This window comes from Pelobates fuscus, chromosome 11 (genome assembly GCF_036172605.1).
Source record: "Pelobates fuscus isolate aPelFus1 chromosome 11, aPelFus1.pri, whole genome shotgun sequence".
In the NCBI taxonomy this organism is placed as follows: Eukaryota; Metazoa; Chordata; class Amphibia; order Anura; family Pelobatidae; genus Pelobates; species Pelobates fuscus.
In genome coordinates this window covers 26318317-26606674 of record NC_086327.1, presented here as the reverse complement: position 1 = coordinate 26606674, position 288358 = coordinate 26318317, and the positions used below count along the sequence as shown (strand labels likewise).

General features: G+C 41.7%; 3 protein-coding genes across 4 annotated transcripts; 2 read left to right on the top strand and 1 right to left on the bottom strand.

Moving 5' to 3' along the window:
* The first annotated feature begins 41662 nt into the window (after positions 1 to 41662).
* LOC134577125 (galactoside alpha-(1,2)-fucosyltransferase 2-like) lies at positions 41663 to 51755 on the top strand. 2 transcript variants are annotated; one of them, XM_063435785.1, is made up of 2 exons: positions 41663 to 41814; positions 50647 to 51755. In XM_063435785.1, the coding sequence occupies exons 1-2, from the start codon at positions 41808 to 41810 to the stop codon at positions 51717 to 51719; spliced, it is 1080 nt and encodes a 359-aa protein (XP_063291855.1). In that variant the 5' UTR covers positions 41663 to 41807; the 3' UTR covers positions 51720 to 51755. The 2 variants fall into 2 exon arrangements, with proteins under 2 accessions (XP_063291855.1, XP_063291854.1); XM_063435784.1 differs by having other exon boundaries at positions 50644 to 51755.
* Positions 51756 to 136669: 84914 nt separating this feature from the next.
* On the bottom strand, positions 136670 to 222802 carry FUZ (fuzzy planar cell polarity protein). The gene is made up of 11 exons (XM_063437016.1): positions 222637 to 222802; positions 207462 to 207583; positions 198426 to 198510; positions 196949 to 197017; positions 196605 to 196709; positions 191166 to 191363; positions 167647 to 167742; positions 166746 to 166852; positions 164272 to 164351; positions 161862 to 161963; positions 136670 to 137782 (listed from the first exon to the last, which is right to left on the bottom strand). The coding sequence occupies exons 1-11, from the start codon at positions 222721 to 222723 to the stop codon at positions 137577 to 137579; spliced, it is 1257 nt and encodes a 418-aa protein (XP_063293086.1). The 5' UTR covers positions 222724 to 222802; the 3' UTR covers positions 136670 to 137576.
* Positions 222803 to 236469: 13667 nt separating this feature from the next.
* On the top strand, positions 236470 to 268934 carry LOC134577830 (cathepsin D-like). Its single transcript, XM_063436726.1, has 9 exons — positions 236470 to 236738; positions 250269 to 250425; positions 251030 to 251153; positions 254969 to 255087; positions 255977 to 256176; positions 257685 to 257807; positions 262530 to 262674; positions 265878 to 265976; positions 267539 to 268934. The coding sequence occupies exons 1-9, from the start codon at positions 236677 to 236679 to the stop codon at positions 267698 to 267700; spliced, it is 1191 nt and encodes a 396-aa protein (XP_063292796.1). The 5' UTR covers positions 236470 to 236676; the 3' UTR covers positions 267701 to 268934.
* The last annotated feature ends 19424 nt before the right edge of the window (positions 268935 to 288358 follow it).

The window sequence follows — 288358 nt, the reverse complement described above, 5'->3', positions numbered from 1 at the left end:
CCTAACATTGACACCTGTCCTCAAAGCCCAGCCCTGATACACACTGACACAGAGCAGAATAGAGACTGTTCCCCCTACATAGGGTCACTTGGCAGATATGGATTGACACCTGTCCTCAAAACCCCTGATACACACTGACACAGAGCAGAATAGGGACTGTTCCCCCTACATAGGGTCACTTGGCAGATATGGATTGACACCTGTCCTCAAAACCCCTGATACACACTGACACAGAGCAGAATAGGGACTGTTCCCCCTACATAGGGTCACTTGGCAGATATGGATTGACACCTATCCTAATGATCCCTGATACACACTGACACAGAGCAGAATAGAGACTGTTCACCGTCCACAGAGACCATGATACACACTGACACAGAGCAGAATAGAGACTGTTCACCGTCCACAGAGACCATGATACACACTGACACAGAGCAGAATAGGGACTGTTCCCCCTACATAGGGTCACTTGGCAGATATGGATTTACACCTGTCCTCAAAACCCCTGATACACAATGACACAGAGCAGAATAGAGACTGTTCACCGTCCACAGAGACCATGATACACACTGACACAGAGCAGAATAGAGACTGTTCCCTGTCCACAGACACCATGATACACACTGACACAGAGCAGAATAGAGACTGTTCACCGTCCACAGAGACCATGATACACACGGACACAGAGCAGAATAGAGACTGTTCCCTGTCCACAGACACCATGATACACACTGACACAGAGTGTCCGCGTGAAATAGGGCCGTGAGTAATGACGTCACGGGTAGCCTGCCCATAGTATCGCATAGGGTGGAAGAGCTGATAGGACATCTGAAACGTATTGGGATGGAGATGCTTAATTGTTCTCCAAAATGCTTGACACCACCCCATAGTGAATCTCTGCAAACTTTAATACCATCAGAGGAGGAAGAATGTGGCAGCCCACTGGGATTATTCAAAAAATTTCAAATTGATGATTTTCCAGACCCTGGGGTTGACATTAGTCCAGATTTACATCTTGTGACCCATGAGGATGTTCCAGGCACTACTTGTGAAATAAAGACAGATAATAAAGTGAATGATCCTTCTCCTTGGGACTTGCACCCTGTCGTTGAAGGTGGAGTAGGCAATGGCAAGAGCATGCTGTGGGTAGTCAGTGCAAACACTCTCTTCCCGGTGAATAATGAGGAGACTAACTATGATGACGTTATTTGCGTTGAAAGTAATGATGCCAGAGATCTTTTGAAACCATATGGAAGGAACGAATTGGTTAAAAGAAAGGCAAGAGACCACCTGCATATAGACAAGAATACGCATAAGAGAAAGAAGAGAACAGGTGAAAAAGAGAAGCTGCAGACTGCCTATCTGCAAATAGTTGAGTTATGTCCTGAAGATGTCCGTGTTACCACAGTGCAGACTCTGTTTGATACACTACTGAGGAGAGTCAGAGAAACCCCAGATCTTCACGTATTGGATGAGTCGGTGCGTGGAGTTGCAGAGAACGTAGAACAAGAAATATTTAAACTTTTCCTGTGTACTGACAGCAGATATACATAGGGTCACTTGGCAGATATGGATTGACACCTGTCCTCAAAACCCCTGATACACACTGACACAGAGCAGAATAGAGACTGTTCCCTGTCCACAGAGACCATGATACACACTGACACAGAGCAGAATAGGGACTGTTACCCCTACATAGGGTCACTTGGCAGATATGGATTGACAAATCCCTGACAAACAGCTACCACATGCAAGGAAGGCAGCAGGGGCGCAAATGACCCACTCCCGACGCGGGAAGGTAGTGACGACAAATAACAATACAGGACTCTTTAGAGGCCCTGTAATTGTAATCAGTCCACTTGAAATCCTTTAACTTTGATCAATTGGAGGGAAGTCTGGTGCAGAGCCACTGACCCATGCGCAGGGCCAGCCTTAGGCCTTTGGGCGCCCTGTGCAAGAAATCTTCACCCTGTCACACCCATGTGCAAGAAATCTTCACCCTGTCACACCCATGTGCAAGAAATCTTCACCCTGTCATAGGGTCACTTGGCAGATATGGATTGACAAATCCCTGACAAACAGCTACCATATGCAAGGAAGGCAGCAGGGGCGCAAATGACCCACTCCCGACGCGGGAAGGTAGTGACGACAAATAACAATACAGGACTCTTTAGAGGCCCTGTAATTGTAATCAGTCCACTTGAAATCCTTTAACTTTGATCAATTGGAGGGAAGTCTGGTGCAGAGCCACTGACCCATGCGCAGGGCCAGCCTTAGGCCTTTGGGCGCCCTGTGCAAGAAATCTTCACCCTGTCACACCCATGTGCAAGAAATCTTCACCCTGTCACACACACACACAGGCAGACAGCCATACACACGCACACACACAACTGCGACTGACTAGGTTTGTCACCTCCTCAAAAGGACGCATGAGCCTACAGGCATTGCGCATGAGCGTCCAGTAACGTGGCAAAAAAATTCCCAGCTCCCCAGAGGCTGTCCTAGCACCCCGGTCATACAAATATTCATTAACAGCTTTTTCTTGTTGGAGCAGGCGGTCGAACATTAGGAGTGTTGAATTCCAATGTGTAGGGCTGTCGCAAATCAAGCGCCTCACTGGCATGTTGTTTCGTCGCTGGATATCGGCAAAGTGAGCCATGGCCGTGTAGGAACGCCTGAAATGGCCACACACCTTCCTGGCCTGCTTCAGGACGTCCTGTAAGCCTGTGTACTTATGCACAAAGCGTTGTACGATCAGATTACACACATGTGCCATGCACGGCACATGTGTCAACTTGCCCAACTTCAATGCCGCTATCAAATTTTTTCCGTTGTCACACACCACTTTGCCGATATCCAGTTGCTGCGGAGTCAGCCACTTTTCCACCTGTGCGTTCAGGGCGGACAGGAGTGCTTGTCCGGTGTGACTCTCTGCTTTCAAGCAAGTCAAACCCAAGACGGCGGGACACTGCCGTATCCGGGATGTGGAATAGTACCTGGGGAGCTGGGGGGGTGCCGTTGATGTGGAGCAAGAAGCAGCGGCACAAGAGGACTCAGCCGAGGAGGTTATGGAAGAGGATGAAGTATGAGGAGTAGAGGAGGTGGCAGCAGGACTGCCTGCAATTCGTGGCGGTGTCACCAACTCCTCTGCAATGCCACGCATTCCTTGCTTGTCAGCCGTCAGCAGGTTTACCCAATGCGCAGTGTAGGTGATATACCTGCCCTGACCATGCTTTGCAGACCAGGTATCAGTGGTCAGATGGACCCTTGCCCCAACACTGTGTGCCAGACATGCCATGACTTCCTTTTGCACAATCGAGTACAAGTTGGGGATTGCCTTTTGTGAAAAGAAATTCCGGCCGGGTACCTTCCACTGCGGTGTCCCAATAGCTACAAATTTTTTGAACGCCTCAGACTCAACCAGATTGTATGGTAAAAGCTGGCGGGCTAATAGTTCGGACAAGCCAGCTGTCAGACGCTGGGCAAGGGGGTGACTTGGTGACATTGGCTTCTTACGCTCAAACATGTCCTTGACAGAAACACATGACTGTGGGCAGATGAGCGTGAACTGCTCAAGGCGGGAGACGGAGTGGCGGATGGTTGAGAGGGGGCAAGAAGGACAGCAGTGGTTGACGTGGCTGAAGATGATGGACCAGGAGGAGGATGGCGGCTTAGAGTAGGCGTGCTGCTTGTACTCATGTGTTGATCCCATAGGCGTTTGTGATGTGAGATCATGTGCCTACGCAAAGCAGTTGTACCTAGGTGGGTGTTGGACCTCCCACGACTCAGTTTCCTTTGGCACAGGTTGCAAATGGCATCGCTGTTGTCAGAGGCAGACACACAAAAAAAAATTCCACACTGCTGAGCTCTGCAATGACGGCATTCTGGTGGTGGACACAGCATGCGTTGATTGGCGTGCTGACGGGCTAACCCCGGGTGCCGATGCATGCTGTCTGACTGTGCCACTAGCTCCTTGCGACGACCTCCCCCTGCTTCCAACTCGTCTCCTCCTCCTCTCTGTCTCCCCATCTGAACTTTCGCCCTGTTCTTCTTCTTGCCGAGCGGGCACCCACGTGACATCCATGGACGCATCGTCATCATCAACCGCTTCACTTGTATCTGACAACTCAGAAATGGAAGCAGCAGCGGGTACAACATCATCATCATCACACCGTACCTCCATGTGTTTAATGCTGCCTGCCTGAGACATATCCCTGTTATCTACATCCTCTGGCAATAATGGTTGCGCATCACTCATTTCTTCAAACGGATGTGTGAATAACTCCTCTGACATACCAAGTAAAGCGGCTGTGGTGCTAGTTTTGGTGGTGGTGGCAGGCGGGTGAGTGGAATCTTGAGAGGTGCCTGAAGCTAAGCTGGAGGAGGATGGTGCGTCAAGGTTCCGAGCAGAGGCTGTAGAAGATTGGGTGTCCTGTGTTAGCCAGTCAACTATGTCCTCAGAACTTTTCAAGTTCAGGGTACGTGGCCTCTGAAAACTGGGCATTATTCTAGGGCAAAAGGGAATCACAGCACCACGACCATGACGGCCCTTGCGGGGTGGCCTGCCTCTGCCTGTCATTTTTTGGGGGATTAGTGGTACTATGCGTGCAAGCTACTGTAAGACCAGATATGAGTGGCAAACTGGCAATGTGCACTGGCACAGGTCTGCAGAGCACAGGCTGTAGGCCTGACACACCCGCTTTGTTATGGGCAAATGCAAATATTACAAGTTTTAGAATGAAATGTTGTATTTCTTAAACTGTGTACGTTGTCTTTAAGAGATATTGCAAATTGACAAGGTGTTAGAAATTGAACGTTTTTCATAGATGTTTCTTAAAGCAATAACCTCAGTGCATAATATGTTTGCGCCATTTTGTCCCAGACAAATTACAATAACAATAATGCATAAACAAGCTTCAAGGCTATTCTATGACTCTTTCAGTACACAATATACTGTGGTAACCCCAAGTTAATGGAACTTCCCCAAATCCGGGAATCTCCCACGACTGTGCACTTACGTCTTAGTATAAACAACAGATAAGCTATTCAGACTTTAAGATGCCATCTTGAACTAAGTCAGGAAAATTTCAATTTCACTTGCTTTTAGTTATGGCCTTGTATCTAAAGAGAGGTCCTAAATTGATTTAAAGTAGACAAGTTACTTTTTCATATTTGAACTATGGTGACCATAAAATGATGACACCTAAGGTATAAATAGGTGTACTTTTAAATGTTAAGAGACACAGGAGAGACTTGGAGACAGACGCTGCTCCATCTTAAAATGACTGAGAGGCTGACATGATGACATGTTCAGAAGGGTATGTTAACCTATTAATGATATTTGCAAGCATTTAATTTCATCTTATAAACTCTGCTATAATGGATTTGATATGTCTATATTTATATTTTTATATAATAAATATCTAAAAGACAAAATCTATTGCTTCCAAGACAATCCTTATTTTATATTGTATTCTCAATTATTTATATATGTAAATAGAGGATCTCTTACTAACTATATAAAATTATGGCTAAGATATCTGTATGGTTAGCCCTACTAAGTTCTATGCTTTAAGACATTATAGTGGTAAATAAGGGAACCGCCAGCGGTTACAGCTTGAAGACAAGTAACTGCTATTCAATCTATAACAGTGAAACAAATTTTTTTGGTTTTAAATGCACGCTATAGAGACACCAGATATGAGTGGCAATGTGCACTGGCACAGTTCTGCAGAGCACACGCTGAAGGAAGGCCTGACAGAGCCGCTTGAAGGACACTGACTGGCTGCTATTAGCTTACACTGGAAACCTTTTTTCTTTGTAAAAGCACGCTACAGAGACACCAGATAACTGGCAATGTGCACTGGAACAGTTCTGCAGAGCACACACTGTAGGCCTGACAGAGCTTTAAGACATTATAGTGGTAAATAAGGGAACCGCCAGCGGTTACTATTGGCGACCACGAAGGGACTTGTACTTGGAAGCTTTAACTATAAAATAACAAATACCTAGGTAACCTCTTATACGTAAGAGAAGACACAATACTATGTCATGGCACAAATCTTGAAATATCAAGAATCTATTGAGCTATTTGTAGCCCAGACTCAGAGAGAGATCTTCATCATGGAGAGAGGATTTTAATGTGAACTTGTACAAGGCACTTTGAGTTCAGGTGCCAGGTACATTGTAATTAGCATACAATGCTGACATTTTGTGGATCTTAATTAATATCATAAGAGAGCAAATATACATATTTGGTAAACTCCCTGATATGCCTAATACACCAGCACAGCATTGCCCATTAGTTCCAGGACAGTGGATTGCAGGCAGAGGGATATGTTCTCTTTGTAGCTGCGTAGTATGCATGCGCAGGAAAAAGATTAATGCAAAATGTTGTCAAAAGAAAATTGATAAGACAGAGCGATTAAATTTGAAGTCTAATTCCTAGGATGCAAAGAAAATTGCATTATGGCTTAATGAAAATATTCATGCCACATAAGCGACAGACAGACAGGATTTTTTAATTATTGCATTACTGCATTCTGGATTCTAATGTCCACTATATATGAAAAGTTTTATAAAACAGCAATAATTTCCATATTGTCAGTTACGCTAGCTGTTCATTAAAAATCAGGAATTATAACAGCATAACTGTTTTTGGAGTCTGGAATTTCCAGCCAAGGTTGCGGAGATAGGAGACATGTAAACATTCCAAGGAATTGAGAAGTCGTTTATATTCCAAATTATGAACAACATTATTACTTACAGCCATAAAGAGAAAGACATGGCTTTTAAATACATTCAGTGCAGTACAATGCAGTACACTGCAGCATATATTTTATATAATATATGATAACTAGCTCATATTTGTTCCTAAACAGAGTTGAAATTATACTACCCTCCTAGAAAAAATGCAACCGGTGGTTATACACCCTTTGCTTCTCTAAATGCTCTGCAAAAATAAATATTTATAAAATGATTACAAATAATATATATGTAAGATAAATCAGGGCAAAATAAAATTATAACTATACAGGATCTCTGATAACTTTTAAACAGAAATTATTAAAGGCTTATTTAAATAAAATGTTAGATACATTTACAGCTTTAAATGTGACCAAAAGATACTAAATGATGTGTTAAGCAGCCAGCCCAATTCACTAGAATAGCATAAGTATTCTACTATTTAAAGTGCACAATTCCTGCACATAATGACTTTGCTTCCTTAGGTACAGTCTTTGGCTATTGCAATGGCAGGATTAAAATCCACCAATTTTAAAAGGGAAAGCTTACTTAAATAAGTGGTACTATCCCACTGTACCTGTATTGCTAGCAGTAAGGAAACTAGAACAATGATATTGTACTACTGACTGTAATCAGATCAGACCCATGTAATCTCAGTGAATTTCATAAACTAGGTTTTCATAAAATAATATAAAATAAGATTGAATATCAATAGTGATGTACCGAACTGTCCGCCGGCGAACAGTTCCCGGCGAAATTAGCGTGTTCGCGTTCGCCGCGGCGGGCTGACACATGCGCAGTTCGATCCGCCCCCTATTCGTCATCATTGGGTAAACTTTGACCCTGTGCCTCTCGGTCAGCAGACACATTCCAGCCAATCAGCAGCACTCCCTCCCTTCCACACCCTCCAACCTCCCTCCCAGCATCCATTTTCGATTCATTCGGAAGATGCATGCTTAGTGAGAGGAGGGAAAGTTTAGCTGCTGCTGATTAGATAGGGAAATTGATAGCTAGGCTAGGGTATTCAGTGTCCACTACAATCCTGAAGGACTCATCTGATCTCTGCTGTAAGGACAGCACCCCAAAAAGCCCTTTTAAGGGCTAGAACATCAGGCTGCTTTTTTTTTTTTTTTTCCTGTGTAATGTAATTGCAGGTGCCTGCCTGCCAGCTTCTGTGTGAGGTTCACATTGGATACTGTGCCTATTTGCCCAGTGCCACCACTCATATCTGTTTTAACAATAGGTTAAGCTTTACATTTAAAATAAATATTTTTTTTTTCACTGTAATAGAAGAGCAGTTGCCTGCCTGCCAGCTTCTGTGTGAGGTTCACATTGGATACTGTGCCCACTAGCCCAGTGCCACCACTCATATCTGTTTTAACAATTGGTTAAGCTTTAGATTTTAAAGAAATCATTTTTTTTCACTGTAATAGAAGAGCAGTTGCCTGCCTGCCAGCTTCTGTGTCAGGTTGGATGCCTTGCCCATTTGCACAGTCAGTGCCACCACTCATATCTGTTTTAATAATTGGTTAAGCTTTAGATTTTAAATAAATATTTTTTTTCACTGTAATAGAAGAGCAGTTGCCTGCCTGCCAGCTTCTGTGTGAGGTTCACATTGGATACTGTGCCCACTAGCCCAGTGCCACCACTCATATCTGTTTTAACAATTGGTTAAGCTTTAGATTTAAAATAAATAATTTTTTTTCAATGTAATAGAAGAGCAGTTGCCTGCCTGCCAGCTTCTGTGTGAGGTTCACATTGGATACTGTGCCCACTAGCCCAGTGCCACCACTCATATCTGTTTTAACAATTGGTTAAGCTTTAGATTTTAAAGAAATCATTTTTTTTCACTGTAATAGAAGATCAGTTAGTTGTCTGCAAGCGTCTGGGTGTCAGGCCTACTTCAGCGTGTGCTCTGCAGACCTGTGCCAGCGTGCTTTGACAGTTTATTTATTTATTTATTTATTATTGCCATTTATATAGCGCCAACAGATTCCGTAGCGCTTTACAATATTATGAGAGGGGGATTTAACTATAAATAGGACAATTACAAATAAACTTACAGGAACAATAGGTTGAAGAGGACCCTGCTCAAACGAGCTTACATTCTATAGGACAGTTGCCAATCATATCTGGTGTCTCTTTAGCGTGCTTTTACAAAGAAAAAAGGTTTCCAGTGTAAGCTAATAGCAGACAGTCAGTGTCCTTCAAGCGGCTCTGTCAGGCCTTCCTTCAGCGTGTGCCCTGCACAACCCTGCCAGCGTGCTTTGACAGTTGCCACTCATATCTTGTGTCCCTATAGCGTGCTTTTACAACCAAAATTTTGTTTCCACTGTAATAGAAGAGCAGTTGCCTGCCTGCCAGCTTCTGTGTGAGGTTCACATTGGATACTGTGCCCACTAGCCCAGTGCCACCACTCATATCTGTTTTAACAATTGGTTAAGCTTTAGATTTAAAATAAATATTTTTTTTTCACTGTAATAGAAGAGCAGTTAGTTGTCTGCAAGCATCTGGGTGTCAGGCCTACTTCAGCGTGTGCTCTGCAGACCTGTGCCAGCGTGCTTTGACAGTTGCCAATCATATCTGGTGTCTCTATAGCGTGCTTTTACAACCAAAATTTTGTTTCCACTGTAATAGAAGAGCAGTTGCCTGCCTGCCAGCTTCTGTGTGAGGTTCACATTGGATACTGTGCCTACTTGCCCAGTGCCACCACTCATATCTGTTTTAACAATTGGTTAAGCTTTACATTTAAAATAAATATTTTTTTTTCACTGTAATAGAAGAGCAGTTAGTTGTCTGCAAGCGTCTGGGTGTCAGGCCTACTTCAGCGTGTGCTCTGCAGACCTGTGCCAGCGTGCTTTGACAGTTGCCAATCATATCTGGTGTCTCTTTAGCGTGCTTTTACAAAGAAAAAAGGTTTCCAGTGTAAGCTAATAGCAGACAGTCAGTGTCCTTCAAGCGGCTCTGTCAGGCCTTCCTTCAGCGTGTGCCCTGCACAACCCTGCCAGCGTGCTTTGACAGTTGCCACTCATATCTTGTGTCTCTATAGCGTGCTTTTACAACCAAAATTTTGTTTCCACTGTAATAGAAGAGCAGTTGCCTGCCTGCCAGCTTCTGTGTGAGGTTCACATTGGATACTGTGCCTACTTGCCCAGTGCCACCACTCATATCTGTTTTAACAATTGGTTAAGCTTTACATTTAAAATAAATAATTTGTTTTCACTGTAATAGAAGAGCAGTTGCCTGCCTGCCAGCTTCTGTGTCAGGTTGGATGCCTTGCCCATTTGCACAGTCAGTGCCACCACTCATATCTGTTTTAACAATAGCTTAAGCTTTAGATTTTAAAGAAATCATTTTTTTTCACTGTAATAGAAGATCAGTTAGTTGTCTGCAAGCGTCTGGGTGTCAGGCCTACTTCAGCGTGTGCTCTGTAGACCTGTTCCAGCGTGCTTTGACAGTTGCCAATCATATTTGGTGTCTCTATAGCGTGCTTTTAAAACCAAAATTTGTTTTTCACTGTTATAGATTGAATAGCAGTTACTTGTCTTCAAGCGGGTGTCTCAGGCCTACAGTGTGTGCTCTGCCGAACTGTTCCAGTGCACATTGCCAATCATATCTGGTGTCTCTATAGCGTGCTTTTAAAACCAAAATGTGTTTTTCACTGTTATAGATTGAATAGCAGTTACTTGTCTTCAAGCGGCTCTGTCAGTCCTTCCTTCAGCGTGTGCTCTGCAGAACTGTTCCAGTGCACATTGCCAATCATATCTGGTCTCACAGTAGCTTGCACGCATAGTACCACTAATCCCCAAAAAAATGACAGGCAGAGGCAGGCCACCCCGCAGGGGCCGTCGTGGTCGTGGTGCTGTGATTCCCTTTTTTTTTTTTAATTCTTTATTTTTTTCGTGCAAGATAATTACAGGCATACGTAAAGTGCCACAACAGCAGAAATAGAGGAGTCAACAGAAGCGTAAATTTGGCACTGATAAACTGCACATTTTTGTTGTTATAGTATAATAGGCTAGACTAGCATGTCTGTATCAACATCGGCTGAGTGGAAATAATTAAGCTAACAAAGCTAGATAGAATCACGTTTGGTATATTAAGTGAAGACATGCTGAAAATAAAGACATAAACAAATACCACCAATGGGCCACTGCTTGGGTTAGACCTTAACGTAATGGGTGGGGGAGAGAACTGTAGAGTAACAGGGAGCCAAGACTGGGCTCAAAGTCCCGTGTTCATCCGATGCCTTTAGCTCGCTGGCAAGGCTGGGGCAGGTGGTCGGTGTCCTTGGGACCATCGCAGGTGGTCCTTGGGACCATCTCCCATTGTCCCAGGCTCTTCTCGCTGCAGTCAGGCTGGGTCCTTGTGGTGCTGGCAGGTACTGGGCTGCTCGAGTGTGTGAGCTTCTTGCAGGCAAGCTAGGTCGCCGAGGTCTCCGTCTGGGAGTTTGTGTCTGTGCTGGAGCTCTGTGGGTACGCTTAATCCCAGGTGCAGGCTGCGAGGGGTACTTGCTCCTCTTGACCCTCGGTCCTCTGACAGCACAGGGAGATGATATCCCGGTTAAGGTCTCCGTGGGCTTAGATGAGGGGAGGGTGGTTTCTTGCTGGCGGGACTCTATCCGGGACCAAAACGCTGCACACAGGGCGTCGAAAGCCGTCTGGAACCGTATCTCCCAGCAGGACATGTGGTCAGTCGGTGCGGCGGCCATTTTGGATTCGCCACGCACCCCTTGTCGGTGAGGTGACTGTTAGCTTTAATGCCTGGCAGGTGTGGTGGTGTTCCCAGGTGGGGACCGGGATATCCCCCGCCGGTCCAGAGGGGGGGGGGGAGGTGTTGAAAGACCAATTCTGCGCGGTCTGTTTAGCCGACCAGATCCCCAGGAGAGCAGCCGTCCCTCCTGCGGCAGGTCTGCCTGTAGGCCGCAAAGTCAGGAGTCGGGCGATCAGGTGAGTAACTTGAAAGTTGGGCACTCGTGGGTTCGCCTGGATGCCCTTGTTCACGTTGGTGATTTTGCAGGATTTGAGCTGTGGATCGTCGGCCTTTTAATGCCTTATTTCAGTTTTCAGAGCAAGAGCTCGCCGGGCATGCGACTGCTCCGCTTGAGTCAGGCCCCGCCCCCCGCTGTGATTCCCTTTTGCCCTAGAATAATGCCCAGTTTTCAGAAGCCACGTACCCTGAACTTGAAAAGTTCTGAGGACTTAGTTGACTGGCTAACACAGGACACCCAATCTTGTACAGCCTCCGCTCGGAACCTTGACGCACCATCCTCCTCCAGCTTAGCTTCAGGCACCTCTCAAGATACCACTCACCGCCTGCCGCCACCACCAAAACTAGCACCACAGCCGCTTTACTTGGTATGTCAGAGGAGTTATTCACACACCCGTTTGAAGAAATGAGTGATGCGCAACCATTATTGCTAGAGGATGTAGATAACAGGGATATGTCTCAGGCAGGCAGCATTAAACACATGGAGGTACGGTGTGATGATGATGATGTTGTACCCGCTGCTGCTTCCTTTTCTGAGTTGTCAGATACAAGCGAAGCGGTTGATGATGACGATGCGTCCATGGATGTCACGTGGGTGCCCGCTCGGCAAGAAGAAGAACAGGGCGAAAGTTCAGATGGGGAGACAGAGAGGAGGAGGAGGAGATGAGTTGGAAGCAGGGGGGGTCGTCGCAAGGAGCTAGTGGCACAGTCAGACAGCATGCATCGGCACCCGGGGTCAGCCCGACAGCACGCCAATCAACGCATGCTGTGTCCACCACCAGAATGCCGTCATTGCAGAGCTCAGCAGTGTGGCATTTTTTTTGTGTGTCTGCCTCTGACAACAGCGATGCCATTTGCAACCTGTGCCAAAGGAAACTGAGTCGTGGGAGGTCCAACACCCACCTAGGTACAACTGCTTTGCGTAGGCACATGATCTCACATCACAAACGCCTATGGGATCAACACATGAGTACAAGCAGCACGCCTACTCTAAGCCGCCATCCTCCTCCTGTTCCAGCATCTTCAGCCACGTCAACCACTGCTGTCCTTCTTGCCCCCTCTCAACCATCCGCCACTCCGTCTCCCGCCTTGAGCAGTTCCCGCTCATCTGCCCACAGTCATGTGTTTCTGTCAAGGACATGTTTGAGCGTAAGAAGCCAATGTCACCAAGTCACCCCCTTGCCCAGCGTCTGACAGCTGGCTTGTCCGAACTATTAGCCCGCCAGCTTTTACCATACAATCTGGTTGAGTCTGAGGCGTTCAAAAAATTTGTAGCTATTGGGACACCGCAGTGGAAGGTACCCGGCCGGAATTTCTTTTCACAAAAGGCAATCCCCAACTTGTACTCGATTGTGCAAAAGGAAGTCATGGCATGTCTGGCACACAGTGTTGGGGCAAGGGTCCATCTGACCACTGATACCTGGTCTGCAAAGCATGGTCAGGGCAGGTATATCACCTACACTGCGCATTGGGTAAACCTGCTGACGGCTGACAAGCAAGGAATGCGTGGCATTGCAGAGGAGTTGGTGACACCGCCACGAATTGCAGGCAGTCCTGCTGCCACCTCCTCTACTCCTCCTACTCCATCCTCTTCCATAACCTCCTCGGCTGAGTCCTCTTGTGCCGCTGCTTCTTGCTCCACATCAACGGCACCCCCCCAGCTCCCCAGGTACTATTCCACATCCCGGATACGGCAGTGTCACGCCGTCTTGGGTTTGACTTGCTTGAAAGCAGAGAGTCACACCGGACAAGCACTCCTGTCCGCCCTGAACGCACAGGTGGAAAAGTGGCTGACTCCGCAGCAACTGGATATCAGCAAAGTGGTGTGTGACAACGGAAAAAATTTGATAGCGGCATTGAAGTTGGGCAAGTTGACACATGTGCCGTGCATGGCACATGTGTGTAATCTGATCGTACAACGCTTTGTGCATAAGTACACAGGCTTACAGGACGTCCTGAAGCAGGCCAGGAAGGTTTGTGGCCATTTCAGGCGTTCCTACACGGCCATGGCTCACTTTGCCGATATCCAGCGACGAAACAACATGCCAGTGAGGCGCTTGATTTGCGACAGCCCTACACGTTGGAATTCAACACTCCTAATGTTCGACCGCCTGCTCCAACAAGAAAAAGCTGTTAATGAATATTTGTATGACCGGGGTGCTAGGACAGCCTCTGGGGAGCTGGGAATTTTTTTGCCACGTTACTGGACGCTCATGCGCAATGCCTGTAGGCTCATGCGTCCTTTTGAGGAGGTGACAAACCTAGTCAGTCGCAGTTGTGTGTGTGCGTGTGTATGGCTGTCTGCCTGTGTGTGTGTGTGTGACAGGGTGAAGATTTCTTGCACATGGGTGTGACAGGGTGAAGATTTCTTGCACAGGGCGCCCAAAGGCCTAAGGCTGGCCCTGCGCATGGGTCAGTGGCTCTGCACCAGACTTCCCTCCAATTGATCAAAGTTAAAGGATTTCAAGTGGACTGATTACAATTACAGGGCCTCTAAAGAGTCCTGTATTGTTATTTGTCGTCACTACCTTCCCGCGTCGGGAGTGGGTCATTTGCGCCCCTGCTGCCTTCCTTGCATGTGGTAGCTGTTTGTCAGGGATTTGTCAATCCATATCTGCCAAGTGACCCTATGTAGGGGTAACAGTCCCTATTCTGCTCTGTGTCAGTGTGTATCATGGTCTCTGTGGACAGGGAACAGTCTCTATTCTGCTCTGTGTCAGTGTGTATCAGGGGTTTTGAGGACAGGTGTCAATCCATATCTGCCAAGTGACCCTATGAAGGGGGAACAGTCTCTATTCTGCTCTGTGTCAGTGTGTATCAGGGATCATTAGGATAGGTGTCAATCCATATCTGCCAAGTGACCCTATGTAGGGGGAACAGTCCCTATTCTGCTCTGTGTCAGTGTGTATCATGGTCTCTGTGGACGGTGAATAGTCTCTATTCTGCTCTGTGTCAGTGTGTATCATGGTCTCTGTGGACAGGGAACAGTCTCTATTTTGCTCTGTGTCAGTGTGTATCAGGGGTTTTGAGGACAGGTGTCAATCCATATCTGCCAAGTGACCCTATATAGGGGTAACAGTCCCTATTCTGCTCTGTGTCAGTGTGTATCATGGTCTCTGTGGACGGTGAACAGTCTCTATTCTGCTCTGTGTCAGTGTGTATCATGGTCTCTGTGGACAGGGAACAGTCTCTATTCTGCTCTGTGTCAGTGTGTATCAGGGGTTTTGAGGACAGGTGTCAATCTATATCTGCCAAGTGACCCTATGTAGAGGGAACAGTCTCTATTCTGCTCTGTGTCAGTGTGTATCATGGTCTCTGTGGACGGTGAACAGTCTCTATTCTGCTCTGTGTCAGTGTGTATCATGGTCTCTGTGGACAGGGAACAGTCTCTATTCTGCTCTGTGTCAGTGTGTATCAGGGGTTTTGAGGACAGGTGTCAATCCATATCTGCCAAGTGACCCTATGTAGAGGGAACAGTCTCTATTCTGCTCTGTGTCAGTGTGTATCATGGTCTCTGTGGACGGTGAACAGTCTCTATTCTGCTCTGTGTCAGTGTGTATCATGGTCTCTGTGGACAGGGAACAGTCTCTATTCTGCTCTGTGTCAGTGTGTATCAGGGGTTTTGAGGACAGGTGTCAATCCATATCTGCCAAGTGACCCTATGTAGGGGGAACAGTCTCTATTCTGCTCTGTGTCAGTGTGTATCAGGGGTTTTGAGGACAGGTGTCAATCCATATCTGCCAAGTGACCCTATGTAGGGGGAACAGTCTCTATTCTGCTCTGTGTCAGTGTGTATCAGGGGTTTTGAGGACAGGTGTCAATCCATATCTGCCAAGTGACCCTATGTAGGGGTAACAGTCCCTATTCTGCTCTGTGTCAGTGTGTATCATGGTCTCTGTGGACAGGGAACAGTCTCTATTCTGCTCTGTGTCAGTGTGTATCAGGGCTGGGCTTTGAGGACAGGTGTCAATGTTAGGTGATTTCTGCCCTTTATGGATTAAAAGCAGACTCTGCATCAACTGTGCAATTTTCCATGGGAGTTTTGCCATGGATCCCCCTCTGGCATGCCACAGTCCAGGTGTTAGTCCCCTTGAAACAACTTTTCCATCACTATTGTGGCCAGAAAGAGTCCCTGTTGTTTTTAAAATTCGCCTGCCCATTGAAGTCAATGGCGGTTTGCGCGGTTCGCCGGTTCGCGAACATTTGCGGAAGTTCGCGTTCGCCGTTCGCGAACCGAAAATTTCGGGTTCGCGACAACACTAAATATCAATGTTGTTTATAAATAAATGTATATAGACCAGGCAATAAGAGCATTCAGCAGCCTGCTCTCTCAGAGCCAGAAACGGATTTATAAATTTATTAAAAAATAAATAGGTTTTAAAAAGTCCACAGTCAACCACACATGATGGGTGAAATAATTGCTTCTTTAAAAGCTATATGCTGCTGCAATTATGTATATAAAAACAGATTAGGGCACAGCGTAGAAATAAAAATACAGTTTCAAATCTCATATATGGGGATTCAGTTCCACCACATATTCTACAAGTCTGAAAGGGGCTAGTGTTAATAATATGTTGTAAGAGCATTGTGAATATATATACTGCAAAATTAATGTGATATTGCAAAGCCTGCAATATTCTAAACAGACATTAACAATTAAGAAAAAAAGAAAAATCATAATGCATAAAAAATAATGCATAAAAATTGCAATGCCAATTAAAGTGATAATACTTTGATATATTAAATCACATTGCATATCACATATCTGCTATATGAAAAGTATAATTAAAGTGACTTTACTGTCCAAAGCCCCCTCACATATATTTTATAGAATCTATACTTTTCTGTGGTCACCTCCAAAGAAGCCTCTGAAACTGGGGTGCTCATCCTAAAAGGAATCAGATTTCACACTTAAAAAAAAAAAAAAAAAAATTATAATAATAGAAGAGGTATTGTGGGAACATCCAGAACATGCATTTTTGTATATAATCTTAATTTGCAGATATTTTATGCCTTAAAGACATAATTAAATATTTAGACATAATTTAATTAAATATGCAGGTATCTTTAAAAATTAAGCAATGTTAAAAAATAAATAAATAAAGTAAATAATAATAATAAATATATATATTTTTGCCACAATATAAACAGCTTTTTTAAACAGATTTAAGTACTTATGTCAAGAAATATACAGAATACGTTTACAACAGGCAGGTTTAGCATAAATGCAAAGTTGTTGGTTTTTTGGGGATTTATTATTGCCCAAGAAATCTCTGAACATATTCAGAACTTTTGAGAGCAGCAAGTAAGACAGCAGATTGCAATGGACACCAATACAATATTGCTTTGCCGATTGAGGTCAGAGCTTTAAAGAATAAATAAATAAATGTCCTACAGCTCGCTAGATCACTGGCTTTTAATGAACAGTTGGCACAACACTTATAAAATAGTTTGTTATACTACACATTATAGCTGTGACAACATGATATACAGGGTATTGCTATTTCACTGTTTAATAGACTTACCCAGTATTTAAGGACGACATGTTTATGCAAAGTCATCGGGACTTTGAGGGAGGTTCTAACTATGTTTAATTAATTAATTAATTAATTAATTAATTAACTAAAGAAAAAAAAAAAGAAAAAAGGTTTTGTATTTTTTTTCCCCCTGCAAGTGAGTTTTCAGCGCAAGGTCATTTTGTGTTCACAGACTATTTGGATTTTATAAAAGCTGGCTGTTCTTTATCACACACTATGAACGGCCTTGTAATTCCTATGCACACTAAAAGCTAGCTTTTAAAATGTTATTGTTTTAACTTTAATATTTCATAGTTAATACAGAGGATAAAGTAATTTAAAGAAAGTATATTGGAAGTATATTGATTGATAGGATTTCATTTATCTATTTTGGTCCACTGTAAACTGATCTCGAGTCTCAGTCTGGTGTTCAGACTGAGTGCTCAGTCTGGTGTTTTTCTTACGATACGTCGTGTGTTTATATCCACAACTGCATTTTGCTTTGTGGTAACTAATTGAAAGCCTGGCATTGTAATACGTGTATGGACATGCTTATAACAAAGCATGGTCCCTCTCCTCATATAGTTGGCCGTTAACAGGCACTTTGATGCAATGTGTCTACCAACACTTTTCTGTGGTCACTGGATTACATCGCATACCCTATCTCTCAGTCATGATGCAGAGTTTATGCTTGCAAGGATATCCAGACCTTATCCACCTGGTATCCACATAAATACTCCTATCGTTTAGAGAGGTTAATTACATAATAACCATTGAAGGTAATATGTTGGTTGTTCTTCCTATAGAAGAAAGATAGACTTGCCCAAAAGCTTTTTCATGGCTAGGACAAGCTCTTATAGAGAGAGGTAATCTACTACTAACTACTGAAAAGGAATATTGGTGGTCCGATATGGGAAATACTGTAATTCATATGTTTAGTAATCATAAGCATTTGCTTATTGCCACATTACTGATGTACTGTTTATTGAAATATTAATATCTAACATACTTTTTGAATTACTATACATTGGAAGTTTGCCAACATCTCATGGTTATTAATATGTTTTTGTATGTGTTGATGCATGTACCAGGTTTACTTGGATATATCCTGTGCGAAGTGCAACCTCTGATGCCACGTTTTCTAGTCTCACTTCCTTAGTATGCATTTGAAAATCCCAGGACCATCCATTTGGATGGTGGTCCTGCAGTTACTGCAAAGGAAACCTAAAACTGGGCAACCACATTTGGGTTACTTTGGGATTTCAGTGCCCCAACCACCCCCAAAGTAGTGGGGTTGTGGTCTGGGAAAATGCTGAGGTTAAATGATTATTAACCAAGTTACTAGTTGCTTGCCCCACACAGTGGTATCTATTTATTCCTATGGTACAGATGAGCATTCACAACATACCTGATGATACAAATGGTGAGACACCATATGAAATGTTACATGTTTTTCACTGACAAACATATTTCTGCACCAGGGACAACCATTGGTTCTATTAAAGAAATGTAGGGAAAAAAAATGTTCCAGCCCACCTCACCATGCACCACCAACTTTTTCTTACTGTTGGCCAGTTTGTCCTGGAGAGGGTGACTCCGAGAACTTTTACTACAGAGAACAATCAGAGCCAACAGAGAACAGTAAGTTTTGATATTTTACTAACAGGACGTTCACAGAACCACTGACTGACACAGTGAATGCTGTTAAAGATGACAAGATAAAACAAACAGAGGACGACAGAAATGCCACCAGAACACAGCCACCAGAATCATAGCCACATAACAGACTGAATCATGATCTGACATCTGAACCTGCAAATGTGAAGGAGAAGGAAGAACAGACAGACGTGATACATTCACAGTTAACATGGAATGAATGAAAAATTAATCATCATCAACATCATTATCAGAAAGAGAAAACAGACTGAACCTGAATTATCTTATACAGTAAGAAAGAAATGCAAAGATGGAAGCAAAAGGATGCTAGAAAATTGGTTATGGTGTCTCCTTCTTACAATCTGCAGCATTATCATAACATCAACCCTAGCTGTTGTTTTAAAACTGCATTGGGATTATGTTAACAAACTGGAAACACCTGAACTGAATTGGACTGCACACTATACAAGTTCTGTGATCGTGAGGACTACCTCCAAGAACTCTCAAAAGGAGAGACACAGCTCACCTACACTGGTATTTCACAAGGAACCTATTGAAGATCATTCCAAAAAACGATCATACATGAGAAAGATGTGATTGGACTATTACAAATCCTAATAATGGACTCAACGATGATGGCAAAGCATGCTGAAATCAGAAAAAGACGGGACAGATGCTTGTGAAAGACTTTGGATGCACCTATGAAGGTGATGCAAGAAAATACTTTGCCATATAGTGTATCATTGAGTGACTAGTGCAAACAGCCTTCTTATGCTGAAAAGACGTGCTATGCTAATTCTGGACATTGCTATTATGTTTCCAGACAGAAGATAACCGGAAAAAGAAATAAAGGCTGATAACTGTCAACACCCAGCTGTTTCTCAAGATGGAACATGGTACTGAGAAAACCTGATTGACTATCAAAGCGCCTCACAGTACAAGACACAGATTGTTGCCTACTACTCAGAAAACGTGGTTAATAGGAAGGAGCAGAAGAAGAGGAATATAGATTTCCTACTGGAGTGAAAAACCATCCTGGAACAATATTCTGCAACAATGAACTTTACAATGACATTTGGTGGCATATGAATTTGATTTCGGCAGAAACATATCAATTAACGAAAGAAACCTCGATGCAATTAATAAATAATAAGACCAGCCTACTAAGAGCAGGTGCCCTGCCAAGAGAATGGAATATAAAAGGCCAGCAAAATCTATCAGAAACCTGACATCATGGGACACTTGTACTAAAGCACGATTTGCAGCTTTTCTTAAGCCTTACATATTATTTACATACTTGCAAAGCAAAGAACTCCTGTATACATAAACACAGAGACATTGATACAACAAGGAATCTGTAATGGTTCTGTTGCAGATGTGATCTACCGATGTACTCCTTGCTCTTTTGATATAACTATACCGATCAAATGTTAAATGGCTCCATAGAATCAAACGACAAAGGATTCTTGCTATATTCTGGACTTCCAGGAATGTGGTGCATGGACAGAAAAATTATAATTACTAAAGCAATCATGCTATTTTTTCCCTATATCAGAAATGTGTCAGTGACCGTGTGTAATATAATACAGATACTATAATTAATGGTATAAAATAAACACACACTGTGTTAATTACAAAGGTGGATAGACTTTGTGAATATCTGAAGCGCAATTGAAGATTATTGCTAAAATGCCATATGCAGCTGTAGTATGGCCTACAAACAAATATATTAGACATACATGTAAGAGTATAACAGCTGATTACCCAGATGAATAATGGAATCATGATAGTTAAAGATCATATGATTACAATAACAACTGCAATAACGTTTAAACTTTAGAAGAAAATGTGAACTGTTCTTAATAAATCAGAAACTACTCGATATTCGTTTAAGTTTGCAGAGTGGTATAATTAATATAAGTGAAGTACTTCAACAGTTAAAATTTAACTGAAAGACAGGCAGAAACTTTACTTCAACTATCATAAAGTTTATTTATTTTTGTAAATCTCTTTTTTATTGAGGCATAAAAGTTTGAGGGTACAGAAAATAAGAATGGAGACAATAAAGTTTCATACATATCGGGTTCAATGCGATGCCATGTATATCATCTCTAAACATTTGCTAGCCTCATTTTATAATTTTTTCATGTTTGTGCGCAAGGTTTAAGCATATAATTTTTGCCATGCCGCAACAGTTACAAACAGTTAATTCGAGAAGCGTGAGAATTGTGGCATATGATGGTGCTGCACATTTTTAAAAATGATAAACCAATAAAGAGGGGTCATATTTTTGTGTTCATTTGTTATGCTAAGAGGATTGATTCACATGCTAGGCTTGTTTTGTGTGAGTCCTGGCAGCTGGTGATTCGTCTATGGGACGTTGGGTGTTCAGAAGGGATGTATCCTTGCTGCTAAGTGCGTGAGTGTACCATACGCTGGGGTTGTGGTCATGGGGCCCTATGGCTGTAATGGTCAGCTTGTGGGCCAGTGTCGACGTGTGGTGCGATTGCATGTTATATATGTCATGTTAGCCCAAAAGCTGGGTATCCCTTTGGGGGTGAGCTAAGGCCTCATTATCGTGAGGTGTCTAGTCACCCGGTGTATTGGGTTTGATTACTCCTTACCTAGGGAGTAGCGGGGGGGGGGAGGTGTGTGGAGAGGTTCAGGGTTCCCTCAGTGACTGTGCGTGGCAGTAGATTAACGCTCTCTATTTATGAGGGAATTCGCCACTGCTGAGACCCCAGCCTTAGCTGGGGGGTTGTCGTTTCTCCAGAGTTGTGTGAATGGGGTACAAAAACGCAAAGGTGAGTTTGGGACGGGGGAAAAGAAGGATAATAATAACATAGAATAAAACATCATCGGTTGAGAGCCGTATATCAAGTCCCAATCAGACAGTCCTATAAGTTGAGGGCCGGCAGGCCATGCAAGCAGGTTACCAGTCTGGCAAGTAGTCCTTCAGGTCGGGTAGTCACTCGAGCTGGTTCCTGGTGCTACAGCTCCCGCAGCTGACGATCTCGGAATGAAGGCTGGTGCGTGTATCGGGTCCCAAATGGAAGTGGGGTGGGGTGCTCTCGCTTGTGTGTTTTCCGGTGAGTGGTTTAGGCCCAGGGCCGTCAGGAACGGAGTTGCGTCCTCTATCGAGGTGAGTGTATGTAGGCTGCCATTCAGGGTTACTGTCAGGGATCCATTCATTCCCCACCTGTAGGCCATGTTGGCTGAGCGGAGAGTGCTGGTCACAGGCGTGAGCGTTTTACGCCATAAGAGAGTTGCCTTTGTGAGGTCCTGATAGAATGTCAGGGATGCCTCTTCGAATCTTAGAGGTGTTTTCCCCTTAATCGCCGTCATTATCAGGATTTTGTCATGGGCTGTGGCACATCGAAGAATGACATCTCTCGTCGCCGAGGTGGATGCTCCCGCAGGACCTGGTATGCGGTAAATTCCTGCAATGTTTAATTTTTTGGCCACCGTCTGGGACAGGATGGAAGTCAGCAATCGTCTGACATAGTGGGGTAGTTCGTCTACCGTAACTGTCATTGGGATGCCTCTTACTTTAATGTTGGTGCGGCGTTGGCGGTCTTCCATGGCCGTGATTTGAGCAGTGATGGCCCTGTGCTGGGACCGGACCTGGTGCACCGTAGTTTGGAGCTCGGTCACCTGTAATTGGAGATCTGCAATATCTCTCTCCGAGGTCTGTACCCGGTCCGTGATGGCTTTCATGTCCGTTTTAATGGGAGCGAGTTCATTCGCCAGTATCTTATGAAAGTCCGTTAATAGGACCTTCAGGTCGTGTCTGGTTGTCGGTGTGCAGTCGGCGGGTTCTGCAGGCGCCATCGGGTGAGTGGCTACCGATCTATCGCCCCCTGTGTGCTCGTCTAGGTGTGTGGAGGCATTAGGCCGCGGGGTAGTGACGGGCCGCTGAGCCTCTGAAGGAGCGGGTTGAGGTGGTGCTGGCCGCTGAAACATAGTCCCAATATCCCTGTTATCCATCGCCGTGTTCTTCTGCGAGCGGCGGCCCATAGCTGGCATGTGGGCCAGGGTGTCGGGCAAGATGTGAGGGTAGTCGTCGCTCACCTGCCGCGTGAGCAGCGTCTCCAGGCCTGAGAGGGATAACGCGGGGTAGGCCCCAGTTCTCCTCTTCCGTCTTGGCTGGGTCTTTTGTTGAAAAAAGGGCATCTATCGCCTCAGGAGTCGATGCTCGTTGTAGCTGGCTACTTTTGAGGTCAGGATGGGCTCCCACTTTCGGGTTATTTGCGTTTTTGGGTGTTTGTGCTGAGGAGCTCACAAGCATGGCGTCCGTGCAGGCTGGTGGTCAAGCTCCGCCCCCATAAAGTTTATTTATAATGATAAACATATTCAGTCTGCCATAGCTAAGGCCAGTCAATGGAAAGTAAAAGAGTATTATGGATTAACCCGTCCAGCTGATATACATGATGATTTTGGAAATTGATCATTTAGGTCACCTATTGCAAACTGGTGAAAAGATGTCAAAGATATAAATTCAACATCCATACCACTCTATGTATATGTATTAAAATACACGTAATCAAATATTTTATCGTTTTTTCAAATACCAAGAAAATGTTATTTGCTTTGTGATGGTTAAAGGTACATAAAGCCACCTATACAAAGGTAGAGTTAAAATATAAATACCTTCAATATTGTATCTAAGTGCTTTCTTAACTCACTTTTAGAAATAATAAAAAATCCAAATCATCTTAAGCTACACCCAACAGCCACTGAAAAATATACTTAAACAATTAAAGTCAGATCAAGGTAAAAAAAAAAAAAAATGTTTTTAGACAATTTGTGGATGTTTCTGGTATTTTAAGCCACTAATAACTGTAGTTATTATATTTACTAATTGTAACTTAGGGCATAAGTTGTCTTCTACCTAACAGGACAAATAAAGATGAATAACGTCATATTTCCAATTAGCAACGATTCTAAATATATTGAGAGATTTTGAAAAAAAGAGTATTTTTAACATTTAAAGAGAATGTAATTTTACATATCATTGTGAACAAAGGTGGCAAATACTGTTTCAAATTATCCTTATGTCTCTAAATCATATACAATGGTTTTATCTCTAAAACAAAACACTAGAAAGATTAACTATGTTACTATTTCAACTATCATTATTATACAAAGTATAACAAATGTAAAGATTTTTCCACAGATTTTACCTGTTAACATTTTTAGCACAACAGCACCTGATGTCATTGAGATGTCTATCACTGAGATGTTACAAAGATTCCAATACAGCAAAAAGAGGCGTTCTTGAGATACCACTTCGATTGCTGTATCAACATAACATTTACTATAATGGGATCCATGTCACTTAAGACAATGTCTTGGAAATGCTGTCAATTAATTTATTCCGTAAAACAATATCGGAGAGTATCCAATCTATACACATCATAAACGGTGTAAAAATATTTCATGAAAAAACAAAACAAAAAAAGCAAAGACAAAGACAAATACCAACACCATCACCACGGTGATAACAGATGATGCTGATTCAATATCTGCAACCAATTCTAGCCAAATATTTGGAAAGCTGGACTCTACAACCTATACTCTACAACAAATACCCGGGTATTCTACAAACATAGAAATGAAAGGATAAGGTCCAAAAAAATGGGCCTTAGATAAATAGGATAAAACACACTAAAAGGTTAACCCCTCAACTGAAAAAAGGACTCCACTAAAAAATCCTTATAAATGCAATGAAAAGAATATATTAGATGAATAATCTAATGTGGTTTCAGGAGTGGTATATACCTTTAAATGTTAAAAATGACATGCAGCAATACTATAATACTATAGTCTGTCTTAAATTGCCAAAATAAATACAATATGTTTGATAACAATGAGTCCAATAGTATAAAAAGTGTCTCTATATGGATACAATTGTATCACTACATCATGGCACCTCCTACAGTTAAATGCAGCAAGCGCCCCCAACTACAACCCTGGCACACTAAGCTGACCCGTTACCTCCAAAAATGTTCCAGAACTGCTGAACGCTGCTGGAGAAAGTCTCACTCTGCATCTGACTTTGTCCACTATAAATTTATGCTGCGCTCCTACAGCATGGCTCTTTCCTCTGCAAAAGTAAACTACTTCAAAACCCTCATAAGCACACTGTCCCATCAACCCAAACACCTGTTTCACACTTTTGATGCTCTTCTTCGCCCTGTGACTACCCCTCCTTCCACCACCTTGTCCGCCACAAACTTTGCATCTCATTTCACTGAGAAGATCTCTACAATCAGGAAAGAGATCTCTAATCTCTCTCCTTCCCCTATCATTATATCACCCAACCCCACTCCCCCTGCCATCCTATGCACACTTGCACCTGCTACAGCACAAGAGGTTTCTGCACTGCTCCTGTCCTCCCGCCCCACCACCTGCTCTCTCGATCCTATTCCCTCGCATCTCATCCGCACTTTGTCTCCCTTTCTTGCTCTTCCTCTCGCTAGCATTTTCAATCTCTCCCTTTCCTCTGGCACATTTCCCTCACCCTTCAAACATGCAACCGTAACCCCGATTCTGAAAAAGCCCAACCTTGATCCCAACTCCCCATCCAACTACCGCCCTATCTCGCTACTCCCATTTGCCTCCAAGATCCTCGAGAGAGTTGTGTACGCCAGATTGACAGACTTTCTCGAATCCAACTCTCTGCTTGACCCCCTTCAGTCTGGATTCTGCGCTGGTCACTCTGTCGAAACTGCTGTGACCAAAGTATCCAACGACTTAATTGCTGCTAAATCTCACGGCCAATACTCTATCCTAATCCTCCTTGATCTTTCTGCCGCATTTGACACTGTTGATCATCAACAGCTTCTTCACATTCTTCGTAACTTTGGTCTACGGGATACTGCTCTCTCCTGGTGCTCCTCCTACCTCTCCCAGCGCTCTTTCAGTGTTTCTTTCTCTGGTTCTGCCTCTTCTCACCAACCCCTCTCTGTCGGCGTCCCCCAAGGATCTGTCCTCGGCCCCCTATTGTTCTCCATCTATACTGCCTCCCTTGGTAAACTCATCAGCTCCTTTGGTTTCCAATATCATTTATATGCAGATGACACGCAAATCTACCTGTCCTCCCCTGATCTCTCTCCGCCCACCTTGACTCGTGTTTCTGACTGCCTCTCTGCTATTTCCAACTGGATGGCTGCTCACTTCCTTAAACTCAACCTGTCCAAAACAGAACTTCTAGTTTTTCCTCCCTCAAGTGCTGCTACTCCTGTTGTCTCCATCCAAGTCAACGGCACTACTATCACCTCTACCTCGCAGGCTCGCTGCCTAGGGGTTCTTTTCGATTCTGACCTCTCTTTTACTCCCCATGTCCAATCGATAGTCAAATCCTGTCGCTTCCAACTCAAGAACATAGCGCACATCCGCCCATATCTAACGCCGGACGCGGCTAAGATATTGGTTCATGCTGTTGTTCTCTCTCGCCTCGACTACTGCAATCCCCTTCTGACCGGTCTTACATGTTCCCAGCTTGCACCGCTGCAATCTGTAATGAACGCGGCTGCGAGGCTTATTTTCCTGTCCGGTCGCACCTCCCACGCCTCCACGCTCTGTCAGTCCCTGCATTGGCTTCCAGTTAGATATAGGGCCCAATTCAAAATTCTGTCACTTGCTTACAAATCCCTACATAATGCTGCTCCAACATATCTATCCTCCCTCATACACAAGTATGTCCCGTCGAGACCCCTGCGCTCATCCCAAGACCTACGCCTATCCTCTGCCCGGATCCCCACCTCTGACGCTCGCCTTCAAGACTTCTCTAGGGCTGCACCTATTCTGTGGAACTCCCTTCCCTCCTCAATCAGACTTTCACCCAGCCTCCACTCCTTCAAAAAATCTTTGAAAACTCACTTCTTCGTTAAAGCGTATCAATTAAACCGTCAGCAGGCTTCTCATCCCCCACCCCATGACTCCTTTCCTGCAACTGTCAAAAATGACCTACCAAGCACTCAATAAACCCTTCTCTAACAAACTATTTAATTCCCCTACTTTAACCCGTTTGTGTCACTATACCCCACTCCCTCTAGCATGTAAGCTCATTGAGCAGGGCCCTCAACCCCCTCTGTTCCTGTACGTCCAGTGGTCTGATCTCAATTATGTGTCTGTTAGTCCACCCATTGTACAGCGCTACGGAATTTGTTGGCGCTATATAAATAATAAAATAATAATAATAATAATAATAATCACTGAAATTAAAAGTTTTACTCAGTCCGTGAATGTTGTAAGCTATAACAGCCTCTACCAGCTATAGATAAAACTGGATAGTATCTAGCTGATGTAGCTAAAAATAATATGGTACAATAATATATAAATCTGCATAAATAGCAGTGATAATTTATATGTGACTCTGTACTGAGAAAGAATAAATAGAAAAAGACTAACAGGTCATAAGTAATGACCTGCAGTTTGATGGGAAAAAGCCCTCTGTTCTTGCCAAGATTAGTGAAGAATTCAATAGTGCTTTCTTGTAAAAAACGAATTTATTATCCACATATTAAAACGGAAAAAGCACTTACAATTGGTAAAGTTCTGAGTGCTGTATGGGAAACGGGAAAGTCCGGTGTTTAGCAGCTGTTAGGAACTTGTCCTGTCGGCAGATGATGCTGAAAGCCGCGTGCGTGTCACCGATCCTCCTGCGTTCCAATTGCAGCCCGGTCGTCTTTACGGTAGTGCCAGAAAGTGCAAAGTAAAAGTCCTTACGCGTTTCGTGAGTCTGCCGCTCACTTCATCAGAGGATGTTGAGCAGGAGAGACCCACGGGTTTATATAGCCAGTGAATGTTTTGGCTCTTATTAACCCTTTCAGGCTAAAATCCATACTTGCTCAAATTAATTAAAAGTGTACAACTATAATTCATATAAGCACTAATATGATTATAATGAGATAAAAAACTTAAATACATTTCATGTTGAAATCTTCAATCACACATATTAATATAATTAGATCCACAGTACATAGAGAACATTTGGGAAATAGTCTTCAGTCACATAAATTATCATTGTTTAAAAGAGAAAGGACCACAATACATAAATACTTCTAAAAGATCTATTAAAATAGAAATGGAGATAAATATAACAGTATATTAGCTGAATAAAATCCTATAAGTACAGAAACTAAACCATATTGCACCAATTAGTCGAAATCTTTGATAAAAACTTTAAAAGATTATTAGTTAATAATAGGACAATCAGTGAGGTAATGCAATAGCTAATTGGATAAGGATATACATGTGATATCTGATACAGAGAATCCTTGGAAAATAGAATATAAAAAATAGAATATAAAAATATAAGAAAGTAGAAAAAAGTTGTTATAAAAATGCTCGTAACTCAAAATCGATGTTAAGTCCCTTAGGTTCTAATGTTTCTAGTTTAAATATCCAGCCTGCTCCTGCTTTATCTAATTCTTTTTCTAAATCACCTCCTCTCCATGGAATGTTAACTTTTTGGATTGCCATAAAATTGAGACCTTCAGGATTTCGTGCATGTTTTATATCAAAATGTTTTGAAAGATTATGGGTATGGAGACCTTTTTTAATGTTTCTTATATGTTCTCCCATTCTTATTTTGAAGGCTCTTTTTGTGCGTCCTACGTATAATTTTTCACATGGACATTTTAGTAGATATATTACACCAATGGAATTGCATGTTAATTGTGATTTGTGTCAGTGACACAAAAACATTCTTTTGTTTGAGGATGAACAAATTGTAAAGTTTTCGTTGACTGGTTAGGGTTATTTTTGCAGGCTTGGCATCTTCCACACTTCCAGAAACCTAAAGTATTTTTTGAGATAATATTACTACCTCCTTTAGTTTTTTCTTGTTTCGTCATTGGAGCTAATAGTAGACTTAGATTTGGGGCTTTAGAATATATCATCCTTGGTTTGTCATCCAATATTGCATCTAATTGAGGATCCCCTTTTAGGATGTTCCAGTTCTTTTGTAGGATTTTTTTGAGAGCATGTGTGTGGTTATTGTATCTGATTATGAAAGCTGGGACTTCTGAGTTAATATTTCCAGACTTTGGCTTAGTTGTTAAAATTTGATCTCTTGTCAGGAGGGAGGTTTTGGATAGAGCTTCATTTAATACTTTTGCTGAGTATCCTTTTGCTTGGAACTGGGATATCATCTTTGTAGTTTGTTCTTCACAGATATCTGGTTCTGAGCAATTTCTCTTGATCCTCCTAAGTTGGCTAAATGGAATGTTATTTAACCAGCTTTTTTTGTGGAAACTGTCATGTGGGATAAAACTGTTACATGCTACCGTTTTCCTGAATGTCTTAGTTTCTAGATTTCTAAGTCTAAAAATTCGAGCTTTTCCATTGACTGATTAAATGTGAATTTCAAATTATAAGGGTTAAAATTTAAATATTCTTTAAAATTTTCAAGCATTAAAATATCTCCTTTCCAAATAAAAATGCAGTCATCTATATAGCGATGCCATGAGACCAGATTTGCGCCATATGGGTTGTTGGACCAGATATGTTCGTCCTCCCATTTTCCCATGAACAAGTTAGCATAGCTAGGCGCAAATCTGGTCCCCATGGCCGTACCTTCGATTTGGAGGTAGTGATGGTTATTACCCCCAAAAAAGTTGTGACCGAGTATAAAAGCTACACATTTGACTATATACTCTATTTGGTCGTTTTGTAATTCCGAATGAGTTGCTAATGCATATTGAATGGCCTCACATCCCTGTAAGTGCTCGATTACTGTGTACAGGGATGTGACGTCTGCTGTGACCAGAATAAAATCTTTATCCCATTGAATATCCGATAAAATATTAATAATATGGGTAGTGTCCCTTAAATGGGATCGCAATTTTGGAACCATTTTTTGAAGAAATTGATCAACGTACTCTGATAGGTTGGAAGTTAGAGAACCAATACCTGAAATAATGGGACGTCCCGGCAGTTTGGTCAAAGTTTTATGAATTTTGGGTACATGATAAAATATTGCCATTCTAGGGAATTTACAATAGAGATAGTCGAATTCCTTTTTGTTTAAAATGCCTCTCTCTTTTCCTTCTTCTAATAACATTAGTAATTATTTTTGAAATTCTTTCGTAGGATTATTTTTAAAAATCTGGTATGTTTGGACATCTTGAAGAAGCCTATCATTTTCTGCTTTATAGTCTATCGTGTTCAGTACTACTAGACCTCCCCCCTTGTCTGCTCCTCTTATTGTGATTTGTTCATCCTCCGTAAGAGTTTTAAGTGCTCTTCTCTCTTGTTTGGTAAGGTTGTCTCTAGTATTTTCTTTTAATTTTAGTGTTCTGAGATCTTTCTCCATATTTCTCTCAAACACTCTAATGTGATCTGTCTTAGTTTGTTCTGGATAGAACGTTGATTGGGGATGTAACAGAGTATGTTGATATTGATTAACATTAGACGGTATTTGACTATTTTTCTCATCAAAAAATTTTTTAATAGTAAGTTTTCTAATAAATTTGTGAAGATCTATAAAGATGTCAAATTGTGAATTTGTAGAGTTAGGGGCAAATTTGAGCCCTATTTGGAGGAGAGAAATGTCATCTTTAGTTAGTACTTTCTGTGATAGATTAAATACATTGATTTGATTCTCTTCTACAAACATAACCTCCAGCAATGTATCTAAGGAATGTAAACTTCTACAGGCCTTTAAAGACTTTGGATTACAAATACAATTACTACTTTTAACTTTGGATTACAATTCGTATCTGGATCCATCCAAGAATATCTTACTCTGGAACTTGGTGTTCTTTTCAATTCTTTCCCAGACAAAAGCTTTGCTCATTTTAATCAATCACCTTTACAGGCAAAGATCACACTATGGATATTTTACTGTTACAACAATGATCAAAGATGCTGGGAGCACAAAAAACCTAAAGACTGTTGGAGAACTTTGGTTCACTAATTTAAGGAAGAAATGCTCTACAATGCCCACAGTTTAATGGAGAGGGTGTTATGGGCAAATGCAAATATTACAAGTTTTAGAATGAAATGTTGTATTTCTTAAACTGTGTACGTTGTCTTTAAGAGATATTGCAAATTGACAAGGTGTTAGAAATGGAACATGTTTTTCATAGATGTTTCTTAAAGCAATAACCTCAGTGCATAATATGTTTGCGCCATTTTGTCCCAGACAAATTACAATAACAATAATGCATAAACAAGCTTCAAGGCTATTCTATGACTCTTTCAGTACACAATATACTGTGGTAACCCTAAGTTAATGGAACTTCCCCAAATCCGGGAATCTCCCACGACTGTGCACTTACGTCTTAGTATAAACAACAGATAAGCTATTCAGACTTTAAGATGCCATCTTGAACTAAGTCAAGAAAATTTCCATGACGTGTGCACTTGCTTTTAGTTATGGCCTTGTATCTAAAGGGAGGTCCTAAATTGATTTAAAGTAGACAAGTTACTTTTTCATATTTGAACTATGGTGACCGTAAAATGACGACACCTAAGGTATAAATAGGTGTACTTTTAAATGTTAAGAGACACAGGAGAGACTTGGAGACAGACGCTGCTCCATCTTAAAATGACTGAGAGGCTGACATGATGACATGTTCAGAAGGGTATGTTAACCTATTAATGATATTTGCAAGCATTTAATTTCATCTTATAAACTCTGCTATAATGGATTTGATATGTCTATATTTATATTTTTATATAATAAATATCTAAAAGACAAAATCTATTGCTTCCAAGACAATCCTTATTTTATATTGTATTCTCAATTATTTATATATGTAAATAGAGGATCTCTTACTAACTATATACAATTATGGCTAAGATATCTGTATGGTTAGCCCTACTAAGTTCTATGCTTTAAGACATTATAGTGGTAAATAAGGGAACCGCCAGCAGTTACAGCTTGAAGACAAGTAACTGCTATTCAATCTATAACAGTGAAACAAATTTTTTGGTTTTAAATGCACGCTATAGAGACACCAGATATGAGTGGCAATGTGCACTGGCACAGTTCTGCAGAGCACACGCTGAAGGAAGGCCTGACAGAGCCGCTTGAAGGACACTGACTGGCTGCTATTAGCTTACACTGGAAACCTTTTTTCTTTGTAATAGCACGCTACAGAGACACCAGATATGAGTGGCAATGTGCACTGGAACAGTTCTGCAGAGCACACACTGTAGGCCTGACAGAGCCGCTTGAAGGACACTGACTGGCTGCTATTAGCTTACACTGGAAACCTTTTTTCTTTGTAAATGCACGCTATAGAGACACCAGATATGAGTGGCAATGTGCAAGGGCACAGTTCTGCAGAGCACACGCTGAAGGAAGGCCTGACAGAGCCGCTTGAAGGACACTGACTGGCTGCTATTAGCTTACACTGGAAACCTTTTTTCTTTGTAAAAGCACGCTACAGAGACACCAGATAACTGGCAATGTGCACTGGAACAGTTCTGCAGAGCACACACTGTAAGCCTGACAGAGCCGCTTGAAGGACACTGACTGGCTGCTATTAGCTTACACTGGAAACCTTTTTTCTTTGTAAAAGCATGCTACAGAGACAACAGATATGAGTGGCAATGTGCACTGGAACAGTTCTGCAGAGCACACACTGTAGGCCTGACAGAGCCGCTTGAAGGACACTGACTGGCTGCTATTAGCTTACACTGGAAACCTTTTTTCTTTGTAAATGCACGCTATAGAGACACCAGATATGAGTGGCAATGTGCAAGGGCACAGTTCTGCAGAGCACACGCTGAAGGAAGGCCTGACAGAGCCGCTTGAAGGACACTGACTGGCTGCTATTAGCTTACACTGGAAACCTTTTTTCTTTGTAAAAGCACGCTACAGAGACACCAGATAACTGGCAATGTGCACTGGAACAGTTCTGCAGAGCACACACTGTAAGCCTGACAGAGCCGCTTGAAGGACACTGACTGGCTGCTATTAGCTTACACTGGAAACCTTTTTTCTTTGTAAAAGCATGCTACAGAGACAACAGATATGAGTGGCAATGTGCACTGGAACAGTTCTGCAGAGCACACACTGTAGGCCTGACACACCCGCTTGAAGACAAGTAACTGCTATTCAATCTATAACAGTGAAAAAAAATTTGGTTTTAAATGCACGCTATAGAGACACCAGATATGAGTGGCAATGTGCACTGGCACCGGTCTGCAGAGCAGATGCTGAAGGAAGGCCTGACACAGCCGCTTGAAGGACACTGACTGGCTGCTATTAGCTTACACTGGAAACCTTTTTTCTTTGTAAATGCACGCTATAGAGACACCAGATATGAGTGGCAATGTGCACTGGCACAGTTCTGCAGAGCACACGCTGAAGGAAGGCCTGACAGAGCCGCTTGAAGGACACTGACTGGCTGCTATTAGCTTACACTGGAAACCTTTTTTCTTTGTAAAAGCACGCTACAGAGACACCAGATATGAGTGGCAATGTGCACTGGAACAGTTCTGCAGAGCACACACTGTAAGCCTGACAGAGCCGCTTGAAGGACACTGACTGGCTGCTATTAGCTTACACTGGAAACCTTTTTTCTTTGTAAATGCACGCTATAGAGACACCAGATATGAGTGGCAATGTGCACTGGTACAGTTCTGCAGAGCACACACTGTAGGCCTGACAGAGCCGCTTGAAGGACACTGACTGGCTGCTATTAGCTTACACTGGAAACCTTTTTTCTTTGTAAAAGCATGCTACAGAGACAACAGATGTGAGTGGCAATGTGCACTGGAACAGTTCTGCAGAGCACACACTGTAGGCCTGACAGAGCCGCTTGAAGGACACTGACTGGCTGCTATTAGCTTACACTGGAAACCTTTTTTCTTTGTAAAAGCATGCTACAGAGACAACAGATATGAGTGGCAATGTGCACTGGCACTGGTCTGCAGAGCACACACTGTAGGCCTGACAGAGCCGCTTGAAGGACACTGACTGGCTGCTATTAGCTTACACTGGAAACCTTTTTTCTTTGTAAAAGCACGCTACAGAGACACCAGATATGAGTGGCAACTGTCAAAGTACGCTGGCACAGGTCTGCAGAGCACACGCTGAAGGAGGCCTGACACCCAGACGCTTGCAGACAACTAACTGCTCTTCTATTACAGTGAAAAATTATTTTTTTTTAAATGTAAAGCTTAAAGCTATTGTGACAACAGATATGAGTGGTGGCACTGACTGTGCAAATGGGCACAGCATCCAGCCTGACACAGAAGATGGCCGGCAGGCAACTGCTCTTCTATTACAGTGAAAAAATATTATTTTTTTTTAAATCAAAAGCTTAAGCTATTGTGACAACAGATATGAGTGGTGGCACTGACTGTGCAAATGGGCACAGCATCCAGCCTGACACAGAAGCTGGCAGGCAGGCAACTGCTCTTCTATTACAGTGAAAAAAAAATTACATGTAAAGCTTAAGCTATTGTAAAAACAGATATGAGTGGTGGCACTGACTGTGCAAATGGGCACAGCATCCAGCCTGACACAGAAGCTGGCAGGCAGGCAACTGCTCTTCTATTACAGTGAAAAAAAAATTAAATGTAAAGCTTAAGCTATTGTAAAAACAGATATGAGTGGTGGCACTGACTGTGCAAATGGGCACAGCATCCAGCCTGACACAGAAGCTGGCAGGCAGGCAACTGCAATTACATTACACAGAAATAATAAAAAAAAAAAAGCAGACTGATTTTCTAGCCCTAAAAAGGGCTTTTTGGGGTGCTGTCCTTACAGCAGAGATCAGATGAGTCCTTCAGGATTGTAGTGGACACTGAATACCCTAGCCTAGCTATCAATTATTCTATCTAATCAGCAGCAGCTACACTTTCCCTCCTCTCACTAAGCATGCAGCTTCAGAATGAATCGAAAATGGATGCTGGGAGGGAGGTGGGAGGGTCTGCTAGGGAGGGTGTGCTGCTGATTGGCTGGAATGTGTCTGCTGACCGAGAGGCACAGGGTCAAAGTTTGCTCAATGATGACGAATAGGGGGCGGATCGAACCGCGCATGTGTCCGCCCGCCGTGGCGAACGCGAACACGCTATGTTCGCCGGGAACTATTCGCCAGCGAACAGTTCGGTACATCACTAATCATAGCACAAAATGTCTGCCGATATAAATACCCTGACATTAGTTACAACAGATTCTGATATATATATTATTATACATTTAAAAAAGTGTTAAAACCACTTATACAAAGGTAGAGTTAAAATATAAATACTTTCAATGTTGTATTTGAGTGCTTTCTTAACTCACTTTTAGAAATAATAAAAATTCTAATCATCTTAAGCTCCACCCAACAGCCGCTGGAAAATACACTTAAACAAATAAAATTCACATTGTTAAGCATCCAATCTCACGAACGTGACTTTCCACAATGGCTGTCAGATCTTGGTAAAAATGTTTTTAAGACAATTTTGGGTGTTTCTGGTAAGTTAAGCCACTAATAACTGTAGTTATTATATTTACTAATTATAACTTAGGGAATAGGTTGTCTTCTCCCTAACAGGACAAAGAAAGATGAATAAGGTCATGTTTCCAATTATCAACTATTCTAAATAGATTGAGAGATTTTGAATAAAAAAGTATTTTTAATATCTAAAGAGAATGTAATTTTACCATTGTGAACAAAGGCAGTAAATACTTTACTGCTTCAAATTATCCTTATATATCTAAATCATAAATATGATAAGAATATTTTTGGTATTCTTTTAACCCCTTAACGCCGTTACGGCGTTCTATGCCGTCGCGGCTTTAAAGGGCTTTAAAGCCGTTGCGGCGGCATAGAACGCCGTAACGGCTGAAGCCCCCAGGAGGTAAGCTATACTTACCTCCGCCGCAATCCTCTTCTGGGGGTCTGCCTGAGAGCCCAGGCAGCCCCCCCTCCGGCAAATGAGGCCCCCGGGGGCCATGTGATCGCTCTCAAAGAGCGATCACATGGCCCCCTATAGCTGGCTATGGATCTGCCAGCAGGGGGACTGTCTAAAATATTAGAGAGTCCCCCTGCTGGTAGGTAGTGTAAAAAAAAATTAAATACACATGTTAAAATAAAATACAAGTATTTATATATATATATTATATGTATATATATTATATATATAATATATATACATATTATATATATGTAACGTCATATGTAATGTATTTTAATATTAATATTAGTATATATATTAGTATTAAAATACACTTAGAATGACGTTACATATATAATATGTATATATATATATATTATATATATAATAGATCTACATATATATATTATATATATATACGTATAATTACAATAATAAATAAATAAAATAATAAAATAAATAAATAAAATATTGAAACAAAATTTTAAATAAATTATATATTCATATGCAATTTCATTCTAACTGTATTTTGTTATTAATATATATATATTGGAAACAGAATACACTTAGAATGACATTCTATATATATCTATCTATATATAAAATACAAATAACCGCAAATATATATAGATAGATAAATACATATAATTACATGAAAGATTACATTAGTATACACGTAGAATTTAAATACCTATAAATGCATATATATTAAAATTCTACGTGTATATTTAAGTAATTTTTTAACATAATTATGTCATTTAATTAATTAAAATTTGATTGACATGCCTGACAACACAGGAAGAAAGTGCAGAGAATTTAATTCGCAAGCACTATATTTGACCCTGTAACTCTCCAAGACACCATAAAACCTGTATATAGGGGGTACTGTTTTACTCGGGAGACTTCGCTGAACTCAAATATTAGTGTTTAAAACTGGGAAATTGTATTACAACGATGATATTTTAAGTAAAAGTGACGTTTTTTGCATTTTTTACAAACAAACGGCACTTTTATGGACTATATTATTGTTGTAATATGTTTTACTGTTTTAAAACACTAATATTTGTGTTTAGTGAAATCTCCCGAGAATAACAGTACCCCCCATGTACAGGTTTTATGGTTTTTTGGAAAGTTAGAGAGTCACATATAAGGCTCGCATTTCATTTTTTTGACATTGAAATTTGCCAGATTAGTTATGTTGCCTTTGAGACCGTATGGTAGCCCAGGAATAAGAATTACCCCCATGATGGCATACCATTTGCAAAAGTAGACAACCCAAGGTATTGCAAATGGGGTATGTCCAGTCATTTTTAGTAGCCACTTAGTCACAAACACTGGCCAAATATTAGTTTTTTGCTTTTTTCACACAAAAACAAATATGAACGCTAACTTTGGCCAGTGTTTGTGACTAAGTGGCTACTAAAAAAACTAAACATACCCCACGTTCAATACCTTGGGTTGTCTACTTTTTCAAATGGTATGCCATTATGGGGGTAATTCTCATTCCTGGGCTACCACACCGTCTCAAAGGTAACATTACTAATCTGGCAAATTTCAATTTGAAAATGGAACGTTCTATATTTGACCCTGTAACTTTCCAAAACAACATAAAACCTGTTAATGGGGGGTACTGTTGTACTCGTGAGACATCGCTGATTACAAATATGTGCATTTTGTTGCAGTAAAACCTAACAGTATTATGACATTTACAGCTAAAATGTGAGGCGGAACTACAAATTAAAAAAAAAAATTCTAATTTCTTACAGTTTTTTTTTATTTTTTTCATAATAAATTGTTTCATATATAAATATTTTATATGAAATGAAAGCCCTGTTTCTCCTGAACAAAATGATATATAATAAGTGTGGGTGCATTTAATATGAAAGAGGTGAATTACGGTTGAACAGACATATAGCGCAAATTCCAGTTTTTGTTTACGTTTTGTTTTGATCAGAACGTGCACTATTGACTCCGTCCTGAAGGGGTTAATATATCTTTTGGAACTTTCATGGGAATGGTTCTCATTATATTTTCAAGTTTAGGTAGTAAATAATGTCTAACCGCATTAGATTTTCCGATCCGTGATAGTATAGATTGTTCCATTTAAGTAACATGTCTTTTATATCTTTGAGTAATGGGTAATAGTTGATTTTAATTATTTGATTCCAGTCAAAACTTATTTTTACTCCCAAATATTTTATAGTCTCACTCGACCAAGTAAATGGGTGTTTTACTTGGTTTGAGGTGGTGTGTGTCTGGGAATTTGCATGTGTGTCAGTGTGTATATCTCTATGTCTGTGTATCTGCATATACGTCAGTGTTTGTATCTGTATGTATGTCAATGTGTGTTTCTGCATGACTGTGTACCTGCATGTGTGTCAGTGTGTGTATCTGTGTGTCTGTGTATCTGCATGCGTGACAGTATTGTATTGGTGTGTCTGTGTATATGCATGTATGATAGTGTTTGTATCTGTGTATCTGTATGTGTGTATCTGTATATCTGTATGTGTGTCAATGCACATCATATCTGTGTGTCTGTTTATCTGCATGTGTGTCAGTGTGTGTATCTGTGTGTCTGTGTATCTACATCTGTGTCAGTGTGTGTGTTTGCGTATCTGCATATGTGTCAATGTGTGTATATATGTGTGAGGCAGTGTATGTGTATATGTGCACACATCACAGCATTCAAACACAACACTACACAAAAATACACCCCTGCATTCAAACATCAACACTACATTAAAACACACCCCTACATTCATCCAAACACACACACACACACAAACTGTATGACATATGGGGATCTACCCTATGGGCACCCTTGCAATAGGGGAGCTGAATAAGTCATGGACAGCAGTTCATTTTGTAAAGGTTGCGTTTTATATAAATCTTAAAATCTGCATTTAATACTAATCTTATTTTTCTGCATCTAATATAACAACATTCCATCTATTTTTCTCAATCAACCCTCTATTCCTTTCCTATTCCTCACTTACTTAATTTTCCTTCCTTCCTTTGCTGTCTTTCCTTTGTCCCTTCCTTCCAGCCTTCATTTATTTCCTTATATTGTATTCTTTATTTCTCATTTTTCCATTTTGTTTCTTTCCGTTTCTCTTCTAACACTAGATCAATAACTAGTGGCATTTGAGGAGTTCCTTCTTGGCATTGTGCCCAGAATTTGCATGCCATGAAAAATTAATTTGTATTCATATATTGCCTGATCAAACAGTTAACATATATATTCAAACACAAAACTGCCACACAATACAAAGCAGTACAAACTGGCACCGGTCTGTGTGAACTCCTTGTCCACAGGTACAGAGAAATATACAAAAAATAAAAATAAAATGAAAAAAAGATGCACTCCAAAGTTACGCAAAAACAGAAATATTAAAAAGAACATTGCAGTCCAGTACGGGAAACAGAAAAAAAACTTTCTGCATTTAAAGGATCACTATAGTGTCAGGAAAACAAACTCATTTTCCTGACACTATAGCATCCTTAGGTTCCCCCCCAACCCCACCTCCCCCCCCCCCCCCCCCGCCCTTAGTGTCCCCCTCCCTTGCTATGTTTACATCTAAAGGGTTAAAACCTGAGGGACCTGACACCCAGACCACTTCATTCAGCTGAAGTGGTCTGGGTGACTATAGTGTCCCTTTAATCACTAAAAAGTATATTGTAGTTAACTGAGAATAAAAAAAAAATCATGAAATGTAGGCTAAAAACAGCCTGATTGTAATCGAAGTCAAGTTGAAGAATCTGGGAAATGGTCTTTGCTAAAATGATCCATTGTGTCCAATCCACTTTTTATAGAAAAAAAAAGTCCTGTTGTTACAAAAGAGAAAACAAGATTTTCAGGTTCCAGGTTAAAATACATTTTATAAAAAAAAAAAAAAAGAGCACAAGAAAAATGTAGTAAACTAAGGTACGAGCAGAGATAAGCCAAAACACTGAAGAGAAATGCTCAATGACCTCTCAATGAGTGTTATTTAATAACATGTGAATTGTAGAGAATTCAAGGTAAATTCAAAGTGAATTTAAAATTTAAGACCAAAGGAGCTGAACTAGAAACAAAGCTATTTTGGAGAATTTTTTACAGTACAGCTATTTTTATCATGAATTGGAAAGTCACTTTGAATTCCAGACAGTTCCCACTTTAGTAAATAAATATCCACGATAAAGTCATGTTAATTTATCTGGTGTTTTGTGTTGTAATCTGCAAAGATAAATCTTCAGGTTCTAGTTATTTCTGATATATGAAACTCTGAAGTTCACACAAACAACAGCCGTCCACCGAATTCACGTTTACTTTGACAATGCAAAACAAAATAACAAAAAAAAAAAAGTATCACAGATCTCCCCACCAATGCTGTGATTGTCTTCACCTTGCAAAAAAAAAAAAAATAATAATAATAAAAATAAAAAATATATATATATATTTTTTTATTTTTATTATTCTGATCAGATAATTGAGAGTTTTTTGTTTTTTTAAAATAGATGTCAATACCAAATAATTAATAAATTGATTTAAATATATATATGTGTGTGTGTGTATTTGCAAAGGTTGAATTTTGTGTCTCCACGTTAGCAATCTTGAAAACAATTATTAAATATTTCCATCTGACGTAATTGTTCAGTTGATCAATAAACATTGCACTACATCAATAAGCATTGAACTCTATTGTGAGTCATCACAGCCTCCGTACTGCAAATAGCACTAATATAGGGATAGGATTTCCTACCTGATGATGTTAATGGGTTACCAACAGAAGTGCTTACACAGTATATCCTCTCTCACACCATTAAATGGACATGTTCATTTTTTAAAATTCTTTATTTAAGATAAGCAAACACGTAGAAATACAGTGTACACATTAGACAGAATAAGCATCAGTCTAAGATTAGACACATAACGTGTTAAATGAACTATATATATATCATACAGATGAGAGCAATTAAATATTATGCTAACAATAAAATATATATGATATGTTCTTCGGTTGAGTTTAGAATACTTTAAATATGAACTGTGTTATTTTTCCTTACTGTGTCTATTATTGAGACAATATGTTCCTGTATCAAGATCTGTGTCCTGCTCTCAAAATTTTGTAATAAACAGAGGTTTGGAGAAAAATAAATAAATAAATAGAGGGTAAAAAAAAAAAGGTATAGAAGACAGAAAAAAGGGGAAGGATGGAAGGAAAGAGAATGGTTCCGCCGCATGCAATTCACCCAGAGAGTTATGTACAGCTATTTAAAAATTATCCGAGGTATATTCTTTCCAGGGATCCCATTCAAATTAACTCGTTTCTTGATACCTTAGACAGGGCTGTCAAACCTGCGGCAAACAAGATGTTGCTGAACTACAACTCCCATGATCCCCTAGCTATCATTGAAAGAACCATGGGAGTTGCAGTTCTGCAACATCTGGGAGTTGCACAGGTTTGACAGGCCTGTCTTAGAACACTTTACGTGTCTTTGAGCTATCATATTGCTTTAGATACAATAGTTCCAACCTAACATCAAGAACGTTCATCAGTTTTCTGCTGTCTGTATTTATCACCCACCAATCCCCCCATTCACCCATCTATTCATGCGCCCATCCATCTATCCATCCATCGCAGCAGTCCAATTGACCTAATTCATAGCTGTGTAGCATTTACATCAAGACAACTAGCACAAACAGTAAGTTCAAATCATTTACTTTTACAAAGATCCAACAGAAATGAATGGAATTCCTTTTATGAATATCTTGTTCGAAGCTGAGAACATTTTATCAAATGTTAGCTCATTTGTACTATTGCTTAATCCTGTAGATTAGCAGGAAGCAGGCAGCTAACCACACCTTAAACTATCCCACTCACTTTACCTGTAACATTTAAAACCTCACCTGTCATTCCTTCCCTCCTTCCCTTGGCTTACACATTCACATGTGTGTAAAAAAGGATCTGATCTACAGGTGCTACGTTTGTTTTACACATTTCATTAAAAAGATAACCTGCTCCGGAGGACCTCGTATTAAAAGAAGACAGACTAACTTAAAGAAGAAAAATGACAGGTTAGTAAACAAACAGAATCGACAGGTCCTTTTCAGAATTCTTTGAATATTGTATCATACCAGATGTAACTTTTATTAAACAAATGGATGAGAATTTGACAGTAAAGAAAGTTTTGTTGGGAACAAGCACTACTACACAAGTGAAAATCTAAAATACACTGCAAATCTATTTTTCTTATGACATTCATTAGAATGTGCAATAACTCATTTATGCGACAGTCTGTGATGTTGGACAATTGTTTTTTTTTATATATATATATATTTATATATATATATATATAAGATTTTCTAGTTTTGTTAGGTCTTCATATCTTGAAATATGCTGATGATGATTTTAAGGTGGATTGATCATTTGCAGCGTACTTTGATTTGCATGAACTGTAATCTAATCTAAACCTAACTCCATAAATAGGAAATCTTTAAATTAGAGATTTTAATATACTTACTTTTATGATCAAACGTAAATTTATAAAGAAAAAAAAGAAAACAAGAAAGGGAAATAGCACTTTAAATGAAAATAAATATATTTTGTAAAATGTAAATGCCTTCTCTTACAGGGTGACTTTGAGATAATGTAGGGGTTAAATGTTTGCACTATGTTTTATGTTATCACTTTATGATTTATGCACTAAACAGAGAACAGTGATGAGTAAACAGACAAATTTCAGTATTCACGTTAAAGGAACAATAAAGTTGTTATGGTGCCTGTAGTGTCCCTTTAGTGTCCCTTTAAAACAGACAAGCTGTGACTATAACCGAGCTGACGATTTATCTTCAAGTCAGCTAATTTTGCAACTTGGTTTCCAGTTCACCACCATTCATTACTAGAAAGCCGAACAACTAAAAGAATTAGATATAGCTAGAATTTCTGGGGAAATTGTGTGAAGTGTTCTTGCCTCCACCAGTAGTCTACAACTGGAGTGGGCGGAGTAACTGTTATTAGTTATTTATATAGCACATTTAACCCCTTAAGACCGCAGGGCTTTCTATGCTGTCCTTATTTTGGTGGCTCTAAACGCCGCAGGGCAGCATAGAACGTCCTGAGATCTTTTGTACTTACCCGGTCGCCGGCGATCCCGCGCCGGCGATCCCGCGCCGGCGATCGTGGTATGGGGGACTTACCTGGGAGCCCAGGGAGTCCCCCTCCATCCCCCTCCTCTTCGGCATAGCCGTCCATGTCAATGCCAGCAGGGGGAGTGCCTGTAATGACCCCGTGGGAGCCCAGGAATGAGATTTACTCCCATGATGGCATACCATTTGCAAAAGTAGACTACCCAAGGTATTGCAAGTGGGGTATGTTTAGTCTTTTGTAGTAGCCACTTAGTCACAAACACTGGCCAAAGTTAGCGTTCATATTTGTTTTTGTGTGAAAAAAGCAAAAAACTAATATTTGGCCAGTGTTTCTAACTAAGTGGCTACTAAAAATGACTGGACATACCCTGTTTGCAATACCTTGGGTTGTCTACTTTTGCAAATGGTATGTCATCATGGGGGTAATTCTTATTCCTGGGCTACCATACGGTCTCAAAAGGCAACATAACCAATCTGGCAAAAATTTAATGTGAAAAAAATGAAATGCAAGCCTTATATTTGACTCTCTAACTTTCCAAAACACCATAAAACCTGTACATGGGGGGTACTCAGGAGACTTTGCTGAACACAAATATTAGTGTTTCAAAATGGTAACTTGTATTACAACAATAATATCGTCAGTAAAAGTGCCGTTCATGTGTGAAAAATGCAAAAAACTTTACTAAAGATATCATTGTTGTAATACAAGTTACCATTTTGAAAGACTAATATTTGTGTTCAGCTAAGTCTCCCGAGTAAAACAGTACCCCCCATGTACAGGTTTTATGGTGTCTTGGAAAGTTACAGGGTTAAATATAGTGCTTGCAATTCAAATTCTCTGCACTTTTTGCCAGGGTTGTCAGGCATGTCAATCAAATTTTAACTAATTAAATCACATCATTATGTTAAAATATTACTCAAATATACACATATCATTTTTATATATATATCTATACATATATATGTATTTAAATTCTACGTGTATACTTATGTAGTTATTTATGTAATTATATATATTTATGTGTATATATATTTGCGGTTATTTGTATTTTATGTATAGATAGATATATATAGAATGTCATTCTAAGTGTATTTTGTTACCAATAAATATATATATTAATAACAAAATACAGTTAGAATGAAATTACATATGTATAAAAAATGTATTTTTTTTAAATTTAAAATATTTTATTTATTTATTTTATTATTTTATTTATTTATTATTGTAATTATACGTGTATATAAATATAGAATATATATGTATTATATATATATATATATCTTATATATATGTAACGTCAGTCTAAGTGTATTTTAATACTAATATATGTTATTATATTAATATTAAAATACATTACGTATGACGTTACATATATATATAAGATGTATATATATTATATATATATAATATATATATACACCGTATATACTCTAGTATAAGCCGACCCGAATATAAGCCGAGGCCCCTAATTTTACCCCAAAAAACTGGGAAAACGTATTGACTCGAGTATAAGACTAGGGTGGGAAATGCAGCAGCTACTGGTAAATTTCTAAATAAAATTAGATCCTAAAAAAATTATACTAATTGAATATTTATTTTCACTGTGAAATAAATGAATGCAGTGTGTGTGTGTATGTGTGTGTGTATGAGTGCAGTGTGTGTGTGTATGAGTGCAGTGTGTGTATGAATGCAGTGTGTGTGTGTGTATGAGTGCAGCGTGTGTATGAGTGCAGCATGTGTATGAGTGCAGCGTGTGTATGAATGCAGTGTGTGTGTATGAGTGCAGCGTGTGCATGAATGCAGTGTGTGTATGAATGCAGTGTGTGTATATGAGTGCAGTGTGTGTGTATATGAGTGCAGTGTGTGTATGAGTGCAGTGTGTGTGTATGAGTGCAGTGTGTGTGTATGAGTGCAGTGTGTGTATGAATGCAGTGTGTGTGTATGAGTGCAGTGTGTGTATGAGTGCTGTGTGTGTATGAATGCAGTGTGTGTATGAGTGCAGTGTGTGTATGAGTGCAGTATGTGTGTATGAGTGCAGTGTTTGTGTATGAGTGCAGTGTAAGTGTGTGTGATGCAGTGTGTGTTTGTGTATGTTGGGCATTTTTATTATTTTTTTTTAATTATTTAAATAAATGTAATATTATTATTATTTTTTTTTTAATATATATAATTTTATTATTATCATTTTATTTTTCGTCCCCCCTCCCTGCTTGATACATGGCAGGGAGGGGGGCTCTCCTTCCCTGGTGGTCCAGTGGCATTGGCAGTTCAGTGGGGGGGAGGGGAGCTGGCAGAGAGCACTTACCTCTCCTGCAGCTCCTGTCAGCTCCCTTCTCCTTCGCGCCGGTCCGTGCAGCTCCTCTGTCAGCTCCCAGTGTAAGTCTCGCGAGAGCTGCACTATGACCCCGCGGCTCTCGCGAGACTTACACTGGGAGCTGACCGAGGTGCTGAACAGACCGGCGAGGAGGAGAAGGGAACTGACAGGAGCTGCAGGAGAGGTAAGCGCTCGCTGCCAGCCCCCAGTCTGTATTATGGCAATGTAAATTGCCATAATACAGACATTAACTCGAGTATAAGCCGAGTTGGGGTTTTTCAGCACAAAAAATGTGCGGAAAAACTCGGCTTATACTCGAAAATATACGGTATATATAATTTATATTTGTATATAAATACATTTAATTTATTTTAAAACAAGGTTTAATAATTTTATTTTAAACTTCCCACCAGCAGGGGGACTGTCTGATATTTCAGACAGTCCCCCTGCTGGCAGATCCACAGCCAGCTATAGGGGGCCATGTGATCGCTCTTTGAAAGCGATCACATGGCCCGCAGGAGCATCATTTGCCGGGGGAGGGCTGCCTGGGCTGTCAGGCAGTTCTCCCGAAGAGGATCGCAGCAGAGGTAAGTACCTCCGAGCTCCTGGGGCTAAAAGCCGTTACGGCGTTCTATGCCGCCGCAACGGCTTTAAATCCCATTTAGTGCGGGACGGCATAGAACACCGTAACGGCGTTAAGGGGTTAAAACATACATTTATAAAAACATTAGCAGGTGTACAAAAGGCCCTGTCTATGACATCACTTGCTGCTCCTGCCTGGCATAGGTCAGAGTATTTTGGCGGTTGCCATTTTCAAACGGTCGTATTTTAGAAACTATAGAACTATAACATCCTACCGCGAAGAGCTTTATATTGTGAGAATCACAAGACCCAGACCGACATTTTGATGCATAGTATGTCTCTGAAATATTAAAAATGAAGGCACAGTCGCAGTTTAGAAATTGCCCTTCAAATTTGAGCTGGCTAGAGTGAAGTTTCAATGAATGTCAATGAACGGCGTGAGTTGCAAACAAATGGTCATATTGTGAAAACTATCAGGACTATGGCTTAGCTGTGGACAGGGCCTGAGCTACCATAAGGCGGCCCAGGCGGCCGCCTTTGGGCGCACCAGCCCTGGGGGCGTAACATCAGGCTGACCGGAAGGAGGGAAGCGCACTGCGCTCTCCTGCAGCCGGTTACTATTTGTAGCGTGGCCGAGCGCATCCCAGAGATTCCCGCCTGCGGAGCCCAGCCTCGGCCCACCCACCTCCTACCCTGGTGTCTGCCGACTGCCGCAGGCTGTGTGGAGGGGATATGAATGACATCATATCCCTGCTCCCTGTGAACCACACACCGCGCCGGGCGCCCAGTAATGGGGCTGGGCTGCAGGACAGGACTCCAAGGAGCCAGAGAGCATGCACCCCAGGGACAAGATTAAACTGATGTAAGTATGAAATTATGTATTTATGTCTGTCTGTATGTCTCTGTATGTCTCTCTACGTATGTATGTCTGTCTCTGTATGTCTATGTATGTATGTATGTATGTCTCTGTATGTATGTATGTATGTATGTCTCTGAATGTCTATGTATGTCTGTCTCTGTATGTATGGATGTCTCTGTATGTCTCTGTATGTATGTATGTCTCTGTATGTATGTATGTATGTATCTGTATGTCTGTCTCTGTATGTCTGTCTCTGTATGTCTATGTATGTATGTATGTATGTATGTATGTTTGTATGGGTCTGTATGCCTGTATGTCTTGTATGTATGTGTCTGTATGCCTGTATGTACATATGTATGTGTATGTATGCCTGTATGTCTTTGTATGTATGTTTCTGTATGCCTGTATGTCTCTGTATGCCTGTATATATGTATGTGTCTGTATGGCGGTATGTCTCTGTATGCATGCATGTCTTTGTATGCCTGTATGTATGTATGCCTGCATGCCTGTATGTTTCTGTATGCCAGTATGTCTCTGTATGTATGTGCCTGTATGTCTTTGTATTTGGCCAGCTCCCACTCTAGTTTTGAACATTTTGCCATTCATTCCTATGGGACCAATTTCCCCACAAGAACGACGATATTCCATGAACCATTTGCGAAACGTTCCACAAAGTAATAGCAATCCGATCGGGAACAATCCGCACGTTTTGGTATATTACTGTCTATGTTGTGTAAAAACAGTGGGAGGAGTTAGGGTGGCAAATTTGGCTATAATAATAATAATAATAATAATAATAATATATATGTGAGATAACATTAAGTGGTCTTGCTATGCTATAAATCTGTCTGCAGTGCAGTCTCCTCATTTAGACAAAATGGCACTCTATACATTGATCAGTGCTTAACATCTAAAATGTTTAAATGATTTTGTAATGTTTGTTCTTATTCATTTCAGCTATTTGAACTAATGTTAGAATTGATAAATACATTTACAAGTTATAGGATTATTGCTTTGTGTTCTCTATTATTGTTTATTGTACCAACACAATGTGGTGTTCATTCTACTATCAGTAAAAAAAAAAAAAAAAAAAAAAAAAGATTAACAGTGTTTGTTTTACTTGGATGGCTGGATAATTAAAACACGTGTAAAACTTAATCTCAAATGTCTGCTTCACACTGTGTGATCACTGCCACATATTTTTAAAGGAACACTCCTGTGCTCCCTTACCTTTAAACAAACAATTTAACTTACCTCTAACCTTTAGCTCTGGTCTGCTCCCCCAGTAGATCACCAACTCTAATGATGTCCCTGCCAATCTGATGCTTATGAAAGAATGCTATGCACAACAACTGCCTTGCTACCCTTCTGTGCTTCTCATAGGGAAGCATTGAATACTCTGTGAGAAGCACGTACATATTTCTGTTTTGTGCTGGTATAAAAAGGAATTAGAAAGATTACTCTACTGGTCTCTTTATGACCAGCACGTTTTGTGCTGCTACAAAGAGAAATCAGAAAAGGCACCCTCCAGGCTGCCTTGACAGCTGGGAGTGTGCAACCATGTCACTTTATTAAAATGCAATTTTCTCTTGAAATCTGCACATTTATAAAGGGATGAGGAGCACTAGAACCACTAGAGCACAAGAGCAAGCTTTAGGGCAAGGTGCCCAAAAGGTAGGACCCCAGATGTTACAGAACTAAATCTCCCACGATGCTTGGTGTGTCTTTAGAATGCATTTATAATGGCAAAGCATCATGGAAGCTGTAGTTTTAAAACATCTGGGCATCTACCCTTTGGACACCCCTGCTTTAGCAAGGGTATAACATGATCCAGTACTGCAATATGATAAGTATTGAAAAACAGCAATCTTGCGTATAGAGAAGCACTGGATGCACACAGTGTCCTATGTAACTACACTGAGCAAAATTATAAACGCAACACTTTTGTTTTTGCCCGCATTTTTCAGGAGCTGAACTCAAAGATCTAAGACTTTTTCTATGTACACAAAAGGCCTATTTCTCTCAAATATTGTTCACAAATCTGTCTAAATCTGTGTTAGTGAGCACTTCTCCTTTGCCGAGATAATCCATCCACCTCACAGGTGTGGCATATCAAGATGCTGATTAGGCAGCATGATTATTGCACAGGTGTGCCTTAGGCTGGCCACAATAAAAGGCCACTCTAAAATGGACAGCAGGGGAGAGGTCAGGGGAGGAGAGATATATCTGCGTGTCATCAGGTGTCGTTAGCCAAGAAAGGCAGTGTAAAGAGAAAATAGAAGGGGACCAAGGACAGAGCCTTGGAGGACTCCAACCGAGGCTGGACGAGGGGAGGAGGTATCATTAGAAAAGGAGACACTGATTGAGCGTTGGGAGAGATAAGAGGAAAACCACGAGAGGGCAGAGTCACAGAGACAGAGTGATTGAAGAGTTTGAAGAAGGAGAGCATGATCAACGGTGTCAAAGGCAGCAGAGAGGTCAAGAAGAATTAGTATGGAGTAGTGGCCTTTGGATTTAGCTGCGATTAGGTCATTAGTAACTTTGATAAGCGCAGTCTCAGTAGAGTGGAGAGGGCGGAAGCCAGATTGAAGGGGGTCAAGGAGAGAGTTGGAATTGAGGAAGTGAGATATACGGGTAAAGACAAGTCTTTCCAGAAGCTTTAAGGAAAAAGGGAGCAGGGATATAGGACGATAGTTAGAGGGGGAGGATGGTCAAGAGATATTTTTTCAGGATAGGTACTACAGTGGCATGTTTAAGGTCAGCAGGGACAACAACAGAAGAGAGAGAGCAGTTGAAGATGTGTGTTAAGGAAGGCACAAGACAGGGGGAGAGAGATCTGATAAGGTGTAATCAGACAGGATCGAGTGGGCAAGTGGTGGGGCGAGAGGAAAGGAGAAGCACAGCCACTTCTTGTTCAGTAGCCGGGGAGAAAGACTGAAGGGTAGGAAAGGCATTATCTACGTGTGGCTGAGAAAGAGGCAAGGTGGGGAGAATTCTTTCCTTAGCTGTTCAATCTTCTTGGTAAAGTAACATGCAAAGCTATCAGCTGTAAGGTTAGTTTGGGGGTGGCCACAGCAGGGCAAAGAAGAAAGTTAAAGGTGTCAAAGAGACGCCTGGGATTGCGGGAGCATGAACTAATGAGAGAGGAAAAGTATGACTGTTTGGCAAGGGCAAGGGTTGCGCTGTATGAACACAATATGAATCAATAATGGAGATAGTCTGCCTGGGTGCAAAACTTCCTCCAGGAGCGTTCAGCACAATGAGAGCATCTTTGCAGGTAGTGTGTTGATTTAGTATGCCATAGTTGGGGGGATGTCCTCCTCAAGGTGCATATTTGGAGCAGCCTTCCAGAGATGATACCTCTGCTTAGGCTTTTCTGCAGTGCTTGGTTGCTTGAGAGTACTGGGTGTTGCTAATCCATTATGGGTTGGGAGACATTGAGATATTGAGGTAATTAGAGATGAAAAACAAGAGGAGATAACATTTGGGATAAAAAGATATAAAGAATCAGATAGGTGAAAGTCATCAACAGTGAACATAAATTTACAATACTATCAGTGAAAGAAGTAACACTAGCAAAACAAACAATTAACAAAAAAGTCATAAAGAATGAACATAAAATAAAAAGGCTATAAATGTACCAAATGTTTTTTAAAAAAATACAGAAAATCAGGATGGGAGATATAATAGTTATCAATTAAGTAGTGAGACTATAGGGAGGGAGGTGGAATAGAACACAATTGTGAATTAAGAACTAAAGGGAAACAATAAGCAGTGCATGTAATTCTTGAATAGATCTTCCAGAGATGATACCTCCGCTGAGGCTTTTCTGTAGTGCTTGGTTGCTTGTGAGTACTGGGTGTTACAAATCAATGCTGTTATTAGGGGCTCAGTCTGAAATATAAGGTCTCTGCTTAGGCTTTTCTGCAATGCTTGGTTGCTAGTGAGTACTGGGTGTGTTTTGTGTAATTGAATTAATTTTTTTTTTTTTTTTTTTTACAGCAGACAACAGCCCTAGAATGAACCATAAGCCTGTATTGATTGGCTTATATATTGTACTCTTTTTCTTCGTTGTCAACATGTCCTATTTTTACCATAGCAGCTCAACAGTTATATCAATGCCAGTTATTAAATCGCTTAGAGATGCGTTAAAAAAACCAGAACCAATACAACTCCAATGGACTACAATAGCCAACACGAAAGCCACTGAGAGGCCTCTCACTGGTATGTGGACAGTAAATGCTATTGGTCGTCTAGGTAATTTAATGGGAGAGTACGCCACACTCTACGCATTGGCAAAACTGAATGGTCATGAAGCTTATATCTTGCCGGAAATGCATGCACAGTTATCCAAAATCTTTAAAATTCGACTGCCAGCAATTCACCCAGATGTTCTAAAATCCATTCCATGGAGAAATTATGGACTTCATGATTGGATGTCTCCAGAATACAATAACATCCAAGGGGAGTACGTTAGATTAACTGGATATCCTTGCTCATTTACCTTCTACCATCACATAAGGGATCAGATTCTCAAGGAGTTTACATTTCATGATTATGTTAAAAAAGAAAGCAATGATTACCTTGCTAACATCATAGGAGATCGGAAAAATGTCACCTTTGTTGGAGTACATGTCCGAAGAGGAGACTATGTGTATGTAATGCCAAACACATGGAAAGGTGTAATCGCTGACAAGGGATACTTGCAGAAAGCAATGGACTATTTCAGAAACAAGTATGAAAATCCCTTGTTTGTGGTGACCAGTAATGGTATGGATTGGTGCAAGGAGAACATTAACAATTCATTAGGGGATGTCCACTTTGCTGGAGATGGCAAGGAAGGTTCTCCTGGACGAGACTTCGCCCTCCTGGCACACTGTAACCACACTATCATGACTATAGGGACATTTGGCATCTGGGTTGGATATCTGGTGGGAGGCGAGACAATTTACCTTTCAAATTATACCTTACCCGATTCTCCTTTTCTCAGACTTTTCAAGTATGAAGCTGCTTTTCTACCTGAATGGATCGGTATTCCAGCAGATCTCTCACCCCTTCTGAAAAAACACAACAAATAATACAATATCACAAAATCTAGCAATTATTTATAAAACTCAGGAACCAGACATATGCAATTAGGAAGAAATCTGATATCTTTTTAGACTCTGGAGAAGAAAAACATTCATACATTTTGGATAACTTACTGAACATACTGCAAAAACTCTGGAATTGCAGAAGTGATATGTCTAATAGGCATATTTTCTAGTCGTTTGACTTTTTTAAACTCAGGATAATAAGGTAAATAGATAAATGTTATTACTATGAAAAAAAAAAAAACATCTCATATCTTACTCAAAGGTATGCCCACGGACATTCCCGCAGACATATCTGAAATGCCATTTCTCGGTGTACTTTTAAATTTCTATGGACTTCAATGAAGCGGTGCTCAACATCTTAATGAATGTAAAGTTAAATGGTTGAGTAGAGTTAATATATAATTGACTTTTAATGCATTATTGTGTCGAACTATCAGGTCACATATATATGTTGTTTATAAGACATCCCTGTTGTGTATTTTATTTGGCAGCTGCCCCCAAAATAGTTAAACTCTTGGGTCTTTGAAACATTGAAAAATATTTATTTCAAATCAAATGTTGTACCAGTTGATGTTTGCTTCACAAAAAGTTCATTTTATCACCATCGTGATACTGAGCATGGGTGTACTTTACACTATAGATAGGTATATGCCTAGGTGTTAGGGTTAAGAGGTAGGGGGTATATGATTAAGGGTCCTGTAGATTGTAACTCCTATCCATTCAACCAAACTTTCCAACTCAGATTACCCCCCAACTCTTTTTAGCTGTGCTTTAATGGAATGTCAACATTCAAAATGTGTCTAACTAATGACAATGTCTTAAATATACACAGCATAATTCATAGGGATAGTATACAGGGAGGTTTTCATTAGCAGTGTGAATTATTGATGACTTGGGGAGGAATGTATTGGTGTTCAAAGACAGAGTATGGTTTTACACTAGGTCCACATTCGTGCTGTCCTTTATTTATGTTTTGTTTGTTTTTTTGCACAAGTATTCTCAAATTACCAGATGCTAAACAAAACAACAATTAATAAATGAAGGGAGGGGGGAGGGGGGGGGAGGAAATCATATTTATGGCTATCATATAAAATTATAGCAAATAATATTTGGGAGTGAAAGCACCTTTTAAACAGGGAAATTGAAAAGGTTTGTTAGAGCAGAACAGTAAAGCAGGGGGACGTGGCCTGTAAATTGTCAAATCCCCCTTAAAACTGGACAGAGCCATGTGTGGGAGTGGGTGAAGCTAAACATCACTTTTACCAAACTTAAAAGAAAGATTTGACCCAAAAGACTAGAAATTGGTTATCAAAAGTCCCTGGGACACAGCATTTCCAAGATATATTTATATGTTTTTGTCATGCCAAAAGCATGAGTTCTTGTTTGATGTGTGTTTATATATGTTAAGAGTTGTTTTTTTGTAAACCTTGGGATGGCATTTATTGTGGTCTTTGATCTTGCACCAGGCCTAGACCATAAAACATCTAGATAGCCATCACCAGAGCTGGACACAAGGAATTTCTTAGAGTGGGCAATAGACTGCCAGACCAACCCCCTCTGATCCCCCCAGGGGTCTGCCCACTGAGAAATAACTAGTTTAGAAATATAATGAGGGTGCTGGACTATCCAGAGTGCAGTATTCATTTTTCTTTTTGTCAGTAACTTCTAGGAGATCAATACCATCTAAGACTCCCACAAGAATTCTATATAGGGTAAATATATGTAAGGAATTTCTTGTGTTTTCTCCTATTTTATTTTATGTACTGTTTTGCAATTTGTTATCTGTATGTCATTTATTTCTGTATTTTGTACTCAGCACTGTGAATCTTTTTTGTCAGATTAAATGTTTACTTAATCAGCTTGTGTCTCTGTTTTCTAAGAGCTTCACCCTCCAAAGAAAATCTCAGATAAACACGTTACCAAAAAGGTTTGATCAGTAAAAGTAGAACTGTGATTCTATAATTCTCCTGTGTGTGGGGTAACCTAAGACGCCCGGGTTTAAAAGTCTTGGTGGTGGCAGTAAAGTGTGTACTAGGGGGTTAGTGTAGAAGGGATTGCAGGGGTTAATTGAGTGGTTGCTGGGACTAGCAAAAGGTAACCAGGGGTCTGGTGTCATTAACCCTGTCACTTCCACACTCTCCCCACTGTCTCGGCTGGGCCTATAGCCCACGCTCGTGACAAACTGGCGGCAGCTGGTGGGATATATTTAGAGATTTTTAGTGCTTGCTAGATTTTACCTGTAAAGGGGGTCTTAGCACTAAAAGAAATTGCATACTTGTTTTTGTGTAATTTCCAAAGACCAAGCTCAGTGCTGATTTTAAATACATACAAAGTGCAAAACAGTTCCCCCCTCCCATCTTTTGTTTTTCTTTCTCTATCCTATTTGTGAATATGGAGGCCTATCGCAAACACTCGAAAGAGGCCTTGGAATTTTTGTGCCAAGAAAAGGATTTACCAACTTTTGGCAAAAATAAGGCACAACTTATTGCTGACCTTGTGGAGGCTGACAGCCATGTTTTCAAGCCAGAGACGGACACTGAAAGGGTTACTGAGCTCCCTACTACTGCAGGAGTGTTGCTTACTGAAATGCCTGGTGGTTGTACCCCTCAAAACATTAAGGACATTTGCTCAACTGATTTATTGCAGCAACTGATGGCTGCAAATCCTCAGGAGGCCCTGCATGTGATGATCCAACAGCAGGCTGCAGAAAGGGAATCTGCAGAGAGGCTAGCCGAAAGGGAGGCGCAACGGCAGGCTGCAGAAAGGGAATCTGCAGAGAGGCTAGCCGAAAGGGAGGCGCAATGGCAGGCTGCAGAAAGGGAATCTGCAGAGAGGCTAGCCGAAAGGGAGGCGCAAAGGAGACATGAGCTGAAACTTGCTAAACTGCAATTTACCCTTCAGTCCTCACTGAACAGCAATGCATCAGAGTCCAGCACACGTAGGCTCCGTAAGGATGATTTTCCTTCCCTCGAAGAAGGGACAGATTTGGATGTATTTTTAAAAAGTTTTGAGAAAGTATGCAGGCAGCATCAACTACCCTCAGACCAGTGGGGCAGATATTTAACTCCACAATTGAAAGGGAAAGCCTTGGATGTGTTTGTGTCCCTTCCCCCAGAGACTGATAATAACTATGAGGCAATCAAATCTGCATTGCAAAAAACTTTTAACCTTACTCCTGAGTCTTACAGGAAAAAGTTTAGGAGTATGCAGCAATGCCCATCATCCAGCTGCATTCTATATGTTGCACAATTAGAAAACACGTTCCGGCAATGGGCAACAGGAGTACAAGCTACTACCTATGAAGCCCTTAATGAGTTAATGGTCCTGGAGCAGTTCTTGCAGACCCGGAGCCCTAACGTACGAGAGTGGATTTTGGAAAGAAAGCCAAAAAATGCTAGGGCTGCTGCAGAACTGGCAGATGACTATGCCGACATCCATGCACCCACATCCAGGCGTGGACTGGTGTCAGCTGCTACTTCGACCTGGAGAGAAGCTACAGTTCAATCACCACCTGTAAGACCTGCAGTGAGAACTTCACCGCCAACTGCCAGCATAGCCGGGGCTATGTCAAGTGAGTCAGATGCCCGCCGTTGTTTTCGATGCAACCAGATTGGTCATCTGAGCAGGACTTGCCCCACTAGGAATATACCCTCACCAGCCCGTGGAGGGGACCATCAGTTTTGCTTGTGGGTGGGTCCGTGGGGAAACGAGACGATAACCTGCAGAGTGTAATTGTGGGTGACCGAGTGACCATGGGACTGAGAGATTCTGGAGCTTCATTCACCCTGGTGCGCCCTGAAGTGGTGAATACGGAGGACATAATCCCTGGACTTTGTCCATCAAAGTAATTGGGGGTGTGCGCCCCGCTGTGCCCCTGGCATGTGTGTACCTTGATTGGGGTGCAGGCAAAGGTTTGCGGGAAGTGGGGATTTCAGAGGATATCCCTGTTAATGTTCTGTTGGGGAATGATTTGGGCAGGATGCTCTGTCACTATGCACCACAGGACACTGTTTGTGAGCCAGAAGGGCTGACTGCTCCACCTAAGGTATTGTGTGAAACTTTGGGAGACCTTGTGAACTGTGATTGCTGGGAGGGAGAGCAGGGTGTGGATAAATATCTACCTGTAGATGAACCAGTGATGTCTACCAAATGTGAGATAGGGGTGAGTAGTGATGTGCCTGTATCAAAATACTGTCAGGCTGGGATGTCAGAGAGTAAGAGGGAGGAGGAAGGTGAGAGCCAGGGATGTGTACCACTAGCCGCAGTGGTAACAAGTCAGCAGTGGGTCAGGGCTGCAGCAGAAGAGTCTGAGGGGCTATGTGAGATTGTGAGAGGATGGCCTGCCTTGGAGAAGAAATTATGTGAGTGTGTGCAAAATTCTGTATCTGATCAAGGGGGGTCAAATGTGTCCTGTGAAAATGTATGGGAAAAGCCTTCCAGCGAAATGAATATATGTGCCAATATGTGCCTGAAGCAGATGTATGTGACGCGCTGGGTGAAAATGTGAAGGGACAGCAAGGCTATGAGGGAGGGCAGAGGGTGTGTGAGCTTTACTCTGCGCCAGGCTTAGCCAGTTTCCAAAGTTCTGTATGTGTGATGACCTGGAGTGAAAGTGAGGGGCACGGACAGACTCAGCCTGTGGGTCCAGGAAGGATGGCTGCAGGGAAACATACTGTTAGAGGAACCAGGAACCTTGTCAGTTTATCACAACTCACGCATACACCTAAGCAACTTTCTGATTGTGAACCAAAGATTCAGAGTCTGATAGTGCAACTAGCCCAGCAGACAGACCCCAAAATTAAAGAGATGAGGGGTGTTGATAGAGCACATCTATCCTGGGAGTGTTCTCTTTCTGCTTTTTGGTGTGCTTACCGGGGAGTGCTGCATAAATCCATTGGTTTCTTCCCCTTACAACTACTACATGAGCGCAGTGGGTGTGGTTTAAGGGATGTTACCAGAGATCGATGGGAAATTTAAACAGGCAAATCAGGCATGTTTGTTGAGGATGTAGCAGTGGTATGGACTGATCACAACCTGCTGCAGGTGTCAGGTAACAATGATAAACTGCTCCTTTGGAGCCTTATCCTCCAACAACATAATTTCACTGTCCAACACAAAAAGGGAAGCTTGCATGGGAATGCAGATGGTCCGTCTCGGCAACTAGAAGGTTAATGGTTGACAGATAAATCAGCCTGTGGCTGAATTTTTCTGTCCACCATCTTAAGGGGGAGGTGTCATGCCAAAAGCATGAGTTCTTGTTTGATATGTGTTTATATATGTTAAGAGTTGTTTTTTTGTAAACCTTGGGATGGCATTTATTGTGGTCTTTGATCTTGCACCAGGCCTAGACCATAAAACATCTAGATAGCCATCACCAGAGCTGGACACAAGGAATTTCTTAGAGTGGGCAATAGACTGCCAGACCAACGCCCTCTGATCCCCCCAGGGGTCTGCCCACTGAGAAATAACTAGTTTAGAAATATAATGAGGGTGCTGGACTATCCAGAGTGCAGTATTCATTTTTCTTTTTGTCAGTAACTTCTAGGAGATCAATACCATCTAAGACTCCCACAAGAATTCTATATAGGGTAAATATATGTAAGGAATTTCTTGTGTTTTCTCCTATTTTATTTTATGTACTGTTTTGCAATTTGTTATCTGTATGTCATTTATTTCTGTATTTTGTACTCAGCACTGCTTCCCGGTGCTTCCCGGGGCAGTGCTGCACAGTGTGACTGACATTTAGTGTCACACCCTCTGCGTGGAGACACTGAACTTTCCTCATAGAGATGCTTTAATGTAAGTTTAGTATTGTAAACACAACATTTTCTGAGAAAAGGTCATTTTTACAATACAGCCTAAGTACACCTCTGGTGACTGTCACTCCAACAGCTACTAGACGGACTTCCTGATCCAGTCCTGCAAAGATTGTAGGACTGGCATTGTGCTCTGTATGGAGACACTGAATGTTGCTAATGCTTTTGACTTGTTGCATCTCTATGAGGAGACAATCAATGGTGCATCCACCACTACTTGCTAGCCTCCCATTGCTTCGCTATGGTGAAGCATTGGATTAGCTAAGATTCTCAAGATTGATAATGTCCACCAAATAGGCAGGGGCTTTCACGAAGAGACTAGCACAAAAGGGTAAGAAAGTTAGGTAAATTGTACCATCCTACTTCATTCTGAAGGGGGTGGGGGCAACACCTAAACAGTGAGTTGGATTTTGAAGCTCTAGAAATACATGATTCAAGAGATTGGAGTGGTGGAGTCTTCCGATTTGAAGGTGCCTCTCCACAACGGGTGTTGAAACTGCACCTGAAAGGAAAATAAATGAATTAAGTAAATAACTCAGCTTGTAAGGAATACATGTTTGAATGTAAATAATATTGGTTGATAAGTTGCCCAAATACCTGTGAAAAGCTCATATTTACAACGGTGGTAAAAGCAAACAGTAAAGGAAGCCTCACTCTACCTGTCAAGAAGATATCAAAGAGGGAGCCATAAATACACGTCTTTTTTGGAATTACTTGAAGACTCAACTCGGTGAGATGGGACATTAAAGAGTCATCACACTAAACAGCCGGTTGTGGGTTATTACCAGCTCATTTGCATAATTTAGGCCATAACAGCCAAGCTGGGAGATATATACAAATCAGCTGGCTTAGCCTAAATAATTGGCTTCCCACAATTGCCTTTTAGTAAGTATGACTTATTTATTTATTTTAATTATTTATTTTTGCGGGTAATCAAGATCAACAGGTTACAGCGTGTGCAATAAAGGTTTCCATCATATATCACAGCGTGAAATAACAATAGCATCACATGCATATTATAGACCCATTTTTGTAATTTTTAGCTTACATTCCTCATAACTGCACTGTCTAGTTGACTAATTATGGCCTGGAGGTTGTTTGTAGGATGCTTATGCAAGGTTTTAAGGGTATAAGCTATGCTTCAAAGGAAGACCGTTTAGGGTGCATAGTGAGTGGTGAAGGTCGTCATAGGTCGTGTGCAGACCTAGTATTTACCTGGTGGTAATCATTGGGTATTTATGCCAGCTAGGTATGCTTATTTATGTGCCACAGAGTGTCAGCTCTCTTGTTAGAGGAAGGAGCACGTTAAAGTAGAGGGGAAAAGGGAGGTGGGGGGGCGGGGGATGAATAACAGGGCCTGGAAACTGACTGTCACCTTACGTAGCCAGTTATTGGTAGCGGTCATACATCAACTGAAACTAAGAGTACATAGAATGGTTGGGAACTTGCAGAAAAATAATACAATAACAATATAAAATTATAAAAACAGTATCAAACATTGTTTGGCAAGGTTATAAGCGGCAGCATGGGCTGCAGTCCATGGTGGCGTCAGGTAGGTGAGTCAGGTGTGCCCGTTCTCGTTCCTCTGGGTACAAATGGGTTGATGTTAGCGACAGTCCAAGAATGGCTCGTGTCCGTTGGGGCCGCCTCTAATGGTAGGCCTAAGGCCTGAAGGAAAGCCGGTGCTTCTGATTTGTGCATCAAGAGGTGTAGTTTGCCTGCTTTCTCTGCCATCAGTCGATTCTGCCCCCATCTATATGTGATGGTGTGCCCACGAAGTTGTTGTGTAATTGGTCTGAGAGACCTTCTCCATGTCAGGGTGTGCCTGGAAATGTCTCTAAATAAAGTTAGGTGAGCCCCTTCAAAGGGAACCGTGGGCGAGCTTCTTGTGGCTCCCATGAGAGCCCCCCCGATCAGAGTCCCGGATAAATTTAATCAGTACATCCCTGGGAGCCCCCTGGGGTGCTTTAGGTGCTTTAGGGAGCCGAAAACAAGAATCCACTCCTATTTTCTTAGCTTTTTTAGGTAGCAGTAATGTGGCTATCAGCCTCCTGCAGTAGTGGGGTAATTCAGAGTCAGTGACTGAGTCAGGCACCCCTCGGATCCTCACATTCCGTGCCTTTGCCTTGTCTTCCAGAGTGGCTAATTGTGCAGTTAGGGTGCTGCATTGCTGTTGTAGTGAACCCAGGGCTGCATCTGTAGCAGCCTGGGCCACCCCAATACTTTTAACGTCTTCTTCCGCCATTTTCACCCTCCCTGTGAGCGTGGAGATTTCCTCCCTAATCAGGGCCATATCAGCATGGAACATTGCTTGTATCTCCCTTACTAAAGCCTTAATATCGGCCTTCGTGGCTGGGGCTGAGTCACCTAGCTCTGTGTGAGTCGCGGGCTTCGCCTGTACCTTAGGTGGAGGTGAGTGGGAGGCCGTCTGGTTCTCGTCGTCCGACGAAGGCGAGGTATAGGCCCCAGCCGGCACCATCTTGCTTGGGTCTAGCCGCATGGTCGGGCGCATAAAAGCTCCGATATCTCGGGAGCCCGAACCGGGATCAGCCTTATATTTTTTCGCCTTCTTGCCCATCTTGTAAGGCACACCGGAGGCGTTTTGCGGCTTGGTAGAGGTGCTGTTTTCGTCGTTATGCAGTGTTTGGACGGAATTCCCGGAGGAGCTGCTGCAGGACGCATCTAGCTCGCTCGGGTGCTGGCTCCGCCCCCCTGACTTATTTATTTTTAAACTTAAAAATCTCTAGGTTATAATATTATGTTTGTTGGTAGGAAATGTATAATTGATTTAACATATAATAATTTATTATATCATTTTATGCCAATACTTTCTGTATGTATGTTATGAAGTTATGTATAGTAGTTGTTGGAGGTGATGCTAACAAAGAGCATGCATTTATTTACATTGACATCTGAATTTTATATAATATACATGTGTGGGTTATATATTCAATAAATAGTTGAGGCCAAAATAGTTACGTTGGAGAAAAATTCCAACATAATTAAGAGGGAAGTTGTTTCATATTCAGGTTTTTTTAGATAAATTTAGCAATTTCGTCAATGCGCTACACCATAATGTGTGAATTTAGACAACATAGCCGAAATTGAGAAATTCTCCAAGTTCCATGTTTTCTGTATTCCAATGTTGACATTAAATGTATTCTTAAATTTAAATTTCACCCCCAAAAATGCACACATTAGTGGAGTGAATAACCCTGTCTCTGGCTATTGAAAATACTCTAGAACTGTGGCTTATTCTGCGGCTCTAAAAGGCGTTGCTTAGAATATCAAATACAGTATAAATATATGTCTACATATACATTTATATATGTCATGAAATACATCGCTGTGTAATATGGCTGGAAAATAAATATTTTTTTTTATAAATATATGTATGGAGTGTATTTCCTAGCCACATATATGTGCGAGAGTTGCAAATAACTGATTTGTGTTATAATTTTCTAATATTAATATGTGTTGTCAATTTATTTAGCATACTGATATCCTGGGGTTCATTGACCTTACAATTTACTAAAGCGAATCAACAGGTGAACTGCAAAATTAAGGTTATAATAGTAGATTTGTAAGAATATTTCAACTTTTTTGGCCCTCAATTCATGATTGCTTATCAATATTCCATTAGTTCCCATTTTCCTTTCTCCAGGGTTTTGTGACATCTTAATATTGTATCTGTATATAAAATCCATCCACATTTGCACGGAATACGATGACCTAGAGTGTCAGCGGCATTCTTCAGATAGAGAGTACTCTCCAAATTAGACAAAATGAATATTGATCATGCAGATTGGAATATTCAGCTTCAATGTTATTAGTAAGAAGTGGCCAGACCACGTGTGCTGGGGCACCTAGAAAAGTTTTAAATTATTTGAATGTGGTTTGACTTTTAACAGTGGCGCTAGAGGGCTCCCAGCACCATAACAACTACAGTGATTAGTTTGTCACTTTAAGTAGCATTATGTTACTGCTAATCTTAATTCCTCCTTACAATGAGCAGAATAGGTTTACAGGAGAACAACGATCTTGTTTTTGCTTAATGCATTAAAGCAGGTGTAGGTCACCTTCGGCACTCCGCTCGTTGTGGACTACATATCTCCTGATGCTTTGACAGCACTATGGCGGTAAGAGCATTATGGCAGATCTAGTTCATAATATCTGGCGTGCTGAAGGTTGCCGACACCTGCATTATAGATAGAAAACAAGGCAAATAAATGAAGTGGTAAATAGAGAGGGGAACACAAACTGTTACATGTTTTTAGTGCTACTGACACAACAAGTGTTTGCAGTTGGTTTTCCAGCTATACATTCGATATTGCTGGTGTCCGTTTTTTTTACCATTTGCCGGGTAAGCAGTTTCATATTCTTCTTAACGTATATTTATAGCAAACCTCTGGATGTCTACACATAGAATCCAGATGAAAGGTTTCTATGCTTAGTGACTAAATTTAGCAAACATACCCGCATGTGTACAAAGTAAACAGCTTTGCAACAATAAAGAAATGTGAGTAATTTTTGCTTGATCTTGTCTTTGGGCCAAACACTTCCTGGAAACGATATGAGTGTCAGGAATAGCTGATGCCCAACAAGCAGAACTTAAGTAGATATAAAGGAAAATCCTAAGACGTATTACCGGGCCTTAAAATGGCCGGATTTAACGTATAAAGGAAAAAAACACAAGACAGGGAAAAGACAAGACGTAGAAATAACGTAAACAATGAACAAGCCACGAGTCAAGGAATTTAGATATCAGAATAGTCAGGAGCCAAGCCAAAGGTCAAGGAATACAGAGATCAGATAGTTAGAAGGGAAGCCAAGGTCAAATACACTAGAATCAATATCAGAAACGTGCTCTCAGATAACCACAATGGAAACCACGACAGGGCACAGAGAAATGGACAAACAAGGTTTAAATAGCCTAAGGTGCTCCCTGATTGGCTGCAGGGAAGCAAGGGATAGTGAACGTGTGTGTGACATCACACACATGTTCAAAATGGTATGGCACTATAAGGGTTAAAAACAAACCCTTAAAACAAAGCTACAGTGGCCGGCGTCTCTAATGGTTACAGACCCGGCCGCGGTGAGAGGGGGAGGAGCCACTACCGGGAGTGAATTACAATGAGCCAGTGGACAAGCTTTGACTCTTCAAAACATTAAAGGGGAAACTATAGGGACAGGGAAAAAAAGTGTCTAACGACTCGGAAGTCCCTCTAGTAGCTGTCTGGTTGACAGCCACCAGAAGTGAAGTTAACCCTGAAAGGTAATTATTGCAGTTTATTGAAAACTGCAATAATTACCTTTGCAGGAGGGACCTGGGACTGTGTGCCCAGACCACTCTAATGAGCTGAAGTGGGCTGGGTGCCTATAATGTCCCTTTAAACATTTCGATGGCCCTGAAGATCATCAGATGGTCCTAATACTGCATGCAACCCACCTAAAGCAAGATATACTATGGAACATCGTACATCAGTATTATAAATAGTGTGAGTAACACCCAAGTATTGCTGGTATCTTCTAATACTGATTGTGATGGAAACAATATGTTGGTGGGACATAGCAATATTTTAAATTAACACCTGTATTATCGCAGAGGTAGAAATTATGACATACCACTAGATAAGTACCAGTTGGGAGGTTTGTTTGTCATGGGATTTGTTTAGAATATGACAAGTTCCTGTTGAAGAAAAATGTCTGTTAAACTGCCACAAAGTATTACAAATTGTCCCTGACACTGACAGGTGGAGTAAGCGTTTGGAAAGATTGATGTATATGAAAATGTCAAGGAAACCAACTGATTTTGTACATGTAGAGAACTCTGCAATTACTCTTTTGTACATGAGGGTATACTCTTTCCAAATAATATTTACTGAATTACTGGAAAGGGTGCAAGACATAAAAAGGTGGAAAAAGTGGGGCAAACAATTTCTCCATCCACAAACAATTGAGCATACAAGGAGACACAAGACATGTCCTGCAATCATGAAATTAAACAAGAAACATGAACTATAATAAGTGCAAGAAAATTCAGCAAATTGCATTGTATATTAAATGAGTAACATCAGCCCAATATCTGAGACCAAAGATGTCTCAAACTTTAAATAAAACATTAAGATATTGGCTCCACGTTTTAAGGTGTACCATGCTCGCTCCACAAAAGATCCAGAATAAGAAAAAAATCCTTGAGTAGAGGAGAAAAAAAATAAATATATAACAAACAAACAAACAAACGAAAATAGACCATAAAGGCGATCAGTAAAAATTCCATCCCTCTAAAAAAATTACAAGGCCTTAACGGTTGGGGGGGGTAAAAGTATACATAAATATGAATATAGTGTGGATCCGGGTATAAAACAAATATGTTATAGTATAGTAAAAATAAAAAAAATACATTCATTATGAACTATTATTTCCTAAAGAAAAACAATAATATTAAGAATGTTTTTTCTTTTTGTTTTTTTAAAGGCAATTAAACTTGTCTCTACATAAAACCTAACAAGATAGTAGCAAACAGAATAATGTATTGCACTGTTTAACCGTGATGTTGCTAAAACCACAAACTTTGATATATTAAAGTTAACATATAAGTTTTGTACTATAAAAATATAAAAGAGAAAGATAAGTAAAACAAAAAAGAAAATATTAAACAACATTACTATGCATAAACCAGTACTCGTATAGGAATCTAATACGCCAATATCCCAGCGCTTAAAAAGAATCACCAGGAAAATACAGCATTGACTCTTGTCATTGTGATAATCAATATAGCAGCTGCAGAACATATTGGGTTATTTTTAAATGTTGTTTTTAGATTTTTCAGTCTTAGAGTCTATAAATGCATGTTAGAAGGCAAGGAAAAGAAAAAACAAAATGTGGTGGTACTGGAAGCAGAAATATCACATAGGGATGCCCTGCTATCATCTAATACCTATAAAAGATCATGTTAGATGTAAAAAACAGATAGATCTGGTATCTGTTTTTTACAGCTACAACACTGGACTAATACGACTACAATCTCTAGTTGAACACTGCAGATCATGTTAGGATATACTATTACACAAATGTGAGAGAACCCTTGTAAACCTGTTTAAACAGACAAGGCTCATCAACTAGCCCTTGCCCTTATTTGTATAGAGGTCTATTACTCACTTTAGTTGGTTTTAACTTTGGGTTTATAATTAGATCTTCTATGTTGTTAAGCCTATTCTCATGAGCAACAGATAAGGATTGTGAAATTGTACTAATCTTGTCAAGTGTTTATAGTTCCACAGACAATTTGTAAGTCAGCCAGAAACATGAATATATAAGAGTAAATATGGAAAAAAAAAATGTTACTGAATCGAGTTGCTAAACTAGCAGTTGCCAAACAGGAGTCCAATATTGGTGAGAAAACTGACAGATGCATTAGATGATTTCTAAATACCTTCTGAATATATTTGGCAAGGAGTGGCTGGGAGCCACTAGATGATTGGAGCACGCCCCAGTGTGCAGCAAATAAGGGACAATTAAAGGTGGGAGTGTTATCTGTTTTTTTTTTTTTTTTTGTTATTATTTGTTTGTTTGTTTGTTTGTTTTTCTTTCTCGAAATGAAAAAACGGTGGGGCAGTGTCACACAATGAATTATTTCACCTGCAAAAACGATAGCATGATTAACCACTTCAAGGAACTTGAAAAAAAAAGGTAGGCGCAAACAATAATAATTGTAACAACTCCTGTAAGGAACTGGCTCAGTAGGTAGTGCCTTTATGGTCTTAAAGGCAGCATCACACCTCTCCTTGCACAAGGATAGAAGTACTCCAAAAATGTTGAAGAAAGAAAAACACACAATAGTATAGATTGTCTAGGGCTTATTCACTTAACAAATATTTGGCTCATCTTTGACAGAGCCTTAAAGTCTTGGCTCTGAGTTTGGAACGCTCAGTGTCACTTTATAGGGTGATACATCCCCTGTAGATGCATATAGAAGCTGTAGGACCAACATGGACACCAGATGAATTCCAATAAAACACACGTATTCAATAAAATAACAAATGGTAAAATAAAAGATTAATATTTACTCAGTCCCAGTTGGTATAGTTCCTTTTAACTTGCCAAACCGCGTTTCGCTTGTATCCAAGTTTCCTCAGTTGGATGTGATTTTTTTTTTTTACAAGTGCTCCACTTCACGTATTATTTAGGTGCGGGGACAGGGTTTTCCCCACACAAGTATTTGGGAGCTGCTTTTTTCACTAATGTTATATATCTATAAGCGCTATATACACACATCTCGTCGTTAAGAGGATTAAAAAAAAAAAAGTTAATCTTGTCTAGCTACTGCCACATTGGCGCACAAACTTTGTATAATCGATGCCCTGCTTCATTAAACCTAATGTGAGACAGGTTGTTACGGTTAGTGCTGTGTCCTATTGCAAACTACTGTCACTTCACATCCTCTTGAATTCACAGTAAAAAGGTGTGTTAGGTTACACCATACACAAGCATTTATATGTGGTAATACATTTCACATACTGATTCCATGAAAAAACTGAGGGAGAGCAGGGATGTTGTTCCCCATTACACCATCAGAAGTTGCACCATGGCCTCTCAGAGCCTGAACACCTCTTCCTTGCCTCCTCCCCCAAAATAGGTAGATGAGGGTCCCCGTTATCTACCTATATACCTTATATTATCAGATTTAGAAATGTCTTTTTCATGCCTTAAAAGGCCAACTTTAAATTAGTCTTGTTGTGTTTATTTATAGTTGTCTGTTTTTGTTTGTTTTTTAATAAATGTGTTTTCTTATTTCAAACTATTCAAACGTGAAAATGAGAGAAAATGCACAAAAAAAGAATAATAAGGGTATAGTCAATAAACAGGGAGTTTTGTTTTTGGTATTTACAGGTTTAAATGATAAATGATTTGCACATTTTGCAAATCAAAGGCTAGATAGAAACCTAGTAAATATATACCCTATATTTGTATATGCTCTTACTTTATAGGAGCATATTTTACTTGGTTTCATAAGGGTGATATAATGCAACGGGTACAAAATCATGCCTGAGACTTTAAAACAATAAAACGGTCTTTAATATGACATTATACAGTGCAAGAAAAACTACTAAAGAGGAACAAAACACAAATGAATGATTAACATAGAAACATTGAATTTGACGGCAGATAAGAACCATTCTGCCCAATTTTCTAAATACTTTCATTAGTCTCTGGCCTTATCTTATAGTTAGGATAGCCTTATGCCTATCCCATGCATGCTTAAACTCATTTACTGTGTTAACTTCTACCACTTCAGCTGGAAGGCTATTCCATGCATCCACTACCCTCTCTGGATATTATTTTTAAACCTTTGCCCCTCTAATTTAAGATGGAGGAAAGTAATATTGAAATGTCTATGTACTAGGAAGAATTGTGGGGTAGTGTTTCTGGACAGAAGATGATGTGCATAGCTCCTTCCACGACACATATAGCACGGGGTACGTGTGGGGTATTACAGAGATCTGAAACTTAGCTTAGCTTTTTCATTCTTCACCAGCAAAGCCTTCATATAATCTTCTTTACACTCAAAACCACAGATATAGATCTAAGTTGCAACTTAATTCTATTGCTTAAGAGCAAGAAAATCAAAGGTTATTTGCAAATTTACATTCTGAAAACTGAAACGGATTTACGGTATATACATTTTTCTGTGTGTCTTTTTTAATCCAGAAAGCACTTCAATTTACTGAAGTGTTTTAGGAGGATTGAAGTCTTACTTTCAATACACATACAGAAATTGTATGTTTATAGAGTGTCCTCCTCTATCTTACTCTATAAAAGTGACAATTTTACGAGACTCCTGCACTTTTCTAAACCTGGTTGCTAATATGTATTGCAGGTGGAGTGTGGCAATTTTGGTCCTTCTCTAGAATGTTAAATTATATATAAATAGTATCTCTGACCGCCTTTGCCAGGGCCAGTGCAAGGATTTCTGCCACCCCCTCATGTCACTCACTCACCAACAGACACATACACTCACTCACTGACAGACACACAGACACTCACTGACCGACACACACACACACACACCACACAGACACTCACTGACATACATACACTCACTCACTGACACACACACACACTCACTAACAGACACACAAACAGGCAGACACTCACTGACAGACACACACACTGACAGTCAAACACTGACAGACACACAGACACTCACTGACCGACACACACACACACACACACACACACACACACAGACACTCACTGACATACATACACTCACTCACTGACACACACACACACACTCACTGACAGACACACAAACAGGCAGACACTCACTGACAGACACACACACTGACAGTCAAACACTCACACACTCAGTGACAGACACACACACACACACAGGCAGACACTTAGTGACACACATACATTCAGTCACTGATAGACAAACACATAGGCAGACACTCACTGACAGACACACACACACACACACACACTCACTGACAGTCAAACACAGTCAAACACTCACTGACACACAGACTTAGACATCCAATCTCCATGGGGTCCAGTGTGGGTCAGCTCCTCACTCCTCCAGTGCGCTGTTTAGTATGCCGGGGCCGGAATGATGTCATATTCCGGCTCTAGCATCCCAGACGGCGTGTGAGAGAGGAGTGGAGAGCTGCAAAAAGAGCCTCCCTTGCTGCCACCTGTCTCTTCTCCTCTGGCATGTACAGGCAGAGCAGGCACCTGCCATTTGGGTAAGCATGTGCCTGCTCTGCCATACTGAAGGACAGTTTCGGGGGCGCCCTGACGTGGCCAAATGTCCACCTCCTTGGCCCCCTGTGACAGGGCTCCTCTCTGCGCCACCATTCTCGGGCACCTGGAGGATTGGCCCGGCCCTGGGGAGGAGGACATGGGGAGCCCACCAGGAAATATCCCTGTGGGTGCCCCCAGCAGACCGGCCCCATTTGCGAATGCCTACTTCGCCTAACGGTTGCGCCGGTCCTGGCCTTCGCTCTAATTGGTTTTACTCATCACACAACTTGATTGATGGCAAAACCATCTTTAATGTGGTTTAAGGCCTCACAAAGGCATAAGGCCTTCTGGCAGTAAAAAAGTCAGAAGAAGTAACCAGTAGAGAGGAAAAAATGAGAAGCAGTAAAATTGAAATCTATATTTTATTGTATTTAAGCATAGTTGTGTTTTTTAAATTTTCCTTCCTTTTTTGCATCTATTGATCACTTTTCATTTAATCTGTGAATAAAATCACCATTTAGTGGCTTATTTATTTATTTATTTTTGATTCCACGGTGGAAAGCCAAATCACAAAGCGCACAAAATCGTTCATTGTTTCAGTTCTTACGTCCATTTGGCACTTCGGAGTTCTGGAACGCGCTGATAGGCCACAATTTAAAGGAATTGCAGTTTGTTTAAAACTAAATTTACAAAGCTGTACTAATTTCTCTCTCTGTTTAGATTTTCTCTTTAGGTCTCTTTGTACGTATGTTTATTTCAGGAACCTATTAACTATATTTGCACAAAACATATTAATGCAAATCCACCCAGAAGGAATGCATTATTGACTGTGGCATCATTCAATTGGTGCTTGAAAGTTCCTTTCGGAGTTGTGTCTAATACAAAAAAGGATAATTGTAGAAAATAATCCAGGCACTCCAAATTGTTCCAAACGATAGGCAATTTTTTTTGGACCCAAGAACCACATAACGTTTCGACCCCTTAGGGCCTTTGTCAAGCTTGTCAAGCTAAGGGGTCGAAACGTTGTGTGGTTCTTGGGTCCAATAAAAATTAGCTATCGTTTGGAACAATTTGGAGTGCCTGGATTATTTTCTACAATTATACTTCATATACGGTCTCTTTGGTACTGGGACTGATCCAGCAGCACCCTGAGATTCCAAAGCGAAGGGTTGAGTGCAGTTCCACCATCTATATATTAATACAAAAAAGTAAACGTGCCAACTCTATTCACACAAATGAACCCTTTCCTGTTTGGCACTGAAGTTACAGTTAAAATACTCAAACTAAATACATGGTGTGGTAAGAGAGTATTTTTAAACTTTTGACAGGTTTTGTACAAACAACGCATGCATTGCTTCGAAAACGTCTCCAAGGGTAATTAATTAAAGTCATAAATCTCTATTAAACATTGTTTGAGCAAACAACTAGGGAACAAAGACGTTATATACATTTTGCTTCACCAGAAACTTAAATAAAGAGAATACATTCAATTTGCATTATTTACGTACGCGACAGCTTGTTAACAAAACATAATTCACTTTTCACATTTTTTATAACAATGTAAAACTTCAATGTTTAAATCAGTGGTTCCCAAACTTTTTAGGTTCAAGGCGCCCTTAATATTTCAATATATTTCCAAGGCGCCCCAAGTCAAAACTATTTTCTAGGTTGTATATATGTACAGCGCAGCAGCATATATTGGGCCCCTGTTTGGCAGAAATGCTTGCCGTTTAAGCACAGATCCAGAACCTTTTATTTTTTTTGAGGGGCACTGTTAGATTATTTAAAGAAACAATCCAGGCACAATAATCACTACAGCACTTTGTAGTGGTTATGGTGCCAGTAGTGCCGTAGTGCCCTCCCAGAGTAAGTAGTCAAACTGTTTAAGAACAGTCAGTTTGACAACTTACCTGGGATCTGCCGAGATAGGGGCTGTAGTAGGGGATAGTGGCAGTAGTGTGTGAGGGGTGCAATATGTGTGTGTGAGTGGTGGAGTGTATGTGTGAGGGGTGCAGCATGTGTGTGTATGTGTGTATGTGTGTATGTCTGTGTGTGAATTGCGGCTTGTGCGTGTTAGGGGTGCAGTGAGTGTACGGGTGTGCATTGTGTTTGTGAAGGATGTAGTGTGTGTGTGTGTGTGTGATGGTGCAGTGTGTATGTGGGGCAGTTTGTGCATGAGGGGTACAATGTGTGTGTGGGGGGCAGGTTGTATGAGGGGTACATTGTGTATGGGGCAGTGTGTGTGTGGGAGTGCAGTTTGTGTGGGGGCAGTGTGTGTATGGGGGGTAGTGTGTGTGTGTGGGGGTAATTGTGTGTATGGGGCAGTGTGTGTGTGGGGGGGTACTTGTGTGTATGGTGGAGCAGTGTGTGTGTGTATGGGAGGAGTTGTTGTGTCTCTGTCAGGATAGGAGGGCAAATTCACAAATATATTTTACAAAATTTAATAATTATTTTCATATCTTCCCTCCCTGCCTACCTTTGCCTTAGAGGAGGCCAGTACTAATCCCTGCAGGTCCGGTGGGGAAGTCCTGGAGGTCCTAGTAGTGAGAGTGAACTCTAGCCTGCAGCTCAGGCTAGAGTTCACTCTTGCGAGATTCAGAGTGTTGCCATGGTAACCGTGGCAATGCTCCAAGCTCGCAAGAGGAGAACCCGGTGGAGCTATAGGTCCTCTCTCTCTCTCTCCCCTGCCAGCTGCCAGCATTACAGTGCTAGTGGGCTGGTGAGGGAGATCTTTAATCTCCCCTCCGGTCCTGCAGAGCTGGCAGGGGAGAGGGAAGCACAGTTCCTGGTGCTATGATCATATGACCATAGCACCGGGAAAATAATCTTACGGCGTCGCGGTACACACTTTGGTTTTATTTAAAGTTCAATACATCATTCCATAAAATTTCAAGTGACAAATAATGAGCAATAACTAAAAGGAATGAAAACAACTTTGATATGAAAAATATATGACTTGTTTAAACAAATTAAACATATTTCATTCACAGTGTCAATTGCGATTGCTCCAGGGTTTGACCAATCAGAGCCCACTATCACCATCCCCAAACACACACTGTCACCCGCCTTACAGAGTGTGTCACCTTCTAACAATACACACACACTGTCACCCTCCTTACAGAGTGTCACCTTCTAACAATACACACACACTGTCACCCTCTTACGCACACACTGATACCCCTTTCCACAATGTCACCCGTTCACCCAGCCAATTTACATTAATCGCTCCTAATCCTGTCACTCTTATTATTTTTTTCTATTTTACAGTATGTTTATGAGGTTTTGTTATTTTTCTTGTTAGTTGTGTGTGTTTCAAGTTGGAGATGTCAAAAGCAAAATGTATATGTTCCTAAAAAATCCTTTCTGTCATTAGAAGATATTAGTTATTATATCTATCAGGGTTACTCACTAAAGTGAGTATGCAAAGTGAATTCAAAGCAAATTTCAAACTCAAGGTGAAAATATCCGAACTGGAAACATTCACTGTCAGCTCTGCTTCCATTTTGTCCTCTTTGGCCATAGATTTGAAGAACTAGTTAGAAGTAACAGAAGTAGCTAGGACCTTCCGATGGTTCGCCTGAGCTAAGCGTTGCAGAGCAGGGCTACCTCATTGGCTGAGAGTGTCAGCTGATAACAAAGCGTCAGCTCCAAAATGGTTTGACTACTTACTCTGCAGCATTCCATAGTGCTTGTGGTCAGTGGCATACATATTGCGGCCCTTCACTCCAGGGGGCCCGGCTGCCCTGCAGACCCCTGCGTCCAGGTGCCCGCTGCCATGTGTTGCGGCTCCGGCCCGCGCAGTATAACCGCCGGGGCCGTGCGTTAAGGGGCCCATCAGGTGGCCCATACTGTTAGGGCAACCCTATTTCTATGGATTTCCAGGGAGACCGTCAGTGCTGCGGCGCTTTAACAGCGCAACCAGGCCCCCTTTGATGACATCACAGCTGGGAGGAAGTGACTGCCCCGGTCACTCCTCCCAGCTATCAGACAGAGCCGGGATGAAGAGAGGAGGGAGTCAGAGTGGGAACTCTGACTCCCATCAGGCTGAGCCACCACTGGTCACCCTCCTGCATCAAAAAGGTAGGAAACAGGAGGGTGACTAAAATATTTTGTACATGTGTGGGTGTCTGTAAGAATGTTTCTATGCAGGGCTGGCGCTACCTGTAAGGCGACCTAGGCAGCCGCCTAGGGCGCAAATTAGCAGGGGGCTCCGGATCCCTGCACCCGGAATCACCGGTGCGGCTCCTAATGCTGCGCCGCCTGAGCACTTTAGAGAGCCTCAGGCGGCGCAGCACTGCTGTATGTAGGGCGGCCGGATTTGAGTGACCGGCAGGAGGGAAGCGCAGAGTGCAGTCTCTCAATGTGGCGTGGCCGGGCGGCGTGGAACGCGGGACAGGAACCTCTGTTTCCTATACCCGGCCGCCGGCGGACTGACAGGAAGTGAGCACTTGCGGGTGGGGGCAATAATAAAAAAAATAAAAAGGGGGAGGTATCCTAATGGGGCAACTACCATAACATGGGTATTTTTACATTAATGAGGCAGCTGGATAGCGAGCAGATGACTAGCCACCACATTGTTAACGCTCACACTGCCAATGTTTAATATAACTATTTGCCATAGAGAGTAACAGTCGGACAAAATTGGAAATTGGACTGTCCAATATCATCCATTTGGAAGCTGCAGCAAGATTGGGACACTGGGTGAGAGGTGAGTATAACAATCCAGACACGCGGAACACGGAACACTCCAACTTCATACGTAGCTATGTATATTCATAACATTAGCATGCTCATTTAAGAAGTAAAAGACATTTAAAAAAAAAAAATGACTTTTGACCATCACGAGGAATGGTTGTTAAAATCCTAGTAGACTGGGGACAGATTGAATTGATCATTTTTAAACAAATATGTACACTAGTGTTTTAAGGTTTGGTTTGACTTAGAACTTACCTTGCTTTTGAAATGAATACATTGTTAATGTTATAAATGACTATTGTAGCTGATAACCGCTAATTTTTAATGGCCTACAAATGCCCATTATCAGAAACCATCTGCCCTGTGTTCCAATGGCACATTGTGTTTGCTAATCCATGTTTTTTTATTAGGGATTTTTTTTTTTAATTATGTTAGCACAGTTGAAAACAGATAAAACTGTTCTTCATTAGACGAGGTGAGTATCTAGAGCATCAGCAATTGCAGGTTCGATTATAGGCTCAAGATGGGCAGAAACAAAGAACTTTCTTCAGAAACTTGTTTCTGAGAAATGAAGGATAGAGAAATTGCCCAAAAAGATCTCGTACAACACTGTGTACTACTCCCTTCACAGAAAGCTCAAACTGGTTCTAATTAGAATATAAGGAGTACTGGGAGGCTCCAAAGTACAACTGATCAAGAGCAGAAATGGGTCAGTGCAAGGATTTTTGGCCACACAGGTGAAGATGAATTTTGCCGTCCCCCCCCTCCTTAACCCCTTTAAAAATTAATCTTCCCTGTGTTTCTGAAACCCTCTCTTAAATTTCTCCCCCCCATCCCTTCTTTGTGTTTCTTCTCCCAGCCACTCTTTCTTTCTTTTTCCCTTTCTATTCCCCCCTCTGTCTGTTTAACCCCCATCCTCTCTTTGTGTCTCTTTCTCTCATGGCCCCTTGCGTGTTTCTTTCTCCCCTTCCACGCCCCGTTGTGTCTCTTTGTGCCTCCAGCTCCTCTTTGTATCTCTTTGTCCCCTAATACATTTTGTGTGTCTCTTTCTCCCCTTCCCCATACTCTCTCTGTGCTTCTTCCTCTTAAGCCCCTTTGTGTTTCTCATTCTCCTTTCTCACCCCCTCTGCCTCTTTCACCCTTTAGCCCTTCTGTATTTCTCTAACTCCCTTTCCCAGCCCAGCCCCTCTGTGCATCTCTTCCCCCAGCATCTTATCTATTCACCCCCAGCCCCTCTGTATCTCTCTTTTTCCCCTTCCCAGCCTAGCTCCTCTGTGCATCTCTTCCCACCAGCATCTTGTGTTATTCTCCTCTCAGCCCCTCTGTGTCTCTTTGTCTCCCCCCCCCCAGGACTCTGTGCATCTCTTCCCATCACCATCTTATATCTTTCTACTCCTATTTTTCTACTTCCCCTGCCCCTCTATGTCTCTCTGTTCTTCCCAGTCCCTCTGTGTATCTCTTTGTTACCCCTTTGTGTGCCTCTTTCTTCCTTTCCTAACCTCTCTGTGTATTTATCCAGCACCTTGTCACTTTCTCCCCCTGGCCCCTGGCAGTTATGCACTCCCTGCACGCACTTCTTGTCAGACCAGGTAGAGGATATAGAAACTCCTTTACCGCAGCCCATGGCTCGGCCGCGCTACATGCAGTGACTGGCACTGTGCTGTGCACTCTCCTCATACCGGTCTACGTACTCTTCTGCTGCAAGGAGGCAACAGAATGATGATCCAAAGAAAGTGAGCAGCCATCCAGTTGGAAATCGTAGAGAGGTAGTCAGAGACACGAGTCAATATGGGTGGGGAGAGATCAGGAGAGGACAGGTAGATTTGCGTGTCATCCACATGGAAATGATAACGGAAGCCAAAGGAGCTGATGAGTTTACCAAGGGAGGCAGTATAGAAAGAGAACAGTAGGAGATCAAGGACAGAACCTTGGGGGATGCCGATAGAGAGTGGTTGGGGGGAAGAGGCAGAGTCAGATAAAGAAACACTGAAAGAGCGCTGGGAGAGGTAGGAGGAGCACCAGGAGAGAGCAGTATCCCATACACCAAAATTACGGAGAATGCGAAGAAGCTGTTGATGATTAACAGTGTCAAAGGCAGCAGAAAGATCAAGGAGAATTAGGATAGAGTAATGGCCGCGAGATTTAGCAGCAATTAAATCGTTGGATACTTTAGTCACAGCCATTTTGACAGAATGACCAGCGTGGAATCCAGACTGAAGGGGGTCAAGCAGAGAGTAGTATTCGAAAAAATCAGTCAGTCTGGTGTACACAACTCTCTCAACTCTCTCTAGAGAAGGTGGTAGAAAGAGGGGGAGTAAAAGGGCAAAGAAGAGCATCTAAAGTGCGAAATAGGTGTTTGGGTTGATGGGACCGTGTACTTATGTTTCAAACACTAGTGCATATGTGTTCAATCCAGAAACCAAGTGTAAAAACATTGATGAAGTGGCATCAGCTAAATGGTATCATATAGGCCAGCTTCCATCAGGCAATTGCTGGATGAACTGCAATCAAACATGTACAAAATGCCGAAAGTGGTGGCTCTGCCTGATTACTAATTCTGAGACACTGCAACATTTCGACCCCAAATTGGGTCTGTGTCTATAGAGGTCGAAACGTTGCAGTGTCTCACTTGTTCTAATAAACGTATTTGAAGATATTGGAGTGCCTGGATCCTCTTTCTACTACTGGTATCTATTCCTATGGGCTGGTGCTGGCCCACGGTCCAGTTTTAGCACCCTTTACTTCATGTGATTTGAGTGCTTTTCTTTTTTCCATTTTTTGTAATTCTGGTTTAAGGTCCACAATATGATGATGGAGAGTCTGGACGCCTGGTTTTATTTACTGCCAAAACCTGTTGAAATGTTAGTAGCAGGAGAACATAAATGGTTCTTAAATGTCCCTGACTGCAAGATATGCGTTGGTAGCACACCCAGAAAATGCATTTCTAAATAGTGGTGCTGCCATTAAGACCAAAATATATACAAAATACATATAAGGGAACAGCACAAACACACACACACACACAAGAACACAGTTTTAAATGACTGCTTTAAATCACCTATCTTAGCAAACAAATATGGGGAAACAGTTAGACCACATGGCCATATCTGTTAAGCCCACAACTACATCAAAGTACCCCAATATCGGTGGGTGCTACACTGATTCCAAAATGGGAGATTAACATGCTAACTGCAATACTTACTACTTAAACTGCTTCCAGAATCTCCTCAATTTATGCTTCCCTACAGTCATCTCCAAAGGGGCACCTATAGTGGATGGGTGGGGTGTTCAGCACAGTAAGAATCTTGTCTGGTTTCCAAATCTACACATATATTTACAGTGAGGGGAAAAAGTATTTGATCCCCTGCTGATTTTGAACGTTTGCCCACTGACAAAGGAATGATTAGTCTATATTTTTAATGGTAGGTGTATTTTAACAGTGAGAGACAGAATAACAACAACAACAAAAATCCAGAGAAATGCATGTCAAAAAAGTTAAAAATTGATTTACATGTCAATGAGTGAAATAAGTATTTGATCCCCTATCAATCAGCAAGATTTTTGGCTCCCATGTGTCTTTTATACAGGTAACGAGCTGAGATTAGGAAGATCTCACCTCATGGGATTTCTAGGGTTACCCTCCCTGACCCTGTCAAATAAATTCTTCCGCAGTCCTGGAAATCTTCTAAAAGCAAAAAAAATGATATGTGCCACCCTCTAATTTAGCCCCTGGTTTTTTTCTCTGGTATACTTCTTCTGAGGGCACTGAGAAAGTTCACTATAAAATGGTGTGTGAATACAGTATTAAACCTGCTTGCAGTAATGCAAGGGAAATATAGGAAGCATTTGTCCAAAATAGTTTCAGCAGCCTTGGTTGACTTCCTTGGGGTCCATTCATATTAAGATAATACTCTTCTTTTACACCTGTGCTCATCACCAGTGGAATAACTGCATCCCATGTAGTAGTAGTGTAGTAGCTGTGTGTCTGTGTATGTAACATTGTTGGTAGTAGCAGTATGTGCAGCTATGTGTGCGGGTCTGCAGCATGGATAGCAATATGAGTAGTGTTGTGTGTTTGTAACAGTGTGGGTAGCAATGTGAATAGCAGTGTTTGCGTATCGTTGTGGGGATTTGTTTTTAATAGTTGTATGCCATTAGAATACTATTTCTTATTTCCATTATTTTATCCTATGCTACGAAATGACAATGATTCAGTAAAAAAAAAATAATAATAATAATAATCACATATGCTGCTTTATCGTATGAAGTTCCAAATATCTACAATCCATCTGCACTATTAATCTTTATTTTCCAACTGTCAATAATGAGTAGAGCCTAGCTTTCTTTGGGTTTGTCACACAAAACTAGATGGGGTACCAGAATAAACCAAAGTTTCTCCACTTCGATACTACTCGATAAAAGAAAAAAACCTTCTTATCACTGGGTTATGAATTTCTATATAAATGTTGAAAAAAAAATCACAATAATGTGAGTGTTGCATATCTCTGTGTAGTTATTGCAATGTAACAAACAAAAACATGCAACTAAATAAAGATCCTTTATCGCTTCTGACTCACCTTCTAAACAATGCAAAACTGTTCATAAACAAGCAAAAAAAAAAAAACATTCTGGACACAATATAGTGAAAACTTTGTGTAGATTAAAAGAGAAATAAATATTTCTATAACTCCAAGCTGCTATAATTTGAAAGATAATATCTCCAGGAAAATTACACATATTATTAAAGTGGCAGAACCAGTTTGACTGATTGTAAAAATGTAAAATAAATAAATAAATCTTTCATCAACAATATACTCTAAATCTGAACATAAAAGCCCTGCTGTAGCGGAGAGGCAGTATAATCCACAAGGTCTCCGCTGGTAGACAGGAAAAGCAGGTATTAATCCACATAGATAGGTACATTATACAATAATAATGTAATAATACAACATTGTACAATAATCCCGGTAGCGTGTAGAAATCCTTCCCTCCCAAGAACTAGACGAAACATAGGCTGGGAGTCAACTGAGTTCTTTATTCACAGGTCACAGTATTTATGCGATTCCCCATGCAAGGGGTTTCCCTACTGACATTACAGGGGTTGTACAGTAGGGGACTACATGGGGAACTTAACAACCTGGACATTTCTCCCATAATACACTGCTGCATGAGAGGGGCACTCCCACTAGAATATACAGTTAAGTGGATTATCCCCTCGTGCAGCAGAACCAATATTTCACATAAAAATACATAACTTGTACATTATTTGTTAGATTTAAACGAATGGACGTTCGGTAGATAGCTGGGGTCTGAGCGCACAATTCGTGAAAGTGCCGCTCACATCCCAGCTTAAATAACCGAACGCCGCACGAAATACACTTATTTTCTAAGTTCCCTTCAAACTACCGATTGACTCTATAGAAACACATTACCGAAGGACCGGGGCTATTCGTACCGCCGAGTAGCCGATTTTAGTTCCAGGCGCTCGACGACCAAATACCGCTGGGCTAACAAAGGATCCAAGATGGCCAACCGCCACGTGGTCGGTAGCCGAACGACGGCCACCCTGAATCCTCTTAATTACCGATTGCAACAATGTTGCAATCTTTAATGGGAGCCACACGACCTCCTGTGTGTGGTCTCCATTCGGTAGTTTGTTCGTTTCACGCTACCGTTCCCCTGAACCACATAATACATACGCTTGGTTCTTTTAAAGGGGTATACACATGCAATAACAGAATATATACATAAAGGACAACATACAGTGGCTGTGTTTGCCACAATGCTCCCCCAGAACCAAGCCGGCATACACAGTCTGATCCTAACGGATCGGCTTGGGGATGTCCGGAGGAGTACTCACGGATCATTTGTCAATGTCTGTTTGTCTGGATAACCCGTCGGCGTTGCCGTTTTGCTTCCCAGGGCGGTAGTGGATGGTAAAGTCAAAAGGCTGCAGCACCAAACTCCAGCGCAGCAGCCTGGCATTGTCTCCTGACACCCTGTTTAGCCACACCAACGGGTTGTGATCCGTGAGTAAAGAGAACGCTTGTCCATATAAATAGGGTTGTAACTTTTTGAGGGCCCACACCACAGCCAGGCACTCCTTTTCAATGGCGGCGTAGCTCACTTCCCGGGGTAAAAGTTTCCTGCTTAGATAAGCCACTGGGTGCTCGCCGCCATCCGCTCCGACTTGGCTCAGTACTGCTCCCAATCCAAACATAGAAGCGTCTGTATGAACGAGAAATCGTTTAGTTGGATCGGGAGCAGAAAGTACAGGAGAGTTAACAAGTGCCGTTTTGAGCTGTTGAAATGCCTGTTCGCACTCTGGGGCCCAGGTTACTATCTTGGGAAGATTCTTGCGGGTCAGATCAGTGAGGGGTTTGGCTAGGGCGCTGTAGTTAGGTACAAATTTCCAATAGTTCCCTGCGGTACCTAAAAAGGCTAAAACCTGGGTCTTGGTGCGGGGGGTTGGCCATTTGGCGACAGCCTCTATCTTAGCCGGCTCGGGTTTCTGTTGACCACTTCCTACTCTGTTTCCTAAGTACTGGACCTCGGCCATCCCTATGTGGCATTTGCTGGGCTTGAGGGTCAATCCTGCTACCCTTATACGATCTAGTACGGCTCCTATGTGGGTCAGATGTTCAGGCCAGGAGCAGCTAAAAATAGCAATATCGTCCAAATATGCACAAGCATACTCCTGAAACCCATCCAGTAGCCGATCCACCATCCTCTGGAAGGTAGCTGGGGCATTTTTCATCCCGAATGGCATGACTTTAAACTGGTACAAGCCAAACGGGGTGACAAACGCCGACTTAGGGATGGCGTCCTCGGCTAGTGGAATTTGCTAGTACCCTTTGCACAGATCTATTGTGGTGAGGTACTGGCCTCTGGCTATTTTATCTAGGAGCTCGTCTATCCAGGGCATCGGGTAAGCATCTGAGGTGGTTTTGTCGTTGAGCCTCCGGTAGTCTACGCAGAAACGGGTCATTCCATCCCGTTTCGGCACTAGAGTGCTCTATCACGCCTAGCTGTAGCATCTCTTCAATCTCTTTATACATACTCCCTTTTACGGATTCTGGGATACGGTAGGGAGGTTGGCGAAGGGGGGTTTGGTCTAAGGTTTCTACCTTGTGGGTGGCCAATGGGGTGTATCCGGGCAAGTTAGAGAAAGTGGCCCCTTTCTCCCTAATTAGGCTTTGGACTTGGGTCCGCTCTTGGGCGTTTAACCGCTCCCCTAGCTGTATCTCTCCCAAATCTACGTTCTGGCCCTCCTGGTCTAGGAGATCGGGGAGAGGTAAATTATCGAAATCCTCGGCCGCGGATGCGCAAATCGCAGTGACCTCTTCTGTCCGCTCTTGGTAGGGTTTGAGCATGTTCACGTGGAGCATGCGTTTGACCCCTGTACCTGTGACTGGGCCGATCACATAGGTGGTATCACATATTTGCTCTACCACCTTGTATAGGCCCTGCCAGGAGGCCTGCAGCTTGTCTTTGTGGACTGGTCGTAATATTAATACCTTTTGCCCCACTTGAAAGCTGCCGTCCCTGTCCCCCCTATCGTACCATCATCGCTGTCACTGTTGGGCCGCCTGGAGGTTGTTGCGTACAGTCTGAGTCAGAGCCTCCAAGCGTTCCCTAAACTCCAGTACATATGGTACAATAGGTGTACCATTAATGGTCCCTTCTCCCTCCCAATGTTCTCGGATTAAATCGAGGGGGCCCCTCACTCTCCTTCCGAACAGAAGCTCGAAAGGGGAGAATCCGGTGGATTCTTGGGGTATTTCCCTATATGCGAACATTAAGTGAGGAAGGAACCTTTCCCAGTCTTTCTGGGTATCCATGAACGTCCGGATAATCTGTTTGAGAGTGCCGTTAAAACGTTCACAGAGCCCGTTGGACTGGAGGTGATATGCGGAGTTCAAAATTTGTTGTACCCCACATAGCTTCCAGAGCTGGTGCATCACTTCGGCAGTAAACTGAGTGCCCCTATCCGAAATAATCTCCAGGGGAAATCCTACACGGGAGAATATCCGCATCAGGGCATCTGCTATCGTTTCTGCGTGCACATTGGTCAAGGCCAATGCCTCAGGGTATCTGGTGGCGTAGTCTACTACTGTCAGAACGTTTTTCTTGCCGGAGGGGCTAGGTTTAGCTAAGGGCCCTATTATATCGACCGCGACCCTGCTAAAGGGTTCTTCAATTATGGGAAGGGATCGTAGCCGGGCCTTATATCGGTCACCCCTCTTCCCTACCCTTTGGCAGGTATCACAGGTCTGGCAATATCGCCGTACATCCTGGGAGATACCTGGCCAAAAGAAATTCTGGGTCAGCCTGTGTTTAGTACGGCTGATCCCTAAGTGTCCGGACAGGGGTATGTCGTGCGCTAATCGAAGCAGTTCCAATCTATACTTTCGGGGAACAATTAATTGTTTAATGGGTATGGGGATCGCTCCGGCTATTACTTTCTCGCCTTGGCGGTATAGGAGTCCCTTATCCCATGTGTACCTTTCTCCCTCGAACCCTGCCTGATTTTTGTCTACCCGGTCCTTGTACAGTTGTAAGGAAGGATCTAAGGCCACTTCTGACCCAAATTCTAAGGGGGACGCCCAGGGGGTGACATTAGGCATGGGGGGTACATTGCTTACCTGAGCCTCAGAGTGGTTCTGTGGTTCTGTGGTGCGAGCCTGTTGTCGGGTTACAACCGGATAAGCTTCTCGTATAGTAGATTGGGGAACAAAAGCTGAAGTTAGTTCCCCCAGGTCGTTGCCCAAAATAACGTCTGCGGGTAAATCCTGCATCAGGCCCACCTCCACATTTCCATTCCCCGCTCCCCAATTCAGATGTATTTTGGCAGTGGGGATCTTGTAGATCGCTCCCCCTGCTACACGCACTGCTACACACTCCCCCGTGAGGTGGCTTTTGGGTACCAGGTGGTTGCGGACCAGCGTTATAGTGGCTCCAGAGTCTCGCAACCCCTGCACCTTCCTCCCCTCCATCTGTACCTCTTGCCGGTGCCCTTGGCGGTTGTCAGAGGCGGCTTGTATCGGGTTCACCTCATGCAATGTACCCAGAGGTTCCTCTGTGGAAGCTAGGACCTCGGGTACCCGGTAGGGTTCTGCTTGGGCACAATGCACCGCTGCCCGTGGTTGGGTGCCGGGGTATTCCAGCTGGGATGTGGTCGGTTGCGGGGGGCAATCCTGCTGCATATGTCCCTGTTGGTTGCAGGTGTGGCATCGTATCGGGGGTCGAGCTGGATACCTGGGGGTGTAGATGTTATTGCTTACCCCCGGGCATGCTGGTACTGCTGCAGTTACGGCTGGTACTGGTGTGGTCGGTCCATAGTTGGGCTTTGTTTGAGTGCGCTGTTCCCTACTGGTGTCGTGGAACTCGTCTGCCAGCTGGGCTGCGTCTTGTAGGGTGCGTGGCTTCCGATCCCGCACCCAATTCTGCAAATGCGCGGATAGCCCCTCAAAGAACTGTTCCATTACCATGAGTTGAAACAGTTCTTCTAGGGTGTTGACTTGGGTGGCTTCCAACCACCCCTTGGCTGCTTGCTGTAAACTGTGTGCCCATTCCGTGTGAGTGTCCCTGGGGAGCTTTTTAAGGTCTCTGAATTTTAGCCGGTAGGCCTCTGAGGTAATTGCATACCTGGCTAGAATGGCCTGCTTTACCTTGGCATAGTCTGTGCTGTCCTCGTCCGGTACGGCACGATATGCCTCTGCAGCGCGACCAGATAGTCTCCCTGCCAGTAGGGGTACCCGATCCTCCGCGCTGATTTGGTGCAAATGGCATAGCCTTTCAAAGTCCTGCAGGTCGTCTACCTAACCATCTGCTTCTGAATAGCTTTTGAAAGCTTGGTAGGGAATTTTTGCTTTCCCTGGCAGGATGTGAACAGGCGTTGTGGCTCCTGTTTGCTGCTTCATCTGCGACCTTCGAAGCATGATGTATTCCTGCACATCTGTATAAACCCTGTCAGCCATCTGGTCAGCTAGGGCTGTGTCAGGGTACTCACCTGTGAGACAGACGGCAAGACGTGGTCGCTCCTGGAATTCCCAACAGGGGACTTGAACCGGGGTACTTGTCTATCCCAGTCCTGCTCTCTACCTCTGAGCCACAGCGGCTTTTCCTGAGACTTCTGATTCCGGCCTTGTTCATTCTGGCTTGGCTACTACACCGGGGGCTGCACCATGACTTGTCTGCTTCTCACCTGACTCTGATCTCCATTAGCAGGGTATTTAAACCCAGCCTCGCCCTGCACTCATTGTCAAGTCTTTGATCTTTGTTCCTGTGTCGTACCAGTGTTCCTGTTTATTCTGCTTCGTGTATTTGACCTCGGCTTGTGACTACGTTTATTCTACCTCTGGCATCCTTTGACCTCGGCTATCCCTCGACTATCCTGCTGGTTCTGTCCTTGCCTGTCCTGCGAATTTGGTACTGCATCCTGCACAGCCCCCGTGCACAGACCCACAGGCCAGGTGAATTCTTACCTGACCACCTCGGCCTGTGGCTATCTGCAAGGGTGAGCGTCATATCTGCGCTACAGACTCCCAACTCAGGTAAGACCCTGACAAAAGACTTGACCAATATGGAGTCCGCAGAAATGTGCTCACCCTCACTCCAGCAAGTGTCCAGCCTGGCCCAGATTGTTTCGGAGTTGCAGCAGGAACTTTTATCCCTTAAAGGCGCAGTACATCCAGCTCCGGAACCCTTTGTCATCATGCCCGACAGATTTGATGGTAACTACACGTCCTTCCAGTCATTCAGGATGGATTGCGAGGTATTGTTCTCTTTAAAGCCTCGAACTTACGCCACGGATTTCATCAGGGTCAGAGCGGCCATCAACCTGTTGTCTGGACGCATTAAAGCTTGGTCTTACCAAATGTTGCAGAGGAAGAGTCCTGTCCTTGTCAGCTGGGAGTCCTTTATTATTGCTTTGGACTCACAGTGCAGGATCACTAAGCCCAAGCCAGCTCCAACTACTAAAAAATCGCGGAGTCTACGTCACCACACCCCAGTGATACCCTCTTATGATCCAGTTCCCAGGAGAACTCCAGAGGTATCCTGTGTTCAACTTGATCCTGAGGAGCCTATGCAAATTGGACGTGTCCACTGTAAAGTCACACCGGGAGAGAGGGACCGAAGGAGAAGCCATGGTCTGTGCTTTTACTGTGGAGAAGGTGGACACTTCATCACGCTTTGTCCTGTTCGCCCTCCTAGACCTCCTGCTCCAGAGTCGTCTGCCTTTACTACCAAAGTTGCTTCCTGTATTACCACCACTACTTCCTACCCACTTGAAAAGGATTTACCTAAGGATTGTGTCATTGCTTCTAATGGCACTACGGTCTGTAAAAAAGACTTGGAAGTGTTCGAAAAAGCACTGCTAGCTGCGAGCACTGTCCCTCCCGAAGTTGTGGAAGTTTTTGTCACCCCTACCCGGAACCTAGACCGATCGTCCGCTGTACCAGAAACTGGTACTGGGAAATCCCGAGCTAATCAGGGATCCCATACTGAGGACTTTCACTATGGGGACTCGACGGATTCTGAGAGTGACTCTGGAGAGACGGATTACTTCGATGAGGAGCCTGCTTACGCCCAGAGGTCGTTTTTGAAGGGGGAGGTACTGTCAGGGTACTCACCTGTGAGACAGACGGCAAGACGTGGTCGCTCCTGGAATTCCCAACAGGGGACTTGAACCGGGGTACTTGTCTATCCCAGTCCTGCTCTCTACCTCTGAGCCACAGCGGCTTTTCCTGAGACTTCTGATTCCGGCCTTGTTCATTCTGGCTTGGCTACTACACCGGGGGCTGCACCATGACTTGTCTGCTTCTCACCTGACTCTGATCTCCATTAGCAGGGTATTTAAACCCAGCCTCGCCCTGCACTCATTGTCAAGTCTTTGATCTTTGTTCCTGTGTCGTACCAGTGTTCCTGTTTATTCTGCTTCGTGTATTTGACCTCGGCTTATGACTACGTTTATTCTACCTCTGGCATCCTTTGACCTCGGCTATCCCTCGACTATCCTGCTGGTTCTGTCCTTGCCTGTCCTGCGAATTTGGTACTGCATCCTGCACAGCCCCCGTGCACAGACCCACAGGCCAGGTGAATTCTTACCTGACCACCTCGGCCTGTGGCTATCTGCAAGGGTGAGCGTCATATCTGCGCTACAGACTCCCAACTCAGGTAAGACCCTGACAGGCTGGTGGGAATAAAGCCCTCCTGCTCCTGTATTTTTTTGCAAATTCTGTTTGCTCCTCCTCCCTTGGAGGTGCTGCAGCAGCTGCGGCTCTGTCCCCTTCCATTAGTTCTGCTATTAATATAACCTTTGTCTTGTTGCTGGCTATTGCTCCACTTGCCTCCAGCAACTCTTTCAAAGTACTTCTCTTTAAAAGTGTATAATCCGTGTTCATTTACCGGCCGTTCGTGAGTTTCCCCGTGTTCCCGGGTTCTGGTTTTAACCGAATGAATAAACTCATGAACTGCTGCTTCCTTTCTTCTATTCGTTAGAATTCTGCCGAACGCTGCTTTGCTGGGTAGTTGAAATCCCATCGCTTGCCACCAATTGTAGCAGAGAGGTAGTATAATCCACAAGGTCTCCGCTGGTAGACAGGAAAAGCAGGTATTAATCCACAAAGATAGGTACAGCATACAATAATCCCGGTAGCGTGTAGAAATCCTTCCCTCCCAAGAACTAGACGAAACATAGGCTGGGAGTCAACTGAGTTCTTTATTCACGGGTCACAGTATTTATGTGATTCCCCATGCAAGGGGTTTCCCTACTGACATTACAGGGGTTGTACAGTAGGGGACTACATGGGGAACTTAACAACCTGGACATTTCTCCCATAATACACTGCTGCACGAGAGGGGCACTCCCACTGGAATATACAGTTAAGTGGATTATCCCCTCGTGCAGCAGAACCAATATTTCACATAAAAATACATAACTTGTACATTATTCGTTAGATTTAAACGAATGGACGTTCGGTAGATAGCTGGGGTCTGAGCGCACAATTCGTGAAAGTGCCGCTCAGATCCCAGCTTAAATAACCGAACGCCGCACGAAATACACATATTTTCTAAGTTCCCTTCAAACTACCGATTGACTCTATAGAAACACATTACCGAAGGACCGGGGCTCCCGAACGGCTTGGAAGTCCAGCGGTATTCGTGCCGCCGAGTAGCCGATTTTAGTTCCAGGCGCTGGACGACCAAATACCGCTGGGCTAACAAAGGATCCAAGATGGCCGACCGCCGCGTGGTCGGTAGCCGAACGACGGACACCCTGAATCCTCTTAATTACCAATTGCAACAATGTTGCAATCTTTAATGGGAGCCACACAACCTCCTGTGTGTGGTCTCCATTCGGTAGTTTGTTCGTTTCACTAATGGTGTTGAAATTCACTGTTCGTGAAACGATTGTATGAATGCTGGCGTTTTTTTTATGCCGGCAGCATACGAACGCTATCTTTCCCCTGAACCACATAATACATACGCTTGGTTCTTTTAAAGGGGTATACACATGCAATAACAGGATATATACATAAAGGACAATATACACATAATACATACGCTTGGTTCTTTTAAAGGGGTATACACATGCAATAACAGGATATATACATAAAGGACAACATACAGTGGCTGTGTTTGCCACACCTGCCCGGCTCATGTATTCAATAAATGAGCACGGTATTTGTTTTGAAGAGCAGGTTCACTGAGCAACATATTTCTTTTAATATAAATGTATTTTTAAAAAATTCATAAAATGGACTGGGGGATATTGCATTTGCAGCCTCCAGTTCTCTGAAAATGCATTCTATGAGATACTGGAAATTTGCCAAAGGGATTTTCTCAAGTACAATGTTTCCTCTCAGGATATAGGTCACTGTATGCAGTGTGCATAAAATATAATCTTCTCTAATACAGTACAGATTAATCAAAGATCAACGCTACAGGAGAATGCCTTATGATGCTCCTTTAAATTGAGTTCTTCTCTGCTTTAGCTATTACAAGTATGTATGAAAACAAAGCACAACTGGAGAAAAAAACAATGCTGTATAATCCTTAACCCAGTAAGGACACATGACGGAAATATTCTGTCATGATTCCCTTTTATTCCAGGAGTTGTGTCCTTAAGGGGCTAAAGGGACACTCCAGACCCATAAAGCACTTTAGCTTTCAGAAAAACTTTATGTTATGTGTCTTTTTTTCATTTTGCTAAAAGTGCAGATTTCAACAGAAATTTACACTTCTATAAATGAACCTGGTTACACCTCCTTGGCTTTAAAAAAAACAAACATATATATATATTTATATTACTCTAATATTCACGGCACCCCAAACACACACATTTACTTGAACTGCACCCCCCACACACTCTAACTGCACCTCCCCACCATACACACACACTCTAACTGCAACCCCTCACAAAAACAAACACTGCACCCCAAACACACACACTCACTCTAACTGCACACACTCTAACTGCACCCCTCACACGCAAACTCTGCAACCCAAACACACACATTTACTCTAACTGCATCTCCCTCCAGACACACTCTAACTGCAACCCCCCCAAACACACACACTGCACCCCAAACACACACACACACTCACTCTAACTGCACCCCCTACACACTCTAACTGCACCCCTTAAACACAAACACTGCAACCCAAACACACACACTGCACTCCAAACACATATACACACACACTCTGTAACTGCACCCCTCACACACACACACACTGCACCCCACACACACACACTCTAACTGCCCCCCTCACCCGCACACATTCTAAGTCATTAGGTCCCCCCCTCCCCTCCCCCCGCTGGGCTGAAGGTGTTTCCCCTTGCTGCAGTGGTTATAGTGTTTCCCTTTTGTTGTAATGAAGGACTCTTCGCCCCGGATTATGGAGAGAACTAATTGACCATCTTTTACCTTGGAAGTATAACCCCTGTGACTTATTTGGTCCTAGGACATTATTTCTGCCTGCTGGGACTTTTACCAATACCACTTCGACTGTTGAAGCGATTCGAAGTGGTACTTCAAAACCGTCGAACAGCCGCACGCACATTCAAACTGCTCATAGGAAAACATTACTCAATTCTGTCCTATGGACGTCCAGCGTCTTCTCACAGTGAGACAGCTACTAGAGGCTGGATTAACCCTCATTGAAACTAAATGTTTTCAGCTGCAGGGTTAAAACTAGAGTGACCTGGCACCCAGACCACTTCATTGAGCTGACGTGGTCTAGGTGCCTATAGTGGTCCTTTAATATGACTTGGCTTGTAGAGCAATTCTCCAACACATGGGTTGGGCACCTTCTGCACTTCACCTAGCCTGAACCAATATTTGAAACAATTTTTTGAAATTAGCCTGGCCCAATATTTAAAACATACCTTGGCCCACTATTTTGGAATAGGTGTTTGTCTTGATGTCTATTTCAAGTAGAACAAGTATACAGTGCTTACAAGAAAAAGGCTGCAGGGAGCTGTAGCACTCACCTGAGCAACCTCATGAAGCTGAAGTTGTTCAGGTGACTATAGTGTCCCTTTAAGCACACACTTTAAAATGTATCTTAGCAAAGAATCTTCAATAAGTCAAAATAATGTTGCTTTAGGGAGGAGTGACTGAGAGTTGGGCTATGGGCCAAGGAGTTTTAAAGCAAATTCATGACTCGTTCAAAACTATTTATAGAATTAGGTGAATAAAACGGAACAAATAAAAAATATTTTGCTGGCAGGCATAATTACAATCATAGAAACACATTTACCGTTGTTTAAATACAGTTAGCTTGATACAAAATTTTGTATCAAGACATACAGGTGGGATTTGGGTTCTAGGGACTGTAGAGCCCAAACAGAAATACCTGTGAGCTTCTTTACAGTAAATCAAGCATGTCAAACTCTAGCATGGGCCATATAAACAAGGTTTAAGTTTATGTGGGCCGCAAAAAAAAACAACTTAAATTTTCATAGAAACTTTGGTTTATTTTGAAAAGTACAGTATAAAAAAGCCCACAGCAGCCCCTCTACTAAATCGCAGTCCTCCCCTCTACTAAATCCCAGTGGCGTTACGTGCCTCCATGCACCTCCAGGTACTCCGCTGTACCGTCGCAACCAATGCAAGACTGACTAACACACACACACTCACTCATTGACAGACACACACACACTTACAGACACACACACACTCACTGACAGACACCCAGACACTCACTGACAGATACACACACAGACACACACATACTCACTGACAGACACACATACTCACTGACAGACACACACACTCACTGACAGACACACATACTCACTGACAGACACACACACTCACTGACAGACACACACAGACACTGACAGACACACACACTCACTGATAGACACACACACTCACAGACAGAAACTTACAGACAGACAGACACAAACAGACAGACACACACTCACAGACACTCACAGACATACACTCACAGACACTCAATACCTTTGGGAGCTGGTAGGAGCTCTTCTATCTGGAGCACAGCCTTCCTGCCCTTCACTGCTCCCTCGCATTATATTCGGCGCTCTTCGTCATATTCTGTCGCTCGGCTTCACTATAGACGGTGCACGTGAGGGAGCAGTGAGGAGCAGGAACACTGAGCTCCCTCACTGGCCATCCTCCCCGGCAGGGTAAGTTTAAGCAGAGTAGGCACCTGCAATGTGGGGAAAGCCAGGGCATTAAAAATGGGTCGTGGATGAGTATTCCAGTTTGACAATGACCCAAAACACACAGCCAAGGCAACAAAGGTGTGGCTCAAGAAGAAGTACATTAAGGTCCTATAGTGGCCTTGCCAGTCTCCAGACCTTAATCCCATAGAAAATATGTGGAGGGAGCTGAAAGTACGAGTTGCCAGACGTCAACCTCAAAACCTTAATAACTTGGAGAGGATCTGCAAAGAGGAGTGGGACAAAATCCCTCCTGAGATGTGTTCAAGCCTGGTGGTCAACTACAAGAAACGTCTGTGATTGCCAACAAGGGTTTTGCCACCAAGTACTAAGTCGAAGTGGTCAAATACTTATTTCACTCGTTGACATGCAAATCACTTTATAACTTTTTTGACATGCGTTTTTCTGCATTTATCTTTTTTTAATTCTGTCTCTTACTGTTAAAATACATCTACCATTAAAATTATAGACTGATCATTTCTTTGTCAGTGGACAAACATTCAAAATCAGCAGGGGATCAAATACTTTTCCCCTCACTGTAGATACTGTGAACGTGACAGCAGATAAGTACCATTCAGCCCATGTAGCCTGCCTAATTTTCTAAATACAGTGGGATCTCGGTTTACAAACGCCTCGGATAACATAATTTTCGGTTTACAAATGATATATGCCAATATATAAAAAAAAAAAAATTGAAAAAATTATATACATATACAGTTGCAAGAAAAAGTATGTGAACCCTTTGGAATGATATGGATTTCTGCACAAATTGGTCATAAAATGTGATCTGATCATCATCTAAGTCACAACAATAGACAATCACAGTCTGCTTAAACTAATAACACACAAAGCATGAAATGTTGCCATGTTTTTATTGAACACACCATGTAAACATTCACAGTGCACGTGGAAAAAGTATGTGAACCCCTAGATTAATGACATCTCCAAGAGCTAATTGGAGTGAGATTTCAGCCAACTGGAGTCCAATCAATGAGATGAGATTGGAGGTGTTGGTTACAGCTGCCCTGCCCTATAAAAAACACACACCAGTTCTGGGTTTGCTTTTCACGAGAAGCATTGCCTGATGTGAATGATGCCTCGCACAAAAGAGCTCTTAGAAGACCTACGATTAAGAATTGTTGACTTGCATAAAGCTGGAAAGGGTTATAAAAGTATCTCCAAAAGCCTTGCTGGTTATCAGTCCACGGTAAGACAAATTGACTATAAATGGAGAAAGTTCAGCACTGCTGCTACTCTCCCTAGGAGTGGCCGTCCTGTAAAGATGACTGCAAGAGCACAGCGCAGACTGCTCAATGAGGTGAAGAAGAATCCTAGAGTGTCAGCTAGAGACTTACAAAAGTCACTGGCAAATGCTAACATCCCTGTTAGCGAATCTACAATACGTAAACTGTTTTACTTGGAAGACTTTGCTGAACACAAATATTAGTGTTTCAAAACAGTAAAATGTATTACAACGATGATATCGTCAGTGAAAGTTAAAATGTTTGCATTTTTCACACACAAATGGAACTTACACGGACGATATAATTGTTGTGATGCGTTTTACTGTTTTGAAACACTAATATTTGTGTTCAGCGAAGTCTCCTGAGTATAACAGTACCCCTCATGTACAGGTTTTATGGTGTTTTCAAAAGTTACAGAGTCAAATATAAGGTTTGTGTTTCAGTTTTTTCACATTGAAATTCGCCAGATTAGTAATGTTACCTTTGAGACCGTATGGTAGCCCAGCAATGAGAATTACCCCATGATGGCATATCATTTGCAAAAGTAGACAACCCAAGGTATTGCAAATGGGGTATGTCCAGTCTTTTTTTAGTAGCCACTTAGTCACAAACACTGGCCAAAATTGGCATTCAAATTAGTTTTTTGCATTTTTCACACACAAACAAATATTAACACTAACTTTGGCCAGTGTTTGTGACCAAATGGCTACTAAAAAAGACTGGACATACCCCATCTGCAATACCTTGGGTTGTCTACTATTGCAAATGGTATGCCATTATGGGTGTAAATTTTATTCCTGGGCTACTAAACAGTCCCAAAGGCAACGTAACCAATCTGGCGAATTTCAATTTCAAATGTAACATGCCATATTTGACCCTGTAACTTCCCAAAATACCATAAAACCTGTACATAGGGGGTACTGTTTTACACGTGAGACTTTGCTGAATACAAATATGTGCATTTTATTGCAGTAAAAGCAAACAGTATTATGACATTGACAGTTAAAATGTCATGTAGAACTAAAAAAATAACTTCTTATTTTCTCCCATTTTTTTCATATTAAATTATGTTTCAAAATATTTGAAATTAAATGAAAGCCCTGTTTCCCCTGAATAAAATGATATATAATAAGGGGGGGTGCATTTAATATGAAAGAGGTGAATTACGGTTGGACAGACATATAGCGCAAATGCCAGGTTTTGTTTACGTTTTGTTTTGTTCACAACGTGTACATTTGGCTCAGTCCTTAAGGGGCTTAGGGGATAATTAATGTTTTTCTATTTATTTACTTGGGGGGAGAGGGAATTGCACCAGTCTTTGTTTTAGGAGCGTGATTTAGGGCAGGAATTTCCGAGGGGCTTTTTTTGCCGCCCAGCAACGCTTCTGTCCTACATTCTCACTGCGCAATTCTCTGCCATTTAGAAGTTAAATTACTTTGTTTATGCAGCCCTAGTCACGTCTCCCTGCATTTGACTTAGACAGTTTTCCTAAATCCTTCCTGTTATGAGAGATCTACTTTTTAAACTTCCTTTATTACACATTCTGTTTAATTTAAAATTTCTTATCTCATGCTCTAATAGCAGAGATAAAAACATGTAAAGTAAGTTAACATCTGACTGAAAAAGAAACAATTGTTTTTTTTCATATGGGCTGTGTGAATTACAGCCATGGGAGGTGTGACTAGGGCTGCATAAACAGGCGCAAAAGTGATTTAGCTCCCAAATTGCGAAGATTTGAGCAGCGAGACTGCATGGGGTATCATCTATATGCCAAAACTGCTTCATTAAGCTAAATGTGTTTTGATGCCTATAGTGTCCCTTTAATCCCTTAAGGACCAAACTTCTGGAATAAAAGGGAATCATGACATGTCACACATGTCATGTGTCCTTACCTTAAGGGGTTAAAGGTTTGTTGTTCTGCCAGAGCTGTGTAACAAGAATGTCCATCTGCGGAAACCAGTAAATCTGGTTTTAGCTAGAACTGATCAACTCTCAATTCTCAACTTACTGAAGCATCTGACAACGATTAGATAAAATATATATATATATATATATATATATATATATATATATATATATATATATAAAAGAAGTAGAAGTAAATTCAAGTCGAGTAAAGGAGTGATCTAAAGAAAAGAACCAATATCCAATTATCTATAAGAAGTGAGCAGGTTATGCTCATGTTTGCAGAGAAGAGGTAGTGCTGCGTTTTTATATTTTTACTGTTTGAGATACGCTATGATAGTTTTGCATATTTCTTATTCATGTCTTTTGATTTGCGTGCATTGTTGTAGAGCATTTTCTCAGCAGTATTCCACAGACAGTGATCCACATTGAATAGGTTCGGTACAGTTCACTTTGTATTTTCAAATCACTGGGAATTCCATGCACTATTTATTATGACCTTTGTATTCTCAATCTTTGTTATTTTGAAATTGACTTTGCCGTTCTACCTTGATGGTTGTTAATTTCCTTTAACATTTACGGATGGCAACTGTCAGGATCCCGCGGGCGGCTGCGAGGGGAGGCTGCAGTCCGCTCGCGGCACTCATCCTCCAGCCGTCCGCGGTCCCCTTCCTGGCGTGCGCTCGTGGTTCCCGGAATCGTGACATGGCGTGTTAGCGTGTTTGGTTCCCGGAATCGTGACAGCAACACTGTATTGATGTGAACACGGTGATGTAAGGTCAATATTAGGACTTCCTGCTTCCCGAACAAACATACAGTCTCCACCATAAAACTCTCCTTTTTATACTGTGATTCTTCAACCTGCTTGTCTGACTGCTTCCTGGATTACTGATTTACTTACTTGACACTTGTAAGATAGATATGCAACATAGATATTCTTTTGATTTTCTTTTTAAAGGACTTGGTGACACGTCAACCTGATCCCATGAATATATTGAATCTCCATATCTTGTTGGCAACTTGTATACAAGTGATTAGCCTTTTTATTTGTACATGAAGCTGATATCACTCTAGGGGTGGTCCTACTGGTGTGTAGTATGCTCTCTCTCTCTCTCTATATATATATATATATATATATATATATATATATAGAGAGAGAGAGAGAGAGAGATTTGACAAATGAAGGCTGCTTGAGAGGCCAGATGCCATTAAATATCTCTACAAAAAACGTCAGAATGACCTGCACAGTATGAAGGAGTAGAAGAATAATTTGAGGTTGCAGTCGTCAACCCCCTTGCCAGCCCTTTCATGGATTAACATAGGGGCTGATGGAGCTGCAGCTCCAGGCCCAGGCCCATGGAATAGGCCCATTGATTTTTTTATTTGTTTTTAAATGTTTTTTTTTTCTTTTTTACACACTACTCTTAGGGTTGCCACCTGGGTGGTATTTATTTGAGGCTGCCTGGCCATGCCGATATTCCAGTATTACCAGCAATACAAATGCCGGTATTTTTCTCAGTATAAACATATATTACTCTGCAATATCAGCACTGGACAGTAGGGGTCGCTGTGTCCCTGGTGCCAGTGCCAGTGTCCCTGGTGTCTCAGTGCTCCCATGTCTCCCAGTGTCTCAGTGTCCCTAGTGTCTCAGTGTTCCCATGTCTCCTAGTGTCTCCATGTCTCCCAGTTTCCCCAAGTGTCTCAGTGTCCCCATGTCTCTCAGTGTCCATTAGTGACATGGGGACACTGGGAGACATAGGGACACTGGGTTAAATGGGGACACTTGGCAACATGGGGACACATAGACATGGGGACACTGGGAGACATGGGGCACTGATACACTGTGATACAAAAGGACACTGTGATACATGTATCAGTGTCCCCAAGTCTCCCAGTATCCCCAAGTGTCTCAGTGTCCCCATGTCTCATAGTGTCCCCTAGTAACATGGGGACACTGGGAGACATGGGGACACAGACACTAGAAGACATTCGGCTACATGGGGACACTGGGTGACATGGGGACACTGGAAGACAGAGAGACACTGGGAGCAATCCATCTATACAGCAGATTCAAAATGTAAGTAGTTTTTAGGTGATTTCACAGAATTTTCTCTTACTCCTTGTGATTTACATAATGCGATGTAACGCATACATAATTAGTTATGCAAATTAGAAAGGCCTGTATTTTTTCCTAGAAAGGTGGCAACCCTAACTACTCTTCACATACTCTTGCTTAAGAATGAAAACTTAAAAGTGATATATGTTAACAAAACTTGTGTGGACTAGCTGAAATAAAAATTAGTTAATGCTGACTTTGGTCTCTCTAACACTGTAGCATATTCCCTTTCTTCTATACTCACTACATCTACCTTTTCTCTGTCTCAGACTGTATACCAGGAGCTTCTGCCTGCAAGTAAGAAGGTAAGGAGACATGTGAGTGATAGGGTACAGTCCTTGGAAAGCATTGAGCGGGCGCATCATTAGTTGCATTGATGCCAAGCTCAGGATGCTGTTGGCCAGCATGCATGATTGCCAGGCAGCCTGACATGCATTCATGCCAGACTAGCTTTCCAATTCTTTGGGCAGACACGCCTCCTCTTTGGGCATGTTCGTCCCTTTCGGGAGTTCTGTTTACATGATCCGCATCAGTGGCCCACCCTTTTACACTGCCCATTGACTTCCTGCTTAACTGGACACTGCTGTTAAGGGGTATGGATTTACCTGAAAGGTGAAAGCATGCATTAGAGAGAGATTATCATATTTTAAGAGAATCTGAGTTTTCTTATAGCTGCATCCTATGAGTTTCCCTCTGGCAACATCTCCACCAGATACATAACACTTGAGAGGTATGACTGTTTTAGTGTTTTTGGTCGATAAGATTCTGTACTTAGGCCCCTCATAATTGTCAGCACCAGGCCCACTGGGCTCTTAATCTGGCCCTGCCTGGGGGCCGGTTCCCTCTTCCATCCCTGACAGCCTTCTCATGTGTACAACCTCCATGAATTACAGCATTGTATTTTACCATTACAATGCAAGTTGCTGGAGAATTTGCCGAAGTACCTCCTGCACATGGGCTCTATCAAGACAAAGACACAAGGGGTATTTCTAAGATTATTATTATTATTATTGGCATTTATACAGCCCCAACTTATTCTGCATCGCTTTACAATGTTATAAAGGGGGAAACGATTACAAAATGTTACAGGAACAATAGGTTGATGAGGATGTTGAGATGGATTTCTAAAAAAAAGTTCTTCATGGCAAAACTGTCTCAGTGATGTTTGGAATTATGACCAAATTGCTTGTAGGGGCTCTCTAAGCTCTATAAGCACTCTTCATGATTATAATGTTTATTCTAGCAGTTATGGTACTATGAGGCTATGTAAGATGTCCTTCAGGTCTTCATCAAACTATTTAAAGAAATTATAAAAAAGATTAGATATTCCCCAAATCCCTAAACCAACCTTTTTGTGTGGGTGACTTTATAATGAGGAGTTTCTCTTCCTTGTCATAAATTCAAAATAGTTGTACAACATTTTTGGCAACCTTACAATGGGGTGGTCCCAAATAAATTATTGCACCAGGGCCCTCTCTGTGTCAGTTCCCCCACTGATTAGTTATGCCGTCAGTCCTTCAGCAGTCCTTTGCCCACTCCTTTTCAGGGTGGGCCGCCCAACATGGGCCACTGGCGATATCTCAGGCACACTCCCCTTGTCTTTATCTGCATATCGCCAATGTTGGGAGATATGTTTTTTACACAAAAGAGCTCAATAATGAAGTAATTAAATCATTCAACAATTGAACTAAGGCATTCATAAATATCCATTACCTTTAATACCTGGTTTATAAATGCTTTTCTGGAAAATTCTTGCCCTACCGGAGCAGCATGCTTACTACAACTCATTTCATTTACTATAACATCAGAAGCACAGACAAGTTATTTTCTGTTTATATAACAACAAGAAAATGGGTCTGGCAGATTAAACCGAGCAGCAGAACTGTGAAATACTTCTCAAGTGTCCCTAGTTAGGACAGACAGTCCCTATATTGGGCCCACCACACCCCTAAATTTAACGTGTTCCTCTTTGTCCATTTGAAATGTTGCGAGGTATGGAATAATCTTTGCGTCTTTAATCAGATCAAAATTGTAACTTTGTATATGATCAATTCAAATCTTTAATTTATTACATAGTTACATAGTTACATAGTTAGATAGCTGAAAAGAGACTTGCGTCCATCAAGTTCAGCCTTCCTCACACCTGTTTTTTGCTGTTGATCCAAAAGAAAAGAAAAAAAAAAAAAAAAAAAAAAAACCCAGTTTGAAGCACAATTTTGCAACAAGCTAGGACAAAAAATTCCTTCTTGACCCCAGAATGGCAGTCAGATTTATCCTTGAATCAAGCAGTTATTACCCTACATTGAAAGATTATATCCTTGAATATTCTGTCTTTGCAAGTATGCATCTAGTAGCTGTTTGAACATCTGTATGGACTCTGATAAAACCACTTCTTCAGGCAGAGAATTCCACATCCTGATTGTTCTTACAGTAAAAAAACCTTTCCTTTGCCTTAGACGAAATCTTCTTTCTTCCAGTCTAAACGCATGGCCTCGTGTCCTATGTAAAGTCCGGTTTGTGAATAGATTTCCACACAATGGTTTGTATTGGCCCCGAATATATTTGTATAATGTTATCATATCCCCTCTCAGGCGACGTTTTTCTAAACTAAATAGGTTTAAATTTGTTAACCTTTCTTCATAGCTGATATGTTCCATTCCTTTTATTAATTTTGTAGCCCGCCTCTGCACTTTTTCTAGTGCCATGATATCCTTCTTTAGAACAGGTGCCCAAAATTGCACAGCATATTCAATATGTGGTCTTACCAGTGATTTATAGAGAGGCAAAATGATATTCTCGTCCCGAGAATGAATGCCCTTTTTCATGCATGACAATACCTTACTGGCCTTGGCCACTGCTGATTGACATTGCACATTGTTGCATAGTTTGTTGTCTATAACAATTCCCAAGTCCTTTTCGTGTGTTGTTATCCCTAATTCGCTTCCATTAAGGGTATACGTTGCTTGTGTATTCTTTACGCCGAAGTGCATAACTTTGCATTTTTCAACATTAAATTTCATCTGCCATTTGAGTGCCCAGTCCCCCAGTCTATCTAAATCCTTCTGCAGCAAAGTAATATCTTGCTCACATTGTATTATTTTACAAAGTTTTGTGTCATCTGCAAACACTGAAACATGACTTTCAATGCTGTCTTCAAGATCATTTATAAAAATGTTAAATAGAAGGGGTCCCAGAACAGACCCCTGAGGGACACCACTTGCCACCTCTGTCCAGCTTGAAAATTTACCATTAACAACAACTCTTTGTATTCTGTTTTTAAGCCAATGTTCTACCCAAGAACAAGCATTTTCATCGAGACCGATTTCCTTGAGTTTGAACACTAATCTTTTGTGTGGAACTGTATCAAATGCCTTGGCAAAATCCAAATAGATCACATCCACTGCAACACCCTGATCTATACTTCTACTTACTTCTTCGTAGAAAGCAATCAAGTTAGTTTGACACGACCTGTGCTTCATAAAACCGTGCTGATTTTTGCTGATAACCATATTCTTCTCAAGGAATTCTTGAATATTATCCCTTAATAACCTTTCAAATATTTTACCAGCCACAGAAGTTAAGCTCACAGGTCTATAATTTCCAGGCAAGGATTTTGAACCCTTTTTGAATATAGGAACCACATCTGCCTTCCTCCAATCCTCCGGAACACTTCCTGAAAGAAAAGAATCTTGAAAGATTAAAAACAGAGGTTATGCTAATGTTTAACTGTGTTTGTTAATATGTAATCCTTTTGATGTGTTGGTAGAAGACCTTTGTCGGCAGAAGACCTTCATAAAAAAAACAATTGCCACCTCCGAAAGAGAGTTCCTGTTGTTGCGCACGCAGAATACGAGAGAGTTAGTGGGTAAACACTTTTATGTGAAATCTTTAAGCATTCCTCAGAAATTCTATCATTAATTAAGTAGACATATCTTAAAATAATAAGTGGATACACATGCAGTGTATATGAGTTTTGCTGCCTTGTTAAAGGAACATTCCATGTACCCTAATCATTGCAGTAGACTGTATGTAGTCAAATCGTTTCATAATGGTTTGATCACTTACCTGGGGTCCAATTGGCACCTGCTGCTGCCTCCTCCTCAAATGGAAGCACCTGCAAGGAAGAGGCAGTAGTGGGTGTCTGGAAGTCACCAGGTAAGATGTCAGGTTGTAGTGGTGATGGTGCTTTGAGTGTTCCTTTAATAAAACTTTTTTAAGAAATTTGATCAAACTGCAAGAGAGTAGATAAAATAGCTACCTCCAAATTATGTAAACAGCACTTCCCGTGGTGCTTTGCTACATAAATGGAAAGTTAGGGATCTACTCCCTACTAATTTTGCCCAGTTTAGAAAAATATTAATAATACAAAATTAGTACAAAGCTGTAAAAGTGGGGAAATCTTAATGTAAAATAGTTGCACCAGCTGAAACATTCTCTTCCTTTCCAGGGTGATTTTTAAAAAAAAAAAACTTTGTCGTTCTTAAAAGGGACACTATAGGTTTCCAGACCGCTTCAGCTTATTGAAGTGATCTGGGTGCAGTGTACCTTTTGCACTTAGTGCTGCAATGTTAAACATTACAATTCTAGAGAACAGCCACAGGAGGTACTTCTTGCATCCAAAAGAACCTGTTCTGCAGAAGGACATCCAGCGTCAGATTTTTCCTCATAGCAAAACATTGAAATTTGAATTTGAGGGTTTGAGGGATTATAATCTGTTAATTAATGTGCTTTTCTCTCTGTTGGTTAGCCATCTGAACTGCAGGTGGGTCAGTAGAACATCTTCTGTGCAAAGATCCACGGTCTGGGAATCCTGTGCTACTATCAAGATATCGTCCAGGCAGTGGAAGATTGGGATGTCCCTTCTTAGAAGCACTGCTAGATTATTGGAGCCAAACTGAGACCAAAAGTAATTCCTTGGAATTTCCTATGATGAAAACTTCAGAAACTTCTGATAAGCAGGATGGATGGGAATCTGGTAGTAGGCATCCTTCGTATCGATTGATGTAAGCCAGTTTTCTTGATGAATGGCTTGATGGATAGAGGAGATGGATTCCATCTTGAAAGAAACCTTCTTTAGAAATGATTTTACTCTCTTTAGGTCTAGGAGTAGCCTCCATTTCCCCTAGTACGATATAATATACACACTACTATGGACAATAACCGTAGTGAAATGTATAAAAGTACTTAACTTAGTTATAATACAGCCTCCCAAGATCGTTACCCAGAGAAGACGACCTTTTCATACAAAGATAACCAAAAAACAACACAGAACTTCGGGATACGGCTGGAAGTTAATCTAAAAGGAACATAAAAAATGCAACAATAGTGAAGTACAGTCAACACGTTTTTTTGCGCTGAATACAAATGCACTCACAGAATAGAGTAGAATATATCGCTCATAGGGTGCCTCCCCTGGTTGGAATGGGGGGTTGGTAATCCCTTGGCTCCGTTATCAGCTTCCTTAATGATGCTCAGGACTCCAAACGGGTAATGGTAGAAAAATATGTTTTTTATTGATTAAAAGTGAATAATCACCATCAATATAAAATATATTTAAAAGAAAGAACGGTATGGTCCTACGCGTTTCGTTCTGCAAAGAACTTCATCAGGGACCGTATACAAAATAAAGTAAAATCAATATGCAATTACAGCATGTGAAAAATACATCCTATTCCCCCCATCCCCGAGTCCTCTTTAAATAGGGCTACTCCCTATGTCCATTGGTGGTTCCGTGGGTGGTTCCGTGGGTGGTGTCCAGTGTCCGTTGCTTGATAGGTTCCATGAGGGAGCTGGACAGCTGTTTTCTATCTCCTTCATATTGCTGTGATCAAATTTTGGCGCGTTCGGCTAACCGGAACCGGAAGTGGGAATTGAACCGCACTTCCGCGTTCCATTTGCGTTCCATTTGCGTTCCACCAGCGGGTCATATGCGTTCCACCTTCGTTATACTTCAACACAAATATATAACCGGAAAAAACACAATATATTCTATCTGCTAAAGAAAAAATGATGTTAATAACCTTATTGACTGCATATTTTTGTGAGATTAGCAACAATTGTTTGCATAATCAATCACTTATTGTCTGCTATGTTAAACAGTGACACACACTATTTCTTAAAGTGAAAGGTAAACAAAATACAAAAAATGTTTTGGTGTATATGGACTTAACAGAAAAAAACATATATACAAAATGTAACATACACAACTTGACTATATAGTATATATATCCATATTTATTGATTTGTTAATATATAATCAGTGTCGTAAGGATAATTTTAAGAATAATAATTTTGAGAATAATATATTTTAATCAATTTTAGTCAATTTTGTGATGTACCTACAGAGAAAATCTCCAATATTAGATGGAGTTATAGTACATTTTAATCAATTTTATAATATACCTATGAAAAAGATCTCCAATATTAAGTGGAGTTACATATATATTTAATCTCACAAATCAGTAACCACTGATTTGTTGAGATGTGATTGATGCCACAAAAGTGATTTAATGATAGTAAATGTTAAAATTAGTGCAATTTTTTTTTTTTTTTTTTTTTTTTAGATTTTGTGATGTTCCTATAGAAAATATCTCCAATATTAAGTGGAGTTATACATATATCTAATATCCCAAATAGTGGGATTATTTCCTAGCATTTTTGTTATCAAATACAAATAAAGTAATATTTTTAGGATTCCTGCCTAATTGCAGAGTATAACAAATCAATACTCCCTAATACGATTTTGACTAATATACGTGATGAACAGTCTAATTGTGCATGTTCGTCCACATATCCCATATAGAAAAAGAATATATATATTAGAAAATGAATAGAGTGACAAAAGCCCAAAAAAATAAAATACATAAAAAACTTAATCCAGAAAACAAACCAAGTCAATACCAATGTTGAGACCCTTGGGCTCTAGGGTTTTCAACTTGTGTATCCAGAAGGAAAATTAGATGAGGAGGATGACTGGTGATGACCTGGAGTACTCTCTTATTAGCTTGCTCTCTCGAAAGGATCTCTCTGTGTCCCTTGTATCTCTCCAAAAAAGGTTTATAGGTCTTCTGGATGAAAGGGGAAGAAAGATCTTCTTGCCCTCTGCTGCCTTAATAATTGCCTCATCCAGTACCTTACCGAAGAGGCGGTCTCCTTGAAAGGGTAATGCGCAAATATTTGTCTTGGAGGCATAATCTGCATCTCAGGAATGAAGTCGCAATGCACTTCTAGATACCATGGATAATGTCAGGCTTTTGGCTAAAGCCTGGTTTCAGTGATAAAATCTGAAGTTAACTTGAAATCTTTAGGTGAGTCAAGGAGATGGTCTCAACTTACACTACTAACAATGTCCTCTAGTAGATCCTCAATCTAACTTTGTTCTGGTGACTAAGGTTAAAGCAAATGCAGGATGAAGGCCAGATCCACAAGCCAAGTATGCTTTTACCAGGTCTGAGTCCAGTTTTGTCTCCATAGGCTACTGCAGGTGTGCCATGGGGTCAATAGTGAGTGTAGTCTTTTTTTGCCGGCCTTATGACTGCAGCATCTACTTTGGGAACAGTCCCCCAAGGTTTAGACTCCTTTGCACAAATCTTTGCCACCTTAGATTGATTGGACAATCTTTTTTCTAGCTTTGTCGAAACAGACTGGATTAGATCTTTAATGGTAGTGTGGATAGGAAAAGTAGACATTGAAGCTCTTAGGTCCTCAAAATACATGTCAGATGCAGATGTTTCAATCTTCTTTTCTGGAATCTTTAGGGTGTGTCTGACCAGAACCTTATCCACCTTTCTTGATAGATTTGTAACTTGACTCAAAGTAATCATTTTCTTCCTCTGACTCCTGGAGGAACTGTATCTCAAGGTTTTTTAAATCTACTTTTGGAGAGCTCCTTTCGGCCTGTCTTTCTGCCACTTCTTCCAGACATTGGAAACACAGGTTCATACCATCAAGGGGCTTTAGAACCACAGTGGAGCAGCAATTAGAAGTTTCCTTATTCTTCTTTGGTGAAGCATCGTGTTATAATTAAGGGCTGAAATGGCAGGGCCACATGTTAGAAAATGTTTAGGCCGTCACTGCACTCTTTTGGTTCCCCAGATGCAGGACACACCTTTTTCTTCTCGAATTACTAGCAGGGTAGTTGGGAGAAGAAGTCATCCTTAAAATAAATAAATAAACCCAAATAAACCACTAAATAAAATAAATAAATGAAATAGAAGGAACAAATGATAAAAAAACTTAGCTTAGTCTGACTAAATTGTGCAACGATGCTCCAAAGAGCCGTTCCATTGTGCATGCATTAAAAATCCAATGTATTTACCATAGCAACGGAGGCCATCTTGGAATCGGCCGCAATGCCGGGACCAGAGGGAAGAAACACTGTATCACCAACGATGTCGGGCTACAGAAAGTTCCGCTCTAGGACAGAAAACCGGCACTCCACCCTAACAGAAGAGGTCAGGACTTAAGAGAGGGGCTGAAACGGTCTCCAGGACCCCAAATACAGAAAGCACAATGACAAACCTATTATGGCTTCCCACACTCCCCTGCTGCTTAAAGTAACTCTAAATAATATTATATCCCGACGTAGCAGTTTCTTAATAAAAAGAAACCTAAAACAGTTAGTCCTGCCCAGGCATGCTGGTTTACTGGTTCCTTCAGGGGTAGAGAGGCTTAACTATCCCTTGGAAGAACCATGCTACCACAGTAGTAAGTCCAGAAAAAAGTTACAAAAAAAACAGGACAGGAGTAAAAAATTGCTGTGGAGCTCAAAGAGAAGGTTTTTTTTTATCAGCTGTACATTGTTTAGTTAATCATTCCTGTTTCTCAAGCCAGGGAGATGCTACCATTAGGTGTTGCTGTCATTTTTTGAGCCAGGAGAATTCAAAGCAGCTGAACTGGAAAAAAAATTATCTATGCCTTTTGGCTACTCTGACCTTATATTTAAAATTCACTTTGAATTCTAAATTCTCACTTTAGTATATAAACCTGTAATTCTTCAACACTGCGTTTATATTTCCAGAGAAAATGTTCCATTTGCCGTAATCAAATTAGCCTTATTCAAACAGTGTGATAAAGTCCTGGTATCATGTCACATGAACGTTCTGTAATGAGGAGGTTGCAAATGCTTTCACAGTTACAGCAGTTCCGCTTTTACACTAATGATAAAGAGTAGGAGAATTAAAAGTAATTCTAACATGAATTCTCTTGCTTCTTCATGCATGACTTTATAGTTGTATATAATGTGTTAAAGTTGAAAATTTGTTTGGAGTTATCTGTTCTGCTCTCTAATAGGTTTCAGGCAGGGTCGCCCGCATCCAGCAAAAAAAGGAAAAATCTGAATCCCCCGCCTCTGGCTCCGGCCGTGACTCTGCCTCTGGCTCCGGCCGTGACCCCGCCTCTGGCTCCGGCCCTGCCTCTGGCTGGGGACTCGGATTTTTCAACTTACCTCGCTCTCCCTCCAGCCTGCAGTCAGTGGAGTTGGCCGGCCTCTCCTGATGATGTCAGGAGGAGGGGGTGTGACTTCCACAGCTCTACTCCCAGGACCGCTGGGGAGTCTGGGAGAAGAGCAGAGGAAGTCACGCCCCCTCCTCCTGACATCATCAGGCCGACTTCACTGGCTGCTACTGTATGCTGGTTGCTGCTCCTGCTGGCTGCTGCCCACCCCTTCCTGGCCTAAGGTAAGACTCAGGGAGGGGGGAAATACACTTTAATTTTTTTTATTCCCCTCCTCAGCCCCTGTACCCTACCTCAGCCCCTGTCCCCTCCTCAGCCCTGTCACCTCAGTCAGCCCCTGTCACCTCCTTAGCCCTATCCCCTTAGTCAGCCTCTGTCCCCCCTCCCCTGTCACCTCCTTAGCCCTGTCCCCTCTCCTCAGCCCTGTCCCCTCCTCAGCCCTTGTCCCTTTCCTCAGCCCCTATCCCCCTTCCTCAGCCCCTGTACACCCTCTAAGCCCCTACCCCACCCGTTCCCTGCTCCTTTCCCCCCTCTCAGCTCATGCCCCCCTTCCTCAGCCCCATTCCCCCCACTACAGCCCCATAACATCCCCACTACAGCTCCTCTCCCCCAATTGCAACCCATATCACCCACACCACAGCCCCTTTCCCAAATCATAGCCATCAACCTACTTCAGCCCCTATCCCCCCTACATTTCCTAAACCCCCTATTATAGCTTATACCCTCCACTACAGCCCCTGTCCCCCTACTACAGCCCTGTCTACTGGTTTTAAAAGTGTAAAGTTTGGGTGTATGTGTGTGTGTCAGTATGTATTTGTGTGTGTGTGTCAGTATGTCTGTGTGTGTGTCAGTATGTCTGTGTGTGTGTGTGTGTGCGCCAGTATGTCTGTGTGTGCACGCCAGTATGTCTGTCTATGTGTGCGCCAGTATGTCTGTCTATGTGTGTGCCAGTATGTATGTCTGTGTGTGTGTGTCAGTATGTCTTTGTGTAGGTGTGTGTGTCAGTATGTCTGTGTGTGTGCACCAGTATATCTGTGTGTGCTCGCCAGTATGTCTGTGTGTGTACGCCAGTATGTCTGTCTATGTGTGTGCCAGTATGTCTATCTGTGTGTGTGTGTGTGTGTGCGCCAGTATGTCTGTGTGTGTGCCAGTATGTCTGTCTGTGTGTCAGCATGTCTGTCTATGTGTGTGCCAGTTTGTCTGTGTGTGTGTGTCAGTATGTCTGTCTGTCTGTCTGTCTGAGTCAGTATGCCTGTAACAGTGTGTCTTTCTTTGTGTGTCTGTGTGCCTGTCAGTGAGTGTGTGCGTGTGCCTGTCAGTGAGTGTTTGTTTTTTAGTGTGTGCAAAATCAGCAAGTGTATGTGTGCCTGTCATTGAGTGTCTGTTTAGGTGACTGAAATCCCTCCCCCCCCCCACCCCTTACTTTTTTTTTTCAATGTTATTTTTTTTATTATTATAATTCTTTTCAAATGGGAAAGGTGTCTTTACTCTCCTCTTGGTGAAATGGGCCACTTGACTGGATTCTCCCCCCAGGCCAAAGGCTGTCAGCCCTCCCCTGGTGTCAGGTGTCCCATCTCAGGATGTTAAAAAAAAATATTGTAACAATAGCAACACTTAGATTTTTTAAAATAGTTTGAATACAAACTTAGTTTTTCAAAAATGTGTCAGCAATAAAAAAGAAAAAAACAATATTTCTTTTGCACTCTGTTGATTATTCTCCATAATTGGTTTTATGTTATATTTCTAAATTGTGGGCACGTCATTTCATTGGATACGGCCATGAATGCACCGTCATCTATATGTCCTATTCTTGTGTGTAAAAACCCAATGACCCTTGGGTCCTCAAAGGCTGAAAAAACTTACTATGCGTATATGAAGCCCACAAGAGAGGGAGTAAGGGTAGCTAATTTGGAGGCAGAGAGAGAACTGGTCAGGAGGGATAGCGGTTGACTGTCAAGATTAAGGTAGCTTTTCAGAGAAAGTGTGTCTAATTTATAAGAATGGTAGTTGGTTGGAATGAGTAAGAACAGCTGGACGGTTAGTAGGTTCAGAAAGTGGTTAGATCTTTAGAAGATTGCCCAGAGGTGACCAGAGGTCAGCTTCTCTACGAAGGTCCACAAACAGATGATAGTTTCCTGCAGTGAAGGCCACATACTATCTGGATAGGCAGAAGGCATCATCTGTTGAGCGTCAGAAGAGAATTCCTGGATGGCTCTTTTTTTTTTTGCAAAAACGATTTTTATTTCGGTTTGCAGTGTCAAAAGTGATTCACATTGAGACTCGCAGGGCTCCATAGGCTTTTTGGGGACAATAACCAAAGCACAACATGTGCGAAACGTATTTAGAACAGTCATTCGGGCGCACAGGCCCACATTAGCGATGGACTTGCAGGTCCCTTTCAGCATATAGTTATCTTCCCTAAACTGGTTTATCGTTTGTTCGATTATATTGTTAACCGTGTACTTTGCCTTTACCTAACAATGTTGCATTCAGGTCGCTATATTCGTTGTACTGTAATTAAGCATTTGTTGTCTAAATTATGGGACACGCAGGTCCTTCCAGGATGCGTCATTGTTGGTCATTATTAAACATAGCATATTGGTGCTATTTTGGCTTATAGTTTCAGTCCCCTGGCAATTGTCCAGAGCTCTTGGTTTTACTAACTTTGTCAGTTGGATGGCTCTTTTTAGCATTAGAGTGTGTAAACCCAAACATATGAAACTGGGTCAGAAGTTCTTTATCATCTGTGTGTATAAAGAAGTTATTGCTCTGTGGAAGACAGATTTCCTCTGCACTACGTACTTTGAATTGGATCACTAAGGTTAGTGAGGACATTCTAGGATGTTTAGTTAACCTGACCTTGTGTTTAAAAGAGTTCCTGGAACACACACACATGTCCCGCATCTGCATTGTTCCTTACTTAGGCCAACAGCAAAATACTGAATGTCTTGTTGGCTACAGGTAACAATGTCTACGATTTAGGTCTAATCTGAGACACATGCCATAATGTGCATTTTCATCTTTATAATTCATGCAGAACCTTCTTTTCCTTCATTAGTGTGACAATGTTTAAAGCATTTATATAGGATACAGAATGCACACTATAACAACCACAATTAGTAATATAAATCTTTAATAAGTATAGATGGAACAATCAATACATAAAGAGACAAAGTAACAGGATAAGGCAAACAATAATCCATAAAGTAATGACCTAAATCTCACAAGCCTCAAGACAGAAACACAAGCCACCAATCCCCCCAATGTTTCGGCACCTACTGGTTGCCTTTATCAAGGGTATCTTTTTAAAGAAGACACGGAAGGCCTAATTCCTATTTTCTGTGTTTACCAAAACAATAAAATGTAGAAAATAATACACACATAAACTATAACCCATGTAATATTTAATCTCCACCTATAATAATAAAATGTTATGACGATTTTCTTTTAATCCCTTCGTTACTAGAACAATACTTGAAAGGTACATTCCCACACCCCAGAATCATGCATGTACAACTGGAAAATTTGCAAGTTACATGTGTTTATTCGAATGAATTCCATCTGCAAAATGTACAATTATGTATAGGCAGCTCAGATGCACTCCATGATTGCTGTCACTGGCCCTTTAAAACGCATCCGTGCACTAATGATCACATGGGAGTTACGGCAAAGACAAGTGGCACAGGAGGAGAAAGAGAGTGTGGTCATGAGTGCTAAAGACAGTCAAAGTGTGCATCTCCAGTGGTGAGAGCTGCATGAATTCCAACAAGGAGATTGTAATAGGTAAGACTTTTGTGTAAAGAAAAAAAAAGAAGCTACATAATTGAATATATCTACCAAGCAGAGGCATATAAAGAGTCGATGCAGGGGGGCATTAAATGGCACTTTAAATTGAATGATTAGCATGAGCAATATGTGGGTGCACATGACAAGTTGCAATCCTATTTAGTTAAATTTACAGCAATCAGAAAATATTTATTTTTGCTTCCATTAAATAATGTGCTATCTGTATATAGTGACATTAAAGATACAGTTCAGCATTACTTTCCAGAAACCAAAAAAAAAGCGTGGTTGCTATTTGGCAAATATTTTGGTCGTGAATGGTTAAACATTAAAAAGACAAAAAAAGAAATTGGTGCGGACATTAGATTTAAATATATCTATAGCATTTCACAACCTATGAGAATGTAATAAACCTTCATGTATGTCACTGTTGCGCAAGTTAATGGCTTGAATAACTTGAATATTCTGTGGGGAGGGGTTTTTATTGTTTGCTTTACCAAAGCAAAATCAGCAACATCAGCAAATTAAGAAATACACCATGCATAAACTGCACATTTTTAAATGTTAAAAGCTATGAAACAAAGGAATAACTGGTGTTGCAGAATACATTCAAAGAAAGTATAGTACTTGGAGACAAACACAACTTAATGAACATATAGCCACAACTGTTGAAGTATAATCACCAAATGATCAGTCCTATTGTTCAAAGGATCTTCTCTTTAGCTGATGCCAGGGCATTTGTCCTGATGGTGTAGGACAGGAAGTCTTGATGTGACACTAAGAGAGAGCCAAGTATCATACTGAGGATGAAAGGCCGAGAAGAGGATGACAAGACAATATGAAGTGGTTATCATCAAAGAGAGTGGTTGGGCTGTAGTCGGCTTGCCATAATAATCTTAAGAATTGTAGGTAGTGTTACTTAAAAATCGTAGTTGGCTCATAATATGGCTTCTTTGGTCCTCTAACCTTCTTTGACTCCATGGGTTTTCTAAATCACAGGAAGACACATGCTGGCATTTTTTTCTTCCAGAATTCTATATATAGAATGTATAAGCAATTAAATATAAAGAGAGTAGGCTGAAATAATTGCAAGCGTTTGGTGGCATAAGCATCACCATCTTGGGGCTGTGTAAGGCCAAGCTTGTGGAACCTATTGTGGCTGAGGGTCAAGCAAAGCCAAGGAAATTAGTATGGATAAACACTGTACAGAGACTGCCTGTCCCTACCATTGCATAGGGTAAGCCCCTACGTAGACACTCTATAATGGACACTCTATACTCACCGTCAAGCTTTGTTCTTCTCAGGTTCCACCCAAGCAAAGTTTTCTTGTTAATCTCTATAAAAACTTAGAGACACTATATTCACCCAGACCACTTCAGCTCATTGAAGTGGTCTGGATACAGTGTCCCTACTGCACTTAGTGCTGCAATGTTAAACATTGCAGCACTAAATCTGCTTCCAGTGGCTGTCTACCAGACAGCCACTACAGGCACTTCCTGGATCCAAACATACCTTTGGTCCAGTAACTGACGCTGGACGTCCTCACGCTCTGCATGTGTGTAATCCTCTGTGCAAATTTGCTTTCTCAATGCATTGCTCTAATTTTTTTGTATTGGCTAAACAGATTATAGCATGTAATTGGCACAGTGCACACACGTCAGAGTTGCAAAATGAAGTTACAAACCTAAATTGGTCCAAGGCTAAAGAAATCAAGGTCCTCTTACGTCAGGATTAAATTCATGTTTTTGAAATGATGTTGCAATGGTAATCAATCAGAATATTATTATAAACTTTGTTTATATTTTGGACCCTAGAATTGTTTTTTATTTACAGCTCTCTTTTTCTATATTCTTCTTACTTGTTCTTTTTATCGCCTCGCTCCCTTTTGGACGCCGAGCCCGCAATAACGTTTAATTGATTATATAATGTCTTACTTATCTATATTATACTGACTGTTAAAGTTGTAAAAAAAATAAAAAATTGAGTTGTAAAACTAAAATATTTTAGACAAGAATTAATGTTGATATATTACTCTATTAATCTACCAGGGAATACTCCTTAGTGATGACTCCTCAATTTCTTAAAGGTTCTGAATATAAGGAAACCATATGTCTATATGTCTAGATTTCTTTCTTCCTTTCTCCATTTTTGATATATATATATATATAGAGAGAGAGAGAGAGAGGAGGAGGAATGCTGCCTGTTTTTCTGCTAAGGGGATAGGACAACTGCACCGCATCAAAGGGACGATGGACGGGGTCATGTACCATCAAATCTTGGGTGAGAACCTCCTTCCCTCAGCCAGGGCATTGAAAATGGGTCGTGGATGGGTATCCCAGCATGACAATGACCCAAAACACACAGCCTTGACAACAAAGTAGTGGCTCAAGAATAAGCACATTAAAATCCTGGAGTGGCCTAGCCAGGCTCCAGACCTTAATACAGGATCCGCTTTTTGGACGAAATGCACAAAAAAGTGCTATTAATAAAATGAAAATTGAATGCAATACAAATGCATATAAAAGTACAAATAAAATACAAATAAAAAATATATATAAAATGTCCGTTTGGATCCTCCGAAACGCGTTTCACCTATCCTGTAGGCTTTTTCAATCGGCATGGTGTTGCTTCCTGGTTCCGGTATTTGCATCATCAGTCTGGGACTTCCTCTTCAACTCCAATCCTATCGGAATGCACCTTGGTGCTTGACTCCTCCCTTTCACAGCTTAACTCAATGATCTTACTCCATTATGTCATCAAAAGATAGACGGGACTACATATATATATAAAATGTCCGTTTGGATCCTCCGAAACGCGTTTCACCTATCCTGTAGGCTTTTTCAATCGGCATGGTGTTGCTTCCTGGTTCCGGTATTTGCATCATCAGTCTGGGACTTCCTCTTCAACTCCAATCCTATCGGAATGCACCTTGGTGCTTGACTCCTCCCTTTCACAGCTTAACTCAATGATCTTACTCCATTATGTCATCAAAAGATAGACGGGACTACATATCCCGAAATGCATTGCGGCCACATTGTTCTGTCACTTCCGGTTCGGCAGAAATGACAGTCCCATCACACTTAGCAACACTATAACGCTATAGCACAGAGTGGAGACGATTCTTTCACTTTCTATCCTCTCTGTGTGTCCTGTTCTGTTTTCTAAATAGTGGGTGATTTTTGGAGCATCCACAAAGTGTTCAAGCTGCTATTATCTAAAACAATTATTAAATAATAAGCGCCTGTAATTCACACATTTGTCTTTCCCAGACCTTAATCCCATAGAAAATCTGTGGAGGGAGCTGAAGGCTCGAGTTGCCAAACGTCAGCCTCCAAACCTTAATGACTTGCAAAGAGAAGTGGGACAAAATCCCTCCTGAGATGTGTGCAAACCTGGTGGCCAACTACAAGAAACGTCTGACCTCTGTGATTGCCAACAAGGGTTTTGCCACCAAGAACTAAGTCAAAGGGGTCAAATACTTATTTCACTCATTGACATGCAAATCAATTTAAAACTTTTTTGACATGCGTTTTTCTGGATTTTTGTTGTTGTTATTCTGTCTCTCACTGCTTGGCCAGGTAATACACCTACCATTAAAGTTATAGACTGATCATTTCTTTGTCAGTGGGCAAATGTTCAAAATCAGCAGGGGATCAAATACTTTTTTCTCTCACTGTATATTGATAAAATATTAGACATTCTATAAAAATGTGGATTACAATATCTAAAGCTTGATGTCTGCAATATGCAGAATAATACATGGAGTAACTGCTATTCTACCCAAATAATTCTGTTATTTTAACTCTTCTAGGGCCTGGTTTTCCTCCAACAGTGACCTAAACTATAATTCTGCCTCTGTAATTCTGATATTGTAACCAACAACATCTAACTCACCATCAGTATGTGGATCGCAGAGTTTCTAGATCCTTTTGTAATCATAATAGGAGGAATGCAATATTGTGTCTTCGTGTCTGGATTGCTGATAATCCTTATTGGTTATGGGAGTTAGCATAACCAACTGCATTATTTGACTTGGCCTACTTTCCATGGTTGGCAACACATTTATAGCTGTCCGATTGGGCAAGCATTGCTCAATGAATTGTTTTTCCTTAAAGGTAGAAGTCTATAGTAGGAGACATAGTGGAATTAAACATTATTATTATTGTTATTATTTATATAGCGCAATCAATTTCCACTCCTATGTACTGTACGTCTGCCACCAGTCTGGCAGTGGCATCTTCCCAACTCAAGGCCACTAGTTTTACCCAAGCAAGAAACATCCCTCACCTTCTCAAAGCAACTCAACTCCTAAACTTTAACACTTGACTTTCTGACAGGCAATCCCTTCTCCAGTGGTTGACAGAATAGACATTACATCATAAGCCATTACTTCATTTTAACTCACATGAAAAAGGAGGTAGTTCTTAGATAAAAGATACACTGTTTAGCAAGAAGCTGAGTAGAGCTGATCTAGGGCAGCTGGATCGGGGGTCGACACAGATGTAATATTATTTTGAGACTTACCTAATGATAAAAAAAAATACAAAATCGTAATAAAACCTCCAGCTTCCTAAAGCTGCCTCTTATGCTGTTGTCTTCCTTTGCTATCACCTGCCTCAACCCACAACTCCCCAGCTCATAAACCAGATTCTGTGCAGCAAATTAACTAAAACGTGATTTGAGTGCTAGATCCAATGTAGTGTTAGAAACATGCCCGATCTTTTGCCGTCCAGTGCTCATAACAGACTGTGGGTGCCACGATGCAAAGTAATATACCTATTCCTGTATGTGTAACTATGAATGTATGTGACTGTGTGTGTTAGTTTATGTCTATGAATGTATGTGACTCTGTATGTTAGTACATGTCTATGAATGTAAGTGACTGTGTGTTTTAGTACATGTCTATGTGTGTATGTGGGTGTAGTGTGTGTCTATGTATGTATGAGGTATGTGACGAAATCCACTTCGCCACTGGTTTTTGGAGGGGCCTGTGTGCCAACCTCCTGCCCTGGGACTATGGGCCCTGTGATATGCCATGTTCAAAAGTACTGTTTCTGCCCCTTGGACTTTTAACTGGAACAGATTCAAACATGTGTTTTGTCGTCGAGTGTATGGAACTGTTTTGGGCATGGGACCATGTGCACGGTGGGGCAAAAATAAGACTTCCAGGAAATTCCTGAACCACTGAACCGATCTGGGTGATTTTTGGATATGCTGTTCACCCAGATCGGGGCTATCATGTTTTAAGGATATGTTGTATTTTGGAGTACTTTGGGGGTTTGTAAAAATGTATGTTTTTTTCTGTTTAGAGTTAATTGAGTTAGCCCATTGTCTTTGTTAATTGTATCACAGGCAGAGGGGAGGGATTGTGTGCTGTAAGTGGGAGTGTCGGACATTGTTGTATTGTTCTGATTGGTTTGTGTCCTTTGTGTGCCTGTGTTCCATCAGGTCCAGGGGGTGTGCCTCTGGCCTGAGGAATTGTATATAAGAAAACCTGTACCAATAAAGCCTCAGACTTGTTCTACCCTTCATGAAGTCTTGGCTCATGTTTGGGGGATTGGAGAACTACCTACACTCTGAGGATTGCTATAATCACTACACTCCCCAGAGTAAGCTCTTGTAAGAGCTTGTTCCTGTTCCTGCTCTCTGGATTACAAGATAGGTCTACCTACTGGAAGCTGGATCCTGGCCTTGGGTCCAGAGTGGGTGGACGACGGCAAGACCCCAACCAAGCTGCGGCGGTTCGTGGGGTCTGCGGTGGTTATGGTGTCTAGAGGAGTGCTTGAAGCCCTCGGGAAGCACTAGGAGCATCCGTCTATTGGAGGCACCCAGTCAGGGTGCCAGGCAATCCGTTACAAGGTATGTTAGGGTATTGGCCAGTTGTAGATATATGTAAGTGGGTGGTAATATATAGGTTAAAATAAAGGTTAAAATAAAGGTAATATAAAGGTTAAAAAATTTAAATCTCTTCAGTTTGGAAAAACGGCGCCTTAGAGGGGATATGATAACATTATACAAATATATTCGGGGCCAGTACAAACCATTATCTGGAAATCTATTCATAAACAGGGCTATACATAGAACACGAGGTCACACATTTAGGCTTGAAGAAAGGAGATTTCATCTAAGGCAAAGAAAAGGTTTTTTTACAGTAAGAGCAATAAGGATATGGAATTCGTTGCTGGAAGAGGTGGTTTTGTCAGAGTCTATACAGATGTTTAAATTGGATAAATACTTGCAAAAACATAACATACAGGGATACAATTTCTAATTAGTGGGCTAATAGCTGCTTGATCCAAGGAGACATCTGACTGCTATTTTGGGGTCAAGAAAATTTTTCCTAGTTTGTTGCAAAATTGGAAGCGCTTCAGACTGGGTTTTTTGCCTTCTTTTGGATCAACAGCAAAAGCATATGTGAGGAAGGCTGAACTTGATGGACGCAAGTCTCTTTTCAACTATGTAACTATGTAACTATGTGGTGTTCTAAAACTAAATATACCTCTGCTGCAGACAACGAGTCGAAGGAGACATGAAACACGTTAAACATAATATTTTTTCTGTTATTCTGCCCTAATTTTTCAGTCATAATGTGATGCAGTAGAAAGATAATAAATCAGTCTGTGATGGTAGCAAAATGCCAATCTTAACCATAAATTATCCTATAAACTCCATTCCAAAATCATGGCGGATAAAATGCACTTGTGAAATTATCCTACATACAAGAAATACTTCAAACACCATAACCCTTCCAGCACCTTGGTGCTCATCAATGTAAGTAGCCAAACCGTCTGCTAACGGCTTGACTTCTTACCCGAGGTCCTGCTGGTCACTTTCTGGATGGAGATCCACAAGCTCCTGCCAAGATCTTCTGTTACCATCTATGTTTCTATACCTTACTGAGAGGGTAGTGGATGCATGGAATAGTCTTCCAGCTGAAGTGGTAAAGGTTAACACAGTAAAGGAGTTTAACCACGTTTTTAACATTTTAAAAATGTATTGCGCTCTAATAGCATTTACCTCCAGACATGGATTTTTAACATTCTTCATGCATTATATATTTGTAATACAAATTAATTAACCATTGAAAATTGAAAATCTCATTGAAAATCTGGTTTATTGTCAAAATTTACACTTTCCGCTTTTATGCAATGAACAAATCAAACAAAAGCAATTGAAATAACGCAACACAACAAATGCTTCAACTGGTTTCCCCAAATTCAACTGGAAATGCATCTAATAATGACTTCTCCAGTCTTAAAAGTATTCAACCCCCTGAATAGAATTCTTCACAACAGCACAAATATGTAAATCAGGTGTTGTCTCAATCACAGTAATAATAATAGTAATAATACCAGTGATGATGACAGTGGAATGCATATAAGAGATCGATCTTCAAACAAACAGAGAGTAAAGTGAAATAACAGAAAATATAAACAACAGAAAATAAACAAACAATCTCGTAATACTTAGCAGTGGTCACAATTTGTTACTTTTGGCAGTTTACCTTGGTCACCAGATAGCACAAAAGGGTTGCTTTACAGCTATTGCTTTGTCACAAAGAGTTTACGGGAGAGCCTGGAAATACCCAACCAAAGGTTCCCTTCTGTTTCTTTCCCAGTGACGACTAGTGCATTTCCTCTAAAGATTTGGTGATTTCTTCCGTATTTATCCATTGTTCCACCCCTGGTGGTTCCTTTTTTTCCAAAGTGAGGGTATTGGTATTAGGGACTTAGCTGTTCCTACTGATAGCCAGAATAATGTCTGTCTGTATCTATCTTGGAAGGTGTAGCTTATGTTGATATTAAATATTTTACTAAACAATTTTAGTATTTAATTTCACGTGTGTTCCAACATTCCCATCTCCTTACTGATCAGTGACTTTTGGGTACAATGTGTGCAATAGTGCAGGAATATTATATCATCTCAATATGATTTTATAATTTGCGTATTGCCTCCCTGGACTCACTGGTGCAAAGACCACATGAGTATGTATAAACTTCCAATATTTCTGTGCTAAAGGAGTATATAAGGCTGCTGCCCATTTACGCCCATTTCACTGATTGTTAGTGATTGCTAGTGCAAATAATAGAGGAGATAATGGGCAGCCTTCATGCATCCCATTCCTAATGTCAAAGACGCAGGAGAGTCGTCCATTGAATCTAATATTAGCCATACGGCATGTGTATAATTCACTTAGCCATGACATCTTCATTGCCCCAAACCCCAGCACCTCTAGGACAAAAAAAAAAAGATAGGACCAGTCGACCCTGCCAAATGCTTTTTCAGCATCAATGGAAAGTAACCCTGCCACTCCCCCCCTCTCCCCACAAAAATGCTTTTTAACTCTTTCAAGCAGGTTTACTGAATAATAAAACATACCAACAACTGTCCACAAGTTTGCAGTTCTCAAAGGGAACTGCTGGTTTTAGACTGCTACTTAAAAGAGACTACTCCAAGTGAGCAATATCTTCTAATTTCTGGTGTAAGGCAAGTAATAATGTTGAGTGGCTAATCTGACCAGCTTGTGTTATAGTATAATTTAGAAATAAACAAAGATGTTTAAATGTCTATCTGTTCCTGTCCAAATTTGAGATGATTAAATTGCGTATACGCAGAAGTAATTCAGACTGACACACGGAGTTCAGGTTAAAATAACTTCGAGGAAATTTATTGGCATCTGAGGAAAGAGCGGGCTCGCAGGCCCTTTTAAGGGGAATTTTGCATCATCATTGATTATCGAGATATCAGTAAATAAACATCATTAATTGGATTAATTGTTAAGTGTCTGTGTCAGTGTCCACCCATCAATATGATTAATTGGCTCAAAAACTAAGTGGTTAGCTAAGTGTCCTCCCACCGAGAGGTGGTATTGTTCTGGACACGGGTGTGGACGGATGGCTCAAGCGCCATCTTTCCCAGCATGAGGTTTACTCGGTGGAAAGGGGGGCTTGGGCGTCATTTTACGTAGTTAGTGATGTCAGTCTCGTGGTCAGGTGCAAGGTTCTTTTATGAATAGAACATTTCATTAGTACAGTGTTCTCATGGCCTTCGGATTATACTATGTTGCAAATTACAGGAGATTCAGCAATTCCGGGGGTAGTCATGTCTTTATAGAAAATACAGTCTCTGTTCATTATACTAAATGTTGCTGGGAAATTCTGTCATGTAATGTATTTTAAAATGGAGGATCTGTCAGGTAATGTGGACAAAATGGAGGGTCTGTCACAGTGTGAGGTTAAAAATGGAGTTAGTACAATAATTCAATACAGGTTCAATAAAGATTTTTAATAATTCTACATCAGTCCCCCCTATGAAATGTTAGATTTTAAAAGATAAACTGTATTTGTTAATACCAGAAGACGTGTTAGCCCAAAGGCACAGAAACCCCGTGGCCGCTAGCTAGGTGTTAATGCAAAGTGCAACTCTGTCCCTTACTCTGACCCTAATAGGCTAACTCATCGTCAGCATGGCTCTCGAACACTTCACTACCATGGGTGGCCCATGGTGGCTTGTCCACCACTTCTCCACACGGGGTCTTTACCATTCACTGACAGATGCTGTCCCTAAGCTGGTCCCTTCCTAGAACTCTCGCACTTTATCAACAAAAGGGATAGTTTGCAGCGGTATACAGGGTGAGTTGAGATATTGGAAATCTTGGTCATCAACTGCCAGATGTGCAAAAGTTGGTGTTGTTTGGTCTACAGTCTTCTGTAGGAATTTTCTCAGACAAAGGAGGACACAACAAAAGAGAAGAGCAAAGATAAAAAGAGAAATTAGTATTGCTATACCAATATGCATTAAAGCTTTTTGCCATCCTGTCATCCAACCAAACCATCTTTCCCATGGATCCTTTATCCCAGAATTTCTTTTTAACTCTTCAGAGAGCTCATTTAATTTTTCTATGGCTAAGGTGACTTTACCATTAGGGCCTGTGTTTTCTGGGATGTAAGTACAACATGTCATGGTGTCGGGCAAAATCTTACATACACCCCCTTTTTCGGCTAGAATCATATCTAAGGCCATTCTATTCTGGAAGGACATTTGGGATGTCGCCTGCAACTGTTCGGCTAATCCCTGGAGGGCATCCCTGGTGTAATTAACAAAGCGTTGTTGGTTGTAATAAATGTAATTTATCCAATTTAAATTCTTGTTTGCGGTAACTATGGTGAAAAGTGATTCAAAGCCTGCAGCAACTTCATCTCTTGCTTTAAATTCATTGGGCACCCCCCTAGGCACCCCAATGGCATCAATATAAATGTGAGGATCAAAACTTCCTTTTACTGGGGCTTCGCGCTTAACCTTGGTTGGTGTGTGTTTGGACTCATGTGTGTCAGGGTGTGTGTCAGAGATAATATGTATGGGCATAATGGCTTTAGCCAGAGTACACTCCCCCCACCATTCCTTGTCCATCCTGGATCTTAGCTGTAAATCCCCACACAACCAGTAAATATCCCCCAATGACCTAGTATGGAACTGCAACAAGTTCATGGAGACATTTCTGTAGGTAGCACAATACCCTTTAGAGAAGTTACCCAGGAATTTACCAATTCCATCATAATTAGCATAACAAGTGTAGTTACCTTTATATACTGTAACACCATCTGGGGGTTTGACATCCTTGGTTAGAAGAGGATACTCTACTGTCCATGCTCTACATATGGACCTGTTGAAATCGTAGTGATAGGCAAAAAGACTCAAAACACATTCTTCTAGATCTACTGGCAGGGTTAAAGGCACGGTGCCCAGGTGAGGCCGGGCACCGCCACACACATAGCATGCGGTTTTGTTATGCTTGTTGGCATTATATTTCATCCATTCTAACCATAGATTAACATCATTAAAACCTGTTTCAGCGGCCATGGTATCTTCAAAGGTGGGGTTAGCGATGGCCATCATGTCCTTAAAGGACTGGATGTGTGGTTTTAATGGATTTGAGACCATATGGGTGGCCCCTTGCCACTCGGAAGAGTTACACATATCTTTAAGGTAGAAATGCCCTAACTTGTTATAGGAACCTTTTTTCCAATACATTCCCATTACATACTGGTCTGCATCTGTTGGACTTGGATGCTCAATATTTAGGATTAATTTCATTGGTATACCTCCTCCAGGCTTTCTCAGAGTCATTCTTTGGAGAAGGGCTCTACCATGATCATCTACTTTAGATAAGGCACTTTTTGGTTTGTAACCCCAGGCAGGCCCGGCATTCCATCCCGCCGCCCCCCAATGGTCACAATTGTGCCCCCATTGTTTGTCAACTACACAAACATAGGGGTCCTTTGCATGAGGGATATCTCTATAGATATTCTGAATCTGTGATGTAGGGAATGGGCATTCTACGATATCACAGTAATCAAAAGTATAAGTAGCCACACGGGTACATGATGAATTGTACCAGAAGGTGTACCCACTAACATCTTTGGTGATGGCTACTTGCTGGGCCTTAATTAAACTAATTAAGGAGATAATGTACCAGAGGTACATGGTTGTGCGGTATCTGCTTCCTCTGGGGCAGGAGTCTTCTTGCAGTGGGAAGCGTGGATCCAGTGTGGCCTGCCAGCCAATTTGACGGAGGTTGCGGTGATCAGGAGAACTTGGAACGGTCCGTCAAATCTTGGTTCCAGGGTATTTTTCCGCACAAATTTCTTGACCAGAACCCAATCTCCGGGAAGCAGGTTGTGGGTACCTGTATCCAAATCGGGATCTGGAATTGAAGAGAAAACTTGGGCATGTATTTTGTTCAAGGCACTCGCAAGTTCAGTTACATAGTCTACTAAAACATCAGATTGAAGCTGCAACTGTTGCAGATAATAACAACCTAGTCTGGGTGCGGTCCCAAATAGAATCTCATATGGGGATAGTGAGTGCTTCCCTCTAGGTGTGTGCCTAACGCTAAATAAAGCTATTGACAGGCTTTCTGGCCAGGGCATCTTTGTTTCTTGTGACATTTTTAACATTCTGGCTTTTAGAGTGCCGTTCATGCGTTCCACTTTGCCACTACTTTGTGGGTGGTAAGGGGTGTGAAAGGCTAGAGTCACCCCCAGAGCAGCCCAAATTTCTTTAGTCACAGTTGCTGTAAAGGCTGGGCCCTGGTCGCTTTCAATGACTTCTGGAAGTCCAAATCTACATACAATATCTGTAAGTAGGCGTCTTGCAGTTGTTTTTGCAGTGATATTGGCCACTGGGTAGGCCTCTGGCCAACCTGAGAACATGTCCACTATTACTAGTGCATATTCATGAGGCCCACTCTTGGGCATTTGTATGTGATCAATCTGAATTCTCTGGAATGGGTACATGGGCTTAGCCAGGTGTTTCAAGGGCACCTTGGTTGGTTTCCCTGGGTTGCATTTTGCACAAATGACACAGGCCCTACAGAAGCTGTTGATCAATGTTGTGATTCCAGGTGCTTCATAATACTTTTGTATGAGGGCGGCCATTAGGTCTTTTGACAGATGTGCAGGTCCATGTGCCCATTGGACAACTGCTGGATATAAATTTTTAGGAAGGCAGAATTTAAAGTTGTTGTAGTATATTCCGTCCTTTAGGATAGCTCCTTTCTTCTTCCATTTCTGGATTTCTTCGGGGGTAATTGCAGCTTGCTGTTCCCGCAAAATTCTTAGATCAGTAGGAAGGGTTTGTAAGGTAAAAATAGGGACTTCTTCTTCTTGTCCGGACACTTCTTCATCCACTTCCTGCAAATTTCTTGCTGCTTGCTTAGCAGCCTGATCAGCCAAATGGTTGCCCTTTGCTTCATCTGTATCCAACTTCCCATGTGCCTTGACTTTCAAGACGGCCACTTCTTCAGGGAGTAGGAGGGCATCCATTAGTTCCTTGATTGCAGAGCTGTGTTTAACTGGTGTACCGGCAGTGGTAAGAAATCCTCTTGTCTTCCAAATGAGGCCGAAGTCATGTGCCACACCCAGAGCGTATCTTGAATCCGTGTAGATGTTGGCACGTTTTCCTTTGGAAATTTTGCATGCTGAAGTCAGGACTTGTAATTCAGCTTCTTGTGCAGACATTGCTGGTGGTAAAGAGGATGACTTGATAACTTCATCTGTTGTGGTTACGGCATATCCTGTGTGGTATTTTCCTTCTTCATCAGCATACCTTGAGCCGTCCACAAACAGGGTGAAATCAGGATTTGGTAATGGATTCTCATGCACAGTTGGTAAGTGTATTGTCTCCATTTTCATCTGTTCAAAACAGTCATGAGGTGTCTCTGGGTCATAATTATTCACTATGACCAGATCTTGAAATTCTTTTTCCAGGAAATGGCGTGGCCATGCTTCAAGAAGATCAGTTGTTGGGTACTTGGCAATGCCATTTTCCTGTAGCTGTGATTCATCCATGGTGGCCCATAATTTTGCCATGGGCCCAAGATCATTCCATGATTTTGTTTTCAACTTGGTAACAGGGACATGTGGAATAGCAGTATCCCAGTGACGGTACAGGTAATTTAGTTCTGGGGGTAGTTGGATCAGGACCATGCTATTGCCTTCAGAATCACAGTAGAAATCTTGAGCAGTGAGCTTCACCCCCATCCAGTGATAAAGCTCATCTTCATAGCAAGGTTCAGGAGTGATGTTTGGCTTGTACCATGTGGTACAGAAGGCATAATCAGGGCCTTCACAGAGAGGTGTCTGTTCTTCATAAAATGTTAAATCTGGATGCATTCTCTTGATGCATCCAGCGAGAAGGTAGATGTAGGTTTCATCCATGATAAACCCATAGTAAATACCCCCCTCAGGGAGTGGAAGAAGAGTGGATGGATTAAGAACTTGACATCTTTGAATAGTAATGTTGTCAGGTAGGAGAAGGTGACACTGTAGACGCAGGTGTCTGGCAGGAGACACATGCTTGAGCTGGACTTGGTTGATGATGGCAGAAATGTCATGAGGGGCCAAGACAACCAGAGGGTGGCCGAGGACTAGATCTGCAGTTCTTTCAATAAGTTCTCTTGCAGCAAAAACAGCCCTAAGGCAGGAAGGGCTCCCTCTGGCCACAATATCCAGCTGACAGGAGAAATATCCAATAGGCCTCTGGCGGCCTCTTAAGTCATTTGTTTGGGTAAGGACTCCTGTAGCATGGCCTTGTCTTTCAGAGACAAATAATTTGAAGGGTTTGGTATAGTCTGGCAGGCCCAAAGCAGGAGCAGATGCAATGGCACGTTTTAGAGTGTGGAAATTGTCCAGTGCTTCATTGGTCAGGCAGAATGGGTCTGACTTGAGTGCATCATAGAGAGGTTGCATGAGCAGAGAGGCTTCTGGGATCCATGCTCGGCAGTAGGAAATGAGGCCTAAGAAGGCATGTAGAGATTTTGAAGTCCTTGGAGGTGGAATATCCAGTACTGCTCTGACTCGGTCCCGAGTGAGATGTCTGGTGCCTTGGGATAGGCAATGTCCAAGGAAGATTACTGAAGGTTGACAGAATTGCAGCTTTAGAAGTGATGCTTTGCATCCTTGTTCTGCCAAATAGCAAAGGAGACTAATTGAACATTCTTCAGTTGTTGGTATGTCATCTCCACAGAGTAATAAATCATCCACATACTGGAGCAGGACAACTTCTGGGTGGTCTGCTTGCCATGGATCAAGGATAGAGCACATGGCCTTTGCAAACTGACTTGGAGAGTTTTGTGCCCCTTGGGGCATGACAGTCCATGTGTACTGTTGCATTTCATGTGTGAAAGCAAACAGGTATTGGCAAATTGGATCCAGTGGTACACTGAAGAAGGCATTGGCCAAATCAATGACTGTGAAGTATTTTGCTGAAGGTGGGACCCCAGAGAGCAGAGTGTGTGGGTTAGGCACAATAGGGGTGTCCAGGACTGTTGCTTCATTAACTGCACGGAGATCCTGAACCATTCCATACTTCTCTGGTTCACCTTTTGGAGTTTTCTTCTTCACAGGAAATAATGGGGTGTTGCATTTTGATTCACATTTCACAAGAGCACCCTTCTCCAAGAGTGCTTTGAATTGAAATAGCTGCAGCTTGAGCTGGTTTTAAAGGATATTGTGGTTTTCTTGGTAACTTTGCTCCTGGAATGAGCTTTACCACCACAGGTGGAACTTTTAGGTGACCTATGTCCTCTGGGCCCGAGGACCATAATTTTGCAGGTACCTTTGTCATCAGTTCATCTGGAAAATTGGACCTCTGTTCCTTTGCTTCCCCACAGGGTTCTTCTAAATGCAGCATCAGAGGCAGGGAGCACAAGGCTGAGGTGTCTGATTCAGATAGAGGAGTAGACAGTTCTACATGTCCATCTGGAGTGAAGGTGATAGATGCCTGCAGGTGTGAGAGGACATCAGCGCCTAACAGGTTAATTGGGCATGTGGAGGATACCACAAAACGAGCAAGCAGGCTAGGATAGTTGCCAACTCGTAATGGAGTTGTTAAAGGACTGTGTCTTGGTTGGCCATCCACTCCAACACAAGAGACATCAATATTTGACAGAAAAGATGGGTCTGGCAGGTCTTGTTCTCTTAGAACACTGCGGGCTGCACCTGTGTCAACAAGAAATGTGGTAGGTTGTCCTTCAATGGGTAGAGTCACAGTGGCAAGTGGCCCCCCCTTATCCCCTGAAGACACTGCCATAACAGGGGTTAATGACACAGGCTTGCCAATTTCCTAATCATCTGGTTCCTCAACAATTGGAACTGTTTTTGTGTCCTTGGGAGCAGGGGCAGGCTTGGGCATCCTCTTGGGTTCTTTCTTGGGTTCAGGGCAATCACTTCTGAAATGTCCCTTAGCCCCACAATTAAAGCAATGTCCATCCTCAGGTTTGGTGCCTTTTGGGACAGGGGTGGAGCGGAACACCATGAGAGGAGCTGAGGTGGACCTCCTGGGGGTCTGGGCAGATTCCAGACCTCTGGCTACTAAGAGTAAGGTATCCAGTGGGACCACCTTATATTCTGGGCGTGCAGCAATGATTCCCTTTCGTATGGAGTCTTTAACACCTTGGACAAATGCACCAGACAGCATTTGTGAATGAATCTTGTCAGTAAGATCAAACCCCAAATCTGTAAACATTTGAAACAGTCTTGCATGAAACCTTTCCACTGATTCTCCTTTATCTTGTATAATATCAGTAAGGCCAGCAGCCTGATCTGCAAGTTTGTCCTTAGCCCATTCTTTCAGTTGGTTACAAAAAGTTACTCCGGAGGGGTAATCAATATCACTTACAAGCAGATCTGTACTGAGGTGGCGGGCCATGCTGGGCCAATATGCATCCCCGGCTTTAATAGCACAAATGCTCAGTAAATCACGCCATGCTGCGGAATAAGTCTTTTGAATCTGAACTATCCCTCGGTAAAAAGGCATAGGCTGCTTTTCTGGGTCAGGGAGTGATTTCATTAAAGCACAAGCTTGAGTAGGATTAAAAGCAACATATTTAGGAGGGGCCCATTCTCCCCGACCTTTATGTCCAAAAGGATCATCGATGGAACGGCGGGCCGAGGGCCCCGCAGCCTCCAATGAGTCCTGGGATACCTCGTCATCCTCATCCTCATCTGTGGTCTGGGCCCTTCTGCGTAATGGGACCACCTGAGGTGTCAGAACCGGGGGAAATGAGGGATTCCCAGATGCTGGGGTGGCTAGTGAGTTGTGAGCTTGGGGTGAATAGTCATCAGGAAGTACCGGCATCATGGGTGCTGGAGGACTGGGGGCCGCCATATTGGAGGCGTGAAAGGAAGCTGCGTTAGGGTTAAGGGAAGAAGTGGCGGCCATGTTGGATGTGGGCACATCCGGGGCAGACTGTGCCGGACTGGGCATGACCGGGGTCTGGGGAGTGGCTTGGGGAAGGAGGTATGGATAATTTGGATAGGGCAGGGACATGGGGTATGGGAAGGGGTATGGCCAAGCCATCTGGGTGGGGGCTGGGGCGGAGCCTGGGGAGGGCGGGATAGTTGGGTAAGGATTAGGGAATGAGGTGGGAACCTGGGCCGTGGGAAGAGTGAGTAAGGGAGAGGACGGAGAGGAATTAGTAGAGGTGGGTGTAGAAGGAGGAGCCGGAGCGGGTGCAGTAGGATTGGCAGTAGCAAGGGAGGAGGGGTTAGTGAATTGGGTGGATGCAGATGGGAGGGTAGGATTATCAACGGAGAGAGAGTGTAGGGAAGAAATGGTAGATGAAATGTTCGGATTAGACACAGAAGGTAGTGTAGGGATGGATGAGGATGATGGGAATGTTAGGGATGGTGAAGGGGAAAAGAAAGATCCATCAGAATTCAGGACCGGGCAAACAGGGGAGGTGACGGGATGGGTGTTGGGAGGATTGGGAGTGGGGAACATAGTCAGCTGGCTATCACCTATTGCTGACTGAACCTTGGGGATAGACATCCCCTGGGCGCCATTTTGGGGCGCTGGCTGAGGGAATGCCCCAGCAACACAATTATTATGATACACAAACAATTTCACACCTTTATGATTTATCTCTTCCACAACCCAACCTTCCTGCTGAATAGCCTTCGCTACTCTGTACCATGCTTCAGCAGTCCGCAATAAATCATTATCTGTAAGCTTGCCTTTCTTCTCTGTTAGTAATCTACGCCAGCTTTCTGGCTGCAATCTACCACATGAAGGCACAGCAATTTTACACACTTTAGCAATCTTTTCAACACCTTTAACCATCTCCTTACCCTCTCTGTCTTCAACTAAATCACATGCGAGCCAGCCCCTACCGGGCTTACTCAATTCCTGTCCCATATCCCCCCTATACAGGCGTCCCAGATATAGGGAAAGAAAAATGAAACAGAACGTCTACAATGCTCGACTGCCACTCAAGAAGGGTGGGTCCCCCTCAAGTGCGTCTTCCCAAAACGTAGACCAGTCACTAAATCCGCCTACCCGAGGTGGTAGTCACGGATTGGAGCGGGGTGAGAAGTGTGTGACCAATCACTTCTCTTACAAGAGAAATAGGAGTGGATAGAGTAAATAATACAGGAAGTATAGGAAAAGTAAAAAGTAAGGAGACATTTTAGAGACAGACACAGGAGTTTGAATGACTCCCAATTAAACAAAAAACACAACAATTCAATTGAAATACAGTGCATGCATCACAGTTCAAATAAAATCAACAGTAATCCCTTTCCTTTACTCGTGTGACCAAAGTCACCTCCCTCAACCTCGTAGTGTCCCCGCTCGGAGAATGACTTCCTCAAGTCTCACTACCAGCGGCCACAGGAAACAGCAATCCTCTCCGACCCGAATCCTGTATAGCCTCCCTCGTTACAGCAGTCCACTAAGTGTGGCCACCTCTATCCTCACTCCCGTAGTGCCCCTACGAACCCACCCGTAAGTCTCACTACCACGTGGTGCTGGAGACAAGCAATGCCTGCTTGAATCCGCCCGCCACAAATAAAAATTGGAATTCCACCAGCCTCAGCGCTCGAAGCTGGAGGTTACCACCTCTCTGCAAGCAGAGTTATGTGCACAATGAGGCTAGCTAGGCTATCAAAGTGACACCATGGGGAATCCCCAGGAAGCAATGAGTCTACACCCCTCCACAGATTCCCCCCTCCTCTTTTTCCTTACAGCCACAGCCACGAGGCTCCTAAAAGAGGTAAACAGGCAAAGAAGACCCCCAGGAAAACTTCCACAGGTCCACCCCCCTTTTTCCCTACAGCCACAGCCACGTGGCTCCTAAAAGGAGTAAACAGGCAACAGAGGACCCCCAGGCAAACTACCACAGGTCCACCACCCTTTATCCCAAAAGGGGAAACAAATAAAACACTCAACCCGGGCACTTAAACTAAAACAGGCCAATACAAACACACCCAGGCAACAGATAGACTAAATGCAGGTAAACAAGTGAGTAACAAGACACCGGGCAAGATATTACCTGTCTTTGATGTCCTCCCGGGAAGCAGTCACAGACACCTGGACGGGTCAATCAAAGGGGCCGGAACATACCGGTGGCTCTGCAGAAGTCTCTACCGTGTAATCGGAGGTGATCAGTCTCCCTTTCCTTCCCCCCCGGATTCCTCCGTCCAACAGCGTCTTCCTTAGGACGGCTTACCGGCCAGAGGCCATAGCCCGATGCCCCACGTTGGGCGCCAAATTGTTATAGTATAATTTAGAAATAAACAAAGATGTTTAAATGTCTATCTGTTCCTGTCCAAATTTGAGATGATTAAATTGCGTATACGCAGAAGTAATTCAGACTGACACACGGAGTTCAGGTTAAAATAACTAGGAAAAAATAACGAGGAAATTTATTGGCATCTGAGGAAAGAGCGGGCTCGCAGGCCCTTTTAAGGGGAATTTTGCATCATCATTGATTATCGAGATATCAGTAAATAAACATCATTAATTGGATTAATTGTTAAGTGTCTGTGTCAGTGTCCACCCATCAATATGATTAATTGGCTCAAAAACTAAGTGGTTAGCCAAGTGTCCTCCCACCGAGAGGTGGTATTGTTCTGGACACGGGTGTGGACGGATGGCTCAAGCGCCATCTTTCCCAGCATGAGGTTTACTCGGTGGAAAGGGGGGCTTGGGCGTCATTTTACGTAGTTAGTGATGTCAGTCTCGTGGTCAGGTGCAAGGTTCTTTTATGAATAGAACATTTCATTAGTACAGTGTTCTCATGGCCTTCGGATTATACTATGTTGCAAATTACAGGAGATTCAGCAATTCCGGGGTTAGTCATGTCTTTATAGAAAATACAGTCTCTGTTCATTATACTAAATGTTGCTGGGAAATTCTGTCATGTAATGCAGTTTAAAATGGAGAATCTGTCAGGTAATGTGGACAAAATGGAGGGTCTGTCACAGTGTGAGGTTAAAAATGGAGTTAGTACAATAATTCAATACAGGTTCAATAAAGATTTTTAATAATTCTACATCACTTGTAGATCTGAAAGTGTTTAGCTGTGGCCTCCCGGTCGTCAAGATCGTGTAACCAGGAGCCCAGATGTTGAATGCCTGCACTTATGGCATGGAGTTTGTCCTCAAAACTAGTTTCTAGTTTTTGCAGCATTGCAGCTATGTCTGCCTTAGTGGGTAAGCTTCTTACCACTGAACGGAGGTCCGGTTCATCAATGGAAGCTTCCAATGCAGTAGGGCTTAAAGGTAGACCACATCACAGAGTGTGCCAGGTGCCAGCTTAGATCAGTCTGCCTAATGAAAAAGAAAGACCTCAAAGATGCTTTTTGTTGCATCTGCCAAAAGCTTTGCACTGGCTTATTAATTTTAATGCATGTATCACCAATTAGCCCTTGGAAAGCAGCTAACATGCATCCATGTGGTATGGATGCATTGTCATGTCATCATATGTCTACATATTTTAATATGGTGATAGAACGATCTGCTGGAAAATATGGAAAGCCAAAGATAATGCAAAATTCTCTTCAATCAAACGTGGATATAATGTGGACAGATAATCTGTGCAAATAAAAAGGAATGAATCAGAACTAAAACCTGTATAAACCTATATAGTGTTTCATAACAAGCATGGGAGCATAATGTAATTTGATTGAACATTCTAAATATGTCAGCTTGGGAATGTAGCAAATGTGCAAAATTAATTATTTTTCATTTTAAAGTGATATTAAAATAAGCACATTTTACAATTACTTTCCCTTTAAAGCCTTTGTTGAATGAATAAGGACGTTCTAATGAATGGACTGTAGTTTTTAAGACAAAGTACACATTTTGCTTGGCTTTAATTCATTTGAAATTTAACATAAATGCAGTGCGACTCATCTCAGTATGTGGTATGGCATAGTCGTATAGCTACGGGCATGGTAGTTATTCTGTCGGTCCCTTAATCGTGGTACAGGTCGATCTCTAGGTCCAATTGACTGGATGGGAGTGTTGCTAGCCTGGATATGCTTAAAGAGGTGTGTAGGGTATTGTGTTGTTACAGAGTGCTCTCCAGATATGTCTTCCAAGGTTGCCAGCAGGCTAAGTAGGCTGAATACTGCCGTGACAGGGAGTAATCTAGTTTCTCCATCACCCTCAGTGCTTCCACCTTTGTGATCCAGTGTCTTATGGATGTGGCTTGTGGCTTTTTCCAGTGTATAGGTATCAAAAGTTTTGCCGCAGTTAGGAGGTGGTTTAAGAGCGTGCGTTGTCTACTGGGTATGGAGGCTGGGTATAGTAGGAATAGTGTCACCTTTGGCGTGTGGGGTAGTCGTATGGCTGTGATCAGTTGGATCAGTGTTAGTATGTGTGTCCAAAAGGGTTGGATGATCTGGCATGTCCACCATATGTGCCCCGGTTTACCCTGTGTCTGTCCACATCTCCAGCATGTATCCGAGGTGTTGGGAAAGAGGTGATGGAGGTGCGAGGGTGTATAGTGCCATCTGGAGACTCTTTTGTAGTTCCTTTATGTGTGGCATTGCTGACTGACGTGCCGCAGATATTAGTTAATAGGCTTTTGTATTCGTCATCTGTGAAGGAAATGTGGAGTTCTGTAGCCCATTGGGCCATTAACTTCGGGGGTGTTGGTGTGTCTTTATGCTGGAGCAATTTATAGAAAGTAGATGCTTCGTTTTTAATGGCGTGGGTACAGCACGCTGTTTCATAGGCGGTGAGATCTCTAGTGCCCTCCAAGAGAAGGGGGTTTGTTTTGAGATGGGTGCGTAGAGTTTGCAATAGGTATAGGACTTTGGGCAGTGTGTTCATCTTCAGTATGTGAGTGCGGCAAAGCCAGCCGAACAGTGATTTGTTTCATTTGGTTGTGAGTAACCAGATCAGTGTAGGGGAGTGTGGAAGGTCGTGGTCGGGATTATTTCAGCAATGGGCTTCAGTTCCTGGTTGTTGAGTAAGGAACCTAGTCTAGGGCATGGCAGGTTGTGGAGCAAGGCATGTGATGTACCTGTGTGGCTTGGATTAAGCTGAAGGTTACTCGGTATGGAGTTGAGTGGCGATGGGTGCGTAGAGATATTATGCAGAGGTCGGAGTTTACGCCAGACCTTCAATGTGGCCGGTATAGTGGGGTGGGAGGTGTAGTTCGGAGCCCGCCTTCTCTTGCCAAGGGATTGTGCATAATTGGCCCTGGAATCCGAGGTTTTCTAGGTACACCCAGTGTTTCGGGTTCCTGGGACGTGCCCATTCATAGATTCTGGTTAAAATTGTAGCCTTATGGTACGTCTCAGTGTCAGGCAGTCCCAGTCCTCCTTGTGGCTTAGGGTTTGTGAGGACTCGGGGAGTGATTCTTGGGTGTTTATGAGAACAAATTAAGGTGTGAAAGAGGCGAGTTATGGTGTTAAAGAAATAGTATGGCAGGGAGATGGGCAAAGTTTGCAATAGGTAGGACTTTGGGCAGTGTGTTCATCTTCAGTATGTGAGTGCGGCAAAACCAGCCGAACAGTGATTTGTTTCATTTGGTTAGGTCTTCCTGTATTGTCTGCAATAGAGCTGGGAAGTTTAGTGAGTATATTTTAGTGAGGTCATGCGGGAGATGGACTCCCAGGTATTTCACAGCTGTCTTGGCCCAGTGAAAAGGGTAATCTCGTTGTAGAGATTCTTCGTGTGGGGGTCTAAAGTTAGCGGGAAGATTTCGCTTTTCGTGAAATTTACTTTGAGGTTTGACAGCCTGTTGTATAGAGAAATCTATGGGGGGGAAAACAGCATATCAATCCTAGAATATGTCCCTGTTGTGTGGGAAAAGTATGAGTAGTCCCTGGAGGAAAGGTGCGTGATATGCCAGCAGTCGAAAAGTTGTTACTGAAGTTACAAATTACTGAAGTATCTGGGTATCTGCTATTTCTAAAGTTTGGAGCAGAGTCACGTCTGAAATGCGTCTCCTGTATAAAGACCATCTCCGCTTTAAGTTTATGGAATTCGGTCAACGCTAATGATCTCTTTTCTGGGGTGTTTAACCCTCGCATTTATGGTCACTATCGTAAGGGTGGTCATGTCGTCTGTCAGTTTACCCTGTCACTGCACTGTGTAATTGCACAACAAAAGATACAGGATCTAAAGGTAATTTCCGTCAGTGACCTTCCTGTGGGGAGTAGGGAGCCCTAGAGAATCCCTTCCCATCAGGAATAGTGTGACACCGCAATAGTGGTCCCTCAGACCGTAGGTGGGGGTGGGGAGGAAGAGCACAGGTGATGGTCTTGTGCATAGTGGTTAGATGTGTTGGAGGTGAGAAAGTACTATGAGGCCATATGGGAGAGCGGGGTCGCATGGCCAACCTCCGATATAAGATTCGGTACGGGAATAGTGTGGCAGGGGCGCAAATGTATTTTGCGAGTGGAGTATCGCAGTAGCATCTGAGGGTGGGGGGATTGAATATCCAAATTAGTGTTAGTGGCAAGATGGGAGTAGCATCGGACCTGGCCGGCCTCCCAGTCTCCCATTCGTGGGGGATCAGTTACCTTCCCTGCACCTATGTGACCACCATGTATTCGGGTCCCCGGGTAAGTGGCTTAGATAATTATCTTCTGTGTGGTATTTGCTTTTGTGAAATGTCCACAGATATACTGCCCGTGGGTGTGAGTCAGCCTGCTCTAGGGGTCCACTTGCCCAGTAGTGGGTGGTAAGCTGGCTCAACCACCGGGACCTTACATGTGGGGAGTACAGACAATATATTAGTAATACTTATCAATCAGAAGGTGCTGTGTGCGGCTACTTGTGTCCATGAAAGCTGGGCCCCCATGGGATCAAGAGGTGAGCTGGTTACCAGCAGGTAATATGTAATTGTCCCATGTGCCGCTGGTAGGGAAAAACAGTCTGCCTGTGGGTTTCCTTGGGACTCCCAGTAGTGGATGTGACATCGATCAGCTCTTGGAGAGTGGTGAGTTTGTCCGTTGGCGGCTTGCCGGATTATGGGCCAGTAAGGTGAGGAGGAAATGAGTGGCAGTCCAGGATGGATGGCGGGCCTCAGGGTGTCGGACTCAGGTGCAGTGGTAGAGGATTTTCTCCGGTATCTATGTCTGGCGTCGTATTATGCTGTTGCGGCCAGTGGAGCCAAGGTCTGTCCGCATGCATCCCAGATGTAGGCCACTTTATTCCTCTGGTTTAAGTGTCTGGAGTGTGGCGGGCATTGCCAGGAGGTCGCTGCATTGCCCTAGGGTCTCCAGCCTCTAGTCTTCGCCGTCAGGATGGGGATTACAATCTTTGTGTTTGCGGCTGTTAAGTCGGTGGTCCACCCGAGCCCAGGCCATACCAGTCTTGTATTGGCGTATCATGTAAGTCCAGGGCTCTGGTGAATGAGGCTACATCTTGGGCTGAAGTTAGAGAGTGTGTTGCGCCTCTGTAGGTGGTTACCAGAGTGAGTGAGAATCCCCAGGGGTATTTGATGTCCCTGATGCGAAGTTGCTCTGTAATAGGCCGCAATAGCCTTCTGGCTTGCAAGGTTGTCCAGGACAGGTCTAGGAAGATCTGCACTGGGTGATTGTGGTAGAGCAGGGGTTGCGAGGTCTGGCACAGTGTCTTCCTTGTAGTGGATATAGTGTAGTCAACAGACCACATCATGTGGTGTTTCTGAGGGTAGGCCCCGCGGCCGTAGTGCCCTGTCCAGACAAATTTTCGTGTCAGGGGGTTTTCCCATAATTAAGTTGAATAAATCAGTTAGCGTGGACGTGAGGTTTTCCTGATCCTGCTCCGGCAGCCCTTCAATGCACAGATTATTTCACCTCCCGCGGTTATCTATATCATCCACAGATCTATGCAGGCACGAGAGGTAGGAGGTGTGTGAGTTTAGTGAGGATTGTAGTTGGTCTATTTGGGTTTGTAGGTAGTCCTCGAATTTGCTCACCTTGTCGCCCACATGGCAGATGTCTCCAGTTTCCCCAGCATGTTTGCGATATCACCTTTGGTGGGTAGGCTTTTTAGTATCTCGTGGAGGTCTGCGTCCATGGGTGGGGACGAGTGCTCGGATCCTCCCGGGCTGGATGGTGCAGGGCCCTCCTGTGGTGAGGTTGGCGCAATGTTGGGGCCTGCAGGCCCTGGCTGGGTGTCCGCATTATCACGGAAGAACTTCGATAATGCTCCAGATTTGGTAGCAGGTGAGTTTGTCAAGGTTTTTGGGGTGCCCCATTGTAAAATAGCCACCATATTAGGGAGGATTGACCATAGGGTCGCTCAGAGCTCTCTCAGCATGCGGCCGTTCAGCTCGGTGGTTAGCTCCGCCCCCCGTTTCCTATATTATTGTGATGTTATTTGAACAACTGACAAATGTGACATTCTATCAAATAGGAGTTTCATTAGGAAAGGAAGACAACAGACTCCAAAATGTTACAGGTGGGGTTGAGTGAAACATTTACCTGGTTGGTGTCTGACAAATGGCCCTAATCCCTTCCACCATCCCATGGCATGTGGAGTTGAGGATAGTATCTGGTGAGTAAGTTCCCAGATACCCTAGTCCAATGCGTAGAAAAACATGGTATCCTCAATCCCCATGCACTATTATAATTCCCTCACCTTTAAACCAATAGTGAATGGACCACTGTGTCTATTATTTCATCAAGTTGCCTGCCCCCTACCTACTAATACTCTCCCCACCAATTGTCTATCTCTTCCCACTTCCAACTTTAAAGTGTCCCGGTGTTATCAGGCATTGTGCAAAAATCAAGATGAATTAGTTTTATATGATGCCATTTCTTACCTGTTCTTGCACCCTTGGTACCCCCATTAGTGAACTACAATAAAATGAGGAATACAAAACGCACAAAGTAAAACACAAAATTAAAGTATGTAATATTTATATAGTTTATTATAAAAAATGTTTAAAAACTACAACATTTTAATACCTGGAATTAAGGCACAGTATTATACTTCAAATAAAAAAAACCTTTACATTAATAGTGACAAAGCATTAAAATTATCTACATTTTACTTCCAAAAAGTTTAGTACCTTCTAATAACACATTTCAATCCATATTATTTAGAAATTATTTTACAAGTGATAGTTGTTGTCTTTGTTTGCTTTTTTTTTTCTGCTCCAGTTGCAGTCTAAAGTCCAAAATACAAAAGATTTAGAAAAAATATCCAGAGGAGGCAACTAATCAATTACAAAGCTCAGCACCATTGTTCAAGTGAACAGATTGTAGCTTACAGAACGACAAAAGGAAAAAAAAAATCCCAATGTTTTAGAACAAGATCTTACAAAATGCAGCTCATGGTCTTTGATGCTGGTGTGATGTATTGTAAGTAAATGGTGTGACAAAACCCCTGTTTGTGAATACCAGTACCCTTTTATTTTGTCTGCTGTTCGTGTAATTAGCCCTATTTTTTTTTAGCCTTTCTTAAAAAAAAAAAAAAAAAAACGAACAGCCAGACCACACGCAATGGGAGTGTGCAGTTCATTAATCGCCCAGAAGCTGTGGTTAATCACAACGATTTGACGAACGGCTGGGTGGTTTCCGTTCGTTTGAACAACACGTGGCGGCGGCCATTTTAAACTGGCGAACGCCCAGCAGTGTTTGTTGTTCGACTACGTGGAACTATTTTCGGCCACAATTTCACACTAACACCGCTGAGGCTATCCAACTTCCATCTCTTTCGTCTCCATTTACACGAACGCCGTGTCATTCGGTACTTTCAGAACACACTAACTGAACCCAGATAGCTAAACCCATAGAGCTAATTCTGGGTATATTTCTAACGAACAGTCGGTGAACAGAATCTTTAGCTCCATGGCGATATGACTTTGTCCGTGGAATCTGAGCGCTGTTCGGCTATATTGAGTGCTCTGACCCAAGCTATCTGGGGATATGTGGGGGTTCCATTCGGTAAAAGCAAAGTTATATAATTTCATGTATTTTGTAAAATGGAAATATTTTCTCTACCTGGAGATAATTATGTTTGCTCTGGCCACTTAACCCAATTATCTCAAGCATAGAGAGGAGGGATTTCAAGGTTTATGTGGGTGTGTGTTATATTGTATTGTAAAATGATTGGTTACTGTAACTTGTGTCTCAGTCCTCCACAAGGTCCCTGTGGGAGTATCCCTTGCTGGAGGACCTGCATAAAAGGCCGAGCTGTTGCCAACATTAAACAGATCGTTTTACCCCTTCATGAAGTCTCGACTCATGTTTGGGGGATTGAGAGCTATAATCACTATTCTGCTCTACTTCAGCTGGGATTTCGGGAGAAGCTACAAGGATCTTTCCTACAGGGATAATAGGATCCGTTACAAATGGGATTTTAGGTTGGTGATCATAATGATAATGGATTATTCAGAATTAGCATAGTCAACATTTGCGTTTGCTCTGTGTGAACCTGCAGCAGCAGGCAAGTTGGGCCATGCAGCAGTTGATCAAATAACAGTAGAATCTGAAACAACATGGTTGCCCGCACCAGATTTGAAAAAAAGATTTTCTTTAAAAAAAATCAGTATACACCACCTAAAAAAAAATCATTATGTTGCATTAAACGTTAATTGTTGCAGTACGGCTAACCAATTAGTTTAAGTCTCTGGATTAACAGTACAAAAAGTTCCATAATGTATATCAAAGCTTTTTATGCTCTACTGATTGATGTTAAGTTGTTTTAGATTAGGGAACGGATAACATTTTGATGTACTATGTTGATTTAAAATTCACCCACAAAGCAAAAAAAAAAAAACACCACATATTGACTGTATCAGCCTACTGATGATCAGAAGGTTATGCAAATAAAACATTTAGAGAAAAACAAAACAAAAAAAAGATAGTTATCATTAGCAAAAAAAATCTACAAAACAAGATCATACTGGAATGAGGAAAAAACCCTAGCATGCTATTGAACTATCAGCTGAAGTCATCTGCGTTATCCAGTATTGAATAAATAAGGAAAGTGCGTACATGGTTGTTTAAACTCATTGAACAGGTGTATTTAAACAAACAAAAGCATTATGCAAAATTAAATTAACTTTTCAGAAGAAAAGTTGACTGCCCCTTTCCACCCTACCAGAGAACGAAAATACATTAAGGTTTATAGACCAGGATATAGATCCTGATCTCAGACTGTTAAAGAGCTAAATGTACTAACATTATACTTCAGATAGTTGTTAAAGGGTATAAAGTTGACCATAAATTCTGTTTAATATCAAGTGCTATTTCACAGAGAATCTAGTTAGAAGTGGGTATTGATATCAGAGGTTTTAGTCAGCAAGTTCAGGCTCAGTGGATCACTTTGCTGCAGCTGTGATTCATTTTTAAGTGTCTTTGGTAAAGATCAGAGTCCTCTTTATAAAATGCAAAACAATAAAAAAAAAGGCGTTCAGTCACTGAATTAGGACCACGATGCCATGAAGGTGACTGGGTCATAAAAAAGCATCAAGACTCCATTTCCACTTGCTATAGAGAGCATTCGCAGAGTAGTTTCCATGACAGTTTGTCAGGGTTATTAAAGGGACACTTCACTGCCCAAATATAAAATAACTAAAAATCACTGTTTAGTAGATATACCTCAAATGAAAACTTGCTTGCATTTAATTATGCATTTTTTTTTCATTGAAGTTATATCTAAAACAGCTTGCAAAACCTGCAGATCTCTTGTCTGCAGCCTTTGCAACCCCCCTTTTTAACCCCACCCAGACTTTCTGTGGCTGTCCAATCACAGACTTCCCAATGCAGCTCAATGATAAGTCTATGCAATTGCTCTATGCTCTATGCAATTGCTGCTTCTTGACCTGGTAACCTGGTTTGGTCACTGAGCTAACCCAACCAGGAAGTAGCAGGACTGGGTGTCTGCTTGAAAAGCCGGGGGGGGGGTGTAACCAGGTTAATTTTTTAAAGTGTCAATTTCGATTGAAATCTGCACTTTTTGCAAAAATGAGACACACTCGTCACACATAAAGCTTTCCAGCAAGCTAAAGTGTTTAGGGGTCTGGAGCATCCCTTTAATTTATTCAAAGCAAAGGCCAAAGTATCCAAAGTGAAAGCATAGCTTACTGGGAGAATTTTTTAATTTTAAATTCACTTAGCATTTCCTGCTAGTCTCACTTTAGTGTTTTAAGACTTTGCTAATATTATCCACTAAAGTGTGTGTTTTTAGCTTGAGTTATATTGACCTAAAATTCACTTTTCATTTCCACTAATTGAATAACACCCTCAGTATAAAGGAGATGGCATAAACTGTAGTATACAGATTCTAACTGATATGCTCTAGAAGGTAAAATAAACCTTTACTTTTTGCTTCACTCTTTACATTGCGGATTTTAAAAATGTTTTGTTTATTCTTCGTTCTGGTATCTAATTCATTGCCATTATGCAAAGCTGATTGGGGGCAGGGCAATAAAATGTCAGTAAGAGAAGTTGGCCTTGGTCCCTATAGTAATCACAATGTGTCCCTTTATTAGTTACACCCTAGTAGATGATACATTAGCTTCTAATGGGCAAGAATGTTTGCATAATTGTTAGATTAAATAATTTGCATAATTATTAGATTAAATAATTCTTATTTTATATCGACCGTTAAAGTGTAAAATCCTGAACAGCTCACCGATGGGTCAGAATGGGAAGTCCTTGCTAAAGAGCTGTAAGGTTTTGTTAGCAATAGTCCGCATGCTAAATGTCGGAACATCTGCATTAAATAGAAGGAAGAGCAAGTAAAGGTCTGTTTTCATTCCGTAGCACTTGTGGGAGCTGGACACAGTGTAACACTGATGCGCACTGTGGGTAAATCCATTCGGAAATGTCTCCTCGTACTGAAGATCTAAGGAGCAAAAAAACAAAGATTACAATACTGCATTTTGTTACAAATGTCCTTAATACAGCAATTAAAAAAAAAAAAAAATTACTGATCCACTGACATAAAATAACAGCAGCTAATAGTGATATTACCAAATATATATATATATATATATATATATTTGTGCTCGGAATTTAAATACGTAATGGATAGTAACTGTGAGCAAAGTTGGTTGTGGTGTGCCGAAACCAACGTACGAGTGGGCCTGTAAATAAAAGAGGGCCCACCAAGGAGAATGTAATTATAACAGGGTGTAGGTGGGTGGGAACAATCAGCTGAAAGGCAGAGGTGATTAGGGGCTGGGAGTTTAAGTAGGGGACTTACTCCTCCCACAAATTCAGGCCTCCACAAGTTCAGGCCTTTTAACTTGTGCTCGGAATTTAAATACGTAATGGATAGTAACTGTGAGCAAAGTTGGTTGTGGTGTGCCGAAACCAACGTACGAGTGGGCCTGTAAATAAAAGAGGGCAAAAAGATAAATTAGAGAAATACACACTTTATTGCATTTTTTACAAAACCAAGTTGCTGAAAGCTTGGCGAAGCTCTTTCTCCGGCTGTGGAATATATGCAGTATATATGGAGGATTTCCACCGCCCCAGTCTCTTGATGATATGGACCGGTGTGTTAGTGCTAGAGGCTGCTCCTATACGGAAGGAGTGCCTAGAGAATGCAATCGGGTTGTGTCCGAGCTTAGATAACAGAATTCTGATATGAACCATCAATTTTGCTGTGGTTAACGGGTGCCCTTGTAGTGTTAAGAGCGGAGAGTCCAGTAGGTGACCGTGCAGAGTTGACCGTAGGTGGTCTAGTACTTTTACCGGACACCAGGCATTATCAGTAGGGAAGAGAGGAATTATAGTAGGGTGTAGTGACCGGTTGGTTTTAGTTGTAGGGATCGAAAGTTGGTAGTGATCCTCTATTTTAGTGAGGTGTGATATTTTAAGTCTTAGCTTCGTATCTCCTTGACAAATTACGGTGAACTCTCTAGGTCTGAGAAAACCGTAGAAAGCAAGATATAAAGCAGATTTGATCACCGTATTTGTGCCGATGTCGAATGGGGCTGTGTCAAGGAGATTGCTAAGTGACCTGAAGATAGGCCCATCTATAGGTAATCTAATGGTAGAGAGTGGATGTGAAACCTTTGATATTCCTTTCAAAACCTTTTTGACGGGGTATGAAGACAGGAAAGGTGTGTTGTTAGGAAAAAAAAAAGGTGAGGCTGTGGTGCTGGACCCCCGTGAGATATAGTTTAATGGTGTTGTGAGATAGTTTAAGGTGTAGGTGGAAAAAAGAGGCAAAAGACACCATGGTTTGAATAGAGAAGTCATCTTGTAATCCGAACTCTGCTGTGAATTTATTAAATATATTAAGAGCCCTATTGTAAGTGATAGCCGTGTTTGGTGATAATGCTTGGTGAGTGAGTGCTCTAGCGTGGTTCAAGAGTGTGCTTAATCCAGGATTAGATCGTGGAACCGTGGTGTCCTGGATGGTTGTAGGTGAGCCGTTGGGAGTGCCTGAGAAAATGCCTGAAATTGAGAACGAGAAAGAGCGTCAGCGGCCGTGTTGTGAATACCCGGGATGTGAAAACAAACTAAGTGAAACTGGCCGGATGCTGCCAACCAGGTCAGCTTGCGAATCAGCCGCATGATGGTCAGGGAAGATGATCGCCCTTTGTTCACGATTTCACAAGCTGCCGAGTTATCAGAGTAGCATTTGACTGCCTTGCCAGACCAGAGATGACCCCAGGTGTGTGCGGCCGCCACAATGGGATAAATTTCAAATAGTGCTGAGGTCTCTCTGAATCCTGGCAAGGCATCCGAATCAGTGGGCCAATGGCCCCTGAACCAGTGGTTCCCAAAAATGGCTGCAAAACCGGTATTGGCTGCTGCGTCTGTGTGGATGATGGGTGAAGAGGTGGAGAGAGGGGGAATAAACATTGAGATTCCATTCCAGTCCTTCAAAAACTTCCCCCACATAGCTAAGTCAGCCTTGGCGTGGGGGTCCAAAGAAACTGTGCCAGAGTCCGGAACTCCGTGCAGCAGGCAAAGGAGTCTGGATATGAAAGACCTTCCCTGCGGAATGATGCGCATCGCAAAGTTCAGGGATCCGAGAAGGGACTGAAGTTATTTTCTAGTGCAAACATCATTCCGCAGGAACAAGTCATCTCCCCTCTCAAACGTGACAGTTTGTCGTGGGGGAGGCTAGCTCTGAGGTTAACCGAGTCCAGTTCTATCCCCAGAAAGGTCAATATAGTTGTGGGGCCTATAGTTTTGGCTGTGGACAAAGGGACTCCAAGTGTGGAAAATAGTGCAGTAGTGCTTCTGATTGCTGTGGGTGAAGGTGACCCTGGCTCTATTAGTAAAAAGTCGTCGAGGTAGTGGATAACGGAGTGACACCTGGTGACGTTCAGAAGCAGCCAGCATAGTGACTCTGCGAAAATGTCGAACAGTTTGGGGCTGCTTCGAGAACCGAAAGTGAGTCGTGTAGAGAAGTAATATTTCCCTCGCCATTTAACACCGTGTAAGTGCCAGAGTGAGGGGTGCATGGGTAGTAATTTAAACGCGTTTGTGATGTCCGTTTTGCTAAGCCAGGGTCGATTACCAGATGATATGATGGACTGTATGGCGTCGTCGATGGTTACGTACTGAAGTGAGAATTCGTCTGCTGGAATGAGTGCGTTTATGCTTGGAACAAAAGAGGAGTGCGGTGCCGATAAATCAATAATTAGACTTTTTTTTTTTTTGTTTGTTTTTTTTTGGAATATTTGTGAATAGCAATACCAATGGGGTTAGTGCGCCAGGAGGAGAATGGTGAAGAGGTGAAGGGGCCGATCATGAAACCGTTGATTTCAGAGGCAATGAGAGTGTCTATGGAGACTGGGTCTAAACGTGCTGACTGGAGATTAGGGCATTCTAGTGTACCTGGGGGAATGGCTACAATACCCGTGAGAAACCCTTTAGTGAACCCTGTGGTGAGATAATCCACCAGATGATTAACCACAGAGATATCACCGTAATTGAATGCCTTGTTCTCAAGTACATCCTGTGAGGCTATGAGCAAGGACACCAGACACACATCCTTCCCGTCTAGGATATCTTTCCTGATAGAGTCAGGGACGGAGTGTGCTGGTGACTCAAATGGTGTAATGGCTGTGCCCGGTGCTGGAGGGGGGAGTATAGGAGGGCATGTTGGTATAGTAGGTACAGCCTTGAAAGCGACTGGGACTACCGTGGTAGTACCTGGGGAGGAGATGGCGCTTTCCACCTTAGATAGCCTGCTATTGAGGGTCTGTAGATTGGCCAAGATCTCTGCCAGGGTATCCTGGGTGGCCGTGCTGTTGCTTGGTGGTTGTCCTTGAGAGCTAGTCCCTGGCCTGGGCTCGGGGGCTTGGTGAGTAAGTAGCCTATAAAGTTCAGCCTTCCTAGCTGTGGCCGGGAAAGGGGATTCCCCTGAGCCTAAGCTCGGCCGTAATTATGGGAATAGTCCATGCTCTCAAGGACGTGGGGGTTGAAAGAGTGAGTGATTCGCCTGGAGACCCGGGTCTGGTAGGCTTGAATGGAGTTTCTTCTGTCAATTCTTTGGTTGGAATAGGTTCTTGGGACATTCTAAAAGGAATGATTATGTGAAAGATATATTAGAAGGGGCGTAAGGTAAGTAGGCGGGGTATGTGGGGTGGTGTATATGGAAGAACTGGACTGTAATGCTAGATGCCAAAGCGAAAAACTTAACTGTTGAATGTTTGGATAGGTGAGGCCCTGCTAATGCCAAGTGGCGGTGAGAGGCTCTACCTATGATTTGGCTTATGACGTAGTTGCCACAGACGTGGTGGCGGGATGTTGGCCTCTCGGTGACAGTAGAGAGAAATCAAAACGTGTGGCCGTGACAGGTGAGGCCCTGACTAGCGCCCTGTAGTAGGGCATGCGAGGCTTGTAACTATGATTTGGGCGTGGGGCCGTACCTCCGTGTTGAGGTGGGGGGGGATGGAAGGCCTCGCTGGGACGGGTTTTCTGATAGGGTGCGCTAAGGCATTAGCCTAGACCCTGTAGCCAGTTCGATTGTATATTTAAGGATAAGGTGAGAGGACTGGAATGTTGTGTAGATACTAACCTTGACTTCTTGCGAATGGTATCTGGAACCTTCTGGTGGTAATAAGTGTGGTAAGTCTCGTCTTATGCTGTCCTTGAGGAAGAGTCCTGAGGCTTTAAGACAGATATTGACGTATTTATGCGTATCGTGGTGGCGTATGATTTGAATTGGGAGTAGGTTGTTTGTTAGGAGCGCAACGTGAGATCCTGCATTGAGGGATCTGGAAGGTTTAAGTGTGTGACTGGGCTGAAATAGATATTTGTGAGAAGGCTGGATGAGGCCTTGGGGTGCCGATTGGACGTATTTGGGTATAGACGTAAGTACCTGAAGGTATGGCTGAGTACCGGGTCAGGTTTTGGTGTTTACCGGAGCCTGATGGCTGTATGACCGTATGTCTGAGTAGAAATAATAGTAAAGAATTAACGTACCGTGGGCGTAAGCCTGTGGAAAAGTAGTAATGAACTTGAGACCGTGATAGGTTTTATATGAGGTGTAGTAACAAACGAGTTGTGAACTATACCTTGGTTTGACATAAAGAAATTACGTTATGCGAAACGGTTTAACTGTGTAGAACCGGGGGAAGCCTAGAATAATACTGGAGCTAAGGGTTAACCGAAGAAAAATTCCATAGTTAACGACAGGTGTGGAGGTAAGTAATAAAACCCAATATGTAAACATTTTAGGCCTATGGCTTTATAATGCAAAGTGATAAAATACAATACCTGTTCCTGTAATAAAAGACCTTGAAATAAACAACTTTAGCGCAGAAAAAGCGAGAAACCGATGCAGTCTGTAAAGCCAAAAATATGTGACAGCGTGATTATATGGAAAATGAATAGTACAGACGTTTATGTGCCGGATATTGTGTTTATAAACAGTATTTATTAGTATAAGTGCTCTCTATTCCCAGCATGATGGGGTTAATTGGTGGGAGTCACCCCTTGAATGTTATATACCAGGTGAATGTAATTAACCAGCACTAGGGTTTTAAAAGGTTAGCCTCTGAAGACATCAGAGAGTCTAACAGCTGGGAGAGAGGAGGCAGTTAAGCCTGAGACAAAGGTACTGTGTGAAACCTGCTTAAAGTGCTGTATTTCATTTTGTTTAAAACTGGGAACTAGATTAGCTGGCCAGTTGGATAGTTAGTAATACTGTTTAGTAAGTCTCCAAGTTGGAGTAGGATTTATTTTCTTTTTGTTTTATTTTGTGGGAGAGCACAACCTTGTATATATTGTGGAAAGTGACAAACTGCAGTACTATTTTATCCTGACTGTTGCATTTGAAGTTTGTGACGAGCCTGGCCATCCTGCCACAGTGTATAGAAACCGTACGTTTATGATAGACGTGGATATTTTAAAAAGTAGTAAAACAAATTAACTGGTTAACATAGAAAGAAAATCACAAGGCAGATTTTTAAACAAGCTAATTATATCCCCAAACTGACAAAAAAAAAGGTATTGTGATGTAATTCCAGTAAAATACAAGTTTAGCAGGCTAAGATTGCCACAAGGCATATGTATGTATATGTGTTTGTAGTATCAGTTGGTTAATTACACGTAGCTAAGATACTGTCATCACTGTACTGACCAGGTGCAGGAATGTAAGAACTGGAATTACGCGTCCCTCTCCTTTGTATCAGATGAGCCACGTGGTTAGACCGGATGGATGAGTTTAGACTCTATTCATTAAATAGGTTAAGGGTATGTGTGGGTGTAGTTAATTGTGGGAGGAGCTACAGTGCTATATAAGGAATGTACTCTATGTATTCAGTACTCAGACTTTGCTGTATTTTGGTGACGCTAGTCCCTCTGAGTCCCGATCGGTGATCCAATAAAGAATCTCTTCCTTCCTGAAGAAACCTGTGTCCATCTCTCTGTGCTTGGCTTCCGTCAGTTTCTCCGGTATCATTTGGTGCATTGGCCGGGAAGCTCATCGTTCAACGGTAGCTGAGAGGCAGAGGCGTGAGACGGTCTATCTTTGCCCACGTTCTCTACGGCTGCACCCCTGAACTTCTGCGTGGACCTCCCTTCGTCTCGGCGCCACTGGTCTGTTGTCCAGGAGATCATCGGCCTCTACGTGAGAAGTGCTGGGGTGTCCCCGTCGATGAGTGTGAACTCAGGTTCAGGAACGAGGAGGTAAGATAACTGCTGTTTTAGACGGCAGGACCCGCTAGGGGTATACCGATTGTGCGGTAGGCCCAAAGGGGTTTTTGAATCTGTGTATCTGCCCCCTCTGTCGGAGGGAAGGAGCGAAGGCGCACCGCTCGATCGAACGCTCTTTAGTCAGACCGTTTGATTTGGTTAGTCAGGCGGGGTCCAGGTGTAAGATAGCCCTAGCCGGACACCGGTGTCTTGTCTAGACTAGCGTTCTAGGGTGTATATTACGTTCGCTAGGTCGGAGGGACCGGGAGACTAAGCGGCGCCTGTGTAAATTCGGATCTCTAGCTCGTTGTATAGTGCGACTAAGAGGCGCCTGTGTAAATTCGGATCTCTAGCTCGTTGTATAGTGCGACTAAGAGGCGCCTGTGTAAATTCGGTTCTCTAGCTCGCTATATATGTGGTGATTGGGCAGTGTGGCTAACCAAAACGGGTGTATATAGTTTTAGGTAGTCCATTCAAGGTACTGGCCAATAGTTTAGTTGGGAATTGTAAATGTGTTAATGATTGTTTAGTAAAGTGTATATCTTGTTAGATAGCGCGAGCTCAGCCGTCTAGCGAGAGTGTTAATAGTGTGTTGCTGTATTATAGTGCACGGTACCATAACCCTGTATATTTACTGACATTGTATAATAAGTACTAATCATTGTCGTCCATTGCATGTTTAACACCATAACCACTAATAATTGTATTGTGACCTTAACTTGTGCTTTGACCTATGCTAACCGTACTGTAACCGCTATTTGTAAAAGACGATGTTACTGGGTGTGTTATAGACGGGTAATTCGTATATAGAGAATTATAGCGTGGGTGACTGTGTAGTTACGCCAAAGGGCATAATATTGATTATATAGTGACTGGTGTAGCAGCTGTGTGTGTATGGGAATTCCCTGAGTGTTTATTGTTATTGTGTACGTTTCACTTGGTAACCGTACCACGTGGTGCTGTTGCCAGAGGAAACGGGTGTGACTGTTGAATAGTACGCGTGTATAGTATTCGTTGTCGACGACGTTCCATTGTTAAGTATGGGTGCGTCGCAGTCAACGATTCCGGATCCCTTAGGATGTATGGTTAAGAATTTTAAAAAGGGATTCAAAGTTTGTGATTTTGGGGTAAAGATGTCTCCTGTACGTTTGGTCACTTTGTGTACTAGGGAGTGGCCTACTTTGGTTGCGGCATGGCCGCCACGTGGCAGTTTGGATCCAACTCTGGTACAGCGCTTACACGTGGCTGTATCGGGTAGGCCTGAACTTTACGGCCAGTTTCCTTATATTGATTGTTGGAGACAGGCCGTAAATGACTCGCCAAAATGGCTCCGGACATGCCACGAGGAACAGTGTCGCCTCATGGTAGCGAGGACTTGTTCGTCCACTAGGGCTGGTGTTAGGCCCATTTTGGACACGCCCCCTGAGTCCGAGATCCCTTTGCCGCCCCCTTACTTTCCGGTAAGAGGAAGTGACGCAAATACAGGAAGTCCTGTAACCCCTCCCCTCATTACCCTCATCCACTTCCGCTTCCTCCTCCAGTACAGGATCCACCCCCCCTCGTACTAAATCTCCCCTTCCGGAACCAGAACCCACCCCCATTAGAAACGAATATCCTGATTTGGCGCCACTTCAGACTTCCGGTCAAGCTTCATCTAGCTCGGCCCGAAGTGTTCTATTCACTACCTTTTCCCAAAACCAACCTCCCACATCCCCATACCCTATATCTCCCCGACCGGAACCCATGACTGACGCCTCTCTACGTAGCCCCATCCAAACCCGACAGTTGACTGGTGCCCAACAATTAAAGCACTATCAGATGCCTCTTCGCTTAAATCCCGGGTCAGCTTATATCGATGCCGCAGGTCAAATGGCACACGCTGACCCTGTCTTCGTATATGTCCCTTTCACCACTACCGACCTTTTAAACTGGAAGACCCATAATTCCTCGTATACTGAGAAACCACAAGCCATGACTGATCTGTTCACCTCAATAGTACAGACACATAATCCGACATGGGCTGATTGCCAGCAGTTATTAATGACTTTATTTAACAATGAGGAAAGGACAAGAATAAATCAAGCAGCCATTAAAGCATTAGAGGATAGAGCCCGTGCTTTGAACCAAGCTAATCCAGCAGCATGGGCCGCAACACATTATCCCAACACTGATCCCGATTGGAACGTAAATGGTGCTGATATGGTTCAACTCAGAGCCTATAGAGACGCTATAATTGCTGGCATGAAAGCCGGAGGAAAGAAAGCCATTAACATGTCGAAGACAGTTGAGGTGATCCAGAAAAGCGATGAAGCGCCCAGTGTCTTTTATGACCGATTATTGGAGGCGTACCGCTTGTACACCCCCTTTAATCCGGAAGACGCAGACAATTCCCGAATGGTTAACTCCGCCTTTGTCAGCCAAGCTTACGGAGATATTAAGCGCAAGCTACAAAAGTTAGAAGGGTTTGCAGGTATGTCAATCTCCCAACTAATGGAGGTAGCTAATAAGGTCTATATGAATAGGGAAACAGAAAGCAAGAAAGAGGAGGAGCGCAAGATGCGTAAAAAGGCTGATATGCTAGCGGTAGCGATCGCAGGCGTAGATAAACGGGGCCCAGATAGAGGCAATAATAGATGGAGTAGGGAGCCTTTGAGTAGGGATCAGTGTGCGTATTGCAAGGAAGAAGGGCATTGGAGGAACGAATGTCCGCAAAGAGAGCAGTACGAGAGAGACCAACCCAGGGCAGGCTACGGAAACTTTAGAGGCAGAGCGAGAGGTAGAGGAGGTCCCGGAGGGAGTAATGGTTATAGAGGGAGTAATGGGAACAGAGGAAGTGTTAGGGAAGACAGGTATATTCCAGCAGCGCAAAGGTCTCGCGATAGAGAAGGTAGGGACTTCGTAGGATTGGCTGACACGGTCATGGAGGACTATTGATACCGACCGGGCTCCATCCCCCTTGGTCGAGCGGAGCCTATGGTCGATGTATCAATAGGGGGGAAAAGGAGTGCGTTCATGATCGACACTGGTGCTGAACATTCAGTGGTGACTAATCTAGTTGCTCCTCCATCTGGAAGGACTATTACTGTGATAGGAGCAACTGGAAGAAGTGCTGAAAGACCGGTTCTTAAAAGTCGACTCTGTACATTGGGAGGCCACGTAGTAAAACACCAATTCCTTTATATGCCTGAATGTCCAGTCCAATTGCTGGGACGTGATATGCTATCCAAATTACAAGCGCAGATTACGTTCCTACCAGATGGAACAACATCTTTAAAGTTTAATGGACCTTCAGGTATTATGACTTTATCCGTACCAAAGGAAGAAGAGTGGCGACTTTATACAGTGTTGACTAGCCAAAACCCTAGGAGTGATGAGACATTATTTAACATACCAGGAGTTTGGGCAGAGAACAACCCACCAGGACTGGCCCGCAATATTCCACCAATAAAAATTGAACTGAAACATGGGGTTTATCCAGTGAGCCTGAGACAATACCACATTCCGCAGAAGGCTAAGAAGAACATCCAATCCTATCTGGATAAGTTCATACGCGATAAAAGTAGCCGAAGTAACTCCGTGGATACATCACTCCAGGGTTAAACCAGCAGCAGTCGATTCTTGGCAAATTACAGCAGATCCAGAGAATCCCTGCAAGATCCGGTTAAAACGCACTACTCAGTCGGAGTAACGAGGAATTATTGTGGATTACAAATTTTATTGTTACAGGTGTGAGTGAGAAGGCCATAATAAAGCCTGTCCGCTTACCATCACATAGTGTATAAGCCAGGAAAGTCCCGAAGGGACACCTGTGAAGACGAGCAGAACTCCATTCCCTGCAGCCCTCACATCCTGGAAGCTGAGGTTCCATCGCACGGACGAAGACTGAGGATGACGGCGAAAGATGTGCTTTTGATTGTGTTTATTTATATGTGTTTTTATATTCAGGAAGGTAGAGGTACCGACACTCCTAGCTGTGAGGTATGCATTAAGACTACGAGAACAGGTAACCATATTTCCCAAACCCTAATTTGGCATTCACAATACGAATGTAAAGGAGAGGTATCAAGATGTAGATACCTAAATATAGACTATAGTGTGTGCCATTTAGGAGTAGGAGAACCTAAGTGCTTCAGTCCGGAGTATCAGCCTCGTACAATTTGGTTGACTCTCAGGAATGGAGATCCTCAGGGGACCCTAATTAATAAAACGGTGTTAGAATCCGTACATTCTTCGGGTGTTCTGCTATTTGATGCGTGTAAAGCGATATCGAGTGGTAGAAAGCCGTGGAATGTATGTGGGGATCTTAGATGGGAGAGGACGTATGGGTCTAACGATAAATATATTTGTCCCAGTAGCAAAAATAAATATGTAAGTCCTAGATGCCCAAATAGAGATTATAACTTTTGCCCATATTGGTCTTGTGTGGGGTGGGCGACTTGGGGACAGACAGTAGATAAAGACATGATAGTGACTAAGTTGCCGACTAGCCCTTATTGTAAGTCTATGGAATGCAACCCAGTCCATATACTCATTAATAACCCCGACAAGTTCTTAGATAAGTATGGAAATTTATTTGGGTTTCAAATATACGGGACGGGTTTAGATCCTGGGACATTATTGTTTATAGGAATAGAGACTGATACGGTATCCTCCCAGACTCATCAAGTATACCATTCCTTTTATGAAGAGATGAGTATAGATAATAAGATCCCCCATAATGCTAAAAACCTGTTCATCGATTTAGCTGAAAGTATTGCCGGTAGTCTTAATGTTACCAACTGCTATGTGTGTGGAGGTACTAACATGGGAGACCAATGGCCTTGGGAAGCAAAGGAGGTAATGTCCGGTTCTGAGGCAGTTGACCAACTAATATCTACACAAGCCGATTATCATTTGAGTGTTAGAGGTAAATCTGAGTGGAGATTAAAGACCTCCATCATAGGTTATGTTTGCATAGCAAGGAAAGGAATAATGTATAATACTTCTGTAGGAGAATTAACTTGTCTAGGGCAAAAAGCTTATGATGATGATACAAAGAATACAACTTGGTGGTCGGCTTCAAATGTCTCAGAACCATCTAACCCGTTTGCTAGATATGCCAATTTAAAGGATGTGTGGTTTGATCTATCCATCACATCTACTTGGAGAGCCCCAGCAAATTTGTACTGGATCTGTGGTAAGAAAGCCTATTCGGAGTTGCCACAGGACTGGGAAGGGGCATGTGTGTTGGGTATGCTCAAACCATCCTTCTTCTTGTTACCGATTGAAACAGGTGAGACTTTAGGTGTTAAAGTGTATGATGTGAATCATAGGAAGAAAAGGGGACCCATAGAGATAGGCGCCTGGGAAGATGATGAATGGCCTCCCCAGCGTATTATAGATTACTATGGGCCAGCCACGTGGGCTGAGGATGGTACCTTTGGTTATAGAACCCCAATTTATATGCTCAACCGTATTATAAGATTACAGGCGGTGGTTGAGATTATCACAAATGAGACATCACAAGCGCTCAATCTTCTAGCGAAGCATAATACCAGGATGAGGACAGCAGTGTACCAAAATAGATTAGCCTTGGATTACCTTTTGGCAGTAGAGGGAGGTGTATGTGGGAAGTTTAACCTAAGTAATTGCTGTCTTCAAATAGATGACGAAGGGCAAGCAATAGCTGAGCTTACTAGCCATATGGTTAAACTAGCGCATGTGCCTACTCAGGTATGGAAAGGGTACAATCCAAGTAGTTGGTTTGGTAGTTGGTATGAGTGGTTTGGAGGGCTTAAGGCAGTGGTAGGTGGAGTCCTACTGATTTTACTGTTGTGTCTACTCCTACCGTGTCTTATACCCTTAGTAGTTAGGTCTGTGCAAAGCCTGATAGGAAGTATAGCAGAGAGGAAGGCTGCTGCACAGATAATGGCGATATATAAGTATAAGGCTCTAGATCAGGGAGAACCAATGCAAGAAGATGAATGTTGAAGATTCACATCATAAGATAAGTCTGGTCTGGTTCATGGTAACCTGAGGTATATGCAAACCAAGGTTAAGTGATGCCTCAAGTAATTGTGAAATATCAGAGGCATCAAAGGGGGGAATGTGATGTAATTCCAGTAAAATACAAGTTTAGCAGGCTAAGATTGCCACAAGGCATATGTATGTATATGTGTTTGTAGTATCAGTTGGTTAATTACACGTAGCTAAGATACTGTCATCACTGTACTGACCAGGTGCAGGAATGTAAGAACTGGAATTACGCGTCCCTCTCCTTTGTATCAGATGAGCCACGTGGTTAGACCGGATGGATGAGTTTAGACTCTATTCATTAAATAGGTTAAGGGTATGTGTGGGTGTAGTTAATTGTGGGAGGAGCTACAGTGCTATATAAGGAATGTACTCTATGTATTCAGTACTCAGACTTTGCTGTATTTTGGTGACGCTAGTCCCTCTGAGTCCCGATCGGTGATCCAATAAAGAATCTCTTCCTTCCTGAAGAAACCTGTGTCCATCTCTCTGTGCTTGGCTTCCGTCAGTTTCTCCGGTATCAGTATCAGTAGCAATATGACCGAACAGGGAATATACGTAAAGAAAAGTAGAATTCGTGAAATAGAACTTAGTGCATACTGTAGCCTATTTGAATAAGAACTAGCCGAATATGGATTTAGAGCAAGGTGTTTGTGTTTTAATCGTACGAAATAGATTGGTCCTGGGTGACCAAACGGAAATAAGAGAATGCCCGTAATAATATTACTGTGTATATAAATAATAATAGATTAGGTAGTTTCCGTACGAATATGTAAAAGCAGTGATAAAGTGCCGAGCGTTCGTCTGTTTTGGCGTGAACACTGAAATCGGTTAAAAAAGCGTGTATTTGTACGAATATGATAGAGGGAGCCTACCCCTACGTTTTTAGGCCCGAACGGCGGGAAATAGCGGGGCGCTATTTCCTACGCCTAACTTACGTGAACGTGCCGGTCTCGTGACCGGGTACCTTGACCGGGAACCGAGTGGAAGGCCTCAAACGGACAGAGGACTGGTCAGGACGTCTGACTGCTGGAAACAGGAAAAAATTCTGGAGGGAAGCTGGACAGGAAGTGCTGGTTGCTATGGGGACAAAACAATCAGCTGAAAGGCAGAGGTGATTAGGGGCTGGGAGTTTAAGTAGGGGACTTACTCCTCCCACAAATTCAGGCCTCCACAAGTTCAGGCCTTTTAACATATATATATATATATCTTAACAGAGTTAATTAAGAAATTAAGAATTATCATGGCCTCAATCAAATTTAGAAGAACTTTTATATACAATGGCTATTTTGTAATCTTCACCATACAATATTTGTGTAACAGGTACAGGTACACTTTAAGACGTGTTTAAGACGTGTTCATATTACATACATTTAACATTTGTAGAAACTACTGTAAAATGCGAGTGGTTTTCTGTTTGCCAGTGCAGCCAAGTACATTAACAAAGGCACATTGTTCTCCTGGACAAAGCATGCCTACTGGAGCGGTTACGTCTATTAATAACCTTGTCATTACAGAAGGATTGATGACAGTATATGAAATCGTGTCCTAACCTTCATCTTTAAAATGCTATGGAGCCATAAGATCTCATTCTAAACTTTATCTTCCTGGATAGCTATGAAATGCAATTTAAAGGAACACTCCCACCCCCATAACAACTTCACACATTGAAATTCTTAAGGGGGTAGAAATGGCTGGGCACCATCTCACCTGTGAAATGGTTTACCAATGGTTTAACCAAAATGTAGTCCCTCTTCTGCAGTATGAGGGCGTTTTGCAGGGCAGCCTGTGATATCCTGAGAGCCTCAGCTGACGCTCTCAGCCACCCATTGAGGGAAATAGTACGTACTATTTATAAAAGAAAGCTCTGAAGTTTTTTGGGCAGTGTGTGGGTCAGTGTGTGGGTATGTGTGTGGGTATTAAAGTATTTTTAAAGTAGCAGAAAAAATTTCAACTTTCTTCTTTGTTTATTCCATAAGATTTTTGTACCACCACACTAAGAATACTGGGTGGATATGCCACGTGTATTGTGATTTGTTTTCAACACAATCATCCGCAACGCTTGCTCTCTCCGTGTAACTGACAGGGGAAAAGAGCAGAGTTTATAACTATGATTGACAGGGTACCAAGATGGAAGTTCTTCCAGGATAGATGTAAATATGGCAGTGTGGATTTCTGTATACGATTTTATTTTCCAGACCTCACATATAAATATATGTTAAATATACATGAACATAATATTGAAAATCCTGTGAAGTGATAGTTCAATTATGAGTTTGGCACGTGAGATGCTTTGATACTCAATTAGTCACCTAATACCCCATTTGTTTCAAATTTTGGTAAACTATGCAATTGTTTATGGATTTGACACCGAGCACAGGTAGGTCATCTTTGTGATGCAATAATATTGTCATTACACCTTTATAGAGGTAAATATGCAAGCAATTTGCAAACAAAAGCATGAAATAGTCAGTTCCACTAAAACTGCAGTAATGGTTCCTTTACGCTATCTGTAAACTTAAATGACCTGTGTGTTGTTGTTTTTTGTTTTTTTATTTATTCAAAAACAGCTCTCATTAAGAAACACTTCTCAATCATTCAACTTCCTGTTACTACTTCATGGCACTGAGTGTGCTTCTGATGACATGTGGGTTCAGTATAGAATCCAAGCAGCCACTGAAACGTACCTTAATGTCTTTATGAAATATAAAGTGCCAGGAGGTAATATGATTTTCCAAAACCTTTCTTTGGGCCAAAATGTCCCCCTGTAAGAGCTGATAGGCATGTTGGGCTAAATATGCACAGCCAATTAACATCTACCAACTCATGCTAAGCCTAGAACTAATCAGTTTCCAGAATTCTGTAATTTTAAGAGCCGAGAGAATCATGTAAATCAAGTGACAACTCATAATTCTTCATATACTCCCCTTTCCGAGGTATGGGACATACATTCCATGACCCTACTGTGTGCTTTTCTTCAACACTGGGAAATATTATATTAAATAGACAATGTCAATTCCATGGCCTTATTTACCAAAAAGTCGGCATACTGAAAGTCCGCTCATGTTTCTGGCAGGGTTGTGCCAGGTCATCATTAGTAGTCACTAAAAAAAAAACATCTAAAAAGTACCGCAAATAATTAATCACAGGTGCACTGGCAGACATGGTCCAAGTGGATATACCCCTCAGAGTCAAGAACCAACCATTGTGAATGTTGGACACTTCCGATTGGATTGACACTTAATTTACAGATCACAGCTATCCAAATTCTTTGATTTCATGGTCTGTTTGTAAGAGGCCAACATTCTGCATTCTAGAACTGTATCTCTTTTTGCCACCTTGTATATCTTTTCAAATCCTTACACAGTTCGCATGCAAATCCAAAATAGATCATGAAAAATCCAAACCTTCGAATTTGGTAAAATATTACAAATGATGCTTAACTAGAAAACTAGTGTACTCAGATATAGGTATTTTTTGTATCCATAGAAGTATTTATATATTGTCTTTATATCAGGATCCACTCTATCGATATTCCATTCATTTTCCTGTACACTCAGCAAAGATATGCTTTTGTCCGGTAATTTCAGTGATTTTTTTAAAAAGAAATTCTTATTTTTTTGTAACCTTCAACCCCTAACGCTGAGGCTGTGTGGTATGTAGCGGTTTGAAAACCATCCAAACTATTTTGACAATTGTCCCTCCAGGCTGATTGCTCAACAATGTGATTTTATGTTTCTTCACATTCCTAATTAGATCACAGAATGTAAAGGAATTGGCCAAGCGACATAGGCTTAAAGGAACACTGTAGGCACTTAACCATAAGCTACTGACTCAATGCATTTTAACAAGCAAGAATAAGAAGCAAGTTTATTTAGAGTTTTTTTTTTTTTTTTTTTAAACAAGTGGTTAAAGTCGCACTGAAAATTAAACCTTCAACGAATTACACCAATTGTTACTATCCATCAAGGACAGATTGCTAGACTTTTTCTCTCTTTGCATTTGTTTTTAACATTTACTCCTTGCCAGAGTGGGGAGAGATCTGTACTCCTTACACCTGTGATGGTTTAACTCTGTTATGGTTATTTACTAAAGTGAGTATTGTTGAGAATTCAAGGTGATTTTGAAATTTAAGGTCAAATTCCAGTTTGGTTATGTGACGAACCGCCGTCACTAAGTGCCATACCCACATGTACCCCACTCACTTGTCTAGTGACCAAGGACTGTGGACTCAGTGGGAGGTGGGGATCCAACCGACTTGTTGCAGGCCGTCGTGGGTCTGGCCACAGGTCTGTCTATTTCTATGGGGGGGGGGGGGGGGGAGGAAGATATGTGATGGATGGCCTGATTTGTTTGGCACGGGCCACAAGCTTGCAGCATCATTTTTGTGACTGTTTTACATGTCTTTAGATGTCACTGTGTTGGGTGCTTGTAAGGAGCAGTGAGTGTGTCTGTATATGCAGCTGTGGGTCAACAAAAGGGAGGGAGGGCAGCAGCTCTATAGACTGAAATGTATAGCTTGTCTTTGCCTCTCCCCCTTCCTTTTCCTGTCCTAGCAGTGTGTAAACCAGCTGTTTTGTCCCTCCTCCATCCCCTATCAGCTTCTTGGGGGTGAAACCCCCATGTTTTGTGTTGGAGACCCCATGTAGGGGTCTGTGCCTGTAAAACCTTGTGTGACAAAATAAACGACATCCATTCCTGTTGTACCCTTCATCAAGTCTTGGCTGATGTTTGGGTAACCAAGGGCTCTAATCACTGTTTCACTTGAAATTTGGGAGACTTACAAAGGATGTACTCAGTCGGAGTATAGGGGATCCGTTACAGGTTAGACTTTCTCACCTCATATGACATTTGAGTCATAATTCTTTACATCAATTGACTACTTTTATTCTTTATGGTGAAAGTGTGTGGTTACTGTCTATTTTATTTCTCTCTCTCTATCTATATCTCTATCTATATCTCTATCTATATCTATATCTATATCTATATATAAATGTAAATTTATTTATTTCTAAATAAGGCCATCTCTCTCTCTTTCTAAATATATATATATATATATATATATATATATATATATATAGAGATAGAGATAGAGATAGAGATAGAGATAGAGAGAGAGAGAGAGAGAGAGAGATTGAGATTAACAGGATCCTTAATTCATACAGATAAGATTTATACTTTCATTCGCTCTCATTGAACCAAAAAAAAAACAATGGTGACATCTAAATTTTATATTTGGTTCTGCTTGTATTTTACGTTCATTACTTGTATGAATGTACAGGATGAATGTACTATAAAACATGAACATTCCTAACACTCCACCAGGAAAACACTTTTTTCATTAGAAGGTTCTTTTTTATTTTTAGTGCACCTCTCATTAGAGGTACAGAGCTAACTCTAATCCGATTGTGAGCAGGTTTTACTGCAGCAGCACTGCTACATGTCTGGGAGATCATCTCTAGTAATGATCTCCCAGCCAATCCAATGCTTATTTAAGAAAAAGATTGGTAGGCAGGACAAATGCATAGCAATTGTCACCCTGCGCTGCTCCGTAATGTTTCTCAAAACTACCTATCTCGTCATGAAAGGCTTCACTTCAGCCCTGAATAAGTGCTGAAGGCAAAGGAGGAAGGGATCCAAGGAGGTACCATTCATGGTACCAAGGACGTGTTATAAAAGTGACAATTTCTCCAGAAATGTTCATTTTTATAAAATAAGGTTGCAAGGATACACTGTTTACCCCTAAAGCATTGGAAAGGTTATATTATAGTGTCACGATTGTTAAAGGTTTATTGGCAGCTGTTAATATGTACATAATTATTAAATAACAGATTGTGATCAAGGCCTATGTCTTTTCAGGACATGTTCCTGGAGTCCTCCAACTTATTGCTAATTATATTTTAGAAATGATAAGCTACTGATATAATGAGTAGTTACTCTGAAAACTTAATCGGTGAGAAAGATGCATAAAACTACTCAGGATAATGCCCGTCAAATATGTTACATATCAAAAACCGTCCACCATGAGGGCAGTAAAGACCAGTTGTGTTACAAGGTTTCAATGATAATTTGAAACATTGTGCTGACATATGTGTGAACCAGGAAAGCAATAAGCGCCACATACACATTATTTTCTCTACCGTATCATTTGATACAGTGGTTAAAACCTTGAAATGAAATATGGCTCTGTTTCCTATCAAATCATGTAGAGAGAGAGCTTGGCTAACTTGCTAACTACCAACTGTATTATATGTATATATATATTATATACTCATGGATCTGTCACATATTTGTTTTACTTGATCAGCTATGGATTTTGAAATCTGATCTGGTATCCCTAAATAAGCAAAGCATCACATGAGTATTTGAAACCATGCTCTTCGTATTGTAACATAAGAAAAAAAAAAATATGTTCTCAGGTTACTCATGGCTCCTAGACAAAGTTATTACAAGCTATGTGAACAGCAATATAAAAAAAAATGTCTCCTGTATTTTTTTTTTTGTAATTCTTTATTTTCAAAAGACAGAAATTACAGGAACGTATACATTGCGCAGGAATGGATCATGGGCTTATGCAAAAGCCGAGGTTCTAACATTCCAGTAGTGCAGATTTATACAGAAGGATAGAGAGAGAATTGTTATACGGTGATGGAATATTAGATTTCTTTTGTCCGAGCCTGTTCGGTCAGGTTTTTCAACAGTTACATAACATACATAACGAAACAAGTTTAGGTTAAGTTTTAGCGTTAGAACTATAAGAGTGATAGAGAGGCTCCATATTCTTGGAGTCTCCATCCCTTTTAATGTCTCCTGTATTTTAACATATACTTTTCCCTGTTTTCACGAAGAAGTTTAGGGAGCCATTGACTCCTCCACAGCATAATGCTCTTGTAAGTCAGCATACTTTAGCTGATGAGTGCTTTTGTGTTGTGTGTGTTAATTAAAAAACTAATAATAATAATTACATCAATGTAATGTGAGAGATCCTTGACATCAGTTCGAGCCGACATGCTTGGGAGCTCCCTAGCCTGGGGAGAGTAGGGGTGCGACCCAGAATTAGCAGTCATAAGCCTACATGTACTGCCTGACTAAGAAGGTGTACAGTGGAGGACTCATAGACTTTAATAATGACATACTTAGAGTTAGGTCTATTTTTCATGCATAAAACTCTGACGAGTCTATTTCTAATTATAATTAAATATTACATTTAAAAAGAAACACTATCATATGCCAGTATTTTTAATATTATATCTATTTATGACCTTTATCAAATACATTATGTGTTTATGGATGCTTGAAACTTAAAATTAGATTTAGAAATCCACACCACTGTATTTAGCTCTTTTTGCAAAGAGCTTCCAGTCAAATATTGTTATAAGCTCCGCCACTTGCACCTGGCAATCAGCACAGACAAGCAGGGCCGGACTGTCCCACCGGGATACCGGGAATTTTCCCGGTGGACCGCGGAACCTGGGGCTGGCAGGAAGCCCTAATATTTTATCTAAATCATTTTTCCCTCGGACTGTGACAGCTTCTGTCAGTCCGAGGGAATTCAGGAGGCAGGTGCTGGGGGCTGGTGCGGCCGCATTAAGGCTGCTAACAGCCGGAGGGAGCACTGAGCCTCCCTACCAGATTCCCAGCACCTTCCTTAGCACATACCGGCCCAGCATGGTAGCTCCACCCCGCATGGAAGCCTTGCCTACGAACGTAAGCCCCGCCTCCTGCACTCAAGCAGTGGACCTTGCTGTAGGAAACGGCCTGAAAGTGGCCTCCCAGAGAATACTTCAGTGCCAGGTAGGGCTTAAATACTGTGTGTGTGTGTGTAGTGAGTGTTGGTAGTAAGTGTGTGTGTATGTAGTGTTTATCTGTAGTGAGTCTGTGTAGTGAGCATGTGTGTTTCAATGATCTTGTGTGTCAGTGAGCTGAAGGAGGGGAGTATTGATGGAGTGAGGAGGGGTGGGTGATGATGGTGTAAAGGAGGAGTGGGTATTGATGGTGTGGGTATTGATGGAGTGGCTGTATTTGTGGCAAATTCAGCCACTCAGACACAATTTAAATTGACTAATGTAAATGTCTTGCTATGTCCTGTATTTTACTATGTATGCGGCATTCGTGTGTTTCAAGCACACGAATACCGCTAATGTTAAATCTACATCTACACGAACAGTGTATTCCCGCACTGTTCGTGAGTTAAGCAAAGTACCGAATGGGAGACCACCCATAGACGGTCGTGTGTCTCCAATTAGGTACTTCGCTACATTGTATCCGTGTTAATTGCGGTTAGCCGCCATTCGTGTACCGACCACGAGGTGGCGGCCATCTTTGTTTGCGAAAAGCCAGCGCGGTTTTGTCGTCGAGTGCCTGGAACTAAAATCGGCTACTCGACAACACAAGCCCCGCTGGACTTCCAAGCCGCTCGGGAGTTTACCGTTTTCGGTAGTTTTATTCCCTTAACTCAGGCAATCTTTTAAACGAATTGAGCATTTCTGTCAATTGTGCTGGGATCTGGGCGCAAGTTCACTTAACTGTGCGTCCAGGTCCCAGCTATGTAATAAAAGGTTATAAAGCTGTTTAACAGAAATATTATGTGAGTTTTGGATTTTAAGGTAAAAACTGTATTCCTCTGTACCAAGGGATACTCCCCTTAGCAATGCATGCTGGGATAAGTATCTCCTTGGTACAGCAATGTATGCTGGGTAAAAGATGCGTAAAACCCAGTCCCCCATGTAGTACCCTACTGGACAAACCCTGCATTAGGACTTGGGAAACCCTGTATATCTGTAACCACATAAATACTGTGACTGTAATTAAAAACCTCAGTTGACCTCCAAGCTATGTGTTGTCTAGTTCTTGGGAGGAAGGGATTGTAACTACGCTACCTGCATTTTGCCTGTTTTGGATCTGCTATCCTGTCTACCAGCGGAGATACCGTGGATAATACTACTACTCCGCTACAGTATTGATAGTGTGAGGGTGGTGGGTATTGATGGAGTGGGGCTATTGATGGAGTGAGGGGAGGTATTGATGGAATGGGGGTATTGGTGGAGTGAGGGGGGGTGATAGTGTTAGGAGGGAGGGAGGAGCTGGTAAGGAATTAAATACCTGGTGGTCCGGTGGCCATAATATCCGGTCTGCAGCTCCACAGACCTGCAGACCATGTATTTTGCGAGATCCAGTCAGAGCGTTGCCGTGGTAACCCGCGCAACTCTCTGATTGGCCAGATCTCGCGAGACACATGGTCTGCAGCTCTGCACATTGAAGAGCTGCAGACCTGTGTCTGCGATTGGCGCTCTCTGGCCAGGCAGACTGGAGGGGCCTCACAACCGGCGGCACACAGAGCAAGCCGCCGGGGCCCCTGCTGGTGTCGGGTCCCGACACAGTCTGCCCTAAGGTGATTTAGGTGGCAGTGATGCCCCAGGCAGCGCAAGGCTTTAGGCAGCTGCCTAAATCACCTAATTAGAAAGCCGCCTCTGACCACACTCTAGCAGTGATTATATTAAAGCAGGAGTGCAGGGCAAGATTGAACTGTATATGTATGTGTGTAATATATATATATATATATATATATATATATATATATATATATATATATATGCACACACACACACACACACACACACACACACAGTGGCGTACACACAACCCATGGGTCCCCGGTTCTAAACTGATCCATGGGGCCCCACTCTAACTCCTTCCCCCGACAGACACACACACACACACATACGGAGACACAGACAGACACACACATATATACAGACAGGCACACACATATACATACACATACACAAGATCCATACATAAAAACAGACACGCACACATAGACACACACACACGACAAACATACATACAAACAGACAGACACACACACACAGACAAACAGACACACACAAGACATACAAAGACACATGCATACAAACAGACAGGCACACATACATACATACATACATACAAACACACACATAATATTTAAGTCACCCTCCTGCTTCCTACCTTTTAAGTGCAGGAGGGGGACTTTCCCTGGGATCCAGTGGTGGCTCAGGTTGATGTGAGTCAGATTTCCTACTCTGACTCCCTCTGCTTCCTCTCGCGCGGGCTCTCAGTGAAAGCTGGGATGAGTGACGGGGAGTCACTTTCTCAGAGCGTGTGATGATCTCAAAACGCTGCAGCGCTGACCGGGCCCCCTGAAAATCCATACCCATCGGGTGTCCCTGACAGCATGGGCCACCCGATGGGCACCTTAACATGCGGTTTGCCGAGCAGGCTGGGGCCGCAAATGATTATGGCGGGCACCCACTCGCAGGGGTCTGCAGGGTGGCCGGGCCCCCTGGAGTGACGAGCCTGGTAACAGCTGCGACACCTGCGACCGCTATATGTACGCCAGTGTACACATACACATTACGTGGCACAAGAACTTATGGGGCTGGCATTCATTTTTTTTCCAGGGCTGCTTTGAATTCCCAGTCTGGCCCTGCAGACAAGGCATAGAGATAGGGAAAAAAATGTTTCTGTCTATTCTCTCACAAAGCAATGTGCTTTTTCCTGGGACTGAACTGAATTGTGATGTTAACCGCTAAATCTTGAAAAGAGGTTACAAGCATTCTATGTGATTTTGTTAAGGTTTTAATTACAGATGTAATTTCCAGACATGTGACAGCACTCTTTAAATTGATGCTGTAGTTCAAGCATGTCAAACTAGCGGCCCACAATGGGCATCTTTGTGGCCCGGCGAGCCGCGAGTACATGCTTAGTGTTATAGCAGAGTAGGCAACTGCTTTCCCCACATTGCAGGTACCTATTTTGCTAAAACTTACCCGGCCGGGCAGGAGGGCCAGCTCAGTGAGGAGCAGATAGAAGATCACCACTGGACTCCAGGGAAAGAGGCCCCACATCGGCTCCAAAAGGTAGGTAGCAATAAAGAAAATGATGTGTGTGTAAATGTGTGTGTGTCTGTTTGTTAGTGAGTGTGTATCTGTGTCAGTGAGTGTGTCTGTCTGTGAGTGTGTGTGTCTGTCAGTGAGTGTGTGTGTGTGTCTGTCAGTGAGTGTGTGTGTGTGTCTGTCAGTGAGTGTGTGTGCGTCTGTCAGTGAGTGAGTGTGTCTGTCAGTGTTGCATTGGCTGCGACTGGACAGTGGAGTACCTGGAGGTGCATGGAGGCACGCAACGCCACATTCCGACGGGGGTTTAGTAGAGGGCGGGACTGGGATTTAGTAGAGGGGGGTGCTGTGGTTTAGTAGATGGGGATGCTGTTTTTTTTTTATATACTGTACTTTTCTAAATAAACCTACGTTTCGATGAAAATTTAAGGTGTTTTTTTTTTTCCGGCCCACATAAACTTAAACCTTGTTTATGTGGCCCGTGCTAGACTTTGAGTTTGACATGCTTGCTGTAGTTTGATTAGTGTGTGTGTGTCATTCTTTCTCCAAATAAAAAAAATAAAAAAATAAAAAAAGATAAATGTTCCTGTGTCCTCTAGGGATCAGTGATAAGCTGCATATGCATGTACAAGCCCACTAAAATATGAGGTATTTAATTAGAAACATTGTGACAGCTAGAACAATGGTTTGACTTCTGAATATGTTCCCAGGCTTTCTTGGGATTAAAATAGAGCGTGAAGATAATAATAATAATTGCTGCAATTTTAATATACGTATGTAAGGAAAATAAGTGTCACATGAAAAACAGGTTAACACAATTAATATTAAATAGTTTATTCTGTGATGTAATTTCCAGAGAAATTATTGTTTCCCTTTTAATTACAACTGCATAGATCTTTGAGGAGCCCTAAAATAAAAATAAAAACGTACTTGTTTTTCCATCGCTGGAATCTGATGTGAAATAGCGTGAGATGGCAAGAGTATAAAAGGTGCGCAGAGCTGATCGTCTCTGTTCCAAAGTAAGTTTCAGTTCTGTGGTGGGTGAAGATAAATAAATAATATGCATAAATAAATCAAATATACAAACCATGACAGTACATATAATTAAATAAACAACTCATTCGTTTTAATAAACAACTGAGTTTACTGTTGTTACTTGCATATACAGATACTGTAATTTTCCATGAATTCTTTTCAAAAAAATGTTAGTTTAAAATTGGGGGTCGTCTTATACAAGGAATGTCGCTGCTGGGGTTAAAAAAGCCAACCAAGCTAGTCACATATGGCTGGAGCTCCTTCAAAAATCTAATAATTAATCCAAATACTTACAGTACTTACTCAGTGCAATTTGGGCTCAAAACTTGGCTACATGCTGACAGAACACTCAGCTGACTTGGGTTTGCTGCTGCCAGGTTCCTGCGGGCATATGCTGTGTTATACACTTCTGCAACCTGCTGACATACTTGAAGCAGAGGAGGTGCTTCTCCATGAATTTGATCGATTGTGTGCGCGGGTCTGGGAGATCTTGCACAACCACATGCTTCCTCGCATCACTCTGGACCACACCAAGACCTCACGGCCTCGGACTACAGACAGATGCGGCAGGGTGAGGCCTTGCCCAGACATTCCCCATAGGGTAACACTGGCAGAGGGCATTGTTGGCGCCAACAGCAGGACAGCGGTCCAGGGAATCAGTGTCTGGACGTAGCCGGATCTCGGGGAGCGGCCTAGTGGAGTGTGAGGGAGAACGGGACCGGTGGGGATCCTGATCAGCAAAACTGGACTTGAGTGCTATAGGTGTTTAAAATATGCATTTCTTAATTTGGGGTTTAAAAAATAGGGGTCGTCTTATCCATGGGTGCATCTTATACACGAAAAAATAGCCAGAAAATATATTGCCAGATGGATGCCTAGAATAAGAAGCAAGGCAGTTTGGCAGTGGTGAGGTCCACCCTTTTTCCAGTTGTGCCCACACACAAAGGGCATCTCTAGCTATATGGGTTGGGTCACTGGCAACCACCCTCAGGGTCCTAATTACCCAATCAGGATAATTGGGATCTATGGAATACATATGCACTGATACCAGAAGATGCATAGACCTTTAACAACATGTGTTCATATAAGGGACAAGAGAACAGGGCTTAACTCAGGGGAGCTAAGGGAAGCAAATTGTGGCTCTCCTGGTTTGGTAGTGGTGGAGGGGAGCAGCAGCCAAGAGACGCTCCAGAGTTTCACAAATGGGTTGGTAGATATTCAGTAAAATATACAAATTAAAATACAATTTTGAAATAAAACATGTGAATACTTTCTTTGTTTGTTTTATTTCAACATTGTATTTTAATTTGTATATTTTACTGAATATCTCCCACACCATTTGTGGAACTCTGGAGCTTCCTGCTAGCCTTTGAAGTCTGGGTACCACGCTGGTTGTTGTGATATGCCCGATTTTATCTTAAATCTTGTAAGTGCACTGTTGTGTAATAAATGTGTTACATTTTAATACCATCTGGACTATATTTTTCTTCTCTTTTTGTTACTCTGAGCCATTAAGCAGACCTTATCTGAAGAGAATCCATCTACCTTCCTGACCCTATATATGGGAGAAATGCCTGAATACATATCAATCCAGTGAGTTTTCTACCACCCTCACCTTGATATCTATATCTTACATACTACACCATATATGTTTTATTTATTTTACAGAATACGTCACATTGTTGTCTAAGGTTGTATAATATTCCTATTATTCACCTATTTAGTGTTTGGTTATATACAGCCTTTATCTATTTATTTTATTTAGTACCCTTTTTGGTTTTTCTTTTTTGCTTTTATTAATTTCAAGTGTCTTGATAGGGAACACTTTTCCTTAAAGGGTCTTTTTGAATTATGGAGCATATAGTGAACGATTCTTGAAATTATATTACTTTAGATTACTTTTTGTACACAGTACTGGATAAGGAGTTTGTGTCGCGACAGAAAACATGTTCAGCTGCATACTGACTGTTTTGTTTTTACCCTCAGCAGATGAGTGTGAACTTTTACATTACATAGTATGTTTATAATGAAGCTCTCAGCAAAAAAAATAAAAACAATCCTGTAAAACAGGAAGATTTCATGAAAATACAGCTTCATATGCACGACCTGCGACAGATACAGGAGTGGCTTTTTTAAACAATAGCCTTTATTTCAAGCGAACCAGAATAAAAAGTACCCTTGTAACTTCTATTTAAGATCACTTGATCAGACCAAACAGCTCAAAGCATAAACAATGGAGTAATTATTTACAGGAAAAATTCCCATTTGAATAAAAGAGGGCTGATGAAAAAAAAAAAAAAATTACCTGGTGCTTGCATAGCTTCCACTGGGTGAGCCTGAACAGTGTATAAACTTTTATTGAAATCCCGGTTAACCAGTAATAGTCTGCAATGAAAGAGAGTTCATTATGTTTAGAGAGCAGGTAAAAGTCAACTATATTAACACTGGTGCCACTGCCAATGGCCTTCATGTGGTCAAGACAGTCCAAGCAGCAAGATCTATGCCCCAGTTGCCTTAGATGTCTTAGTGGCCATCTGTAAAGACCAATGTTCCACTGGTTGGCTATATAGACCAAGCTCCTACTTTCCCAAATGTCCCAGTGGCTGGCTGTGTTGACTGAAGCCCCACTGACTGACTAAGAAGACCAATGTCCATATACTCTCCAGTTGGTTCAGGCATACTAGTAAAGCAGGAAAGGGGTATAAACGTCCACTCTTTTTTTAAATGAGAATTCTACATGCAGACAGTGGGTGGAATAGGTTGGTTTAGACAAAAAGTTTCACCTGGTATTTACTGAATTAACGAATGCATTTAAAGGAAGTTTTCTCCTGTGGTTTACCCTAAGACAGGGGTGGGCAATCTGCGTCCCTCCAGTTGTTTTGGACTACATCTCCCTTGATGCTTTGCTAGCATTATTGCCTTATTGGAGATGTAGTCCAAAACATCTGGAGGGCCGCAGATTTCCCACCCCTGCCCTAAGATATACACCGTTAAGCCCCAACATTACCACCAATAACAGGGGAAGTGAATAACACTGATTATATTATTACAATGGCACCTGCCAAAGGGTGGAATATATTAGATAGCAAGTGAACATTCAGTTCACTGACAAAGTGGTGCAAGGAAGGGCAACCTATGAACTGCCATCAAGGTCATGGGCACCCAAGTGGGGAGGGTAGGCTAGCCAGTCCGGTCCAATTAGACTGAATAGCTACTGTAGCTCAAATTGGTGAAAAATGTAATGCTGCAAATGATAGAAAGGTGTCAGAACATATGACAGTGCACAGCAGTTTGCTGTTTATGGGACTGCGTAGTCCACAGCAGAAAGTTCCTGGGGACGTGAATGTCAAAACTGGACCATGGAGCAATGAAAGAATGTTTTCTGGTTTGATATTACGCTTTTTTTTTTTTTTTAAATCAGGTGGATGGCTGGGTGCGTTTGCGTCGTTTACCTGGGGAAGAGATTGCAGCAGTCTACGCTATGGTAGGAAGGCAAGCCGATGGAGGCAACGTTATTCTGTGGGCAATGTTCTGCTGGGAATCCTTGGGTCCTAGCATTCTTATGGATGGTACTTTGACACATATCACCCACCAAGAGACTGTTGCAGACCACATACACACCTTCATAGCAATGGTGTTCCATGATGGCAGTGGCCTCTTTCAGCAGGATAATGCACTCTGTCATACTGCAAAAATTGTTCAGGAATGGTTTGAGGAGCATGACAGAGTAAAGATGTTGCCTTAATCACCAATTTCTCCAGATCTCAAACCTATTGAGCATCTGTGGGATGTGCTTGAACAAAAAAATCAGATCCATGGAGGCCACATTTCACAGGACTTAATGGATCTGTTTAGAGGTTTTGTGGAGTCCTTGTCTTGATGCATCAGAGCTGTTTTGGCAGCACGAGGGGGCCTACACGATAGTAGTCAAGTGGTTTGTGTGAGTGGGCAGTGTGTGTGCCTGAGATGCAGTGTGTGTGAGGGTGGCAGTGTGTGTGAGAGGGCAGTGTGTGTGTAAGAGAGGGAGAGTTCAGTGTGTGTTAGGGGTGCAGTGTGCGTGAGAGGTGCTGTGCATGTGTGAGAGGTGCAGCGTGTGTGAGGGGTGGAGTGTGTGAGAGGGCAGTGTGTGTGAGAGGGCAGTGTGTATGAGGGGTGCAGTGTGTATGAGGGGTGCAGTGTGTATGAGGGGTGCAGTGTGTATGAGGGGTGCAGTGTGTGTGAGAGGGCAGTCTGTATGTGTGAGGGGTGTAATGTGTGGGTGAGGAGTGTGTGTGAGGGTTGTAGTGTTTGTTTGTGTGTGAAGGGTGCATACGATCTATGATGTGTGCAGGTGGGTGAGATGTGAAAATCTATCTAATGTCTCCGACTCCCTTCTTCTTACCTTTTACCAAGGATGGGGGGACATAATGTTGCAAGCCTTGGTGGTCATCCCACAGAAAGCATTCGTTCTTGCAAGGAATAACAATTCATGTAACACTCCAAACACAAAGTATTTTAGCTAGTGCAAAATTGCACTAATCTCTTTAACCCCTTAAGGACACATGACATGTGTGACATGTCATGATTCCCTTTTATTCCAGAAGTTTGGTCCTTAAGGGGTTAAAGCTCACAGACAAAACTGCTGACATGAATAATCAAAACAATCAATCAGTGATAAGAAATGACGTGCATTATATTTTTATTCTGGATATCTGGCTAGTAAGTGTGTACAACGTTGTATTTCATTTGCATGTTTGATATGTATTATGGATTATACCCACTAAATGGTGTTGTGCTTACCCCTGAATACCATGATGCAGGGGCACGGAGGCCGGGAAAGCTCTCATCTGTACTCTCAAACATGACTTAATGGGATCCAAAACAGGTTTCCAGAACCTTTCCACCAGCTACATAAAAAAGAAAGGGCAGGTAGTAAGTCATTAAGCATCATCAAAATCATGGTACATGAAGGCTGGAGAGACTGAAACTGTGTATACCTGCTGTAAAATGCATGAAATATGCAATAATTCTAACACCATTACAATGTGACCTCATTATAGAATAATGAGAGGACCCCTTAATTCCCTTCAGCGGACTGTGAATATACAGGTTGCCATAGAGAAATATGATCTATTAAATGAAAAAAACTCTTTAGTTACCTTCAGTCCAACTGACCGTGGCTGTAACACAATTATAACAACCACCTGCAGTCCTGATAATGCTACCTAATAGAGCAATCCTATCCTATGATGGCAATAGGTTGGCTTCATTGCATCATGTGAATTAGTGATGTCAGTCACTCCATTGCAACACTATACTAGTAAGCAGAAGAAATGCTGGCTAGGGAGTAGCTACGGCAACCACAGTACACTGTGAGGAATGCAGGAGAACCATCTGTAAGAGGATTCTCATTCTGTCTCCTGTCAATTAATTCTTGAAATATAGGTGTATGTTGACTCAATCTTGCAGAACAGAAACTCTGTTTGTCAGTTTGATTATTCTTTCCAACCGGTTGAATCAACAAGAGTCTGTGTATAAAATGTTAAACTCTCCAGGTAAAGATATGGTTGGCAAACTGTAAGCAGAGCCTGGTCAGGAAAGAACGCTAACAATGTGTGAGAAGTTAAAATTTCTTTTAAAAGAGTGAAACTCAGGTGTACTGTGATAGGTACACTTTAGTAATCTCTAGCTAGGGACCTACCTCTGTTTCAACCTTCTGCAGAGTTGGACTTGGCCCACAAAGAACACATACATCTACCCCAGGAACCAACTGAAAAGTCAGAAGTCTGTGAGGAACCTTAAAAGAAGCAAAGACAGGAAAATTAAAACAAATTTGCAATTCACAAGTAAAAAAAAATTTAAAAATGAGATCTTAAGCAATATTAAGTTAGAGTAAGAGAATATTCAATATTAGTATGAATAAAAAAAAGTAGAAAAGCGGGAGAAAGGAGTGGCACAGTGCCCCAACACATTTCACAATTACAACCACTTAATCATAGCCCTATATTATAGATGTAGGATTTTGTCCCAAGGCCATGTTGTTGAAAGTACAAAATGTCAAAGATATAGTGAAGGAAATAATCCTAATTCTGTTACCACAGGATGAATAATTTTAAGTCATTTTGAGTTGGAATTCTCAAGAACCTCCGCTTGATACCTCAGCATTTTGAAATAACTTAAAACTGGATCACCAGAGACATCATCTAAGAACTGCATTATATCTTCCGAAGGACAAAGTGCAAACTCAAGTAACCAGTAAGCATAAACTCAAGTAACCAGTAAGCATATCTGCTTAAAAACTCACTAGTATGGGGACCGGTCTACCATGCCAAAGTGAATAATCTGCTCCTGGCACCCAGAAAATGGTATCAAAAACCCATACCCCGTTGCGGACAGACTCACACCCATAGACATTAGTGCTTTTAGTGAGTCTGATTGGACTTACATCTGACAATGGTGCACCTTGAACATATTTTTTATTTTATTTTTTTATTTATTGCAGCTTTATCAACGATACAATAACATTTCTTAGACAAAGTAGTCTTATCAACCAGCATATCATGGTAACACATTTTTCATCCGTATATTGTACATTTCAGCATTCTGTATAGGCTTTGGTCGAACTTATATATAAACAAAACAAGTGCACACTCCACAAGAAAGGTGAAATTAGGCTCTACACTCAAGTAAAGGATTCCCTTAACCTTCACAAATATAGACAAAGAAATACAAAAATAAGTGGAGCACTAAGATACCTGTATAGTTGTAGATATGGTGTTACACACACAGTCTTTTCAGGCTTTAGAGACACTTCACACGCTGGATGAGTTGAAGACACCAGGAGGATACAAGAAGAGGGCAGTGGATCCCCTTTAAAGATCCCAAGGCGTATATCACTAGAGCCAGGTGACCCTGTGGCTCTATATTTGTGAGTTTACATTTTATATGCGTACTGCTCTCTATTTTTCCTTTGTAAAATATTTGTCTGCACCATGATTTGGTTGTTTGTTATTTGCAGGCTATAATACAGTATTATCCATATACACTATATCTACAACTATACAGGTATCTTAGCGCTCCACTTATTTTTGTATTTCTTTGGTCGAACTTATGTGTTGTATAGTCTGTGATTATTATGAACTTCGTGGTTCGGTCATCAGTTAGGGTTGTTTCGTAGGTATTGGACCCATGGGTCCCATATATATGTGTACTCGTGATATTGATGTGTTAGGGAGTAGCATGTCTCTTCCAGGTTTCTGATAGTCTCTACCTTTTGTATCCATTCTCGTGTGGTGGGTGTGTGGGGCTGTTTCCAAAGGACCGGGATAAGTTGGTTTGCTGCTGTGATGAGATGTATCAGAAGTGTTTTTTCGTGTTTATGCATTCCTGGGGATGGAAGGAGAAAAAAGTATGTGTCTGGGTGTAGCAGGATGTTTATCTGGAGGATCTTGTATAGTACACCCGAGATTCGCGTCCAGTATTTGCGGATCTCCAGGCAAGTCCACCATATGTGTGTAGTTGTACTGTTGGTTTGCTGGCATCTCCAGCATCTATCTACAATTGTGGGGAAGAGTCGATGAAGCTTCGATGGTGTATAGTGCCATCTGGCTATCCGTTTATAGTTGCTTTCCTGTGCTATCGTATTTCTAGAGGTTTTGTGTATTTGTCTGAAAATCTGTTTCCATTTGTTTCTGGGTATCTCTATCTGTAGTTCTCTTTCCCATGTAGTGGTAAACGTTGGTAAGTTGTGGGTATGTGTTGCTTGAATAGTAGTGTACATTAGTGAGATGTGTTTCGTTTTTAGATCCTGGTTGGAGCAGTGTTGTTCGAATGCCGTTTGTGATCGGTTATTTCCCTGTGTTAGTGGTCCTGAGTGTATGAAGTGCTTTAGTTGGTTGTATTGGAACTTTTGTATCGCATTTGGGGATTCAATAAGGTTATGTAGTGGTTTGACCTGCTGTTCTCCAGATTCTTCTAGTAAGTCTTTCAGCAAGGTATGCGTTTGTTTGGAAGGGTTTCAGCGCCTTACCATCTGCCCCGGTTGAAAAGTGTGGCTTATGTGAGATCGGGTAAAGACAGGTGGGGTGAGATTTGTTCGTTTGGTTTGAGGGTCGCCCAAATGCGCAAAGTGGGTGTGATTGTGGGATGTGGGCCCTTTATCAGTAGTGTTTGTCCTGTTTTGTGCCATGGGATTGTGTATATGGGTGCTCGGAAGAAAGTGTCTTCGATGGTCACCCATTGTTTTGTAGTGTTGGTGCATGACCAATCATAGAGTCTAGTCAGGTGAACTGCTTTATAGTATCTGCCTATATCAGATAGGCCGAGGCCCCCTTCTTCTTTCGGTCGTGTGAGTAGTGTATGCGCTAATCGAGGGCTTTTGTGGGACCAAATGAAGGTCGTGAATATCTTGCGTAATGTGCTGAACCATGCCTTCGGTATTGTTATGGGAAGTACTTGTAGCATATATAAAATCCTGGGCAGGACATTCATTGTTAGGATGTTCAGCCTGCAGAACCATCCAAATTGGGGTTTATTCCAGGCTGTAAGATCTGAGTGAATGGTTTTTTGTAAGTTTGGGAAGTTGCTTTCGAATAGGTGTGCTGTATCCCTGGTGATGTGTATTCCTAGGTATTTTATATTATGTGGGGCCCACGCAAATTGGAATTCACGTTTCAGTGTTGTTGCGGTGTGTGCCTGCATGTGTATTGGGAGGATTTCGCATTTATTGAGATTTGCTTTAAAGTTGGATATTTTACTGTAAGGATTCATTTCTTCCATTAGGTGTGGGAGTGAGTCTAGCGGGTTTGAGATTAAGAAAAGCATATCGTCCGCAAATGCGGCTATTTTATGATCATGTTTTCCCGTTTGTATGCCTTTAATGTTGATGTTGTCTCGGATTCCCTGAAGGAGTGGTTCTAGGATAATGATGAAGAGGAGGGGGAGAGGGGGCACCCCTGCCTCGTGCCGTTTGATATTGGCACGCTATCTGAGAGTTGTCCGTTAACCCTAATGTTGGCTGTGGGGTTTGAATATATTGCATTTATCAATTTTTGCCAATTAGGTCCGAAGCCCAGGTATTGGAGCGTGTATAGCATTAAGGTCCAGTCCACTCTGTCGAAGGCTTTTTCAGCATCTATGGACAAGAGTAGACTGGGGTCCTTCGATCGTGTGACCTGGTGCACCAAGTTTATCATTTTCGTGGTGTTATTTTTCGCTTCTCTACCGGGCACGAAGCCTGATTAGTCTGCATGTATTATCCCCGGCAGTAGGGGGCGAAGCCTGTTGGCCAGGATTTTTGTAAATAGTTTGAGATCTACGTTTATCAAGGAGATCGGTCTATAGCTACCGCACTGGGATGGGTCTTTTCCCGGTTTCGGGATAAGTGTGATTGTGGCGTTTAGTGCCTGGGGGGGAAGTGAGTTACCTTGTAGAAGGGAGTTAAAGGATTTTGTAAAATGTGGGATGAGGGTGGTGGCGTATGTTTTGTAGTATTTTGTTGTGAACCCACCTGGACCCGGATTTTCCCAACCGGGAGGTTCTTGATCGTGTTTCTACATTTTTCCATTGTGATTGGGTGTTCTAAGGTTTTGCTCAGATTGTTCGGTAGTGCGGTATGTATTCTGTTTGTAAGGAAGCTTTGAATATCCTGGGTCAATGGGGGGGGTTTGTCTTAGGTTGTATAAGGAATGGTAGTATTCTTGAAAAGCTGTGGAGATGTCTGTTACTAGGTGGGAGATGTTCCCTTTTTTATCCCTTATGGATGGTATGAAAGTGTTTTCTCTCTGTTTTTTAAGTGCGTTGGCTAGGAATCGTCCGCTCTTCCCTCCCTGTGCATAATATAGGCTTTGTGTCTTAGCAATGGCAAATTTTGTGCGGACGTTCAAAATGGTGTTGAGTTCTGTTTGTTTCTCTAAGAGTCTTTTGTATATGGATAGTGTGTCGTTCCGGGCATGAGCTTCTTCTAGTTCTCTGATTTCTTTGGTTAGTTGTGTGACTTGTGTCTCAAGTTGTTTTTGTGTCTGGAGGCTATTTGTATGATTGTTCCTCTAATAGCACTTTTTTGCGCTTCCCATATGATTGGGCATGGTGTTTCTGCCTTAGTGTTTGTTTCAAAGTATTGAATCAAGTGTTCGTCTATTTGGGTTTGTATTGCTTGATCGTGAAGTAGATTGTCATTTAGTTTCCATTGTGTCCTAGTGGGTGTAGGGTGGGGATTGTTATCGTCATTGACAGTGGGGAGTGGTCTGACCATGTTATTGGGGCATATTCACAAGTCTTGATGAGGTTCAGGAATCTATGCGGAGTAAATATCATTTCAATTCTAGAGTATGTTTTCGATGAGCGTGAGTAAAATGAGTAATTGCTATTGGGGTGCGTCACTCGCCAAGTGTCATAGAGTTGGTGCGTGTCTAGATGTTTTTGTATCTGGTTCCTCATTGAGGTCTGATATGTTTGGGCTTGAGAGGTGGTGTCTAGTGTACCATCCAGTGAGACATTAAGGTCCCCTCCCAGAATTAGTAGTCCCTCTGTGAATGTTTCTAGCTTGTGGAGTATTTTGCGTAGAGTGGGGGTTTGTTTCCTGTTTGGGAGGTAGACATTGGCTAGGGTTGCTGTGGTATTCCCTATTTGTCCTTTTAGAAAAATGAACCTGCCTCCCTCATCTGAGTAATGTTCTTTGTACGTAAAGGGTAGTTGTGAGGAGAGAAGGATCGCGACCCCCCTTGATTTTGAGCCACCATAATTGCTAAAGTAACCATTGGTGTAAAATTTTGATCTGAGAGGAGGGGCTGAGTCTTTACGGAAGTGCGTTTCTTGTATATAAATTATGTCTATTTTCTGCCTGTGATAGTCCGTGAGTGCTTTGTGGTGTTTCTCGGGCGTGTTGAGGCCTCTGGCATTGTGTGTTAAAATTTTTATGGTTGTCATTGTTTTGTAGGAGTACGTGTTGTGTGGTGGGATGCGTGTGGTCCCTGTGGGGTTTGCTTGGGCTTGTAGTGCAGACTATTTCTGGTAGAGTTTGTGTTCTGCGTGTTCGACCTCACGTTTAACAATTTTACACATCATATACAATACACAGCTGTATGATGGTCAACCTCGCAAAACAGTAGTTGATACAATATTAATTAAAACAGTAATAACATACGAACAAAGAGACCGTCAATATTTCCCTTCTGGTTTTCCTTTGAGTTGTCGGTCAACTATATACAGTGGTTTAATACAAGTGTGTATCTGAGAGAGTAAGATTTCCAAATTCGGAAGGGTATCACTCTCCGGTGAGTTTAATTCACTGGTGTCTGCCCCTGAGATGTCCCTGTATCTGCAGTGGGCTATGGTGTGAAGATACCGTATTTCGTGGTGGGGTGGTGTGGGTGTGTCTGCGTTTGTGTGTAGCGTAGATATTGAATGGCCGTCGTCTATTGGAGAGTCGACGTCGTGTTATTTGTAGTCTCAGTTATTTTCTTAGTTATTTAAGTGTTATTCAGTAACTGTTCGGGTGGAGCTTGCGGGTGAGATCGCTTGTTCCGTTTGTCTGTTTAGAGGAGGATATTTGTTTGGGATAATTTGGATGTAGTGGTAAGTTGGGGAGTGTGTGGTCACCTGTGTGTTTGGCATTCCCAGATGGATCATGATTTTTTTGTTTTTGTTTGCTTCTGTATGACTGATGATGGTTGTCGTGTATAGCTATCTTTGCGCTCGTCTTGTGTGGGTCTTGCATCTATGGAGGGTGGCCTAATTTTGGAAAGTCTTTGTTTTGTGTGCCTGAGTATCGTCTTTGGGGTTCAACCTAGTTCTATTAATTATCCTGAGGCCCCGATTAAAAATGTGTAGGTCACGTGGGTTGTCTAGTCATATTGTGCAGATAGTTGAGATCTCTCTCAGTGTTGGTGTCGTCACCCTCTTAGTATTTGTGTATTAGACCCAGTATGGTGTTACAAACTAATTACCTTTAAAGCTAACATGCAGACAGTATTAGATTATACGACCTGTACATGAGGTTCTCTTGATTTTTTTTGTATTTTTTTTTTGTATTTAGTTTCCGAGTCTTGCAAAGTTTTTCAGCTTTAACGTTCAATTCTGTATGTATTGTCTGCCTCAGTTATTGCATGTCCCTTGGTTCTTTATATCGGTGTGCTCAGTAATGTCCTTCTGGGGTTATTTAACGTGAGTGATGAATGTTGTGGTGTTCTTGTTCAGTCCCGTCTTTTTGTGTATTGTGAGTTCCATCTTGTCCATCTGGGAGTTTCTCTGGTATGTTGCTTATTCGTCCCTGGGTCCTCTGGTTCGCCTGTCGTCCCTCTGGGGTAGGCCGTTCTGTCCTATTCTTTGTCTCTTCGATGGTGTACGCCATTTTTGGCCATTTGATTGGGTATCCAGCATGACGGCCGGGTCGGGGGCATACCAGTTCGCGATATTGACTTTTGTCAGGTTCAGTGCTTCGGTAAAGGGGATGACGTCTTGGTATGTGGAGATTGTGTAAGTCGACCCTTTTTAAGCCTACAATCAAGGCAAAGGGGAATCCCCATCTGTAGCGTATGCTACGTGCTCTTAGTTGGTCTGTGATCGGCCGTAGCGCCCTTCTTGCCTGGAGGGTATGCCAGGATAAATCCGGGTAGATCTGGATTTCGTGTCCCTGGTATAGTAGGGGTGAGGATGTGTCTCTTAGTCTCCGCAGGATGTCCTGTTTTAGGGTGAAGTAGTGAATGCGACAAATCACGTTGCGTGGTACCTCGCTTGTGCCATTTTTGGGTCGTAGGGACCTATGTGCCCTGTCTAATACCACTGGGGAGTCTGGGGAGCGGTTTAGTATAAGGTTGAACAAGGTGGTTAGCTGTTCTTTTAAGTTTTCATTTTCTGCCCCTTTCCCCTATTATCAATATCATCCAGTGATCTCTGGAGCATGGTTAAATGCCTTTCTTGGGTGGTGAGTGCCTGGGTGAGATCCTGTATTTGTGTCTGACATGTGCCCCTGTCGTCTTCTAAGTCTTGCACCCTTCTGCCTACCTGCTTAATTTCAGAGCTCAGGCCCTCCATTTTGAGTTGGAAGGCAGTTTCCAGTTTTCCTAGCATTTGTGCTAGATCCAGTCTGGATGGTAAGTTTCTCAGGATGTCCTTTATATCCACGTCCACAGAAGCAGAAGAGGCTTCTGATTGTGCAGGGCTCGGTGGTTCCGAGTCTGTGTGAGTTGCTGCCGGCGCCATGATGGAGTCTCCTGTGTCTGCCACGCGGACGGCATAATCTTTGAATAGGCGGGTGACCGAGCCCGGTTTACCCGCTGGCGGTTTCCCCTGTGCTTGGTGCGGGGTTTGTTGCCTTTTGTTGTTCCCCATCGTGGGTTAGATCCTCCGTTTTTTCGCGGTCTCTGCCCGTTGTGCTCGGAGCCGGTTTAATGTGCGGCCATTCGTGTCAGCTGCTAGCCACGCCCCCCTCCAATCCAATGTTGTGACCACCTTGAACATATTGACTCCACTTCCTGACCTGCTCCTGAACAAATTCCTGACAGGACTGGACAGATTCCGCTATTCCCAAGTTAAGTCATACTATGTTTATCAGAATGAATGACACCTATTCCACAGGAAACTGACGACATTTAAAGCGGCACTGTCATGCCGAACTTACCTTTCCTCAATCTCTTCCTCTTCTCCGCCTCTCTCAGGATCTGTTATTCTTTTCTTCCATTCTTCTTTAGTTTTCTTTAAAATTATAAGACAAAGTAGGGACTCTTTGCCTTATGGAGGATTCCTCCGCTTGACCAGCTCTGACCAGCGGAGGAGCAAAGTGTGCTTCATTTCCGCTGGTCAGAGCAATTTTCCCATGATCCCTAGCTTTCCTCCCAGTTCCCACAATACTTCCTGTCAGTATTGCCGAAAGTCCTGTCACTTAGACAGAACGCCGGCAAAACTGCCGAATTGCATCCTAACAGAATGAGAAGAGTTTCTCCATTGGTGTTAGGATGCAATTCGGTACTTTGTTCGTATCGGAATTTCATTCTAATGAATGAAACTCCGATCCTATTCATTGCTGTGGCTGCATCTTGAAGCCGCTTAGTAGATAACTCCCTAATTCCCACGGTATCAGGGAGCTATCTACTAAAAGGCTGAAAGACCTGAATTGGTCTTGAAGCCAAATGTACTAATACTAAGTAAAGATTACTTAGTATTAGTAAATAATATGCCCCTACTCGCTATACCGCGAGTAGGGGCATGTCTAGTAAGCAGTGAGCAGCCTGTGGCTGGGGGCCCTAATAAAATAATAAGGGGGGGGACCTACTGACCTCCCCCCCTGACCCCCACCCCTGCGCTGTGGGTGGGGGCCCTAATAAAATAATAAGGGGGGGGGACCTACTGTCCTCCCCCCCTGGCCCCCACCCCTGCGCGGTGGGAGGGGCCCTAATAAAATAATAAGGGGGTGGACCTACTGTCCTCCCCCCCTGGCCCCCACCCCTGCGCTGTGGGTGGGGGCCCTAATAAAATAATAAGGGGGGGACCTACTGTCCTCCCCCCCCTGGCCCCCACCCCTGAGCGGTGGGTGGGGGCCCTAAATGAACCCCCCCCCATCAAGGTGACTAGGGGTCCCAAGCCCCTAGTCACCCCCCCCACCCAAAACATTCTATCCCCTACCTACCCCCCTCACCCTAAAAATAGTGAGGGGGGAATAAAATAACTAACCTGTAAAAAAAAAAATTAAACTTACCATTTGACGTCTTCTTTTTTCTAAATTCTTCTTTCTTCAGCCCCCAAAAAAGCCAAATAAAAATCCATCATACCCGTCGCACTTTAAAAAAAAACAAAAAAAAAACGAGCGCCAAAAAAAAATTAATCCATGTTCACCCATGGAGGGCACGCCGCGTACTGAGCTCCGCAGGGCGGGTCAAGGCTTATATAGCCTTGCCCCGCCCTGCAATTAGGCTTAGAACACACTGATTGGTTGGTTTAAGCCAATCAGAGTGCTCTGTGTCATTTTACACAGCGTGGGAAAACTCAAAAGAACTTTCCCACGCTGTGTAAAATGACAGATCACTGTGATTGGATGGTTTTCAAGCCATCCAATCACAGTGCTCTGTGTCATTTTACAAGCGTGGGAAAATTCCAAAGAACTTTCCCACGCTTGTAAAATGACACAGAGCACTGTGATAGGATGGATTTCAAGCCATCCAATCACAGTGCTCTGTGTCATTTTACAAGCGTGGGAAAATTCCAAAGAACTTTCCCAAGCTTGTAAAATTACACAGAGCACTGTGATTGGATGGCTTGAAAACCATCCTATCACAGTGCTCTGTGTCATTTTACAAGCGTGGGAAAGTTCTTTGGAATTTCCCCACGCTTGTAAAATGACACAGAGCACTCTGATTGGCTTAAACCAACCAATCAGTGTGTTCTAAGCCCAATTGCATGGCGGGGCAAGGCTATATAAGCCTTGACCCGCCCTGCGGAGCTCAGTACGCGGCGTGCCCTCCATGGGTGAACATGGATTAATTTTTTTTTTGCGCTCGTTTTTTTTTTTTTTTTAAAGTGCGACGGGTATGATGGATTTTTATTTGGCCTTTTTGGGGGCTGAAGAAAGAAGAATTTAGAAAAAAGAAGACGTCAAATGGTAAGTTTCATTATTTTTTTTACAGGTTAGTTATTTTATTCCCCCCTCATTTTTTTTTAGGGTGAGGGGGGTGGGTAGGGGTTAGAATGTTTTGGGGTGGGGGGGGGGGGGGTGACTAGGGGCTTGGGACCCCTAGTCACCTTGATGGGGGGGGGGGTTCATTTAGGGCCCCCACCCACCGCTCAGGGGTGGGGGCCAGGGGGGAGGACAGTAGGTCCCCCCCCTTATTGTTTTATTAGGGCCCCCACCCACCGCTCAGGGGTGGGGGCCAGGGGGGAGGACAGTAGGTCCCCCCCCCCTATCTTTATTTAGGGCCCCCACCCACCGCGCAGGGGTGGGGGCCAGGGGGGAGGACAGTAGGTCCCCCCCCCTATCTTTATTTAGGGCCCCCACCCAGCGCTCAGGGGTGGGGGCCAGGGGGGAGGACAGTAGGTGTTTTCTCTTCTGTGGGGTGGGGCTCTTCTGTGGGGTGGGGCTCCTCCACTACCCCCCACCCCACTTTTTTCTCCCTGCTTGCCTCTCTTCTGCCCATACCCCCCCCCCCCCTTTTTTTTCTTCGATCTCCATAGCTTTCTTCTGCCATCATCTCAGTGGTGTCTTGTGGATGGAGACGCTCGCTTTTTTATTAGGTAGTATATTGACTTAGTTGGGTGATGGGATTGTGTTGTGGACACTGTCAGGAGACTTGTATAAGGCAGTATCACTCAAAGGTGATCTCTCCATAGTACTGATGTTCATGCTGGTTCCATCAGACTAATATGTACTTTAGCCTGTACTAAAGTAGATATTGCACTATGAGATACGTGTCCGATGTTTATTATTGTTTGTAATTCTTTGCGGATGTCAACTACTTGGCAAAACTTTTTTGCACTGTATTATTTTTGTCCCATTAACAAAATTGAAAATAAAGATTGCCAAAAAAAAAAAAAAAATGCCCCTACCCACCTCACATCCTGGAGCCCACTGTAGTGGAAACAGTGCAAGTGTCAGCTATGTGTGCTAAAACCCCACAGATGCATAGGCAGAAGGGAAAGAAATATCTGCAGCCTCACTGTTCACCACAAAGTGGCAGCACAATGAAGCTAAGATATTGGAGGGTGCAACATGCACATTCTACTCAACGCCACATGGCACGGACTCCAGAACAGACCTCCTTCTGGTCACTCTCAAACAGTTGCAAATAATAGTCAACTCTGAGATTAACCAGATAATCTGGTTAGACCACGCCAACACCCTAATTACCTTAAACCCCCCTCAGAGAGCGTACTCATGGATGTGCAGCATTAACACTTCCTTACTTAGGGATAGGCAAGTGGTCGAGAGGCTATTAGGGTCCTGAGGGATAACTTTGAACTACTCCACTGGGTTGTCGGCCCATAGGGCCATAATTAGGAGTCATTTTATAGCAGCAGCATCCCATAAAATGAAGGAAAACATAAAGCAGCTGCTGGACTTCCAGGCCATCCTGTATAAACTGAAATCCACGCATAAGTCCAACCCCAGCCGCCCGTCTTTGAGAGAACTGCAGGCAGTGCATAGGATGATGTGGCCCTACAAGTGACGTGGTCTCAGAGGCATTTCTATGAGAAATCCACCAAGATGAATTCTCTGCTTGCGAACCGGGCTTAGGCAAATAACGACGAATAAGAGTAAGGAGGGTGTTCTGGCCACTACCACGGATAACATTAGAGAAGCATTTACAAAATGTTATACTTGTGTACGGGGTAATTAGAGGACGTACAATTAAAAGTATGTAGTTCGATAAGGACCAAAGTCGGTTGAGGTGTGCCGAAACCGACGAGAGGTCAGGCCTGCAAAAGAGGGCCCACCTGGTATATTGATGTAAATAATAAAGGGTGAGGTGGGAGGGGAACTTCCAGACAGCGACGATAGGTAAGCTGGGGTTATTGGGGATTTAAATAGGAAAATAACCCCTTCCACGTATACTATCATTCCCCTAGCCACAATGAAAATAAATCTGAATACCTATGAGCACTCAAGGTGTTCTATAAAAAGCTGCAACTTAGCCATATCATAAGAGGGCCTGGATAGCTTAGAGCAGGCTTCCCAAAACTCCGGCCCTGCAGATGTTGCTGAACTACAACTCCCATAATTCTCAGCCTATCTATTTCATTCATAGAAACATGGCGAGTTGTAGTTCAGCAACATCTGGAGGGCCGGAGTTTGGGGAAGCCAGGCTTAGAGTTGGATATCACACAAAACAAAGTGGGCAGATCATAATTTCGCTAACTGGATCTAAAGCCCTTGGTCCTGATGGCTTGGAGAAAAGGTTACTAGAAAACCATTAGGGATGTCCTGTCTCCACATTTCATCAATCTTTTTAAGAAACTGAAGCAAGGTCAACCCCTCTCTCCGGAAACAAAGCTAGTGAATGTGATCCTAGTAACAAAAGAGGGGGCAAAGATCACCAATTAATCTGCAACTAGAAGCCAATCTCCTTGAGCGACATGGATGCGAAACTTCAGGCAAATATACATGCGCTTAAAATAAACTCACTATTGCAGAACCTCATACATTCCAACCAAATCAAGTTCAAACCGAATAGACAAGTCCTTGAGAATACTAGCAGGACGGTGAACATGATCTGGGCGGCTGGGTTGTGGATGCCTTCTCTGGTCTTGTTCTTAGATGCGGAGAAGGCATTTGATCACATACAGTGGCCATGTTGCCTTGGTTTATTAATGAATTGGGACTTCCCATGAGCCTACAAAGGTATTCTAAGAGCCCTAAATGCTGAACAACAGGTGCAGATAGCCATCCCATAGTCAACAGGCTCCCCCTTCATTTTACATAACGGGACTAGACAGGGATGTCCGCTTTCACTGCTTCTGTTTGCACTGTCACTAGAGCCCCTCCACCATTAAATGTACTGGGCAGGACATACAAAGTCTCTGCTTATGCAGATGACATGCTCCTGACCCAAGCCAACCCAATGTAGACCCTCTCACCTCTATTTGAAGCCGAAGTGCCCCGCTACAATCAGCAATGAATGCTGCCGCCAGGCTGATCTTTCTCACCCATCGCTCCTCCCATACATCGCCCCTCTGTCGATCCTTACATTGGCTTCATGTATCTTATAGGTGTCAATTAAAAATACTAACCCTTACCTATAAAGCTCTAAACAACTCTAGTCCATCTTACATTTCTTCACTGATTCGTAGATATGCCCCTTCTCTGTCTCTCCGCTCTTCCAGTGACCTTCTCCTGTCTGCTGCTCACACCCTTACTGCTAACTCGCACTTGCAGGACTTCTTGCAGGCAACTCCCTTCCTTTGGAACAGCCTGCCTACTCCCATAAGACTCTCCCCTAGTCTTTAATTGTTTAAAATGTCCCTCAAAACACATCTGTTCAGAAATGCTTATGGACTCCCAGAGTATCTTATCTATACCTATCTGTCTCTTGCTCTCCTAAAGAGCCACACTCCACTCTCACCTCCAGTTCTGCTATGTTTCCACCTTGTTTGGTGGCTGTCACCCCTGCTGCCCTGTTGTGTATTTGTACCCCACCTCCTCTAAACTGTAAGCTCGTTTGAGCAGGGCCATCAACCTATTGTTCCTGTGCCACTGTGTAATTGTCTCAATTATTGTAAATTTCCCCCCTTTTCATAACGTAATGCGCTGCGGAATTAGTTGAGAGCTATATAAATACCACCAATAATAATAATAATAATAATAATATAATCTTGGAAAAGCGGTAATCCCCTAAATGTTGCTCTAAACAGGTAAACAAGTGATCTTAACCCCTTAAGGACGGAGGACGGTTCAGGACCGTCATCGGCATTTTTGCGTTGCCGACCGGTGACGGTCCTGAACCGTCCTAACCGTCCAATGTACTTACCCGATCGCCGTCGTTCCCCCGGCGGCGATCGGCGGTGCTCCCGGTGTGGGGAGACTGCCTGCAGCCCAGACAGTCTCCCCATGGCGGATTAGGACCCCTGGGGCCATGTGATCGCCCAACAGGGCGACCACATGGTCACAATAGGTGTCCTAGTCTCTGCCTGCAGGGGGACTGTCTGTGCTGACAGGCAGTCTCCCTGCATGTGTAAAATCATAAAAAAAATTTAAAGTGAAAGTTAATAAAAAAAAAAATATTATTATATATGTGTATATATATGATATATAGACATATATTATACCTATATAATATATGTCTATATATCATATATATAATGTCATGCTAAGTGTATTTTTATATTAATATGTACATATATTAATATAAAAATACACTTATAATTAATTTACACACTTATATATATAATATATATAATAACTATATATATTGTATATATATATTATTATAAAATATGAATAATAAATAATTTAAATTAAATTAAAAAAATGAAAAATAATAAAAATGAAAAAAAAATTATATATCTATACGAAATTTTATTCTAACTGTATTTTGATATTAATATATATATTTATATCAAAATACACTTAGAATGAAATTGTATATATATCTATGTATATATAAATAAATAAAAAGAATGCAAACTATTCATATGTCCATATACAAAATTACATAAATAATTATATAAATATACACGTAGACTTCAAATATATAAATATGCATATATATTTAAATTCTACGTGCGTATTTATGTAATATTTTTACATAATTAAGTTATTTTATTGATTGCAATTTAAGGGACCTGCCTGCCAACCCAGGCCGAAAGTCCAGAGAATTTAATTTGCTATCACTGTATTTTACCCTGTAACGTTCTACGACACCCTAAAACCTGTACATGGGGGGTACTGTTTTACTCGGGAGACTTCGCTGAACACAAATATTAGTGATTCAAAACAGTAAAACATATCACAGCGATGATATTGTCAGTGAAAGTGACTTTTTTTGCATTTTTCACACACAAACAGCACTTTTACTAATGATATAATTGTTGTGATACATTTTCCAGTTTTGAAACACTAATATTTGTGTTCAGCAAAGTCTCCTGAGTAGAACAGGACCCCCCATGTACAGGTTTTATAGCGTTTTTGAAAGTTACAGGGTCAAATATATGGGTCAAATATTTTTACATTGAAAATTGCCAGGTTGGTTACGTTGCCTTTGAGAGCGTATGGTAGCCCAGGAATGAGAATTACCCCCATGATGGCATACCATTTGCAAAAGAAGACAACCCAAGGTATTGCAAATGGGGTATGTCCAGTCTTTTTTAGTAACCACTTAGTCACAAACACTGGCCAAAATTAGCGTTCAATTTAGTTTTTTTACTTTTTTCACACACAAATAAATATGAATGCTGACTTTGGCCAGTGTTTGCGACTAAGTGGCTACTAAAAAAGTCTGGACATACCCCATATTGAATACCCTGGGTTATCTACTTTTAAAAAAATATGTACATGTGGGGTGTTATTTAGCAATTTATGACAGATAATAGTGTTACAATGTCACTATTGATACATTTTAAAAATGTATGTTTTGAAACCGCAATATCCTACTTGTACTTATAGCCCTATAACATGCAAAAAAATAGCAAAAAGCATGTAAACACTGGGTATTTTTGAACTCAGGACAACATTTTGAATCTATTTAGCAGTTTTTTTCATTCGCTTTTGTAGATGAGTAAAAGATTTTTCACGTAAAATTCAAAAAACGTGTATTTTTTTCAATTTTTCATCATATTTTTTCATTTTTTTAAAATTAAATTACATGAGATTATATAAATAATGGTATGTAAAGAAAGCCCCTTTTGTCCTGAAAAAAACAATATATAATTTGTATGGGAACAGTAAATGAGAGAGCGGAAAATTACAGCTAAACACTGTAACGGACCGTTTCAGCATACAAAGGGGAAAAATCCGTTTAGGCGATAATCCCCTTTTCTGGATACAGGCACAGCTACTGCAGAACATCACACTCCCGATCTGGATACGAAATAACACTCCGAACTGGAACAGCTGAACAAGAAAAGCAGACATCGGCTTACACTCTTGGCAGTCAGCTTACAATCCCATTCCCCCAAAGACCGAGACGACACATCGCTTTGAGGGTTAAGCAAGAACTCTAGACTGGGACACCCAGCCTGGCTTTTATTTCCAACTCACACATACAGGCCACACCCAGGGGGAGGCATAAAAGAACCAATGACATAGATGTTACCTCCCACACATCCCCTCCCCTTAGTGTGACACATAATCCCATTATGCATACAGAGTAAAATATACTTTTACACAACTTTCATAACTTTAAAACCATACATCACATTCACATAAAAATCCATATCCACAATCAATCCATTCAGGGGAACAACATATTAAAAAATGGCATGAATCCGACCAGGGGTTTAAAAGTTACTAAAAGTATCTTTTATTCCCCCTGGCTCAAACAGTAAAAGTAAAACATCCCCACAATGCATCCTGGCTTCCTCCCTTCTGCCCTGGAGATAATTGGAGAAGAAATCTAATTATCCAGGCCTAGAGGCAGACTCCATTAACCACATGGTTGCAAAAAGACAGTAAAAGACATAAACTTACATACTGATACATTTAACACATAAAACACACATTTCTACATATCCCCAGTTTAACTGAACACATAAATACCTACATAATATTTAAGACAGTATTACTGTGATATGTTACAAAGTCTTAAAGGGACATTAGTCCCAAAAGTCCCAATATGTCCATTGCTGATTTTAAAGGGCCAGTAGCAGCAATATAAATTATTACATGCCCAAATATAGTGTTTATAGAGCAATATGTCCATGGGCCGTAGTCGCAGGGCAGGAGGCTAGCAGCCAGGCCTCTCCAGTTCCCAGTGGCGAAGCTGGTTTCGCCACATTTCTCCCCTTTGCCAATTAGACTAACAGGGTACCTGACTTTCTGCCGGTCAGTGCCCTGGTTAGTCCAGCAACCCACCCACAAAATAGAAATAACCGAGCAGCCCACCCACACTAACCGGTTACTACATCTGGGGGAGGAAGGATTTTGTCCAAGTTCTGGTGTTTCACCACTGCTGGGTGGGAGACGGGTAGGCTGCCTTGGTGGGTTGCTGAGGGGGCAGAGACCAGCGGTACTCTGTCCTGTGGCCAGCACTACCACGGGAGTAGTCTGGTGGGCGTCGGGTTGCTGGAGACTGGCTGTCTCCCCTTTAGGTGCGCAGCTCGACTGCCGGAGGGGGAGACCGACTGTCTCCCCTTTGGATCCATCACACTGAGGCTGGGGAACAGGACCGACCGTCCCTATCCCTTGTGCTGTAAGTGCAGAGACTACGGTCCCATCTGCACAGTTGTGGGGCTTAACATCTCCCCTTGGTGGGTTAGGCTGCCGCTGGAGAGAGGGTGTAACAAGTTCCTCTCTCTGGACGGTAAACTGCCGCTGGGGAGGGGGTTTAGCAGGCTCCTCTCCCTGCCACTCTCTCTGCTGGTGGAAAGGGGGACCAGCTGTCTCCCCTTTCATTCTCTTGTCCGGCTGCTGGGGTGCGAGACCGACTGTCTCTGCTCCCTGCAGGACACACTGCCGCTGGGGAGGATGGACGACACCATCAGCTCCCTGGGGCACACACTGCCGCTGGGGAGGGAGGACGCTGCTCTCCTCTCCCTTCGCTTCACACTGCCGTCTTGGCCTCTCACTTTGCTGCTGGGGGGCAGGAACAACAACCTCTGCCCCCTGTAACTCAGCCTGCCGCTGGGGAGGAAGGACTGCACCTTCGGCTCCCTTGGACACACACGGCTGCTGGGGAGGATGGACGACACCATCATCTCCCTGGGGCACACGTTGCCGCTGGGGAGGGAGGACGCTGCTCTCCTCTCCCTTCACTTCACACTGCCTTCTTGGCATCTCACTTTGCTGCTGGGGGGCAGGAACAACAACCTCTGCCCCCTGTAACTCAGCCTGCCGCTGGGGAGGAAGGACTGCACCTTCGGCTCCCTTGGACACACACGGCTGCTGGGGAGGATGGACGACACCATCATCTCCCTGGGGCACACATTGCCGCTGGGGAGGGAGGACGCTGTTCTCCTCTCCCTTCACTTCACACTGCCTTCTTGGCATCTCACTTTTCTGCTGGGGGGCAGGAACAACAACCTCTGCCCCCTGTAACTCAGCCTGCTGCTGGGGAGGAAGGACGACACCTTCATCTCCCTGGGACCCACACTGCCGCTGGGGAGGAAGGACGGCACCTTCAGCTCCCTGAGGTACAATCTGCCGCTGGGGAGGAAGGACGACACCTTCATCTCCCTGGGGTTGCTCACAGGACCAGTCTAGGAGCTCTGTTACCTCGGGTACTGCTGGTTGCTGTTGGGCGGGAGGACTGGTTGTCTCTTCCCAGGCCTCATTGATGAGTCGCAGGTAATCCCCCTCCAGGTTCCATTCCTCGGTGACCAAATATCGTAGGTCTGCCTCGAGGTCCATAGCGCCAAAGAGACCCAGCATGTTCTCTCGGATGCCGTACAGGTCCCAAAAACGAGAGCCGGTATCTTCCCCAAAGTCCTCGTCACCACTATTATCCCAAAATAGACCGGGGCCAGTGTAATCTCCGCCTTCTGGGAACTCATACTCTGCCATCCTGGGAACACACTGAGCCGCGTACCACTGTAGCGCCTGGTACGCGTCGTCGAGCGTCAGTTCTGCGTATACTAGAATCTCGAGTCTAGTCACCCACTTTTCTGTGGTCTGTTTTCTCAGGAGGAAAATCCGCTCTGCCATTCTCGCCAGGATTCGCTGCCTTCTGCTGCGGCGCTGATCCCCTCGTGAATACTGTACTTCTCCTATGGCTATGTCCCACAATTCGTCTCTGGCCCTCTGTCTGTACATCAACAGGTGTTCCTCTGGGACTACTCCAGACCCCAGGCGTACGTAACTGTACACTTTATCCTGAAGCTTCTCCTCCATTTTCTGAGTTCCTTTGTAGATAGGGTCGCTGTACGGATACTAACGTTGCCCTCAATTTGTAATCCAGAAATGGTGTTGTCTGTAGCTGTCCCTCTGGTTGTAGGAACGATCCCGCCGCTTGCCACCAATTGTAACGGACCGTTTCAGCATACAAAGGGGAAAAATCCGTTTAGGCGATAATCCCCTTTTCTGGATACAGGCACAGCTACTGCAGAACATCACACTCCCGATCTGGATACGAAATAACACTCCGAACTGGAACAGCTGAACAAGAAAAGCAGACATCGGCTTACACTCTTGGCAGTCAGCTTACAATCCCATTCCCCCAAAGACCGAGACGACACATCGCTTTGAGGGTTAAGCAAGAACTCTAGACTGGGACACCCAGCCTGGCTTTTATTTCCAACTCACACATACAGGCCACACCCAGGGGGAGGCATAAAAGAACCAATGACATAGATGTTACCTCCCACACATCCCCTCCCCTTAGTGTGACACATAATCCCATTATGCATACAGAGTAAAATATACTTTTACACAACTTTCATAACTTTAAAACCATACATCACATTCACATAAAAATCCATATCCACAATCAATCCATTCAGGGGAACAACATATTAAAAAATGGCATGAATCCGACCAGGGGTTTAAAAGTTACTAAAAGTATCTTTTATTCCCCCTGGCTCAAACAGTAAAAGTAAAACATCCCCACAATGCATCCTGGCTTCCTCCCTTCTGCCCTGGAGATAATTGGAGAAGAAATCTAATTATCCAGGCCTAGAGGCAGACTCCATTAACCACATGGTTGCAAAAAGACAGTAAAAGACATAAACTTACATACTGATACATTTAACACATAAAACACACATTTCTACATATCCCCAGTTTAACTGAACACATAAATACCTACATAATATTTAAGACAGTATTACTGTGATATGTTACAAAGTCTTAAAGGGACATTAGTCCCAAAAGTCCCAATATGTCCATTGCTGATTTTAAAGGGCCAGTAGCAGCAATATAAATTATTACATGCCCAAATATAGTGTTTATAGAGCAATATGTCCATGGGCCGTAGTCGCAGGGCAGGAGGCTAGCAGCCAGGCCTCTCCAGTTCCCAGTGGCGAAGCTGGTTTCGCCACAAACACAAACACCACAAAAGTGTCAAAAAGATGCCTGGTCGCAAATGTACAACATCGCAAAAAAAGTCCGGTCCTTAAGGGCTTAACACCACTGTAAAAAAAAAAAAAAACCATTAAAAAAAAAAAAAAAAAACACAAAACGCTACTGGAGATGAAATTAAATAAGAATAAGAATGAATGGATAAAGGACTATAATCAACCTGCATTATTCTGATGAAGTGGAGCAATATTATAAACATGCAAGGTGTGACGAAAATGGCAGTAAAGTGAGAACGGTGTAACTCCCCCTCGACGGAGGACAGTTGGGACGCAGGGATTCTGCCTTGTGGGTTAATCATGGAATGCACACCGTAATTAGTTACGGCCCTAGGGATGTTTTTATAACATATGCAATATTTTTATTCAGCATTGCTTGTTTACAATATCCTGTTTTTCCATAACATTGTATATTGTCATTTCAATGGCTGATTGTAGAATAGACCTATTTAAATCCATTTTTATTATTTTAATCTATTATGTTCCATCTTCCCATAAAAATCATCGGCTGTCAAATTGGGACCCATGCCAGATAGTTATGTGGGATGTGGTGCAAATCTGCTAATTTCTTACACGAATATCTCTTATAATATCAGGTTTCAAGTTTAAAATCATTCTCTACCCTATATGCATACATTAAAGCAGGTCTAAATATTTTCACTTATTCGTTCCCAAATTACAAATGGAGCATGAGCCAGGGCTAGCTGGTATTGGTTTACATTAACACTTTTAATATCCACCCCTTCTATAAGAGAAGTAGCACTAAGGATGGAGTCGATCTGACAACAAGAACAGGTGGCATCCCGCTTACAGGGTAAACTGACATGTCATCAAAAAACATGGTGCACTTGGACAACCATTAGGGACACTCTGGCCATCTCTCTGGCATACTTCCCACAAAGCATAGCAGAATAGACGTCTGTGAAGTAACCTGCTAACAGAAATGACAGCGTGTTCCACTCTGTACCTATTGCTTGCGGCTGATCTGTGACCAATTGTCAAAGAATTCCCTGCCAGTTTAGTATACGTTGACAAGAATCACCTCCCACCCGGTCTTCTCCTTTCTCCCCTCATACACACACTAGCCATGAATCAGGATTCCGGGATGATTATTCCTTAATTCTTATATCTCCTTCTAACTGTTCTCTCTCTCTCTCTCTCTCATTTTAGTTTCTTATTATTACGAAATTGTTCCATATACTTTAGCTGCAGTACAGGACAAACCGGGTTATATGTAAACAATTACATAGAATGTCTAAAAGCATACAATGTTAGATTCCAGATTAACATGCGCATTCCTTTAATGTATGCCGATCGTACCATTTATGTCTACTCATTGTTGGTATTACTGGATAACTAATTACTGTGTTAACTGTTGACACGTAACCATGTGGCATTTGTTGCTGTCTTTTCTTGCGTGTTAAAAATCAATAAAGAGCTATACACTGAAAAATAAAAAATTAAATATTCATATCCCAAGACATAGATAATTAACAAAAGGGCAATTTAGCAATTATTTAGGATTATAGCCCATCAATAGAGAGCCTGAGTAATTAAAGTCAATCTCTTATTTGCATATGAGGCATTATACATAAAGAAACTAGTAACAATGCAATAATGACATTTGAAAAAAAAACAAAAAACAGTAATATCTGTGTAAATTCCGCTGCCAGAAACTTCAAAATACCAAAAAGTCAGACGAAAATTAATGTGATCATTGGAAAAACCCCTGGGGCAATGTTATTGTAATTGTAACCTTTTAAGGAGTGAGAGAGAGAGAGTGTGTGTGTGAGTGAGTGCGTGCGTGCGTATATAAACAGGTGAGTGAATTACAGGAAATTCAATTCAGAGTTATCAATATTGTTATCAGTGTGTGTGGTAAATGTCAAGGGGCAAGATTGTCAGTAGAATGAACAGAGGGAATGGGAACCAAAAAAAAGGAGTGCAAGACAGGAAAGAGGCAGCTTTGGTAGGACAAAGAAATTTCACACCACCTGCAATTAGTGTGTGACAAACTGTTTACTGTCACTGCCTATTGTAACTGAAGGAAGTCAGCAGATTTGTCCTACCATCTGTTGACGTGTTTCTGAGCCCGATATAAACTGGTTCTAGCGGCAAGGACTGGTATTTGTATTCGTGAGTGCTTGTAGAAGGAATACAAAAATGACAATGCAATGCAGAGTGGGAACCACTAAAGAGAAACTGGCAGACATTACTATTAGTGGAATAGATCAAATGGGCTTGATGTCCGGATACAGCAAAAAAAATAAAAAATAAAATAATAATAATAATTAAATAAATAAAATAACACCAGCTCATATACCAAGAAGGTCATAAGCTCATTATCTGGCTTAGGTCATCAAAGTCAGTGTTACTGTCAGGCGGACTACAGCAAGAATGTAGATGAACTGGTAAAATCAATGCTTTGAGTCTGTGGGATTATCATAAAGTACATCAGGGTCTTATGTTGCACCATTTCTGCTGAGTGGCAGTAAACCACAAGCAATGATTCAAGTAAGACTGGTTTTGCTGAATTTGATGTACAAAATAGATTTAAAAAACAAAACAAAAATAAAAAGCATATGAAGGAAATATAATCATGGCAGATTTCTGTGTCATTACCTATGACTTTAGTACACTTTTAAAGATAACGTCCCACTAAGACCAAGACAATGACTATTCGACTATATCGAGTGTAATGAAAATCAGTTATATCTGTGGTAGAAGAAATAAGATCAAGTGCCTAGAAGGAAAGGAAGGACAAGTTAAGTTACCATAATATCAATGGAACCCCTGCTGGCAGGAGCCCATAAATCTGTCTGCAACAAAAAAATGCAATTTATATTAAACCATAAAATAACAAAAAGTGTGTTCAAGGAGCGTGCATGCGTGTAAAAATAAGTGAGTGCCTGTGTATGTGATGATTGTGGCATTATATGATTTGGTTTTATAATTTGATTAGCTGGAGTGAATATGTTTGAATTTGAATATATATGTGTGAATGGCCAAAGTGTGTCAAAGTGTTTATGGGTTTGCAAGTAAGGATGAATGAAAGATTGTTAGATTGCTGAAGAGTACACTGAATGTATAACTTAATAATTATTGGTAGTTTATATCATTGAGAAAGCACCAGGAAGGGTACGAAACAGATCCAGGGCTTGATCTATATTTTTCCGGGTAGTCTTCTTGGGTAGTCTTCTCCCCTGTCCAGCAGTCGCAGGTAGTACGGCTATTTGACATTGTTATTTTTTTTATTTTTCTCTTTTCTGTGAACACAATGTTACTTCATTGTATAACATTATTTTGTGTTGTATGTAATGCCTGTACTACCGTTAACATACATGAGGGCTGCTGGGCCAGTGTGATGCCCTGTATTTTGATATATATATATATATATTTTTTTTTTTTCTTTTTTTTTTTTTTTAATAAATATGCAAATTTTTCATCTTAACCCTTTCCTTGTGGATCATCTATGTGTGTGGAACACTGTGTTAATATTGTGAAGTAATGAAACCTACAATGCTGTATTGCTAGCCATACCAAGTACTATGGTTTTTATGAACCATTTCTTACCGTAGGGCTACCTTGAGGAAGATAAACAGGATAATCTCGTGATGAATGAGGAGGCAAGGAAGCCACCAACCAGCACAGCAGCATCACCTCTTGTGCAGCCAACCTCCACCACTTCTCTGTCGCTGCCACCACTTTCCCCCCAGCCATGAGACACCCAAAGTTACTTTCCGCTGCTTGGGTGAAGCTGTCTAAACATTCCTGCAATGAAAGGGATGGTTTTAATAAAAAAAAAACTAAATAAATAAAAGTATTTATAATAATGTACTGAGTGGACATTCAAATTCGTCTTCCAAGCCAACAATGGGCGACAGCTTCTATAATATTGTACCACACTTCCCAAAGCTAATTGTAACCTAGCTTCAGTTGGTGGTTGGAAGCTGGACATGATGATCTAAAGCAGCAGAAAGGCACGTAACCCAATTACACAACAAAGATATGTTACCAAAGTCACCGGTAGGATTAGGAACAATAAGATATCTATTGTGATGGTGATGCAGCATTATGGGGAAAACCTCTTTCCTTTGAGTCTTCACCATCACAAAAGACTCAAATGGCTTAAGGAACCTTGTAAGCAATGTCCTCTAGTGAAAGATAATTCAAACAGGGTTATTTACTAAAGGGAGAATTCTAAATAAATGTAAAATGTAAGACTAGAGTAGCCAGATGGAAAGCATAGGTGACTTAGAGAATTTCTACAATTCGGCTATGTTGGCCTTAAAGGAACATTACAGTATTAGGAATACAAAACTTTATTCCAAACACTATGTTGTCCCTCTGTTTCTGTGATGACGGCAGTAATGAGGGGAGAGAAGTTTAAGTAAGTATCTTAGAGTCTACCTTCCACCTCTTCTATTCCCAGCAGGCATCATGGTATTAGAAGATACGTCAACTGGTGGTTTTCTAGCCACCATGTTCGAAGACTCTTTTAAAATTGACAGTGCTGCTTTCAGTCACACCCTCTTTTTGTTTAATTGCTATGCTGGGAGCTATGCACACCAGAACTAACCAGTTCACACAAACACATACTGCATAGTAAGCAATTAGGAGTTTATCTAACGTCAAAGGTCAGCCACACACCGTTTTCATCACTAAAAATGAGGCAATTGTAATCAAAATCTTTAACAATAACCTGATTTACAATGGTTCAAAAGGCAATTAAACCGTGCTTAGGATTGCAGGTATGAATTTGAATTTTCAGGCTATGTAAAATGATAAAGCTGATATCAGCATTCAAACAGATAGTATTGCAGATAACAAACCTGAATCAAGAACATATACTATTTACAAGGTTACAAATGGTAGAAAAGAAACAAGTGCATTCTAATAAATCAACTACTTCACCACTGTCTGTCTGCCATTATGGTAAGGTTCCCATACTGCATTATATTTATTTAAAGAACTCAATGGGAGACTCAGGGATGGGCTGAGACATTCCAGACATACTTTTTAACAATTTCTAATGAAAGCATTTTCTATATACAATGTACATCCAAATGTCAAACTAAAGTCTCCTTATTATCTCATAAACTCAGGATCCTAAGCTCCACTGTCATGTTATATCACGGCTCTCTCTTCTCTTATTCACCTTTATTGAGTCACATTGTATTTGTCTTCCTGTGCTTTCTTTTAGTATTTTTTGTCAATAGATTTGAAGCATTCAATAGAACCAGGCACACTGCACTCCATTGGCTTACCAGGTGCACCGGATCTGAGGTAGGTCAAACCTTACTCTGTAGTTTTAGAAAGTAGGCCATGGTCCAGGCACCCAAGATGTAACCAAAAATGCATGTTTTTCAGAACAGTGCACAATGCAATGACCCTAAAGGAGATTTTTTTCAAGCTTGAAAAAGACACATTGAGGGGCGAAAAGTTATTTGTACACTGTTCCAATAAACCTGCCTTTTTGGTTACACTTGAGCGCATCGACTATTGTCTAATTTCTAAAACAAAATATTTGCAACATCTTACTCTCTCTCAGTGGCTCGCTTTCCTTAGACACACACAAAAAAAAAAAAGTTAGGATAAGGCTAATTCTGGACCATTAAGGGGCCATCATAAATTTACAGATGTATGTGTTATCACTGCACCTTTAACCATCCACTTAGTTAACGCACTTCGTATTCATCTTGCTGAAGGTTTGTTATGCGTGGGCACCACATGAGCTGATGCACAGATGCTTCTGTACGTGCAATAGATCTGCAGGACAGGTCAGCGTTGCTGCCTTATTTGGTTTGAAAGTACAACTGGCACATTTGCAAAGGCAGATGATGTTTTCAGTATCTTCTTTAGCACAGTCTGCCTTAAGGGATTCTGAAGTCATGCAGCTACTTTTCCAGTTTCACTGCTGTAACTGTACAAGTCTAGTTTCTAGTCCCTTTACAGGATTTTTTCAGGCTGGTTCTCATACAGATTCCCTTTCAAACCTGATTCTAGAGGTATTTGGGAGATTATGTTACAAGTCACATACAAAGCAAAAAGGAAAGAAGATAATACAATAATCTTACTCCTTAACGGGGGTTAACCCCTAGTGCAACGAAATGCACTACAAAACTAAACAACAAGGAAGAGAGACAGGAGAAGAGACAGGATAAATGGTAAAGTGTCCTGCAGAGTGGTAATTCCCTCGTTGTAGGACGGGGTGGCTGTAGATAAGTAGGGCACGGGGGAATCACTTAAGAGAAAAGTAAAACTTAACTTTTAATAGAAATACGTAAAAAGAGATAAACAGACATGGGTATGTGCAAAAAGTCAGGTTTGTAAATTGCTGGGTCTGATAATGGAAGTTCAAGGCTGATACAGTTGCACTACCTGTAACAAAATAAAGAACTACAGCAAAAGCGACAGCTACTTTATAAGCTTGTGTCAATATGTAGCGAAATTGCAGTGCCTGGGCTATACACGGAGTAGCAGAGTCCCAGTAAGCTGCACGACAGCTACTTTAAAGCTAGTGTGTATATATTTATATAACGAAATTGCAGTGTCTGGACTCTAAACGGAGCAACAGAGTCCCAGTGAACTGCAGATAATAGAAAATCTCAAAAGTGAAACGGTCCTCTATTCAGAACTGTTGATGAGTAGCGTCTAAAGGATGGTAGAGGTATTAGAGCAGGCGGGAATATCGTCAGTATAGATGACTAGGAAATACAGACTGTCAAAGTTGAAACTTTGCTATTAACTTGCTAATATAACCAAATAGCTAGGGGTAGTCGAGGGTTAACTAAATATCGCTAGAAAGCCTCCTATGCTGGCAAGTCCTTTGAGGGCACCCCCTTAGCCAAAAGCTTACAGTCTCCAGTGGTAATAGAAACTGAAAGTAAACAAGCCACCCGCCGAGCCTGCTACAAAGAATAAAGATACTGTAGAAAGATGCTACAAAAGCCCAAGTTGGCTAAGCTGCTTCTAATGCTGCAGCGTAGCGGGCGAGCCAATGCCGATAGATAGCTCAAGATCGTATGACAGTGAAGGAGTTACTCTTAATACAGTGACTTATTGATAGCGCCAGTAATGTTCCCCTGACGCGCGTTTCACCTCACCTGGTTCATCAGAGGCTTTCTTGCGATATTTAGTTAACCCGCCGGCGCAATGTTTTTTTCCAGGAGGGGGGTCCACGATGTTGATACACTATGTCAAAGGGTTCCACGGGAAAAATTAATTGGGAACCCCTGGTTTAGATTATAACATTCGATGTTGAGCTGATTTAACCCCTTAAGGACACATGACATGTCTGACATGTCATGATTCCCTTTTATTCCAGAAGTTTGGTCCTTAAGAGGTTAAAGATAGGCTCTGTGACGAACTACCCTTCGCCACTGGCTTTTGGAGGGACCCGATTGCCAGCGTCCTGCCCTGTGACTATTGCCCATATTAAAAAGTGACTTCCATGGGAAAATTTGCCCCTTTTTCCTGTCCTATTGTTTCTCCAGCAGGGCGTTGTCCCAGGGACACTGCCAGACCAGTTTAAACTGGCTGCTTTATCCCTCCTCAATCTCCCATCAGCCCTTGCTATTTTCTGACCCCAGCCTTATTTGTACTGTAGTGCACTTTTAACATTGAAAATAGATCGGCCGCACAGCCCAAATCTGTGGAACTATTTTGGGCATGAAAGCTACCCCTGCTCTGATCTGGGTGATTTTTGGATATGTTGTTCACTCAGATCAGGGCTATCCAGGGGTGTATAATGTGGGGATATGTGGTGTTTTGGGGTGTTTTCTGTGTTTTGTGAAAAATGTGTGTTGACTGCCTGTGGGTAATTGAGTTAGTGCATTGTGTTTGTTTATTGTATCACAGGCAGAGGGGAGGGTTTGTGTACATTATCTGGGAGTGTTTAACTGTACAAGACTGTTTTGATTGGCTTTGTGACTTTGTGTCCTGTGCTCCACAAGGTCCACTTGGGTGGTAACCTTGTGGGAAAACTTGTATAAAAGAGACAATAAAACCTCAGTTCTGCTTTTCTGCTTAACCCTCAATAGGTAGCCTTGTCTCGTTATTTTAGGGAACTGCTATATTCACACTGGGGATTGCTATACTGTGTATGCTCCCTTGAGTTTCTAATGGTTTAGGCCAGTCTAATGCTCTCTCAATAACCTGAGCAGCCTTGTTGAGATAGGCTATTGAGAACTCTTGCATTAAAAATGGTTTAACACTGAATGGAAAATGGCACCAGGGGACTCTACACACTGTAGTCAACTCAATGAGACAAAGCAGTTACAGTGCCTACAGCTTTCCTTTAGAGAGGTTATGTCACCTTCTGGGGTCTTCACATATTTTTGCAAACACCCGATAAAGACCTCGCTGCTTGCCGAGTGGTGGCCTGGAGGTTCAGAGGAATGTAAGTTTTACTTAATTGAAGCTGTTCCTCATGGCACCGCAATCAGCACATGGTGGGCTCTTCAGTTCCTGGTTCTTCACCTGGCAAGAGCCCACATCACTGTTGTACTTGCAAATGTGTACAACACTGATGTCTATTAAGGATGCCACTAGACTGTGGGAGATTCAATAGACAATGTATTTTTTTTCTTGCTGGGGGAAATTACATAATTTGACAACTTGCCTTTTGTCAAGTTTTGTCAGGTGTAAGAAAACACATATGTAAAAGTAGTCCCTACTTTGTCTTATGTATTTTTGGAAAAAGAGAAGAATGGAATAAGAGACAGGAAGAAAAGAGGAATTAATTGAGGAAAGGGAAGTATGCCATAAAAAAGCTGCTTTAATGACTTGCTTTTCATGCGTATCTGACTGTATTACTTGTAGAGGTCAACGTTGTATGTTGAATTTGTATAGCTTTACTTAATACTTACTAAACAAAGCTTATACAGAAATGTACTACTTTTCTTAGATATACCTGTAGATATCTTACCGGTTTTATCTCTATTGCAATAATTGTTTTGCTAGAACTGAATCTTGACCTTTATGTGTACATTCACATATTGTTGCACTAACCTGCAGTATGGCCAAATCATTAGTGATAACACAATCAACACTCTGCGTTAGGTCTCCCATATTCTCATTTTCCATTAAGAAACTGTCGATCAGCTTGTAGCAAGACTGTGGAGACAACAGATCTACGGTAAGTGCATGAATAACAGTCCACATACTAAAACTCACTATATAACACTGAATAAAAAGATTCAGAGTTATGCTTGGTATTTGTGTCTTATTCTTAAGAATCTAAAATGTAAAACTAAATTGCTGATAATGTCCCTTTATATGATGGAGTTAGGAAAATAAAAAAGCTAAATATTACATTATTTGCCCCCTTTTCTAAAACATTATATAATTCTTACCCGAAGGTCTTTTTTTAACCGCTCTACATTTTTAATATTCGTTAGTTCCTCCAAACCAATCACTAGAACCTGCGGCAGGAAAATAATAAAAACAGACATTACATTCAGAGACACACATATAAGAGAACCCGCATGTTTCATCACACTCTACACGGAGTATAAAAACAATTCACACATGCAGCAAACTCGATTAGCCATTAACTGGCATTTCCCAAAATGTGAGCTCACATATTTGGATAGCTGATAAACATACAAACAATATTTGTAACAATGTGTGTGCTTACAGTCCAAGCTTTCCTGTCAACAGATAAAGATTGAGCAGAAAAGGCTTGGAGTATAGAGAGCCTGCTCTTCTGCCCTTAATGTCCACATCCATAAATGCCTGCCTCAAATAGGATAAAACAACTCTTTATTCCAGCTCTGGAAGGCCTGTCTCCTTGGCTGAGATCATCAGAATTGACAATCTCAGCCAATCCAAGGCTTTTCCATAGGAGGCTGGGCAGAAGGGCCGTGCCAAACACCATGCTGGCCAAGCAGCATCTCCACATAGACATGCATTGAATCAATGGAGCTCTATGGGGAAAGTTCAGGGTCTCCATGCGTTTTAATGCCACGAATGTTACAAAAGCTCCATATTTTGCATCTACGTTAGTTATACAGCATCTCAAGATTGAAAGATTGTATAATCTGGGATGACTCACAACTATTTAGCAATTTTTAATCTGATAAAGATATCTCCTTAACTTTGTTTGTCTGTCTGTCTGTCTGTCTATCATTCAGGGTAGCTTTATGTACTAGACTTGTGCAAAAATAGTTTCAGCCGGTTTGTCTGAATCAAATTCCGTTTAATTCACGCCTAAACTAATCCATTTGTACAGGATTTACTTGCGTAGTCTTATTCAATCAATACAATTCTGCAGGTAAATCCTGGACAAATCAATTCGTTCAAGTGTGGATTAAAAGGAATTTAATTTGGATAAACCAGCTGAAACAATTTTTTGCACAAATCTATTATGCATATCCAAAGCATTACTTGGGTGTTTTTCTCTATGGTCTTCATAATCATTGCACACCTCTGAGCAATTAGAGGTATGAAAACAAGTTGGACCAGGGCATGCTATAAACGCTCAATATGTTGCTAGGATTTACACGGATATGTCACCCAGCACCGTTTTCTAAAGGGCAGGATTGGGCAGCAATATGCCTCAAGATTTGCTTTGTATGGACTGGACTGCTTTGTTCCCATAAGCAGAGCTCCAGAGAAAAATTAGAGGTGATAAATAGGGGTCCCAAATTTGGACTGTTTACAACATAGTGAGAAATGAAGGCTTGCCATGTTTGGGGACAGCATCCTGTGTTTGAGCTGATCATGTAGGTGATGAGAATATTTTTATTTGTTTTGTAGGTAGCACAGTAACAGACAGACAGCAGACTACATATAAAATATATTTAAGGATTTTTGTAAAAATGAACTTACCATGGCCCCAAAAACATTTTCCAGTAGTTTATGTAACGACAAGTCACTCGCATTCTTTTCAGAAGACATTACAATTAATGTGATGCTAAAAAAAAAAAAAAAAAAAAACATGAAAGTAATGAGAAAGCATCACAACTTGTAACGGTTACTCCAACCCTTTCTAATGATCTATATATTTTTAAAAAATGCAAACATTAAAATAAAATATGCGGTAACTCACCTCAAATCCAGTGCCAGGTGAAGCTTATGGTGCTGCTCTGAACGCCTCCTTCTGATGTCACAGTGGTCGGAGACCCACTCAAAGGCTTCTCAAAGAGGAGCTTTTGACTGAACAGTTTAACAGACAGAGCGCATGGGAAAGGGAGTGGGGAGGGGGAGCGGGAGGGACAGAACTTAAACAAACAAAATAAAAAGGCGTAAGAAGGCGAGAAGTCTGCAGTGAGGTGTGGGGTGGTCAGTGGCACGGACAACAGATGCAAATCTTGCACAGAATTGACATTTGGCAGTCTGAAACAGAGCTCCAGACATGCACCAGGTGTGTAACTTGTCCACAGCACAAATATCTCAGTATGTACAGCATTTCAAGCAGGAACACTCTACGTACAGATTCCTTCTTCCATGACCACTTCTAAAAGCAGAATTTTACATTTTGTAATAAACCTAATCAAACAGATGCAACAACATTAGTTCAAACCGGGCTAACTACTTTGGCTATATCTAATCAGCTATGTGAATATGACACACAGCAGGACTAATGTTAAAATTAATATTACAGGATTTAAGCATAACAGCAGGTGTAACAGTGACGCATTGATAAAACGGCTTCTATATATTACGTTATGTTCCCAGTGTGAGTAGCAGAGATAATGCACAGGCTATATTATTATTATTAATATTACTGGTATTTATATAGCGCCAGCATATTAAAAGTCTCACGTGAATTTTGGGTTCACACAGTTTGTTCGAACGTTACTTCAGGGACGTACTCTTTATTTTCATGTATACTTTCGGCTGTGGGCATTATGCACACAAACTTGAAATGAATATTCATCTATTTATTATATGGCAGTAAATGAGTAAAATGATGTGAGTTTTGTTTTTTTAAAAGGGCTCACTATGGCACAGTCAGTAGTTCCCCATATAAACGAACGGGTGCTAATACTGGATACACAGCAAACAGCATAATACAATAAATTCCAGTGAAAGCAATAGTCAGGTGATTATTATAATTTTTTTATTTAAAACTTTATTCAGTTAGAAATAGCAGCACACCACAATTAGAGACAATAGTTAAATGTATTGCTCAAGACGCAATCATTATGCCATATGACCAAGGTGACGAGCATCAAAATGTAAGTTCAGCTAATATGTTTTGCTTTGTTAAATTGTGTTCAGTGTTCACACTCTGCATGGGGCATGCTTGGCACTCCCTGCCATGACCTACCAGTATACAGGTCTAGTCGGCGGCTCAGGACAATGCAGAGCACAGTCTGACAGACAAAAGAGTTACAGGTCTTCCTAGAGACCATTGTGGCTTACACAATGCAAAATACCTAACAGCATTACAGTGTTGCACAAATAGAATTCAACACTGTAATTATGCTATTTGAAATGCATAACCTGCCATTTTGTTAGTTCACCAGAATTTCAATGGCTAGTGAATTAACCCCTATAAGGATAAAAAGCAATGTACGTGGTGGTCTTACGCATTTGATCCGTAACCCCTTAAGGACACAGCTTCAGACGTTTGTCTTTCACTTAAGGACACAAGCAATTTTTGCATTTTTTTGCGGTTTGTGTTCACCCGCAATTTGCATCTTTCTCATTTATTGCACTAACACATATCATATACTGTTTTTTTTGTTTTTTTGTTTTTTGTTTTTAAATTCTTTATTTTGTTTGTGCAGAGGGAAAACATGCAATTTGCACTGCCACAATAGCTGGTGCAGATCGATTGGCATTCACATATGTTTACATGGCATTAGAGACATTGCACTTTTTTTTTATTTTTTTTTTAACCGAAAAAACAAACAGGTTTACATCGTATACTTCGTAATCACCTAGAATGAACAGTCGCTTTGCCCACCGATTGATAGCGTGGTTTAGGAAAAAGGTATGGGTGAAGGTTATGCTAAAACATCGCTTTATAGGCTTGGGTCGAGGACAGATGGCTTTGTGCCCTGCCTCCTCATGTTAGTGCCTAGTGCGTTGAAACAAGAAGAATAAAACACAAGTTTGATAGGAAACCAGGAGTTGGTGCTTAGGTAATATGGTACAGTTGCTCACAGTGTCCCAACAACAATTGTCAGCGTTCTGAGTGACATGTTAAAACAGTGTTAAGGTATGTAACATGCTTGAGACATAACATGGGTAAGTCTGGCTTGGATTAAATATGGGTGAACTGCTTGGGCATTGCTCAATTGCTGGGCTACCTGCTAAAGAAGGATACCGTACATTCTAAATAAGGTAACATGCTAAATAAGGCACGATTGTGCTTGCTTGTGTAGTTACTGCTCTACTGCCCGTTTGGTATATCGCATCTGCAGAGTTTATCAGAGATATATTAGGTATGCTTATCAGATTGTTTGACCAGAAAGAAAACTTTCCTATGGGTCGAGTATGTACAGGCCAGCCAGGTTCATGCATCTAACCATTAGGACATGTGTATATTTTAGCATTAACACGCTTAGGTACAGGATTAAGTGTACGGCATAGCCATAGGTGAGTGTGACTGTAAGGTGGCAGGGATGAGCACATAGGATGTGGGGATTCTGCACCTTATAGCTTTGCCCCATTTTTATAGTAAGTAAATTAACAAAGTTACAGTCTATGCTGACCTGCCAGGACTGCCATACAGGTGATGTGAATAGGTTGCTGCACATCAGGCTAGATATATATATATATAAATCGAGCTAGAACTCCTACTGTGGCTGCCCCCAAGTAAAAATGCTGCATAACAGGCAAAAACTATAGAAGTTAATGACATCGGAATGCCCTGTATCCAGACTACATAAAAGTATATCATATATTGGACATGCTAAACTAGCAGAGCCAGCGTGCCTATCAGAGCAATGCATAACTGAACATAGACAAACAAGAAATAAACCGCACGTTTGTTGTTTTTTGGCAGGAGCAAATAACAGGTGGGAGAAATTATATTAATATGTCTCATGGAGTTATTTATGAGAAGGGTAAAAACATAAGAGGCAATTAAGGGTAAAACCAGTCAGTTATCGCCTGGAGCTGTCGGACTGCCAGAAGTCAGCCGATGCCTGCGGTGTCTATCTGCTCGTGTTGGGTGTAAGAGTCCATCTTGTTCCGCGCTCCGGGTGTGCAGAGAATAGGAGCGGCAGTGGGGGTCACCGGATCGCCTGGTGAGTGTCTTGGAGTCCTGGCTGTTATTTGAGCTGTGCGGTGCTGTCGCTGGCTGTTGAGGATTCGATGTGGCAGTGTGGCGGTATATGCCAGTTTAGGCTTGACAGTCCGCCATCCTCTTGGTCTGTCTGGGTGGGCCTTGCCCCTTTTGAATCCACTTTGGGTCGCTGTGTTCTGATGAGGCTGTCTGCGGTGTTGTGCCTTGGGGGCCCCCTTAGTTGCGTGGGCTTGGTGTGGACTGTGTCTGGTCACAGCGGTGCTCCGTTTGGGCGCTGTTTGGGTGAGTGGCCATTTTGAGAGTGGGGTTGGGGTTTGTCCCCTTTGTCTTCACGTTTCAGTCTCCTCATCGTACCTCCTGGTGAGGGTTCCGCTTGCAGGGGCCGCAGCAGAGCCTCTAGCTTCTCCCAGATTGCCCCGAATATGCGGTTGTACCGGAGCTCTGTTTCTCTCTCGATCGTGTGCACGGTAGTGGAGCGTAGGCCGGTCGCCATTTTGTAGGCTCCGCCCGCGGCCTTTAGGTTTTGTGGTCCTGTCGCTTGGGCCTTGTGTGGCCGGTTGGTCTCATGAGGTAGGACCGGGATATCCCCCCAAAGGGGGGGGACGAGGGCTCCAAATCTGTTTTCCCTTAGTGCTCGGCGGCAGGAGAGCGGCCGCCCCTCCTGCGCCCGCCAGGCTAGTAGGCCTCACCGGTGTGTGTGTCGAGGGTTGGGTTGATCGTTGCTTGTAAGGTGTCAGTTTGTTAGTCCCGATTTCCCCCATCGCTTGGTGGTCCCAGTTTGGCTTGTGGGTGCCTTTTCAGTGTAATTATCTCCCTTTTTTGGGTGTTGGACACTGGACCTGGTAAGGGTTGCTGCTGCTGCTGCTCAGCTCTGCGGTTCGGCCCCCCATATACTGTTTTTTTAAAGGACAAAACAGGCTTTAATTTGATGTGACATATACATATATAAATTCTCATTTATGAAAAAAATTACAAAAATATAAGTAAAAAAAATGAAATTTTTGTTTTTCTCAGTTTTGCCAATAATAATGTTTACATAATTGGTACAGCTTAAGAAAAGTAATTCAAAATAAATTCATTTATTTGTCCTGATTTACAAAGTACATAATATATCTACGATGTTAGTATATTTTTGGCAGTTACAGGTCACAAACTACAAGGAGTAAAATAAAATTTCAATGTGGAACAATTTTAAAATATGGTATGTTTGTCTTGTAAGCATAATAGTCTTCACGGAAAACAAAATTGCCACACAAAAGTATATATTTATGTAAAGTAGACATCTCAGGCTATTTACCATTACCCTTTTTGACACTTTTTACATAGCCATTTAACCGCCAATCTCTGCTAAATATTATAGTAAAATTGTGTTTTTTCAGATTTTTAACATGCACACATATAACAAGGTTTTTTTAATGTGTATTTTGTAAACCTGATGTGGGCTATTCCTGTACAAAACTCCACATTGTGTTTAGCTACATCTTCTAAGTATAACAATACCCCCAATGTATGCCTTTGCCACTGTCTCGTGAAGATACAGTGTCATATACGAGACCTGGCTATTTCTGTTTCTACAGTTAGAATTCTCATAGATGGATTTGATGGGCCTTTATCTCATTTTGGGGCATTATAGCATTTTGACCATTTAAATAACCCCTGAAGGCTTAGACTGACCTAGACACTATTTTGTGAAGTTACAGAGTAATTTAACAGATCACACCATTTCAGCTTTTTAAGTGTGAATTTTCATAGATTATATTTTTGGCCTATGTCTCATTTTAGAGCATTGTAGCAGTTTTACTGTTCAAATTACCCCATGAAGGCCTACCATTTGTGAAAGTACACACTCCAGGGTATCTCATATGGTGCATATTGTGCCTTAACGCACCACCATTTTTTCACCAGTTTATGTCAATATTTGTCGTAAAATAATTTTTTGCATTTTTTTTTTACATACACATGGCATTTCTGATGAGTATTTTGTAAATCGTATGTGCGCCACTGTGATAAAATCCCCCAAATTATGCCCAGCAACATCTTTTGAATAAAACAATACTCCAATGTATGACCTAGACACTATTTTGTGAAGACGTGACCATTTCAGCTTTTTAAGCGTAAAAATGTTCATAAATGATATTGGTTGGTCCAAGTTCAATTTTGGAGCATTTTAGCAGGTTGCACGTTAAAGCTACCCCACAAAGGGCTATCATTTCTTATAAAAGACACCTCAGGGTATCTAAATTAGCATATTTTAAACCTTAGTGTGGGATAATTCTTTTAGGTCGTTCGTACCAAGTTTAGTGGTAATAAGCATTTTATCTGCTTTTTTGACACACACTTTGAGATTTTTCTGCATAATTTGCAATCCTTATGAGTGCTACGGCTGTATAACATTTAAAATGTTTCTCAGCTATGTCTTCTGAGTACATTTGCCAGGTATATGTGTATGTTGAAAAGGAAAATTTGAGACACAGCCATTACAGTTTTTTTTTTTTTCAAACTTTCAATTTTGATGCTGGGTCCACGTCCTATTTTTGAGCATTTTAGCAAGTTGCAAGCTCAAACTACCCTACAAAAGCCTACCATTTTTAAAGTAGATATCCCAGGGTCTTTATGGATGTTGAAAGGGAAAGTTTGAGACACACCAATTTCATATTTTTCAAAAGCGGATGTTGGACCTAAGTCTCATTTTAGCAGCTCATGATTGCAAATTACCTCTCAAACTCCACATCTATTTTAAAATATAAGCCGCTCATCAATTCAAATTATGAACAAGTGCATATGATTTGCTGTGAAAATGGGAATTTTTGGCATTAACTTATCAGGGTGTAATACCCAGTCATCTGAGTCACGGGCAACGCTAGGGGAATCGTGTATTTATGCTGCATTCGGGCAAAAATAAATTGGCACTTTCACCTACATCAAACTCTGCCTGTCACCTCTGAGTCTGCTGTCAGAATTGTGAAAGCCTCCTTGGCACTGAAGGTCCTAAGCATTTTAAACTTTTTTCCACAAGAACTAATGTTATAGACTATTTTTTTTTTTTATTTAAATTTGTTATAACCCCTAACTTAACTTAACACTAAACCCCCCAACTACCCACTAACTACCCCCATACACCCCCCTCCCCATGCCCCCTGCCAAATTAACTAAATCACCAAAATAAAAATTATAAAATAGTCAGTCAGCGTTTAGAACTTTGGAAGCCTCCTTGGCCTGAACTTCCTCAGCATATTTAACTTACAATAACTAAATATATAAACTATATACATATTGATACCCCCACATGGCTAAAATCACACCCTAAAATGGTCTACTTATTCGACCTGGGTGTGGAAAATTTTAAAAACAGTGGCCAATACATAGGCCCCCATATGCCGATTGTACTGTTTTCTGCAGACTGACACCCGTTTAATTTCCTCTCTGCCACGAGCTGCGACCTTGCGAGTGTGATCACCATGGATGGTGGTTAGGATGAACACCTCCTTTTTATTTTGGTACTTTAGTGCTAGCAGTTCATCCTGGCAGAGAGCTGCTGTCTCCCCCCTTTTTATTTTTTTTCTGCTAGAGCCTTTGGGTAACCTGTGCGACTCTCCCGGATAGTGCCACAGGCCACGGTCAAAGCAGTACAGCATTTTTAGAAGTGGGATACTATTGTAAAAATTATTGATATACAATACAAGTTGTTTATTAAAGGCATGGTTAGGTCCCAGACAATTTTCCCACTCATCCCTACTATATCTGGGCAACGTGGGGGATCAAGGTGGCTATCCCTTCCTTCATATACACAGAAGGTGTACACATAGCCACTGCCACTTTCACACAATTTATAAGATTTGATCCCATATCAGGATCTTTTGGATGGAATGAACTGTTTAAACCCCAGTCTTCCCTTATTCTTCATAACAGATTCGTCAATAGAATGTTTTTGGGGGGTATAACTAGTGGCACATTTTTTATTAAAGTGGGCAAATAGAGGGCATATTTTATATAGAAGATCATACTGCGGATTACCGTTTGGGGGCAGTTCGTATTATCACTAAAGTGCATAAATCACAGTTTGTCTTCATATCTGGGAAAAAAATGGGGTATTGCAAATGAGGTTTTTAGAACAGTACATTCTAATGGTGGGCTTTTTAATTATCCCCATTAGCATTGTCAGTGCCCAGAATTGTTTCAATTCTGGCACAGTGATGGAGTACCATCGCTCTTTCCTGGCGATTAGAGACTTTTGTGTGCAGATACAGCTCAGTGTACAGATTAGTCTGGGTGACTTCCTTTCCCAAAATATCATCAACCAAGAACAGCTGCATACAATCCAGCGCACTATAGCCAGACAGGTCAGTCTGTATGCCAAGATTGGAAGTGAACTCTGGGATGTCTGGTGAAAAATTATTAGGGGGTACCCAGTCATCTGCACCATGTTCAGCGGGGATCAGGGGAATCAGCGATTTTCTATTTTTTTTCTGATGGTCCTGCAGTATCTGGCACATAGTCCCTGTCCCCTGCATCACTCTCTGAGGCAGTGTCTGTCGCCTCTGAGTAGGCTGTTAACAGGGCATAAGCCTCCTCTGCGCTATACTTCCTAAACATTGTGTACTAATAGACTTTAACTATAACTAAAAAAAATTTTTTTTTACTTTTCATTCTAACTAGCTTATCACTAAATTCCCAAATTCCCACTAAATTCCACATACCCCAGCTAACTAAATCACAAATGTAAAATTGATAAAAAATAAAATATCACAATTTAAGCCCTTAAGGTTACTAAAAAAAAATCCAATTTAACCCCTGAGGGTAAAAAATAAATAAAAATAAAATAGAACACTGTAAGGTACTGTGATCTGTAGTTTGAAAATCCAACAGAGGTGGAGGGCGGCGGTTCTCATGTCCAAGCAGGATTGTGACCACTGTGACTGGTTGTCACAGCGATCACATGGGCTGGGACATCGCGATTTGCTAGTCTGACACTGACTCTGAGGCACCCAGCAACATCATTAACCCCGCAATCACCGTCACCGCGGCGATCTTGGGTTAATTTTAGCATATGACGGACCAAGTCCGTCATGCATCCTTAAGAGCTTACCCAGCATGACGGACTGGGTCCGTCATGCGTCCTTAAGGGGTTAAAGATATGATACAAAAAAAAAGTGGATCAATCCTCATTTTCCTATAGAGCATCGCAATTATGGAACAACCTCGAGGACACAGTCAAATCTTCATTAATTCTAAAATCCTTTAAGAGATCTAAGGCAACATACCTAAATACAGAATGCACCTGACATGGTTGACTATATTTATTACCGGTTATGTGTTAAGTTTATATATGTTGTGATAATTTTATTTTTTTATTATATTGTACCCTACTGTAACAATGCAGTATTTGTGGGTCCAGGCCATACTTGAAAATTATAGAAATCTCATAAATAAATTATGAGAGCTGAACTTTAAATGCTCGACATGTGGAAATCCAATGCTGGCATAGTGTGTTTAGGGGTTAAGTGTGTGAGGCCAGCAAATTTGATTGGTCCGATGGGGTTAAATCTTTGTTTGTTAAATCTTAAAATGTTCTTGAAACTCCTCTGCAAATGATGCAAATTACATCAATAATAGCGTAAGTGAAGCATTCCACCTAACCGGAATTACCGTGATCATTCACTCACCTGTCATGAAAGGCTCTCCACACCACTTTAGTGTTCTCTGTACAAGTTGAGGTCAGGAGAACATTCTGATTATTGGCAAACATGTGGACGCCATTCAATGATCCAATAACGGAAAAAGTAAGCTGGAAAATACGGAACGGAAAAAAGAAATCACCATGGATCACTTTGCACTGTGTATTCTGTCAGTTTTAACAGGTGAGGAGAATGAATGAACGCTGAAAGATTTTACCCAGTACTTCAGGCAAAAGTAGATGCGGTTCAGTGGTAAAAAAAAAAAAAATCAATCAAAATAGAAAAGTGACATCAAAATGAACTGTTAACATTCCCATGACTTCAGTAATCAATTTTGCCTTAAAAGAACACTCCAAGCATCACAACCAGCATTGTGTGCTAAAGTAGTTATGGTGCTTGGAGTGTTCCTTTCTTATCAAGAAAGCTCACAATTACCACACTCTATGTCAGTTCTTAACCCCTAGGTCAGGATACAAAATATGCCCTCCCCAAATCACTATTTTAACCCCTTAAGGACCAAACTTCTGGAATAAAAGGGAATCATGACATGTCACACACATCATGTGTCCTTAAGGCGTTAAAGGGTCCCTCATAGTTGGAACAAGCGCATCATATTTATCTGACCCCAGGCATATGCCCACAATCAGCTGGTAACAATAGCTTTTTCAGTGCCCTGAAGATCCATATCCTTAATTTTGCTGTATATTGCATTAAATGTGTAGGATGAGTCAGTAACTAAGGTCATTTAAACTCATACACTCTAAGCTCGCTGTGGTGGTTATAATGCGATGAGTCTCATTGCACCATCCATTGTTTTTCTGTCAAACTGACGGAGTGATTTGACAAAAAAAGCTCTCGCCCTAGCACCCATAGCAGGCGTCCCCTCTGTAGCTACAATCATAATAAGGAATTTGCACGTTAGCATTATCAGTGCAAATCAATTAAATCATTGATTGCACTGACAGCAGGTTAGCTCTCAGACTAAATATTGCACTTGATAAAAGTTATGTATTACTCGAATCAGTTCAGTCTACATTCATCTAATTCCCAATTACCTTTGTCAGGTTGCAAACTGTGGACATTCTCACTATGCATTTTGAATAGAGCTGCTCGACTTGCTAGATTTTAGGTTAACAGGTTCATATTCTTTTGAAAAAGTATCAAGAGTTAATACTGCGTATGAATGCTGAGTGCAAAGGTGAAAGAGACAGATACACACGCACACACCATAAGGATGTATATTCAAAGAAGACAAACTAAAGACAGGGATATTCAATAAAGTACGAGTTCGTAGCAATTCAAAGAGAATTTCAAATTCAAAGCAAAATTAACCAAACTGCAAACTGACAACATTACTCACTTAGAGAATTTTACTACTAGAGATAAATTGGCCAGACAATTAAAATTCAACTGGAAAATCTGAAGGAAAAAAAAAAAAAAGGAGAGAGGCATACAACAAAAAAAAACAAAAAAAAAAACGTGGGCCATTCAGAACGTTTCTCGTTTTTTGCTGGTACATTTGTTAAAGCAAAATTAGCCAAACTGACAAAATAATGAACTTAGAGAGTGTTACTAGTACTTTTTAACTGCACTGACTTGAAAATCCCATTAAAATCCCAGGGATAAGAGAATAAATACATTTATAGTCACAACGAAAAACCTGGAAAGATTGTCAAAGCTCCCTGTTTTTCTGGAGAATTAAATTATAAATTGTTAAGTTTTTAGTACTATTTTGACTTGAAAATAGAAAATTCCCTTTGATTTCTTTACATATCAAACTTTTGTCACCCTGTCACCCTAAATAACAAGAATTGTCTCCCAGCAGAAATTCATTCAGATTGGCGTGGTAAAATGCACCCCCATCTAGATGTCGCCTGGGATCAAGGGATCCCACCTGATGAGGTTTTAATTCAACACGGACCATAGAATATAAGAGGGATGTTGAGCATGAATTAAATGGCACACCTGAGCAACTACAATAAAAATTGCACACTGAAACAGTGACACCTGCTGGTTAATGTATGGAAAGACACACAGGGGAAAAATGCAATGTCAAAAAAATAAAATATAAATCTGCAATATTTAAGATTCGCCATATTTTCCTGACCACAAATGACTTTTCATGCTGATGGACAGCATAGAAGCAGATGGGAGCAGTGGCCAGTGGTCCTAAGAGGTCAAACTGTTCTCGGCATGGTCTTAGTGTCCTCAGCACAAGGGCATCTAACGATTAACTCACACTGTGCTGAATGGGGATAGTTCCATGGATAATTCCAAAATCAGGATCGGACTCTGAAATTGGGAATGTCCCACCAAATGCATGACTATTGGGAGGCCTGAAGTGAAAATCTTCATGTGACAGGGCAACATACATGTGAATATCCAGATTTTGGGGTCTGTGACCAGCTTGAAAACACACACGCAAAGACATTACACTGTTACGTGGTGGAGTTTTACAGTGTTTCTAATAGAAAAATGCATCAAAGTTGTATTTATAAAAAAAACTGCAATGACTATGGAAATCAAAAGAATATGAAATTTTTATTGCTTACTGTACAGTTTCTGTGGTGGAAGCTCGGTAGAAATTAAATTTAGTAGGCCGAGATTTCCACGTGGCATATGTGTATGTTGGTGTATCAGTTAGTCAGTTACACGTAGCTAAGATACAATCAACAGTGTACTGAGCAAGTGCAGGAATGCAGGAACTGAAAACACTTCCCCTCCTCCATTCTTCTGGGTGAGCCATGTGGTCTAACAGGTAAGGGAAGTTAGGCTTTGTTCAGCTGATTGGGTAAAGAGTATATGTGGGTAGAGTTAACTATAGGAGGAGCTATATGTCTATATCATGCATTTACACAGTCAGTTCTGGGCTCAGACTGTTTGTTGTGGTGACGCTAGTCCATCTGAGCCCCGGTCGGTGAATCGAATAAAGAATCTCTTCCTTCCTGAAGAAACCTGTGTCCACTTCTCTGTGCTTGGCTTCCGTCAGTTTCTCCGGTATCATTTGGTGCATTGGCCGGGAAGCTCATCGTTCAACAGTAGCTAAGAAGCAGAGGTGTGAGACGGTCTATCTTTGCCCACGCTCCCTACGGCTGCACCCCTGAACTTCTGCGTGGACCTCCTTTCGTCTCGGTGCCACTGGTTTGTTGTCCAGGAGATCATCAGCCTCTACGTCGTAAGTGCTGGGGTGCCCCCGTCGATGAGTGTGAACCCAGGTTCAGGAACGAGGAGGTAAGACGACTACTGTTTTAGACGGTGGACCCACTAGAGGTATTGGATACCGATTGTGCGGTAGGCCCATAAGGGGTTATTTGTGTATGGAATCTGCCCCCTCCAGTGGAGGGAAGGAGCGAAGGCGCACCGCTCGTAATTAAACGCCCTGTAGTCAGCCCGTTTAATTTTGGTTTGGAGTCAGGCTGGGTTCTGTGTAAATAGCCCAAGCCGGACACCGGTGTCTTGTCCAGACTAGCTTTCTAGGATGTATATTACGTTCGCTAGGTCGGAGGGACCGGGAGACTAAGCGGCGTCTGTGTAAATTCGGTCCGCTAGATCTCAACCTATCTTGGCTAAGTGGGAAGGCGTGTAAATTTGGAACCCACTAGACTTTTGATAGAGTATATAGACTAAGAGGGTGCTGTTGTAAATTCCGCCCTCTAGTTCTCTATATGTGGTGCTTGGGCAGCGTGGCTAACCAAAACGGATGTAAATTGTTTTAGGTAGTCCATCGAGGTACTGGCCAATAGATTAGTTGGGAATTGTAAATGTGTTAAAGATTGTAGTAGAGTGTATATCTTGCTAGATAGCGTGAGCTCTGCCGTCTAGTGAGAGTGTGAATAGTATGTAACTGTATCATAGCACACGGTACCATAACCATGTATTATAATTACTGATACTGTAAATAACTACTAATAACTGTCGTTTATGTTGTATGTTTAACACCATAACCACTACTAACTGAACTGTGACTTTAAATTGTACTCTAACCAATGCTAACCGTACTATAACTACTGTTTGTAAAGACGATGTTACTAGGGTGTGTTATAGACGGGTAATTTAAATATTGAGAATTATAACGTGGGTGACTATATAGTTTCGCTAAAGGGCACAGTATTAGTTATTTAGTGACTGGTGTAACAGCTGTGTGTGTACGGGAATTCCCTGTATGTTTTGTTGTATGAGTTTGACCTAGTAACTGTGCCACATGGTGCTGTTGCCAAGGAAACGAGTGTGACTGTTGGAGGTGTGTTTGTTGTGTTTCTTTGAAATAGACGCTCCGTTGCTAAGTATGGGTGCGCCGGATTCAAAGATTGTTAATCCCTTAGAATGTATGCTAAATAACTTTAAAAAGGGATATAATGTGTGTGATTTTGGGGTTAAATTGGCTCCAAATCACCGGACTACCTTATGTAGTAGAGAGTGGCCTCTGTGGTAATCTGTCTTGATTTAAATCTAGTGCAGCGTGTACATGTGGCTGTATCTATTATGCTTGAATTCTATGACCAGTTTCCATATTTTGAATGTTAAACAGTTTGTGTTACTAGATGGTTACCAAAACTGGTTTGTCCATCCCCAATGGAATCTGACCCATCTGACCATCCCTCAACTAAATTCTTTAGCAAGAACTGGTGCAGCTGGTATGTCCACCTGTGCTCTATTGTCCCTGGCTCTCAGATGCCTGTCCCCTTGCTTTAAGCCCTCCTATTTCTGTGCCTACCTACCCCCCCCCCCAACTGGTTCTTTGTACCCTGAGGCCCTTTTTGGTGGAAGGGTATTTTAGTGTTATTTTTATTATTGTTCAGTTTTATTATTAGCAGTCAAAATTGTGAGGAGAATTCTTAATAACAGTAACTGAGTCCACTGAATCAGATAATTCTCAGCAATTACACAATACCCTAACCATTGACTATACCATAACCACTGACAATACCATAACCACTGAGAACACCATAACCACTGACAATACCATAACCACTGAAAACACCATAACCACTGACATAACACTATAATTACTGAGCCTTGTGTGCCTTTAGTAAACAGTAAATTAGTTTTGAAATACAACTGGATGAAATGGTCAATGGTATAGGACGCTGGAATACACTTTTACCATTTTTGGTTACTGGTCAGGCTCCTCCTAGCCCTGTCCGAAACATTTTGTTAACCGAGTTACTGACCAGTAAAATTAATTTATCCATTTCCACCTACCTCACCACTCCCCGACCGGAACCTATGACTAAACAACCCTATCTAAGTCCCACCCTAACCTGACAAATGACCGGTGCCCTCCAACTTTGACATTTACAAATGCCATTGCAGCTTACCCCGGTCCACCACACATTGATATTAATGGTCAATTACAGTTGGCAGACCCTGTATTTGTTTATGTCCCTTTCACCATGACTGATCTGTTTAATTGGAAGACCCATAATTCCTTTACAAAAGCCGACGAGTCACCTAGTGCTTTCTATGAGAGATTGCTGGAGTCATATAGATTATATACTCCTTTTAATTCAGAGGCCATTAGAACTCTCGAATGAACAACTCAGCATTTGTCAGCCAGACCCAAGGTGATATCAAAAGAAAATTGCTAAAGCTAAAGGGATTTGTAGGAATGTCCATATCACAGTTAATGGAAATTGCAAGTCAGGTGTATATGAACAGGGAGATTGAAACAAAGCAGGAGGAAGAACGTAAAATGAGGATGAAGGCAGATATGCTAGCTGTAGCTATCATAAGTGTAGATAGACAGGGAAGGGAGGTGAATAGAGGACTTGAGAATAGGCTGAGTAAGGGAGAAAGTAGGAATCACTGTGCGTATTGTAGAGAGGAAGGATATTGGAAAAGTGACTGCCCACAGAGGGAATATAAAGCAAGTTATAGATAAGACAAGAGAGAAGGTTACGAGATGGTTACAGAGGTGGCTATAGAGAAAGTCTTGGAGGGAATGACAGTAGTAACAGAGGAGGTGTTCAGGGAAGTAGATACTATTCCCCTACCCAGAGATTAAGGGATAGAGAAGATAGAGATTTTGCCGGTCTGGCTGACACTGTCATGGAAGACTATTCATACCGACTGGGCTCCATCCACCTTTAGCCGAGTGCAGCCTATGGTCGATGTATCAATAGAGGGAAAGAGGAGCTCTTTCATGATTGACACTGGTGCTGAGTACTCTGTGGTAACTAACCTAGTTGCTCCTCCTTCAGGAAGACTATAACTATGATAGGAGCTACTGGGAAAAGCGCTGCTAGACCAATTCTCAGGAGTCATACTTGTATTCTAGGAGGCCATTTTGTTAAGCACCAGTTCCTATATATGCTGGAGTGTCCAGTTCAGCTTCTAGGACGAGATCTATTATCAAAGCTTCAAGCCCAGATAACTTTTAAACCCAACGGATCAACGTCTCTGAAGTTTAATAGATCACCAGGCATAATATCAGTATCGGTGCAAAGGGAAGAAGAATGGCACTTCTACTCTATAATAACAAATACAGACCCTAAGAGTGATGAATCCTTATTTGACATTTCAAGAATATGGACAGAGATTAATCCTCCAGGACTTGCTCGCAATATTCCACCAATACACATTGAATTAAAGCTTGGAGCGTATCCTGTTAGCCTTAGTTAGTACCATATATTATAGAGGGCTAAGAAAAATATACAAACCTATGTGGATAAGTGTGTAAAGTATGACATCCTAAAATTCTGTACCTCCCCTTGGAACACTCCATTATTACCTGTTCAGAAGCCGGGATCGGATGAGTATCATCCTGTACAAGATCTAAAAGCAGTTAATAATGCAGTAGTCAATATACACCCAGTGGTACCCATCCCCTATAATCTGCTTGCTTTAATACCAGGTGAGGCAACCTACTATACCTTCCTAGACCTCAAAGATGCTTTCTTTTGTTTCTGGGGTACTGCTGAAAAATTATGTATGGGCATCCACCTTCCATACTTAGTAATTTAGGAGGAGATTTAGGTCAGTTTGATGATGGAATTACTCGGCTGTAGGTGGCTGAGTTGAGTAAAACTATGATGAAGGTACAGAAATAGGTGCAAGATAGGTTACCTGTGAATATTTATCCACCTGTTCATTGTTACCATCCAGGGGATCAAGTGTGGATAAAAGAATGGAACACTGTTCCATTAGGTTCCAAGTGGAGAGGTCCCTATGTTGTTCTTTTATCTACCCCAACAGTTGTAAAGGTTGTAGAAGTGACTCTGTGGATTCATCACTCTAGGGTAAAAAACAGTGGCATATTCCTGACAAGCTACCATAGATCCAGAGAATCCTTGCAAGATCCGGTTGAAGCGTGTGACCCAGTTGGATTAAAAGTGTTTTTTGCGAAGAGAAAAAACACCAAGGGAACATCAACAAAGATCTACAAGTAGGTGTTTTGACGGCCACAATAAAGCCTGACCACCTACCAACGTTAAGCCAGAGGAAAAACCTCTGTGAAGAAAAGTGAGGATCAGGAAAGACTCCATTCCCTGCAGCCCTCACCTCCTGGAAGCTGAGGTGCCATCGCACGGTTGAAGAGTCAGGACAAAGATGTCAGGAGTGATGTGTTTGATAAGTGTATATTTGTGTTTTTTTAATTATTCAGGAAGGTAGAGGTACCGACACACCAGGCTGTGAGGTTTGCATTAAGACTACGAAAACAGGCAATCATATTTCCCAGACCCTTATTTGGCATTCACAATATGAGTGTAAAGGACATGTATCTAAGTGTAGATACTTGAGTATAGATTATAGTGTATGCCATCTAAGAGCAGGAGAACCTAGGTGTTTTAGTCCAGAGTATCAACCCCGTACAATTTGGTTGACCCTTCGGAATGGAGACTCACAGGGGACCCTGATAAATAAGACCATACTAGAAACCGTACATTCTTCAGGTGTTCTGCTATTTGATGCATGTAAGGCGATATCAGGTGGTAGGAAACCGTGGAATGTATGTGGTGATCTTAAATGGGAAAGAACGTATGGGTCTAATGATAAATATATTTGCCCCAGTAGTAAGTACAAATATATGGATCCAAAGTGCCCAAACAAAGATAGAATTATTGTCCGTATTGGTCCTGTGTAGGGTGGGCAACCTGGGGACAAACAGTAGATAAGGATACGATTCATAGATAGGTTTGGGAACTTATTTGGGTTCCAGATATATGGAACAGGTTTGGATCCTGGGACAATATTATTTATATGAATAGAGACCGATACTGTGGCAACCCAGACTCATCAGGTCTTTCATTCCTTCTATGAGGAGATGAGTGTGGAAAATAAGATCCCCCATAATGCGAAAAACGTATTTATAGATCTAGCCAAAAGCATTGCTGGTAGTCTTAATGTAACCAACTGCTATGTGTGTGGAGGTACTAACATGGGAAGCAAAGGAGGTAATGTATTCCAGTTCTGAGACAGTTGAACAGTTAATATCTTCTCAAGCTGATTATCAAATGAGTGTTAGAGGTAAATCTGAGTGGCGATTAAAGACCTCCATTATAGGTTATGTTTGCATAGCAAGGAAAGGAATAATATTTAATACATCTGTAGGAGAATTGACTTGTCTAGGGCAAAAAGCTTATAATGATAGTACAAAAGATACAACTTGGTGGTCAGCTTCAAATGTCTCAGAACCACCTAAACCTAATTTATACCAAATTTAAAGGATATGTGGTTTGACCTATCTGCTACATCTAGTTGGAAAGCCCCAGCAAATGTGTACTGGATCTGTGGTAAGAAAGCCTATTCGGAGTTACCACAGGACTGGGAAGGGGCATGTGTATTAGGTATGCTCAAACCATCCTTCTTCTTGTTGCCAATTGAAACAGGAGAGACCTTGGGAGTTAAGGTTTATGATGTGAATCATAAAAAGAAGCTAGCATCCTTGAATGTAGGTAGCTGGGAAGATAATGAGTGGCACTGGCTACCTTAGCGCGCTTCATTGCCAATAGGAGGGATGTAATATGTGAGGGAACTGGTTAACAGCCAAACTGTGTGCCCATGAAGTGTTATTGTATTCTAATACAGGGATTCAAGCCTCATTCTACCATTAGGCAATTATGGATTCCTCTGTAAAGCACATAGCCTTCTTACCAGGTAAACCAGTTGGGCTGATAAAGTCCTCCATTCACTTCCAGTGCAAATAGAAGGAGGTGTATGTGGAAAGTTCAATCTCAGCAACTGTTGTCTGCACATAGATGATGAAGGGCAGGCAGTGGCTGATCTCACAAGCCACATGGCTAAACTGACGCATGTACCGACTTAAGCCTGGAACGGGTACAATTCTAGTAGTTGGTTTGGAAGTAGGTACGAGCAGCTTGGAGGGATCAAGACATTGGTAGGAGGAGTCATGTTGATTATAGTGTTGTGTCTCTTTCTACCATGTTTGGTTCCATTGGTAATTAGGTCCATACAGAGTGTCATAGAGAGCACGACAGAAAGGAAAACAGCTGTGCATGTAATGGCTGTTTGCAAGTATGAACCCTTAGCCCAGAGAGAATATATTCAGGATGAGGAGTGCTGAAGGAATTTGTAATGATGCTAAGATGCTTACGAGGTCTGTTCTGATTCATGGCAACTTGAGGTGTAAGTAAGCGATGATTAGGTGATGCATCTGGAATTATTATATATATCAGAAGCATCAAAGGGGGGAATGTGGTGGAAGCTCGGTAGAAATTACATTTAGTAGGCAGAGATTTCCATGTGGCATATGTGTATGTTGGTGTATCAGTTAGTCAGTTACACGTAGCTAAGATACAATCAACAGTGTACTGAGCAAGTGCAGGAATGCAGGAACTGAAAACACTTCCCCTCCTCCATTCTTCTGGGTGAGCCATGTGGTCTAACAGGTAAGGGAAGTTAGGCTTTGTTCAGCTGATTGGGTAAAAAATAAATGTGGGTAGAGTTAACTATAGGAGGCGCTATATGTCTATATCATGCATTTACACAGTCAGTTCTGGGCTCAGACTGTTTGTTGTGGTGACGCTAGTCCATCTGAGCCCCGGTCGGTGAATCGAATAAAGAATCTCTTCCTTCCTGAAGAAACCTGTGTCCACTTCTCTGTGCTTGGCTTCCGTCAGTTTCTCCGGTATCATTTCTACATTACTTTTTGCTACACTCATGATTATTGACAATCTTCCATTCATGTAAACGCTTGTTCCATGTATTGTTTCTACAGAGCTCCAACAACATTTCTTTTGTTCAAGACAGGTGTTTTAGGTAATAAACTTTGACAGTTTTCAAGTTCCAGGTATCGTAACAGAGTGGACGGATCACTGGCATGGATAAATCTTCCTGTTACAGAGATATGATGAGGCAGCAGCCTAACCAATAAAATGACAAGCCGTACTGAATATACACCCTTTAAGGTACGTTGACAAAAGTCGAAGATGTCAGAGGAGGGAGGTTTAAATCTAGAAGCAGTGAGACTGGACAAACAGCAATTGAGGAAGCTGGGACAAAGTAGCGAAACACGTTTCAAAGGCACTCTGTGGGCTTTTTCATAGTGGTACAACTGGTTTTTAATTGCTTTTATTGTTTTTACTTATAGGCTTGCAAGCCATAAATATACTTTCTATTTTATAATAAAGTATTGTGGAGGAATCTACCGTCAAATTCATATGGATTTGTGTGTTTTATCTTTTTCCATTCAGGAAAATATACGAACACTTTGTTATGATATACGAACACTTTGCATTTAACTCCCGAACGAGAACCACCCTGGTACCCCATTAGAATGTTCTCACCTAGTAACTTAAGTGCAAAACCTCAAGCGAAGTAAGTAATGAATGCTTCCCCTGGGTGGCCGCCATTTCGTATAACCAAAAGCACGTGGTCGACAAAAGAGTGTGACCATTTTTTCTTCCGAACGTGGGCAGTGGTACTTGGTCGTCGAGTGTTAGGAACGCTTTTCCGCTAGGCACTCGCACGAACCCCGGTAAAGATTAGACTGCTGCCTGTTCTACTTCTCAACCAACTTTATGAACAATGTTCGGCAGATGGGAACTACCGAACAGGGGGAGCATTCGTTCCCTGAAATTAAAAGAATCCCTTGCATGGCACAAGAACCCCCAAACTGACACCGGCCAGGAGACCTATTTCCCTGGAACTGTTTTGGGCTAGCGCCTCGTGTCCGCCCGGTCAAAACTTTACCCCGGTGGCATTCCAGTTCCATCGAACCAATCTGAGTGATCTTTGGATATGTTATACACTCAGATAGGGTCTACGTGGGGATATAACTTTTGTGGGGTTCCTAGTTATGGTGGGGGTACTGTATAGTTTGTATAGATTTTTGTACCCAAGAGATAATAGAATTATAGGGTTTTTTTCATGTAATTATCTCTCACGCACAAAGGATCCTGGGAATGAAAACCCTGTGTTATTGTGTTGGAGACACCATATAGGGGTCTATGCATAAAAGCCGTGTGTGGCCTGAAAAAAATCAGTTGGCCCCCAGAACTTTATGTTTCGTCTGGTGGGAATGGATGTCTGCATGCTTTAATGGTTCCAATTTGGCTGAGAGAAGGAATAAGCGGAGGTAACCAGTCGGGTTAAATAGCCCTCTACCTGCTGTTCCAGCCAGCAATTTTAAAGGAATGTTACCGCTTGTGTAATAGAGCCATTATATCATGAGCCAGATTATGTGGCTCCACCCCAGGTGAATTTATCCTTATACTTATTTTTTGCACTATTGGCATCTCTTATCTGTTTAAGCATCCCCCAAAGCGGAGTCCCTACCATAAAGAGGTGGAACCTCATACATACCAAATGCTAATGTATCCAGAGTCAGATTTAATTGGCTCTGAAAAGTGTGAGTATACACATTTATTATCTTTTCACTATATTCACCTGTTTAAACCGTATACACTGTGTTTTGTATTTATTTTACTTTTTGAGTATTTACCATGCTGTATTCCAGGGACAAGTAGTTCTGGACACTGCCATCTAGTCTTTTCCCCCCTTTAGCCTGACCACAGGCAAGGTGGCAGCGCTGCTACAGGGTCTTCCCATAAGGCCCCTTGCAAAGCCGTCCGCAGGAAACATGTGGTCTGCACTTCCAGTAAATGTGCTGTGTATATAGCTAAGGTGTGCTGGGAGAACGTTCCTCAAGATCAGTCAAAAAGGCCAGGCCTTGCTTACTTAGTTTGTCCCTAGCCCCAATTTCTGCTTCCCTCTCAGCTTTGTGTTTTATTTTTTAATTCACAGGAAAAAAACTGTACAATATGGAAGATCAGCATCCTAACCAAAGGTGAAATGAATATAGCAAAGAGAAAGGTCCGGGCACTCAAAGGTAAATCCAGTGCAGACTTTGCTGGACACGAAAAGGCAAGCACCTACCTCACTTGCTTGGATTGGAAAAAATAAAACTTCATGTGACTGTGCTTTACACTACTGGCATGGGTTTTAATTTTTGAACTTCCAGAGTCCCTGACAGCTTCCCTTTCACCCTGCGGCCAAAGGCAAGTTTTAACTACCATGCCAGGGTATAGCTTACTTCTCCGAATGGTCATGAAGCAAGCTGCTATTTTGAGCTATGATGTATGGAACAAGAGGGACGTGAACTGCAATTAGCAACTGGGAAACAAGTTTATGTCAAAACGGAAAAGGAACAGAATAAGGCGTTAATATGGGCAATGGAGGCATAAATAGGTGGTTTGCACTAGCAAATATATTTAGAAAATGTTATTATGGCTAATATTTATATGGGGTTTATTTGTATTTTAGAATGTGTGTGTGTGGTATATCATTAAAGGGTCAGTCTAAGCAGAGTGTATTACTGAAAAGTACACAGCCACTGCCACTAAAGAGAGCCCACCAGGGCTTTCAATCAAACAGACCAGAACACTTAGTTCAGGGGTGCTTATACTAAAGGAATATTATAGTCACCTAAACAACTTTAGCTTAATGAAGCAGTTTTAGTGTATAGAACATGCTTCTCAGGTTTCACAGCTCAATTCACTGCCATTTAGGAGTTAAATCACTTTTTTTCTGTTTATGCAGCAATTGTCACACCTCCCCTGACTCTGATTGACAGAGCCTGCATGAAAAAAAAACAACTGGTTTCACTTTCAATCAGATGTAATTTAACAAACAATTGTATCTCTTTCTCTGTAAATTGAACTTTAAAGGGACACTATAGTCACTCAGACCACTTCAGCTTAATGAAGTGGTTTGGGTGCCAGATCCTTCTAGGGTTAACCCTGCCTGCTGTAAACATATCAGTTTCAGAGAAACTGCTACGTTTACATTTGGGGTTAAGCCAGCCTCTAGTGGCTGTCTTCCGAACAGCCACTAGAGGCGCATCTGCGACGCTGAAGGCATATTATGCCTCCATCATGCAGGGCGTCCATAGGAAAGCATTGAAAAAAAAATGGACACTTTGAATGCGCGCACGGCACTGCCGCGCATGTGCATTCCGTTCCGCTGACGTCAGACAGGGGAGCTGATGTCGGCGGGGGAGGAGAGGTAAGGGAGCCCGGCGGTGGAAGAAGGTGAGTAACTGAAGGGGTTTTAACCGCTTTAAAGTTGCATGCAGGGAAGTGTGACTAGGGTTCATAAACAAAGTGATTTAACTCCTAAATGGCAGATAATTGAGCAGTGAGACTGCAGGGACATGATCTATACACCCAAACTGCTTCATTAAAGGGACACTATAGTCACCTAGACCACTTCAGCTTAATGAAGTGGTCTGGGTGCCAGGTCCCTCAGGTTTTAACCCTTCAGATGCAAACATAGCAGTTTCAGAGAAACTGCTATGTTTACATTTGGGGTTAATCCAGCCTCTAGTGGCTGTCTTCCGGACACTAGAGGCGCATCTAGTCCATCTTTCCTATGGACTCTTTAAATGCGCGCACGGCACTTGCCCCGCATGCACATTCCGCTCCACTGGGGAGCTGTCGCCGGATGGGGAGGAGAGGTCATCAGCGCCGAGGGAGCTGATAAAGGTAAGCTGCTACCCCTTCAGTGCCACGGGAGGGGAACCCTGAGGGTCGGGGCACCCTCAGGAAAACCGCTTTGTTTTCCTGACACTATAGTGATCCTTTAAGCTAAAGTTGTTTTGGTGACTATAGTGTCCCTTTAATTCTGCACACAAGTCACACTACAGAGAATGCTAGCTTTGCCCACCTAAGAGAGATGGGCTGCAGACAGCACATAAATGGTCTCCGGCTCATCCCATGCTAAAATACAGTCTGATTCACTAAACAGTGAACCAGGCTGCGGATTATCTGATAGCACCAGCTGTATGGCTGCTATCAGTTTAAAGAGCAACTCAAATAATCCTATGTAATAATCTGAACTGATCTTTAGGAATAAATAACTTATTTATAGGAGCATCTCGTCTTTATCTGGCAGGTTTCAGGCCTGCAGCTGCCCACTAAATACTGATTCCACTGGCAGCTTAAAAGGTAAGTATATATATATTTTTTTTTTCATGTAATTTGTTAGCAATGGTTTTTAAAGGATCACTAGAGTGTCAGGAAAACCAAGTGGTTTTCCTGACACTATAGTGCCCCCACCCTCAGGGTACCCCTCCGTGGCGCTGGAGGGGTTAAAACCCCTTCAGCCATTTACCTTATTCCAGCGCCGGGCTCCCTCGGCGCTGGTGACCTCTCCTCCCCCGCCGACGTCAGGTCCCCCGTCCGACGTCAGCTGAGCCGAATGTGCATGCAGAAGCGCCTCTAGTGGCTGCCCGGAAGACAACCACTAGAGGCTGACTTAACCCCAAATGTAAACATAGCAGTTTCTCTGAAACTGCTATGTTTGCATCTGAAGGGTTAAAACCTGAGGGACCTGGCACCCAGACCACTTCATTGAGCTGAAGTGGTCTGGGTGACTATAGTGTCCCTTTAATGTATCATCCATACATAATGCAATAAAAAATACTGGGTCACAAATTACTTTAAAAACTTGCAACATGGCATTGAAAAGCACTGTATAAAATTGACAAAGCGAGTGAAATAATGTAAAATATGATAACAATAATGTATAATAATAATAATAATAATAATATATATAATAATGTATAATAATAATAGTAATATATAATAATAATAATATAATAATAATAATAATGTATAATAATAATGTATAATAATTATAATTATAATAATAACAATAATATAGGTGTCTGGTATTTGCAGAATGCTTGGCAGGGGGTTATTACCTGCCTGCTGCTGCCTTTGCTCCTGCAGTATAAGGGCACACCGCTACTGGCCGTCAGGCACAGCAGGAACACGGGAGATTCCTCCATTGCTTCACTCACTGGCAAAACAAACCACCAGCTTCACCATAGGCAACAGTAGAGCTGGCAGCCGCCATCTTGCCCTCCAGAGGCATGCCGGGAAGACGAGCCGAAGGATTCAGACGCCGTTGCTAGGTTACGGGGTCAGGCTGGCCAGCTCGTCATCCTGCGCAGCACTTTGATGGGAGGAGCGTGCGATAACGCTAAGCGGACACTAGAGGGCGCATGACACAAGCAAAGCATTTAGACCTGTTTGCTGAAGGATTACAATGTAACAATGCATTCAGTGCTCAAGGGGTTTGATGTTAAAGTGGGGATTTTTTATTTTTTTTTTTACTTCTGGTTTTATTGTTTGTTTGTTTTTTTTGTTTGTTTTTTTGTTTATCTTATGCATTCATATACATTGTTATAGTTACCAATATTAAAAAATAAATAAGGATAACGGTATAGACTGGCATACTTGCTAAGAGGGGCAATGTTTGGGTAAGATATTCTGGTTAGGCAATTGAGCATTAGAGTTGTTTCTTAGGCTGTGTTTTCTGTTCTACCTGCTGTTCAATGAGTAGTGCTGCCCTAACGTAGAACTTGCAGCCTCTATCACTCCATTTTTCACTATGGTCTGAATGTACAAGGCCAAGGGCTAGTTTGGAGAAAAGCACGCAGGATATATAGGGGAAAACTAGAGGCAAAAATTCAAGGATAGTTCACTAAACTTACTATATTGTACAATTTTCCAAACGGATTTAGGTGAGCTTTGCTTTAGTACAAATGACCCTGCAAATGACCCTGCAATGAGCCCGCAAATGACCCACAAGTTCTCCAAGTAGTTCAAGGATCTCTCAAGGATGAATTTCTGGATGATTCTCATGCTATTTCCAGAGTTAATAAATGACGACTGGCAGGACAAGTAGCCAATAGACATAAGTTCATAAATGGATAAAAGAAACCGGGGTCCCTCAAACAGCCTATTAATCAGGAGGGACAATTGGCGTACACAAGGGGTGTGCCCAGGCACATCATAATGCAAGGCACACTGTCCCATATTTAGTTCTTTAGCGATGCTTATACATCTTTTTTGGAATAGCTCGTGATCCAGTTTAAGATAAAGATTATAATTTATCTTTGTGGATGATGTTCATTAGTTAATGGAACATTTTGAAGTTTGTAGTTTAAGTACGTGTTCAGTTTGCAATAAAATTTAAAAAAAAATAGCTATATTTTTTGTAATTTGTGGAATAAAAATTGCCCTTTCATTAAAGGGACACTATAGTCACCTGAACAACTTTAGCTTAATGAAGCAGTTTTGGTGTATAGAACATGCCCCTGCAGCCTCACTGCTCAATCCTCTACCATTTAGGAGTTAAATCCCTTTGTTTATGAACCCTAGTCACACCTCCCTGCATGTGACTTGCACAGCCTTCCATAAACACTTCCTGTAAAGAGAGCCCTATTTAGGCTTTCTTTATTGCAAGTTCTGTTTAATTAAGATTTTCTTATCCCCTTCTATGTTAATAGCTTGCTAGATCCCGCAAGAGCCTCCTGTATGTGATTAAAGTTCAATTTAGAGCTTGAGATACAATTATTTAAGGTAAATTACATCTGTTTGAAAGTGAAACCAGTTTTTTTTTCATGCAGGCTCTGTCAATCATAGCCAGGGGAGGTGTGGCTAGGGCTGCATAAACAGAAACAAAGTGATTTAATTCCTAAATGACAGTGAATTGAGCAGTGAAATTGCAGGGAAATGATCTATACACTAAAACTGCTTTATTTAGCTAAAGTAATTTAGGTGACTATAGTGTTCCTTTAATAAAAAAAATATCTCTGCGTGCACACTCTAATGAAATGTACTGTCCATGTGAAAGACAGGGACCCGGCAATATGGTTCCTCCTATTTTTTTCAGGCCATAGGTAGCAATGATAGGGTTAATAATAAAGCAAGTGGACACAGCCATAAGCCATCTAAATTTATGTAAGTTTAATAATAATACTCTACATAGCCCCTTATGGGAACAGAATCTTATTGTAACACAACAAGTGACTTTCCAGTTACACGGATCTCCACTGCCTGAGCATTAACCAACTAAACTACTCTTAGGAGAGTAGATATGAAAATTATAATGCAGAGTCTATGCCCTATGGAAACAGATTGAACCAGCTAGGGATTTTAAATGTGACTTAGCCAAGATTCTGCCCCAAACGAGCAAGCTACGGTACCTCCACCACCCGTGGACACAGTTTGACACTTGCTGTTTGATTCATAGTGCCAGTGGTGATATGACATTATATCTCACATGACACTACTCACACATTCCAACTCTCCCAAAGGTTCCGGGAGTCTCCCGCATTTTCATAGTGGTTCCCTGACAACTGCAAATTGTATACAATATCCTTGAAATCACACACACAAACATATATGTCAGATTGAGTGTGTGATTTCAAGGATATTGTATATGATTTACGGGCCACCCAATGGGTATTATCGCTGAACAGGGGCCCGGTCGGGCATCTTCAGTATCGGTCAGCTGGAAAGAAGGGACAGACAATTATGTGTCTGAGGATGTCAATGTGTGTATCTGAGTGTGTGTCAATGTGTGTATCTGTGTGTCAGTGTGTATCTGAGTGTGTGTTTATGTTAGTGTGTATCTGTATGTCAGTGTGTGTATCTGAGTGTGTGTCAGTGTGCGTATCTGTGTGTTAGTGTGTAGAGTAAATAATAGATCTTGTTCTGCTCCCCACGGTGGGATTAGAATTCCCTAGATGCGAGGTGTGCGGTCCTGGGCTTTATGTGTTACCCTCTAGCTATCAGAAGACTAGCATGTGGACATATTTGATGCTACTTTTTACCAGTTTGTTCACTTATTTGGAAGATCGTGCATCTTACCTTTCAGACTTATGTACTGGAGATTTTACCTAATTAATAAAAATACGTAAAACAGCAGAAACTGTAGAAGTAATGCATTGATATTATTATTATTATTATTATTAACATTTATATAGTGCCAACATTTTCCACAGTGCTTTACAGTAATACATTTGTGACAGAGACAAAAAGCTCACATTCTAAGAGGAAGGGAAAAAGGAACACAAAATGATGAGAACTGTGTAAGAAGGAATGAGAGGGTGGTGGATAGGATGACCGTGTTTAGTTATTGATATGAGAGTAACAAGTGGAGGCCATGTACAGTAGAAGGAGAGAGAGTTGAGTGAACTGGACTGTGAAAAATGTACGTTATGTGGAGGGGATATCAGAATTGGAACAATCGGCACAAACATTCCAATGGTTGCCAAGGTGATTGCTCCATGTTTTTATAACAATGTCAAATAAATCTGTGTCTAACTATAATGCATACAGTAACACTAATGTACTTTTTTTTAAAACCAGTACGAGCCATCTGAATAGAAAGGTCTTCATTTATTTATTATATTTATGTTTATCTTCTACGAGTAATTATTTGCTGTTTGTTTGTTTTTTTGGGAAAATATTGCATTTGTGTAAAAAAAAAAATATATGTATATAACAAATGTAACAAGGATCTGTCACTTTGTCACCTCTTTGGTTCAGACACCATTCCTCCAGTGTACGATATGGAAGTGATGCGTTCAAAGCACCGTGATCACTACAGCTCATTGCAGTAGTTATGGTACAAGGAGTCTGTCCTAGCCTATCGTTGTTGTCCTGGGTTGAGCGGATAAAGCGAAAGTTTGACATCCGCATTATATGAGCGGCAAAGCTCAGGGGATGGAACATTGGTACAGAGGGAGCCCCAGTTTTCAAGATTAAGATGTAAAAAACCCAATGATTATAATGGTTATTGTATTTAGAGGACCACTTTAATTTGCATGGTAAACCCTACCCTAGCTATGACAGGAAAGTTAAACAAATTATGATAGTGAATAAAAATAAATAAATAGCATTCTATATTTAAAAAAACACAGCCCAGGGCAATCATGTAGTTAGCGATCAGTGCAAAAGAAATCTCACAATACGACTGTCTTCAAGTGGAAAAATTTGAATATCACTCCATCATTCCAAATTGCTTTAGTAAAATATTACTGCACACAAGATATTATGTTATACAAATACAAATGATTAAGGACAAAAATTAAGTTATATATTTAAAACATATAATATGTTTATCTTGAGCCCAGCGCTCAATTATCTACGCTTATCAACAAACCTTATCGTCAAGGGATGTTACTTGTCTTTTTTACATGTTGTGAAAAGAGAATCAAGATTGTAAACAAAATTACTCTTATCTTTAAAGGATTCTAAGCACTATAACCACTACAGCTAAGTGTAGCTGCAATTGATTAATAGCATCAGTGGGTGGAGTCAGACCTCTTTAAAATAATGCTGTTTCCTAAATATATATATATATGGAAGTGTATGACATTGAATAGGACTTGATGGCTGGATTCCTTCATGCAGAGAGTGAGGATGACCAGAGTCGGTTAGGCGACCAAAAGTCGCCTAACAAGCAGGAAGTGCATCTAGTGGCTGTCTGATTGACAGCCACTAGAGGCAGTCTTAGTTCTGCAAGGTATTTATTGCAGTTTCTCAAAAAATGCAGTGATTTACATTGCAAGACTAAGTGGGACAGGGACATTGCACCCAGACCACTTCAATGAGCTGAAGTGGTCTGGGTGCCTTTAGTGTTCCTTTAAGGCAAAACTGAAAACAGGAACTTGCGGCCCTGAATACATGTATACGCTAACAGTTCATCTTGACCTCAATATTACCGCCCAGTCGCTTGCCATTCATTTCTATATTTCCAGCGTTGCAAGATTTAAAAAGAAAACCGTTTTTATCTGTAACCGAAAGTATCTTACTAAACTATTACCAGGCTGGTAATTGTTGAAGTGAATGGGATATTAGTCACTTTAATATAATATTTCCAGAACTCTATCTATAAAGGAAAAAAGCAATTAGTGGGAATTAGATGCACTTTCTTGCCTGTGTGTGCCGTGACATGCAGGTCAATGCTTTTCATTTTTTGATAACATTACTTTTTCTGCCCGTTTGTTTAAATGAATTGTTTTGTTCAGTCTTTGTTCTCTCTGCTTAATTTATCAGACAACCAATTAGTAATTATGTGCTTGTATCATTTTGGTGAAAAGACTTAGCCAATGATCTTACTGTACATGCAATTTTAAGCTACTAATCTGTCTCTATTGTACAATAAAGAGATGGTGCGAGCAATCAGATTGTCTTTGTTTTGCGCAGCCAGGAGGACAGCTAGGGTCGAAATATCAAACCTTGTTTTTATGGGAATCACATCAGTTCCTTGTGTCGTTTATAAGCAGCACATGAAAGGTGCTTCCCTGATAATTGACGTATATTAATATATTAGACATTTCTAATGATTTGACTTTTCAAATCCTACATTTGAATTCTATATACTGTAGGGAAGAATATTTAAAGGACTGTCTATCTGTAGATCATATGTGTTCAAGAAAGCATGCTAAATCTGGCAACCCTAGGTACAACCATGGGCACAGCTAGGAGGGGGCTGAAGCTCAGGATATGGGTCCCAGGATCTCTACAGTTGGTGGAAGAGACATGATGATATTTGTAACGGATCACCTGGCACCCCGACTGGGTACCTCCATTGACGGATACTCCTAGCATTTACCAAGGACCATCAGCACCACACTGAGCACTCCACTGCAGACCCCACGAACCGCCGCAGCTTGGTTGGGGTCTCGCCGTCTCCTATCCACCCTGGACCTACGACAAGGCTCCAGGTTCCAGCGGGTGAACCTCTCTTGCCCCAGAAAGCAAAGCAGGAACAGGAACAAGCTCTTAGAAGAGCTTAGTGATTATAGCAAGGGAGTATGAAGAGCATAGCAATCCCTTGTAGCAGATACCCCCCAATAAGAGACAGGACTCTAAATTGAGGGTGAAGTAGAACTGGTTTAATGAGCACAAAGACATTTCTCATATACAGTGGAGCACAGGACACACACACAAAAGCCAATCAAAACCATATTGTATAATTATACACTCCCAGATACTGTACACAAACCCTCCCCTCTGCATGTGATACAATTAACAAACTAAGTGGACTCACTTAATTACCACAAGCAGAAAATATAAATTTTTACCCAAAGTCCAGAAACACCCCAAAACACAAACATATCCCCATAAATCCTATATCCCTGGATAGCCCTGATCTGGGTGAACAATCTGTGTGTGTGTGTGTGTGTGTGTCTGTGTCTGTCAAGTAAGTTTGTGTGTGTGTGTGTGTCTGGAAGTGAGTGCGTGTGTCTGGAAGTGTGTGCGTGTGTGTCTGGAAGTGAGTGTGTATGTCTGAAAGCAATTGTGTCTGTCAGTAAGTGTGTGTGTGTGTGTGTCTGTCAGTGAGTGTGTGTCTGTCAGTAAGTGTGTGTGTGTGTGTGTGTGTGTCTGGAAGTGTTTGTGAGTGTGTGTCTGTCAGTAAGTGTGTGTGTCTGTGTCTGGAAGTGTTTGTGTGTGTGCGTCTGGAAGTGAGTGTGTGTCTGTCAGTAAGTGAGTGTGTGTTTGTCAGTAAGTGTGTGTGTCTGTCAGGGCCGTCTTTCCGCATAAGGTTTAGGTAAATGATTTTCCTATACCTGTGGACAAGTACTGTAGGTGGAATGATCTATTTAACTTTGAGCTGTGATACTGTTAAAGGGACTCTCCGGTGCTAGGAAAACATATCCGTTTTCCTGGCACTGCAGAATCCTGCAGTGCCCCTCTCCCTCCCTGCCCCCATCCCCTTCAGTGACTTACCTGAATCCAGCGCTGATGTTTTTTTTTTTTTTTAAATGGGCCTATTCCATGGGCCTGGGCCTGGAGCTGCAGCTCCATCAGCCCCTATGTTAATCCGGCCCTGCCTGCAAGGTAATTATTACAGTTTATAAAAAAACACTGCAGTAATTACACTTGCCGGGTTATGGGTGGTGGGAGTTGGCACCCAGACCACTCCAATGGGCAAAAGTGGTCTGGGTGTCTGGAGTGTACTTTTAAAGAAAACATTTGCTATGTTGCGATCATTCTTGGAATATTTCCAATAAAATTTCACGTTTTCATAATCTTAGAGTGTTGGTGTATACTACTATGATGCATGCAAATCATTTCTTTAACTTAGTCCTCCTCAAGGAAACAATAGAATTTATTTACTGAACCACAAATTGTAGCAAACCGAAATCTGAATGACAAAATTTCGGCATAAACATCTCTTCTTCCAAAAGAAATAATGGAAGTGGGGAACAGTTTGACTCCTTAAACTGTGGGGTGCAAGGGTGTCCTGACACCATAACCACTATAGCAAGCGTGGAGTGTTCCTTTAAACACCATAGTTTCTTTAAACACCACTTTGTAGTAATACTTAGGCTGATAATTTAGCATCTTACAAAATCCTACCGCATCTTGTACCAGAGCCACTTCTGCATTTCATAATCAGCTGTCATCAGATTTCTTGCTGCAAAAGTTTTGTTTAAAGAGAAACCATTTTCAAGCACGTCAACTGTCTACTGGAGATCTTACAAACTCCTTAGTAATGTATTTTGTTAGATTGTTTGACTTTGTTTTTTGCTAAGTATTTCACAAGTGAGAGGATGGCTAGGTGATGGTCGCAAAAATAAAATGTGACTTACCATATGACAAACCGAAGGAAATTACTATATTAAAAACTGTATTTTATCCTCTAAGTATACTAGGAGCTGTATAGTTTGTACATTTACTTGAATTTCTATGAAAAAGCTAACTCCTGTTTTATCTTTTCACAATCAACATACATTTTTTTTACTATCTCCCTCAAAATTTGGTGTCTGTCTTAAAAACAAATTTAGATGCTATGAGAGTCTTGGGATGTTTATGACGTCATGTTCCGCACCCTCAGTCAATAAATCCTGTGTGCAACATTGTGAAGAAGCTGCAACAGGATATTCTGTGCCCCGATTTTATTCCCTGCTGTCCCGCATCTAGGAATATCAGGGAACTGTCATAGGGTAGCACAGGGTGAGAGCATCATTAGATCTGCTTGTGTTCTGAAATGGCACTACGGCCATGCAGAAAGCACTTCTGTAGGTTGGTGGCCTGCCAGGAAAACTGCCAGTTAGCCTGGTGTGCGTGATGCCAGGTTAACATGCCCTTTCAGTTCCTATTTCCAGACAGGCTTAGCCATTATGGTCATCCCTCTACTGCCTGCCCACCACCTGTCCAGATCATTACATCTCACAATGTTGTAAGGCAGGCTTCCCCAAACTCCGGCAATCCAGATGTTGCTGAACTACAACTCCCATGATTCTATGAATGAAAAAGATAGGCTGAGAATCATTGGAGTTGTAGTTCAGCAACATCTGGAGGGCCGGAGTTTGGGGAAGCCTGTTGTAAGGTATAGTAAGAGGACTGAACCAAAAACGGTGCACTGTGGAGAAGTAAGGACATCTTTATAAAGCCCTTCCCTACTTGACGCCTGTAAAAGACCCGAGAAAACTGATGTTTGTGCTTCCATGTGCTTCTTCAACAGAGCCGAGTAACGCGCATAGGGAGCAGGTTCTTAAAAAATGAAGCACATATCGAGCGCCCACTGCGTAATCATGATGCTGTTCAGCAGGCCTTCCTGACAGATATAATATTCAGCTTTTTTAAATAAACTGTAAGATTATACATTACGTGTTTTTTATTCTTGCAAACCGGAAGATGGCACTGGTAAAAGGTCGGCCTAAGTAAGCCACTATCTTTTTAATGGATGATATAACAAGTGATTGGACAGTCTCTGCAAGTTGCCTAGTTACTGCACAGATAAGAAAACCAAATTAGAACTAAAACCAATGATGAAAGACCAGCACTAGCACCTTCCCAAACCTTATTCTTCCTCACCCTTACATCCCTCTCTACATTTTATTTTTTATCCTCTTCCTTCCTCTCCCCGACAAGCATCCCCGATGCTTTTGCCACTCTCCTCACTTTTTTTTTCTTTGTTTACCTTTTGTCATTATCATCAGGGCCGGACTGGGAAAAAAATTTGGTCCAAGCCTTTTTCAATCATAGCGGCCCCCTGAAAGAGGGCGGGGCCAGAGAGGGTGTGTTTTGTCATCACGAGCACGCCCCCTCTCAAAGTGAGCATGTTGGTTCAATGCGCAGAGCCCCGCTGAAGAGCTCTTGCATTAGAAAAAGTCCCTGTATGTGTTCTGCGCAGCGCAAGCAAATTTAATAACATGCTTGCGCTGTGTTTGCTTCTAACTTGTCTCTGGTGTCTCCATAGATGGGATACCAGAGGACAAAAGGGCCAGGAAAGCATATGGTGCATGTGTTTGGAGCCTGCTTGTGGGATTGCGTGTGTGTAGAGTGAGCTTATTGTGGTGTGATATTTTGTAAATAGGTCGATTTCATTCCTGTTTGTGGTGTAATATATGTGGCTAGGGGCTGTAGAGAGTGTGTGTGTGTGTGTGTGTGTGTGTATAGGGGGCATAGTGTGTATTGGGGATGTAGCGAGTGTGTGCTTAGAGAATGTTGTATGTGTTTGCTCACAATTAATGTAATGTGTGCATAGGGGATCCAGAGTTTGCATGTCAGGAATGTAGTGTGTGTAGATGGTGCAGTGTGTGTGTGTGTAAATGATTCAGAGTGTATATTTCATATGTTTAGACGTAATGTATGTGTGAGGGGCGCAATGTGTTGGGTGTGTGTGTGAACATAACCAATGATTCAGGGTTTGCTTTTGTAATAATATGGTGCTGGGCCAAGACCATTTCCCTCTTTTGTCCTCTACAAAAAGATAATGTGGCTAACGCAGCAATCTTTAAGATGCACAGTGGGTCTTAAGATGGTAAAATGAACGAAATTAGGTATCTTTATCCAGGGCCGTCTTTTCAGAAGGGTACACTGTAGGCATGTGCATGGGGAAAATCTTCGGTTCGGTTCGGCATTCCGAAATTCGTGAGTGCTCTGTGTCATTTTACACAGCGTAGGAAAGTTCTTTGGAATTTTCCCACGCTGTGTAATTTGACTCATAACTCTCTGATTGGTGGATTAAGTAACCAATCAGAGAGTTATGAGTCAAATTACAGAGCGTAGGAAAATTACAAAGAACTTTCCCACGCTGTGTAAAATTACACAGAGCACTCTGATTGGTGGATTTCAAACCAACCCATCAGAGTGCTGTGACAGGTAAATGTAGAGACTTACCTGTCAGTCTCTTCATTTACCTGTCAGAGCACTCTGATTGGATGACTTAAACCCACCAATCAGAGTGCTCTGAGCCTAATTGCAGGGCGGGGCAAGGCTTTATAAGCCTTCTCCCGCCCTGCAGAGCTCAGTCTGCACGGAGCCCTCCATGGGTGAAGAAGGATTTTTTTTTTAATTGCGTCCGTTATTATGGTTTTTGATTTGGCCTTTTTTGGGGCTGAAAAAAGAAGATTTTAGAAGAAAGAAAACATTGAATGGTAAGTAGTTGTTCTTTTTTTTTTTTTTTTTACAGGTTCTTAGTTAAAGGTCCCCCATCATTATTTTTAGGGTGAGGGGGGTAGGTAGGGGAATAACATTTTTTGGGGGGGGTGAGTAGGGGTTTGGGGACCCCTAGTCACCTGGGGGGGACTTTAGGTCCCCCCCTTATTTTACTGTAGGGCCCCCACCCACCGCTCCGGGGTGGGGGCCAGGGGGAGGACATTAGGTCCCCCCCCTTATTAGTATTTAGGGCCCCCACCCACCGCTCAGGGGTGGGGGCCAGGGGGAGGACATTAGGTCCCCCCCCTTATTATAATTTAGGGCCCCCACCCACCACTCAGGGGTGGGGGTCGGGGGAGGACATTTGGTCCCCCCCCTTATTAGTATTTAGGGCCCCCACCCACCGCTCAGGGGTGGGGGCCAGGGGGAGGACATTAGGTCATCCCCCCTTATTATAATTTAGGGCCCCCACCCACCACTCAGGGGTGGGGGCCAGGGGGGAGGACATTAGGTCCCCCCCATTCTGATTTAGGGCCCCCACCCACCGCTCAGGGGTGGGGGCCAGGGGGGAGGACAGTAGGTCTCCCCCCCTTATTTTACTGAAGGGCCCCAACCCACTGCTCAGGGGTGGGGACCAGGGGGAGGACATTAAGTCCCCCCTATTAGTATTTAGGGCCCCCACCCACCGCTCAGGGGTGGGGGCCAGGGGGGAGGACATTAGGTCCTCCCCCCTATTAGTATTTAGGGCCCCCACCCACCGCTCAGGGGTGGGGGCCAGGGGGAGGACATTAGGTCATCCCCCCTTATTATAATTTAGGCCCCCCACCCACCGCTCAGGGGTGGGGGCCAGGGTGGAGGACATTAGGTCCCTTTCCTATTCTGATTTAGGGCCCCCACCCGCCTCTCAGGGGTGGGGGCTGGGTGGGAGGGCAATTTTTTTTAATTTATTTTTTTAACAGTGAGCAGCCACAGGCTGTTTAATATACATGCCCCTACTCGCGGTATAGCGAGTAGGGGCATAATTTACTAATACTAAGTAATCTTTACTTAGTATTAGTAAATTTGGCTGAAAGACCAATTTAGGTCTTTCAGTCTTTTAGTAGATATGTCCCTAATACCGTGGGAATTAGGGAGTTATCTACTTATTCATTCCTGTAATTACACTGACTGGCCAAGTAACTTACATTTTATATGAATGTATGTTGCTTGATTGTTGTAAGTGTTGCAAATGCTTACAGGTGAATCCTGGCTATGTTTGTATACTTTTTTATTTAAACTTGTTTACAGTGTAACATTCTTCTTCTTCCACTGGGTAAGTATATTAGTACTTAGGCAATACTGTGCTTCGGCACTTTGACACTTCGGCAACTTCGGAACTTCGGCACTTCAGCACTTCAGCACTTCGACACTTAAGCACTTCGACACTTCGACACTTCGGAAATTCGGTAATTTTGGAACTTCAGGACCTCGGCAATTCGGAAGTACCCGAATGTCCAAATTGCCCGAAATTTGTCTGAATTCATATTCGGACCGAAACGAATTGCACATGTCTAGTACGCTGTTCAGTTGCCCGTGAGCCCCACAAGCATAGGAGCCCCACTGCGTTGCCCATGTGTATTTCATCTCCCTTGCTGGCCCATGCAGAGATGGCCTCGCTGTCTGCCTTCTCGAGATGTTGAGGACGTCAAACATCTCCCTCACCGACCCAAAGGCACTTCTCAGCATGAGAAGGAGGTAGGACCCGGAAGGCTGCAGGAAAGGGGAGCGGAGTAGGGCCCCGGAGGCTGTAGTTTTTCTCCCGTGAGCAGGCTTGTCAGAGTTTTACTGGTCATAACCATGGCAAAGCTCTGACACAGCGCTCAGCTAATGAGAGGACAAGAGAGTCAGCTGCAGGCTGAAGTATACACTCCACCACTGGACCACCAGGCGGTGTAATGTGTGTGTGTGTGTGTGTGTGTAAGGGTGCCATTTTGTGTGTGTGTATGAGGTGTGCAGTGTGTCTGTATGTGAGGGATGCAATTTGTGTGTGTTAGGGTTGCAGCTTAATGTCCCCACCCCCTCTCACAGGTCAGAAGTAAGAAGTAGGGAGGGGGTAGGGACATTAAGCTGCCCCTGTAACACACACATTGCATCCCTCACATACAGACACATTGCACACCTCATACACACACACGCACACTGAACTGTATCCGCACACACCCTCATCACAGTCTGTCTGTGTGTACTCGGCAGTCTGTGTGTGTATTCAGCAGTGTATGTGTTCAGCAGTCTGTGTGTTTGTGTATTTGGCAATCTTTGTACGTATTCAGCAGTCTGAGTATTTAGAATTCTATATATGTACTTGTGTATTTAGCAAACTGTATATGTATTCAGCAGTCTGTGTGTGTGTATGTATTGTATTCAAGGTTACCACATCCATCAGGTGTACCAGGACACATATAATTTTGCCATATTTATGAAAATGTGTGCAGTATGTATAATACATATTCTGCAGGATTCTTCACTGCCCAATTAATTAATCTAACATACCTTTTCATGTGCTGCCCATCAATATGTGTACGAAGGGTTAATTTATATTATATATATGTGTGTGTGTGCTGTATATGTGTGAGAGTGTGCTGTGTGTGTGTGAGGGTGCTGTGTGTGTGTGTGAGGGTGCTGTGTGAGTGAGGGTGCTGTGTGAGTGAGGGTGGTGTCTGAGGGTGCTGTGTGTTTGTGAGGGTGCTGTTAGTGTGAGTGTGCTGTGTGTGTGTGTGTGTGTGTGTGTGTGTGTGTGTGTGTGCTGTTAGTGTAAGTGAATATGTTTATTTAAATATGTGGGTAAACATGGTAGATCTGATTGTATTGCATCTTTTTGAGGAACCAATAAATATATGCTTTTTTTTTTATTGACAATTGAGATCTTTATTTCTGTGAGTGGTTGTATAGATAGGGCCCCAGTGCACTGCTTTGCCCGCGGACCTATAATGCTGTTAAGACAGTCATGTCCATATCTCACTTGCATTGTTAAGATAACAATGCACCTACCACTCTATCGGGGAAAAAAGTAAGTGTAAACTAAAGTAAACAAAATAATATTGTCTATAAGCATAGAGAAGAATAATATACAGAAACAAAGCTCGTATACAATGGATTGCTCATTGGTGTTCATAGAATAAAAATGGAAGCATTTGTTAAATAGCAATGGATACCACAAGGGTTAATTGGAAATAATTCACTTCCCTTTTTTTTGCTTCGACTAACTAAACCACTCAGTGCAACTGTGTGTCAGTAGACAGCAGCCTGCTCTCATGATTAGTCAGCTGACATGCTGACCTCCCACTATCTCCCTAATCTAAAGGCTATTGTTGACTGACTGCTCAGATGGCCAATTATTTTGACACAAACAGAACCACAACGCACTGCCTGCCTACCCACTTGTGAAAAAGAGCAAACAGTCACTTCTTGAAATGTTAAAGTCGAGAAAGGAAACCAACTGAATAAGCAGGCAATACGTTTCCACTACGCTTCAATTTGGAAGCTGAATCAAGCACTCCAGGAGCCGACACACAATGAAGACGGTGGGACTTATTGTATTTATATCTCTATCATTGGGCATAGATGCCATGATTCGGTAAGTTTGCTTGAATCAACGGATGTAAATACCCGATTTCATGTGTTTAACCCAGGGATAGGCAACCTTCGGCTCTCCAGATGTTGTGGACTACGTCCCCCATAATGCTCTTACACACATAATGCTGGCTAAGCATCATGGGAGGTGTAGTCCAAAACATCTGGAGAGCCGAAGGTTACCCACCCCTGGTTTAACCCCTTTAACCCCTTCAGGACACATGACATGTGTGACGTCATGATTCCCTTTTATTCCAGAGGTTTGGTCCTTAAGGGGTTAAAGAACATGCCAGCCTATATTGTCATAACAAAATATGTTGTTTTTTTTTAAATTAAATTCCTATGTACAATGTCATACTCATTGAAAGTTCTATCATATAGATCTGTTCATTCTAAATAAGCAGGGCTTTCCATGCTGGTATACAATCATTTAGGACTACATGCTAGGGGATATTAATTGTACAGCGCTACGGAACTTGCTGGTGCTATATAAATAATAAAAAAAAAATTAATGTGTTTACAGTTCCGTAAGAGATGTAATACAATAAATGCTTAACCCCCTTTGGGACAAGAATGGTTAAAGGGACACTTAACTTCCAAAAAGCAAAATAAATCATAAACACTGTTTAGTAGATTTACCCCAAATGAAAACAGGCATGCATTTATTTGTGGATTTTTTGATATATCTAAAAACAACTTGTAAAAGCTGTAGATCTCTTGTCTGCAGCCTTTGCAAGCCCTCCACTTCTAAACCTGCCCAGACTTTCTGAGGCTGTCCTACCAGAGACTTCCCATTGCAGCGGTCACTTTTAGTAATATGAAACCCAAAATGCATTGCTTGTAATAGTAGACAAAACTAGTAAAATAAAGTCTAAGGCAAAGGCAAGGTCAGGCAGTCCAATTGTCAAATATCCAGACAACAAAGGTTCAGAAATGATGGGGGGAGGCCAGAGGTCAGGTAAATCCAGGAGAGCAGAAATAACACAGGTAATTCCAGGGAATTAGCACAGAACAACTGAGCAACGACGGTGTAGCTGTTCACCGTTTAAATAGGGTGCCAAACTAAAGACACACCTTTCTAACATGCCTCCATAACACCCTATTGGTGCATGGGGCTGTCAGTCATCAGGGATTGCCATGGGAGGTAATCGTGCTGTTAATTGATTCGAGGCATGCCCACAGGGCTGCCCTGTGACATGCAACGATCATGCATGTCTTTTAAGCGTCTGTCTTTCCTGGGGGATATGACACAATCTGAGTTCGTAGGCCAAGGCCCACCCCTAGCATGCGCGCGTTTGGGCGGCCAATCAACGAAGGTGCTGCCGGACCAGCGAGGAAACCGTAGTTCAGTCTTGACAGCAGCTCGATGAGAAGTCTTTGCAAGGCAGGTGCTCTGGGCAATTGCTGCCCCTTGAGTTTAGCTCACCTGAGCTAGCCAGCCAGGACGTTTTCTGCTTGAAAGCCAGGAGGGTGTAACCAGGTTAATTTATAAAAGTGTCAATTTCTATTGAAATCTGCATTGTTTTGCAAAAAAAAATAGAACATGTTCATCACGTGAACATACTGTGAACAAATATTTGTTTGTGTCTGAAAAAACAGCATAATAATCCACACTGGGACTGAATGCCTCCATCATAGTTTCCTGTCAATCTTTATTATAAACCCCACCCTTTTCTGTCATTGAACATAGTGTGTGGAGGTGGAGAACCAGACACAGTGTTTCCTTTTCCTCAACTCCAGTGTACTTTGTGCCTTGGTTCTGCCAGGACTTAACTGGATTGTGATGTCAGTTGATACATATTTGATACACTTTTAAAAGAAGATGAAGCATCACAAAAAAAGAATACCATGGATTATAGGTGATATTCAGTGTTTTATACATCATTGTAATTCGCAGTGGAGTGATGGTTCCCCTTCAAGATACTGGAAAATACCTTCAGAGATTGGTGGTCACATTGTCTATTTGCATAATCTCAAGAAATTGGAAAAGTCAAACTTAAACTCAGTTACGGACTGATTAAATCCATTACAGCTACTTTTACCATTTATATAAATTCTATGTGCTGTCAGGCATCATGTATTCTGACCCTTGATTACATGTAGGATTCTATTGATATGATTCCCCAAAGATTAATGTGTTAGATATAGTGAGACATGTAAGATTTCTCTCCCTGGATATTTATACTGCGTACTACAGCCACTTTTCATGTGCTCACTGACATGTTGACTATGTGTCTTGAGAACAGTGGACAAAGAGTTAGAAGTACAACCCAGGCTTTGGAATTGCTATTTCTTGATGATTGAAAATCTGTAAGTCAACGATGTACCTTAGGAGACAATACTTAATTGAACTGAAGCAGAGACTACAGCCAATAGACTGAGGCCTAGCAACTCGGACGTGGCAAGTATCTATTAGTACGAACCTTCCAGATGTCCAGATTAGGTGACCCGACCCTCCACTGCACATTTCTTATTCTTGCCCCCTTTTACCTTCTTTGTGTTTTATCTTTTAAATTCTTTATTTTATTTGTGCTTGGAATAACAGTAAGCGTGCAGAGCCACAACAGCTGCTGCAGGCATAGTCGTAGCATTGTACATTGCGGCATTTCAAAACAGCACATTTTTTATGATATGGAATTAACAAGATCTGAGGTATCATCGATTAGTAGTGATTAATAAACACGCTAGAATACGAAGTGAGCAAGCTAGGTAATCTTGGTAGCTAAAAGTAAGTGGCAAAGACGCCAACATGCTAGTCTAGGTATGTATACAATAAAGGTTGCTGATCTTAAGATTATGCATCTGAGAAAGCGTTTCTATATATACAGAGGCCTAACTGGGTAGTCGGTAGTGCTTAAGCAGAGACCGTAGAGTTACAGAGTGAATATGCTTGGTCAGTTATGTCAGTAAGTCTGTAATGTCGATCACAGTGACACTAGTCAAGATTAAAATGTTGGTCAGTATGCGAAACTTAACAGTATAGTGTGCAGGCTATATTGGCTGGCCAGATCCATTACTAAACAGATAGGCATGTTTTCGTCTACATATTGGTGTGGGGTATGTCGTGTGTTTACTGCCTGAGTGGTATTCAAGAGCGGCAGCCTGTGAGACACCTATTAAACTCTGGCTAAGCAAGTAGTGTGAGTTTGTGATGGTCTGTGTAAATCTGAGGGCCACTAGGCAAGGTGAGCTGCTTGGGCAACTTAACAACAACTTAACAAGGAAAAAGATAAGGGATCACACGGGGTTTGTGTGCTGGCGCCTGAGAATAAATAATAATAATAATAAAATAAAGCTGTAGGCATAACACGAGTGATACATTTCAAGCTGTTAATATCTGGATCTGTCAGGCTGTTAAGGCATCTAATATCTACATTGTAACCAGGCTGTGTGATACAAAGTAAATACAAATACAAAAAGAGAAGTCCTGCGCTTAAGCAGCAAGGACTACAACACACATCAGCCCCAATATATAGTAAAAACCAAAGAAAAGAAAATGTTACTTGCGCTTTCTCCTTAATCCCTATGTATATTTAGACAAATGGAGGTCATTTAGTTGCTCCAATGGCCATTGGAGGGAATGCCCGCCTGCCAACGTCAAGGCAGACCCCCCTAAGCGGGTCCTAACACTGACCCTTCAGCCTGCTTCCTTGAGCTTCTGGCAAAGATATCTCTAATGAGACAGAAAGGGGTATTTTTTATATACACCCCTTTACTTATTAACCCTTAATAGGGAACACATGGGATGGGTAGCAGCATTGTAACCAGGCTGTGTGATACAAAGTAAATACAAATACAAAAAGAGAAGTCCTGCGCTTAAGCAGCAAGGACTACAACACACATCAGCCCCAATATATAGTAAAAACCAAAGAAAAGAAAATGTTACTTGCGCTTTCTCCTTAATCCCTATGTATATTTAGACAAATGGAGGTCATTTAGTTGCTCCAATGGCCATTGGAGGGAATGCCCGCCTGCCAACGTCAAGGCAGACCCCCCTAAGCGGGGGGGCGGGCATTCCCTCCAATGGCCATTGGAGCAACTAAATGACCTCCATTTGTCTAAATATACATAGGGATTAAGGAGAAAGCGCAAGTAACATTTTCTTTTCTTTGGTTTTTACTATATATTGGGGCTGATGTGTGTTGTAGTCCTTGCTGCTTAAGCGCAGGACTTCTCTTTTTGTATTTGTATTTACTTTGTATCACACAGCCTGGTTACAATGCTGCTACCCATCCCATGTGTTCCCTATTAAGGGTTAATAAGTAAAGGGGTGTATATAAAAAATACCCCTTTCTGTCTCATTAGAGATATCTTTGCCAGAAGCTCAAGGAAGCAGGCTGAAGGGTCAGTGTTAGGACCCGCTTAGGGGGGTCTGCCTTGACGTTGGCAGGCGGGCATTCCCTCCAATGGCCATTGGAGCAACTAAATGACCTCCATTTGTCTAAATATACATAGGGATTAAGGAGAAAGCGCAAGTAACATTTTCTTTTCTTTGGTTTTTACTATATATTGGGGCTGATGTGTGTTGTAGTCCTTGCTGCTTAAGCGCAGGACTTCTCTTTTTGTATTTGTATTTACTTTGTATCACACAGCCTGGTTACAATGCTGCTACCCATCCCATGTGTTCCCTATTAAGGGTTAATAAGTAAAGGGGTGTATATAAAAAATACCCCTTTCTGTCTCATTAGAGATATCTTTGCCAGAAGCTCAAGGAAGCAGGCTGAAGGGTCAGTGTTAGGACCCGCTTAGGGGGGTCTGCCTTGACGTTGGCAGGCGGGCATTCCCTCCAATGGCCATTGGAGCAACTAAATGACCTCCATTTGTCTAAATATACATAGGGATTAAGGAGAAAGCGCAAGTAACATTTTCTTTTCTTTGGTTTTTACTATATATTGGGGCTGATGTGTGTTGTAGTCCTTGCTGCTTAAGCGCAGGACTTCTCTTTTTGTATTTGTATTTACTTTGTATCACACAGCCTGGTTACAATGCTGCTACCCATCCCATGTGTTCCCTATTAAGGGTTAATAAGTAAAGGGGTGTATATAAAAAATACCCCTTTCTGTCTCATTAGAGATATCTTTGCCAGAAGCTCAAGGAAGCAGGCTGAAGGGTCAGTGTTAGGACCCGCTTAGGGGGGTCTGCCTTGACGTTGGCAGGCGGGCATTCCCTCCAATGGCCATTGGAGCAACTAAATGACCTCCATTTGTCTAAATATACATAGGGATTAAGGAGAAAGCGCAAGTAACATTTTCTTTTCTTTGGTTTTTACTATATATTGGGGCTGATGTGTGTTGTAGTCCTTGCTGCTTAAGCGCAGGACTTCTCTTTTTGTATTTGTATTTACTTTGTATCACACAGCCTGGTTACAATGCTGCTACCCATCCCATGTGTTCCCTATTAAGGGTTAATAAGTAAAGGGGTGTATATAAAAAATACCCCTTTCTGTCTCATTAGAGATATCTTTGCCAGAAGCTCAAGGAAGCAGGCTGAAGGGTCAGTGTTAGGACCCGCTTAGGGGGGTCTGCCTTGACGTTGGCAGGCGGGCATTCCCTCCAATGGCCATTGGAGCAACTAAATGACCTCCATTTGTCTAAATATACATAGGGATTAAGGAGAAAGCGCAAGTAACATTTTCTTTTCTTTGGTTTTTACTATATATTGGGGCTGATGTGTGTTGTAGTCCTTGCTGCTTAAGCGCAGGACTTCTCTTTTTGTATTTGTATTTACTTTGTATCACACAGCCTGGTTACAATGCTGCTACCCATCCCATGTGTTCCCTATTAAGGGTTAATAAGTAAAGGGGTGTATATAAAAAATACCCCTTTCTGTCTCATTAGAGATATCTTTGCCAGAAGCTCAAGGAAGCAGGCTGAAGGGTCAGTGTTAGGACCCGCTTAGGGGGGTCTGCCTTGACGTTGGCAGGCGGGCATTCCCTCCAATGGCCATTGGAGCAACTAAATGACCTCCATTTGTCTAAATATACATAGGGATTAAGGAGAAAGCGCAAGTAACATTTTCTTTTCTTTGGTTTTTACTATATATTGGGGCTGATGTGTGTTGTAGTCCTTGCTGCTTAAGCGCAGGACTTCTCTTTTTGTATTTGTATTTACTTTGTATCACACAGCCTGGTTACAATGCTGCTACCCATCCCATGTGTTCCCTATTAAGGGTTAATAAGTAAAGGGGTGTATATAAAAAATACCCCTTTCTGTCTCATTAGAGATATCTTTGCCAGAAGCTCAAGGAAGCAGGCTGAAGGGTCAGTGTTAGGACCCGCTTAGGGGGGTCTGCCTTGACGTTGGCAGGCGGGCATTCCCTCCAATGGCCATTGGAGCAACTAAATGACCTCCATTTGTCTAAATATACATAGGGATTAAGGAGAAAGCGCAAGTAACATTTTCTTTTCTTTGGTTTTTACTATATATTGGGGCTGATGTGTGTTGTAGTCCTTGCTGCTTAAGCGCAGGACTTCTCTTTTTGTATTTGTATCTAATATCTACCCCTGCCGGAATGTGCTATATAGTATGCTATTACGATATTAGTCTAGGATTGCAAAGTGGCTAACTAAGCATGGAAACATAAGAGTAAAAAATCAAACAAGAAAGGTTACTAGTGTAGTGCACCAAGCATTAGAGTATCACGAGGGAGGGAGCACTTAGTCCTGAATAAGTTTCATGGTTAGTGCGGCCAGCGGCCGTTCCTCTCAGTGAAGCAGTCCAGTTTCAGCCGACCCCCGCGGCAGGTATGTGCTTCGTCCCTTCTTGAGCCCGGCATGTTGCGTGCTTCAGGCACCATGCCTGCCTGGCAAGGCGGCAGGCTCTGTTTTCCCTGACCGGTTGCTTGGTCGCTGGTGTGCGTCTATAAACGCCGGTATTCCAGGACTGTTTAGCCCCCAGGTGCTGTCGCTTGATGAGAGAGCTAGCAGGTCTCTGCTGGGGCAGTAGTGGGCGCGCGGGTCTCTTCCTCCGCCTGTGTTGGAGCGTGGTCTCCCGTTGCTTCTGGGGTCGGAGCGTAGCCCTGTGCTTTGGTAGCTTGCGAGGTGTAACCCTCATCCCTCTCAGTGTTTGGGAGGGGGTCAGGCCCTTATTAGCACACGGCTCTGGATCGCACTTTAGGAGGGAGGCAGGATGCTGTCGAGGCCTATGTCTCTGGGGTGGACTGGGCCGGTTTGGTGAGCATCTTGGAGGGTGAGGAGAGTCGAGTTGCGGGTTTGCAGTTTGCGGTCTGCTCTCAAGCTTCCTCCAGAAGTCCGCAAGCAGCTTGTCGAGTCGGACTCCAAGTGGCTCCAGTAGGTCTCGTGTGGTGGGGGCCTGCATAGCATCAGCCATCTTGGGGTCTCTCTTGTTCTCGTCAGTGCCCTGCCAGGTAAGCAGGATTGTGTCTCGCTTATTTAAAGCAGATGTGTCCGCCATTTTGGAGGTTCCGAGCCCCACGTCGTTTGTATGCTTCGCTCGCAGAATCGGGGGTTGTGAGGTGGAGGGCACTCCGTCTGGTGGGGACCGGGATATCCCCCACCGGTCCATAGGGGGGGGAGGGAGCTGTACATACTCTTGTGCAGTTTCATGCAGCTGGCGGGAAAGCGGCCGCCATTCCCCGCCGCCAGTTGCGGTAGGCCTCGCTCTGCAGTTGCGGTTCCCGGTAGACCTGGGTGTCAATTTTGATATTGTCAGGCTCGGTATGCGCACCCCAGTGTAGTGGTCCAGATTACCAAATGCTTGAGGCATATCAGCTTGGATTAAACCGGAGTTTGTGCACTTGACGGCAGGAGCTCAGGCAGAGCACGACCTGTCCGCTTGCTGGTTAGGCTCCGCCCCCCCGTGTTTTATCTTTTAACTTGAAATTCTTTAGCTTGATGAACCTTAGTTTTTACCATTTATGAATTGGAGCTTGTGGCCCGGATAAAGTGACAATGGAACCATTCAAAATATTACATTGTATCCCTGAATGTAATCATATCTGGACTTAGCTAGAGGCATAGCAATAATAGGAGTGCATAGGCATAATACTTAATTGACATGCTTCTATGTGAATGTATTACACACACACACACATATATATATATATATATATATATATATATATATATATATATATATATATATATATATATATATATATATGTATATATATATATGTACACACACACATTAGGAAGAAGGGTGCACTCACAGGTCTTTTCAGTGAAAAAAATTGTGTGGTTTTATGCCAAAGTTACATCACACAAATTCTATGATCGATGTTTCGACCCCTTAGGGTCTTTCTAAAGATCAATTTGACCTATTTGCTAAAGGCTATATATAAGAAATATAGAATGTGTACTCATCAATGAAGTGTGACTCTCTCCCTCTGATCGGTGCCAACCCGCACGTGTGCGCATAAGGTCACGTAACGTGACGAATGCAACGTGTGCCGTGAAGCCGTGGTTCCTAGGAAACCCAGTATATAAAGTGATGGTGGTGAACAGAGATGCACGAAAAGTATACTGGGTTTCCTAGCAACCACGGCTTCACGGCACACGTTGCATTCGTCATGTCAAATGACCTTACGTGAAACGTCGATCATAGAATTTTTGTGTGATGTAACTTTGGAATAAAACAACGCAATTTTTTTTCACTGAAAAGACCTGTGAGTGCACCCTTCTTCCTAATTTATATAGATTCAACGCGGGATTGCACCAAGACACGTATTATTTGAAATAAAGTTAGGGTGAGAAATTGGGTTTTCTAGCAACCACGGCTTCACCTCATTTGTGAATGATATATATATAATTTATTTTTTTAATTACATTTATTTTTTTATATTTGTATTAATTTAATATTTTTAGCCATAAATCTAGATCCTGCACTTTTTCATTTCTTGTTTGGACGGACATAGCCTCCGTGTATAGCTTTAAGCAAATATCTTGCTACTGAACCATATTAATTTTAAATGCACCTCTTATTACAAGTATAACTTAGTGTCAGTTTAGAGGATATAACATTTTATTTATGTGGCATGTTAGCCAACTCACTAGCATATGCATAGATGAAGTTATTGCTATATTTATTTGTTTGACCTTCTCAGTCTTTACCACTATGCCATTGATTTTTTTCCCAAAGATCAAAAAGCTTTGTCACTGATATTTTCTACATATTTGAAAGGGACAATCTAATTAATTTCTTTTGAAACACTCTGTTGTATACTGTGACTGCCATACTGGTAAGTAGAAAATGAAATAGATACTCAGTAGAGACATTACCAGGGGGACTTATGGAGTTTTTTAGATGGTGGCAGAGAAGGATTAAGACCCTAGGCAAGTTACCAGTTCGCTCCCCCCACCTAAAATTCTTCACATAGGGATAGTTAATGGGGCCAATTTTGGTACTTATCTTATTTTGGGGCTCCTGTCTAAACCATGGGACCTAGACAGTCGGCTAAATTGTTGAGGGTGGTGGGTGTCATTAACTGTCTGTAGTTGTAATTGAAGATCATCAACCGTGGAAGGGAGAACATTATGGGTTAACTCAATGTAAAGAGTGGAATCTGGAATGGGTGTCACTTACTGGTTTTGGGGAGAAATTTCGGTGATTCAGTAGCTGTAATTTACGAAATATTCTGAGGTGGATAAGGTAGGGGTCATCAAAATTTGCTTTTGGCTCAGGCCAAATGTCTTTTTTTTCTGGAATTTAGCAATTTCCCTGTTACCTAGTATCAGCTCAATTAAATGACAGCAGAAGCATTGCAAGGGAAATCATGTGAGGACATGTATCCGCTAATTTTCAAGGCATTATACCAATAATTAAACAAATGATCTTGAACCAAGCAAGATAAAGACTATATACTCACTTTCAATGTCCGAAGTTAACTGAAGACCTGAAAGTGGCTGCCTGACTATCACGGTTCCCGGTTCACTCCATAGGTGAGATCCCTTTGTGTAGTACCATTGATCGCCACTCTCCCTGTTTGGTGCTATTCCTTACTTCCTTACTTGGTGCTATTCATTAAACACTTCAGCTGGCCCTTGCTAGGCACCTTTATAGTCTGGCCTCACCCTTCAGATCATTGTATTTAGGTCAGGGTTGGAAGGGGTGCTGCCATCGATGGAAGCATCCAAATGTCCGAATTGCTAAAATTTGTCTGAATTGAAATTCGGACTGAAACGAATTGCACATGTCTAATACAAGCTTTAAACAACACAAGTGATGGTAATGATCCTTGTGGAACTTTACAAGTCACCTTCGTGCTTGGTACACCTTTGTCGTTGGGAGAGATATAGGAGTTTGTGGACTAAAAATAAGTTGAGGTGAATCTGACATTTGCAAAACTAATGCCAAAATAGCTCAACTAATTCTTGGTTACAACTTGGTTTTGCTGGGCTGATTGTTTCAAATTCATCTCTCAGTTTACCCATTTTCAAATTGATGGATGGTTAAAAGAATGAGGTCAAATTACATTCCTGTCGAAAAAACTGCATAAATGGCAAAAAAAAATCCTAAATAAGGAGTGTATCATGTCTATTATTTATAGTAATAAAGTGTTTTTATCTTCTTTTCATGATATGCTGGCTGTTTCCTCATTCGCTACAGAGAGGGTAGTTCCACCCCGAATTGATGCATGAACTTTTATACTTGGAGCCAGTTTTTTCGGCTCGTTACCAGTTGAGCAAGTTCCGTTCAATTCTAGTTCTTTTTGTTTGCTAGAATTCCTTCACTATTGGCAGCTCCTGTATGTTTTATTTGAGCACATCAGTTGAGGACCAGAAGATTTAAAGGCACACACCCCTGCAATATCTAATAATATATATTACTCATGTGAGTGTGTCATTTGCACCACTATACACAATCCAGTTCATCATTAAAATACTTCACTATATATCGTTTTCTGCTTTTTTTTTCTTGATCAAACTGGTATTAAAAAAAACCCTCTATTGTTCAGGGGGTGAGTGTATTTGTTAAGTGCTCCACATATATAAACTGGTAGTGATTTTATCAGTATTTTATTTTTGCAAATAAATCTTGCGTCTCCTAATACACATTACATACTAAAACTAGCACATCTACAATTCTTTGTCCTATCTAAGGGAAATATAGTATCATTATCGATTTCTATGACAAGCAGAAAATACAGCTTGCTATAATTGCTAGTTATGATGGCTGTGGTTTGCTTAAAGCGAAAGGAGAGGATAAAAATTAGACCAACCCGTTTGCTACAGAGTGGTTGTGCAAATATTACGTTTCATGACCACAACAGTTTCCTCTGAACCTTAGCTTTTATTACTTTGCTAAACTGACTGCCAATTTGAGTCATCAAGCTATGCACAGCTCAGGAAATGGCAAAATGTAGCTGTTTATTTTTATAAAAGTTTACTCATATTAAGAATTTTAAGTGTTTCCATACTCACTAAAAAAATTCTCATTTGGCTACCTTTTTCATTTGTGTCTTCTCATTTTAACATTTTACAATTTGGTTTATTCTGGGACTACAACTCAGAGAGAGTTGGAGGTTTCTATATGACACAAGGCTCCTCATCAAGTTAACTTCACGATTCGCAACGCAGATCTACATTTCCTTGAGTAGTTTCGCACTTTACTTTAAAGTTGATTCTCACAACAAAAGAACTGGCTTCAACCTTCTTCTTCTTTAAGCTATTCAAAGTGCCTGTTAAACCAGCACTGTAACTTGCTAGTGATAAGGTAAACTGCTTGCATGGTGTTGGTCAAAGAGGAAGTAGAAAGATACTTATCTTAAGTTCTCTTAACCCCTTAACCCCTTAAGGACCAAACTTCTGGAATAAAAGGGAATCATGACATGTCACACATGTCATGTGTCCTTAAGGGGTTAAGGACACATGACATGTGTGCCATGTGATGATTCCCTTTTATTCCAGAAGTTTGATCCTTAAGGGGTTAAAGGGACACTCCAGACTCCTAAAGCTTTTTAGCTTGCTGAAAAGCTTTACATGTGAAGTGTGTCCTTTTTTAAAAAAAATATATATTTTTTAGCAATTTGCAGAAAGTGCGGATTTCAATAGAAATTTCCACTTTTATTATTATTATTATTATTGCCATTTATATAGCGCCAATAGATTCCGTAGCGCTTTACAATAAATTTAGACTGGTTACACCCCCCTTGCTGTTCAATCAGACAGCAGGTCCTGTTACTTCCTGGTTTGGTTAGCTTAGTTTCACTGAACTCAAGAGGCAGCAAATGCCCAGAGCACCTGCTTTGCAAAGACTTCTCATTGAGCTGCATTGAGAAGTCTGTGATTGGACAGTCACAGAAAGTCTGTGTGGCGTTAGGAGGGGAGGGCTTGCAATGGCAGCAGACAAGAGATCTGCAGTTTTTGCAAGCTGTTTTTAGATATAACTACAATGAAAAAAAATGCATAATTAAATGCATGAATGTTTTCCTTTTGGGTATACCTACTAAACAGTGATTTTTAAAATGTATTTTGTATTTTGGCAGTGGAGTGTCCCTTTAATGTGATCTTCCAGCTTTCTCAACTCCTTGCAATCTCAGCTAGAAGCCATTATCACTATTTTACTTTCTTACACCCCCAAGCAAAACAAACCGTGTGCATTAAATATCCTTCAAGACTATGGGATCTTCACATGTACTCCCTACTTTGTCTCATGCGAATATTTTTAATTGTTTGTGTGGTGGTTTAGTGCTTGCACTGTGTTCGGTGACATAAGGGAGGCAGCTCAACAATCCAGTCTGAAGTCTCTCTGTTCCGGCCAAATACAGGATTCCTGTGTTGGAAGGAAGGAGTAGCACCTCACAACACACACAGATGGTATATGAAGTAAGAAAATGAAAAATGGAGAAATATATAGTGTAGTATTTCTGTAATGTGAGCTAAAAAAAAGGAAAAGTACTTACAAATGAGTGGAGCTATCAAGAGCCTACAAGTGGAACTCAATTTTCCTGAAAATTGTTTTGCCCTTGTGCCTCCATACACATAAGAGGAATCTGTTCTCCACTCCAGCCCTCTCTAGAAGTGGGGTGCTGCTATAGAATCCGGCTAAGTAAGGACCACTATAGTCACCCAGACCACTTCAGCTCAATGAAGTGGTCTGGGTGCCAGGTCCCTCAGGTTTTAACCCTACAACTGTAAACATAGCAGTTTCAAAGAAACTGCTATGTTTACACTGAGGGTTAATCCAGCTTCCCCGACGCTCAATGTTAAAATTGCATTGACCACGTAGAACGTCCATAGGAAAGCATTGAGAAATGCTTTCCTATGGGCGGTTTTAATCTGCGCGGGGGTTCTGTCCGTGCATGCGCATTCGGCTCCACTCAGGAGCTGGCATCGGAGGGGGAGGAGAGGTCACCAGCGCCGAGGGAGCCCGGCTCTGGATAAAGGTAAGTGGCTGAAGGGGGGCCCTGAGGGAGGGATCTAAGGATTATATAGTGTCAGGAAAATGAGTTTGTTTTCCTGACACTATAGTGATCCTTTAAGTCCATTCCCATTGGGCCTGAAGGATTCTGTACTTCTGATAGGACAGATCTTATTTGATATATTTTCTGTTCTAATGGTTTTGTTCCCTTGCAGGATCCCGCTGAAGAAGTTCAAGACCATCAGACACACAATAAGTGAGCACATGTCTATTGAAGAGCTCAGAAGCCGAGGAGCAGAACTTGTAAACTTAAAACAGAATCCAACATCCCCAGTGACGGAATTTCCTGAGAAACTCACCAACTATCTAGATGTGAGTGAAACATGGATATTCCATGTACTTCTCAATTAATGGTGCACCTAGATCCAAGAACTGTTTTAATCCCCAAAGTGTGAGGGTGGAACATGGTACGTTTAATTTATTATTAGGATAAATTAATCATTATTGGACAGTTAGGGCACAAATATGTAAGACTCCTGTGCTGGTATAGTCCTCTAGTAAGCCTAGTCTGTGTTTGTTACCTTCACTTCACACCCTCTATGGTACATTTCTAAAGTAGGGTAAAGGTTTATTACTATCTCGAATAGAGTATTTTTACAGATAATTTCAGTATGTATTTTGGTTCTAAGGTTGAGAGAGGGTAATGGTCGTATAATTTAGAAATCTAGAATAAAAATGTAACAAAGTTAGCATAGTTTTGGAATCTAGGTTAGAGCCTTGGTAATGTTAAATCAGTTGAGGGTTCTAAGAATAGCCTTGGAATTTAGAACAGACTGGCTGAAGGTAAAGTAGACTTATATGATGTGTAGTACAATATAGTTAATAGTAACAATTACATTTTAAGTATACATCATGGACTGCTATGACACGCAAAACAAGAACCTTCCCAGCATCAGTTCCTTTGTGCTTCTTTTAGGCTCAGTACTATGGTGAGATCTCCATTGGAACACCACCCCAGAAGTTTTCAATCCTTTTTGACACTGGTTCCTCCAATCTCTGGGTCCCCTCTGTCCAATGCTCCTTTTTCGACATTGCTTGCTGTGAGTATGATTTAAAAACAAGCGTGCCGTAGACCAAACGTTGGTGTCATATTGAATAATGTCATTCTTTCATAACTAAACCACTTCAGATCTGTTTGAATGTTATCTTTATTATTGATTTATCTCTATATCCAGAGCTTAATCAGTGCCATCAATTGTGTTTAAATATGTCTCTGGGTGCTAATTAAGCATTCACTTGGTCAAGTAATCCTCAAGTCATATCAGAACGCGTTATTTGTCCTTTCAGACCATGAATGGGGAATAGATCATCAATCAGGGAAATAGAGAACACTTCACAGTATACCAGCTTCAAGCAGAGACCCATTGCATCTTTACTCCTCTGATCTATGATGGCTTAGATATATGGCTCAGATGCATTTCAGAACTTCATTTAAATTCCATGTTAATGTTGAGGTCTCTGCAAGATAAAAAAAAAATAGGTTACTAAAATAAACACAGGGAATTAAGACACTTCGAATGTTTCAATGCTCTGTTTTAATTTCTCATTTCAAAAGCTACATGATATAAAATCTAGCCAAAAAATTTAAATATTGCCATTTTTAATGGGAAAATTGAAAATAATAGTAGCCTTTACAACTCTCCCTTCAAAAAAGAAAAGAAAAAACCTTTCCAAATATTCATGTCTGTCTTTAGTAAGATAGTACTAATTGTTGCTAATATTAATTAACTAATATTGCAATATTATATTGTTGCTCTCTTTGAATGTGGGAGAAGAGGGAGTTATATCGCTGACCTCCCCCTCCACCCCAAAATAGAGTATAAAGTGCAATACTGTTTTAGTTTTCTTGAAAGTTTGACAGTCAGGAGTCTGAATTAGATTTATTTGGACAAAGAGGGAAACTTTATTTTAAAGGGCCACTATAGGCACCCAGACCACTTCAGCTTAATGAAGTGGTCTGGGTGCCAGGTCCAGCTAGGGTTAACCCTTTTTTATATAAACATAGCAGTTTCAGAGAAACTGCTATGTTTATAATAGGCTTAATCCAGCCTCTAGTGGCTGTCTCATTGACAGCCACTAGAGGCGCTTGCGTGCGTCTCACTGTGAAAATCACAGGGAGAAGACGCCAGCGTCCATAGGAAAGCATTGTAAATGCTTTCCTATGAGACTGGCTGAATGCGCGTGCAGCTCCTGCCGCGCATGCGCATTCAGCCGAGGAGGCGGAGAGGAGGAGGAGGAGAGCAGGAGGAGAGCTCCCCACCCGGCGCTGGAAAAAGAGGTAAGTTTAACCCCTTCTACTCCATCCAGCCTGGCGGGAAGTGGACCCTGAGGGTGGGGGCAGCCTAGGGGCACTATAGTGCCAGGAAAACGAGTTTGTTTTCCTGGCACTATAGTGGTCCTTTAAGTGTTTGAGTGGAGGTGCAACCATAGCGGGCTGATCTGATTTATTTTTGGCGACTTAGCAATTTATGTAGCTAAAATGTAATTTAGAGCAAAAACAATGTCTCTTATTTACACAGACTGATTTCTAAACACATTTATTGTAGTTCAACCCTTTAATAACATTAGGATGTATTATTGAATCCTAACTCTACTGGGCTTTAATGACTGTAGGGCCTAATGACCTGTCCTGCAGATTTGGTGTGAGCAGGGTCAATTCTCTGCTCACACCATGGAGTACCAGGTAGCAATCGATACCTGGGGCACCTCACTGTCAGCTGGGGCTATTTTTATTGGCCCCAGACTTTGTCATGAGCTGTTTGCAGCCATGGAAGTAAGCGCGGCAAGTAGCTCTTTAAATAGACATTTAAATGCCTTTAAATAGATTGCGGTGTGAGCAGGGTTAAATTAATTCATTAGATACCTAGGGCTCTATTAGCTGGGGCCATGTTTAGCTGTCAGCACTACTTATAGCCACTGAAAGTAAGCACTACTTATAGCCCTTTAAATCTATAGAAAGCACTGCAACTGAGCAATCAACTCACTGGATCTGTTAATTGGGAGACCCCCAGGATCTTAACAGACCATGGAGAGTCTCCCTTCATGCCGCAATGGCATTTTGGTCAGTGCTGGACTCTGTAAGTGGCCAGCACCGATGGGCATACTATATTCAATTGAAAAGATATAAAGCTGTCATACTGAAAATAGCACATCACTCTGTTTTAGCTTAGATTTTCCTTTGCCAATATCAGAACTGATTATTAGCAGAGGGAAATGGTTGAAATTAGGATTAAATTAGGGATTAAGGTTAGGGATTAAGGTTACGTATAAAGACAATGTCACTGTAATCTCTGTTGCTGTGGAGTTCTAATATACACTCAGACAAACCAACAATATGGAGCTCCTAGAAAAGAGGGACATTAGGATAGAGGAACAGATGGATTTGGATCAAATAATAGGGATTGTTCCTCCTAAATAGGGACACTTGGGAGATATGCTCTGTTGCCAGATTGCTATATTATTGAGGGTCACTGAACACATTTTCTGTGATTTTGACAGCCAGTATGGATTGGGAGCACCAATACAGCAAATTAAACATATCACATGATTTTATTTTACCCATATAGTCTGTCCATTGATTACATTTTGAAACAGATGCTAAAACACTCCAGCAAATGGCAAACACTCCAAATCATAAGGTTCAAAACCTGGTAGCTAATTTTGCATCCACCACTAATTTACATTTAATTCCTTGCAATCAATAATGTTATTTTCAAACCTCAGCTTGTTTGACTTTACATATTGCAAATGACTTTATCCACTAAATGTCAAATTGTAGTTGACTGAAAACCAGAATTAAAAATATAGCAGAGAAAAAAAAAGATTTTGAGACTATTTCTAGGAAGTTGTTTGTGTTTATTATTGATAAACAAAGCAAGCCCTGACCATAAATGAAGTTGTAACTACAAACATTAGTTGGCAGCCTCCTCTGAATCTGAAACAGAGTGTATGAACCTCTCTTATTTCCACCAAGTGCTCTATTTTTTTTTTTATAAAATACATTAAAAAAAAAGCAGGGACTACTTTTCCTCATGTTTAGGAGCCAAGTTGACAAAACATGACAATGGGCGAAGCTTAAAGCAAGGTTTGGTTTCAATTGTCAATCTAATTTACCCACAATCCTCAGTGAAATAATTTCCACAGAAAGGCAAACAGCAGACATAATGGGCAAAGGAAAACATATGTTGGAACCCCAAACTCACAAATCCCAGTACAACAAATGAAGATAATATTCAGTATTACTGGTCCATAGAATGACGCAATAGAATAGTCGGCGATAGCCAAGTTCAAGGGCTGGAGATATTAGAGAAAATGGATAACAAGCTCAGAATAAATAAGAAAATGACCCAAGGTCAAACCAGGGAATAGTAAATATAAAAGCGCTATTGGACTAACAAGAACCACAACAGGGGCAACAAAGGGCATTCAGAGGGGGTTTAAATAGGAAGGACTACTGTTTCACTGGCTTGTGTCATACTCGACAAAAGACGCAAGAATGGCAGAATGCCAGTATGACGTCACTAATGACCTCATTGAAACTTGAAAGTGGCAAACTCGCTTCCATATTCATGTCACAAGGCCGGCGACACAGAAAGCAAAAAAGGAGACCTGTTCCGATGAAATGGAGGAATAAGGAAATTTACAAAATAAAAATTAAAAATACATGAGAAGGCCATTTTAATACAGTGATTGTCCTAGTAAATGTCTGCTAACATTCCATGGTGTCTTTAGAAAAAGGTTCCAGTTATTTATATTTAATGTATCACACAATTGCTTTGTCTTTTGTGACAATACAGTTCTCTGTGATCTTTCACTTTATATACTGGCCCACCTTGATTCTTTTCTTATAACCCAGGGTTTCACAACAAATATAAATCCAAGGATTCCAGCACCTACAGAGAAAATCACACAGATTTTGCTATTCACTATGGAACGGGCAGCCTCACAGGATTCCTGAGTCAAGACACTGTTACGGTAAGTCTTTACGTACATAACGAGTCCCATATCAGACAACCAACATAATAACGTTTGAAATATTGAATTTAATGTGAACAACCATTATATTAGCAATTCTAAACAAACGAAAAAAGATTCAATTTCTCAGTTGATGTATAATAAAAAATGTCACTTGTGGAAGAGATTGTTCCCTAAAATGTCATGGTTACATGGTAGGATTTACTAATGCTGGAATATATTTGGAAGCTCTGCCCTGCATATTCGCAGTACCTCCCCCTTCCCTTCCCTCTTTGTAATAGTTGGTTCTGGTGATGGAGGTTCAATGGCCACTCTGGGCCTGGCCTGACCCATAATGAAGGATTGGTGACACCGTGGTTCTACACCAGTCCTGTCCTAGCAGTTGACTATGTAGTCTCCTTTACATTCCAGTCGTTATCAGAGCATTGTTTTGTGTATACACCTTTATAACAAAAAATTGAAGTATTTTGCATAGGTCAATAAAACCTTTATCAGCCTCTGAAAATAAACACAATGTGCCACAATTTAGGAGGAGGGATCAAAAATATAAAGTAATACAGAATTAAACCGTGTGTGTGTATATCATGCAATCTATATGTGAATCTATACATTGCGTACTGATAGTAGATCCTAGTATTGAAAGCCATTAACTATTTATGTAATCTTGGGATAGAGAGAGAAAAAGTCAAATTAGCCACACACTAATTGCAGTTCACCAACCAGTCTGAAAATAATCTCCTGAAAAATGTAATTTTTAGTTAACCTTCAATAGCATTTACTAGTATAAACAACAATATGCCACGACGAATACCATTGTTTAATTTATTTATAAGAGCCAATGGATATCACCATTTTATGACTCCTTTCCAAACAATGTTCTTCTTGACAGATTGGCGGTCTTAAAATCCAGAATCAAACTTTTGCTGAGGCCATCAAGCAACCTGGTATTGTGTTTGTTGCTGCTCGGTTTGATGGTATCCTGGGGATGGGTTACCCAAATATTTCGATTGATAGAGTGCTCCCAGTTTTTGACAACATGATGAGCCAGAAGCTGGTGGAAAAGAATGTGTTTTCATTTTACCTGAACAGGTCAGAGACAAGTGCATTTTATTATATATGTAGCTCTGTCATATTCTGCAACTCCATACAATTTGAACATAAAATAAAAACAAAGACATTTATGAGAGTACAACATGGGGGGCAATGGAAGATCCCTCATGACTGCAAGATCTTTCACAGAGATCTTACACTATTGCACACTGATTGCATAATAATCAAGGAGATCCTTTTCCCCCCATCAGTCGTCAAGATGTGGAGATGGAGGCTCTGCCCAGTGCCACATATCGCCAGTATTTAGTAATTAGACTATCATTTCAATTAGAGGCTAATATAGTCTTTGAGTTTTTAATAAAAATTCTCTTTTTGTCAGTTTAGTGACAGTGCAGTTTAATATATTTGTCTCTGAATTTAATTTGCACATTTTAAATTAAAACTTCATTGCTCAAGGCTGGAGCTGACCTCAGTTCATAATGAATAAAATACACACACACACACACAAAAAATAAAAATAATATAAACAATGATAATATCAGACATAAACATGTCAATTTCCCTTTTATTTTTTCCTACAAAGACTAGGAAGTGATCAAGAGGAGGTATGCAATCGTAGTGCTGTGCGTTTTTTGCATATACCACGGCCCAGTTTATTTTACCTTGATTTATGCTTGATTCATGACTGTAGTACAAGCCATAAGAGAATGTCACACGCATATAGAGCAAGTCATCATAGATAACAGACAGCCAGGGGAAAGTACTGCTTCATATTATGAATTCACTGAATAGGGTGGTGTTGAGAGTTGTGTTCTATATCACAAGAATATAAGAACACGATCAAATGTGCTCAAACCAGATTATAGGCAACTGGCATAGATTGTGACTGTACTTGGAGTTATATTATACAGACAATAAAAGGGGACCGTAAGCAAGGTGTTATCTAAGTCTCCATATACTTATGAGAGCCTTGGCAGTCATGCATGGGTTACTGTGGTTTTCTGCCTTGTGAACATATAACTGGTGTGAATTAAAAGCTGGTGTGACACTCCAGACCCCTAAAGCAGTTAAAGGAACACTTTAGTTTTAGTAATACATATTTGTTTTTTCTAACACTATAGTGTCCCTATGCCACTGTTAAAAACAAAACAAACAAAAAAACTCTTTCACTTACATTTTCCTCTGCCAACGGCAGCCAACAGAGGGAATCTCTTGTGCATGTCCGGTGAGCGCCACGCACGCCTTAGGCCTTCCCCATTGGAAAGCATTGCCTCACTGAGCTGCAATCGGAAGTCAGTGATTGGACAGCTATAAAAAGTCTGGGCGGGTTTAGAAGGGGAGGGCTTGCAAAGGCAGCAGACATTGACAAGATGTCTTGCAAGCTGTTTTAGATATAAGATAGGATATAATTAAATGCATGCATGTTCAGGGATATATCTACAAAACCTGTGATTTAAATGTTTTATTTTTTATTTTGGCAGTGTAGTGTCCCTTTAACATCCACCCCTACATGGTTAACTTATTAGATTCCATTGTTTTTAATCAAGGGACCCGGAAGCAGCAGTTGGAGGGGAGCTACTTTTGGGAGGTACTGATCCAAAATACTACACAGGAGACTTTCATTACTTGAATGTTACCCGCATGGCTTATTGGCAAATCAAAGCAGATGAGTAAGTAACAAATATTGTTTGTTCCAGTATGGCTTTACATGTACAAAAATACAAACAGCAACAAAATGTGTGGTGTATTAAGATTTGTGCATTTAATGTATGAAAAACCACCAGTGTTAAAAATATTAATCAAATAGCTTATATTCAATACAATTAAGGACCTTAACAACTCATATACTGTATAGGCATCACAATGATCAGAATGTAAAGTAGTATCTTCCAAACTTTAATCACTTTAAAAACATATAAAAATATAACAGAGTAAAATCACAGAAACCAAAGCAATAAAAAGGATAATATAGTTACATAGTTACATAGCTGAAAAGAGACTTGAGTCCATCAAGTTCAGCCATCCTCACATGTGTTTTTTTTTTTTTGCTGTTGATCCAAAAAAAAAAGGCAAAAAACCCAATTGGAAGCACTTCCAATTTTTCAACAAACTATGAAACAAATTCCTTCTTGACCCCAGAGTGGCAGTCAGATGTATCTTTGGATCAAGAAGCTATTACCCTACATTGAAAAATTATGTCCTTGAATAATCTGTTTTTGCAAGTATGCATCTAGTTGCGGTTTGAACATCTGTATGGACTCTGATAAAACAACTTCTTCAGGCAGAGAATTCCACATCCTGATTGTTCATACAGTAAAAAAAACCTTTTCTTTGCCTTAGACGAAATCTTCTTTCTTCCAGTCTAAACACATGACCTTGTGTCCTATGTAAAGTTAGGTTTGTGAATAGATTTCCATACAATGGTTTGTATTGGCCATGAATATATTTGTATAATGTTATCATATCCCCTCTGAGGCAACATTTTTCTAAACTAAAGAGGTTTAAATATGTTAACCTTTCTTCATAGCGGATATGTTCCATTCATTTTATTAATGTTGTAGCCCGCCTCTGCACTTTTTTCTAGTGTCATAATATCCTTCTTTAGAACAGGTTCCCAAAATTGCACAGCATATTCAATATGTGGTCTTACCAGTGATTTATAAAGAGGCAAAATGATATTCTCATCCCGAGAATGAATGCCCTTTTTCATCCAAGACATATATGGCACTCACAAACACTGAGCCACTAACAGTGGGCAGAAGAACACGTGGATAGGTCTGAAAGACCTCCAATATTCAGCTGAAAATTGTTCCAGTGACATGTCCAGTGTCTTCTCTTCTTTTCTGCCTAGATTCCACATTCCTTGCAATAGGGGGAATCTTCTTTCCTGGTGACTGATCAATGTTCAGGCTGGGGTGTATCAGGTCACATCAATGCTCCAAATCCGACCAGTTTCATCCTTTAAGACTTTATCAAGGAACAGCCTGTTTGTGATGGTAAAAAGTCCCGTCTTTTAACCCTTAAGGACCAAACTTCTGGAATAAAAGGGAATCATGACATGTCACACATGTCATGTGTCCTTAAGGGGTTAAACCCATCCAATCATAGTTCAATTGGCTATACCACATGTTTCCTATTAAAACTTCCATATATGGTTACAAGAAAAGCTCAACTGGAATGGGTGTAAATTATGTGGTATAAAGGGTACTTGGTGCTCTTAAGGAAAAAAAATCTGTTCCCCCACCGGATATATAAACACACAGAAAATAGAGAAATCCAAGGCACACCAAAATTTGCACATACAAATGTTTTTATTAATGCAATATAGTTTAACAGAAGGAGAAGTACATAAAACTGTGCAAAATATGAGAGAGCAATTGTCCCAGAACCACATAAGAATAACAGTAAAGTGCTAAAAGTTATTGCATACACCCACAGAATATGGTATACTAACCAAGACCAAGAGAAATGACAGCCCCGACGTTTCAGCCCTTAAGTCTTCCTCAGGGCGACCTCTCCACCTGAGAAAGGCTTAAGGGCTAAAACGTTGGGGCTGTCATATTCTCTATTTCCTATTAAAACTTCAAATCTGACTTCTAGTCATTGTTCATGTGCCTTCTTTCATGTATTAAAGAAACACTGTAGTGTTAATGCTAGAGTGTCCTTGTACCTATCTAGTTTAGTGCCGCCGCCCCACCTGTTCACTATAAAATTAATTTAAACAGTGAGTGCCGCATGCGCGAACAAGCTGACCCATAGGAACGCTGAATTTTTTCTACGAGCTTCAATTGATGACGTTGAACATCAAATGTGAATTTTACCTAGTCAGTGCCGCAGTAGTGCCCCTAGTGGCTGTCAGGGTTCCAGCCATTAGAGATGTGTTTAACCCTTCACGTTAAACATTATCAGCTCTGCAAAATGGCAATTTGTGAAGGGCTGAGATGACAAGACCACTTCACCCAGGCTACCTCATTGAGATGAAGTGGCCTGGGTGACTTTAGTGATCCTTTCACGCTCAACTTCCTGCTAAACCGCTGTGTAACATATAATAAAACTCCCCTGGAACCAGAGACTCTCATTTTGATTCCACAGATATTGATACAACAGGGTCTCATTATATTCGTGTTTTGCTCCATAAAACACAAATCATTAAATTGACCACGCATTCAAAAAAAATAAAAAGCCTGTTTGAACATCCAACACAAGAATTGTATAGAGTTTATTCCCGAAGTAGCAGATGTAGTGAATAGAAAGTCAAATTGCAAGATTTAGGCCAAAATAGAAAGTTTGAATACCAAAATTCAAGCCAAGCAGTGACTATAAAAGAGTTGGCAAATTGTTCCGGTTTTCAATGTACATCTATTGCTTGTTTAGTGAATATATCCATGTGTGTTTTAATCATCTTCATTCTGAGAAATAATGACTATGACCTTTAACATTTGTAGTAAATTTAAACCACATTCACAAATACACAAGTAGGGATGTGCATGGGCACAAAATTGGGTTCGGAAATTCAGGTAAGTAAAAAATGTTGTCTGCTTCGTCAATTCGGACCAATGGCATTCGGTTCGGCACTTACGAACTACTGAACTTTAGCAAATCGGAACTCCGGACATTCGTAAGCATCTGAATATGCGAATTACATGGAACAAATTGCACATGTCTAGTAAGTGGTTGTGGTGGCAACCATAACCCTGAGCCCTAACCCTAAACCCTAACCCTCTCTCTTGTTTTGCCACTTTTCCGAAATCCGAAGCCCTTCGGAAATTCGGAACTTCAGCAATTCGCTTCGGTTCCGCACTTCCGAACTTTCACGAAATTCATCCGAATGTAAATTCGTAACGAAACGAATTGCACATGTCTATACACAAAGCAGCTATTCAAACAAGGTCTCCGGCCTGTACAATACCTGTACAATATATGAAGGTGAAGGAATTTTTTTCCTGGAGAATCCAATTTGCCCTCCGACAGTAGCGCATTGCAGCCTGCTTAAAAAAAAAAACACATCCTTTTTCACTGTGAATGAGAGACCATAACAAATAGATTTTGGCATCTACAGACCTCATTGAAAATGTTTAATTCCTGTTTTATAATAGCCTGAATTTCACTTTCGCCAAAAGATTTTTTTAAATTTAAAAAAAACAACCTTTTTTGTCAATATTCTTTTTTTTTCCTAATTATTTATTTCTGCTTCATTAGCCATTTCTTCCGTCTCTCCTTCACAAACTGCAGTGTATCCATTTTTTTAAAAAAATCTTTTGCTGTATTGTAAAGGCATTGCACATATTAACTAGTCAACAGAAGGATTAAATCCACCAATGCAATCACACTGAGACATTCCCCTATGATCAATCTCGGGTGGCTGTGTTACACCGCATGGTCACTGGATTCCATGTGCGTGGCTCCTACAATACAATGTTGTTCAACATAGCTTCCAAGTGCATTTTGCTCATGCAATCTCAACTTTATTAAGCCATTGCTAAAGCTCAAAATGTACGAACGAAACACGTTTGGAAGCTCTAATGAGCAACATTGTATTGTTAGGAGACATGCAGAGGCAAGGGACAGGGAATCTAGCAGCTGTTTATCTGTTGGCTTTTTTTTTTCTTTTTTGCAATGAAACATTCATGCACACGTACACGTCATGTGTATAAACATTCATGTCTACACAAATACACTCACAAATGCATATACTTATATTTATGCTAGTACATTCAAGGTATCCCAGTGGGTCCTAGGGATAGTTATATAAATGATCTAGGTTAAAAAAGCCTCAAGTCCATCAAATTCAGCCTTTCACATTGAATTCATTTCAAAATACATCTGTATTGCTGTTCTTTATTGAAAAGAAGGAGAAAACCCCACTGATTTTAAATTGTGATGCAAATAAGGGACACATGTTCCTTCTTGACTACAATACAATATTTCCTAGACTCCATAAACTGTTACTTCACATATTAACTATTATATTTTCAATAGTCTCATTAAAAAAAATAAAGATATATTATACTTTTATATATTAACTATCTTATATTGTTTTTCCTGTATTCCATTCTTCAGTCTTATATTGTTCCCCTGTTACAATTTCTATGCCAGCGTTGAACTTACTGTATCTCTTCTCTGCTGAAATATAAAATGCTAAGTATATCTTTTAAAACCATGTAACAAACAATCTACGTAAATACATACATTGAGTCTCCAAGGTTCCAAGTATTGGTCTTTCCATTGACCCAGCCACCCTCTGACTGATATCTAGGTTGCTCAGTAAATCTCCATCTTTAAACCACTTGATGCTGCCACAATGGATCATAAATCCTTTTCCTATTTATGGTTTATCAAAAAATAAACAATTAAGCGTCATAAATTATATTTGGCATTTTTTTTCTCCCCAGGATCAAAGTGGGCAGCCAGCTCACACTCTGTAAGGGAGGCTGCCAGGCGATCGTAGACACTGGAACCTCTTTAATGACTGGGCCTTCAGAAGAGATCAGAGCCCTCCACAGAGCAATTGGAGCTATACCACTCTTCAATGGAGAGGTTGGTATAAATACATTTTCTAAAATGTGCATTTAGCTCAATGACCATTTAGCCTGTTAATGAACATTGAAATGTCATGGAATCTTCCCTTCCTATTCCCCTTGATTACTAAAATAAATTATAAAATTATGATCCAGAGAAGGCTGACAAGATTCACAGGGTTATTCGCTAAAGTCCGAATGGCCCCGAAACAAATGGGACTAAACCATCTGACTGCATACAAGGCTATTAGGACTGCAAACTATGGACAGTGTTCATAGAGTTCAACAATGTCCAGATTTCGTAAATCATGCCCCAAACTGAATATAGTCTGGATATCAGCCGAACACGGCATGGCTGAAAAATGGACCGAATGAATTAATTCCAGACCTGAAGACATCAACTCTGGACTCAGACTTAAAAAAAATCCAAACAATTTGCCCGCTGGCAGCACTAGCAGAGACACAGGTTAATTTTGTGGTGACAGGCCAGCTCTTGGAGCCTGTTACATAACAGGGGAAGACATATTCCCCCCCCCCCCCCCCCATGCACATACCAGTAGGCCTTGGGTGGGGGCTACTTTAAATTTTAAGGGGAGGGACCTATTGTCCCCTCTCCTGGCCTCCATCCATGCCAGGGGGTTCGGGCACTAATATTTATAATACATGGAGAACTACCTATTTTCTCCTCCCCTTAATTAATAAAAAATAGTCATTGTCCAACCCCTCTAAATAATAGTAGGAACCTCAGGTGGCTAAGGGTCTCCAGTCACTTAGCTACCCCCTAAAATAAAGTCCCTATCTACCGTTCATCACCCTAATAATATTGAGGGGGCCAAAAAATAAAAACAGGCCACAACTAAAAGTATTCCATTTTCACCCATGGATGACTTACCACAGAATGAATGCTTATAGCATGGAAAGCCCTTATACAGGGCTATGATGGCTAATGCAAAGTGTGGGAAAATATAGCCAAGACCTCTCTTGATTGGATGGCTAGTAAACCAATTTCAGCCTATATAAGGGCTTTCCCTGCCATGAGCGCTTATTCTGCCTTTGGCCTTTTTTGGGACTTAAGAACAGAAGAATTTAAAGAAAGAAGATTTGAATGACACATATAATTATTATAATATATATATATATATATATATATATATATATATATACATATATATATATATATATATATATTTTACAGGTTTTAGATTGAAAGGTCTCTAATATTTGGAAGAGGCATGTTCACTCCTCCTATTTTATAATTAATTAGCTCCACCACCTGCCAGGATGGGGGCTGCAGGTGGGGTCAATAGGCTCCCCCCTTTATTATTGATATTACTCCTCCCCTCCCATCACCCATGTGTGGAGGCCAAGTGACAAGACAATAGGTCCACCCTTTATTAAATAAACTAGGACCCCTACCATCGCCTAGGTTTGGGGGCCATGGGGTGGACATTAGTTAAAGTATCCCCTACTCGATGCCCACAGGTGGGTGCACAGCGAGAGGCTATGTTTCTCCTCCGTTGTTTTATTTTCTAGAGATTAAAGTAATATGGTGGTTTTATTGACCCTCATAAGATTTCAATTTGTTTTTTTAAACTTTTTTAATGTGGCGGCTGACTAGCAAAGCAAGTGCTGGCCAGCCACCACATACTTAACACTTGCGCTTTTGCATGTGTTGCATGTTATGGAATCAGTTGGACTGACTGAATACTGACTGCATTTGGCTCTAGTAAATCTGAGAATTTTCAATGTGGTCAGAATGCTGTCATTGTCACTGGATTTTGTCCATATGGAATAATCCTGACCATGTTTAAATTAGAGGTGAGTAGCCAAATCTTAAATACATGCATGGGGGTAAACATTAATAAAATCTCACCTTCCGAAGATATTTTTAAATCATAATAACGGGGGGTCATCACATTTCTGGAATTCACACCATTGAATAAAACCCTGAAAATAATTTTTAGCAATTGGGTTCCAGAATCCAGTTTCGTACTGGCACAGACAGGGCACACATTGCATTGGAAAAAAACAGGAACATTGTTTTCTTGTTTCTCCTCCTCAGCATACTATGTTTAAGGACAGAAAAGGACAATGATTGACAGGGAGCCACGATGCAGCCACTCAGGTCCAGGACAGACTAAATATAGTGGTGTGAATTTCTACAATTCAATTTATTTCTAAGACCTCTCAAACACATATTTGTTGATAATATTTCAAATCCTGGGATGTGACCGGTCCCCTTTAATAAACGAAATTGGAGAAATCCAATTGAATAGCCAATTGTGAATTATACATAATATAGACAAAAATAGCATTTCACGTTTTGCTAGCCACAAAACTGGCCACTTTTTAACTGTTATAGATGCATTGGTTCTGATAATAACAGAATTGTATTTTTTCTACTAATATAAATAGCAATCACCCAAGAGGGATGCCTTCGAGTTTTAATATTGTAAAGTGCTACAGAATCTGTTGGCACTATAAAAATGGCAATAATATATATAAGTAATATATAAATGGCAATAATACCTACCTGAAGCCCCTGCAATAATAATAAATAATATATTCAACTCTGCTTAATTGCATTTTGCCGGTATTATAAAATGTGTTGTTAACACTATATATTCTTAAAATGTCATTAAGTTAGATGAATGGCTGTGTATATATATATATATATATATATATATCTCAATAGGGCTATAGTTCATCTTCAACTATACGTCCAATCTTTAAATATTTTCCCAGGATTCCTTATGAAAAACATTTCCAGTATGAATTAATTACCTTCTTTCCTGGGGTCCTTAGGGTGCCACTCCCATCTCCACCACTTCCAATGAAGATCCAGGAGCTCCTAAACCGAAGCATCAGTTAGTTCTCCTGAGCTAAACACTTCAGCGCAGCACTAGCTCATTGGCTGAGAGCAACAGACAGTTGATCACTCTCAGCCAATGAGCTAAGCCCTGCAAAGCTCAGCTTAGCTCAGATACAGACTTAGATTCTCTCTAAGACATCAAACTGTTCTAAAATGGCTGGGGCACTGGGGAACTCCTAACCTCATAAGTATGCTGTAGTGGTTATGGTGTTTGACATCTGAACCCTGCTACATTACCCTGTCCTCAGAATTCTTAATGTTTGAAACAATCCAAATAGAATATTATAGAATCCTGTGTATGGATTCCTGCAAACTGTATTAATATATTTCTGTATATTTATTTGTTTTAGTACATGATATTGTGCGATAAGATTGCTTCTCTACCTACTATTTCATTCACTCTGGGAGGAGTTCAGTACAACCTAACAGGGTCACAGTATGTACTAAAGGTAAGACCCAAATATGGCACATTATCCATTGATCCAAATATCCACATTGCTACTCACTACACACATGGTTCATATAAAACATAACGTTTGTTCCAATATTTGTTTTTAGTAAAGGCTGGTTCATTTGTGACTTTCGAGGTTGATTTGTGACTTTCGAGTGAATTGTTCATTTAACTGACACGCGCACTTGACTTATTTTAAGAATAATTTTATGTTTTATATCATGTGTCTGGGCTTCTAATTTTATTGCAGTTTGATAGTGTTTAATATGCTTTTATATATGCTTTCCTGCAGGATGTATAGGGATTTAGCTGTTGTTATTTTTCCATCAGGCAACAGGCTTGTCATAAGTTTTGAGGGTTGGTGGCGGCCGGTTGGATATTATTTATGTTTGAAACATTTTTTATTTGGAATTTTCATCGGGTTGAGCAGACAAAGGAACAAAAAAAATTCCAGTCAAGAAGACATGAAAAGCAACAACACATCATGTCACTGGTTCCAAATTATACCATCAAGCTCACGGCCAGCCTTAGGCCATTAGGCGCCCTGTGCGAAAAGTCTTCACGGCGCCCCCCACCAAGTTGCCTGTATACAGTCATACAAACAGTTACAGGCAGACAGTCACAGAGCCAAACACACAGTTAAAGGCACACAATCACGAACAGTTACAGGCACACAGTCATTCACACTCTGTTACAGGCATGCAGACACTCAGGCACGCTGATGAGCACACATACACACTCAGTTACACACACACACACACAAACTACCACTGCTACTTACCTCGTTCCATTATGGCTGGAAGGGGGAGTGGATGCAATTGGTTGTTGGGGAAGCATGGGCTCCTTCTTCCTTCCCTCTTCCTGTGCAGGGGCTTCGGGTAGGTATTAGCCCCACCTCCACATCACGGTAAGCCCCGCCTCACGATAAGCCCCGCCACCTCGATTTAAAAAAAATAAAAATACAAATTTATAGACCTGGGTGGAGAATGATTAATCCTCCACCCGGGTACCTGTTTTAGCTCCCCTGACACAGGCCATGTGCAAGCTGTGTTGGCCACATGGCGCCCCCTTGTCCATGGCGCTCTGTGCGGCCGCACAGCTTGCACACCCCTAAGGCCAGCCCTGATCAAGCTTCTTGCAAAAGCAAGCCCCTCCATGTGTTCCATCTCCCCAAGCCCTTCCATGTGTCCCATCTCCCCAAGCCCTTCCACGTGTCCCATCTCCCCAAGCCCTTCCACGTGTCCCATCTCCCCAAGCCCCTCCAGGTGTCCCATTCCTGCCCCCCAGCTCCCTACATGTGTCTCTCCACCTCCCCTCCTGTACCTGGTCTCCGACGTGGTACCACCGAGCAGACCCCCGCAACCATGGTAGTTACACCACTGCCACTGAACTAGTCATTCTACAAGGCAGAGGGAGAAAATTAGCAAATATCAGACAAAACCCCTATAAGGCTGAAGAGAAGAGAAGTGCCCTGAATAGGTATTAGTGGTGCAAGCTGGGGTTGGAATCTTAATTTTAGGCTGGATATTATTTAATAAATTTTTACTCTTCTTCACACAGATCACAAAGATGGGAAGAACCATTTGCCTTAGCGGTTTCATGGGTTTGGACGTGCCATCTCCTGCCGGACCATTTTGGATCTTTGGAGATGTCTTCATCGGTCAATACTACACTGTCTTTGACCGAGACAATAATCGTGTGGGCTTTGCAAAAGTAAAATAAGTACAAAGTGGGTGTCAATAGCTCCAAACATTTAGTGGGTTAATAGCATAAAATCAGTGTGCTGTGCCCCTATAAGCACTTTTCGTGATTAACCCAGAGCTGCAAATGTTGCAGGCTGTGTTAATCATGATGTTAGGGAAATTATAGAGATTTTTCTTAAAAAAAAAAAAAAAATTATTGGAGGAAACACTGTCAACGAGGATCATTTCTGAGCCTGACTTCAAATGGTCAAAGGCATTTGATGGAATGAAAACTCAATATAAAATTTCATTCTTTTTTTTTTCTTCTACACTAATGAGCTAAAAAACAAAACAGAAAAAAATAATTGTGTAGATACTATGAACAAGCAATATTGGCCATCAAGTTCCTAATGGGTTTTGAGGGAAAAGGCATTTACTCTTATTTAAAGTGAAATTCCATATGTCTGAGCTTTTTAAGTCAATATATTTTATAGATAAGTAATGCAGACCTAGTCTTCCAGTAAGTGGAGGGAATCAAGCAGCCTCTTTTTTTTTTTTTTTTTTTTAAGTGTTTTTCATGCCCTAAAAGACAAGAAAAATAGATTAATAAAACAAACGTTTCTTACATGTCATTGAACATATTTGCCTTTCAAAAATACAGCGATCTATCATTTATCTTTATCTCCTGTCTATTATCCCTACAATTTATACGAGTTAATGCTTAAAGGAACAATCCATGTACAAGAACCACATGGTGCCAGAAGTGCTCTGGGGCCTGCCCTATTGTAAATAGTCAAACTATTTTAGAATGTTTTGACTTCTTACCTGGGGTACACAAGACACTACTCCCTGCCACCTCTACTAACTATGGACATCCAGAAGTTCCTAAGCATGAACCTCCGTTAGCTCTCCTCAGCCAAGTCTTGCTTATGAACATCCAGCTCTCTGGAGTTAGTAATGGAGGCAGGGAGTGGTACCCGGTGGATCCCACTTCCGAAGTCAATCCATTCCAAAATGGTTGTATTACTTACAATGGGGCAGTAGAGGTTGATGTGTTTTTAGTGCTCTTTTAAAGGACTCTGCCCTAAGCATTTTTGCTGTTTGCGTTCTTAAACGCTGGGTCAGGACCAGAAAAAAAAATGTCCCCATGCCATTTTTAAAAGACCCTGGCCCACCATAATTATCAGGTCTCGGACAACTGCCGACAAACACTTTATTTACTGTACCGTAATGTCACTGCTTTCCTCAGAGCAATAAAGACCAGTCTGATAAAGTGTTTGGAGTATTTTTTTTGACATAAAGAGATCATTTCATTTCAGTGAAATTTCAATAGAATCAAGATATCAAGACAGCGCGGGGACTACTTAGTTTTATGCATGCAACAAATAATAGCAAAATATATCAAAAGGTGGGATCTCTGCTTGCCATTTCCCATCAGTCATCACTCAGGATAGCCATGGGTGAGAAGATCATAAGTGGAACCCATCATAGAGCCTCATTTTATTCTTCATCTGTGAGAGCACAAATGTGAAGTTTCTCCTAGTACCATCACCCGAGGAGAGGAATATGGGCAATATGTGGACAATGGAGACCTTCAGGTGCTTATATTTTCCTTCATCATCTCTCTCCCTGTGTGCCACAATACAAGAATCATGGGTTATTTGCCAAATATGATGTATACATAATTTTAATTTTTGCACGTATGTTGCAAACATTTTTAGAGGGAAATATCATTCAGAAAAGAAAACTATTCTTTGAATAGACACTGCAACAGTCTGATGTCACTGAAGCGGTGATAATGTCTGGAATCCACTGGCTCTGTCTTTTTTCAGTATTATCTGTTTTTAATGTTTTAATGCTAAATGAGAGTCCCCAAAAGCCAATCCCATTCCCTCTGTGCTGCTTTGACTTATGAGGAAGTGTTGGCCTAAATAGCATTTTGGTGGCTGTGATTGGCTGAGTATGAGTGTCAGCTCACCACTTTCAGCCTATCACAGCGCTCATTGCTGGAATGAATTGGTACTGCTAGAAGAAAAATTATTTAATGTCCGCCTTTTCAATTCGTCCAGAAGAGGCCGGTATGTGGACGTCCAAGGACCCTCAATCCATGTCAAACTTGCTTGAAAATGGTTTAACACTGAATGGAGGGACAGAGCCAGGGGATTGCAGGAACTGTAACTAACATGAGATGAAATGGTTAAAGTGCCAACAATGTCCCTTTAAGGACAATAATCTTTTTTGTATAAGGGACAGAAAGAGAGGTTTTAGTACATACTGTAACCAGCAAAAAACAAGTACTTTTTAAATGTAGAATGCTGCAAAATGTTTGTTTTTGTTTAAAAAAAATATATGCACTACTTAGCATTCAAAAATACAGCTAATTATATACGAAAAAGCTACGACATGCAGACAATTTGTGTTGGTACCTGGAGTGTCCCTTTAAGTAAAAAGTTCCCAATCTACACACATCTTGATGGTTGAAGATTAGCCGGTTTGTTTTTACAGTTTGTGTCTGCAAGTGCATATGCAGAGTTATGTTTACTAAACGATCACTTTTATTCAAAAGACAACTTGTTTGATCTCTGTGAAGACTGCTGCTGCTGTTGTCTCTGTTTAGTAATAAGACGCGTTGTCTCTGTAATCAGGTACACTATAAATGCTCAGAACATCAAAAGGAAAGAGAAGGGGGTTGCAAGCCCAAAGCATTTGCTAGAAATAAGAGATCAGAAAAATGCACGTTACCAAGTTAATGTATATCAGACTTCTCAGCGTGCATTGCGGATGTATGCAGGGACGTAATAGCCGCTAGGTATTTGCATTGGGTGTCACTTTCCAGGGGGCTGCAAAAAACGCCGCCCCCAAATGCCAAGGCAAATGTCTTGTTAAGCCTGGCGGCTAACTAACAGTCCAGACAGGCGGGCGGCGCTAGCGAGGGAGCTGAGCAGAGAGCTCACTAATCAGTGCTCCGGCTCCCGCCATCACTCTGCGGCGCGCGAGGGAACTGAACAGGAGAATCAGTGCTCCCCCACTGGACCCCAGGGAAAGGGAGAACTCCCCACCCCAGCATTCCCAAAGGTAAGGAGGCTGGGGGGATTGAATTTAAAAAAAAAAAATTGTGTGTGTGTCTGTTAGTGAGTGTGTGTGTCTGTTAGTGTGTGTGTGTGTGTGTATGTCTGTTAATGAGTGTGTGTGTGTGTGTGTGTGTGTCTGTTAGTGAGTGTGTGTGTGTGTGTGTCTGGTAGTGTGTATGTGTGTGTATTTAGAAGGGGGGGGGCACCTGAGCTAAGTCATGCCAAGGGCAGCACAAAACCAGGATACACCACTGGATGTATGGATGGGTAAAATGGAGGTTGTAAACCATAAATGCATGTCTTTCCGTTCGTTACTTGGACTACAATCTGAGGGAGCAATAGATATGATTTAACTTCTCCTCAAACGTCAGGCCTGCAAGGGGCATTTAATCACCAAACCATAACTGTGCAGTTCACTGCTAGGATACACATATCTAGAGGAGGTATGATCAGGAGGTAAACCAGAACTCCCATGATGCTTTGCTAGCCAGCCAAAAGGCATTATAACTATATATAACTACATAGACCATTTCTATTTATATGGTTATTTTGTACATAAATAAAATCCTTAAGGAACTTCATTGGCACATATGGCATTGATGGGATGGGTTTCACATACTTTTCTTAGGTGGCATAACAGTTTCCTGCTTGCCAGACTGTAACAAGAAGGGTTTCCAAATCCACCATGTTGTTTTGGACACATACCACTTGTACATGGTGATGACCAGACTATAAAGTGCTGCTTTGTTGTAATTGATCAATTAATTAAAATTAAGGCGCTTCATCTGGGATTCCTCCTTGATGAATGTATTGATTTGGTTCCTTCAGCAGATGAATTCCACGTATTGTAGGCCAGCACTTCTGAAATGCTACCCATCGCCATTGAGATGTGATAGATGTCCACAAAAACATGGCGGATCTTGCCATTCAAGCGATCACCATATAATTTCTGCAGGTGAGTTCTTATGTACAATTATTCCAGTGCCCCCATGCCTACAGAGAAACCCTTCAATAAAAAATTTGTTCCAGCTATTTAACCTACACACCTATACCAAGGTTTTTTTTTCACAAGGGTATTTCATTAACCTGATGTGTGCTAGCACTGTGCAAAACCCAATAATGTGTTTAGCTACTTCTTCTAATTAAACAATACCCCCAATGTGAAGCTACAGCGTCCTATAAGAGGCATAACCTTTTCTGGTTTTACAGTTAGAATTTTTATAGATGAATGTGATGGGCCTATTACGCATTTTGGGGCATTGTAGCAGTTTGACACTCACAATTACCCCATAAATGCATACCATTTAGGAAAGTAGACATCATGAGGTATGTCATATGGGATATTTTGAGCCTTATTATATAACAATTTTATTACCAATTCCTCTAAAAGTTTATGGTATAATTTTAGTTTTTTTTTTTTGTGAAAATACATATTTAAATATATAACCTGTCATTTGCAGTTAAATAATAATAGGGACCCCACCCACCGGCATGCATGGGGGTCAGGGGAAGAGGACACTAGCTCCTTCCCATTATAGATAATAGAGTACTGGCCTAGGTGGGGGCCGAGTGAATGGACTCTAGGTCCCCTCTTAAACTTTATAGTATCTCCATCTGATGCCCAAGGGTGGGGCATGGGGGTGGGCACTATGTCTTGAAACTTGGCAGCAATACATGTCCATTCACTAGTTTTAATGTTTAGTAGATATGCCCCCACCTGCAGCTGGGTGCATAGGGAGGTAAAATACATCCATTGTACCTTTTATAGACCCCCATAAGATTTTATTTAGTAATGTATTATTTTTTGTTTATTATTATATTTGACTAGCAAAGGAAGATAGTTTATGTACTGAGAGGGTAGTGGATGCATGGACTAGCCTTCTAGCTGTATTAGTAGAGGTTAACACAGTGAAAGAGTTTCAGCATGTGTGGGACAGGCATAAGGCTATCCTAGCTATAAGATAAGGCCAGGGAGTAAAGAGAGTATTTTAAACATTTGGGCAGACTAGATGCGCACGAATGGTTCTTATCTGCTAACATATTCTTTGTTTCTATGTTGCTGCCATCTACTGGCTATTTTCAGAATGACAGCTTTGTATATTTTCCATTGACTATAGTATTCCCAGTGAATTGCAATCAGTGCTGGGCAACTGACGAAGTCCAACAATGACCAAAATGACATTAATTTTAATGTTTAGTAGACATGCCCTCACATGCAGCTTTGGGCATATAAGGGCAAAATATCTCAATTGTACCTCTTATAGACCCTCATAGGTTTTATATTTACAACTTTCTTTTGTTTTGTTTAATATTTTCATGTGGCCACTGGCTAGCAAGCTATGGCTATCCACCACATAATTAACCCTCATGCTGCTGAGAGATTTTAGCTATTTTCCAGCCAGCGGGCAAATAGTTCTTTAAATTATCATTCACTTGCAAAGAGGCTGCTTTAACACTTTGAGAAAGCCCTGTTTTGTGGTGAAACGTGTTAGTGTTAATAATACACTTTGTTTTTATTATTTTATCTATTTGAATTACATTCAAATAAAGATAGATATTTTATTTAAAATACCCTCTGTACTCCATTTTCCTTAGTGGTGAATGTACCACCCAAATTCTATGAATTGAGCAAAACCTCATCCGATTTACACTTAAAGGGACACTATAGTCACCAGAACAACTACAGCTTATTGTATTTGTTCTGGTGAGTAAAATCAGCCCCTTCGGACTTTTTGTAGTAAACACTATCTATTCTGAGAAAAGGCAGTGTTTACATTACAAAACAAACAAAGAACCATCTTAAGAAAGTTGAGTGTGATGGCTTCCTCGATGCTAAAAGTGCCTACCACCAGGGACGGCCTTAGGTCATTAGGCGCCTTGTGCGAAAAGTCTTCACGGCGCCCCCACCAAGTTGCCTGTATACAGTCACACACACAGGCACAGGCAGACAGTCACACAAATAGTTACAAGCAAACAGTCAGACACGCTCAGTTACAAGCAGACAGTCACAAATACACACACAGTTACAGGCAGACAGTCACACATGCTCAGTTTCAGACAGTCACAGAGCCAAACACACAGTTAAAGGCAGACAGTCACACACAGTTACAGGCGCACAATCACACACACAGCTACAGACACACAGTCAAAAGCAGACAGTCACACATTCTTCATTACAAGCAGACAGTTATACACACTCGGTTACAGGCATTTAGACACTCACGCACATTTATTAACCCGTTCACGACCGCTGACGGTTCAGGACAGTCATCGGAAAAATACCCTTGAGGACCAATGGCGGTCCTGAACCGTCATAACTGTAATATTTACTTACCTGATCCATGGGCATCCGCATTTTTCAGCTTGTTCTGCTATTTTTCGTGTGAGATTGAAAATACACTGCAATACCTGTGGGTGGAGAGAGGCAGGGATAGGAAGCTACATCTTATCCCTGCTTCTCTATCCTGACTGAATCCGCAGGGGAGCAGCCAGCAACTCCCAGACAGCGAGACAGCCTACAGATCATGTAAGTGAGGGATGGGGGGGGGAGACAGCCTATAGATCAGGGAAGTGAAGGATTGGGAGGCTGGGGGGAAGACAGCCTATAGATCGGGTAAATGAGGGATGGGGGGGAGACAGCCTATGCATCAGGTAAGTGAGAGATGGGGTAGCAGCCTATAGATTAGGTAAGTGAGAGATGGGGTGGCAGCCTACAGATCAGGTAAGTGAGAGATGGGGGGATCCACCTACAGATCAGTTAAGTGAGACATAGGTTGGCAGCCTACAGATCAGGTGAGTGAGAGATGGGGGGATCCACCTACAGATCAGGTAAGTTAGAGATTGGGGTTCCACCTACAGATCAGGTAAGTGAGGGATGGGGAGGGGAGACAGCCTATAGATCAGGTAAGTGACGGATGGGGAGACAGTCTACAGGAAGGGTCAGCAAGGAGCAGGAAGGTAAAGTAAGAGAAGGAGAAGGAACAGAAATGAGCAGGAAGGCACATCAAGGAACTGAAAGGAACAGCAAGGAATACAAAGGTAAATTAGGAGAAGGAGCACAAAGGGTCTGCAAGGAGCACGAAGGGGAAGGAAGGGTCAGCAAGGAGCTGGAAGGTAAAGCAGCACAAAGGTAAAGTAGAAGGAGCAGAAAGGGTCAGCAAAGAGCTGGAAAGGGCAGCAAGGTGCTGGAAGGGGCAGAAGGAGCAGAAATGTAAAGCAGGAGAAGAAACAGAAATTAGCAGGAAGGGTCTGCAAGGAGCAGGAAGGGTCTGCAAGGAGCAGGAAGGGTCTGCAAGGAGCAGGAAGGGGCAGCAAGGAGCAGGAAGGGGCAGCAATGAGCACAAAGGTAAAGGAACAGAAAGAATCAGAAGGAGCACAAAGGTAAAATAGGAGAAGGTGCAGCAAGCAGCACAAAGGTGCAGCAAGCAGCACAAAGGGGCAGCAAGGAACTGGAAGGGGCAGCAAGGAACTGGAAGGGGCAGCAAGGAGCAAAAAGGGACAGCAAGGAGCTGGAAGGGGAAGAAAGGAGCAGCAAGGGACAGAAGGAACACAAAGGTAAAGGAGCAGAAAGAATCAGAATGAGCACAAAGAACATGTAGGAGAAGGAGCAGCAAGCTGCACAAAGGGGCAGCAAGGAGCTGGAAGGGGAAGAAAGGAGCAGCAAGGGACAGAAGGAACACAAAGGTAAAGGAGCAGAAATAATCAGAAGGAGCACAAAGGTAAAGTAGGTGAAGGAGCAGCAAGGAGAAGCAAGGAGATGGAAGGGTCAGCAAGGAGATGGAAGGGTCTGCAAGGAGAAGAAAGGGTCTGCAAAGAGCAGAAAGGGACAGAAGAAGCACAAAGGTAAAGGAGCAGAAAGAATCAGAAGGAGGACAAAGGAAAGTGGGAGAAGGAGCAGAAAGAAATAGAAATTAGCAGGAAGGGTCAGCAAGGAGCAGAAAGGGACAGCAGAAGCAGGAAAAGACAGAAGGAACACAAAGGTGAAGGAGCAGAAAGAATCAGAAGGAGCACAAAGGTAAAGTAGAAGAAGGAGCAAAAAGAAACAGGAAGGGAAAGCAAGGAGCAGAAAGGGCAGCAAGGAGCAGAAAGGGTCAGCAAGGAGCTGGAAATGGCAGCAAGGAGCAGAAAGGGTCAGCAAGGAGCTGGAAATGGCAGCAAGGAGCAGGATGGGAGATAAGGAGCACAAAGGTAAAATAGGAGAAGGAGCAGAAAGGAGAAGTAACAGAAATGAGCAGGAAGGGACATCAAGGAGCAGAAACGGTCAGCAATGAGCTGCAAGGGGCAGAAGGAGCACAAAGGTATAGTAGGAGAAGGAGCAGGAAGGGACAGCAATGAGCTGGAATGGGCAGAAGGAGCACAAAGGTAAAGTTGGAGAAGGAGCAGGAAGGGACAGCAGGGAGAACAAAGATAAAGTAGGAAAGGGGCAGAAAGGGATCAGAAAGAGAAAGGAGCAGAAGGGCACAAAATAAGCAGAAAGCTAAAGGCAGAAGGAGCAGAAGGAGCCAATGAGGAGAGAAGACAGTGTCAGTGTGAAGAAAAAGAAGACTGTCAAATGAAGGAGAAGAAAAGGAGATTGGTGCAGGAAGGACAAGTGAAGTGAACCCTCCACTTTATTCTGGATACCACATCATAAGGCTTTGATACCTGGGCCTGGCAGGGAATCTTTGGACCTTCTCATCTCCCCAGGTAAAAAAAAAATATCAGTGTTAATGTGTTCACTTTTATTTAGTGAGTGTCAGGAAGTACAGAGTGTCACTGGGTAGGGGTGTCACTGATTGGCAAGAGCGGTCAGCTGGCACTGTAAGCCAATTAGTACATGTACCAACCATGGAATTCCCCTACACTTCCTTGAGGCACATAATGGCGATCCATAGGGCCTAAGCGTGAAGGTAATAGAAAATATTTATCCCACAAAGAGAGGTAGAGATCGACTTAAGATTTTAAGACAGAGAGAGTCATATTGGATTTTCGAGATGGGCACTTTGTATAATGGTGGATTAAATAAAGACCTTGACATAGTAGCTTTTTAAATTAGTGGAGAAATTAGCTACCTAGTCTATAAAAGGCTATACAACTTTTTTTTGAGAGCAGATGTGCTTTTTGCAAATCTACTAAGTAATCTAATTACCACACATGTAGTTCAAAGAAGCGATTCCCTCACGTATTTAAGTCACACATGTCCATCTCAGTGTTTGTTATTCATCCCTGAAGAAGTGAGCGCAAGACTCATGAAACGCGTAGGATTCGCATACCGAGATAATCAAACAGGTCCTGTGTACCCGGGGAGCCTCCGTACCTTCATACTCCGGTTTTTAACATATGTAACGCTTTTTGGCCGGATAAATTTAATATTTTATATTTATTTATTCTTTTTTTTCATGAGGAATACCGGTGGATCACTTATTGGATCTACATAAATGAGAGGACTGGACACACCTTAACCCATTTCTACACTACAAGGATAGACCGGACCGAGCAGGAGTGCACTCCAGCTATCGTATTCAGGTTAGATTTCAGCACTTTTCCTGCAATGGACATTTTACTTTCTAACAATACCCATTAGATTTTATTAGGTGGAGGTTCCCTCTGATCCTTCTGATACCACTGATATTTTATATTTAATTTTTTTATGCATATCCATTTTATTTATCATTTTACTTTATTTGCTATTTTGATTTTTTTTATTCTACAATTAAATTTATCAATAAAATTCATTATATATTCACATGATATATAGCCTTTAGCACTTTGTTTTACTTTTTTTTTAAATATACAGGAGTATAAAGGATTTCATTTGAAGGCCACATTAGGATTTATACATGTGATAGCAACAACGGTTATAGATTGATTATTGGATTTTAGCACCACAATTGTAGCACGGTTTCTTACCCCTTGGAGTTGTTTTAACCCTAAGCTTTCTTGTACATTACAGCCTAGGGATACCTCTACTGGCCACTCCTCAGATGGCTACTGGAGGTGCTTCCTGGGACAGTGCTGCACAGTGTGACTGACATTCAGTGTCTCCACCCTCTGCATGGAGACATCAAACTTTCCTCATAGAGATGCATTGATTCAATGCATCTCTATGAGGAGATGCTGATTGGCCAGGGCTGTGTTTGGCTTGTGCTAGCTCAGTTCTCTGTTCTTTTTTGTTATCTTGTGTATATATATATATATATATATATATATATATATATATATATATATATATATTTCCAAACACTGTTCAACCAATATATCCTCGAGTTGGTATTATACCACACTACGCTGTTTAAAGGAGCTGTCAGTAGGCTCCATTACATGTAAGTGCAATCCTATTTAGCTCGTTTGACTGGCCCATACTGTCCTGACTTACTTCACTATATAGTGTTTTCGTCCAGTTCTTATTTCATATGCTGGATTATCTACTGGGATCAAGACATGCACTACAAATCCTTAAATGGGGATTGTACCTCTCAAGAGCATCAAATCGGAGCTAATGCATAGCTCCATATGTTGTAAGTGCATCGCCTTTATTTGACACAGTTTTATACCACATTGAAGCACGCATTAAAATGACCACAATTCTAAATATATTCACAAATTTTTTATTTTTTTGGGCTTAATTTGCAGTTGCCCTCACTAATAACTCTTCTGACATTTCTACATCTGCTAATGAGCACTTGAGAACCGTTAATGAACATTGGTGCTAAATTTAGTAAAACCCCAAAGTGAAATATGAGGTTACAGTTTCCATAATGTTGCATTGCTTATTTTATTATAAAGATATAACAATTACCACCGTTCTGCACCAACAAGAGCAATAAACATATAAAAGGCTACATTTTTAATTAAAAAATATTTATATGTGGCCGCATAGTCTGCATTGAGAGACTGGCTCAAATAGGAATTCCTAACGGATGCGATTCGATTACAGTTAGTAAGAAAATGATTAAAACGCTCTGTGACAGAATGAGGCAGTAGGGCTTGCCAAAGGATGAATTCTTTCAAGCTTGCTGACCCTCCTTATCAACATCAGCTCTCCTTTCCACTGCTAGTTTTCTGTAAACCTTGCATTCCATTTTATCTTAGGCTAAGAAGCCCGGTTATGAATAAAATATGTGTCTTCGTGTTATTTACATGCTGCAAAACAATAAATGGTTACGTAATTGCATTAATTAAATATATGTACATTGCAGTTGTGATTTAATTATTAGGAAATGGTAAAAAAAAAAATAATTAATAATACATTTTGCAATATATTTCTGGGAAATAAGAAAATAGTTTTTCAAACTTGGTGACAAATAAATGCGACAAAATTGCCAACGTAAGAGCGGTGGTCGGCTGCAATCAATAACATTTTTTTTTTTAAATTCTTAAAAATAGGAAAGTCAAATTGCATTGAATGGCAAAATGTAAATTAAAATAGCCAAGTTGTGACTATAGATGTGATGAAGATTTTTTTTCAAATTAGCTATTTTTACCTAGATTTTGCAACACAGTTTACCGTTTACTATAATTCACTGTTTAGGTAATAAACCTTTTTTTTTTTTTTTTTGTGCAAATTCTCAAGGCACTTAAAACACATGTTTTCGCATGGCGCCTGGGAGGCAGCCAGAAAATAAATATGTCCAATGTCATGTCTTCTTAATAATTTATCATACTCAGTTATATGTGAAAGCTGCAGTGTAGTGCAGGGAAGCAGTGATGGCACAGATCTCTCTGTATCTTTTTGCGGATCCATACTTCGGTCCATTTAAAGGGCTTATACATGATTATTTGCTAAAATGAGAATGGCAGGGAATTCAAAGTGAATTTCAAATTTAAGGACAAAATAGCCAAATTGGAAAAATTCTCAGTCAGCTGGGCTTCCAGTTTGGCTTCTCTGGCCTTAAATTAAAATTCAATTTAAATTCTTAAAGAAACACTATTAAAGTGCATGAATACGTAGTTGGGTGTCCATCCTCACTCTATGTGGAGTAAAAAGATTTTTAACTTACCATTTTTCTACAGCTGCCATGGTTTGGCTATGGCTGGCCCCGCCTCCATGACTGAGGTCATCAGTCTTGATGATCTTAGCCAATCCAATGTTTCCCCATTTGAAAACATTGGAAGGCTATTGCATATGCCAAACTGCACCAATCAGCATCTCCTCATAGAGATACATGGAATCTATGCAAAGCGTTCAGTGTCTCAGGGTAGAGCGTGGAGACACTGAACGTAGGTGCTGCAGACAATGCAGCACTGGATTAGGAAGCACCTCTAGTGGCAGTCTGTATGTCAATGTATATATGTATATACTGCTTTTTCTCTGAAGTGCTACAGTGCTAACATCGCAGCGACATGATATAGTCAGCAGTACCAAAGTGGTTCCAGTGACTATAGTGTTCAATTGTCACTTTTGTGATTATCCTGGAGAATGTGGGATTTACTTAACTGGAGAGTCTACTTCCCTTTTATGAATGGGTCTTGATCGCAGTTCCTAATTCTGTTATAAAGTACTACACATCAAGGGGTTGGTCAATTGGGAATTAAAGGGACACTGTAGGTACCCAGACCACTTCAGCTCATTGAAGTGGTCTGGGTGCAATGTTCCATGTCTCTTAACTCTACAGTGGTAATTATTGCAGTTTTTGAGAAACTGCTATAATTACCTTGCAGGGTTTACTCCTCCTCAAGTGGCTGTTTACCCCCTCAGCCACGCGGGAGGGGGGCACTGTAGGATTCTACAGTGCCGGGAAAACAGGTTTGTTTTCCAAACACTATAGAATCCCTTTAAGAGAAAAATAACAAGGTCTTTCCAAATTTTATGTTATAATTACATAATTGGAAACAGGACAGATCGTACTTAGATAATGACTCAAGTGGTCTGCCCTGAGTCTAATAGATATTCCCACCTTTCCTCATTTGGATATCGAGACCCTGCAGTTGGCCCCTCTACAATGTTTTAACTTACCTAGTTATTTTATCCAGGTATATGGTATTCGGTGTGACATGCACACTACTTGGGTTTCACATCCCTTTTGGACTTTTGAGTTCACTTTTGAGAAAGCTTCGGCGAAACGCGTCAAGTGAGGAAGAATTTTGGACTTTTATACAGGACTGGTTTTATAGTGTATTATTCACTTTTTACTTATTGTATTAAAGTAATATATAATTTTTAAACCATCCAGTCATTTTTCTTGTCCTCCTTCCTATTTAATACTGCTTTGCTGCTATACCTGGGTCCACTATATCCCGAGGTGGGGATTATTCCACCTGAAATTCTCCAAACTAGAGCAGGTCGTTGCTCTAGTATATGTAAGTAGGATCATCTACTCTTACTACAATATTTTATATTTACGTACTATACCATGTGGCGTATTTTACTTACTTTATTTTTGTTTCTCCTTTTTTTTAAGTTACTCCGCTGGCCAGTATTTCTACTAAACGTATGTACAATTTCTGACCTTTAGCGCTGTTCGCCTTTCTATTTTATCTGTCCATTTATCACAAGGTAGAGGGAACACCTTGTTGGTGAACTGCTGCTCACCCTTGAGAAGAGAGCGCTTATTACCCTTTTGCATTGTATAATATTTGTCTATGCTATATCACCCGTGTCTCCCTATAAGTATTGTCGATTTCTGTGATACCCTGTTGCGGAAGAAACCAAAATAAATAATTTTTGAAAGTATGTAATCAGAAACACTCTAAATAAACTATTTCTCTAGTAGAATATTTTGGCTTTAAATCACCTGTTTGTGGCCTCGTTTAGTGAATAAGCCCTGTATTATAACGGTAACACACACACATAGGACATGGTTTACAAATAATGTCTTGTTACGTTGCTATGCCTGAAAAAAATGCAAGTCACTCTTCTCGCAAGGGACACATATACCGGTTTGGACCCCACGAACGTCTAAAGGAAGCTGTGCAGGTATTCTTGGTGTCGGATTTCACTGCTTCAGCAGTAAACTTGTGCCTTAATGCTTTTTCAGCTGGTACGAACCAATCAATTCCCTTTTAATCTGCACTCTCACTAACCAATCCATCCAGAATTTACATGTTGAGTCTTATTAAATATATAATACTCCACCGATAAATCCTGGGAGGATCGATTGGTTCACTCATATCTGTTAAAAAAAAAAGATTGTTGCCAACTCTAATCAGCAGGTCCAATTTTCACACCTACTGTTAGTAAATATACAGATCTGATTGGCTAAAAACTGGAAATATTTACAAATTGCACATTTTCCACCCTTAATTCTTCTAACGATTTAAAGTAAAACTGTCACAAATTAGATTTCTATCCCAAACCAGCAATGAGTTGTAGTTACTTTTAAAAATTCTGCTCTTTTTTTGGGAGAGCCATAGCATAAGTACAAATGAATATAACCAGCATGGTACTGTATGCCTGGGTGCATGAGCACATCTGGTCATATTGAGGGGTGTACATGAGCTTGTACGGTATTTCTTTTCAGGTGCCCATGTGACCATGACTGCTTGCAGAGCACAACAAGTCAATGATGTCCCCCATGACACAGAATTACTGATGTGTTAAATGTGTTTTGTACTTAACTCCCCTGCGCTACTTACCCCAGTGAGCACTTCAACGGTCTAAAATCTAATAGGACTATTAAGGACCACGGGATAGTAGGGTCCGGTCGAAGTTCCCCTGAGGTTGAAATATATATATATATTTTTTTTTTTGTCTAGTATTTTTATATTATATTCTAGCAACATAGGGCAGTGATGACTAACCTAACCTTGCCATTGCATCATGGGAAACAGGGCATTGACTTAAGAAATGAGCTTTTCAGTAGAAGGCCCTGACTAATACAGAACAAAATCAGCAAATGGATACTGGAGCATATTTTTCAATCAATTAGCTGGTGCAAGATTATGTGTGAAATGTCTTTTTTTTAAGTGGTGTAGTGGATTATAATAACTTCTGTAGCCATATATAGAGTATGTATATCACCTCCCACGTGGAAATTAGATGTTTTGGAAAATTGAAAAACACTTGCTGACTTCGAGCATCTGTAATTAACACGTTCACGCAGGCTCATACAAACCTCAAATTTTAAAAAAAAATCCTTTAAACTGTGCTTTTTAAAATCTGAATGGGTACAATATTCTGGATGTCAAACACTAGCGTTTCATACAAGGATTGCCATGCTGAGTGAGTTTAAGTCACACTTAATAAATGAGTGTGATGGTAGTCACCATCACTGGGGGGCATGAGATGGGCACTTCAAGTAGGTCCCTGGATGACTCCTCTGTCATTGTCTAAGTCACGCTGTGCCCATTATAGGTGCAGGGTGTGTGTGTAACATAATTGTTTAGTATTAAATGTTTTGTTTGCTCTCATCTTGATGCTCTCGACCAACTAGGTGGATTTGGCTGTGGAGCCTGTAAAGCGCCATCTGAGGATCTTGAAACAGCTGCACACGCTACCTGAATAGCAAGCCTCCTTAATTTGCATATTCAGGTAGATTTGCGTATTTTGATTTCTGCAGGCAGGGGAGATATTTCGTGTTAGTTAATTTTATAAATATGTTATTATGTTATGAGTTCCTGTATGTTTCCCCATATGACTTACTTATTTGCATTAGACTGAGTTTTTCACTGCAAGGTTGATGTTATGTGCCTATGGGCTAGTCCTGAGTCCTGAAAAAAAATAAAGCTAAGTGTGATAGTTCCATCTGGAACTGTGTGTCCTGGTTTGTTTATTTGTCAATCCCAGTAACAAAGTTTTCAGACCTGTTGGTTTGCTGCTTGGTCCCAAGTTTAAAATAGCTAGGCCTGAGAGCTGCCTTTGTAAATGCAGCAGCTAGTCACAGGGTAGGCAGAGATGTGGATACCTGCCCGGGAGAGGAGCTGAAGGGGTAAAGGCAAAGAGAACGATACCTACATGGAAGGAGAGAGCTGCAGCCTGGTCCAGGGTGAAAGCAGTTCTTAGCAACCCCAGTGACTGGGGTCAGTGCCGCCAGCAGAAATTTTGGGGCCCCTGACAAAGCTCTGGGCAGTGTAGTGAATGCTGAGTGTGTGTTAGTGCAGTGAATGCAGTGTGTGTTAGTGCAGTGAATGCAGTGTGTGTTAGTGCAGTGAATGCAGCGTGTGTTAGTGCAGTGAATGCAGCGTGTGTTAGTGCAGTGAATGCAGCGTGTGTTAGTGTAATGAATGCAGAGTGTGTGTTAGTGTAGTGAATGCAGAGTGTGTGTTAGTGCAGTGAATGCAGAGTGTGTGTTAGTGCAGTGAATGCAGAGTGTGTGTTAGTGTAATGAATGCAGAGTGTGTGTTAGTGTAGTGAATGCAGCGTGTGTTAGTGCAGTGAATGCAGCGTGTGTTAGTGCAGTGAATGCAGCGTGTGTTAGTGCAGTGAATGCAGCGTGTGTTAGTGCAGTGAATGCAGCGTGTTAGTGTAATGAATGCAGAGTGTGTGTTAGTGTAGTGACTGCAGAGTGTGTGTTAGTGTAGTGACTGCAGAGTGTGTGTTAGTGTAGTGAATACAGAGTGTGTGTCAGTGTAGTGAATGCAGAGTGTGTGTCAGTGTAGTGAATGCAGAGTGTGTTAGTGCAGTGAATGCAGTGTGTGTTAGTGCAGTGAATGCAGTGTGTGTTAGTGCAGTGAATGCAGAGTGTGTGTTAGTGTAGTGAATGCAGAGTGTGTGTTAGTGTAGTGAATGCAGAGTGTGTGTCAGTGTAGTGAATGCAGAGTGTTTGTCAGTGTAATGAATGCAGAGTGTGTGTAAGTGTAATGAATGCAGAGTGTGTGTCTGTGTAATGAATGCAGAGTGTGTGTCTGTGTAATGAATGCAGAGTGTGTGTCAGTGTAATGAATGCAGAGTGTGTGTTAGTGCAGTGAATGCAGAGTGTGTGTCAGTGTAGTGACTGAAGAGTGTGTGTCAGTGTAGTGACTGAAGAGTGTGTGTCAGTGTAGTGACTGAAGAGTGTGTGTCAGTGTAGTGACTGAAGAGTGTGTGTCAGTGTAGTGAATGCAGAGTGTGTGTCAGTGTAATGAATGCAGATTGTGTGTCAGTGTAATGAATGCAGATTGTGTGTCAGTGTAATGAATGCAGATTGTGTGTCAGTGTAGTGACTGCAGAGTGTGTGTCAGTGTAGTGAATGCAGAGTGTGTTAGTGCAGCGAATGCAGAGTGTGTGTCAGTGTAATGAATGCAGAGTGTGTGTTAGTGTAGTTAAATACAGAGTGTGTGTCAGTGTAATGAATGCAGAGTGTGTGTCAGTGTAGTTAAATGCAGAGTGTGTGTCAGTGTAATGAATGCAGAGTGTGTCAGTGTAATGAATGCAGAGTGTGTGTCAGTGTAATGAATGCAGAGTGTGTCAGTGTAGTGAATGCGCGCCACGCGGAGCATTGCCATGGTAACCCGTGGCAACGCTCTAACTGCCGCACGTCTCGCGGGAGTTAGAGAGAGGGAAGATCTGTAAAGTGCTCCTGCAGTCCGCTGGGCCCCCTCTGCAAATACAGGGAGCCAGGGGTCCCGCGGCTGCACATATATATAGCGATCCTCGCTATATATATATGTGCAGAGAGGCAAGGTGGGGCCCGGGACTGCCAAAGCAGTCTGGGCCCCCCAGGACCGCCAGGACCGTAACAACCGTCATGGTTGTCACCCCCTGATGGCGGCCCTGTCTGGGGCTGAAGCATTCCGGGTACACTGAAGGCAGCTAGGAAGCAGAGGTACTCATTCGGAGTGTGGAAGCTCATCACAAAGAGTATATGGCTTCAATGTGCTATTGCTTAGAAAACATCACATTCAGCAATTGGTTTGGAACATGGGGTTCATGATCACAAGAGGAACCCTAATTGTTCTGCATTAATGTATGTCAAAGTTAAAATAAAAAGCTGACACTGTATCCCACAGAGCACTGATTATTCAGACAAATCAATCATTCTCTTTTGGGGACCTTGTCTGGACGGGTGCCTTAAAAGTACAAATTGACTGATGGCTGACTTCAGGTTTGTCTAGGGTATGTCAGAGTCTCTGTGAATGCTCTATCATGCTGTGCAGGTCATACTGATGCATGGTGGAGGAAAATACAATGTCACACCTTGCACCTCCATTAAACTCTCTCTGTCAAACCTGTATATCACAGGCACTAGAGCAGAAACTTTGTTTTAATGCGGTCTGTGTCAGTCACTGCCACGGGATGTGTGGCTACAGCTGCACGGACAGAAGAACATATTTCTGTACCACCCTGTCAAACAAAAATAAAGAATTGAAAAAAATGAGAGAGAATTGAGCAGTGAGACTTCAGGGGCATGATCTACACCCCAAAACTGCTTCATTAAGCTAAAGTTGTTTTGGTGACTAGAGTGTCCCTTTGTGTGTTTTTGTACGTATCTTGTGCATGTTGAAACTATCATATTTCAATAAAGAAAATAGCCTTTTATTTCTACTAATTAGACTTTCTTCCTGAATTGAATTGAGGGTTGGAGTGCCTTTTTTTCTGTATGCCATCCTTTGTTGAAAGTATTTTTGGGTATCTGGCTAAGACCCCTCTATCTAGCACCAGATGTCCCTTTCTCTAAATCCATGTGAATATTGTCGGAGGCTATGACGTTCTAGAGAGAATCCTGGTGAACTTGAACTCTTTCCAGAACACATGTTGAACATTTGTTTGTGTTTATTTGCATTGTAAATTAAGACCGTACAATCAGAAGAGACATGTGTCAGACCACTTATTTTCTTGACCAAACAAACAAACCAGTTTTTTTGTTTTTTTTCATTTGTTTGTTTTTGCTAGAATGACAGAATTCAACATATAACTTTTCTCTTGGGAAAGTAAGCATCTGAAGCATTGATATGAGGGAGTTGTGTAGAAAACAACAAAAAATAACAGCCAAGGTCAATTAGATGGGTTACTTGCAAGAAAAAAAAAACTATTGCAGGCATCTAATATTGATAAATGGCATTTGTCCTTCGCAATACAGCTGTGCCAAGGGAAAAAAATATAGTTACATCTTGTGTCCCTGAGCCAATCAAATCACTTGCTATTCTTGAAGTGTACTACTCCCGAGCAAACTCTCTAACTGCATTTTAATGAAATACACTTTAATGCAGACACTTGCTTTTAAATGTCAAAATATCCTTCTCTTCACCTTGTGGCTAAAGCAATATATTTTCAGACTATCTGTGTAACTCTTTCTTTTTAGTCTGGCTTCTTCATGAACATTTAGTAAACTAACAGCTTCTTCTATGCAAAATAGACTTCAGTGTATTTAACACGAGCTATTAAAAGGACATTCCACTGCCCAAATACAAAATAACTTTTACAAATGAACTGCTTAGTAGATATACCCCAAATGAGAGCATGCATGTTTTTTTTAATTATTACTTTTTTTCATTGGGGATATATCTAAAAAAAACTCTTGCAAAGCCTGCATTTTTCTTTTCTGAGGTGACCAGCCAGTTAGTTCTTGGGCCACCCAGGACATGAGGTTAACAATGCATCCGCCGATGCGTTATCTTGCCGCCCTCCAGAAAATGCTGCCCAAGGCAATTGCCTTGTTAGCCTCATGGTAAATACATCGCTGCCTGTAACTTGGCATAATATAATGCATGGCATTCTATTTAAAGGGGAACTATCACAATTGTCTCTGGTTTACTTTTCCCTTAGATTTAACAAAAATAAATGTGCAAGGTGTGAAAAACTAAAGTGTGCCCTTATTTTGCAGTGTGTACAGAGTGCCCTTAATTTGCCTCCATCTTGTCTCCCTGACAATCACTATTATAAGCTCTACCCTTTTGTATCATTGAACATACTATGTAGGGGAGGTAAAGCAAAAACAAAGTGTGCCCTGGCTGTGCCAGGACTGAACTGGACTGTGATGAAAAAAAATTATTATCTTATACACGTTATATAGCATGACGTAATTTCCAGACAAGTAACAGTTCCCCTTTAAAAATGTTTTACTATGTATTGTTCATTTGTTTGATTATCTTGCTACCCATGTAATCATCAGCCCGACTGTTAAGAGTTCCTGTTAACTATTGGTATATGCAGTCAGATCAGCATCAAGCACCCCCCCCCCCCCCCCCACACCAAAGAACTCTTTGAGAACACAAAAGTATGTCACCCTCAGTAGCATGTAGTCATTGATCACTGACTAAGGGCTGTGCAACACAAAATTCAACCAATGTTTAGTTATCATTTAATCCCACCGAATACTCTCTTAATGAACCCCTAAATCATGTACAGCTGTGTAATTGTATTCAGAATTGTATCAACCTAATATACTATTGCAATAGAATGTATCCATTATTATATCTATGGCATGTTCTTACTGGTTCTTCTTAAGCCAGGAAGATGCATGAAAACAAATGCATGATATCACGGACCAATCATAATAATGTAGTTCTACAATATACACTGTCTGTTGGGATCTCCAGTCAATGAACTTGCTGGTCACCACTCAATGACATCTTTAGATTTTTTTTTAGCTATGGTCTATCAGTTTTTTTTGCTATGGAGTGCATGGGTTAACATCAAGCCCTACTCAACTAGCTTCTACAGGGGTTTGGCCATGGTTGATAAACTCTCCACTACAGTAAAGTCAGTTGACAAGAGCAGGTGGCACATGATCCAATGGACAAAGTCATCTATTGGCCACATGTCTAGAGAGAGACAGTACAGTTAATCTTAT

Bases quoted from the DNA above. Each gene is read 5' to 3' on its own strand.
- FUZ (XM_063437016.1), bottom strand. From the start codon at position 222,723: ATGGAGGAATCTCCCGTGTTCCTGCTGTGCCTGACGGCCAGTAGCGGT. The intron at 197,018-198,425 runs GTAAGTTCATTT...TTCCTGCCGCAG, and splicing joins AAAATGTTTTTGGGGCCATG to GTTCTAGTGATTGGTTTGGA. The intron at 161,964-164,271 runs GTAATTTTTTTT...CACCCACCACAG, and splicing joins GGAAGCTATGCAAGCACCAG to AACTGAAACTTACTTTGGAA.
- LOC134577830 (XM_063436726.1), top strand. From the start codon at position 236,677: ATGAAGACGGTGGGACTTATTGTATTTATATCTCTATCATTGGGCATA. The intron at 257,808-262,529 runs GTAAGTAACAAA...TTTTCTCCCCAG, and splicing joins TGGCAAATCAAAGCAGATGA to GATCAAAGTGGGCAGCCAGC. The intron at 265,977-267,538 runs GTAAGACCCAAA...TTCTTCACACAG, and splicing joins GGTCACAGTATGTACTAAAG to ATCACAAAGATGGGAAGAAC.